This window comes from Tasmannia lanceolata, unplaced genomic scaffold (genome assembly GCF_043159265.1).
Source record: "Tasmannia lanceolata isolate RefF3 unplaced genomic scaffold, GAP_Taslan_0.1 ptg000016l, whole genome shotgun sequence".
NCBI lineage: Eukaryota > Viridiplantae > Streptophyta > Magnoliopsida > Canellales > Winteraceae > Tasmannia > Tasmannia lanceolata.
Window position 1 is genome coordinate 2,763,062 of NW_027518693.1, and position 288,358 is coordinate 3,051,419.

Here is a 288,358-nt window from a genome sequence, read left to right on the forward strand (position 1 = left end):
TCGGGGCCGGATGTTGGGGTCCCCTTCCCCTTCCCCTCTGCGGGGAATTTTCCCCCTCCCCTTCCCCTTCCCCTCTGCGGGGATGGTGGGGAATCCCCCTCCCCTCCCCGCGGGGAATATCTAATCCCCTTCCCCTTCCCCTTCCCCTTCCCCTCCCCGCATCCTTCGGGGACAAAATCCCCGCCCCGCCCCTCTTTGGAACCCAACCAAACCAGCAAACAGAGCTTCTTTCTTCTACGTCCATTACAGACAATATTGTGATGAATGCTATGATTCTATTCATGTGATCAACAAACAGATAGACAAAATAAGAAATGCATGGATGAGACAACAAACATAAATAACAACAGGACCTCATCTTTCAGCAATTTTCTGCATAAATTATGGAATGATAAATAGGAAATGAGCACCAGGATTACCTTCATTAACAGGCAGCCAATGTGCAAAAAGTAACTATTTCAGTAGTCACAATGAACTTTAAAAGTCCATAAGTGGGCGCTCACACACGCAAAATAATGTTCATTAGTTCATTCTGTATAGCATGTTAATCCCCAGATGAGCATGAGAAATGAGAATGGAGAAGAGAACAAAATCAACAAATGACTTATTTCTTTAACTGCAATTCAGTCTAGTGCTGACATGAAACAAATTTCTAGTAGCTAAATTTTTCTTGTTGAAAATTAAAACCTGCAATCCAACCCTAAAATTCTGTTGGCACTACGATTTTTTGATAATTGCATACACTCAGCGTCTCAGGCTCTCAGCTTGTCTTTATTATTTCAACATCTGTGAAAAGGTTATTATAGTTCCCAAAATGCTCTCAGAAGCTAATTAAAAGGAAAAGACAAGCTAAGTTTATGTTTGGGGGAATCTTGTAGCCGATCCACAGAGCTTCTAGTAGTTTTTCTTAAAAAAAACACTTAAAAATTTATAAAAAATGGCATTGATTAGCGGGGCGTAGCGGGGCGGGGCGGGGTGGGGCGGGGCGGGTCGGGGACAACTCCATCCCCTTCCCCTTCCCCTCCCCGCACCGGGGAATTTTTATATTCCCCTTCCCCTTCCCCTTTCAAATCGGGGAATCCCCTCCCCAAACGGGGCGGGGCGGGGCGGATCCCCGCTTTTTCGGGTGAAATTGCCAGCCCTAGTTATAAGAGGGGTGTGCAAGTACTGCAGGGGGTGAAAATATCATCACCCAAACAAATTTTACGTCCATTTTTTAGTCCAAAGAAACGGAGCCGAAATGATTCTTTTTCTTTCTCTCTCCTCTCTCTTCTCTCTTTATTGGTAATGACACCCCTACCACTACTACTCTACGAGAGTGACAACCGAACACTACTTACCACTATTCTCCGAGGTAAGTTATGGCAAATTCAATGCTTGTCTCCTACTTATTCCACTACTCTCCGAGTCTATGCCGCACAGCCAAATGGATCGCGACTAAGAGACATAGGTGGATCCGATCCAAGTGGATGTATTGATACCCAACTCATTTTACACAACAAGAGGATGGCCCGGAAGAAGAAGGGTATCCTTTCCCTTTTAAAAACAATAATGCCTTCAACAATTGTGGACCCAGCTTGCTCCCTTTGATGGAACAAGGGATTTGGAGGTGTAGGACCGTTTGGAGCTCTACACTAACTTATTGTCTTCCTTTTGTTGGTTCGTGTAATTGCACTGATTTTCTTCTACTACGAAAGTGACACTGTTCCCATCCAAGCTAGCATGCCAAATTAAATGCTAATCTTGGTTTTTTGAATTATGGCACCCGAGTCTAATCATGAGACTTTTTAGGGCATAATTATCACTGGATACAATAAAATTGAAGACAAGAGTGCTTTACAAGTGTATCGTGGAACAATATTTCTTGAGTGTTGCCGTCATTAGAGGGGCTAAATCACGGTTTCCTTTCCTTAAATGTATAATGTACCTCTACTAGCATATTTGAGTCGTCCTACAAAATTCAGGTGAGGTTTTCATTAATATAAGGAAAATATTTGGAGAGCCCAATAATGAGAATGTGCCATGTGTGCAAATAATCTACTTGTTTTTTTGTTGATTTTCCTATACCTAAGGGCTTGCTTTGGTCACTTGTGATGTTGTGGCGGAAACCCATTTGTTCGGTCCCTGCTTGGTCTTACTCTCGGTCTCGCTAGCGTTACTCAGGAAGGAAAATATTTCCAGAATGGGATTTCATTTGGAAATTAAAAATAGGGTGATGATATTCTCACCCCCTGCAGTACTTGCACACACCCCTTATAACCTGATTTGACGTGAAAAGTGGGCAACTTTACGTCTAATCACGTTATAAGGGGGTGTGCAAGTACTGCAGGGGGTGAAAATATGATCTCCCTTAAAATAAGGATGAAAGTGAAATTGACGAACGATTTGGTCATTTCCAGTGTTTTTTTTTTTTTCTACATTTTGTGGGGACTCTAGCTCACTTCGTTGTCATCTTGCGCATGTGTTATGAGCACATTGTATGGTAGTTATTTTCCAAACTACGATTTTGCTAGCAGCCCTATGATGCTCTTTAGTCTTGGTATCTTTGAATTTTGTGCAAATCATCTCCTGGCTTGCCTAGTGGAGCCCGCATGAACATTAAGGGCCTGCTAGTTTCTGATTGTGACAACCGATTGTGAGCCCAAAACCTATTATTGGACTCGAAATTACATTTAAGTTTGAGTTTGATAATAGGTTTGGGGATTGTTCAATCGGTTGTGACAATCTCAAACGAACAGGGCCTAAGGGTTTCTCTTGAAGCCATTAATTATGTCCTTTCTAAAGCTATCTTAACGATCATTTCCAAATAATCATATTAAATTGAAACCGATTATAAATACACACAAAGAATGGGACATGCTAGTGACTTTCGCAGAAAGGCATTTTCACGGCTGGGTATTGCACGAGAGAGCAGCCACACAACCTCACTTTTCAGGAGATTTTGTTTCATTCATTTAAGACATCTGAGGTGGGCGCTCTCTATTGCAATATCAAGCCGTGAAATGCCTATCTATGAAAGTCCCTAGCATATCCCCCAAAGAAGACATAAGCATTTTAATAGAGTCCAAAGTAGGCATCGATCCCTCCTTAAGAAGAATGATGGGGTCCGATTGTTCGCTTCTACGAAACATGATGTGGTCATTTAACTCCTAAATTTAACAGGGATAGAGACTAATCTTGCTTTTAGCATTTTAAATGCTCTTAAAACCTCTTAAAAGAAGGTGGTTACAAGCTTGAGTCACCCAGCTGGCTAGATACTGTGTTAGAGAACTTATTAAAGTATCATTTAAGAGCTACATGACCAATCTGAGTCAGGCCAACCATCACATGTATGGTTGTTGGAAGTCCCCTTAATCATGACTCGTGATGTAGAAGATTTTTACTCTTGAAGCATGGGAGGACCCTTGGATTGGAATCCAAGAGTAATGATATGGTCACTTAACAAGAACATTCAACTTATTCAGCTGAATTCTCCTAACACTTTCTAATGAGAAAATCATAGTGACACAGAATAGGGTTTTGGCCGGAGCTTTTAACTTCAATTTCGGAGGGATAAAGAGCCATAGGAGCTGTCTTCTTTATGGCTCCTTTTTCATCATTCCCTTATTATTATGATAGAGATGTAACTCAGAAAGTGTCTTGACCCAGCTTTTTGACTGTGGAGAATGAATAATGTGGTCGTTACATCCATTATTCTTCAAAAAGTAGGGGATCCCACTTCATAGGATGATCCAAACAGTTCCTTTGTTGGGCCATACCATACGTTGTACCGTCTAAATCATTTCCATAGGATGTTCCTATCCCTCCAATCTATTGAGGTTTCCCTCTAAAGATCGTAGGGTTAGGATGATCCTATGAAGATGGTTTCCAGTACAACCTTTTACTATGTGACCCACAAGAGAAGGGTTTGGATAATCCTACAAAGTTGGCACACTGCTATTTTGAAAAATACTGGACTTAAAGTGCATACGGGATTTAAACTCGGAAAGGAAAAATATTTCTAAAATTTCAAACTTTGTTTTACACGGAAAAAAGATAATGTGAACCAACCATTTTCAATTATAATTTAGAGGTACCTTCTATTTATGATGACATCCATGTAAATTAACCATTATCCTATCATTAGCCAACTCTCATTTGCCATATGATTATAGCAGTTCCCATCTTGTCTGTTACCTGATGATCATGTCGACGACTACAATGACCCATCACATGGATTTGCCTCCTATGTTGAACAATAAACACATTTTACTAAACTTTAGAGCAGACATACAAAGAGAGGCTTATCTTTTCAATTAAATGATCATGTTCTTCGTTCCTTTCACTTTCCTTCTATGGTTAAACCTGGCCTCCGTGGTGCTGAAGAACATGCAAATCCTATAAAAAGCCTCACCATGTCATGTCGGCCCTAACCGCATTATAAATGGGCTATGAAAATCAACAGTTTTGTGAAAATGTTACTGAGGATTGAGGGACAAGGGCCTTGTGTCATATGATCATCAAGAAGATACTCTCGAAGGCATTTCGCCTAACTTATGGTTTCCGTTTGGAACCACAGATTTGATTATATACGCAAGGCAGCAGTGGGTTTCAATCAAGGTTTTAAATTTCGACCGAGACCGAAACCGAAATGGGGTAAACTCGAAACGTTACAAAAATTTCGAGTGAAATTTCGTTTTCCCTGTATCACCAAAAAATTTGAGCTTTATTAATTATTTAATATTATCCCGAAATTTCAGCCGAGATTACCAATAATTTGATTTCGAGAGATTTCGTCCAATATTTCGGTTTCAGTGAGGACCGAAACGCATACCGAAATCGAAATTTAAAACCTTGGTCTCAATCAAAGGTTTTAAATTTCGGTTTTGAAATGCGTTTCAGTCCTCAACGAAACCGAAATTTCAGCCGAAATCGAAGTTTCGGACGAAATCAATCGAAATCCAATAGCATAAAATTTTATCCAGTCCAAAATTTCAGCGTATAAAGAATTATGATGACCATATTACCCTCCTAAAATGTGGGATAAATGATGACCATATTAAATAATAAATATGAATCGAATTCTTTATTAAAATCAATCGAAATTCCACATTTCACTCATTTATCCCCTTTTATTTATTATTTTATATTTCATTTATTATTTAATCATATTCATACTTATACACATAGAATCTCATCTTTTAATTTTTAATTTCAACTAAATTGACAAAAATTTAGAGAGGATCGAGTTGGGCCATCTTCGGCAAAATTCCTTGGCTCGATCGCCTATGTGAAAATCTTGAACTGCCTGATCTATGATTTGAGCAATATTAATCCCCAACTTGAGATTTCCAACCATATAAACAACCAGCCGGACCAGTCCAATCCCCACCATGGTATCTAGCCATCGATCTGATGATACTGAAAGGGTCCGATCACGGATCTGTAGCTTTTGCCCTTACCTTTGTGAATCAACTGGCCGTCCATTGGTGAGATACACCTCCATGACCCACTCAAGGTGGGGCCGGGTGACAAGCCTCGTTAAAGCTAGTTACTATAACGTTCTCAAAATATGTGGCTACATGCATTACATAATTTTTGCAATTTTATTCAATTGAAGACCCATAACACAGCTAAAAAACGAAAATCATTTGAAACAAAGTAAGTCAAATTTCATGCACCTAACTTACCACATCATACAATTTAATCGTAGTAAAACATGTCGATTAAATCGACGGTGGAGACCCGTTTTTGCGTTTATGGTTTTTGAGGTGGCTGACAAACTCATCCATGTACAAGAGCATGGATCTGCAAGAGCATCCCTTGTGAAAGACCCATCTTACTCCAACCTTCTTCTCTTCGGCCAACCGAGTATTCAGCCCTTGGTCCGCTATTATAGGCAAGAGTATCGGTGGCTTGCCTGATCCAAAACCCTCAATCAATGAACCCCAACCCCCATATGACAAGAAGGCTCCAATGGCATTGTGCCCCAGTAACATGGGCTGAGGTACCCAGCCCTTGCACGCACACAATTCCACGATCCTTGGTTCGTTCTTCGAACCCTTCGGGTAGTTCATTCTCGGGCACAATCCTAAGTGCCCACATAAATGGAAGCCCGTATAACTCTATTCCAAAGGCTAATTCATGCAAATTTTCTTTATTAAGAATCAACTCGCTACCAAATGCGACATACACTATAGATCCTTCTGGTTGTTTTTCGGGCCACTCCATCTCAACTCATGTCCCATCATTACCATCTACTCGAGTAATGGAGAGGGTCTCCAAGGAAAGCAGAAGGTGGTCCGAAGAAGGCGAGTGTAGACGCACTAAAAAGGCTAAAGAAGGCAATTGGGATAGAGAGCCTAGAGGCAACACGCGTAGCCCAGTAAGGGCCAAAGTCGAGGATGATCCAATCCGGGGCTGGAGACATGGCCACTAGGAAGGCGGAAAAGGGCCCTTCGAGCATGTCTTGGGTCTTACGGAGATAGTCACCTTTCTCGACGAGGATGGTTGTGACCTCTGCACCTTGGGGTAAGGGAAGACCCACTAGATGGAACTTGTCTGATATTTCTGGAGGGATTTTTGGTAGCCTTCCAATGTTTCTTGGTGTGGTAACGAAAGTAACATGGTGAACTCTTTTGGCTATGCACTTGGATAGTTCCATTAAGGGTATCATGTGACCAAAGGTTAACCAGGGGAGCACCACAATGTGAAGCCCTTGTTCACGTTCCATTTTTGTTTGCGATAAGTGAAGTGTAGCTGGATATCGACGGGGTGTTGAATTGATGCTTTCACAAGATATCTATTCCATTTATAGATATTGTGAAGCCCTTCTTGGCCTTCCATTTCTGGGTTATCTTTGCTAGTAACAAAACGTGCTAGTCACTTAACTATTACCCTTCTTGGCCTTCTATTTCTGGGTTATCTTTCTTTTTTCTTTTTTATGGGTAAGCTGGGTCAGGCAGACCCGACCAGATATATTAAATAGAGCAAAAAAGATATGCTAGAGGATCACGACAAACCCCAATCACACATGGAGGGGAGGGGAGAGCAAGCTCTATCAATCTATAGCTAAAAGGAAATGGACCAATTACCAATGGGGGACAAACATTAGGCAAAATTATCAACATACCCATACTTTTCAAAAATTATCAATGGGGGAAAAAGAGGTCTTGTTAGTAACAGCTGGACGAAAATGCCCTTTGGCATTTACAATACGTTTTGACCTTGGTTTTTCCTACTTCCCTCTTCTTTTACTTTTCTATTATCACCTTTTTTATTTTTTACCCTACCTATCTTCCTCCTTGTTCAGCCACCATTGTTGTTGGCAAATCTTGAAAACTTGAATGTTGAGTTCTTATCATCTATCTCTTTGTATTTAGGTTTTGTTTTGTTTTTTTTTTTTAGGGTTTTGCACTATTTTTCATTCCTCTGTTTCTGATTTATCTTGTTTAGGGTTTAAGCTATTTTTTTTAGGGTGAGTTCTGGAGATAATGCATGGATGGCTTCGCTCACTTTTTTGGAAGATAAGTGGTTGTATAAGAAAAAGTTGATGTAATACATGAATGGATGGCTACCCATTTTTTGATTTAGTTAATTTTTTTTTTTGTAATACACAAATTGGGATGTAATACATGAAGCACATTTAATGAAACAACATCCATTTCTTTTGTTATTTCTATCATGAGCAGAATTGTAATGCCATTAGAAGAGTTGCTATAAGCAGGGGGTTTTGTAGCAGAAGGGGTTTATCAACTCTCTGGAAGGGGGTTAGCAACTCTCAAAGTAAGGTTACCAATTTCCGAATGGGCTTATCAAGTGCTTGAAAATGGGCCGAGAGTATTGAAGTTTTGGAAGAGGGTTTTCAAGTCTCTAGGAATTGGGTTATCTAGTATAAAAAATGGGGTTATTAATTTCCGAATGGGGTGATCAAGTCCCTGAAAATTGGCCAATGGTACTAGAGTTTTAGAAGGAGATTTTCAAGTCTCTGGGATTGGGGTTATCTAGTATCAAAATGGGGTTACCAATTTCTGAATGGGCTTATCAAGTCCTTGAAAATTGGTCGAGGGTACTGGAGTTTTGGAAGGAGGTTTTCAAGTCTCTAGGATTGGGGTTATCAAGTATCAAAATGGGGTTATCAATATCTGAACAGGGTTATCAAGTCCCTGAAAATTGGCCAAGGGCACTAGAGTTTTGGAAATGGGTTTTCAAGTATTTGGGATTGGGGTTATCTAGTATCAAAATGGGGTTACCAATTTACGTATGGGCTTATCAAGTCCCTTAAAATTGCCTAAGGGTACTGGAGTTTTGGAAGGGGGTTTTCAAGTCTCTGGAGTTGGGGTTATCCAGTATCAAAATGGGGTTACCAAATTCCGAATGGGCTTATCAAGTCCCTTATGAACACGTTTTTACTTCCTGTTTTTTTTTCACTCGTTCATTTTCATGTTTTCTTCTTTCTACCGTACAATTCATCTTCCTCATCCTCCATTGAAAGGGAGAAGGAGAAATGCAAAACCCTAAAACAAATGAAAAACAAAACCTAGATATTGAGAGATAGATGGGAATGAACTCACATTTCAAATTTTCGAGTTTTCCCACCTTCAATAGTGGCTAAATGATGAAGAAGATGACTAGTAAGGTAAAAAAAATCAAAGTTGAAAATGAGAAAGTAAAAAAAAAGAGAGAGAAAGATGAGAGAAGAGGGAAAAGTGGAAAAGCAAAACGTGTTGTTTAAGAAAATGGCATTTTTGTCCAGCTTTTCATGACAAGACCTCTTTTGTTTCTCGTTGATAATTTCTGAAAAGCATGGGTCTTCTTATAATTCCACCTAATTTTTGTCCCCATTAGTAATTGATCCAAAAGAAAAAGACAGTAACTATTTCTGGTTATCTTTGCTAGCAACAAAGCGTGCTGTTCACCTAACTATTACATGGCTGACAGTATAGTTGCTCGGTTGCTCCTAAAGTCCTAACTAGACAGAGTCAGCTATTGGGAATAACTGGTAATAACAACTAGAGGGAACATGTCAGACCCCAGCCAACAAAAAGATTCGTGGAGTTTTTTGTCCGTTACAAATTCACCCGGATAAACATTTTCCTGTTGTGAAGCTACAACAGTCAACGTACAACCACCTCTCTCTCTCTCTCTCTCTCTCTCTTCAGTCCCATTTTCCTGTTGTGAAGCCACAGCAGTCAACGTACAACCATCTCTCTCTCTCTCTCAACTTACAACCATCTCTCTCTACAGACATGGACCTTTGGTGGGCCCAATAAGTAAATTGTTAAGAACTCTATCTCTTCTCTTTGATCACAAACCCTCAGCGGGGCCCAACAATGAATGGTATAGATCATTAAAGGTAGACATCATAAAAGTGTGTTTTTTCTTTTAAAAAACAATCCCTTGGGCCCACCAGATTTGAAGATCCAAACCGTGCTATTTTGTTGGGCCTAACATAAATAGCTTTGCCCATAAAATGATCTCCATAGGATGATCCAAACCGTCTGATCAGCCTCTACAGATCGGAGAGTTAGGATTATCATACGAAGATTATTATTTCTTGGGGAAAGTTGCGTCAAATCTTTTGTTGTTTTTTTGTTTTTTTGTGTGTGTGTGTGTGTGGGGGGGGGGGGGGGGGGGGGGGGGGGGGGTTGGGGGGTTGGGGTTCTCCTGTCCGAGGGCCGCGAGATGCCATCAAGTAAAGGCTTACGCCCCGAGGGTTCCTTGTCCGGTCGGTCGCCCGACTCGTTGCTGCGTTGAAGGGAGTGACTGGCGACCCTCGACGTGGTGAATGGTCAAATGGTTCTTCTATCCTGCTCCCCCGGGTACAACCACATGTCAACATGCAGTTGGTCGTCCCATTTTACCCCCAACACATATTATTCTACCCATATATGTAGATACTTTGTTGGAGTGTGTGTGGATAATGCTGGTGCAAAAATCTACAGTTGGTTCTGCAAGCACTTAGCATCCATTGCATCCTTTACTCAAGTCAGCAAGAGATGTTGTAAACTTTGCTTAGTTTTGAACATGCAAATGTGACTATTAGAATCAAGCTAATGATGAATTAATTCAGACAAAAAACGAGAGAGCACCCTCAAACCGGATTTTCTCATTCTCTGGTAGAAAACTAGTAGGCGGGTGGTAGGGGTGACGAAATCAATAGCTGTTACAGCTAGAGCTACAGTAAGAGCTACATGGTGATATAATTAAGACCGAAAAAAAGGCTACTGATATTGGCAGTACCATATTTTAATAATCGCACAAACTCAACTTGTCTTCTCGTTTTCAATTTGGTTTCTAAACAGCTTTTTTAGAAATACGATAACCTTTGACAGTTGTTTAAATCACAAAAGAGTAGATGAGTTAGTGCAATTATAAAAATATGGTAGGCACTACCAATATCATTATTTAAAAGGGAAAATTACATTTACACCCCCTCTAGTTTCTACACATCCACTTCTACCCCTATAGTTTAAAACGTGACATCTACACCCCACTGTAGTTTCAATTTGTATAAGGTAAGCCTCCTCAGTTGACGGTTCGTCCACAGATTGAAGGGTTAGGATGATCCGATGGAGCTGATTTTTTGGGCACACCCTATCTATGTCAGGGCCCATCAAATGAAAGCTTTGGATCATCCAAAAAATGTGGGCCCATACCGGAAACACTACCAAAAAACAGTCGGCCCACATTGTTTGGATGATCCAAAGCGTTCGTTTGATGGGCCCTAACATAGATAGGGTGTGCCTAAAAAATCAGCTCCATTGGATCATCCTAACCCTTCAATATGAGGGGGTCTACCTTACATAAATTGAAACCACACGGGATATAGTTGTCACGTTTTAAACTATAGGGGTAGAAGTGCCCTATTTATAAAATGTACATGAAATTAAAAAAAGAGTTCCCCGAGGCAGATTTTCTCATTCTGTGGCAAAATCAAGTAGGTGTGCAGGGGTGACGATATGAATAGCTAAAACTAGAGTAACAGCTATGGCTACTGTACAGGAATAGTAGAGAAGAAGCAGTGTAACCATAGCTCTCGTGTCTTAGCTTCTAAAGTATATAAACGTTGGCTACTGAAATTTCAAAAACAAACAATCGATTGGAGAGTAGACATGAACACATCAATCAGCATCAAAGGTCGACTTGGGATTCCACAAATGGGTCATACATAATCATCTATTTGATGAAATATGCATGTACTTTCATACCTATGCTCTTACTCAGTTGTCATATCCTACATTCAACATCATTTCAAAAGAAAGATCGCATATCTCCCTCTCTCTCTTTCTCAACTCAAGAGCGACATGTCTTAGAAGAAACAAGTAATCGGACCCACATAAAAAAAGGGAAGTTATATATTCACCCCCCCTTTTTGCTTGGGACACCCCCCTCTAGTGTGGGTCTGTTTGATTGATTCATAGCCTCTCTGCAATTCCAATCCTGCAAAACCTGACCCTCTCAAGACAAATCGTTCTTGCAAAAAATAGAAAGATTTCGTTTGCGCATCCTAAATCTCTTATCTACACTGTGTCTCTCTTGTCAATTCCAGCCACCTTGTGTACCCTATTCTTTCATACAAATACCTACAAGGCGTGGGGGGGGGGAAACGACAGAGGAAAATGACTAATCGACTAATCCGTAAAGTCCTACAGACCATTAGGCCTAGAAATCATTAGGCCTAGAAACCAATAGAAAAGTCCGGTCAACCGGGTGACATACTTTTGAAAAATTGTTAGAGAGGGACGAAATGGAGGTTATCAAGTCTCTAAAAGAGGGTTATCAACCCTCTAAATGGGATTATCAAACTCTCCCCCTTTAATAATTTTTCAAAATTGTGTCCCCCGCTGGCAATTCTCATATTTTCATGTCCACCCACTGGCAATTTTTCCATAAAACATTCATTCACCTTGTTTTGTGCCCTTGTGTCTGGCCTTAATCTATATTGGGGAAACTCCGGTGGCTACCGAGGTTATTTTAAACTTTATAAATTTTGACTCTCTTAACTATTAAATTCCTTACAGTGTAGATTTCATCACGGATATTAATAATCTTATAAATCGAAATTTCTCTAGTTATTAAATACATAATAAATGCAAATTTCGTCCTAGCTATTATATGTCATAAGAGGAATGGTAAACTCATGCCCCCATTGGTTGAAAGTCACCAAAGTGCATTTAATGTTTTGGATTTTTTGGTGCCATTATCAAGGTTTTAAATTTCGGTTTCGTTATGCATTTCGGACCCTAGCGAAACTGAAATTTCGACCGAAATACCAAAATTTCGGATGAAATATCATATTCCATTAAAAAAGTAATATTATACGCAGGAAAGAATTTCAGTCGAAATTCCCAAAATTTCGGCATATTCTCTAATTAAATTAAACTTTACTATTAGATTTCGACCTGGGTAATTTTGGCCGAAATTTCAGGAAATTACTAAATTTTACAAAAAAGCTAAGGAATTCCGGTTAATTTCGAAAGGGAAGTGATAAATCGACTCCCCAATTGTCTATCTCTCTCCTCTTTCTCTCTCTAACCCAGAGGAGAGAGAAAGACACATAGGGAGTCTATAGAAGATATTTGGGAGTCGATTCATCACTGCCCTTTTGAAATTGTAGTAGTTATCCCTATATTTTTTTTAGGAAATTCCGGTTTGTAGTAGTTTTCCCTATTTTTTAGAGGGTAATGATTTTCGCACTCCCATATTATCAAGAGAAAACTACAGAAAAAATCCTAGATTAACTACAAGAAGATGCCAAAACTTTTCTTAATTACCAATACTAATCTCATAGGGCACTATATCTTATTCTCCCTTATAACTGAATATCATTTCCATAGGATGATTGTAGTTCTCCAATCTATAGAGGAACATATTATGGAAACCTTAGAAGGTTGCGATCATCCTATGGAGGTGATTTTTGGGAGAGAACCTATTTAAGTTATGGTCCATCAAATAGACGATTTGGATAATCTATTGTGTAAGCCGTACAAACAAAGGGCATCAATCATGCTCTCTCTCTCTCTCTCTCTCTCTCTCTCTCTCTCTCTCTCTCTCTCTCTCACCATGACATATGATTATGGCAAAAATGGGGTCTCATGTATGTGACACAAAGATTCAATACTCTCTCAAAAATGTTCACATGTGAGTATGTGACTCCCAAAGTCCCAAGTCCCAAGTCCCACGCCCCCAAAACGGTTTCTGTGACGATTGAAAATTCTCAAATTTCCTTTCGAAAATTTGGGCGAAAATTTCAAATTTTCGGTTGAGATTTCTAAAAATTTTGTCGAAATTTCAACCACCTATTTAGATGCCTTAAATTTCAGACGAAATACAAATCTCCCGAAATTTTAGATGAAATAAGTTACCGTTTCGGTTTATTGTGATTTCGATTTCGGGCAGGACCGAAATTTAAAACCTTGGCCATTATAAATGCACTTAGGTGACTTTCAATCAATGGGGGCGTCTTTTCATCTTATGTATGGAAAGGCGCCCTTGAGTTTAGCATTCCTCTTGTCTTGTATGACAAACGAGAAACTGTAGGATGAATGAGCGTATAACACGGAAATGTGGTGCTTCACGCTTGATATTTGATCCAACGACAGCTTCTTAAAAGGTGAGCTGTTGTTCGGTCAAATATCAAGGATGAGATGATGAGTATATGTTTATATGCCCATTCATCATATAATTTCTCTATGACAAACTATATATATATATATATATATATATATATATATATATATATAGAGAGAGAGAGAGAGAGAGAGGGTTCCTGCAAATGTGTGCAGGTAAGTTACCTGCCCACGAGTGCAAAAACAAGGTGGGGGCCACATTTTGTGGGGATCAAAACCATTCATTTGGAAGGCCCTTCCATGGATAAAGTGTGGCCCAAAAATCAGCCCAATTGGATTGTCCTAACCCAATCAAAGGTGTGTGCCGCGTGGGGGGGGGGGTCCATGTTTCTTTCATGGGTAGGGTGTCCACGAAAAATCAGCTCCATTGGATCACCTTAGGGTGTCCACAAATCTGTCTATTTTTTGCCCCACAAATGGACACCCATTGGTGATCCAATGGAGCTGATTTTTGGTAGGCTTCCCATCCATGATGGGGCCTTCCAAATGAATGCTTAGGATCCCCCCCCCCCCCCCCCCCCCCCAAATGGCACCACCCCCTATTTCTATGCTCGAGCTCCCTAAGCACGTGTTTAGGGAGCTCACTAAGCACAAGTGGCTTAAAAAGCCACCGATTGGTTCGTATAGCGGGGGTCCACAAAAAACGACCGATCGGTGGCTTTTTAAGCCACTTGTGCTTAGGGAGCTCTCGAAGCACGTGCTTAGAAACACCCCTCCCTCCCTCCCTCCCTCTCTCTCTCTCTCTCTCTCTCTCTCTCTATATATATATATATATATATATATATATAAAGATGATTCGCACCTCCTAGAGGATAATTCACACCACTGTACTATGAATTGATGTCAAAAAGCGAAAAAAAGAGAGTCTACGGCAGACTTTAACGCTTTCTAACGTCAATTGACGTTTAAGGGTGCGAATTATCCTCCGGGGATTTATCATGGCCCTCAGGAAACTGTTTCTGCGCAACGGAGTAGATAACTTATCCCGCGCAAGAGCACAAAAAATCCATAGTGCTTTCATGAGATGATATTCATTTTTTTTCTTTTTATTCCACCACAAATCCTTGCAGTTGTTCGATATACAGTTCTTCAATTTCTCCATTGAAAAATAGTAAGAAAACTGGTAATCACAATTGAGTCAAGAGAGCCAAAACAAATATGATGGTTTCAGTGTGAGCAACAAGCGCAAAAGCTTTATTGAAATTGATACCTGGCTATTGAGAGTAGCCTTTTAACAACAAATGAGCTTTTTGCTTTTGAATTGAACTATCTTCATGGCACTTATTTTGTCCCAAACTAGCCGACCCCAACTAGTTTGGGACAGGCTTAGTTGAGTTGAGTTGCACTTCAAGCCAATACTATGTTTTTCCTTGAGCCAATCAAGGAACTCCCATGTATGGTTCTTTTCTCTTTCTCTTCCATATTTGAATGAGGCATTCCTCTTTCTCTTCCACAGCTAAGATTAACAATATCTCTTCTGGACCTCTTCCAAATTGGAGTCTTCTATTTGATTAACAATTTTAGTACCACGAGAAAATAGGTGTGAATTGGCTCAACTTCTTTTATAAATACGTTATCAAGACTTTGTTTCCAAAGAGAATGAAGTTTGATAGTAATTACCTCACCTTATCCCTTATTGGATCCCTGAATTTCTTTCTTCAAGATCTTCCATGCTTATTTTAAAAATGTTGTAGGCAAAAGTGGTAGAAAGATTGATTTGCATACTCATTTCTGTATTAAGATGAGCTCTTGCACCTTTCTTTTTGTTCTTTCTGTATGCTTGTTATTGTGTTTCTGTCAATGCTTAAAGTGACTTGAATTTATTTTTCATCAATCATTTGTACAGAAATCAAATTTCTCCCTCATATTAGATGCATACAAAACATCAATCAATATTAAACTTACTTTCTCACGTTCCATCTTAAACTTCCCTATATGTAAAACATCATAGTAGGTGTTATTGTTCATGTGAATTTTATGCTCGACTGTTAGGATCTCCTTGAGATCAACGACTCCATATCTTTGGATTCATCATGTAAATTTTCAAGTGAATTTCTTGTAATTCTCTTGATGCTTAAAAGAGGGTGCTCATTTTAACTAGACAAACAAAATTTCAATGGAATGAAATGAAACCAGAATTAAATATGAAAATACTACTACTTTCTACAAAGGAGATGGTCACATTTTACTGGACAATAATCTACTCACAATTACTCAAAAATATAGGTAGAAAATGGTAGATGGAGAAAGAAACCTCTTTTATTAGATGCTAACAAGAGCTGGAGCTTCCTTTCTTGACATGGCATGGAGTGCCTCTACTGCTAAAAAATGGTGAGCATTGCAAATGGAATAACAAGATCCCAGATGAGAAAAGAGGGAAAGAAATCAAAGGGGGTAAAAAACGAGAGCGAACCATTTCTTATGCAGGCTGCTCAGTCAGATGTTTGGTCAGTGAACACTTGGCCAAAGATATCTGGACATGACCCCCAGTTGTGCTGTTCGCGTGCCTCCCAGTACCCGCCTAGATATTTATATGTATCACTTCCTTTGTCTTTGGAAAACCATCTTGGCTTCCAACCCCTCTCTTGCATCTTCCGGGACTGCTCGTTTCCCCATTATGAACTACTGTTAGTATATTCATCAATTATAGGAAAATGCAAGCTAAAGGCATTCATCTAATTGAGTAATGTAAGCACCATGAAACAAAAATTAAACACATAATGGATAGCATCCAGAAAATGTAATTTTCCTTAAACAATGAAATTTTGAGATGACTACAGTTCCAAGTGGGTGTTTCTGAGATTCGTGGAAAGAAACAGAATTTTAAAGTTTTGGGGAAATAGGCCGAGATAAAATTGGTATCAGATGCAAATGACTCTGCTTTGGGCTATTTGATCGCTTTTGGAAATTAAGATTGGTCCCATCACTTAACAAAAATTAATCATTCAAAAATTTGTTTGCTTGCAAAGATCAAACATGATTTCCTCTTCTTTCTTAATAATTGAAAAATATCTCACCTGCCGCTGCCTCTGCTCTAGTCGCAACTTCTCCGCATTTGCCATTTCGTACTCCCCATTCTCCAGGCACCTCTGATCAGACCTTAGCCTGGAATCTGTAGGTGGCAATTTTTCCTGCTTATGAAAAGTAAGCATCATGTTAAAAGGGCTCCGACAAAAGCATTTACACTTCAGAAGAAAAATATTAGTATGAGTTGAAGAGCAAATTCATCATCACCTTTAAGCCAGGGGTGAGCTCATTCAACGTAATTGCAAAGCGCGAAAAGTTGTATCTGGTGGGGAAAATAGACAGCTTGGTACGTTTCCAGAGCAAGCAGGCATCAGACAATGGTTCTGATCGTTTCTTCTTCCCAGAGAAGTCACCTAACACATAATGCATGCTCTCATCCCATTTCCCAAATAATGTGGCCACTGTTTTCCCATTCCTGTCTTGGACGATACCTTGTACCTACAATAGAACTAACATTCATGACTATGCCTTTTCTAGAATCATATACGTACATACATATATACACGCACACACGCGCACACACAAACACACAATATATATATATATATATATATAACAGAATCCTGGACGACGTGGGTGCGCCACGTGGCACCTCTTCTATTCCCCGTTTCCTAGACTTCTTTAAAAGGATACACATTTCCTTCCGGATTTGTCTCAATTGGAGGTTTACTATATACTAAAATTCCGGATATAATGTGCGCGGATGTTCCCTTTTTTCGCTCTCTCTATTACGGAATTCTAAAGATATTGTTTTCTCTCTTAAAATCAGCAATTAAATTTAAATAATGAAAGATATTCCTAAAATCTCTCTCTCCACTAATCAAACGAGAAGATATGTCCACTTATTTTTTCCAACGCAAAGATATTCCTAATATCTCTCTCTCTCTCTCCACTAATCAAGCGAGAAGATCTCCACTTACTTTTCCAACCGGTGCATCGCACGGGTGTCCCACTAGTATATCTAATCATTATTTGCAGGAACAGAGAAGTTGCTGGTTTTGGTTTCTTTAATATTTGTTCAATCTCAGTTACTGGGCCTGTGTATTGTAGCTTTAAAACAAACTATCAGCTCAACAATAGGGGTACCCATCAATACATATTCACACAATTTGCTGTATTTAAGAATATTAAAATATTTATTACAGCATATATAAGCAATGTCCTAGCCTGCAACTAGAACAATTTTACTCTGCCAAGATTCAATTATTTCATCATAAATACTTTATTATTCTTGTGGCATGATGTGAAATCCTCGAGGGAATTGTGTTGAAATGAAATGCCGCGGACCATGACATTGACACCTTCATAAATCCTCAATGGCAGAATTATTGCAATTATGCCATTGATTTCAAAGGTTGAAAAAATAAATAAAAAATATAAGGTATTACATTAAACAGTGTATAAACAGATGAGGCAATGTATTAATCACCTGGTGAGGATTTCGGTCTATGATCGACTGCTCTTTGAATTTCAGCTTACATGAATATTCATGAGTTCCTTGTAGACGCATGGTACCATAGTGATCACAGTAGAGCTTCCCCAATATAAGGTTGTAAATGGAAGTGGTGACCTGAAGAAATAATCTCCAGTATTCAACTTTGCACCTCAAAACGAAACAAATTCTACTGTTTTCATGCATGGCCTTCATACCTTGCTCCATTGAAAAACCTCGCCATCATCAAACTCAAGAGTTAGAATACCAACAGGATCAACTTGAATTGAGCGACCCGAAAATTTGCTTTTGAGATTACTGTCTCCCCAAAATTTCCATCCTCTACCTTCACAATGACATGCAACAACCATGGGGTGATGACTGACCTGCCTCAAAATGAAGTGAACTTTTAAATAAAGGAGTTGACTCATAGAAATTATTCACAAATCCTGACAAGAAAATAGAAAAGAAAATGAAATGAGATACATCCAAGAAAGTATCAACTGTGTTTGACAAATTAAGATATATTTGATGGGTTAAGAAATAATATAATACTATCAAAACGTTATAATCCAAGTATTGGAGTGAACAGAAAAGGGATATCTAGGACCCAATACGAATAGTAGAAATTTTCAAATGGGCGAGTGTCACTCAAGTAACAAATACTTACCCAATCACAATCTGTTTATAAAAGAAGTAAAAGAAACGACGGTAATTTTTTATCACCAAGAATGACAAATTAAATGTAAAGCTTTTCAAAGTACTCTGCACCATGGTTTTAATCGAAATTTCGGATTTCGGTGAAGACCGACACCGAAATGGGTAAAAACCGAAACGGTCATTTATTTCGACCGAAATTTTGGTTTTTCCGAAATTTGAACCAAAAAATCTTTTTTTTAATATTAATTTAATATTGCACTGAAATTACCGAAATTTCGACCGAAATTTAATATTGAATAAAATATTAGTTTCGGGTTTGGTACCAGATTTCGACCGAAATTTCGGTCAAATTTTCGGTCAAAATTTCGAAATTTCAAGGTCTGAAACCGGTCGAAACTGAAATTTTAAACCTTGCTCTGCACCACACAAACATGAATGGACTGGTCGTTTCAAATAGAAGCAGCACATCTAGCTGGACTGGCTAGTTCTCAACTGAACTGGCAGGTCTATCCAGTTGACAAGATATACTGTGTTTTTAGATCTCGTGAAAGGACTGAAAATAGCTACTTTTGTTCTGTTTTTCTGAACCCCATCTAACTTGTATTCGGTGGATTCCAAAATAAACATATTAAAATAACTATCGTAGTCACAGGAAGAAAAATAATGCAAATGAACCCAACTAGTGTCAGGATTAGACTTGGTCAATTTGAGCCGGGTAGATTCTTTCACTTTCTTCATGAAAATTTTCTAAAGGATACAACAGTCGACCCCAACTAGTTTGGGACAAAGGCTTAGTTGAGTTGAGTCACAGGAAGAAAAATAATGAACCATAATTTGTCTACATTTTAACTTTTACATGTTTTAGAATAAAAAATATCTTTTTTTAAATGAAAATAAAATAAAAATAAATAAAAAATATCTTAAGAAGTTGGAAACCATATTGCAAGGAAGAATTAAATAAAAAAAGAAAAAGAAAAAACAAATCCCAGACTACAAACACTGCTGAACCCCTCTATTATCTTATTAAAGTCACTGAGTTCATAATTTTTTTTTTGAAAAAAAACTTAGCAGCGAAAAGTAATTGAGATTTCAGAATACATTAATGGTGCCTGTTATGGCTTATAGCCTATTCAGTAGTTTAGAAAGCCATCATCTACGCAGTAGTAATTATTTAATAAAAAAATTTATGCATTCTGGTTAACATGGATCATTTAATTTCAGAAACAAGACTTAAGAGATAATACATAGTAGAGAATCTAGGGATGGTTATTGTAACTGTTTTAAAAATGTGGATGCGAGTCAAAAAGCGGCCAAAACAAATACTACCCAACTCGGCACAACACAGTTAAGTATTCGGTTGACATGGCTGAGTACTAGGTTGACGCGGTCATAAGTCGTAAGTCAAAAGAGTTTTGATTGACTTTATAGAGCAAAATGTGGAATCGGCTCAGGGGAGCCCACAATGACACGAGAGAGTTTTGAAACTATGGTTAAGTTGTGGTTTTGACTTTTAGTCAATTGTTGTTTTATTTTTTTATCTCTTCAATTGTGGTTTTGAAACTTCGTCATTAGAAAGGTATTATATTACAAATAAAGCATATCCCAATGAAAGTAGGACACTTTGTTTGCACATAGCTACATATTGATAGATTTCTAGTTAACAGAGTAGTTAAATAAGAATTTTGAGGTAACAATGTCTATCATTTCACCTCAAGAGTCTCCATGTGAAGCCTACGTACTTCTAAAATAAAAAAGAACACTTTCCATATGAAAGAAAAGCATCCAGAGATGAAACCACCAGACTTAAAAATGAACCAGACATCCAAGACAGATATAAAACATATTTTGTTAGTTCAAGCAAGCTTCTACCTATAAAGAATTAGAAACTTTGGCAGTATGCATCGCCGCAGGTTCCTATATGTATCAGGAATATCTACATGCCGAGACATAAGAAACCAGTGAGGAAGATTCAACTAATATCATATCTAAGAAGTTTCTGGGTGAAAAGACACCTTCTCTGAGAAAAAACGGAGTCCTTTGTCTGGGTAGTCAGCCTCGTATGTTTCACCCAAAAGTGGATTAAATGGTTTGCAATTTCTTCCTTCAGTAGAAGCATATCCAGATACAGCAAATGCAGCAACATTAAGAATCCTCATAAGGCTATTACCCTAAATATTTCCACCAAGCAAACGAATATTAGAAGCAAATAGAAAAAGGAATCATTCAACATATAGAAATTAAACATAGATTCCAGGCAAAAGAGAGTTTTCTTTGGCACATATTCGAACGAAATGGAAATTCAATTTGTACATAATGATATGGCAACAAGTAAAATACATCCTGATGAAAGTGTCCAATGAACCAGCATGATTGAATCCTAGTTCTTCAACCACGACATCAAAGAGAGAATATGTTTTCCAACAAATTAAGGCTTTAGTGATATGATCTTCCTCTAACGGTAATATGAAATTAAAATCCTGTATGGTAGGAGAATATTAATAGTTTTTTTTTTTACATTCTTTTCATGTTAAAAAATTTAAAAATTAAGAATTATTTGTGCTGAACTTCCCTGTTAAAAATAAATGTTCTACAAAAAAGCTTCATTTAGGGAGCTTCATTCCATCCTTATAGACTCCGAAAACAAGATGTCCTTTGTGCAACTAATGGATCATCCTTTTTCAATTTCAACAAATGGGCGATCTATGTAGGCAAATAAATGGAAGATACAAACCTCCACAACCGTAATCCATCTAGTACCAACACTCAAACATTTGTATAAAGGAGGATAAAAAGTATTTGTCTTGACACTCATAAATCATCAATTAGAGAAATGGCTCATTTAAAATCCTTCTCATTTTACTGTTTTACTAAGTGTTTCTAAATATGTTTAAACATGCCCTCGTCCTTGCATGATTGAATGATTTATTTTATAATTTATTGCATTATGATGTATTTGTATAGATTATAGCTAGCTATCGCAGAAACAGGAAGGAAGCAAAAGAAAGAAGCAAAAAAGGATAGTTGCAAGAAGCTTTGGAAGGGATATTTCGTATAGATATTCTGTAGACATATAAGCCTTTAACAAAAAGGATTAACAATAAATCCATGCGTTGTGTAAATTCAATGTAATTTTATTTAACATGTAGTGCTTCATAAATGATAATGATTAATGAGAAATTATTTCGCAAGCACCTAATTAAATGTCATAAATTAATCAAAGATAGTGATAGGTATACAGAAGTATGCATAATTACAATTTAAAATTATAGAAAATTGATTTAACGATTCAAAAAAGCCATAAGACTTGCAATAAGTAGTAAACGAATGATTCTGTATGAAACAAAGTTGTCAATAAGCTCGATGGAATCAATGAAAACCTAAGACACATTAAGGCCCTGTTCATTTAAGATTCTGAGAACCGATTGTGACTCTAATACCAATTATTGGACCAAAACACATTTGATTTTGGGTCCAATAATCAGTATTGGAGTCACGGTCGGTTGTAAGAATCTTAAACGAACAGGGCCTAAACAGTCATGATTTTAAATTATGGTAATTGTACACTTTCCAATTTAAATTTAATGAAACAAACAGGGGCTAAACGATTATGATTTTAAATTATGATAATTGTACATGTTAACTTACCAACTTCTCCGAAAGCTTAAGCTGTTGGAGAAAGGCGTTATTTATCTTTTATACTTTAACACTCCCTGTCACGTGTGGCCCACTTGGCAAATACGTGGCACATGTGGTCCCACTTTGGGCCGACCATCGCATGTGGATTTTTGCTATCCGGGAGGTTTGAACTCGAGACCTTTGTCTCTGATACCATGTCAAGTTACCAACTTCTCCAAAAGCTTAAGCTGTTCGAGAAAGGCATTATTTATCTTATATACTTTAACAGTACACATTCCAATCTAAATTTAATGAAACAAATATGCTGCATCCAAGAACTTACCCTTTTACCCCATTCATATGCTCGGTCTATAAGGAAGGAGTACTCCAGATCTTCAAAACATTTCTGTAAAGAAGATAGAGGCTCATTAAAATATACAGGAAGACATACTTTTGTAAGATCCTTCCCAATGTTATCTTTAATCATTGACCAGAGGCTGACTCCTTTCTCTTTCTCAACCGGATCAGGCAATTTTTTACGCCGTTTAACGTAAGTATAGTTGAATCCCACATATTTTACAGAGTTATCACTACCATTATCAGAACCAATGGCATAAATCTCTTCATCGTCTGTATCAAATGATGATCTCCGAAATTCAGACCCACTACTTCTAAAAGAACTTGACGACAGAAAATCCCTCGTATCAAAAAATGTGGTGTCCTCTTCATCAGTTTCTTCCTCTGCAGCATCATTTCTTTCATTTTCATCGTCAGATTCAGTAGCACTTCCTTCTGAAAAATCATTTCAGATGCACAAATAGGAGTCACTAAGACATCAAATAGGGAAGATCCAAGAAGACTGCAAATACAATAACGACAGTTCTTCAGAACAAGTTAGAAGAAAACAAATTGGAAAGCACAGACTCTGATTCTAGAAAAAATTTCCTTGGATGAGAAAAATGATAAATATCCTAGGAACATAAGTCAAAAAAAGAAAGAAGAAGAAGCATGATGAAAAATGTTCCAAATTTATCAGAGGTCCTCAGGTTATTTTGATCATAAAAACATGAGTTTGCAGTTCAACAATTAATTTATGGAAAACAGAGAGAAGAAAAGAGTATGAAATAAAACAATAGACTTACTATATCATAGAAACAACTCTTACAAAAAATCTATCAATGCATGAACTGAAAATTTTTCAAGCAAATCCATTATTTTCTACAGAATATAACACAAGAAGTGACAAAGCTAAATTACGAATCAATTACGAAAAGAAGCAAAGAGAAACATAGTTTTTTAAAAAATAGACCAATTAGATGTATATTGATGTAACTTAACGAGCATAAACAGAAGATCACATTTGAAATTTTTATTCTTGGTGCAGAAAAACCGTTATATCCACATTCGTAACTTGATATGTATGTATAAGTTATAAAACATCGAAGGAAATTTGGGAAGCGAGTGCGAGAAGCAACGCGGGAAGCGAAAGTGGGAAGCAAGGGGTTTAGAAAAGAGGAAATGCATGATGCGGAAAGCTCTAAAGAATGTAAAGAAAAAATGTGAGGGAAGTGTCATTGACAGTCAATATGAAGCATGTAATAAACCTCATGGGGAAAAACAAGTACATAGAAAGAGTAGGATCGTGGTAAGCTAGGTAGGAAGGGTTAACAGATGGTTTCAGGCGAAGAAGAGGAGAGGAAGAAAGCTAGAGGAAATCCATACATGGATTCTTTTCCTTCGCTTTGACACAAGGAAGATTGGGGGCTAATTCACCATATCATTCAATATCATATCATATATCAAAAAGGCCATAGGCCTTACTATTTATAGATAAAGTACTTCCCACAAACTTCTAAGGAAATGGGAGAAAAAACCTAGTCCTACTTTCCTATTGCTAGAAAAAATAGAATAAAAAGATGCCATATGGCATTTAAAAAAAAAAGATGCCACATTACATTAACTAGCTCAAACCCCTTGAACTATACTCACCCTACTATTACGACTCTTATATTCCCTTGGCATGAGCTCTATCTAATCCTATTACAAATAAACTTACTTTCATTTTTAAAAAATAAAAGCCATAATTCAACTTAAACTCCTAATGACCTTAGAACTCCCTTTACATGGGCCTTTACAACTACAAATAGACTACAAGGACTTTTTCAAGTAGAAAGGTGGGCCCTTGAGCTCACTTATCAACTTGAGCGATTAATTACAAATGACATACATGCCTCAATCACTTAAGATTGCCGTAATACACTTGTGGGTCTCATTTTAAACACATATCACTTGAAGAAACCAAGTGATAGTGACAGTGAAAGACCGTAGTACCCTCCTACAATTAAGGGACTTAAATACACCTAAAGGCCACTTAAAAATTAGAATATGGGCCCTAGGATGCTTCCCGTCAATGAACTTAGTATCTTAAGTGGTGTGCTTATGATGTAAGCTTCAGAGAGGATGCATCTCCATACCAAACTAATTAAATTCATACAATCCTCAAAGAAGGTATCAACATATTTTTTTAGTCATCATGTATTAGCAAAACTGCATATTCTTACACATACAGAGATAGATAATGCAAACTCTATTTTCCTTTCAAAAAAATGTAAACTCCATTTCATCCTTTAAGTTGCAGATGGAAGAAGTGAAATCCTTCGCACAGAAAGAGAAAGCATGCAAATGTTCGAATAAAAAAAAAGAACTAAAATTTAAACATATGCAAGCATCGTATAGAGATAAGAAGATGAGTGTATAAAGATAAGCACATGGTATAGGTTACAATATTAACAAGCATGGCAGTACCAAAAGACTTCCATTCGACATACCGCTATATTTGTCCTGCCTTGGTTTAGAAGAAGCCCCATCCTCCTTTGATTGTCTTTGACTCTCATCAACAAGTGTAGTTTCCAAATCAACTTTTTCTGTCTACATAGAACAGTATAGGAACAACAGCTTTTTAGTACACCAATAAGAACTGAGCAAAGAAAAAAGTCTATACTAAATCAAACATTCAAGTTGATAAACATGGATACAATATGTCATTGAATGGTTACACGAAAGAAATAAGCACAAAAGAATGGTAACATGTCAAGGGTGAAATCAGCACAATTAAATTTTAGTTTTACTGAGACTCTTTGAACAGGATAAATTTATTTGAACCCCATAAGTGCCAGTCATAGGCTTGTATAATTGGGAGGCATGCAATTGTAGGAGCAACTTACAGGATATGTAAATTGACTCATACAAAACAGATACAAATGCATATTGCTCCAAGTATTCTCTACATGCATTTCTTAATGGCCCCAGTTACAGGTTTACAGCATATGCAATCATTGGAAAGAAACTATGAATTTATCAGCAGCATTCAGATGAAATCTGCATAATCTCAGTCGAACCCACTATCACTAGTTAAATTTGTGGAGAGCTTAGAAAGTCCCAAACGGTAACAGATCCTCATGACCTTCGTGGAGGGCTTCTTTCTACGTTATTTAAAGAATAGCATGGAGGACCAAATGACAGAAACTTAGCCATATGGCAATAAACACGAACGATAAAAAAAACTACCACAATTGAAACAATTGTAGAAAGACATTTGAAGCTATTGTAAAAAGTACTCTTTTTTCATTTTTTTTAAATTAGGGGACAAAGAATTAAAAATAAATATAAAGAACAGTACTTTTCTCTTTTTCATTCTTACCGACTGCTGTTTAATGAAGACTTTTAAAACCAAATCCTTTCATGTTGCAGTTGTAGCAATGCTGTCTTGTGAAGATTTTTAAATCCAAACCATTTCATATTGCAGTTGCAGCAAGCTACTCATTAAAAAGTGCATATCATTTTCTTACATATAAGAGGCAAATTTAGGTTGCATCAGTATGGGTACGAGTGTCGGTATCCTACAAAGACACTCCAATGAGTTGATTTTCTCTTACTGAATTATTTTTAAACCTATTTTAAAAGCTACAGACACTCGATTATTTTCTTTTGATTAGAACCTACTGTGGGATTTTACTCGGATGAGTTGACTTCTATTAATTTATTATTTTAAAAGCTTTGTAACAATATAAAACTTTTTGCTGCTTTGGGCTATTATGTGTGGTTTATTTTGATTTCAGAATGTTGCTACTAATCTGAATTAGAAACCATTCTTAAGCTCTAAAGTTCCCAAAAAATGATCCCCAAACCCTTGGTTTCCAACTCTCCCACCCAGTCAAGGATCCAATACTCACAAGAAAAAACTCCACATGTTTAAATATACTCCTTGAGCGTCACTCGCTATATCAACTACAGTTCTCCCGCAAAACTTGACTGGGTTTTGCTGGAATCAGGATCCCCTTCTAAATTTAAAGGGTGCAACCCCTCCTAATTCATAGGGAAGAAAAAAATAATGTCATTTACATGGAGAAAGTTAAGTTAGACCTACTAATGGATTTGACACGGGAAACTTTGGCTGAGTGATTTGAGGAGATTTACCCCTTGAATTTTTTCGCAATCAGCAGCATGTGCTATGTGATAACATCATTCATGCAAAAAATACGTGCTTAAATTTTTACGAGGTAAAAATACAGTCCAAATTTCCTTTAAAAAAAAATACAATCCAAATTTAAAATGTAAGATCTTTAATAGCTATAAGGAAATATCCCCTTGTTAATAATATATATAAAGAAATTTATACCTATAAGGTATTTAATAGCTAAATAGGCATCAATATGTATATGATAGGTCACAGCTATACAGAAAAATACATGTATAAGGTATTTAATAGTTAAAGAAACCTTTACATTTATAGTATATAGTAGCTATAAAGGACTTTAAATTTATAAAATATTTGACAGTTGAAGGAAACTTTATATCAAAGTCTTGACGTCAAGTAACTTAGTTAGCCCTAATCCTTTATATCAAAGTCTTATTAAAGTCATATAAAAAATAAAACAGTCAGATTTGTTAAGCTTGTAATCTCGTCTTTTGATGACTGATGGAGCCTTTCAAACCACAGATGAGGAGCTTTCTTAAGCTCGTAGATTGGCTTCTCTAAGTGGCATACATATGATTTTCAATCATCAACTTCAAGCCCCTCAAGCTACTCTATGTAAACCTCTCCCTTTATCTTCCCATGAAAAAACGAATATTTAACATCCATTTGACTGAGGGACCAGCCAAACATGTGAGCCAGTGCTAAGATCAATCTAACTGCGATTGTCTTGACAACAAGGCTACATGTTGCATCATAATCCAGCCGATGTTGATTGTATCCTTTGGCCATTAAGCAAGCCATCTACCTATCAATAGCGCCATATGATTTTTTTCCCTTTAATTTAAAGACTCACTTGTAGCCAACTACAATATTCCCTATAGACGTCAGAAGTGGAGGATTATACAAACGAGACTCACTAAACGTGGTGTGATGTGAATTTAGGATCCTCTACAACGATAAGGAGTAGCATTGATACCCCTTATCCTCATTGTTGTACCCAACAAAAATGTTAGTAATGGCTTCTGGAGAGTTTTTAAGTTGAGAAGAAAGCATGTGGACGTAGGTTACGTAGAATATATTCCGTATGAAGTAATCTGGCTCTCCTCCTAGACGAACTCGTGCAGGTGTGTGTTGGACCAGAACTGAAGATGGAAGAAGACTAATAATATGTCTTGCAATATAGGATGCCTCCTTCCAAGGATGTTGAGGAGTATCTGAGTGGAACACCATAGATAAGCAAACATTGTGATATGACAGGGCTTGCACTCATCCAAAACATTTTGAGAAGGGATATAAGGATACGACAACTGTTAAAAGAATACCATGAATGTGGAACAAGTCCACGAAAGCTTAGGAAGTATACTCCCACTACCATCACTCCTCAAGCATTTGATACACGTGCCATGGTGTGCAATGACATATGTATGGAACACAAAAAAGAAAAAAAAGAACATGTGATCAATGTTTTTTGGAAAAATATCAATGCTAAGTGAGAGAAGTCATCTAAGAAGATAACATGAAATTGTGAACCAAAAAGAGAAGGGGGAAAAGGTCCCCCCACACATCAGAATGTAAAAATAAAAAAGAGGTGTTCATTTTTTTGTATATGAAAAAAAAGGGATTTCAATGTGTCTCCCAAGGGGACAACTACAACATATATGAAACTCAAAAAACTTATTTGAGGAGTGCTACCAGGGCACCAAGCAGGACAATAGGATGGGACTACCACTCCATGCACGCCTTGCATGTGGGACAGACCACCTGCCCGACTTGGCCAAATGCATGGTGTGCAGGGAGTGTCGATCTTGGCCCTAGCATCCTCCCTTTGTGTCCTCAAATCATTTGCAGAACTTATTACAAAAATTAGTGTAAGATTGGGAAACTAAATGCTACAATGTAAAACTATTAATGTGACTGTGGCCAAGGTGGTGGTGATGTGATACTTTTTTTTAAGGTAATGATAAGTGGTGATGTGAAACTGATAGTGATGGAAATGATGCAGACACCGAGAAGACTTCAACAGAGGTGCCGAAGGTGGAGGATCTTAACTCGGAAGCATGCAAAATGTATAGATTGTCATTACGAGCACTTTTAGTGAGAAGTGTCTCTGAGATCCTTCAAAAGAACATAGGAAGGTGCAAAAATAAAGTAACAAATTAACCCGGACAGGTGTAGCTCTTTGGCTTAAAGTCATGAGTATGCTCCCCAGTAACGCGAGTTCGAATCCCCCCATAGTAACCTGATGCAGAGCATCTCCTTTAACAAATTTTACATTGGCCTTTAAAAAGCTCATTAAAGTAGTTTTTAGTAGTTTTTAGTTGTTTTAATATTTAGGGAGTAGTTTAACTAAATTTAGTCTTTTGGGTATTTTGGTCACTTCATTTAGTAAGGGTAATTTAGGGTTTTAGACCTTGTGTAATGGGCTATAAAAACCCTCATTTTCATTTTATAAGGGGCTTTTTGATGAATTTTATTTGAGACCTTAGGGTTTGGGGACTTGGGAGTCTTGCAAGAAGGTTTTCTTGCTTGTCATTTCATTTGGGAAGAGGGATTTCAAAGCTTTGAGTTGAAGCTTTCCCATCTTCTCCTATCTTTATCCTTGTGAATCAAGGTTCGGGTAACCGATCTTGTCTTTGGCGTCCCATCGCCAAAGTGCCGGTTGTTTCATGCAAGAAGATTCAATAAGGAAGAGTTGATTTGCTCATTTCTATTTGCGTAATTGAAACTCTGCTCTTGTGGAAGTGTAAGCTGAAATCCATGGTGTTTTGAGAAATAAATGCCATTCTCTTTAAGGCTCTGTAAGTGATTACTTCCACTACCTTTTTTTTCTCAATTATATAATAATCATTGTTATGGAGACAAGCTTGGAAGGTTTTGAAGGCAAATAGAAGAAAACCTAAGTGAATGAGGTTTCATCGTTAACTGCTCAGAAATTTCCAATATAAATTGATGTATTGAAAATGTGAAGGGATGTCTCTACAGCTAGTAAAGAAAATTCACTTTAGTAAGTGTGTGCCCTAGAACTGGAATTGTTGATTTTCTATTCACTATACATTATCTTGTAGAGCGTCATGGAAAGGTCCATATCTTCTATGGATGTGAAACAATCAAATCTATAATAAGGCAGTTCAACTACTTGGGTCTTGAATTAGTAGCCTACCAACTGTTTGTGAATTAGTCTCAACCGAGACCTTGCTGCCCTTGCATTACTTAGACTGTTGGTAGTGGAAATTTAGACCAATTCTTGTCTTCCTTGGTCACCCTGTTGGAATAGTACGGCCCATTGATACGTTTACCTACTTCTACTTGGGGCAGCGTTGAGTTTTACACTTCCGCTGACCCGCCCTGCGTCAAAATGGTATCAGAGCTTGACATGCAAGGCTTCCTAGCTTTGCAGCTCTTGGGAGATTAACTTAGGAAAAAGGTCAGAACTATTATACAACTGTTCTCATGCCTAAAGTCCAAAGCTGCTAATCAGATACTTTGTTGAAGTGACAAAGATCAAGTAGCTTGAGGCCTACTACTAATTTCATTGTCTTAGACTCTCTAAACTTCGCATGGAGAACAATGCTTTTGTCCCTAATTCATCACTCGCAGATTCTTTGTTGAGAGCTCAATCTTCTTGAATTTTAATTACAAGAGACAGCAGCTGCTCATAATTTTTCTCACACCAATGCCAGTGGCTCTAAAGTATTGGGGTTGATCTTTTGAACTCCGTTGGTGTCGAACCTGGATCCATACAACTCTGTTTGAGCAAGCACTTGTTAGCTCTTAATTTAGATGCAGAAAAGTGACCTGGATTGATTGTCACATTGTCCAACCTGCCTGAAGTGAAACGTTACACCACTTTGAACTGGAATCACTTGCTTCTTCATCATTTCCGCCACACACCTTGGGCAGTTGAGCAGTTTCAGAAATTGCGAAGCCTTAGAACATTCAGGTGAACTGATTAGATAACAGTTTCAACCAAAAATTTCTCATTTACTATTCATCTTTCGCTATAAATATGAGATACAGGTGCTTGAGTTCTTTGCTCCATTTCTTCACCAACTGAAAGGAGTAGCAGAAAGTGGTGACTTTCTATTGAAAACAGGCCTGTAATTTGATAGACATTAGCTGCCACTATATGAGAAATGATATATGCTGCCTACTGTTGAAATTTCTAGTCAATTTTCTCCTTTAAGATACATCACAGCATTGGCCTAGCAGATTTCTATTAGACTGATTGTTGAAGGACTTCAAAGGGGCAGAGTGTGCACCCATCGAGCAAAATTATGGTATAGTTGAATCAGTGGTGTGAACTTTGGTTAGGGACTTTCAGTGCGACTATTTGTGGCTGACGTGACTGTTTTGCATTGACTTCAGATCAGATTTTTGGTTATTGCTGGCTGCAATATTTTTAGCCTTAACAAAGCTTTTTGTGGTGGATGCTAATATTTGGTTTGCACATTCATTTCAGCTTGTGTGGGTTGTGCTTTACTTCTTCAGCTATTATATTTGTTTCCGATCTGATTCTTGGTTTTTTTATTGGGTGCTTATTTGACATGGCTCGCTTCACTAGTCAAATGTTATGTGATCAAATTATGGAAAGAGGTCAAAGACAAGATGCTAAGCTAGAAGTAATCTGTGGCTACAACCAAAACTGGGATTGATTTGAAGATCAACAGTACAAATCCTCTCCAATAAAGAACAATTCTCAAGAAGGCGAGTGGGTTGAGATGACACGGAGATCCACTCCAAGGCCTATTTTTCGTCATCATTGTGACCGGCATTGGGATTCTTATATTGAAGCTAGTATTCCTAAAGTCTATGGGAGCATGGAAGATCAAGAAATATTTGAGTGGATACTCATTGTTGATGAGGTATTTGACTCCCATCAAGTACCACGGAAGCAGCAAGTTGCCATGATTGTCTCAAAATTTCAAAATAGGGTTAAGGATTGGTGGCGTTCTTTGACATACAGGCGGAGAGAACTTGATGAAGCACCAATCGAGACATGGGCTGAATTGAAGGGGAAATTGCAAGACATTTTCTACATTTTAACTACCAAGTCCGATTGAAGCAAAGACGAAGAAGTACACGGTCTTCTCCTCCACCATCACAACCTGCCAACGTGATTGCTTATCCATTTCCTAGCATTAATTCACCCTCCACTTGCTATGCCTATCGTAGTTACAGTCATTATGCTAAGGAGACAATGAAGATGCATGCCAAGGAGGTTCAAAATGATGAAATGGATGGGGCAGAAAAGGAGGACAGTCCATCACTAGTAGAAAGCCATGAAGAGAGCGGAGAAGTTGAGACGGATGAGAATTACATTGAGCTTAATGATGCTAGTAACAATGGTGATGACTGATGAGGCTAATGAGCTAGATGTGGTTTCTAAGTATGAAAAAGAAGAAAAAGATGGAGCCAGCATAGGACAAGAAATTCACTTGGAACTTGAATATCTCAAAGCTACTTCCGAGGTTGTCATTGATGCGGGGCAATCCAAACTTGATGAGCTTGATAGTGATCTTAAAGTACAAATTGAAATGGGCACCTACACTTTTGTGTTTGAGCAGGATGGAAGTGAGGACACTGATGTTGAAATGGCTGGGTTCATGCTTGATATTGATGATGGAATTGAACTTGAGGGTTCCAATGAGCAGAAAAACATGAGGGAAGTAATCAGCCATGATTTCAAAGTGCAAGAGAATGATTTCAGCCCCTATTTGACTGGAACAACAATAGAAAGCCACGTGGCGCTTCACAAGGTGGATTTTACACCTCTTAACGTATACTATGAGGTCTATCCAATTGATTCTTACCATGGATTTTCTTATACATCTTTTCTACATATTGAGGCCGGTTACCGCCACCATTGTAGCATGGGGACTTCAAAAGAGCGACGAGGACTAAAAGCGGATCATTACTACGGAGCTATGCTCCTAAATAGACCATGGATCATTCTCATTTTGATCCGGGTGGAATCCGACGATGACGAGGCCGGTGGGGAACTCGAGGACGAGTTCTTTCAAGAAGGGGAGTTTGATGCAGAGCATCTCCTTTAGCAAATTTTACATTGGCCTTTAAAAAGCTCATTAAAGTAGTTTTTAGATGTTTTAATATTTAGGGAGTAGTTTAACTAGTTTTAGTCTTTTGGGTATTTTGGTAACTTCATTTAGTAAGGGTAATTTAGGGTTTTAGACCTTGTGTAATGGGCTATATAAACCCTCATTTTCATTTTGTAAGGGGTTTTTTGATGAATTTTATTTGAGACCTTAGGGTTTGGGGACTTGGGAGTCTTGCAAGAAGGTTTTCTTGCTTGTCATTCATTTGGGAAGAGGGATTTCAAAGCTTTGAGTTGAAGCTTTCCCATCTTCTCCTATCTTTATCCTTGTGAATCAAGGTTCGGGTAACCGATCTTGTCTTTGGCGTCCCATCACCAAAGTGCCGGTTGTTTCTTGCAAGAAGATTCAATAAGGAAGCGTTGATTTGCTCATTTCTATTTGTGTAATTGAAACTCTGCTCTTGTGGAAGTTTAAGCTGAAATCCATGGTGTTTTGAGAAATAAATGTCATTCTCTTTAAGGCTCTGTAAGTGATTACTTCCACTACCTTTTTTTTTCTCAATTATATAATAATCATTGTTATGGTGACAAGCTTGGAAGGTTTTGAAGGCAAATACAAGAAAACCTAAGTGAATGAGGCTTCATTGTTAACTGCCCAGAAATTTCCAACATAAATTGATGTATTGAAAATGTGAAGGGATGTCTCTACAGCTAGTAAAGAAAATTCACTTTAGTAAGTGTGTGCCCTAGAACTGGAATTGGTCTTGATTTTCTATTCACTAAGCCCATAGATTATATTGTAGAGAGTCATGGAAAGGTCCATATCTTCTATGAATGTGAAACAATCAGATCTATAATAAGGCAGTTCAACTACTTGGGTCTTGAATTAGTAGCCTACCAACTGTTTGTGAATTAGTCTCAACCGAGACCTTGCTGCCCTTGCATTACTTAGATTGTTGGTAGTGGAAATTTCGACCAATTCTTGTCTTCCTTGGTCACCCTGTTGGAATAGTAAGGCCCATTGATACGTTTACCTACTTGGGGCAGCTTTGAGTTTTACACTTCCGCTGACCCGCCCTGCGTCATAACCCTATGCTCGTGGTTTACCGGGGATTGCATACATCCGTTGGGATTAGTCCAGCCCTAAAATGGGGTTGGGATACCCTATGTCATAAAAAAAAATAAAGTAACAAATAAATTATGATGTGAATTGCGAGACATATATTAATTTGAATTGGATACTTTGAACTAAATGCCCATTAGAACATGAAGCTTTTTCGACAAGGCAATAGGTAGAGACTACCCATCACACATGACAATACACGATGAATAATAATAAGGGATTAGGGATATAAGTTTACTTATATAATCAATAAGAGGATGAGTGGCACCCGTATCAAACACCCGAGATGCTTCAAATAGACTTAGTAAGTGACTGAAGAGATGCTTCAGATAGATTAGCAAGTGACATCTCTCGACTGAAGAGTGAGAGCCTTCATGGGATATTGCTAGCATGGATTTAAATTTCGGTTTCAGCCGAAATCCAATAAAAAAGTATCATTTTAATATTTCGGTAATTTCGACGAAATTACCGAAATATTATATATTTTTGAAAGAAAAAAATTAATTTAACAAAATTTCGGCCAAAATCCGGTAACTCCGAAATTTTGGATTAGGTAAAATTTTAGTTTAGTCCCGACCAAATTCCGAAATTCGGTCGAAATTTAAAACCTTGTATTTCTGGTCGACGGACCGGATAAGTTTGGGACAAAGGCTCAGTTGAGTTGAGTTGACGGACCAGCCGACCCCAACTAGTTTGGGACAAAGGCTTAGTTGAGTTGAGTTGAGTTGAAGACCAGATAAGTTATGCGGTCAATTGACCAGAAACACTTTTCTGATATGGGCTATATTTATCTAGTTCGTCAGACCATATAAGTTATCCGGTCCGTTGGCTAGAAACACAGTGGGCCCACATTGTTTGGGTGATCAAAACCATTCATTTGATAGGCCCTGACATAGATTGGCTGTGCCCAAAAAATCAGCTCCATAGAATCATCCTAACCCCTCAATTTGTGGAGGATAAAAATGGACCGATTTCATAGCCGTCCATTTTGCACCTCCACAAATCAAGGGTTAGGATGATCCTATGGAGAAGATCTTACGGGCACCCCCTATCTATGTCAAGGCCCATCAAATGAATGGTTTGCATCACCCAAACAATGTGGGCCCCCTTGTATTTCTGTTCGACAGACCAGATAAGCTATCGGATCGATCGACCAGAAACAATTTTGCTGTATATATATATATATATATATATATATTAGGAAAAGGTTTCTGAGCTCGAGCTCAGAAACACCATCTCCCATAGTTGTTTCACTCATCCAACACATTCATTCTATAGGTTATCATTAGGATTATGATTTCTGGTTATGGTTAGGATTATAGGTTATGGTTAGGGTTGTGATTTATGGAGGTTTAGCTAGAAGATTTGCTTCTATAGATTGAATAGTTAGGATTAAGGTATGGAGATAGTATGTTAGGAACAACCTATCTATGTGAGCTCCTATATAATGAATGGATTGGATGAGTCAAACAACATGCAGATGGTGTATTTATAGTGGTCTAGCTCAGGCTGAGCTAGAGCTCAGAAACCTCCTCTCTCTCTCTCTCTCTCTCTCTCTCTCTCTCTCTCTCTCTCTCTCTCTCTCTCTCTCTCTCTCTCTCTCTCTCTCTATATATATATATATATATATATATATATATATAGAGGAAAAGGATTGTACGCTCGACCGTACCTAAAGTTAGGTACGGTAGAGTGCCAAATCACATGGGTCCCACATTTTTGGTGAGCATCTAAACTATTCATTTGCAAGGCCCCATCATAGATAGGGTGCATACCAAAAATCAGCTCCATAGGATGATCCTAACCCATCCATTTGTGGAGGCCAAAATGGACAGACAGTGTTTGTCCACAAATCTGCCCATTTTGGCCTCCAGTTTTGGAGGGGTTAGGATGATTCAATGGTGCTGATTTTTGGTATGCACCCTATCTATGATGGGGCCTTGCAAATGAATGGTTTAGATGCCCACCAAAAATGGAGGACCCATGTGATTTGGCACTCTACCGTACCTAAAGTTAGGTACGGTCGAGCGTACAATCTTATTCCTCATATATATATATATATATATATATATATATATGAACAATATTACATATTTGCATGTAAATATAATTGTGAGTTGAGATTGTGTGGATGGCCATGTCGCTTAGACATGGAAAGGTTTGTGTGTGTCAAAGACAATGATCTTGGAAAAACCAGCATACTGAAAATGTGATAATATTGATAAAAGTAGTAGTTTATATAAGTAATCGAAAACACCTGGTCTTTAAGGAGACTGCAAAGGAGTCCACAACTTCCAAAGATGCTTTTTTTTTTTTGCTGCTTGTGCGGTGGGCTGGTGTTTTACTGAATTTCAGGGGTATTACAAAAAAAACTCTTTTAGCCATGAGATGAGTGAGATCTGATTAAGCAAAATTTCGCAAAGAAGGATGGACTCCCTAGATTGTTGCCTCTGCCACCATGCTTCCTAAAATTGAACATCGATGGATCTAGCTTAGGAAATCTTGGGCCAGCCAGAGTCGGTGGGCTTCTATGTGAGCATAACGGGACCACGAGGTGAGCTTTTTCGTGCCCTTTGGGACAGAATGATGCAACTATGGTGGAGTTTCAGACACTTTTCACAGGAATTCGCTTGTTGGACACGAAGGATTTAGATCACATTATAGTGGGAAGAAGACTCCAGGAATGTCTTTAACTGGTTTGATAAAGTATCAAATTGCCCATGGAGATGTGCAGATGCAATTGAATCAATATTGGACAGAGTCAAGAGACACGCAGCAAAATTCCAGCATCTTTTGATATGCACTAATAACGGGGGCAGACCAGTTAGCTCCTTCTGGAGCTAAAGTTTTCGATTTTCTTTCCCCTTGATTGGATTAGAGCTGTATTGATTTCTTTTTCTTTTTGTTTTCTTATGCCGACCATCTCGATCCCCTGACTTTCAACTATTTTTTGAACAAATAACATTCATAAAAGAAGAAAAATTCTAAATCAACTCCAAAAAATAGAAATGAATAACTTTTTTATAATTTTCTCATAAATAAAATAGCATAAAAATCATGGCTTTAGTGTAATAGTTGTGTTTATGAACGAACAATGCATGATTGTGACACCATAAATTCTTGAAATAGAATTTTGTTGTTAACAGTGGAGTGTGTGCATGTATGGATCCATACAATTATGGAGTTACCTATTACAACTAGTACCTTTCCCTGTGAAAATTTAAGCTTGATTGAGTACAGAGCTGAGTAGAATGCCTCCCTTCAACAAATAATGACTTGCCGATGGCACCAGTAATTTGTGATTTTCATGTAGAACAAGACTAGAGGTAATACTCATAGAGAAGTACATAAAGACCACAAAGGGAAGATGAACAGAACACATGCAGACCACTTATAGAAACAAGCAATAAGGTGTAAATATGAATGAGTATTTGGTAAAATACAGGTACAGATCAGGGATCAATGGGCAGATAGTCACGTCTCCCAAGAAATCAGTGGTACATGCTGTTATGCCATTTTTCCTCTTCTGTTTGAGAAGATTTAATGTATGTGACTTCCTTTTTACTTTCCAAAAAATGAAAGGAGCTCCAGAAAACAACAAAAAAACAAGAATCAAAACAAATCAGTTAGCAAAATATTCTAGCAATTGAAGCCTATGTAATATGGATCAAAGATTGAAAGATCGGAGCAATCTGATACAAAAAAAAATAGCTTCCCTTTATTTGTATTCATGTTTACAAGGAAAAAAATGTACACGGAAGACCCCCAACAGTCATTCTTCTTCCAAATTAGCAGCACACAAAGAAAAGAAAAGAAAAGATTACAAATCCATAAGCAGATGTAGTACATACACTGATACACATACAGAAAGACATGCAATTACAAACCCATCATACCAAATCAAAATTGGGTTCATTAAGCATTCGGATATAGGAAAAAAATTGAATAGATGGAATCGAAGAAGAAGTGAATTCTACAGGGGGTGAAATTTTCTATTTTCTACTAGTCAGTATACCTCTAGCTGCCGCAGAGCATCAACAAGTAGCATTTGTTTCTGTTTGAGAAGCACGAGCTGATTCTGCAACACCGAGAACTCATTCCTCATTATATGCTCACTGTCCTGGATCGCCGCCTCGTTTAGACCCTCGTCCAGTAATCGCTGCCTCAACTTCTCGGTAGAGACAACAAAGTTGTCAACAGGAGCCATGAGCTCACAGTTAGACATCCGTGGGAACATGTCCTTGACCGCCTGTAATGCCTCCATCCACACCACTCTATCCTCCCGTGCATCTGCCCTCAGGTGGAGCCTCTTGGTCCCGGTAAAGATCGAGAATCGCTTGTCATCAGATTTGCTCTCTCGAGTTGAAGAAACCTAAATTAAAACAAGGATCTGAATTAACAGACAAAAAAAAATAAAAAAAATTCAATCTTGTATACTTTTAAACAACCTACATTCAAAGAAGGATCCGAATGAACAGACGAAAAAATCAAAAAATTCAATCTAGTATCTCTTACATAAAACCAACATAAATTAAAAGAAGAATCTGAATTAACAGACAAAAAAAAAATCAAAAAATTCAATCACAGACGAAAAAAATCAAAATTTCAATCTAGTATCTCTTACAAAAAAAAAAACTAAATTCAGAGAAGAATCCAAATTAACAGACAAAAAATCAAGAAATTCAATCTAGTATCTCTTAACAAAAAGCAACCTAAATTCAAAGAAGAAGAATCCAAATTAACAAACGAAAAAAAATCAAAAAATTCAATCATGTATCTCTTACAAAAAAATAAACCTAAAATCAAATAAGGATCAAAATTAACAGACGAAAAAAATCAAAATTTCAATCTAGTATCTCTTACAAAAAAAAACCTAAATTCAGAGAAGGATCCAAATTAACAGACAAAAAAATCAAGAAATTCAATCTAGTATCTCTTACAAAAAAGCAACCTAAATTCAAATAAGAAGAATCCAAATTAACAGACGAAAAATAAAAAAATCAATCTTGTATCTCTTACAAAAAAACAAACTAAATTCAAAGAAGGATCTGAATTAACAGACAAAGAAATCAAGAAATTCAATCTAGTATCTCTTACAAAAAAGCAACCTAAATTCAAAGAATAAGAATCCAAATTAACAGATGAAAAAAAATCAAAAAATTCAATCATGTATCTCTTACAAAAAAATAAACCTAAAATCAAATAAGGATCAAAATTAACAGACGAAAAAAAATCAAAATTTCAATCTAGTATCTCTTACAAAAAAAAAAAACTAAATTCAGAGAAGAATCCAAATGAACAGACAAAACAATCAAGAAATTCAATCTAGTATCTCTTACAAAAAAGCAACCTAAATTCAAAGAAGAAAAAGCCAAATTAACAGACAAAAAAAAAATCAATCTTGTATCTCTTACAAAAAAACAAACTAAATTCAAAGAAGGATCAGAATTAACATATGAAAAAAAATCAAGAAATTCAATCTAGTATCTCTTACAACAAAAAAACCTAAATTCAAAGAAGAATCCAAACTAACAGATCAAAAAAAAAAAAAAAAAACAATCGTGTATCTCTTACAAAAAAAACAACTTAAATTCAAAGAAGGATCCGAATTAACAGACGAAAATATCGAAAAATTCAATCTAGCATCTCTTACAAAAAAAAAAAAAACAGAGAGAATGAGAAAAAAAGAGAAATAGAAATAGACCTTGAGGTGAACTTCTCCAAAGGGTTTACGACGTAATTGAGAATGACCATTCTTACAGCGGGATATCTGTTTAAAGGATTCTTCACCAATAACCTTTGATCCTTTCTCAGTCTCTTGATTAAGCAAAATCTTATCAGGACCATGAATTTTATAATAAGAAAGAACACCATCTTGAAGTACAAACCACCTTGGCCTCCATCCCTTACTATAATTCACCCACTTATACAAAATCCCAGAGATTCCGTTCCCAACGAGAATCTGCTGTTGATTCTGGTCCATCGATTGGATCGAACGGTGACGGCTGTGATTAATGCTACTATTTCCGCTCCCGTTTGTGAGAATGGCCTTTAATGGGGACGAATCTAGGGCATCGGATCGAGCCATGTTCATAAATTCCGTTAACGGCGATGTAGGGCTCCGTACGGGAACGCAGCAGAAGGGATGCATGTGTTAATCGGGGATTTTGATTCTGATTGTCATTGAAGAAGAAGAAGAAAGGGATTTTGATTTTGATTTTGATTTTGATTTTGAGAGGTGAGTATGGATGTGAAGGAGTATGAATATGTATAAATAATATGTTGACGGAGTTATCAGATACCGAGGACTCCGCCGCGACACGAAACCGACAACATCGCCGGCGAGGGTGAGATTCCGAGAGATTTCCGGCGAGTAGTTTTGTAATTTAAAGGGAAGTTAGTTGAAAGTTTTTGTTCTCTTTTCTATGGGCGATGATAAATTCACACCCCCTGTAGGATGATTCGCACCACTTTATTCTCTTATTCTTTCAGCTGGCGAACGAAGCTGGTTTGGACACGTGGCTTGAGCTAGAGTAGAGGGCGGGAACACCTTCTTTTAGCATTAGCGAGGTTCGAGTCTGACTTTTGAGTTTTGAGGCGTATGAGTGACGATTTTTTTTTTGTTTTTTTGGGAGATGATATTTTCACCCCTCAGTCCGCATTCGCCCCATTATAACGTGAACAGTGGGCAACTGTAACGCTTTTTGACGCCAAATCACGTTACAAGGGGGCGACTGCGTACTGCAGAGGGGTGAAAATATCATCTCCCCCTTTTTATTTTGTCTTTTGCAGGCAATATTTCAATGCTTGTAATTGAAAAGAAAAAGAATTTTAATTCAAAAAATTCTAATAAAAATTTCATTTCGGCCTGGGCATAATCGGAATAAAAAAATAATTACTTACAAAGAGGTTATCGGTCATTGCCACCAATTTAATTACAAATATAGAATTTAGAATTTTATTATTTTGGAGAATAGTGTTCCTGAGCTAGAGCTCAGATAAGCTTATAGGAGCTCGAGCTCAGAAAAATGTGTGGGCTCACATTGTTGGGGATCCAAAGCATTCATCTAGAAGCCCCTATTATGGATAGGGTGTCCACAAAAAATCAGCTCTATTGGATCATACTAACCCTTCCATTTGTGGAGGGAAAAATGGGGCACCTCCACAAATGGAAGGGTTAGGATGATCCTATGGACCTGATTTTTGGTATACACCTTATCTATGATAGAGGCTTTTAAATGAATGCTTTGGATCCCCCAAAAAACATGAGCCGACGTGAGTTTTTGAAGCTCGAGCTCAGAAACACTATTCTCATTGTTTTAATATATTTAGTAAATCACTTAATAACACTATAAAAGTACTATTTAACAAATTAATAATTATTAAAGGATGCGCTATTTTCTTTAAAATAGTAAAATTTTAATAACTAAAAATAAGGGGTATTTTAACCATTTCATGACATTCAGGTTATATTAAGTATTTTATTAGGCAAAAACAAATTTTACGTCCATTTTTACGTCGAAAGAAACGGAGCGTTAATGGCAAGTGGTCTTTTGACATTAGAATTTGTCAAACAATAAGTGGTCTTCTTTAAAAAATCTAAAAACAAGTATTCCTAATCTTTTGAACATAAAGAAATCATAATTATCATCCCAATAAATTGAATGGTTTATTATGTTGGTTATTGAGCATATATTTTTAATTTTATGGCCTAATGCCCATTCCCTTGTCATTTAAGAAATTAGCTTCTATAGACTTGACTTGATGGGTTGGTCACTATTAAATATCAATTTTTAGATCTCACATCAAGAAATGCATGGGTAATAGAGGAACCTTAAAGGTGGCATGATGAATAGAAAACTAAAGATAATCTGATTAAGCCTAGGACCGATAAAAATGGTCCACACGGGGTACAAAATGTGGCTGTTTGGAAAGAGGCTAACACCGAGCATCTTCCACGTGGGATCCAAAATCTGGCTGTTCTGAAAGAGACTAACACCACCATCTTTTTAGCCTTTTTCTTCTACAAATGATTAATTTTTTTTTTCAAGCTCTTTTTAAGTGGCGAGAATGATTGTGTCCGACTCTTATGCGTAGTTGGAGAGTTCCTGATCAATGATTGAAGCTTCACATCTATTACTAATCACCATTTGTTAAGTATTTCCACCCCCTTTTCCAACTTTTACCATCATTTTGTTTGTCTTTTCCTAAAACTTACCTTCTTTTAAGAGGAATGATAGATGCAAGGACCCTCTTTATGCAGGGCTAGAGAAGGGCCCTTGAATATATCCACATCATTAAGCGCAACCGACTTTAAAAATGACGTGGATCTATCATTCCTCCCCTTTCAATTATACTATGATTGCAGAGTGAAAATATCATTTCCCTAAGGCCCTATTCGTATTGGATTTTGAGTCCAAAACTGATTATCGGACTCAAAATTATGCTTAATTTTAATTCCAATAATCAGTTCTCGGCAAAAAATCAATTCTCAAAATCCAAAACGAATAGGCTATAAGTATGTATATTATGATTGCTAAAGTAACCCAACTAATTAAATTATAAAATTAACTCCATTAACATCACCCATCTTTAAAATGATCCCTCCCATTGATTGAAAATGTTGTATCCTGCTTAAGAGGAATGCTAGATTCATAGGCGCTCTTGCAAAAAAAAGGGGCAAAGGGCGCCCCTATTGGTCAAATTCCATTCAAGATGTCACAGAAAATTAAGATCGTAGCTGTCTTTAATGAATTTGACCAACAGGGGCGGTCTTTGCCCTCTTTTTTTTCAAGAGCGCCGGTGTGTCTAGCATATTGTCCACACCCAATACACGCATCTCATTTGCAACCATATTTATCCTCAAAATGTCCACAAATCATTAATTTGTAAATTTGTAACCCTATGTTTAGGCTATTGATATGCGCACTACCATGTTTTGATAATTGCACTAATCCATCCGAGATGAAGATCTCCTATTTTGAAAATTTACCTTGGAGTAGGGGGCATTTTGGTCATTCAATTGGATACGACAAACATCCCAACTCGTCATACGTGGCACAATTAAAGCTATTCAAAGGTATCTTTTTTTTTACGGGGTCCAGTCTTAGTAGCTAACAAAAGTAGGGGATTTGCTAGGGACAATTCCAGAAGGAATTTTGCAGGCCAGCTGTGGCATGAGAGAGCAGCTACAACAGATTGTCTTATTCATCTGAGGTGGATAGTCGCTCATGCAACAGCGGGCCCCCAAAATGCCTTCTCCCATGGTCCCTAGCAAAATTATAAAGTGGAAATAATAACTCCACCCTCATATTTAATAACGGCACCCATTCGTTTACGTCAATAGCAGATGAAAGCGAATGAAAGTAACGCGATGAGAGTATATTAGAATCTACCGTGGAGAGATTCGATCCTGCGACCCCTCTAACTGTAAACTCCCCTTCTGCATTCTCTTCTCTTTCTCAGACACGTGCGGGTCGTGTAAGATTGTAAAAAATGTCGGTGTTGAGGCACAATCAGGGCCCGGGGCCCCGGGCGCAGGATAGGACAGACCGCACCCAAAGAAGACCCCGCTCAAAGTGTAGTGGGGCCGAAATGTTAGAGACACATGCGGCAAATGACACTTGGCGAAACAGAGGGGGGTTTGTGGTGGTGAGGGCCTGCACGCCTCCTGCTTTCATCAAAATCATTGGAAAGAAGGCTCTGCCCACGGTTGCTTTATTGGTCACTTCTGTTCAAGGTTGCAGGGTCTGTCGGCCCTCAAATCTTGTACTGCATCACACTTTTCCGACCCACAGGGGTTTGGCCTATAGCTCAATTGTTACCATGCCCACCTTACCCACCTTTTGCATAGAGGTGAGGTGAAACAAAAGTGTGTTTAATTTTGAGCCCAATATCGGGTTTGGACTCAAGATCAAATCTAAAAATCCAAAACAAACACGGCCCAATATCGGGTTTTGGATTTTGAGAACCGATTGAGTCCAAAACTGATCCGAAACAATCACGGCCCAAGTAAAAAGAAGGGATTACAAGCAACAAGAAAACGGCACGCACTATATGAGTGAAAGATGGTGCTGTTATGACTAAATTTTTACTTTTACATCTATATGGTATTTAATAAGCTTAAAAAGAAATTTACATCTATAAGGTATTTAATATCTATAAACAATTTTGCAAATTTACGTGCATAAAATAGTAATACCTATAAAGAATTTTATGTTTATGGGGTAATTAATAGTTAAAGGAAACTTTATATCTATAAGGTCTTAAATAACCTCGGGCAAACCGGGAAACTTCACACCCACTTAGTCACAACTCACACAAATATGTCCGGCTATTTTGCAACTTTTTGATAAAACGATATAATCCCAAATTTTTCATGGGATTTTGAAAAATTATCGAGATATCTTCATATTTTATTTATTGTTGATATCCCTAGATACACCTTTACCGAGAAATTCCTGAAACAGATATGTGTGATTATGCACTTATGAGGCTTTAAACAACCTATAGGGGTCCAATTCTTGCTATGATTTATAGTAGATGATGGGGAACATATGATCATCAGCTCCTTATGTTTCCAACTAAATAAATAAATACATGTGGAGAAAAATGAGTTCATTTGGGTAATCAAAATTAAGAAAAAAAAAAAAAAAAGGCATTAAAATATTCATAACTTGAAATCTATGTCTATATACACTAGAAATGCTGTGTGTGCACGCGCGCGCAGCGGGGGGGGGGGAAGAAACTAAAAATAAAATGGATTATTCCTTCCATATGTACCAAATAATGGAATAAGACAAATATATTCAGCATCCTGCTATGCACAAAAAAAAAAAAAAAAAACAGAAGACAGACTTACAAAAACATAGGCATGTGGGCCCCAAGTCACAAGTTTATCCCTCACGTGCTTGTATGGGAATTTCTTCCCGCCGCACCCGGAGACTCCACAGCTAAATGGTCTGAGTTCAAGGTGGACGGCCTCTATGTTTCTTCAGATTTGATTTCTGCATATACAAAGCAATGTCGAATATAAGGAATAAGGAACAGCAGAAATGAAAGTATTGGACTCAATGCAAGTTATTTACTACTGACATTGTTGAATTTCTGCATAAAAGAATTCATTCAACTCCTCTAATATCTTAGGATATCATGATAATAATAATATGCAGCTAAGATATAGAAATCCCATGACACACACAGGCATGGTTATAAATTTCGGCTGAGATGCCGAAATATCAAGATTTTCGGCCTGGGCCGACACCGAAAGTACAAATTTCTGTGTCGGACCAGATATCGGTAAAAATTTCTGCTAAATGTGTTTTTTTTTTAATTTTTTCCGAAATTTCAATTTTTTACCGGAAACATTTTAACAAATTTTTTTTACCGAATTTCGGCCGAAATTTCAGTTTCGGCTGTGGCCAAAACCGATACCAAAACTGAAATTTTAAACCTTGCACACAGGCCAGATAGCAATAAAAAAAATGATGTTTTTTGCTTTATCTAAAACTCTAGCCCCTGGGACAACAGACTGAAAGCCTGATAGGGTGAACATTAAAAGCTGACACCTATTTGTTCCAAGGGATTTTAAGGCTTAATGTGGTTATAGTAGTCCCAGTGGTCATGTACAATTAAGATACAGTTGTTAACCATATGCATTTACAGATTTCATAGAAAATGTTCTATAGCTACCTGACCCTACAAACTAAGCCTACACACTCTGCAACAAATATGATGCCTTTGATACTGGTCTCAATGGTCATGCATAATTATAATACAGATGTTTACCAAAGGCATTTGCATATTTCATCAACTTAACCCTACAAACTTAGGCTACATAATCCGCAACAAACTCAACCAACCCAATAGCGTAAAAGAATGAAATTTTGATGGAACATTACCAGAATCTAACATTTGAAAATTTATGGAGGCAACCCTTGAAACTGCAAGTAATCCTCTCAGCCACATCTCGCTCTTCATGAGTGCGCATGTGCCTCTTAATGTTTTTCTTCAGCTGTTGGGTCCCACAAATCTCGCAGGTAACATATTGATGGCAGGAATGTAGATGGGCTTTAAGGCATTCAGTATTGGTGAAGTGTTTTAGACAACCTGGTTCACAGCAGATAGCCTCTCTGGTATCTAATTTAACTGTAAGAGAGCAAATGGAGAATTAGCAGGTTTTACGTGGTTATTTTGCCAAAAACAAAATGAAAGCTAAATATTATAATTACATTGAAAATTTTGATGAAAACCAAATAAATAGCCACACCACATTAAATTGGTTAGAGTTGAGCAATTTTTTTACTAAAAATACAAGTGATAGCACTTTTGTTAAGTGGGACTTTTCATCTATCAACTATTAATTCACACGCACGCACGCACACATGCACACGCAAGCACGCACGCCCGAGCGTGCGCGCACACACACACATAGAGAGAAAGATAGATGTATTTACATAAAGGGTGTTCCCTAATTTTCATCATTTTTTCCAATTTTTTCAATGTAATAGGATGGGTGACTTCCTAAGAAGTCGTCACATTGCACCACTTACTTTTTACAACTCCACCAAAAAAAATGCAGTTAAGATGGAACCGTTAAATTTGTAGGCATGATAGCAAAGCATTGTGGGCACCAAAAGTACCAAAACATCTAATCAAATATTAAGTTACGTTGAAGAAACGAAAAGTTGATTCCCAGAATTAGAAAATTAAACAAATTGACAATAAGAGTTCCCCTTCAGAACTTACCATGTGAATCCTCGTGCTTCCTCAACTTAGATGCAAACTTGAATGTCTTTCCACATCCAACTTCCTGGCAAATATGCAACTTTTGTCCTTCACTGGGGAACTCTTCATCATGCAATTCCTTGACATGCCTTTTGATATTGGCCTGAAATGCAGACCTACGATTCCAGTTCTCTACAGGACATGTTAAGAGTTTTCCTTGGTGCCTGATTAAGTGGCGAGTTAAATGATCTTTCCGTCTGTAACTGGAATGGCAATCATCTACGGGGCAAGAAAATGACCTCTATAACAAGCAGGAAAATGATAACCAACTTGAAGTTAGCTTATGAGTTACACCATTAAATCAAAATATACATAACAAAGGAAAAATAGTCAAAAATAAAACAGTGCTTTATAATCCCTTTCTTCCTTCCCCAAACCAAACTGAAACTTTTGAGTATCACTTTTCTTTCAACAGTGCTTTCATTTACACTCACCATCTAACTGTCCTTGATTCAATTTAACTTTGTGACTTCTGAAAGGCACATAGCCCACTTCTCTCAACTGTTCAGTCAGTCCATATAAAGTGTCATAGATCTCTCTCCTCTGTCCATGTCTTGTATCCTTAACAAGAAACTCATGGACTCCACTACCCACTTGAATTGAGCTACAACCAGGCACCTTCTCAATCCCTTCCTCTTTCATCCCTGCCCGAATGTTCGAAACGTCCTCCCACCTGCCTATTGATGCATTCAAATTTGAAATCAGCACCCGATAACCAGGATTTGAAGGTTCAAGATCAAGAATTCTCCTTGTCACAAACTCTGCCAACTGTCCATTGCCATAGATCTTACATGAACCAAGCAAAGTAACCCAAAGAACTGCATTAGGCTCCATGGGCATTCTCTCAATAAACCCGATTGCTTCTTCTAACTTCCCCGCTCGGCTGAGAAGATCGACCATGCATCCATAATGCTCAATGCGTGGCTTAATCCCGTATCCCCTCACCATCCGATCAAAGACCATCAAACCCTCTTCAACTAGTCCTCCATGAGTGCAAGCAGAAAGAACTGTGATAAAAATAACATCATCAGGTTCTATTCTTTCGCTGCACATTTTATCAAAGAGAACCAAAGCTTCTCTGCAATAACCATTAATGGCCAGACCAGAAACCATTGCTGTCCACGTGATTATACACCTTTCTCTCAACCCATTGAACACACCTTTCGCATTTTGTACATCCCCACACTTGGCATACATGTCTAGGAGCGCATTTCCTAATGCAACTGTTATGTGGAACTTGTTTTTCTTTATATAGGAATGGATCCAATTTCCATGATCAAGGGCACCCAGGTGAGCACATGCAGACAGGACACCAGTAACTGTAGCTTCGTCAGGTCTAACCATTCCATTCATCAACATCTGATGAAACATAAGTAATGCTTGATCGAATTGACGATTTTGAACATAACCAGTGATCATTGCATTCCAAGAAACCACATTCTTGACGGGCATCTGTTCAAAGAGAACAGTCGCGGAATCTAGATCACCGACCTTCGTATAACCCGAAATCATGGCCGTCCAGGACACCACGTCCTTACCACGCATCATATCGAAAATTGACCTTGCAGTGATCACATCACCACACCTTATATAACCAGATATCATGGTATTCCATGAGAATGGATCCCTCGTTGGCATCCGTTCAAAGATCGATCGTGCCAAGACCATGTCCCCGGCTTTCACAAGCCCGGTGATAACAGAATTCCATGATATAATGTTTCTCTCAGGCATTGACTCAAACAACTGGATTGCAGAGGCCATTTCACCATGAGACATATATGCAGATATCATAGAATTCCATGACACCACATCTCTCTCAAGCATTTCGTCAAACACCCGAGAGCAACAATCTAAATCAAGACTACATTTGGAGTAGAAATCTAAGAGGGTGTTCTGAACAAAAACATTCAACTCAAATCCAGATTTAACAATGTGGGTATGAATTTCTGCACCTTCCTCTAGAGCTTCATCCATTTGGCAAGATTTGAGAAGGAAAGTGAAGGTGAAAGTGTTGGGTGTGATATTAGATTTGTTCATGCGATTGAAGGCTAGGAATGCGTCTTTGTTATGACTCCTTTCACTGAAACATTTGATGATTGTGTTATAGACTACAACGTTTGGGAATTGCTCGTTTTGGAAGATTTGAATTGCGTAATCAAGGGAATGGAAGGTTGAAGAGAGTTGGATGAGCTTGGGTAGGAGGAATCTGTCTCCTTGAAGACCATGGATGAAGATATGGAGATGGGCTTGCTTCAGTTCCTTCATATTTTTACACTTCTGAAGAATTTGGAGCAGCTTTTGCTGCATTCTCTCTCTATTTTACACTAATATGCAACGGCAGGCCGCCTGATGAGCCTCACTCTCTTTGAGAAATGATGTGCACTACACCGCTAGCCTTTTTCCATACACCGCCATTGGAATATCTTCTTTTGAGGGCAAATGCCCCTTTCTTCTTACGCTTAATAAGATTCTGGATTTGGAACTAATGCCTTAGAGCCCTAGATGTGGATTTTGTCTTTCACAGTGGAAGATTGTGTTCTCGCCCGTAGAGGTAGCCATCTTTGGCCGAACCATGTAGAATCTCATTGTGTATTTTGTAGCTTACTTTTATTTCTACATTTCTGTTTATTTGTGCACAGTTAGATCGGATTTTGCCTGGTAAATCCCCACGTTGTTTTGATTATCCAAAGGATTCATTTGATGAGCCCTGACATAGATAGGATGTGCCTAAAAAATCATCTCCAAAGGATCATCCTAACCCTTCGATTTATGGAGGTTAAAATTGCGCGTATAAACTCCACAAATCTGTTCATTTTTAACCTCCACAAATCAAAGGTTTAGGATGATCCTATGTAGCTGATTTTTTGGGCACACCCGATCTATGCCAGGGCCTATCAAATGAATGTTTTGGATTATCCAAATAATGTAGGCACACTGTGTTTTTTGGTCCGGCGGACTAGAGAAGCTTCTCTAGTCCGCCGACTAGAAAAACTTTCCTCGTCGCCATTTTGAAGATGATGGCGATCGATAACATGACCCTACTAATCAGTGGTAAACTGGTATTATGGCGATTGAAAACATCTGACCTCCAGGACCCTTACAAATTACAAATAAAATAATGAAAGGGAGTTAATAGTTTCACCATCTAAGTTCAGGTACCCTCCTCCTCCCTTCATTTTCTTTTGATTTGATGTTACCTCTCAATGAGTGCCAATATAGAAAATCACTGTTACAATCAATGGTAAAAGGCAATATTTGGGTCCCACGAGTGGTATTCATCCATCCAGAACTAAAGGAGTACAAAAATCAACGGTTTGGTTTCATCTGGTGGGACACTGAACACGTCTCTGATTGAAACTTGATGTGCCAAGGGACTAGGATCATCTTTTACTGCATCACATGTATTATTAATCACCATTCCTTAAGTACCTGGGAAATAATATATCCACCCCTTTTCCAATTTTTACCATCATTTTGTTTGTCTTTTCCTAAAACTGACCCCTTTTAAGAGGAATGATAGATGCAAGGGCCCTAAGGTTCTACTCGTATTGGATTTTGAGAATAGATTTTGATTGCAAAACTGATTATCGGACTCAAAATTGTGCTTAATTTTAATTCCAATAATCAGTTCTCGGCAAAAAATCAATTCTCAAAATCCAAAACGAATAGGCTATAAGTATGTATATTATGATTGCTAAAGTAACCCAACTAATTAAATTATAAAATTAACTCCATTAACATCACCCATCGTTAAAATGATCCCTCCCATTGATTGAAAATGTTGTGTCCTGCTTAAGAGGAATGCTAGATTCATAGGGCGCCCCCCCCCTATTGGTCAAATTCCATTCAAGATGTCACAGAAAATTAAGATTATAACTGTCTTTAATGGAATTTGACCAATAGGCCCTTTTTTACAAGGGCGCCGGTGTGTCTAGCATTCCTCCCTGCTTAAATATATATTTATTGTAATGATCATTGCCAAAATTGTCCACACCCAATACACGCATCTCATTTGCAACCATATTTATCCTCAAAATGTCCACACATCATTAATTTGTAAATTTATAACCCTATATTTAGGCTATTGATATGGGCACTACCATGTTTTGATAACCTTTGGCAGCTGTTTAAATAAGAAAAGACAAGATGTGTGGACAATTAAAGGGAGATGATATTTTCACTCCCTCTGCATTACGCATGTGCTTCCCTAATTACGTGATTTGACGTGAAAAGTGGGCAATTTTAACGCTTTTTGACGTCAAATCACGTTATAAGGGGGCGCATGCGTAATGCAAGGGGGGTGAAAATATCATCGCCCCAATTAAAACAGAAAAGACAAGCTGAATTTGTGCAATTAAAACATGGTAGCGCCGATGTTTATACCGATTATTTGTAGGATAAGTGATACAAGGACATTTTCCATCCATATTAAATGTGTGCAAATATTCTGCACATAACAACAAAATCAGCTAAAAAGTAGACTTAACCATACTAAAAATGAAAACCAAGCTACTTTCTGTCTGTTTGTTACTAATTAAAGACAAGCATATGTTTAACTAAACCCCATCGATTACAAAGTCCAGTTTTGTTCTTTCAAAATATAAATAGGAACATAAACTTGGAACAAGTCTTTCAAAATGGTGATGGCAGTGCAAAAAGAGCAAAATACCCCGTCATAAGGGGCACTTGCATACGAGATGAAGATCTATTATTTTGAAAATTTGCCTTGTAGTACGGGGTATTTTATTCATTCAATTGGATACAACAAACATCCCAACTTGTCATCTTACATACATGTCATCCACGCCATTGGAATCTACCGTGGAGAGATTCGACCCTTTAATTGTAAACTCCCCTTCTGAATTCTCCTCTCTTTTTCAGGAGAAAAACACCAAAGAATGCCCCACTTTATTGTCTGAACTTCTACAGGCGGCGAGTTTTCAACTTTACACCCCGACACGCTCAAAGTACATGTGTCAGACCAATTTAAGACCATTTTACCCTGCCTTGTTCTGCAAGTGGTACACATCACAATCAATCTTTTTCCTGCTGATTGCGTCTCTTTTTCTACCCGCATTAAATATATCTCGACATCGGCAAAATAGAAATTATTTCATGTGAAATATACTTGAAACGTCGAAGCTAGCATCGACGTTTTTAATTTGGAAAATCCAATTTAAAATCAGGAATAATCTTTGCCGTAGAGGCGGAAGTCGACGGCTACAAGGTAAGGTACAACTGTAAAGCAGATGGGTGCGATCGGAAAATACATGGGTAAACCCATCTGCATTCCAATCACACCTTACCTTGTAGCCGTCAACTTCCGCCTCTACGGCAAAGATTATTCCTGATTTTAAATTGATTTTTCCAAATTTTGTGGATGTCGAGGTATATTTAATGCATGTAGAAAAAGAGACGCAATCAGCAGAAAAAATGTTGATTGTGATGTGTACCACTTGCAGAATAAGGAAGGGCAAAATGGTCTTAATTTGACCTGACACATGTACTTCGAGCGTGTCAGGGCGTAAAGTTGAAAACTCGCCGCCTATAGAAGTTCAGACAATAAACTGGCATTCTTTGGTGTTTTCCTCCCATACAGACACGTGCAGCCGTGTAAGATAGTAGAAATGTCGGTGTTGAGGCGCAATTGGGCCCGCGCGCATGATAGGACAGACCATCCATTTCCTGCGCACCCAGGGCACATATTAGAAGGCCCTTCCTTTGACTAGACCCTGTAGACAGGCGAGTACGTGCGTGACTCAAAGTGTAGTGGAGGCAAATGGCACGTGGCAAAACGGAAAGGGAATTTGTGGTGCTGAGGGCCTGCACGGCTCCTGCTTTCATCAAAATCATCGGAAAGAAGGCTCTGCCGACGGTTGCTTTATTGGTCGGGTCTGTCGGGCCTCAAATCTTGTACTGCATCACACTTTTCCGACCAAAAAAAATATAGTACCTTGGATAATTCACAATGTTAGCTCAATTGTTACCATGCCCAGCTTACCCACCTATTGGTACCAGAATCCCCTTCAGTTGGATGAGCTTGGGTTGAACTCCGATTCGTGCATATCCTGCACTCAAAGAACACAAGCTAGAGGTCCCAAAACTTGTTCCCCAGAAAGACCCTATGACGCTCGAGTCAGAAATCGGCATAACAGAAGAAATCCAAACAGCAAAAGAGCAGAATAACAATGCCTTAGATGCTAGATACTAGGTGATAGATGCTAGATGTCTACTTTTGAGCGTGCTGAGTCCTTTTATAGAGTCAGAGCCCTAGACATACAAATACTTGCCTATGTTGGAGTCAATTTCCTTGTTTATCTCGGAGATCGATGAGTTACCTAGTGGGCCCAGTTTTTATTTATGTAACCGAGCTTGTAGGAAGGTTGACTCTTGGGATTCGAACTCCCTTCTAGGGCACTTTCCTCTTTACTCGGATTTTGGAGATGAAAGGACCTTTCTAACCCCGTCTTGTAATATGCAGGTTTGGTCTCCTCAAGTTCGGCGTAGAGGCCATGTGTCATGCGCTTATTGGATGATAGAATTTTACACCTAACATATTAACCCCCACTTCCTCGAGCTGTTTTGGGGTCAAGGAAGTAGTTGCTTAGGGCTTTCCTTGTCTTTGCGCCAAACTTCCTACCATGATTGGCCAAGCTTTCGAAAGCTAGGAAGCAATCCGCATGAATTTGGAGAACAAATCGATGACCTCAGTTGGTCCAAACTTGGGAGAGGTCGGCAATCATCCGCTCGAGCTCAGCGGAGTTGGAGACTCGGTAAAATTTTGAAATTTTGGCACAAAGGCGAACCGTCAGCCGACCTTGGGATTCGAAACACAGCACCCCTCGGAAGGTGAAACGGTCCCTGCCACCATTGATGATGTACGTTACGTCCATAACGGCTTCATAATGGGAGCAACTTTCGGAGTCCAATAAACACTCGTCATGTGGAGGGAGGGTCCTGTAACTCGAAGCGACAGGACCTTTCCCCATGCGGGTGAGTTGCTTGTTGATATAAGAGGGTTCACTTCTCATTTCTCCCTGTTTACGAACACTTAGAGCAGGAAGACAGGTGATCCTGCTTCCATTTCTGGCGAGCATGCGGTGATCCGAAGCTTCTTCCAGCCTCTTTCTTCTCAATCTCTTCCTCCATTCCAGTAAGTTCTCTCCCCCCAATTCAATTTTCTTCTATATCTCCTTTTCCCCTTTTATTTTCATTTTTACAATGTCAGATGCCATTGTAAATGAGGAAGCCGAGTTCATCTTTACAATGTCGGATGCCATTGTAAAATGCTCGATCAAAGGAGGCCAAGTTCAAGCTGGCTGAGGAGGCAAAGGCATCGGCTGAGCAGAAGAAGCCGAGGATTATAAAAACTTGGATGCCTTCCCAGTCAATGCTGCCTGCTACTCTCTGTCGATCAAGGACCTTCCGTGATTGCGGGGACCAAATCCTCACGATTGATCTCAATTTCCTGGTTAATCAACTGAAGGTTCCTGCCAGAGTAGATGATGAGGAAGAGGATGAGGAAGAACAAAGAAAATGAGGAGACAGAGAAGGTCCACCCTCCTGTGTATCCTGTGAATCAAGAGGAATCTTAAGGAGATCATGAGGGATACCTGCTTGTTCGGCAATGATTTATCAGCAATGACCATCGAAAGTGCGCCGACCAAGAAACAAGAAGGTACCAAGGTTGGAATTTGAAATCCTTGTCCTTTTTGTTTCTCTCCAGAAACACCTGGGTTGCCAGCAACACAGTATAAATCCGCTCCCTTCTTTTTTTTCCTTGCGACAGCCAGCAGCAATGTATCTACGACTGCATAGGGGCTGATGAACTTCAAGTGGGAAGGATGTAACAAGGCCTGATTGCCACCAACACTAGAACTGGCTGTCCTGTATTAAGAAAAGGGGTGAATTTATCAATTCCCAAATTTTACTCTCTGCTGAACACTCCCAAATGGATAATCTCCTAAATAGATGAAAATTAAGCATCCATACACGCAAGCTTTTGATCAAATTTACCCATCTTTCAGTTGGGAGGGAGTCACTGAACTAAAAATTACTGATACAACTATACAAGCTTTTGAATCAAGGCAAAAATCCAAGGCATATAATTGTCCCTAAATCACTCCTAGTATCACAATAAACACGTGTATTTAAGTGTAAATCCCTAATAATTAGTTCTCAGAGGAAAGTAACCAATTCAAGTAATCAGTCCCATTATCCAAAGCAGAAGCCTGCCCCGGAGGAACCACCCTTTTCCGCAGTAATATTTCAGGATTCAGACTTTTCCTCTTTCGCCCACCCCTCGGTCTAGACCGGAATTGCTCATCAGATTCCAAAAAGTCCCCCTGCAATAGACAAAAAACAAAAGCCCACTAATCATGTCAAACCCCAGGGGGAGAGTTGGTATGCATAGACATACAGTGTTTGGGCCCTGCTTGTTTTGGATTTGGGGTTCAAAACTGATTATTGGAAACAAAAGTGTTTAATTTTGAGCCCAATATCGGATTTGGACTCAAGATCAATCTCAAAATCCAAAACACCGTGTTTGTTTTGGATTTTGAGAACCGATTGAGTCCAAAACTGATCCAAAACAAGCACGGCCCAAGTAAAAAGAAGGGATTACAAGCACCAAGAAAACGGCACGCACTATATGGGGTATTTAATAGTTAAAGGAAACTTTATATCTATAAGGTCTCAAATAACCTCGGGCAAACCAAGAAACTTCACACCAACTTAGTCACAACTCACAAATATGTCCAGCTAGTTTGCAATTTTTGATAAAACAAAATAATCCCAAAATTTTCATGGGATTTTGAAAAATTATCGAGATATCTTCATATTTTATTTACTGTTGATATCCCTAGATACACCTTTACTGAGAAATTCCCGAAACAGATATTTGTGAATATGCACTTGTGAGGCTTTAAACAAGGCCAATTTTTCCTATTATCTATAGTATAAGACTATAAGATGAAGAGGACATATGATCATCAACTCCTTTTGTTTCCAATTAAATGAATAAATACATTGGGAGACATATGAGTGCATAGGGCGATCAAAATTAAGAAAAAAAAAAAAAAAAGGGGGCATTAAAATATTCATAACTTGAAATCTATGCCTATATACACTAGGAATGCTGGGGGGGGGGAGGGCAGGCAAACTAAAAATAAAATGGATTATTCCTTCCATATGTACCAAATAATAGGATAAGACAAATATACTCAGCATCCTGCTACGTACAAAAAAACAGAAGATAGACTTACATAAACATAGGCATGTGGGCCCCAAGTCACATGTTTATCCCTCACATGCTTGTATGGGAATTTCTTTCCGCACCCGGAGACTCCACAGCTATATGGTCTGAGTTCAAGGTGGACGGCCTTTATGTGTTTCTTCAGATTTGACTTCTGCATATACAAAGCAATGTCAAATATAAGAAATAAGGAACAGGAGAAATGAAAGTATTGGACTCAAATGCAAGTTATTTACTAGTGACATTGTTGAATTTCTGCATAAAAGAATTCATTCAACTCCTAATAGCTTAGGATATCATGTAATATATATGTAAAACAGAATCCTGAACATTGTGGGAGCGCCACGTGTCCTCTTGAAAATGACAAATTTACCCTCCCAATCTTTTAAGCGGTTTCCAATTGTAGATTTCCCTCCAATCACCGACACTCCCATTATTTTTTGCTAAGCCATTTTCCCATTGTAGATTTCCTTCCAATCACCAATTTTTTTGGCTAAAAGTTGTGAAAAAAACTACAGTCGTAACTCTCCGATTATTTTTGCCATAAATGCTTCAATGAAATCTTCAAAAATTATTATAAAGATTTTGGTCTGTTGCCCATTTAAAAATTTTCTATAATGTTATTTTTGGTCCTTGGCCCCGTGCATCGTACAGGTTGCCCTACTAGTAATGATAATAATAATATGCAGCTAAGATATAGAAATCCCATGACACACAGGCATGGTTATAAATTTCAGCCGAAATATCAAGATTTCGGCCTGGGCCGACACCGAAAGTACAAATTTCGGTGTTGGACCAGATATCGGCCGAAATCTCTGCCAAATGTATATTTTGAATTTTTTCCAAAATTTCAATTTTTTACCAAAATTTCATTTTTTTACCGAAATTTTGGCAAAATTTTCACATTTTAATGAATTTATTTACTGAATTTTGGCAGAAATTTCAGTTTCGGTTGTGGCCGAAACCGATACCAAAACTGAAATTTTAAATCTTGCACACAGGCCAGATAGCAATAAAAAAATGATGTTTTTTGCTTTATCTAAAACTCTAGCCCCTGGGACAACAGACACTGAAAGCCTAAGAGGGTGAGCATGAAAATCTGACACCTGTTTGTTCCAAGGGATTTTAAGGCTAAATGTGGTTATACCGTTAGAGTAGTCTCAGTGGTCATCTACAATTAAGATACAGTTGTTCACCATATGCATTTCCAGACTTCATAGAAAATGTTCTAGAGCTACATGACCCTACAAACTAAGCCCACACACTCGCAACAAATATAATGCCTTTGATACTGGTCTCAATGGTCATGCATAATTAAAATACAGATGCTTAGCAAAGGCATTTGCATATTTCATCCACTTAACCCTACAAACTAAGGCTACATAATCCGCAACAAACTCAACCAACCCAATAGTGTAAAAGAATGAAATTTTGATGGAACATTAGCAGAATCTTACATTTGAAAATGTATGGAGGCAACCCTCGAAACTGCATGTAATCCTCCCAGCCACATCTCGCTCTTCATGAGTGCGCATGTGCCTCTTAATGTTTTTCTTCAGCTGTTGGGTCCCACAAGTCTCGCAGGTAACATATTGATGGCAGGAACGTAGATGGGCTTTAAGGCATTCAGTATTGGAGAAGTGTTTTAGACAACCTGGTTCACAGCAGATAGCCTCTATGGTATCTAATTTAACTGTAAGAGAGCAAATGGAGAATTAGCAGGTATTACATGGTTATTTTCAACAAAAAAAATGAAAGCTAAATATTATAATTACGTTGAAAATTTTGATGAAAACCAAATAAATAGCCACACCGCATTAAATTGGTTAGAATTGAGGAATTTTTTTACTAAAAATACCAGTGATAGCACTTTTGTTAAGTGGGGATATATATATATATATATATATATATATGACAGAAGAGAAGGTACTCCCTCGAGCAGATAACTTATCTACTCCCTACGTTAAAATAACAGTTGGGGCCACATTGTTTAGGTGATCCAAAGCATTCATTTGATGGGCCCTCACATGGATAGGGTGTGCCCAAAAAATCAGCTCGATAGGATCATCCTAACCCTATGAACTGTGGAGGCAAAAATGGACGTGTATAAGCCTGTACAAATCTGTCCATTTTTTGCCCCCACAGTTCATAGGGTTAGGATGAACCTATCGAGCTGATTTTTTGGGCACACCCTATCTATGTGAGGGCCCATCAAATGAATGCTTTGGATCACCCAAAAAATGTGGCCCCAACTGTTATTTTAAGGTAGGGAGTAGATAAGTTATCTACTCCAGGGAGTACCTTCTCTCTCTCTCTCTCTCTCTCTCTCTCTCTCTCTCTCTCTCTATATATATATATATATATATATATATATATATATAGAGAGAGAGAGAGAGAGAGAGAGAGAGAAGGGTTGCTGCGCTCGAGCACAGAAACAGGGGGGTGGGGTCTTTGGGGGGGGTGATCCTAAGCATTCATTTGGAAGGCCCCATCATGGATGGGGGGCCAACAAAAAATCAGCTCCATTGGATCACCAATGGGTGTCCATTTGTGGGGCCAAAAATGGACAGATACTGTTTGTCCACAAATCTGTCCATTTTTGGCCCCACAAATGGACACCCTAAGGTGATCCAATGGAGCTGATTTTTGGTGGACACCCTACCCGTGAAAGGGCCCATCAAATGAATGCTTTGGATCCCACCCAAAATGTGGCCCCACCCTGTTTTTGTGCTCGAGCGCAGCAAATGCATGCTCATATATATATATATATATATATATATATATAGAGAGAGAGAGAGAGAGAGAGAGAGAGAGATGTATGTTGTATGTACATAAAGGGTGTTCCCTAATTTTCATCATTTTTCCAATTTTTTCATGTAATAGGATGGGTGACTTCCTAAGAAGTCGTCACATTGCACCCCTTACTTTTTACAACTCCACCAAAAAAAATGCAGTTAAGATGGAAAGGTTAAATTTGTAGGGATGATAGCAAAGCATTGTGGGCACCAAAAGTACCAAAACATCTAATCAAATATTAAGTTATGTTGAAGAAATGAAAAGTTGATTTCCAGGATTAGAAAACTAAACAAATTGACAATAAGAGTTCCCCTTCAGAACTTACCATGTGAATCCTCGTGCTTCCTCAACTTGGATGCAAACTTGAATGTCTTTCCACATCCAACTTCCTGGCAAATATGCAACTTTTGTCCTTCACTGGGAAACTCTTCATCATGCAACTCCTTCACATGCCTTTTGATATTGGCCTGAAATGCAAACCTACGATTGCAGTTCTCTACAGAGCATGTGAAGAGTTTCCCTTGGTGCCTGATTAAGTGGCGAGTTAAATGATCTTTCCGTCTGTAACTGGAATGGCAATCATCTACGGGGCAAGAAAATGACCTCTATAAAAAGCAGGAAAATGATAACCCCCTTGAAGTTAGCTTATGAGTTACACCATTAAATCAAAACATACAAAAAAAAGGACAAATAGTCAAAAATAAAACAGTGCGGCTGAGAAACATTGACAGGTGACACAGAAAGAAATGTTGGAATAAGTGTAAACAAACCTCTCAAATAACCAGCGTGATTGAGGCTACCTTGACGGAGCTTCACAGGAGGTCCCCCATCCTGGTACTGGTCCAGTCAAAGATCAATATGGCTGCCTCTCACATTTTGGAGTTCTTTAAGTGGGATCCAATGCCTCACGCAATATATCCAGGTTTTAATATGACTTTCATCATTTAAAAACCCTAAACCCTGCAAAACCATTCCATTTAAATCCCACAAATATGAAACAGATTAAAAGCCCAAACAAGCCCAAATGGGAAAAGAACACTACTTGCTTAATCTTACACGGTATTTTATCATTTCAAAGCAACTGAAAAGGATCTGGCATTTTCAAATCAATGAAGTCCCTCAAGTATAAAATGATAAAACTACAACTAGCACCATAACCAAATTCTGTCTCATTCCTTGTAAAATTTTAATCTTGCTAGGTCATGTTTAAAAAAAAAACAAAATTGCTCTCCTTGGACGAAGGGATCAAAGGAATACTCCATGTAAAGAGACAAATCGTATGATTTTTTAAAAATGAGATACAAATTATATGATTCTCTCCTTTACATGATTGAATTGAATATAGACATAAAGACAATAATTACCATCCCCTTGAAGCATTTCTTTTTATTTTTAATGAGAGAAAAATTATATGATTCTCTCTTTTAATTTTTGCATTGTTTAGTACTCCAAGCTTGACACGAGTGGCTACTTTTGGTTGGACACATGCTTCTTTTTATAAAATTTGTATCTTTCTTGGACCAACCATGTTGATTTTCATTGTTTACGTGATCATGCTGGTAAAATATTGTCCCTTTCTCTGTAGCAATTGCAATCTTCTACCCATGACTACTCACGTTGTGACAAACTGGATCTCTCCATCTTCTCCATCTTTTAGCTAAGATTAAAAAAAAAAAAAAAAACTATTGTCCCACTAACAATGATCCATATTTAATTTATATGAAAAAATCTCATGCTTTTAATCTCTCAAAATAAATACTTGTTCATTGATATCTCGAGTTGTTAGTATACATGAAAAAAAAATCAAATGTTAGCAAATAGCGAGTCAAGACCTTTCTCTCAACAAAGTTTATAAACGCTAAGTACAGCCGCCCCTCCTCCTCCTCCTACTACTCCGCCGCCTCCTTTCTTGAGGACACCAACCGACAACTATTATAAATAATAAATCACCTCATGAAGAACATGTTAAACGGTTACTCGATCATGGGAATAAATTCACATGCCACTTGTCTCAAGATATACATAAAATAATAGAAAGGAGGTGGAAATATCGACTACTGTCACTTAACAAATGACTATTTATAATAAAAAAAAATAAGTAAAATTTTCTAAAGGATGTATAAAAACGAGTTCTACCTTCTTCATGAATTTTTTCTAAAGGATTCATTTAGCCGACCCCAACTAGTTTGGGACAAAGGCTTTGTTGAGTTGAGTTGAGATGTATAAAAACGATTTCTGATTGTCAAAAATCAAAACATCAAAGAATGTTTCTTGTAAGCAAAAGACTCGGGTAGAAGAGTCAACATATTTTTAGCATAACAAAACAAACCCATTTATAGCTACATCATTTTTCATGGTTGGATGAAAAACAAGTTTTCTAAGGTAAAAGGAAGAGTTATAAATCAGACAACACCTTCACTAGCTAAAGGAGCTTCTGAATTTTATCTTCCTCCAGCCCTTACACTCGTTATGCTTAACAACTTAACTCGTAATTCTTGCCTTCAAACCCATCGCCCCAACCGTTCTCTCTAAATCCTGCTAGTGGGGAGTGAAGATTGTTCCCATGTTCAGATTGGCAAGCTGGGACAGTTGAACCTAGTTCTAAAGGCCTTAATTATGGGGCTCCTGCACATCAACCCGAAAATGAAAGGAGAGATAAGCTTGAAGGCCCCTATTTAGTAAGTCAAGACACACTAAAACGAGTGTTAATTTAGATTCTTCAGGTAATAGGCTGGAGAGAAGATTGCAACTATGCGATATCTAAACCACAAGGAAAAACATAAATTTCAAATTCAGAACTCACTTTATTTAGTTTTTGCAAAGTTAAAGATGATATTGCACTTAATACTTTGCAATAGAGTCTCATTGTTTAGACTCAATGACTCACCACAAATGGCCTCTTTATGTAACTTTAACAATAAAAAAATGTATAAACTTTGTTAAGAGAAAAAAGGTGAAGGCGAGTAAAAACCTCAATTGAATGGCTTTGCATATGTTGTTTCAGATAAGCTGGCTTTCTAAAACTCGCACCGCATTCTTCGCAACTATTCAGTGTCTTCTCCTTTGGTCTATCATCAAAATCAACTTCTTTATCTTTGATTTCATCCTGAATTTCATAAGCTACATATGTATAAAAGCAAGAAACAATTTGAAACATTCTACATCTAAAACTCAACTTATCATCAAAAGAAAGTCTAAAAAAGAAAACAACTTTTCATTGACAGGTAGGAGGATCCTGAGGCTGCAACTGAACCCTACTCATAAACCTTAACAAACCTTAGATTTTTTTTATAGGGACAAAAAGATAATTCCAAATAAGAGAGGTAAATTTGAGATGTCAGTTTCAGCTTTACCTTATGGTGAGAGAGGACGTGCGAGGTGATTAGAGACTTCTTTGACCTGCAAATGCCACAATAATCGCAGTAATATCTCCGAATATCTCTGAAAATTGGCCCTTCTATCCCTGTCATCACTACTATTAGCCCAAGTCGCCACTTAATCGTATCCTTGGATGGGCACAAATGCAGATGAAATGCCTAACAATTTCAAATAAAAATTGTATATCAGAAATTCAGAATATCATAATAGACACATCCTAGAGTTTTAGCAAGGTAAAATGAAGAGGATGGAAACTAGGGTTTGTGATTCCAAGTGAAATTAGGGAAACTGGGGTTTGTGATTCCAAGTGAAATTAGGGAAACTAGGGTTTTGTGATTCCAAGTGAAATTAGGGACACTAGGGTTTGTGATTCCAAGTGAAATTAGGGCTTCTGCGTAATGGAAAGTAGGGTTTTGATTGCAAGAAAACTGGGTTTCTTCTCTATCTATGAAAGTTAGGGTTTTCTATGAAAGGGGAAATCGATTTGTTTAAGGGGTGAGAGAGAGTCAGAGAGATTTGAAGAGTTAAAAGTAAAATGGTATTTCCAACCCTGAACCATGAAGTTGTTAGGAAATGATGCAAGTAATGGAACATAAAAAGAAAAGAATCAGGAACCTAAAAACAATCAAAATCTCTCTAGTTGCAGAGTAAAAAACGAGGCAAGGGTATTCTCCATCCACACAGAGGGGTGGATTAAAAAGAAAAAAACGAGGCAAGGGCATTCTCCATCCACACAAAGGGGTGGATTAAAAAAAATCTGTACAAAGGGATGGATGCTTAACAAGAGGCGGGTGCAAATATCATTTAGCATTGGTAAAAATATAATAAAAAAAGAGATTCTCTTCTTCAATGGTGATCCCGAAACCCTACCTCTCTTCCACAAAAAATCGCTAGTGCTTTCGTCTAAATTTTTTTCTCCCTTGGACAGATCCAGAGTAAGCTAGAGAGAGGTAGAGACAGTGAGAGAGAGTTATATTACTTCGGTTGGACGATCCTGACCGTCCAATCAAAGTCCTGCTTGCAAACGAACGATTAGTAGAGAATGTAAACTTTTTGGGTTAGGGTTTCTGAGATTATGCTGAGCTCAGGCACTGTTTGGATGGCAGGAATAACATTTCTGGCGGAAGATATTTTCTTGGGAAAAAAAATTGAGGAATGCTAAAGTCAAGAGCGCCCATGCAAAAATAGGATGAAATGGCACCCCCATTGGTGGAAAATTTAAGGGTTTAACTCGGGTCGGGTTGGTTCGGGTTAAGGCCGACCCTAACCCAACCCAAGATAGTATTTCCTCAACCCTAACCCAACCCACCTAACCCGAAATTGGGTCAGGTTGTCAAGTTGGGGTCGGGTTCACCTAAGGCCAAACAGAAAAACACAGTAACCTAAAGAAAATCAAGATAAAATTGGAGGACGGTGGTCAACCCTAACCCAACCCGAATATTTCGGGTTGGCTTTTCCCAACCCTAACCCAACCCAGGCAGAGGAAATGCCAACACAACCCGAGCCCAAATTTGGTTGAACCCCATCGGGTTCGAGTTGAGCCCAACCCAAGTTGCACCCCTAGGTTGGGTTCAACCCAGAGTGCAACCCGAAAAAGTCGATCCTATTTTGAATAGAGTTTTTGTTTCCTGATTTTGAGTAGAGTTTTTTTAGGCCATTCACATAGTAGATCACCAAAAATGATTCTAGTAACTCTGGGCATCTGTTCGAAAGTCGTTCCTGTTACGCCCTGAATTGGTAACAGATAAGGCAGTGACGTAAGAGCTGATCTGGCGAATCCTGATAGCTGAGTTGATAAAGAGGCGATGACCTGCACGACGGCACACGAGGTCAGAAGACCAACCCGGAGTCCTTGTTCCGGACGGGCACTTCGACACTCAAGTCAGTGAAACTGAACTGCTAAAGCGATGAATAGTGATTTTTTTGGGATTCGAGTCCCTTACCTTGTCTTTATGAGGGCTATTTATAGCGGAACTTTGAGTGTAAGTTTGCTTGTCCTTTTGGGACAGGTGTCGCCCTGTTATTGAGCCGAGCTGTGTCTCTGTTTCTTTGTCCTTAGACAAGTGTCAACCCATGGTTGGGTGAGGTGAACAGATGATTCCATCTTGGTTTGGTGCAATGACAAGAATACCCTTTAGGAGATGAGGGCTTTTAGGGGTCTACCCTGGTGCCACATGTCGCATGATGATTGAGGTTGTTTTGCATACCCCATCAGTTCCAACTGGGATTGAGAATCGGTGAGAGGTCTTCTTACTCGAAGAATTCACCGAGGCTATCAACATGCAGTCGGCCCAGAATGAGATAGCAGAGCTTCAAGTAAGCATGCCAAGGTTTGGGCTTACCCATTCATACCATTGAATGGCATGATTTTCCAATGGAATGAGGCCATTTGGAATTGAGGAATGGTAGAATGAAAGACGCCCCTATTGGTTGATTTTTGCAAAGTGAACTCGTTTTCCACTTTTTTCGGCACATTTCGACTTTGCAAAAATCCACCAATAGGGGCGCCCTTGGAGCTGATTTTTGCAAGGGCGCCCTTCACTCTATCATTCTTCGTTCTAATCATATATCATATGGAATAGTACAGTAGACCATAAATTGCTCTGCTCGGTAGGATTGGTTCCATTAACCTGAAACACAAGCCATGTACTTCTAAACTGGATCAACATAGTGTCAGATGAAGAGCTTTCAGAATTTGAAGAATCAATTGGGGTTGGTGCGCTTGTGTTATCAGACAATCCTTGATGCTTTTGAACTACTTGTCAATATAGCAGCCATTGGACCATCCACTACTAAAATCTGGTGATTAATTCCGCAAAAATAAGGCTGAGCGTCCTAGATCCAAATGGAGGGTGTCATTGTAAGAAAATTTTGTTCGTATTTTTATTAATAACATTTTAGCTTCCCATTTTACACTAAAATAGGGTGGCACAGGGAAGAAAAGAAAAGGGGATGAATATATGATTTCTCTTGGTCAGATCTCTCTCTTCCCTAATAGTCCAAACCGTGTACAATATAAGTAGAACTTAGGATGGTCCGAGTCGAAATGGCTCTAAAATATCATGAACAAGACAGATCCGATCCAAAGTGAACCTTATCTGTTAAGACCCAAGAACTCAGGTCCTGGTTGGATTGCAAGAATTTTTTTCGAAAAGTTCGGAAAGGAAAAATATTTCTAAAATTTCCTACTTTTCACACACACACAAAAAAGATAACTTGAACCAAACCTATTTAATTTTTACTTAGAACTTAGAAGGACCTTCAATTTATGATAATATCCCTCTAAATTAACCATAATTATATTATTTTCCTCTAAATTGTGGAAAGGAAAAATTTTTGGTCAGAAATGATGTTTTTCTTACAATCCAAACAGGGCCTAAATAACAAAATTGAGAAAGTTTGCCTTGTGGCATAATCCATATCATTACCCCCAATAAAGAGAGACAAATAACTACTTTCCACTGCTAATGATACTTAATAACTATCAAAAGAAAGATGGCCCCAAGTGATAACTACCTTACAGATCTGAGAGCCCATGGGCAGACTCTTTCCTGGAATAACAGCTCTAAATCAGGAAATTGGAAACTTAGAAGACTTGATCGTGCTCTGGTAAACTCTGAATGGCTTGTCAATTACCCTAGATCCTTTAACGCTTATCACCACCAAGGCCTTTCCGACCATTCTCCCCTTATAATCCAATTTGACAATGCCACTACCAATAGCAAAATTCCCTTCAGATTCCTATCTATGTGGCTAGAAGACTCCTCTGTGTATGAATGTGTGCAAAGGGCTTGGCAAACCCCGGTTATAGGATCCCCTTTGTACCGTGTTACTCAAAAACTTAAGGAGGCCAAAAAAGCTTTGAAAACTTGGAACCATGATGTATTCGGAAGAATTGACATCCAGGCCCCTCTTCTTCGCCAGCAGTTAGATGACATCCAATGCCAGATAGCCAGCTCTCCAACCGACCTAAACCTGAGAAATGCAGAAGAGATCATGAAGGACTCTTATATCAAAATGGCTAGGAAAGAAGAGATTTTTTTCAAGCAGAAATCCAGAGTCCAATGGCTTGGCCCTTGGAGATTCTAACTCTGCTTTTTTCCACTCTGCTATGGTGGCTCGTCGCAACAAAAACAGTATCCAAGGCACTATTACTCCTGATGGCTCCTACTCCTCAGATCCAGAGGTAATCTCAAATGTAATGGTGGACTTCTTCAACAATATTCTCAACTCAAATGGCCTCAACCCCGAAGCCCATAGCATTCCTGACCCTATTAGAATCCTCTCCCCCAATCAGATTGAGGCCTTATCCAAACCATTCTCCATGGATGAAATCAGGGAAACCATCTTTGCATCTGATGGAAGCAAAGCCCCCGGCCCAGATGGTTTCAATGGTGATTTTTATAAATCTTTTTGGTACCTCATCAAAGAAAACATCACTGAGGCCATCCTTTCTTTTTTCATTAAAGGAAAGATGCTCCCGGAACTAAATTGCACCTTCATTACCCTTGTCCCTAAATCCCCTGATGCCTCCTCCCCTGAGAATTACCGTCCCATTGCCCTCTGCAACTTTCTATACAAAATCATCTCCAAACTGATGGCAAATAGGCTTAAATTGATCATGGATAACCTAATTAGCCCTTTCCAGTCGGCCTTCATCCAAGGTAGGACCGTAGGACCATTCAAGACAACATTCTTCTCTCCCACGACCTTTGCCACAATTTCCATAGGAAAAACTCTACAAAAGCAATGTGCATTAAAATGGACCTCCGAAAGGCTTTTGATAGTGTAAACCACCACTCTCTGATCACCTTCCTCACAAAAATTGGTTTTCCAAACATCTGGTGCCTATGGATCCACCAATGCATTTCCACTCCCACATTCTCAATCTTGGTTAACGGATCCCCTCAAGGATTTTTCAAATCCTCTAATGGTCTTAGACAAGGAGATCCTCTCTCCCCCCTTCTCTTTTGCTTTGTCATGGAAATGCTTTCTTGCCTCCTTGAATCCTTCCTCTCTTCTGGCAAAATATCATCCCCCTTCGTTAGAAAAGAGCTCACCATTTCCTACCTTTTTTTCGCTGACGATGTAATGATTTTTGCTTCCCCAATCCCCTCTTGTGCTGCCGAGATCATTAGATGTCTCAACAAATTCAAATCTTTCTCTGGTCTCGAATTTAACCCTGCAAAAAGTGAAATTTTTTTTTCAGGTTCAGTAAATAGCACTAGAAGAGCAGTTTGCACCATCCTTCGGATGAGTGAAGGCTCATTGCCTATCAAGTACTTGGGACTTCCCCTTATCACCTCTAGACTCACAGCTGCTGACTGCCTCCCCATCTTGGAAAAAATTCAGAAGCGGATCTCTGTCTGGACCAACAAGAGCCTCTCAAGAGCAGGTAGGGCAGAACTTATCAAATCTGTATTAAGCACCTACCAGGTCTACTGGTCGGCGGCTTTTCACATTCCCCGCTCTGTCCTGGAAAAAATTGAGAAAATTTTCAGAGATTTCTTCTGGTCGGGTTGCAAAAGGGAGAGGAAATGGCAAAATATTTCCTGGGAGACCATATGTAAACCGAAGAGAGAAGGTGGGCTGGGGATCAGAAGCCTGATAGATATGAATAGAGCTGCTCAAATTAAACAACTATGGCACATTCTCAATGGGAAAAACATCCCCTGGGTCAGATGGTTTGATCTAAAATACCTCAGGAACAGAAGTATCTGGAGCATCAAAATGCCCAGCAACCCATCCTGGGCTGCCAGAAGTATCATCAATGCTAGATCCTTTATCCTCCCGAATGTCTGCTACATCGTAAACCCTCTCTCAAAGCTGAACTTTTGGAATGACCCCTGGCACCCAAATGGACCGATTTCATCTCAAACATCCGTCCTCTCCAACTTCATTCCCCCTTCTGCTTCCATTCTCAGAACTTTCGAAGAAGGTTGGTGGAATATGATCCTGACTCTGCCCCAACTTTGGGAGTTCAAAATGATTTTAGATGGTGCTCTCTTCTCTGACAACTTGGATTCTAAATCATTTGGAAACCCGAAGCCTCTGGAAAATTCTCTCTCCGTAACGCTTGGAACACAATCAGACCCCCAAAACCGGAAGTCCAGTGGGCATCGTCCATTTGGTTCCCGGGCCACATTCTGAAATTCAGTACTACCGATTGGTTGGCTATGCAAAATAGGCTCAGCACAAAAGATAACCTTCACTTCCTAGGTCCATCGAGGAACAAATCCTGTTCCCTCTGTTATACTGAACCCGAATCAGCTGATCACCTCTTCTTCAACTGCAGTTTCACTGCCTGGATATGGAGGGCAATCCTTAGGCGTATATTTGATCGCAAGAAGCAGAAACGATCCCTTCCTGAAGAAGAACTATGGCTCAGAAGGAAATTCAGATCGAAAGGACAAACATATAGCTTCATCCGAATTCTGTTCACCTCTGCCATTCATTTCATTTGGCAGGAAAGAAATAGCAGAGTGCATGAAAATAAGAAGACTCACAAGCAGAACATCAAGAACATGATATTCAGAGTAGCTAGAGAAAAAATCCTTTTTCTCAAGCTGGATGACATATCAACTGAAGAAAACTTCAAAATCTCAGAAATTTGGAACTTGCCATGCTTCTCCAGATCCCCTCAACTGAAATCATGCTCATGGATTCCTCCTCAACCCGACTCCCTTAAGTTAAATGCTGATGCTTCGTTGGCTAATGGTGAAGGAAGCATTGGAGGGCTTCTTCGCAACAGTAATGGTAACCATGTGAGCCTCTACTCTATTGATTATCCAGCAGCAAGTCTCTGCTCGTCCTCCATCTCTGAACTAGAAATAGAAGCAATTTCAGGGGCCTCCAACTTGTTGATCCGAATCGCTGTAATCTCCTATGGATTGAATCTGATTCCCTTGTAGCTGTCAAAGTTCTGCAGAAGGAAATCACATGCCCATGGAGGAAAATCATAACCCTGGAAAAAATTGAGCTTTTGCTAACCAGCTTCAGGTCCTGGACCATTTCTCACATCTGGAGAGAAGGGAATAAGGCTGCAGATTATCTCTCAAAGACTACTTGCCCTCTCAAAGGCCACCCTATAAATGCTATCGACCTTCCTCAGGAACTGCTCTCTATTGTATTAGAAGACTCCTCTGGAGCTATTTATTTTCGTATGTAATCCTTTTGTTTCTTTAATATATCTGGTGGGGTTCTGCCTAACCCCAAATTACCGATCAGAAAAAGAAAAAAAAAAAAAGTGATAACTACTCTGCTGATCCTTATCAATGAAGATGTAACACAAATCAACTAAGTTCTCACAATGCCCTCATCTCTTCCATAAAAAGGAGTTCTTTGTAGAATCAAATGACTAGGAAAAAATGCAGAAAAAAAGATGAAAAAGGCTAAAACCAAGATATCCATCATTGCTTGGATCCTTTCTTTCATGGCTAGGATAAACAGCAGAAAAAGATCACAAGAAATTAATAAATAAAATAGAAAATATGAAAACAAATTAAAAGCTGAAAACCCGAGGCAGTCGAGCAGGACGATGGAATTTCCTTGATTTGTTAAGATCAAATTCTCCAAAGACAGCATGGATTTGAAGAGGAGTAACAGGGTATCATTTGCAACTCAGTTGTGAAAAAAGCATTCTGGAAGGTGATTCTGTTTCATCTCATTTAGACCCAAAATGGTACATGTCATAGCAGTAATAGTACAAGAGACCAGAACAGTGTCTTCTTGAAGACAAGCTAGAGAGAACAATAACATTTTCCCTTGCCATTCAATGATATTTGCGTGCATTCAAATCCTTTTTCCGTCTGGCAATATTAACTTAAAACTAGAAATATAAAGGAATGAATCTGACCCACATCATAAGCAAGCAGAAGACAAAGGAGACCAGACAAAAATTATTAGATTATGCTAATGAAAAAGAATAAGATATCCCACTTGCGCAAATGAATCTATCGGGCAGCAGCATCTTCGTCACTCCATTTTCCTTCTCACCAGTCCTTTGAAGAAGTCAAAGCTGCATAAACATGCCAAAACTGTCACGCATACAGTAAAATCCATAAGTTCCTTGCTGGAAACAGAAATGGAACAGCCACGAGTATCCACTATTCTTCTAAAAGTAGCCATTGTACACCTAATTCATAATTTCCTGTAAATGTATGGTTGTTCAACTATAGGCTTTTTGTATTATACGGGGTTCTTATAGAGCTAAGCTTCCCAAAAGGCCCCATTCTTATGCGGCATAGGCATGAATCAAAGTGTATTCTTCAAGGAGACACACCAGCATAAAATAACAGTTTTGAGAGAGGTTTGGGCAGACAGATATTATGAGTCCCAGTCTGACAGTCCATGGGTGGAGAAATGAAACACAAAAAGACCTGGGCATAAAAATGAAAAGGGTTGTACATTCTGATTTTCAATTCCCTCAGATTTTGTTTATATAATTTAGATCAGGGATTGGAGATAGTTCCTTTTATTTTGGTTCCTTTTATCAGGCAAATCCAATTGGACCAGAGAACGCCCAAACCGTAGAAACACCGCCATAAACCCACCCAAAGTCCCCTTATTCACTCATCATTCAATAATGTAATATGATAAAGGGGGAGATATGTGAACTGAGAATACCTGTTACCATCAGGATGAAGTTCATAATATTTGTTATCCTCACCGATGGCCAATAAATATCCTGAGGGTGTCAAGCCCTGCATCAAATAAGAAAATTACATGCCAATAAATATCCCGAGGGTGTCAAGCCCTGTATCAAGTAAGCAAATTACAAGGATGACCACAAATTCAGGTTATTACATACTTTTTTGTCTAGCTTACCTGTATTGTAACTACAATATCTTCTATAGATGGTCCCTCGTTTTTTTCCTGTATGATAACCTTCTGTCCACTGCATACATGGAACATAATCATGAAATTGTAACACTGGCATTGTACAATTTTCACATAATATGAAGTTGAGATTGTATTTTTGCATGTTGACATAAGAAGGCAAAAGCCTATTTCAAAAACAACAAGTACAAAAGGATCTTTAGTGACATTGAAGATTGAGTAGACACTCGTAAAGACAAACTGCAACTAAACTCTGATATTTGTATAGATTGGCATAGGACCTAAGATAGCTTATAGTGTCAGATACTGTAGTCCCTTAAAGCCTGAACAACTTAAGTTTGTGAACCCTCACGAACCCTTAAGTGGCATTTTGGGAGAGATTTGTGCAGGGAGCACAACCCACCTCACTCAAGAAAATGATCCTATCCGTTTTGGGAACACGAACACGATCCCTCGATATGGTATGATTATGCGCTTCTCTATACTATAGTAGTGTACAATATGCTGATGTATATAATGCACAACTCTATGGAAATTTATTGTACTTTATTCTCTATTATTTTATAATATCTAGATGGTGAAGGAACATTCAAATCTAATATTACAGCATGTACCACCGAATATCAAAAATACATTTATGATGTATAACAATGAAGAGCAATGATAGAATGAAGGGCGCCCCTATTGGTTGATTTTCAGCAAAGTGGATGGCGCCTTAAAAGTGGAAACCGTGTTGACTTTGCAGAAATCAACCAATAGGGGCACCCTTGAAGCTGATTTTTGCAAGGGCGCCCTTCATTCTATCATTCCTCAACTATGAATTTACATAATATTATTAAAATAAATTAGTTATGTAACTCGAAACCGAAACGGATAGCAAAACCAAAACCATAAGTGTATATATTACAATATTTCAATCAAAACTTGGAAAAATATTGTTTTCAGTCGGAAATTTCCATGAAATTCCTGTAAATCATGAAAATATATTGAAATGATGGAAACTTAAGTTGAAACTTCAGGAAATGCTAGAAAATTATTTATCTATTTAAAAATACGGAAATTTTTTTGTATTATAAATATTACAAATAATATATAATAAATAAAATAACAAAGGATAAGAATGGAAAACGAAATTATATTAATAGCATAATTCATACTAATGTAGTGTGATATACTACATGATGTAATGTTATAACAATTTTTTATATTTTTATTGAAAGATTAATTTTTTTTTTAAGTTTTAGAAAAACTAACAAAATCAAGGCAGGTGAATATTTAGGACCTTTCCAGGAGGGCTAATATCTCTTTTCAGAATGTGAGGAAATCCGCAAATGGGGATGCTGATCGTTTGGCGAGGGAAGGGGTGTCTACGGAGGTTTTAGCGCTCTTTGATCACTTCCCTCCCTGATTGTTTTTTGGCCTTTGGCTTTCCCCCTCCCTATCTGGTGCTAAGCTTTCTTTTCTTTTTCTTTGCATTCTCTTCTTCTCTTGTATATTGACCATCTCGGTCTACTTTCTTAATATAATTATTTAGCCATTCAATAAAAAAGATTTAGCCATGCCCTATTATACAAAAAATTTATATTATATTTTCTCACTATTTTTTATCTTTGTTATATTTTTTATAAAATATTAAATTTTATTTTTTTTTAAATCCTCCATTTGCCATTTAGTGTAAGAGTGGCATACCTATATAATTATATTTGGTAAGTGATATGTCCGCCCCTTTTGATTACTTGGGACACCCAGCAGCAATGTACGTGGCAGTCAGCCCCATTGAATACTTCGGACGTGAAGTGCATCAGCCCTGCTGCAGCCCCATTGAATACTTCTGACGTGAAGTACATCAGCCCTGCTGCAGTTATTGATACACTGCTGCTGGGTGTCCCAAGTAATCAAAAGGGGCGGCGGATATATCACTTCCCTTATATTTATATGAATTACATGTAAAATGTAGTTTATGTATTAAGTATAAATATTTTATAAATTGCATGTGAAATGTGGTATGTACTGAATCGTGAGATGTCATCGGTTGTTACATGTTTCTAAACCATTATAGGTGGTTTTTCTGCTTATGTGATGGTTTTTTAGTATTTATTTGTTCTTATTCTAGCACTTCCTGAATTTTCATCTTAAATGTCCATCATTTCCATTTGTTTTAATATTTTACAGAATTTCCACAAAAATTTCATCCAAAGCCAACATGTTTACATTTCCGTCACGACCAAAACGCGTACTGAAATCGAACCCGAAACCAGAAACCTTGGGTGTTCAAGACCACTTACCATAGTTAAAACCTATCAGTCCACATGGTATGCTAGGAATGTGTTTCAGGAATACCATTAAAACAATGTGAAGACACAGCGTCTTCGGTCATAGGTGCATGAGTAGTAGCAACTATCTACTTAGGCTTCAATTGAGGATACGGATCTCAACATGTGTGTAACATAGTTGCCCGAACGCGAATGAATGCGAGAAGAGATACAAGTAGTAGCGCGAAGTGAGGGGTCTCGAAAGAGAAAATATGGGAAGCAAAAATCTCTAAGAGAAAAAGTGTAAGATGATGTGTTGCATGGATTCTTTGCCCCCCTATTCCGAATCCGTGTCGACACATTTCGACACACGTTACATAATGAGTACAAGTATCAGTCATGAAATGTGTCTCACAGTCAAGCTAAATTTTTACCCACTTGGGAAAAAAGGCTGCACCCTACGAGTCTTGCATATTTTTAAGCAAAACACTTAAAACTACACACACACATACATACATGCCTATATGGATATAGAAATCTGCATCACGCCAACAATGTTGGCAAGCTCTTACATGCTGACATGGTAACTGCAATCAGTAGCCTGCCGCTTACATGTTCGTGTGTCAAGAAATGGGCCAAGCAATTGCAAGGTTGCACCAACAATGTCAAAGCAATGGAACATGACAAAATATTTGGTGATTTAGGAAATATTTGCTCATATAAATCAGTAATAACCAAGTATATCAATGCATCAATCCAAATGATATATCTGAGAAGTATGTGAATTTAAAGCTACAAAAAGAAAAAGAGGATGACACAAGAATTGATTTATACCTATGAAGCCATGAATTGTAGTATAGCTCCTCGAGAGCTTGAAACCCTAAATGACAAAGCAGCAATATGTATTACATTATTCTGTCTAGTTATAATTACGAAAAGACAATTTGCTTCTCAAAGCACTATTGAAAAAATAACTATTTCCACCATAGGCATGCTACAACAAGCACTAAGAAACTGAGTCACATAAACTTTGCAAGATTTGACATCGACATTGGTGATGGTTCTCGGATGCCAACATGAAATAGTCTTAGCATATTTTAGAATGTAAAATATAATAACAGTGCTTGGAAAATCAAACTTGCGAAAAAAATCAGAATCTGATGATCAAAGACGAGTGCTATGATCAGTATTCACTTACAAAGCACATCGTGTGCACTAATTACATTCCGTATGTTTCATTTATAAATTTATCAATACCATGTTATTCAAAATCGCCATCAACTTGAGTACATAATTATCCTCTATACAAAGTTTCCCTACCGTCAAATAATATCTTGCTCTTCTCATCTCAAACATTCCATAGCACCACATGTAGAGAGTATCCCCTAATGATTCTACTTTCCCTCAAACGGCCCATTCAACCAATCAGAAAAAAGGTCAATTGTGGAGTTAAGAAGAACCCATTTGATGTTGAAACGTTTGTAGAGAGCCACCGGAATTGATGCCTCCACCTTACAATTCTTTAATTATTCCGTAAATGTGTATCTCATACGCATGTATAGGTCATGGTTTTAAACTTCAACCAACATTTGTCAACTTCGGTTGGCATGGGTCGACTTCCGTAGAGAAAAAAGTCCGAAGTAAATCCGGACCAAATTCCAAAGTCTGATTCCTTGATGCGCCCACATAACAAAAAAAAAGAGTAAAAGAAATGGCATGATCATCAGCTTTCAAAACATGTGAAATATTTATATTTAAAATGAAACTTATCATTCCCTACATGCACAGCACAACAATGCATGCCACAAGGTGTTTGATCTGGTTAAACCATTATGAACGATTGTCTTCCTAAAGCGATGGTTTATAAGTGTGTATTTGTGCTTTTTCTTGAAGTTCATCCTAATTTCCATCATTTCCATGGACTTCCATAAACTTCCACTAAGTAATACTTCTGTGGGTATCAAAACTACAGACTGAAACTGACGTTTGAATTCTTGGTATAGGCTCGTATGTGACTCTAAGGGCTCTCCCTACCTGAATTGGTGATAAAGATATTTAATCAGATTAATGACTTAAACTAATAGGTGAAGAAAACAGGGTGACATGTATCCTAAAGGTGGATAAGAAATTGATCCCTTGGATAGTTTGGCTTGCAATAAAATGTCTTTTATCAGTTTATAAGGTGTTTATGAATCGGGCACATTCAGAACATAATATGTTGAATATAAATGTATCACGTACACAAATTCATAGGGTATGTTTTTATGAGAAATTACCTAAAGAAAAAAAAGTTTGTTCCCTACTTGTAGTATTATATTTTTCGTTTGTGCGGTGGAAAAAAATCACATAAAGGAATGGTTGTGCACCCAAACTGGCTAGGTTAATAATGGGATGATAAATTAAGACATTTCCATCAAGTCATGATTGAGTAGCAATAACATTCCCATACATAGAGGCGAAATTTCAGCCCAATGTTAACACGACTACAGGAGTCATAACTAGAAAGAACGAAATCACCCAATGCAATGAAGAGTAAGGAAAGAAGAGCAGAGCAAAATATAAGCAACAATGGCATTTAAAACAGAAAGACCATATGAGGAAAGGTTACGAGACGTTTGGGTTCACCTTGGTTGCTGAAGATATCGAAAAGACTTTCAAATTTTCTGAAAAATGCTGCAAGAATGTCTTCCCTCGTTAGTGGTTGTGCAGAAGTCAATTGTTTTAGCACTGCATTCAAGCACGTTGTGGGTCTCTCATTATCCACATTCAAGCCAATTCCTGCATGAATATCACGAGCTTCAATAAGTCAAACATGAACCTAGTTTAAATAAAGCAATCTATTTCAAGATCTGACATGTAGATAAGTGATCAACCAATTTAAGAGTCCAAAAATAAAGAAAGAAATTACAGACAATTTTTAAATGGAATAAATAGAATGGGACATCACAATGGAAAACATTTAGCCATCGTCATTCCAATTTATGTGTGCGCAGCAAAAGTTGGTTTATAAAAGAATAGCACATGATCTGCAGAAGGATAAAGGCCTCTTTACCAGCACTGATATTGAACTTCTTTGATTTATATGTTGAGGTGCATAGTATGCCTCCAACTTTAAGGCCATTTAAATAAAGATCATTTGGCCACTTTATTTTAACATCAAGATGTGGCAAGCCCTGAAATTAGATCATGTTTCCAAATCAAGGTATCAAATATTAAAACTTTAAATTGCAGAACATGTGATACAAAAGATAAACGATAAAAGCACAATACACAAACGTAATCCATGTAAATTATATTTTTCCATACGGTAAATTCGTACGTAATTCTACATTGCAGTAAGTTCTATATAATGACACTACAGAAATAATTTATCTAGAAAATGGGGTAATAAATTATATTTTTCCATACGGCAAGTAGAAATTTGCGGATGACACACGTCTAGTTTGTGGAGCTTCGGTGAACCAAGCTTTCGTGTTAAGGCAGTTTTGAGGTGCTATAAGGAAGCTTCAGGCCAAAGTGTAAAGAAGTTGCATCTCTGGTCATGGATCCAAGACCATATAATTAAGGATCTAGCTTCCATCCCTTGATTGTCGTGCCTAGATCCTATTTAATCCCGTCATCATGCAATAGAAAACCACCCAAAGAGATATTGGACCCCTATTGAGACATTTATGGAAATGTGGGTCGGTATCCCTTGTGGGTACGATCACATTGCTCAAATAGGCCCTTGTCAACCTACCTATTTGCTTCATGTTCCTCTTATTGTCCACTTTTAGTGCAATTGACTGAAGTGAATGCTTACAGAAAAAAGTTTTTGTGGGACAACTGGCAAGAATGTAGGAAATACCACCGAAGTGGTATGCCAAATCAAAGATGGCGGGATTGGGAGTTAGATGTTGTTAACAACGGTGGAAGAGAGAGAGAGAGAGAGAGAGAGAGAGAGAGAGAGAGAGAGAGAGAGAGAGAGAGAGAGAGAGAGAACGGTGGTTGGGAGAAAATGAGAGTCTAAACTGACCTCTCACAAAAATGATATATGCGGGCAGGCGTGTTGTGTGTGTGCGTGTGTGTGCGAGGGTCGTACAAGGAGAAACACAAAAATGCCCTTCAACGGGCACATAATTACTTAACCCTTCTAACACCCCCTCAAGATGGAGTGTATATGTTATACAACCCCAGCTTGTTACAAATATCACTCAACTTAGACTTTCCCAATGGTTTGGTAAACATATCAGCCAATTGATCTCCCTTTTGTAGCTTCTCACGAATGAAATGACAATCCACTTCAATATGCTTAGTCCTCTCATGAAAGATTGGATTTGAGGCGACGTGAATAGCTGCTGCTCCATTATCACAGTACAATGATGTTGGAGATAATGAAGAAATACCACTTAGGATCGTAACATTCCATCATGCTCCATAGTCGATGTCCTCGACTATGCCAGTCTGTGATGGCTTTCACTCTGGCAGTCCTTTTCCTAGGTCACCCCTTTTGTGACTTGTCCCAGCAGCCCACACTGTCACTTTCACTTTGGTTGCTCCAGTTAGCCCTTTTCACAAGTCGCCTCTTTCGTGATTCAAACACAAGACGAGGTGACAGCTCTAATACATAGACGATGGAAGCAAGAGAAAGGAAGGGACGAATGGAAATAGAGAGAAAAGAAGAATAAAGAGGAACAATTGGGAGAGAAGTAGTGGAGTTTCATAATAAGAAAACCCACGACTTCCACTTCTTATAATCAGATCACTAAAATATTTGATATGATAATAAGGTCTTAATGTGGGATGGGCCCCATCATAAAAACCATCCATATCAACATGCATCATATTTCATGTAGGATTGGGTAATAAAGTCAACTTTTGCGAAGACGTATAGTGTGGTAACACCACCCTCAAGTCTTATTTTCGGCTCTTGTTTAGAGTAGACAGGGATAAAGCCACTACGGTGTTGGATTCTTATATGCGAAATGGGGACAATTTGGTATGGACTGGTAAGTAGTGTTTGGTTGTAGGGCAGTCCTCTCAGAGAGTAGTGGAAGAAGTAGGGATGTCATTAACAATATAATGAGTGAAGAGAGAGCAAAGACAAAAACCTTTCCCACTACTCTTCTACCAAAGTTTTCCCATTTTGGGAGAGTTTTGTTGGAAGATGTGAAGGGGGGACATTAGTAGCACATGGGTGCCACATGGGGAAAAAAAGCAATAATGTGTGAAGGGGGGACATTAGTAGCACATGGGCGCCACATGGGGAAAAAAAGCAATAATGATGTTTGAAACATGTTGGGGAGTTGAGTGGAATTTCGTTGCAATTTTAGCAACCAAACAAGGAATCGGCATTCATTGGCATTTGAAATTCCAATGAATGCCGAGCGTTTGTTCAGCCAAACAAGGCCTTTGAGAGGGGATTAAATTGCTTATTCCTTTTTTTTTTAACGGTGGTGATTTTATTAAGAGCGAAGGGGAGACCGAGATGGTCAACACTGAAAGATGAAAATAAGCAATAAACAGAACAACAAAAAGGAAAACAAAGCCATAAGAGAAAAAAAAAAGATGATTGGGTATCTCAAAGAGGGAGGTAATAAAAAAGCTCCAGACCCTCCTTCGATACCCCATCCCCGGATAGCTTGTCAGCTACCCATTAGCGAACCTATGGACATGCTGGAAAAAAAAACGAGACTCCCACTCGATCTTGGATCTCGTCAAAGAACCGAGCAAATCTCCAAGGATAGGCATGGGAACCTATTAGCCATCGGATCACGTTGAGGGAGCCCCCCTCCACCACCACTCTATCCAAGCTTCATTTATCTAGTAGTTTTATCACCTGATGGATTGTGCACACCTCCGCCTCACTGGCAACAGAACAAAAAATTGCTTATTCCTTTGTTAGATGGCCTAATGCTTTTTAAGAGGGATTCTCTCAACGTGGTCAATTTGATAAATTTGGAGTGATATTTGAGGATAATTTAATGTCTAGCAAGCCATCGACGGCAACTCAGTCATATAGGGGGAGATGATAATACAGAGGCACATAGATTGTCTAGGGAGGGTGTGATGAGTCCATTTATCATTAGGAACCATATGCCACTAAAGGCCTGAGAGCATGGTTATATATTTTATTTATAATATTTGCTTTTATCTTATTTTTTTATCTTTTTTACATTTTAAGTTTGCTTTTGTCTTATTATGATGCTTTCTTCCCTCCAATGACATTGATCATGGCATGTAGTTTGGCTTTCTTTAATAAAAATTCAGTTTATTATTCATAAATATATATATATATATATATATATATATAGAGGAAAGTGTTTCTAGTCGGTAGACTAGATAAGCTTATCTACTCCGCCTTTTAAAAAAATACAGTGGGCCCACGCTTCTTGGATGATCCAAACCATTCATAGGATAGGTCTTAACATAGATAGGGTGTGCCCAAAAAATCAGCACCAAAGGGTCATCCTAGCCCTTCATTTTGTTGGGCATTGTGGTTCCCAGAATGGACACATATAAACGTCCACGTTTATATGCGTCCATTTTGGACACGGTGTGCCCAACAAAATGAAGGGCTAGGATGACCCTTTGGTGCTGATTTTTTGGGCACACCCTATCTATGTTAGGACCTATCCTATGAATGGTTTGGATCATCCAAGAAGCGTGGGCTCACTGTATTTTTTTAAAAGGCGGAGTAGATAAGCTTATCTAGGGGGTAGACTAGAAACACTTTCCTCATATATATATATATATATATATATATATATATATATATATATATATATATATATATATATATATATATATATATTGCATAAATTTGTCATACTAGTTTGGTTTTCTTTAATAAAATTGAGTTTATTATTCGGATATATATCTATATACTATATAGCAGAAGAGAAAAGGAGAGAATTATTTGAATTTCTCCCAAAATTCTATGAGAATTACACATCACTTTTTTTTACTTTTTTTACCAAAGGCCGCACTCATTCAACCCACATATTTTCAATCTTACCCCCTCCTTTATGCTTTTTAACAAAGGCACTCATTCAACCCACATATTTTCAATCCGACCCCCTCCTTTATGCTTTTTAACAAAGGCACCCATTAAAGCCACATAATTTCAATCTTACCCCGCTCCTTTATGCTTTTTTAATTATGGAAACCTCTATAGATTGGAGGGCTAGGATCAGCCTATGGATATGATTTTACGGGCACAAATTATTGATGTTGTGTTCCATCACATGGATGGTTTGGATCATAGTTACCGGGTCAGGAAACGGAAGCGTGAAACGGAAACGTGAAACGCTTGAAAAAAAATTAAAGGAGAAACGTGAAACTCGTTTTCTTGAAAACTTTTTCCCTCTTTTTATCAAAATCATGTGATATATAAAGGGAAATGATTCGCCCCTTTTGTTTACCGGGGACAGCCCCATCTAGTGTAGGTAAGTAATATATTGACCCGTTTTTTACTTGGAACAGCCCCCTTTAGAGTATTTATGGCTCCTCATTTACACTAGATGGGGTTGTCCCCAGTAAACAAAAGGGGTGAATACTTAATGTAGGAAGTAATATATTCACCCCATTTTCTTACTTGGTGTATTTATGACTCACCTTTTACACTAGATGGGGTTGTCCCCAGTATTTTGAGATCTGCACAAACCATCTTGTCCTTTTTAGTATTTAAAGAGCTGTCAAAAGTTTATTACATTTGCCAAAAAAGCTCTCACAAATCGATTAAAGAAGAAAAGACAACTATGCAAATATTAAAATATGGTTGTGATGAAATCGATTAAAGAAGAAAAGAGAGCTGTGCAAATATTAAAATATGGTTGTGATGTGTAGCCCTGTTGTTTACTGGGGACAGCCCCATCCAGTGTAAAATAGGAGCGATAAATACACTAAAGGGTGTTGTTCCAAGTAAAAAAAGGGGTGAACATATCACTTATCTACATAAAGCATTCGCCCTTTTGTTTATTGGGGACAGCCCCATCAAGTGTAAAAAAGGACTCATAAATACACAAAAGAGGGTTGTTCCAAATAAAAGAATGGGGCGAATATATAGCTTATGTATATAATGTCCTTTTATGCAGAACCCTAATCATGCATCTCTCCCAAACGCCTCTCTCTCTCTTTCTCTCTGGCCGGAGAACTGAAGAGGGGAAAGATGAGTCTCTCTCTCTCTCTCTCTCTCTCTCTCTCTCTCTCTCTCTCTCATGCGTTTCACCTCTGTTTCACGGGCGTTTCCGCAACGTTTCTCATCCGTTTCACTTTTTTTTTCCATGGAAACGTGTTTCCCACTTTGCCCCAGCATTTCCTGCAACTATGGTTTGGATCAACCTATGATGTGGTCCGTACATTTCTTTGTCAGCCCGTGCATCGCACGGGGTTTTTTACTAGTATATATATATATATAGAAAGAGAGAGAGAGAAAAAAAAAATTTGTTGGTGAGCTTAAGCATGGTGCGCTTAAGTTGTTATAACGCCTCCCATTTGTGCGCTTAAGCGGGACCCAAACATTTAAACGAATGGGAGGCGTTATAACAACTTAAGCGCACCAAAAAAATGGTGAGCTTAAGCGCACCAACAGTTTTCTCATATATATATATATATATATGAGAAAAGTGTAGCTACACATACGTGTAGCTAACTTAGCTACACCCTTAAAATACAGTGGGCCCCACATTGTTTGGGTGATGCAAACCATTCATTTGATGGGCCCTCACATAGATAGGGTGTGCCCTAAAAATCAGCTCCATTGGATGATCCCAACCCTTCAAACTGTGGAGGCAAAAATGGACAGATTTGTGAAGGTTTTTACACGTCCATTTTTGCCTCCACAAATCGTAGGGTTGGGATGATCCTATGGAGCTGATTTTTTGGGCACACCCTATCTATGTGAGGGCCCATCAAATGAATGGTTTGCATCACCCAAACAATGTGGGGCCCACTGTATTTTAAGCCGTTGGTGTAGCTAAGTTAGCTACACGTATGTGTAGCTACACTTTTCTCATATATATATATATATATATATATATATATATATATATATATATATATATATATATATACACACACATATGAGAAAACATTTCCTACACACTTGTGTAGGTAAGTTACCTACGCACTACCTTAAAATACAGTGGGGGCCCACATTGTTTGGGTGATCCAAACAATTCATTTGAATGGTCCTCACATAGATAGGGTGTCCACAAAAAATCAGATCCATAGGATCATCCCAACCCTACGATTTGTGGAGGTAAAATGGACGTGTATAAGCCTTCACAAATTAGTCCATTTTTTGCCTCCATAGTTTGAATGGTTAGGATGATCCTATGGATCTGATTTTTTGTGGACACCCTATCTATGTGAGGACCATTCAAATGAATTGTTTGGATCACCCAAACAATGTGGGTAGTGCGTAGGTAACTTACCTACACAAGTGTGTAGGAAATGTTCTCTCTCTCTCTCTCTCTCTCTCTCTCTCTCTCTATATATATATATATATATATATATATATATATATATATGAGGAAACTGTTGGTGAGCTTAAGCTCACCAAACTTATGATGAGCTAGATTGCCCAATCACATGGGTCCCACATTTTGGGGAGTGATCCAAACCATTCATTTGCAAGGCCTTATCATAGATAGGGGGTGTACCAAAAATCAGCTCCATTAGATCATCCTAACCCCTCCATTTGTGGAGGACAAAAATGGGGCAGATTTGTGTCTGTCCATTTTTGTCCTCCACAAATGGAGGGGTTAGGATGATCCTATGGAGCTGATTTTTGGTACACCCCCCATCTATGTAAGGGACTTTCAAATGAATGGTTTGGATCATCCTAACAAAGTGGGCCCCCATGTGATTGGGCAAGCTAGCTCACCATAAGTTTGGTGAGCTCACCAACAGTTTCCTCATATATATATAGAGAGAGAGAGGAAAGTGTTAGTGAGCTTAAGCGCCCAATCACATGGGGGCCTACTTTGTTAGGATGGTCCAAAGCATTCATTTGAAAGGCCCTTGCATAGATGGGGTGTGTACCAAAAATCAGCTCCATAGGATCATCCTAACCCATCCATTTGTGGAGGTCAAAATGGACAAACATTGTTTGTACAGAAATCTGCCCATTTTTGTCCTCCACAAATGGAGGGGTTAGGATGATCCTATGGAGCTGATTTTTGGTACACACCATATCTATGATAAGGCCTTGCAAATGAATGGTTTGGATCACCACAGAAAATGTGGTACCCATGTGATTGGGGAGCTTAAGCGCACCATAAGTTTGGTGAGCTTAAGCTCACCAACACTTTCCTCATATATATATATATATATATATATATATATATATATATATATATATATATTGCATAAATTTGTCATTATGTAATCCATAGATCTAAGACAACTTCAAGCGATGCTTTCTAAATGCTAAATTGAATCAATTAAATGATGATTGCTGCATGCCCCAAGCTAATTGATTGGTTACATGTGTTGGAAATGAGTTTTAGATAGGGATAGGAAGGAAAGCATTATGTGAGATGTGAATGCTAAGCATAACTACAGAAAAAATCATGGTCTTATTTTGTTTGTATGGTTAAATTAATACAGTATTTGACATAAAAAAATCCAATGGATTTTCAACATAACATACAGTCTAATCATTACTCTTATAATAAATAACAAGCTCAATAACCCATGCTGTAAAACGAAACATAAAGCAATTTTATCTGCAAACACTTCTATTTCGATTTTTTAACAGTAAAAACGGATTACAACAAATAGAAGTGCTCACATTTGCCTCGCATGCCACCTTTATTGCCTCGGTTACTGCAAGTGACACTACATACTGTAAAAGAGGCACAACACGCCCATCTTCCATCTGTAACGTAAAAGAAAACAGAAGACAACCCACCAGAGATTCCCATACGTTTTTTGAGCGACCTAAAAAATCAATGTATATGAAGTATAGCCAGATTAGGGAAAATGCTGAAGTATAAATGATTATATAACACAAACTCTGACAGCTTAACCTTTTGGAGTAACTAGTTGTTTCACATGGTACCAGAGCTATTGCCTCACGGCAGGTCCTAGGTCCAAAACCCAACAACTCCTTGACATTAAAAATCCATGTATATAGCCAACCCAAAAAGAGGATCCACAAGTGCCACATGTACGGCCTAGTAAAAAAAAAGAGGGCCCTTGGGTGAGGCTGCTAAGGTTTTTAATTTCAATGTCGTTGTTGGTTTCGGCCACCACCGAAATTGAAATATTTTGGTTTATGTGAGAAATTTCGGCCAAAATCATGTAAAATTAGGTCAGAATTTTCTGTATTTTAAAAAATTCCGTAAAAATGTTTGGAAAAAAAATAACAACATAAGAAACTATAACGAACATCATGATCATGTTCTGAATTCCAAACCTCTCCCTTTGAATTGAACATCCGCAACACAAACAGCACCGAGTGGAAGCTCGCAGAAATTTCTGTGCATGTAATATTAAAAAATTAAAGACAAGAAAATATAATAAAAACCTAAAAATTAAAAGTGAGTTCGAGGATTATAAACTGACTGAGAAACGAGATCATGAGTGGAAGACAAGTAAGGGGACCAAATGAGAAAACGACCGAAACGATCCGTGGAAATAGCGTCCATGTATAGATCGGTCCGAAACGTTTGTAAATCGGGGGAAATCTTCTGTTTCATCTCGGAATGAAGTAAAATGTTAAATTCCCCGTCGATTAGCTTCAGATTCCCGTTGTTCTTGAGGGCGCGAGCGAGATCTTCCTCGGCAGATGATTTTCCGCATAGGATGATAGAGGATGGTTGATTCTCCATGCCTGAAAAAAAAATTAGATCGGAAATTGTAAGAGAGAGAGGATTTGAGGAAGAAGAGAGAATGTTGGGGGGATTGTAGATGAGATTGAGTGGGGGACCTGAGGATGAAGAAGGGTTAGGGTTTTGGGGAGTTTGTTGTTGATTTTGGTGCATTTTGGGCGTGGGAGAGAGGGAGATTGGAAGGTGAAAGAGTCTAAAACGTTGGGGAGTGAGGGAAAGAAGGGAAATTGATGACAGTGAGGGCATGCCAGTGAGGACTTCTTCTTCCTCTGTTATTTGGTTTAACGACTCTTTGGACGCAGGGAGAAGGGGAAAATGAGGTACGGATTTGGGACGGTCGCTTGTTTTTACTGTGGCTTCTCTGCGGTTGTCCCAAGGAACGAGTCCTGACTCAGTTGAGTGATATGAAGCAAATATTTGTTCGGCACTGCTCTATTTTGATAGTAGCACTACTCACCTTGTTTTACACGGGGGACTGTTGTTCTCCTTGTCATATTTTGATAGTAGCACGGATAAAAAGGTTTGAAATAAAATATAGGGATTCTAAACTCACGGGCGCCCTTCTAGATTTGAGTTGAAAGGGCGCTCCCATTGGGTGAGACCGTGAGAGTCACCAGAGTGCATTCGGTAAGAAACCTCGACCAAGCTACACAGGCTGAGGTAAAAGGTAGACCAAACTTAGCAGTCCGAGATAAGAAAACCGAGATCAATAGTGCCATTGTCCAACAGTAGCTCTCACCCCGTTCTACATCAACCGATCTAGGAGTAGCATTTTCAACTGTTTCCGACCTGGAAATCTAACATTCTAACCCAGGTGAACCGAGCTGGAAGTTGTTCGGAAAAGGTAAATGACTGACATATTCGCCTACAACCTGCCCCGCAAGCGGATTTCGAGGCCAATATGACCAACTAGGGAGATATGCTCTCCACCTCAACCGAGTCCGAACGGCCCAAGATTAATCTCTACGCCGGCACCTTAGCTAATTACTTCCCGGCAGGCCGATCTAGAGAACCCGAGGCAGAAGACTACTCCCTGGCCCAAACCGATCCGAGTGGGGGGCAGTATGATGGGGGTAGATTTTGGCGTCCAACCGGAGGCCGACACATGGCATATATATGTAGACTAAAAAAGGTGGAGATGGTAAATGGGTAATTTTGTAATCCCCCTGGATGCCCTGTAAACCTTGGAATCTATAGCCACCACGGAAGATAGACTTTGAAATCGGAATTCCAGGCAACTCGCCCAGTCAGATTAGTCTTCATAAAAGGCAAGATTCCTTTCTTGCATAGGACTTTATTCAATAAAGGAGGGACCAAACTCCAAAGTACACACTTAACAATCACTTTCATGTTCATGAGCCCGTAGAGAGCTCAACTCACACTATTGCCCATCCTGACTTAGGCATTAGAGAGTCCCCCAAAGACCAACTCTGGTCATTTCCCGGCACTTTAGTGTGTTCAGAGATTGCAGGTCATGTTTCTGGTTCGCCGTCCGATAGCATAGTCCAGATTTCAATGGCAACAATACTAAGTATAAGAAAGGGAGGTGCAATAGCAGAAGAGCTACACTAAACTAGAAATAGAAGTGAACATGAGAAGCCAACACGTAATGAACCAGATTAATTGCAAACCGTGATCCCTAAGGGGGCCGTTTGGATATGTGTATTTTAGAATCCAGGTTTTAGTTTGAAAGCTGTGTAAAATTTAGATTTTACAATTCATTATCCTGGATTTTAAGTAAGAAATCCGGATTTAAGAAATCAATCCTACATTCCAAGATTTATGAAACCTGGGAACACGGGACGATCTACTACTCTCTCGCTTGATGGAAAGAAGGGCAAGAAATCACAAAACAGCTGATGGTCTCCTTCTCTCGTCTCTCATCCGATTTTGATGAAATCCAAGATTCTAAAATCTGGGTATCCAGACGGCCAATGAGCCAGGCAACAGAGGTTGGGAATTTAGCAGATGCTAGTAGTAGCATCAACCGTGGGCCCCAGTGAACTTACGGGTCACACCACACTAACCAATGCCGTGCATTTATTGCGCGTGAGTCACGCTAGCAATCCTATATAATTCTGGGTTTCTAATAGTCTACTTTCGCCCTCGCATTCTGCTGTCTCATTTCTCAAAATTTTGAAAGACAGAAAAAGGAAACAGCATGGAGGATTTGCAGAGCGCCCTTTCATCCCATGGAGTAATGGTTTCCTTTCTCCCTGAGAAAGGTCGTTGTCTCGTTTCTACTAAAGACTTCTCCCCAGGTTTTCTATCTCTACATATCGCCCTGCTCATTTTGTTTGCTACATGCTATTCCTTTTCTGCTTAAATCTCGTCTAAAGATGGTTTATGAACATATCTGCATATATCTTCTGCTACTCCTTTCTTCCTAATCTTCATATTTTTATTCTCATTCTTTAAAAAATAGGGTTTTATTGGGCTGGACCCAACTCTGCTTAATCGTCTGTTTTACTTCTTTAATTTTTTTCCCCACTAGAATCTGAAACTGCTATGTTTTCTGCATCAGGCCTTGTTTGGATTGCATGAATTTTTTGGAAAAGTTTGAAGAGGAAAATATTTCTAAATTTCCCTAGTTTTTTTTTTAAAACTTACTACTAAAAAACATAACTTTAACCAACTCTAATCAATCTTTACTTAGAGGAACCTTCAATTTACGATAATATCCATCTAAATTGACCATAGGAATATCATTTTCCTCTAAAACGTGGAAAGAAAAAAATTTCCATCAGAAATGTTTTTCTTTCAACCCAAACAGGGCATGAATACAGATTCTTTATACTTACACGTTTCCATAACACCTGAGTTTTCTGTTTTTTCCCATACACTGTTAATATATGACCCTTTTCTCGGTTAGATATTAATGACACTATTAATTCATTGTAGTAGGGGTGAGCATTATTCGGTTATAACCGAATAACCGAACCGAAAGTCGGTTCGGTTTGGTTTTTTTCCATTTAGGTTCGGTTTCGGTTAGTTTTTTTGGGAATTCGGTTATTCGATTTCGGTTTTCTTAAAATAAATTCGGTTAACTGAAATAACCGAAATAATGGATGAAACCATTTTTTTCCAAAAAAAATTGCTTTATGTGCACTCCGTGGGATGATCAAAACCGTCCATTTGATTGATCACAACTTAATTACGTTGTGGTCAAAAAATCATTTCGATCGGATGATCCTAGCCCTCCGATCCAAACAAAAATTTTACTTTTTTCCCTCTTTTCCTCCCACAATTCGGTTATTCAGTTATAACCGAATTTGTAATCGGTTCGGTTTCTCATAAATTCGGTTTCGGTTTGAATTTTGGGAAACCGAAATAAATTTGGTTTTAAGATTTCGGTTTTTTCGGTTCGGTTTTAACCAAATGACCACCCCTACATTGTAGACAATAATTTCCAACAATTATATTCAACTGTCAAAACTCAAGAGTGTATTACTTATACCTATTTCACCATTAAAGTTATTTGTTTGATTCGGTAAAAATGTCAGTTATGCTATTGACTGTACTCCTTATCGACGATGAAACTAGGGAAGGTCTAGATACCTTTTCTGTGTACATAATGTGGGCAGTGGTTAGGGTAGGTTATAAAATGGGCATTTTGCTTTTACCTAAAATGGATCTTTAAATTCCAATCATGCATTACAATGGTTTTCACCCCTAATTTGAATTTTAAAAAGAAATTAAATATGTTAATATAGGTTCATAAAAAAGTGTATGGTAAGTGAAGCTTTTGTTTGCTGGAAAGCATGGGCGTTTTGTCCTTTTTAAGATTTGGCATCTAGTTGAATAACATGACACGAAATTAGTGACATTTTCATATTTTCTTAGTTTTATATATAATGGGTATCTTGCAGGAGAAGTGATTATTTGGCAGGAGCCATATGCCTCGATACCCAATAACAACCCCATTGACTTAAGGTGTGATGGATGTTTTGCTTCTAGTAGCCTATCCAGTCGTCTCAAAAAATGCTCAGCATGTCAGATGACATGGTACTGTGGGAGTATATGCCAGGTAAATCTTGGGATATGTCTCATGTTTAGTATGCTCATACCATTCGTCTTTAATTGGCTACAATATGTTCTCTTAATCCAATGTTTAGAGAATGCTCTTAAACATGCAACTTTTGTGTTCTATGTACCTTTGTTTTAACAGCTGATTATGAATTAGAATTTAATCTCCAATGGAAAATTATGCTTCCTTAGAACATTACTAGGCATTTCAATCACAGACCATATAGATCAAATTGATGACATACTTCACTTGCATGTGTCTTTTTATTATTTTCTATCAATGCAATATGTCAGTTTTACGTACATGCATGTATGCATTTGTCCATAATGAATCTGTTCATGTGTAATTACGTACACATAGGCCATCATATAGATGTCTCTTTGTGTTTGTGTTCAGTGCTGTTGAAGTTTATTTTCATCATATTTATCATGGTTTTTTTTTTTGGTATGTATAAGCGCAGGGTGGCCTTTTTCTTATGGTTAGCATTCTTTTAACACTTCTAGAGAAAAGACTTGGTCCAACTATTGATTAGTTGAAGAACATCACTTATGTATGTTGACGTCATCATTATTACGGGTTGTAATCAAGTGTGCATTTCTGAGTTGAAAAAACATCTTTTCCAACACTTCGAGACAAAATACTTGTTTCAGAGGTATTTCTTAGGGATTGAGGTAGTTAGATCAAAGTGATATCATTTTGTCACAAAAGAAGTATGTGACAGATTTGTTATCGAGACAAATTTGCTGGGTACTGAGCCCATTTATACTCCTATGGATTCAAACGTTAAGTTGTTACAAGATCAACAAGAGTTTTTTGTCGAACCAAGAAAATACTTACATCTTTTTGGGAAACCATCTATTTGACTTACCCTCATCGTGGCATCACTTTTGCAGCTAGTGTGATAAGTCAATTGATGTTCTCACCCAGAGTTCTCCATTGGCAAGCAGTTTGCATAATCTTGAATCCATGATTGTACCTTGTAGAGGTTCAAGTGGTGTCTCTGTATTTTACAATGCTAACCTCTTTATGTCTTGGATTTAAGGCAATTCAATAATTTGATTATACGTTGGAGAAGAATCTTCTCTTACTTGTCCTCTGCTCAATATTTTGTCTTTTGTGGTTTTGTCATTATTAATGAACACATTGCCTATTAAAAAACAATTTAAGCATGACCTTCAATTTTTTTGTCCATTGCTCAAGCCTCCAATGTTGTTTCTTTATAGTTGTGGACATTTCCTTGACAAAAAACACTTTTAAGTTATCCTCTATTGTGTTATCTAACTTATATATCATAACAGAAATCAGAATGGAAGTTACATCAACTTGAATGCCGAGCTCTTGTAAGACTTAGTGAGGATAGGCGGAAAATGGTTACCCCTTCTATTCGTTTGATGATCAGACTCCTATTAAAAGGAAAACTCCAGGTTGAGGAGGTGATTACTTGTCACTTTTTAGTTTTTGTACCTATCTCTTGACGCTTTCCTATCAATTTTCTAGATCCTTTTCTTAAAACTATAACTGATTCATATACTTTAACTGTCCCATGTAAATGCAATGGACAGTAGTGCTTTAACTAATAGATTTTTTTCTCTTAACTATGCATGATTATTCATTTCCTTTTGGATCCATTATCTAAACTATAATCAGAATGCCTTCATATTTCTTCTCAAAAAGCTTGTGACTAACTACTTACAAAGTTTTAAAAAAATATGCATTTGATGCCTCATACAATTGCTTACTTCTTTCCCATTTGCTTATTAGGTCATATTGGGTCCCCCTAACTAGATCTATGCCAAGATGTATGGTGGTTACATTGGTCATTCTGTGATATCTTGCTATGAGCACTTCAGCAACATCCAACATGGAATTGTTAGAAAAATTAACATGCTTCAAGATGTATGGTGGTTACATTGGTTATTATGTGTTATCTTGCTATGAACACTTAAGCAATATCCAACATGGAATTGTTAGAAAAATTAACATGCCTCACTATTCTTTTATTGGTTATGCACTATTGGGATAATGAGGGGTACTTTTTAATTGATATATATGCTAGGAATAATTATGGAAGACCTCGATATTCTCTTGCAGATAACTGCATGCATAACATTTGATGGATGCTGTTGGTATTGGTGTAGCCTTGCAAGACATTTTGTCTCTTGGTCTTATTCTCTCTAATTTTAACTGTGCACATCATGTGTGCGATGGAATTGCATAAAATCTTTTAAGCCGATTGGGAACTATATTTCCATGGTGAATGAGGTATCAAGAATGTTCATTTACTAAATTAGGCCAAGAAAGTCCACAATAAGCACTGTGTAATGGACTAGTGGTGATAGAATCATGTTACTTATTGTTGGAATATTTAGCTCATTTATGTGGTAATTGTAATAGTATGCTATTTAGCCCATTTACGTGGTACTTATGCTATTCTGCTCATTTTTTCTAAAGGCATTGAGTCCTGAATAATGTTGATTCTATTAGAATGAGGAAATGCTTGAATTTGTGTGTTGTGCCACTCAAGGTTTCAGTTTTAGGTTTCAGTATACATTTCAGATGGAATGGAAATGGAAATATGTCTAGTTCACTGAAAATTACTTAAAATTACGGAAATATATGGAAATATATGCAAATTGTGGAATTTAAGATGAAACTTCAGAAGTGCTAGAAAAATCACAGATACACACTTAAAAACCATCACAGAAACAAAAAAACCATCCTTAATAATATCGAATAGTGACATGTGATATAACTATAATTATATAATACATACTATTATAGTATACCACTAATTCACTTATAGTTTTAGTTTCTCTATACGTTTCCGTTATGGTATGTGTTTTGGTGGGGATGGGAACAGAAACATTTTTGTCGTTCCGTGTCGGTTTTGGTGGAAATTTAAAATATTGGTGCCATTTCTGTTTACAATATGTGGAAATATTCACTTATGCAAGTGATCACAAAGTAATTCATGGGAGGTTTTTTCCTAAAATGCTAAGGGTTTTTTTTTTCGAAATTTGTTGAATCACGTGCACAAGAAGATGCATTTGATTTTTTTTTAACAGTGATCTTGGTGAACTCTTTGGTGTAGGACATACAGAATAGAGTGCCAACTGCCCAAACATTGGAATTCACTGTGGTGTGCTAATTGAAGTTGAGAAATTAATTGTAGAAACTATGGTGTGCTAATTGACTCAGGTCATGCATATTTGTAATTATCTCTCTATAGCCCAACCCAATAAGTTGACATTATGACAAGTGCTAGCATTTCCATGTGAGGAATCGTTGCCCCAAAGGCAATGTTCATATCAAAATGCTAGCCAACTTAACGCCATATGAGGAGAAAAACAGGCAAAGATAAAATATATCATTATTTAGTAGTTTGCCACATTCCTAATAAAATAAATGATATACTCAGACTAAACAAGCCATCGAGGTTCCAGGTTTTAGTTTTGATCATGTTGAAAATGGAAACATGTCGGTTTTGGATTGAAATTTTGGTGGAAATCCTGTAAATTCATGGAGATATATACAACCATATGCAAATGATGGACATTTAAGATGAAACTTTAGGAAGTGCTAGAATAAGCACATATACAAACTAAAAAACCATCACATAAGCGAAAAAACACCCATATTGGTTTTAACAACATCGAATGCCTAGTCACATGTACTGTGTGTATGTTTGGTAATTCACTAATTACCAGATCTCACATGTAATTCATATAAATATTTACTCATAATATATACACCACATTTCACTTGTAGATCACATAACTATAATTATGTAACACATACTGATATATTATACCACTAATACACTTACGACTTTGGTTTCGGTATGCATTTCAGTTTCCATGTGTTTCGGTGGGGATGGAAACAAAAACATTTTGGTTTTTTTTGTGTTGGTTTCGGTGAAACTCTTAAACCATGATGCTATATGAAATATTAAACAAAAGGTTTACCCAGAATGTTGAAACTGCAAATGACATTCATTGTTTACTAGATCAATCCACAGTTCATGGGTGACTAGATCAAACTTGATACATATGAGCCAAAGGAGGACACGTAGAATAAAGATAAATAATAATGCCTTTTTAAGTCCATAATTTTCTACTTGATTCAAAACATATCCTTGTTTTTGCTGCCTGCCAATTGTTTTTATTTTGCCCTTTTCCGTGGAAATGTTATGTGATTCTTTTGAAAGCATGAAAGCATCATTGGGAGAATCTAGTAGTAGAAGGCTTCCTTTATTCTCTGCTATGTATAATTTCTTTCTATATTCGGCAATGGAACAAATGGCAACATATCATTGTTATATCTTTGTGCATCTACCCTTCGTTAATTTGTATGTTCTGGTTTCAGGTCATCCCAACTACTGCTACAGATAAATATGTTTTGGTGGAAGCATTGATGGATCGTATCCTAATTTTACTTTCATACGGTCGATGATATGCTACATTCATTTCTGGAATTGTCAAAATTCTGCAGATTGACTGTTTGATTGACAATTTTTTTGCTCCGAGATATGTCTGATATCAGTGAGGAAAAGCTGGTGTTGTATGCTCAGATGGCTAACCTGGTCAATTTGATACTCCCATCTCTGGAGATCAACATAAAAGGGGTTGCCCAGAACTTCTCGAAGGTATTCTATAAAATTATCTCTTTATTGGTATTATCTTTTGTTTTTTTATGTTTTTAGTGAATACAGATTTTTCATGCCTCACAATCTTCTCAATACTCAAAGAGTCTGATATCTACTGAGAAGACTGGTTACGAAGGCCCCAAAAAAAACCATTCAAAAAAAGAGGCCCCAAAAACAACACATATTTATGTCTTGCTAAAGGAGAGATATATCCAAAAAGCGTTAAAGTTGCACGTTATGAGGGGGCGCATGCGTAATGCAGGGGAAGGGAAAATATCATCTCCCTAGTTTTATTATGAATTATTGTTGGTCCTGCTTGTTTATCCAGCTCGCGTGCAATGCTCATACAATATGTGACAGTGAGCTAAGGCCTCTGGGGACAGGACTTTATCCTATAATTTCTATTATTAATCACAGGTAATCAACTTGACTCAAGTCACATGCTAACTGTTTTTTACTTTTTTTAATTTTCCATACAAATATTCTACTTCTGTTAACGAGAAATTCTTTTGTAACTACAGTTTAAATCGTGACTGGTTTTATTACTGTAATCATTACTATTCTGGTTAATATGTTATGGAGTTACAGTTGCATGCCAAATTCTGTTCTGGTATTCGAAGGAAGGTTAGCAGTGGTACGTGCTGTGGAACCTATAGCGAAAGGTGATGAGGTAACATAAGCTTTCCAATATGACACCTTTAGTTTTAATTATTACTCTCAACTGCTCTTCAGATTTGTGTTGCAGAACTTTAGAGTTGTTTCTTAAGGTTCACACATTTATATTTTGCAAGGTGTCGATCAGTTACATAGAAATTGCTGCAAGCACGATGACACGGCAGAAAGCTCTCAAGGAACAATACCATTTCACCTGCACATGTCCTCGCTGTGTGAAAGTGGTATAGTTTGGACTACTACTCTTAGAACAAAGGTTTAAAATTTAGGTTCGGAAATAGCTGAAACCAAAATTTTGGATGAAATTTGGTAAAAAAAAAAACAAATTTCATTATTGTGCCGAAATTTCTACCGAAATTACTGAAATTTTGGAAAAAAGGTAAATTTCAGAATTTTTTTTAAAAAAATTACATTTTCCCGAAATTTCAGATTTATGTGATTTCGGTGTCGGTCCCAACCGAAGTCTGAAATTTCGGATTTCGGCTGTGACCGAAATTATAAGATTTACACCGAAATTTCCACTGAAATTTCTTTTTCGGCTGAGGCCGAAACCGAAACCGAAATTTCAAACCATGCTTAGAACCACCATTCTTTTATCCGTTGCGCTGTTAATTCTTACTGCATAGAAAGTTTTCTTTTCAGATTATGATGGCTGCGATTTAACCTACCTGCTGCTGTATTGAAGGGACTGTATGAGGATCTTCAGGAAAGTGCTATTCTGGAAGGCTATAGATGTAAGGACAAGCAATGTGATGGTTTCTTGCTATTTGATTCTGGTATGTCATTGAAGGGGCCGTGTTAATTGGTTTTGTTTGGGAGATTCTATTGTACGTACAATGCTGGTCATCTATTTACAGAGGAAGTATATTGCAGATAAAAAAATATTTGTATGTCAACGATGCGGGCTTGTTAGGAATCAAAAAGACATACAAAAGATCGCCGGTGAAGTTGAAGAATTATTAGAGAAGGCTTCTACTTCTCTATCGTATGGAAGTATCCTGCTATATGCATATGTTCCTTTACATGATAAAATATATGCTTATATTAGGTTAAGAAAAAAATATTCTGTTTCAGTTGAACAACCTCATAAGTCATAATTATGTAATGGTCTTTTTATGAACAATATGTCATCCACATTTTAACCCGTACGGGTGTGGCTCGTTGGCTTAAAGTCAGGGGTTTGCTCCCTAGTGACGCGAGTTCGACTCCCCTTGGGCTTACCTGATGCCCGTGGTTTATGGGTGATTGCGCGCATCCATAGGGAAAAGCTCCTCCCTAAAAGTTGGGATGGGGATACCCTATGTCATAAAAAGAAATGTCATCCACATTTTTTTTGCCACAGTTGATTTCGTCAATAGAATTTTAGGTTGTATATTAAAATGCACTTATCCTAGAACATATTTCTGGATTAAATTATTGATTCTTTGACAAACATCAGATCATCTTGAAGCTGGTGCTATGTATAAGACCATTGAGCAACTCCAGATGAAACTATGCCATTCACTTTCAATCAGTTTGATGCGAACTCGAGAAACTCTTCTGAAGGTTCCAGTCATTATTCTGTTACTTTGTGTTCTATCTTGTTTATTTTGAACCTTATAGACAACAACTCTGCCTTGAAATCCTTGAATATATCAGTTTAGATATACATATATAGCGTCGAGTCTTAGTGACATCTATTTAGTGTCATAGATTTTAAATATTGCTTAGGCCCGTTTTCTTGGAACTATATAGGCGAAATCCCTGAATCCTTAAATGCATTGGATAATATGATTCAGAAGGGAACCACTTTTGCTTCAAAGTTTGAAAAAATGTTTTTTCATTCACTTCGTCTGTGGGTGATGATTTCTTGACTTTCATATTGTTCATTTAATCATTTCTGCAGATTTTGATGGAGCTGAAAGATTGGAGAGGAGCACTAGCATATTGCCGATTGACAATTCCAGTTTATCAAAGTATGTAAAGTTTTTACGTATATTCCAAACAGCATGCCTATTTTCATTCTTTCAAGTGTTTTGCGCATAATGTTGATAAATCATAAGTTCATAACTGATGAGGATTACTTTATTATTACCATCTCTCCCTCATTGTTGTTGGCATCAACATCAGTGTTTTCAGGGGCGGAGGGATATTTCCTCTTGAGGCGTGAGGCATATTTCCTCTTGAGGCGTAAGTCTCATGAATTTGTTGCATTTGTAAATAAAAAATAAATATAATGAAAATATCAATATCCAAAATAAACACTTACATCGAGTATAATCATCTACAAAAAACACAAAATATCGATATCCAAGCAACGGTAAGGTTGCTCCATTGTGACCTGGTGGTCACGGGTTCGAGTCCAGAAACAGCCTCTCTGCAAAGCAGGGGTAGAGCTGCATACATCTAGCCCTCCCCAGACCCCACAATGGCGGGAGCCTCACGCACTGGGCCGCCCTTTTATCGATATCCAAGCAAAGAGGTGGTAGGGAAAGGCCTCCGAATCTCTGACTGAGCAAGTTCAAATGGATTACTTGATTAGTACTTGCACTAAAACTTCTTGGGTATGAAGTACAACAATGTTTAGTAAGTTCACACACTTTACAAATACATTCAAAGTATCTGAATCAAATAAACTGGGGGAAGAAACTTCTCAAATACTGAAAAGATGAATAACTAAGTGTAATATGCCACTCTAGTAACACATCTTTGCAACATTTAGGACTACTAGTAAATAAACTAGACTAGTGAGCCATTGGAAGCTGTGATGAAGTCTCGAGCAGATATAGTCCATTAGATTCCCGACCACTCCTAATCATCTTCCTCGAATGGATGTCCTGAAAGACACAGTGAGAAGGGAAAAATGTTATACTGCAGTCATGGATTTGGTAATGGAACCAATGGACAATAGGTTTGTAGCAAGTTTTGGAACACGTAGGACTGATAATAATGATAAGTTGGTGGTAAGTTGGTGATAATAATGATAATGGAACACGTAGGATGTTAAAGTATAAAAGATAAATAACGCCTTTCTCCAACAGCTTAAGCTTTTGGAGAAGTTGGTAAGTTAACATGGTATTAGAGCCAAAGGTCTCGAGTTCAAACCTCCCGGATTGCAAAAATCCACATGCGATGGTCGGCCCAAAGTGGGACCACATGTGCCACGTGTTTGCCAAGTGGGCCACACTTGCAGGGGAGTGTTAAAGTATAAAAGATAAATAACGGCTTTCTCCAACAGCTTAAGACAGCTTAAGCTTTTAGAGAACTTGGTAAGTTAACAGAGGAGAGGGATCCATCAACAACCTTTACTTTAACACGACCAGAATAAATGAAATCCTTTGCTTTAACACAACCAGAATGAATGAAATCCTTTGCTTAACCACAACCAGAATGTGTTGGTTGACTAATAAGATCAGAACAATGTTCCTTATCATGTTTAGTCTTGCCAAAGTTGGTGCATTTCAGTTTATCCCGATCCTTGGAGAATCTCTTATCACCCCCTTTATGACCCTTTTGGAACCCACTGGTAGATGCGAGGACTGATTTTTCATTGAGGTGGGTGATATTGTTTTGTACTAACCAAACGGCTCTCCTCACTCTGGATATGATTATAGACTTGCTGGAGATTCAGTAAGTTATCACAACTGAGAAGTTTTCTGTCTCTTAGCGACCGTATGCCAGATCATCTTTCTCCGGGTCTATGGCCCTTCCTATGAGATACTGTAGTTTACCACGTCCTCGGACAAATATTTTTACAGCCTGTGACTATCCATTCAGTTTAACAGGAACCATAGGCTCAATCATAGAGTGGAAAGCACCATTAAAAAAAAAAATCAGAGTGAAAAGTGAGTGCAAGAAGTGAAAGTGGGAAGCAAGGGATTTAGAAAAGAGAACTTGCAGGAAGTGAAGCAAAAGGCCCTAAAAAGGTAAAGAGAAAATGTGTAGAAAGCGTCATTGAAAGTCAACATGAAGTATGCAATAAGCCTAATTGGAAATGAATAAGAAATGTATAGAACGAGTAGGGGTTGTAGTAACTGTTTAAGATATAAAGGGTTAATGTAGGTAATGATAACAGGTATTAAAGAAGACTTCACGACTGCTTAGGGTTACATGTTTTAGGGATTTATAGTTTCACATCTTTTATTCTTGTAAATGTAATGTTTAGTTCTTGGAAAAAGTTTGACATATGTTTCAATTGAAACTTGAGGTATGTTTTTAGGTTTTAAATACTCTTTTTATAAATACGCTCATTCAATATTATCAAAAGGAGAACTCTTTTACGAAAAAATAATCACCTAAATAGGAAGCATACTAATTAAGAGGAAACACGTAGGAAGCATATGAGAAGCATGTGAGAAGAGTGCTTCCACCTAATTTTAGAAGCGAGAAGAACTTAGTTTCCGAAGCATGCTTTTGGGGAAGCGAGCTTCCCAACAAACTAGGAATTTTCCAGTGACTATAGTCATTTCTAAAGGTGTTAAACTAGTGTTACTTCTGGTCAACATATCTCTTTCGTCACATGAACAATAAACAAATAATACTTTTAAGTTTTAAATAACACGAATATTCCAATATCTCGGTACACACAATTAAAAAAACATGCAACTGGATTGTTTACATCCTAAACAATCCAACTAATCTTCAAATCACATGCATCAATGATTTATATTGTGTAGATTCAGACAAGTGGATATTTGAATCCTGAGATCATTGCTCTTCGGGAAGAATATGTGGCCTTGATCGATTTTTAAATTTCCCCGGCACCTGAAAAGGCATATCTCAAAGCCTCCCTCCATTAGGCTTGGAATTTGGAGAAAAAATTTAAGGTTTTTTCACGCATGGAGAGATGAACCCTTGGTTAAAGTTTCATTGAAAAAGAAGACTTTTGATGAGGTAACTGGAAATCTTATACTGTGCTTCAAAAGGAAAAATTCCAAATCGTAGAAACAAATACTGATTTGATCTTCCCACAAAGATGTGTACTTCTGATATGTTCCACAATCGGACTTCTTCATGTATTCATCAATGGATCAACACCTTACATGATGTTGCCTAACCACAGGTGGAACACCCGATCTTAGTGAGTTGTGATCAGCCCCTTGTTCGTAGCAGGAAACCTTGCGATCTTGCTCTGATACCAAGTGGAAAAGTAGATCAGATCTATAGGAAGAAAGGAAGAGAAGAATCGGAAGAGGGAGAGAAGAGAGATGGAGAAATAGTGGGGAGAGTATGAATGCCAACATATCACTCTCCCCTTTTTTTATATATTGTTGTATTTGTTAGTGATTTTGCATTTTCAAAATCATGTATATTACATGTTTTAGTGTTTTGGAAAATGTTTTATCAAAAGCGTTTGGGAAAAAGAAAATGTTTTCTTGGAAATATTTGCTTTTACAAAAGGATGTAGAAGTGTAGTTGAAAAGATAGTCCCGTACCGGATGAGAGAAAAGAAAGAGAAGGGCTTATAAAGCACTACCTTTTCTAACTCTTGTTGATTGCACATTGGGTTGAACCCATGGTTGGACCCGCGGGACGGTGCAACGCACCGTTCGCACACGCGCACGTGCGCGCGCGGCGTGGGCAATGGGCTATAGGGCGCATAGTGGCGCTTTATTGGCGCTTTTTAGGCGCACTTTGCACTTCGCACGTCGCGAGGAGCGATTGGAGCCTTTAATTTTTCCAGATTTGATCTGCACCGTTGGATCAAGATGAAGGTGGACCGGTCGGATGGGTGGGTCAAATGGTTCGCAGGCCCATCAAGCCGATTGGTTCAGTTGGGTTGGGCTTCGGTTCGGGCCTAACGGTGGGCCCGTTTCGGTTCGGGCCTAACGGTCGGCCCAACGGGCCCATGACTCCAACGATCAAAGGGTGTGATCAAATGGGTTGTGTCCCTTCCCCCAACGGTCATGTGCCAAGGGGGTGCGATCCACACCATAGATGGTTGATCTAACGATGACTGGGTTGGAGAGAGGTTTTACTCAAACCAACAGTCACCTCTAGAATCGATCAGGACCACTCAATATCAATGGGTGTGATCTAACAGTCAGATTTCAAACATTCTGGAAAGGTGCTCTGTAGAGGTGTTTTTCACACTGAAAAGACACCAGATGGTCTATAAAAATGTGCAAACTTCAGTCATTTTATATAAAAAACGAATTGGCAATTCTGACAGACTTTACACTCTCTTCTACACTCCTACAAAATCCCCAAGTATTTCTATATACTGTTTTTCTTTTGTTTACTGTTCTAGATACTGTTTTTCTGCAGAAACATTATCTAGAAATTTCTCTAAGGCTTGAAATTTCGGAAGGGCATTTCGGGTTTGATTCCGCTAGTGCTACGCGTCATCAAACATTAGTAGGGCTTCCCTACTAGGCTTCATTGTATCTTGGAGGCAATTCGCGGATCCCCTTTGCACACTACTAGTGGGGGCGAATCTTGTCTTAAGGAAAGTGATATCACGCCTTGAAGCAACAAGTTTCTGTTTTTATCAACAACAGTACCCTCAAAATTTACAACAATCTTAAGACAAGATTGTCTACTGTTGTTTCAATGGCACTTTATTCAGTTCGTCAAATGACCCAAGACTTTGTCAAACTCGAACGTTTCGACAAAGGAAATTTCAAGCGCTGGCAGAAGAAGTTGCACTTCATTTTGACATCACTCAAAGTGGTCCGGGTTTTCACTACTATAAAGCCCGCAGCAAATGAAAATGAAACTTTGGCGGAGGCTCGTGCAAGAATGAAGTGGGAACAGGATGACTACATTTGCAAAGGGCACATCCTAAATGCTATGTCAGATACACTATTTGACATATATCAAGGCATGGGATCAGCAAGTGAAATCTGGAATGCACTTGAAGCCAAATACTTGGCGGAAGATGCCAGTAGCAAGAAATTCACTGTGAGTCAATTTTTAAATTTTAAAATGGTAGATGATAAGTCTGTTATTGATCAATTACATGAAATACAACATGTAATTAATCAAATTCATTTGCAAGGCATCCTTCTTGATGATTCCTTCATTGTCCCTTCAATTATTGACAAACTTCCACCAACTTGGAAAGACTTTAGAAAAAGTCTAAAACACAAGAAAGAGGATATGTCTATTGAAGACTTGGCTCAATGCCTCAGGATTGAGGAAGAGTCAAGAATCAGAGACAAGAAAGAAAATGAATCTGTATCCTCAAAGATCCATTTGGTGGAAAATGTCAAGAATTCGAACCAACAAGAAAAAGGCAATTGGAAGAGAAACAAACACCCTGAAAAGAAGACTAATAAGAATAAGAAAAGGAAGGGTGCTTGTTTCAACTGTGGCAAATCAGGCCATTACAAGAGTAAGTGCCGACTTCTTAAGGATAAGAAGTCGGGTGCACCAACAGAAAAAGAAAAGTTTGTCGCCATGATTTCAGAGGCAAATATGCTTGAAGATGGCAATGATTGGTGGATTGACTCTGGTGCGACGATGCATGTCTGTAAAGACAGGAACCTGTTTTCAACTTATGAAACAGTTGAAGATGGAAGCGTGTTATACATGGGAAATTCGTCGACAGCAGAAGTCAAAGGGAAGGGCAAGGTGGAACTTGAGTTCACATCCGGCAAGCGACTCACTCTAACCGGTGTCTACCATGTACCAGAAGTTAGAAAGAACTTAGTGTCTGGAAGCATTCTCAACAAGAATGGCTTCAAACTTGTATTTGAATCTGACAAGTTCATTCTTTCTAAGGGGGGTACTTTTGTTGGGAAGGGATATATGTATGAAGAGATGTTCAAACTTAATATCAATAAAGTGAATGTCTTTGCTTATGTTTTGGATTCTTCTTTATCTTTATGGCATAATCGTTTAGGACATGTAAATACTAGGAAAATGAATGATATGGTTAAGTTAACCTTAATTCCTAAATATGAAAATGACTTAGTAGATAGATGTAAAACATGCATGCAAACCAAGATAATCACTAAGTCATTCCCTAAAGTAGATAGAACTTCTAACTTGTAAGATTTAATACATAGTGATGTATGTGACATACATAGTGTTCCCACAAAGGAAGGTAAAAAGTACTTTGTTACATTTATTGATGATTATTCTAAGTACTGTTATGTTTATCTACTTAGTCATAAAGATGAGGTTTTAGAAAAATTTAAGATTTATAAAACTGAAGTAGAAAACCAATGTATAACAAGCATTAAATGTCTCAGATCAGATAGAGGTGGTGAATATCACTTTCCTCATTTTTGTGAATCAGTAGGCATAGTCCATGAAACTTCTGCCCCTTATACACCACAACAAAATGGTGTAGCAGAAAGGAAGAATATGACACTTACTGAAATGATTAATGCTATGCTTGTTAATTCTGGTTTAAATAAAAGTTTTTAGGGTGAAGCCTTACTTACAGCTTGTCACATTTTGAATAAGGTACTAAGTAAGAAATCTAATATAACCCCTTATGAATTGTGGAAGAAAAGGAAACCAAACTTAAGTTACCTTAAAGTTTGGGGTTGTAGATCTATAGTTAAAGTCCCTAAATCTAAATTAAGAAAATTAGGTGAAAAGGGTATTGAGTGTATCTTTTTGGGATATGTTAGTCACAGTAAGGCCTATAGGTTCTTAGTTATAGAACCTAATGATTTCATAGATGTCAATACCATAATTGAGTCTAGAGATGCCATTTTCTATGAAAATAGGTTCACTTCAATTCCTAAAGAAATTGAATCTACAACTTCTGTAGATCATCATTTAGAATCACAAACAGAAGTTGGTGAACCTAGTGTACAACCTAGTAAAATAAGAAGAAGTTCAAGAGATAGAAGGGATAGGAGTTTTGGCCCTGACTTTGTAACCTACCTGGTAGAAGGGACAAGAGAAAAACTCCAAGGTTCTGTCTTTTTAAACTTAAGCATAGAAAATGACCCTCAAACCTAGTAAAATAAGAAGAAGTTCAAGAGATAGAAGGGATAGGAGTTTTGGCCCTGACTTTGTAACCTACCTGGTAGAAGGGATAAGAGAAAAACTCCAAGGTTCTGTCTTTTTAAACTTAAGCATAGAAAATGACCCTCAAACCTATGGAGAAGCCATAAAGTCACAAGATGCTGCTTTTTGGAAAGAAGCAATTAATGACGAAATGGATTCTATCATGGGTAATAAAACTTGGATTTTGGTTGATCTACCACCTGGGTCTAAACCTATAGGATGTAAATGGATCTTCAAGAAGAAGATCAAAGTAGATGGGACCATAGAAAAGTTTAAGGCAAGGTTAGTTGCCAAAGGGTTTACTCAAAAACCCGGTATTGATTACTTTGACACATATGCACCAGTTGCTAGGATATCTACCATTAGAGTGTTGATTGCCCTTGCTTCCATATACAAACTTCACATTCACCAGATGGATGTTAAAACCGCATTCTTAAATGGTGAACTTGATGAAGAAGTGTATATGGAACAACCTGAGGGATTTATTCTGCCAGGCCAAGAGCATAAAGTATGTAAGCTTATCAAATCTTTGTATGGGCTTAAGCAAGCCCCTAAACAATGGCATGAAAGATTTGATAAAGTCTTAGTGTCAAATGGTTATAAGATACATGAGTCAGATAAATGTATATACAGTAAATTTAAGGGTGGCAAAGGTGTTGTTATTTGTTTATATGTTGATGACATGTTAATTTTAAATACCGATATTGAAAGCATTCAAAGTACTAAATCATATCTTTCTCAAAACTTTGATATGAAAGATATGGGTGAAGCTGATGTGATTTTGGGTATTAGAATCATAAGACAGGATAATGGTCTTATTCTAACACAATCACATTATATTGAGAAAGTTCTCAAAAAGTTTAACCATTTTGAATGTTCACCCATTTCAACACCTTTTGACCCAAATATAAAGTTGTATCTTAATACTGGCAGGACTATCTCTCAACTAGGGTATGCTAGTGTAATTGGTAGTCTTATGTATGCTATGACTTGTACTAGGCCAGACATAGCATATGCTGTAGGTAAACTTAGTAGGTTTACCAGTAATCCTAGTTTTTCTCATTGGAATGCAGTCTATAGAGTTTTAAAATATTTAAAGAAAACTATAGACTATGGTTTATGTTATAGTGGGTATCCAACTGTAATAGAAGGATACTCTGATGCTAGTTGGATAACTGAGCGTATAGAACATTTATCAACCAGTGGGTGGATTTTCACCCTTGGTGGGGGAGCAGTCTCCTGGGCCTCTAAGAAACAGACATGCATAACAACTTCAACTATAGAAGCAGAGTTTATAGCTCTGGCAGCATGCTGTAAAGAGGCGGAATGGCTTCGGAATTTGTTATTGGAAATTCCGTTATGGTCTAAACCAATGCCATCGATTTATGTCCATTGTGATAGTCAGGCCACACTATCAAGGGCATATAATCATGTTTATAATGGTAAGTCCAGACATATAGGACTTAGACATAGTGCTATAAGAGAGTTACTTACTAATGGAGTAGTAACTATTGATTTTGTGAGATCGAGCCAAAACTTGGCCGATCCATTCACTAAAGCTCTTGCAAGAGATCTGGTGTGTAAAACATCATTAGGGATGGGGTTAAAGCCATTAACCAATAATCACCAATGATGGAACATCAACTCAACACTTGAATAAACATCAAGTCTTGAGTTCAATGAGTCCAAGTACATCATATGGAGTGATTGCAAGCACTATAATCTGTATTATTTGCCATCCCAAGGTAAAGTGCTTGGTACCTGTAATGTTTAAAAGGAGAAGGCTGAGTATTTAAACTCTTAATAGGCTTATAACATAGTGTTGGAGTGTTTTAGTTACAGGGGCACTCTTGATAAGCCTACCTATGTGAGTGTGGAAGTGGTGCCGCTTCCTATGAGACCTGGCTAGTCTCTAGAGCGCTCATGAAACCAAGATATAGACACAAGGCCAGTACATGTGTCGGTTTTAGAAATTGCCCAAAGAGGTGAAATCTTGTGTGTGAGACGTATCCGGTTAACCAAATAGAATAGCTAGTTCAAAGATACGTCTACTATGCAATTCTGGTTAACTTTGATATGTCCTCACTAAGTGAAGGTTCAAATCGAGAGATACCTTCATCTATGCATAAGATTTCCAAGCCTGATGAGAAAATTTTCTTTGATTTTGAAAATGGTGGGGGATTGTTAGTGATTTTGCATTTTCAAAATCATGTATATTACATGTTTTAGTGTTTTGGAAAATGTTTTATCAAAAGCGTTTGGGAAAAAGAAAATGTTTTCTTGGAAATATTTGCTTTTACAAAAGGATGTAGAAGTGTAGTTGAAAAGATAGTCCCGTACCGGATGAGAGAAAAGAAAGAGAAGGGCTTATAAAGCACTACCTTTTCTAACTCTTGTTGATTGCACATTGGGTTGAACCCATGGTTGGACCCGCGGGACGGTGCAACGCACCGTTCGCACACGCGCACGTGCGTGCGCGGCGTGGGCAATGGGCTATAGGGCGCATAGTGGCGCTTTATTGGCGCTTTTTAGGCGCACTTTGCACTTCGCACGTCGCGAGGAGCGATTGGAGCCTTTAATTTTTCCAGATTTGATCTGCACCGTTGGATCAAGATGAAGGTGGACCGGTCGGATGGGTGGGTCAAATGGTTCGCAGGCCCATCAAGCCGAATGGTTCAGTTGGGTTGGGCTTCGGTTCGGGCCTAACGGTGGGCCCGTTTCGGTTCGGGCCTAACGGTCGGCCCAACGGGCCCATGACTCCAACGATCAAAGGGTGTGATCAAATGGGTTGTGTCCCTTCTCCCAACGGTCATGTGCCAAGGGAGTGCGATCCACACCATAGATGGTTGATCTAACGATGACTGGGTTGGAGAGAGGTTTTACTCAAACCAACAGTCACCTCTAGAATCGATCAGGACCACTCAATATCAATGGGTGTGATCTAACAGTCAGATTTCAAACATTCTGGAAAGGTGCTCTGTAGAGGTGTTTTTCACACTGAAAAGACACCAGATGGTCTATAAAAATGTGCAAACTTCAGTCATTTTATATAAAAAACGAATTGGCAATTCTGACAGACTTTACACTCTCTTCTACACTCCTGCAAAATCCCCAAGTATTTCTATATACTGTTTTTCTTTTGTTTACTGTTCTAGATACTGTGTTTCTGCAGAAACATTATCTAGAAATTTCTCTAAGGCTTGAAATTTCGGAAGGGCATTTCGGGTTTGATTCCGCTAGTGCTACGCGTCATCAAACATTAATAGGGCTTCCCCTAGGCTTCATTGTATCTTGGAGGCAATTCGCGGATCCCCTTTGCACACTACTAGTGGGGGCGAATCTTGTCTTAAGGAAAGTGATATCACGCCTTGAAGCAACAAGTTTCTGTTTTTATCAACAACAGTACCCTCAAAATTTACAACTGTATTTACATTAATACCCCCCCATAAGTGAAAAAAAAAGAAGATTAAAAAGACAATTACCCTTTATATAACACATATGTACCCTCCATCTCACAACACATCATACTAGTAAAGGGCCTATATGTCTGTTTCGATGTTAGATACATAAAAAGAAAAATGGAACATCTCAAAAAATTTATAACAAATAGAAAGTCTTCTAAAAAATCCTCAAAAAGTTGCATTAGAGCCCATTTGGAACCCTTTGAAATATAGGCTGCCCCCCCAAAACAACGTGCGCGCTCACACACACATATATGGAGAGAGGCCCCACACAATAACAGATAAATAAATCTGGGAAAAGTCTGAAAAAAATATGAAAATGATAAGTTTCAAAGAAAGTTTGGTGTGCAAAACATGACCTTTTCATCTTAGTATACATATGATGTCTTCCTTGATTCATTGATTTCTGTGAGCACGAATAAACGTTTAAACCTTCATCACAGGATGCTGCCCCTTCCATTGTTGACTGGTCATATCTGCTATATTGCAGGAGTGTATCCATGTATTCATCCTTTGCTTGGGTTGCAATATTACACTTGCGGGAAACTTGAATGGTTAGAATCCACTCTCTCTCTCTCTCTCTCTCTCTCTCTCTCTCTCTCTCATCCTTCTTATTATAACTTTGGTAATAAAAAGTCAGTCAAAAAGTCACTTGATTAATGTCAGCTGCCTTTGTTTTGGAATTCCGGCAACGTCTTGAAATGGACCCCCTAACTTCAAATGGGTTGAATGTCACTTTTTAAAGTTGAGTCACCTCCGCCGTTGTTCTGGAAGGGAAGAAAAGAAGAACAATGCACCCGGACTTATTAGACTGTCCACGGCCACTATTAATGACAGAACACCCACATCCTGGAAGTATGATATGTGAGTTAAACCAAAAGGGATAGTAGCTATTGTGGTTTGGAAGCTTAACCCAGAAAGTACCCGAGCCTTACATACCTTAATGACTCTAGGCTGTAGATGAAAAACAGTTAATAATTGAACAATTCAAAGTATTCCATTTATTTTGAGGAATCAGGAGAGACAAAGCACTTTTCCAAGGAATAACGGGTATATTTGTAAGACCCATTTGTCCTTCCATACTATTACTGGAGCTATGTATCAAAGGTTATCAAGAATATCCTTTGAATTTTTTTTCTTGGAATCCATTTTTGTTCTTTGTTTCATAACTCATGGTTCATTTCACTGTTTTAATAATAGGTTACTTGGGGATGTTTTGGAAGCTCTCAAATCTCTCACCAAGGCTATGGATATACTGCGAATTACACATGGGACTAGTACACCCTTCATGAAGGAACTCTTGAACAAGTTGGAAGAAGCACGAGCTGAAGCCTCTTACATCCAAACTAACAACCAAACATGATTGAATGCCCCATGTAGTGGCAGGACAACTACCTTGGGGATTCAGAGCCCCTCAACTGAGTCATTTTATCCGTTCATCTCTGCTACTGCTTGGCTTGATTGACTGTTGAGCACAACGAATCACTGCCGTCCATTTAAGATTTGTACTTTACTGGTTGCATATGCCACAACTGTCATTGACTTTTAATTTATGTACCATGTGCAGAGCATCTTTCGAGAAGAGATGGATTTTCATCTATTAAGGTCTCTTAACCTTGCTTATAGTGCATAACAGGCGCACTTTCATTTTCCTCGGTGAGTCCCTCTGTCATGGTGTAATTTTAGGTTCAGCGCATAAATAGATAAAAAACAGTGAATAACTAAGGGACATAAATTTTGTTGTTTCTTAATAACTTGCAAGGGATAGTATGTAGAGTACTGCATCAGTAAAAAAAGGATTGCTGGATTTTTTTTTTTTAAAGTTTGGAAAGGAAAACTTTCCTGCTTTTGGACTGTTTAGTTTCACATGAAAAAAGAGCACTTGAACCCTTGCAGTTCAGGATGTTATCTCTGAATAGACCATAACCACATAATTTCCTATAAATTATGCAGAGACAAAAATTTCCCATGAAAATATTCTCTGCCATAAATGCTTCTACTGCAATACAAACAGAGGCGTGATAGTTTTGTTAAGGGATTTGCATCCATTGCATTTGAGCAGTAGACCAGTCTTGTTTTTAACCATCCATTCAAATTATATTGCTCGTCAATTGTCTGTTTCATTTGCTTTAGAAGAAAAAGGAGAAAGAAATTATGGAACAAGAAAAACATCTTGAAAAGAAGAATATCCAAGTGAAATCATTCTTTTGATAGCTATAACAATTCTCTCAGTTTCCCAATTTCATTAGCAGTCTTAGCGATGTGAGAGTAGAATAGGAATACAGTCATCCAAATATTGCCAGGTGTACCTCAAGTGCAGTAATCTATCATATTTATGGTCTTTTTGGCCATTAAAGATGGTCATTAATTTCGAGTTGGGTTAATGGAGGTTGTTAGAAAGGTCCTTGACACTGGCGTGTCTTTAGAGCAGCTTCATATTTCAATTTAGTTTCATAAGATCTATCAAAATTAAGCATGAGGTTTAATCAATTCGAGGGAGATTCTAGCAACTATATTTTAAATGAATATCCTCTTAGATTCTAGCACAATGAGTAATGACAAGCTTGATTTCTCTATTAAACTTCAGGTTTAACCAATTTGAGGGAGACCAGCAACTATATTCTAAATGAATATCTTCTTAGATTCTGGCACAATGAATAATGAAAAGCCTGATTTCTCCTTCAAACCACCAAAAATAGCCTCACTATCAGCTAAAATCTGTCCCTTTTCAATGCATTTGCTGCATTGAACATGAGTTTTTTCATGCATACATGTATTTTTGTTGCAACATTGATACATGGTCAATGGAATGTTTATAGTATTTTCATTTATTTTCATTGGAACATTGATACATAATCAATGGAATGCTTATAGTATGCCCCCATTACATGATAAAATGATCGTGTTTGGCTATATCTGAAACCCCCGAATCTAGAGCCGCGTGGCGTTCCGACCTACTTCCAAAAATGCACTTCTCAGACTGAGAATTGCTTGACGCTGCATATTAGAACTCATTAAAACCCAATTCACATCATTATGCGGAATGTGGGAAGCTCCAATAGAAGAAATATTTGAGAGGAAAGGATCTTGTCTTCGAAATTTATGCAGTGAGGGATGTCTTCTATTAAAAAATCTTCTCATATTAGGCCTGTAGTTGAATCGGTCATAGCTTTATACCATAACTTTGCAGTCAAGGATTCCCAGCCTACCCAGCAAAACATGAGACTGTTATCCACACTACCATATTTTGATAATGGCACTTTTTAGTTTGATTTCCAGTTTCTTAATTATTTTTTCACGGCTGTTAAAATGCTGCTGATCTAACTCGTTGCTGGATAGAGATGTTTGGATTTCTGTGATTATTCTTTTCTTGTGAAAATTGAATGGAACCTTACGTGATCATTTTCTTTTGTAAAATTGTAAATAACCAACCTTGTGTGGAAATAATTTTTTTAGGGTAGGGAAAGAGGCCTTGAATTTAATTTCACCTCTTACCATAGGTTTTTACTTTCACCTTGAATTTTAGAGAGTATGGAAATAATGTCATGAATTTTCCCAGATGGGGCTTGATCCTAAGATCTCCCTCACTTGCTCATAAAAATTTCAACATCTAAATGAACGATTAAGGTCCTCTTCTAATAACTCTAAATATTATTTATGTACAATCTTAATTGCAAATGGTTTTGAAATTAAAATATGATAATTCGCAAATAATAATTATAATAGTTTTAGCTATGAGAGTCCCATGGCATCCAAAGGGGACCCAGTATCCCATTTACAAATAAGATTTAAGATAAAAAAAAGAGTCTTATTTGCAAATAAATACCAATTCCGAACCGCAGGCCCGAACCAAGCGAATAAGAAGCCCACCCGCAACAAACTGGGTTCATATAAAAGTAGCAAATTCCGAACCACAAACCCGAACCAAGCGAACCAATGAACTGATATTTTTCTGATAGAAAGTGGAATCACCAGCATTGATTATAAGGAATTACAATGACAAAAAGGAATCAAGAGGCCATAAAAAAAATGAATCACGAGGATGGTCACTGCCAGACCAATTCTCCTAGCATCACATGAAATATACATTTCAGTCATTCCTTCATATTCTTGGATCTTGTAGGTTAGCTAGGAGTTCATGAAGTTGATAACAAAGCCTAGACACTTCAGGGGAACTCCCATAAATTTCGACCATCTGCATAAGTAATTTACAGTGTTGATCTCTCAAGGGGGTCAACTGGGAGGGTATAGGAGGAACAAGGAATGGATGTTGAAGAAGTTCAGGTATCCGCCATCTATCCTGGCGGTCCCAAGCAAGACATTTCTTCATAAGATCAAGTAGCAATGGGTTCGAAACCACGTCATATTTTATCTCATGGTTTCGATCTGTTATGACCTTGAACTTGGCCCAGAATGTCTTGTACTCAGAAAATGGTGTCCTTCCATAGACCATTTGGTAAAGAATGCAGCCGAGGGACCAGATATCAGATGGCCGTCCGCACTTGATAATGTTACCTGTTTCATCTTCCTCATTCCACATAAATGCTTCCGGGGACATGTAGTTGAGTGTACCCACCTGCAGCAATATAAGGTTCAGTTGTTTGTTCCATTCCCACCTCTTTGAAAGTAAAGGCCATGTTTGGAAGCCATGGAAGTTTTTTTTTCCATGGAATAGTGGTTTATCAAAGGAAAAAGAAGAACTCTACTCTATAATAGAGTTTTTTTTTAACTTATTTTTCAGCCACTTTGCACCATCTCATCACTCACGCCCTCTCAATTCTCTCCCTCTCCAACTCTCGCTCCCCTCTCTTAACACTTGATAAGCTAATATTCCATGGAAAAAAAAATTTCATGGTAGCCAAACAAGGCTAAAAGGTACGGGGATTGCTTAAAGTCGAATGAGGACCTGGGCATCTCGTTGGATATTTGTTGTATCGCTCATAATAGCTCTGGCAATCCCAAAATCAATCAGCTTTAGTGAGCCTTTGACAAGGAGAAAGTTGGCAGGCTTCAAGTCCGAATGCACGATACGCTCCTCATGTATAGTATTTACAGCTTGAAGCATTTGCTGCGAAAACACAATGTGTCAGATATTTTACATAAGACAAAAACATTTATTTCTTATTGCCCAAGGATTGGCAAGTTTATGGATTCAAAGCATGCCAGTGAATATCAGTTTGTAAATGTATGTGCGAGGTAACAACAGATAGCAATGTGGGCAAATGCATCTCTTCCTTTATGTATGCTAATGAACAACCCAAAATGAAAATATATGGGTCTATGCCTCTTCAAACTGACATGAAAATTACATCTGGAAAAAGCATGTAACGATCAATGTGGGACCACAAACTAGTTACCTGGGGTTTTGCAGGTAATTAAACCATGTCAAGGGAATTTGACTTTGGCCCTTTCAAGTCATAGCAATATTATTTGTTAAGAAAGATGGAAATTTTATGGAAGAATTAAATGAATAATGGGATAAACTTTGACAGCTCACAGATAATGAAAATTGAATCAATTACCTACATTATAAGTTTAGAAATCATAAAGCTCAGATACTGCAATTTCTTAACATACATTATTTAAATTGAAGAAACTATTTATATTTTTGTTTTTTATTGGGCGGTAATCAGTGATAAGTCCGTTATTTGTGAACTTAATGCATGCATGGTCATATTTACTCCATTAAAATCAAATACAGGACCAATTTTGCGACAACAAAAATCAGACATTGGCATCTCATGCACAGTAGTGACCCCAGAGTCACCAAAATCATGTACGGATGTCCATAAAAAAGAACCAAGAATGGGCCCACTGCTACCGCTAAGAATCAGAGTTTGAACATTTCTATCATAGTATTGCTGCATATGCTATCTGCGTACCCATCTAGATAGTTTGCAATTACGTAAGTGGAACTCAACTTTACTTAAAGCATCAATAGCATGACAAAATCATTGTTTTCCTGCTGAGGCAACTCAACAGTAGAATTCATAAACAACTGAAACAAATAATATAACTAAACAAGAAGCAAAGGCAACCATTTCAGCCAAGAAATAGTTTCTATTCAACAATGGGCACCCCTTTCCTAATTTACAAAGCAGCAAAAAAAATCTATAAAAATAAACTATAAATTGGTTACACGTGAGGTAGTTCTGAAACCAGAGAGCATATTTATATTGCCACTCACTGGAAAATGAGCCACATAATTCTTTGTACAGGAAAAGGAGGAAGGTAATTCTTTGGAAGTGAACAAGTACCATATAGAAATAACCAGAAACTTGCCATTTAAAAAAAAAGGTTTTACCATAAACTTAAGATGAGTTTTTAAAGTTTTTTTTAAAAAGATACCCTCCTTGTTTAAATGCACTCCCTCAACATTATCAAAAGGGGAAAAACAATCTTTTAGGACAAAATAATCACATAATAGGAAGCGTAGAGGAAACTTGTAGCAAGCATGCTTCCTTTAAATTTGAGGAATGAGAAGAATTCAGCTTCCAAAAGTGAGGATAAAAAAAGATTCCATGTTTACTTGTCTAAACCAGATTTGCTTGGTTAGTAATTCAATGAGAGATGGAAGTAGTTTCCATGGGATTTTCGAGGTGCCATCCCATATTCATTGAGAAGGAAACGTTAAGGCTCAAAGACTAGCGACTGTTGGAATTAAAACTAGATATAGTGTTTGGCACTACATGCGCATTATGTAGTTTTATACCGGTCTTTCTTTTTCTTTTGTTTTCTTTTCTAGTCCTTCCTATGATGTCATGATGTTCTCTGTATTTTTTTTCCTTTTAATGAATTACATGTTCAAAAACAAGATGAGGAAAATCTGTGTGAGAAATGTCTTTAGAAACCAATACATGAAACATTTACCCAAAACGGAAAAATTTGTGATAAATGAGGAACTACTCAAAAGACATAGAAAACAATGGAGAACAGATTGAAAGACAATGCGAAACTGAGAAATGCCAATAGGAAACCTATAAGATACTGACTGGAAATTATTCAAAAAAAAAAAAAAAGATACTAACTGGAAGACAACGAGCCAATTCAGAGTTCCGATGACAAAATTGGTTTCGAGAACACGGAGAAACATTGTCACCTAAATGTAAAATGGAATTTGAAAAATAAAAACCAGAGTTTAGATTTTAGTAATTTTTTCTTAAGTTAAAAAAAAAGAGAAATTGAAATGAATTGATTTCTTGCAGAACCATTTTTTTTTTACTTTCCAACATAGTTTCTGATAACTATGACATAAGAACTCCTATCTTTTGGAAGAAGGTGACCACACGTGGCTAATGTTAGGGTAATCATCATTATTAGAGCCTTAATTCACTAAATAGTACACACATACAAGACTCAACCATGAAAAAAAACAGAGGTATAAAGACCTGCCAATAGAACCGAAGCCAGTTTTCATCTATTTTCCAACTGGAGCTATCCATTTCCTTCCACTTCTGCGAAAGCATATGAGCCAAATCAATTTCACCATATTCAAGTACCATGTAAATAAACCCATCATCCCTGATTCTGGAATCCTTGCTAGACGTGGAGCCACTCATGACTTCCTCAAGCAAAGTTTTATCTGTCACCTAAGGAGGATTCAAGAGTATGCATTAAAATAGTAGAAACGAACAATTTAAAGGACAAATAAAATGAGAAACAAACATTTTTAATACCAATATAAGATATATGATGCTATTGAAAACATGCTATGGATCATGACCCTTTGGCAACTGTTGGAAGTGCCACATAATTATTCAATTAACGAAACTAGGTTTTGTTTTTTCTCCACTAAACTAAGCATACCCAACTTGGGATAAAAATAGTACTTTAGCCATAGAAACGGTTCAAAGCTGGCCGAAGTGACATGAAAAATTGTAACGTCAATTCTCCATGCAAACAATTCATGACATCTAAGTGATAGGTTCCAAGTCATCTTCAGGTAGTAGATAACCATTTAACCAAAGTTAGGTTAGCCACATGCATTGTCAGACACATCTCTGATGATATCACATCCCCCAAATATCATGAGAGAAAAAACAAAAGAAATTTTCTTGAGAATCTCTTTTGCATCTTTTCGTCCATAAAAAGCAAACGTCTAGAAAGATTTTGACTATTATTTTAGTGTTTTTGTTAAATGAGAATCCAAATACATAAACAACAATGAATGGTATGACAGAATAATAACTAAATGTCATACTTTTCCTATCTTATCAGATTTTTTATATATATATTTCCTAGTCTCTTATATATTTCATCTAATTTATATATATTATTAGTAAGGGATTTGCTAGGCAATTTCACAGAAAGTCATTTCGAGGCTCCCTTTTTCAGGAGAGAATAGCCACCTCAGATTAATTAAATAAATAAGACAAAATCTGCCAAGAGGTACCATTCAAAAAAAAAAAAAATCTGCTGAGAGGTAACTGTTCTCTCCGGAAAAAGTGAGCCGTGAAACGGCTTTCTGCGAAATTGCCAAGCAAGTCTCTCTTTAATAAAGATCATCGTTTCAAATAATTTCCCAAGAAAAACCGAAAGAATCTAAAAACTCCCAAGAATCACTGAGTTGAGAAATTAGTGAGAATGAAGTCCTCAATATGTCAGGCCAATGAATAGTGTGACAACAATGTCATACATTATGTCATCATTATTATAGGTTGTAGTATAGGGTAGAGTCCTAATGTGCACAACACTAGTAAGTATAGTTAGGATAGAATGGCCCTATGTTGGATCAGCATATTAAGCTTATTCGATATTTTGACTGAATACTCAAAATCCCCTAAGGTTCCCATAATGAATTCAACCTCATCCAGTTATTTTTTTATGCTTGCCATTGTCATTTTGACCCACATTTGAGATATCTGCTCTTTTTCAAGGTTATCTAATACAAGAGCATGACTCATTTCATTTGATTTGTTGGGAGTTCAGCTTGATTGACCTGAAAGTGTGATTCAACCAAAAGCCGTTCGTGAATTACATTGCAGATCGTGAATTATGGCATCTCATTCAATCAAGGCAATTATTTTAATTGCTTGAATTAAATCTTCAATTAAGCCAGTGCACTGTAAAAATGAAAAATAAATCAGACCAGTGGCTGCAGCAAGCTATGCAAATACAAACAGGCCAATGTTTCTAAGCATCAGAACTAAAATGAAAGAAAGGAAAGACGAGCAGCAAGAAATAAAAAACCAGATAGGATGATGTGACACTAGTGAAATTCCTCTCAAGCTCATTGTTTTTTTTCTTGCGTGCGCGCGCGCGTGTGTGGTGGTGGTGGTGGGGTGGGGGGTTCAAAATAATGCAAAGAAGTATCATGTGTAACACCTATGTGGAGTATTAAAAGCTTTTCAAGGGGAGGAACTACATGCTAATGTAAGGACGCATGGAATCAATATAATGTCAAGTGCAACTACAGGAAATATTAGAGACCTTAACAAAGGGAGGAACTGTATGCTAATCTAAAGATGTACAGTTTCAAGATAGACCAGTTGCTAGTTTGGCAATGTGGTTAATGCAAAAGGCATCTACGTTGACAAAAAAATTCACAAGATATCTGAGATTGGCCTACACCTTCAGGAATTGATGATGTTCTGAAATGTTTTATAGGCTGTTTATCCGAGACTTTAGCACCATAGTCACACCAATCAATACGTAGACAATGCTTTCCAAATTATTAAGAAAATGATGTTTAAGAGTCTGGTGCTAGCACTACCATGTTTTGATAAGCTATTCTAGTGGAGTGTGATGCACCCAGAGTGGGTATTGGGGCTGTCTTAAGCCAAGATACACAAACTATGTTTTTTCTTTGAATGGAGAGGGAGAGAGAATTTTACACGAACTATGTTCTGAAACGCGTTTCGGAAACTCTTGGGCTGGTGGGAAACTCATTTCCCTAAAACGCATCTCGGAAACGTAATAAAAAAATTTGAGGAGACGTATCCAAAACGCATGGGAAACATATGAGAAACTTAACAAGACTCCAGTCTCCTCAAAAACTTGGCAACAATGTCCACCACCCTATTAAAAAGTCCCATCTGAACCTAGCATCCTCGATGACCTATTTGAAAGAATAAAGTATAAACCATAGTAGCCGGAAACTCTTGGGCTAGTGGGAAACTCATTTCCCCTAAAACGCATTTCGGAAATGTTTCTGAAACAAAATTAAAAAAATTGAGGAAATGTTTCCGAAATGCATGGGAAACATATGATAAACTTATCTGAAACATTTTTAACACTCGTGAGAAACATACCGAGAACTAGTATAAAACGTATGTGAAAAGTGGGGGAAACATGTGTTAAACTTACAAAAATCGTTTTGAAAAAAAAAACAAATTTTTTTGGAGTAGATATTAAAAAGGAAAAAAGGAAAACAATAGCATATACTGTAATAAAAAATAAAAATAAGAAATATTCAAATGGAAATTTGAAATTAACAAATTTTAAACTTACAAAACCATATATTTCTTCTTTTCCTTTGTTTAATGTGCGTTGACATTTCTCTACGTTTATGAAACATTTCTAATGTGTTTCATAAGACGTTTTTCAATGTGTTTCTCATACGATTTTCTATCATTTTCCCATTTCTTATTTCCCCTCTATTTTATCCTTGCGTTTCCCGTTTCCGTTTCCGTTTCACGTTTCGCTCGAATTCGTTTTCCACCCTGGTAACTATAGAATAAACACTCGCCAAATGGTCAGAGCAAACTCTATTAATTTCAGGAAAGTCCTCCCTAATTACTACATTGGTCAAAGTTAAACTAGCATTTCCTCTCACCATATCAATAGGAAAAGAAGTATAAAGCAATAAACACTAAATAATCCAATTACCTAAGCATCTAAAAATTTAACAACAAAAACATTGAATGGCAGAACTTCATGTCAGCTAGTGTTTGTAGTTGTACCTCATAGTCAATAAGTTGTATGATATTATTCTTTCCCTTCAGCCTGTTTAGATACACAATCTCCTGACAAAAACCATGAGCAGTAGAATAATCACGCCCTTTAAGCTTGATCTTTTTAAGGGCATAGATGGTACAATCAGAAGAGATGACTTTATGGACCTCACTACTTCCTCCACTTCCAATCTTGCCAAGCTTCTGATAGAGCTTCCCATTAACTTTGAAAAATACATCAGGATCATAATTCTTCTTACGAGAAGCAGATGAACCTCTTCCACTAGTAGCCTTTTCTGATTTGCTAGCCTGAGAAGACTCCAAACTCAAATATGATGATGACTTTCTTATTAGTGAAGCCTGAGACTGCATATCACTAGCATCACCTGAAAGCCCTTTCCCTTTAGTTGATTTTTCATCGAAACGAACAGCTTTTGCATGACCTACGAGCCCATCTTCTAACCTATCGCGTTCTTTCATGACAGAACCCTGCCCCTTCGATGGGCTATGGTTCTGAACTCCCAACGAGGTCTCTGGAGCAGATGAAGAAACTTGGGTCGACACAGCTGTTTGTTTGGACATTACGGCACTTGTGCTGTGAAATGCAAGACCAGACGGAACTACTGAGTCTCGTCTGGGTTGAGGGTTCAAATTGAACTCCTCCAAAGGATCAATCTCCATATGTGAACAACTATCCCGATGCAAACGAGGATTGTAGGTTGCCGAATTCTGCATGGGCGCAGACATTGAATGGACAGATGAAGTAGTAGCACATGAAGAACCAGCAACTGAAGATTGAGTCATGGGATGAACTGAGTCATGGTGCCGATCATGAACTGGTACACCCGTCTTTCCTGAAAAATGGGTACCACCACCAGTCCTCATACTCATTTCTGACATCTCTGAGTGATGAAAGCCTCGCTGCTTCAGATCCTGATCATTTATACTCGGCGCGCCTAGTGGATCACTCGTACTGCATTCACTCTCTGTCAATGCAAGAGAACCCATATGAGAATTCAAGCTGTCTACTCTAATATCAGTGAACATTTGGTGATCCAGACCCGCATAAACAGTTAGTGGGTAGACAGATAGATAGAATCCATTTAAGTCTATGATGTCTATCTACTATAGCCAACATAGTTCCTAAAATCAAAATCATAATGCCAGTGACATTTAGATAGAATCCATATAAGTCTATCTACAAAAGACAAAAATAGTTCCTAAAATCAAAATCATAATGCTAATGTCTGCTTACTCTGAGAAGTTCCCCCAGGAAAAGCTGATCTGGCATTGTCAGCAAAAGAAAACTGAACCTTCTTTGGAACATCAATAGAGTTGTGCTGAAATGCTCCATGAGACGAAGAATATATAGCAACATTTTTACAATCCAAGTAGCTACTTTCAGAATTGACCAGACGATCAATGGCGGGTTTGCTTTCATCTCTCTGCAAACCCAAATTTCCCATGTTTTCATTACAAGTACTACTCATAGTCCCTGTAACACTCGGCAGAGTGAGTGATGAATCATCAGGAAAGCTCTTCCTCTGATCGACCATCTCTTGTTCCACGTCACCCTGTCTACACACCACATTTTGTGATTTCTCGGCATCATGGAATTCACTTCCATTCTTTGATGTTTCAGTTTGCGGAACCAAAACCCGCCTTGCCCGGAGAAGATTAGATGGAACCATACCTGGAAAGTTCTCAAAATGAGAAAGAGCAGCAAATAGAAACCCTAGACGTGAAATTGGTCTAAATTTTCAGTTCAAAATGGAAAAACCCCAAATTGAAAACCGAATAGAGAGATTAAAATAAGCAACTGAAGGAAGACAACTTCTTACCGAGAATTTCTCCAGACCAAATAAAATGAAAAAACAGAGCCAAGTAGAATTGCTCTACATTTTCAGTTCAAAATGGAAAAACCCAAATTGAAAACCGAATAGAGAGATTAAAAGAAGCAATTGAAGGAAGAGAACAGTTTATCGAGAGGTTCTCCAGACAAAAACATGAAAAAACAGAGCCAAATAGAAACCCTTGATGTCAAATTGCTCTAAATTTTCAGTTTAAAATGGAAAAAAACCCAGATTGAAAACCCAATAAAGAGATTAAAAGAAGAAACTGAAGGAAGACAACGTCTTACCGAGAATTTCTCCAGACAAAAACATGAAAAAAACAGAGCCAAATAGAAACCCTAGATGTCAAATTGATCTAAATTTTCAGTTCAAAAGGGAAAAACCCCAAATTGAAAACCCTAGATATAAAAAAAAAGAAAAGAGAAGGGCTTTTACCGAGAGGTTTGTAATGCTTGAAAGCGGCTTGAACATGACGAAGCGAATCGGGCCGCGGTGGCAACAGAGACGAGGAGTCTCCGTCTTCTGAAATCGGTTTTTGAAGAATTTTCTTCGATGCGGGAAGGTTAACCTCCCTCTCCATTGATGGATCGAAACGGCATCTCGAATTCCGTCGAGACCGGAATTGGAATCAACGGGTGGGTGAGAAGAGAGGGAAAACGGACGGCCGGAATGGGAATGGGAATGGGAATGGCTAGGGTTAGGTTAAGGGTGGGAAGGTTAAGGTGCCGTCGTTCATGGAAGAGAGGTCGGAGGGATTGTGGGGAAATGGTAAGGGTCTGCTACTGGTTACTGCCGTTGTGGTTTGAGGAAAACGATAGGAGTTTGAATTGGGAGAATGGGCTTCCTTAAAGTTTTTGGGTTGGGCCCACTAGACTTTTTATATGGCGTAAGCCCAATATGCCACTGTATGGCCCACACCGTAGGATGATCCAAGCCATCCATAAATAGATTGAGCCCTAAAATATCACTTCCAGATGATGATCCCAATCGGACATAGAATGATCCAAACTGTCCATTAAATGGGCCACAACATAAATAGGTTGTGCCCAAGATATCATTTCCATAGGACTATCCCAATCGCATATAGAATTATCCAAACCGTCAATTTAATGGGCCATGACGTAAATAGGTTGTGCTCGAAAAATCACATCCCTAGGATTATCCGAATCAGACATAGAATGATCCAAACCGTCCATTTAATGGGCCACAACATAGATAGGTTGTGTTAAAAAGTCACATTCGTAGAATTATCCCAATCAATCGGATATAGAATGATCCAAACCGTCCATTTGATGGGCCACAACATACATAGGTTATGCCCAAAAAATCATTTCTCTAGGATGATCTCAACCTTCCGATCTAAAAAAGGTTTCCATAACATGCAGTTCCTCTATAGATTGGAGGGCTAGGATCATCCTATGGAAATGAATTTTTAGGCATAGCTTATTTACGTTAGGGCCCATCAAATGGACGGATTAGATCATCCTATGGTGTGGGCCAACGGTACTTTTTGTAAAATAGCGGACTATACGGGCTAGCACCATATAAAATCTCGTTCTCGTACTCATGGGGCTTGGCAGTTTCGGACGCCTTAAGTTTTTTCTTAGGAACGCAAAGGTCGGTTGTGTCGGGTTGACCCGCTTATTATCTTCTCTAGATCAAAACAGCAAACATAGAACCACTTCAGAAAAATTTGTTTTATAAGAAAATTTTGGGAAGCACTATGAATTTATAAATTCGATTGGCAACCCACTTCAGAGTTCAGATTACGTACAATAAATTGATATACTTATGATTTTCAAAATAAGAGGAATTATGCTGCAGACCTCTTAACTTAAAGAGGAATTCAACTCCCATTCAACTTAAGAGGAATTATGTAGTAAGGAGATCATATAGGAATTTCCAAAAGCAGTATCCAGAACTCAGAACTTGTTGTGAGCAAATAGATTTCAAAACTCGGTGTGGGGCTAACGGTTGGTCTTCACGATGCTGACTCCAAGGTCGATCTTTCCGGTGATGTTCATCTCCCGAATGTCGGGCCAAAGATCTTTTGTGGGCATGGAAACTGAATGGATTCTACATTTCCTAACTTATCCTAGGAGTGTTGTTAATAGGTAGACCGGCCATATAAGAAGATAAACATGGTCGTGGGTCACTATTGTCTGCTGCTATGTGCTTACAATTGATATGCGGTTGTCCATTCTTACATTGGTGCAATTAGTTTCGCTCAAGGCTGAGTTGACGGTGAGCAATAATACTATTGATATGCCTTATTTCATACTAGATGTACATCATGTATGCCAAAGTTCACATTATTGATCAATGCAGTGGATTTTCTTTATAAATACTAAAGCCTAGATTGGGTTTGGCAGTTGCACCCCCTTCTTGAAAAAATTTGTTGTACACAACCATGGTTTTAAATTTCGACCGAAATTTCGGATTTTGGTCAACCCAGAAACTGAATTCAGTAATACCACTAATACCCGAAATGTTACATGATTTTGACCGAAATTTTCACTAAATGAAATTCAACCCAAAATCTTGATTATTTATTTATTTAATATTTTTTTCTGAAAATTACGACCGAAATTCTGAGAACCGGCAAAAATTTGGTATGAAATAAAATATTAATTTTACAGGTTTCTTCAGATTTTGGTTTCGGTGGGTCCGAAACGCAATTTGAAACTGAAATTTGAAACCATGGTTACAAACTTACAACTGCAAAATCAAGCAATTAGAACAAAACTGTAACACGGGACCCATAGCGAGAAGCACTTATTATATTAGGAAAATGATATAGCATTACTCTATTATAAATCATTTCGAGACCGAGTTGGAAAGAAAAAAGCTATAGCAGGGGACCATACATGCAACCGTAGCCTTCCTCTTTTGCACTCTACTCTGCTCCACTACGTTTTCTTTCTTAGCATGCTTTTCTAAGTTTTGGAAAAACTGCAAAAATCAGCAACATGTTAATGCAACTCGGGCTCAACTCAGGCTAGTATGGTTAGCAGTCACATCACCCTTTCTAAATGCATTTTCTATTATATCAGGTCTTGTTTTTATAAAATTTGACTGCTTTGCCACCAGTGTTCAAGAAACGATGACGTTTTGTCATAGAAATGATTTATTCGCCCCCCTATTTTTTCCGCCCTCGCCCCCCATTTTTTTCAACTCCAATTTTGATAAAGACCCTATTTCTTGTTTATTCTGATTTCTGAGATGGGTGGGTTAAGCGATTTCTGGGTTTTCCGACTTTTGGAAATGGGTTTCATAAACTGAGAAATCTCCCATACTAGAATCACAGAAACTAGGATATCTTCTTGAATGAGTTTTCTCTTAAGATTCCTGGTATATGAAAAAACCCTTAAAACCATATACCACAAACCCTTAAAACCCTATAACCCTCACTCTATCTCTCTCATGGAAAACAAATGCTGTAAAAAAACCCCTTAAAACCATATACCACAAACCCTTCAACCCTTTTCTGCTATGCCCCTCTTTTCCAATACATCTCCTCTCCCTCTTTCTGTATACTCAACTCAACTAAGCCTTTGTCCCAAACTAGTTGAGGTCGGCTAATGAATCCTTTAGAAAATTTTCATGAAGAAGGTGAAAGGATCTGCCCGGCTCAAAATTGACTAAGTCTTACCACGACACTAGTTGGGTTCATCTACATGGATCATTTTCTTCCATTCTATCCTATCCAAGGTCATGTCGCTGTTTCTTCCTAGCCCTCAAGTCTTTCCTTACTGTTTTTACCCATGTTGTTTTCGGTCTGCCCCTGCCTCTATGTTATGCCCCTCTTTTATGAAGCCCTCATGTCCAAGTTGTTTTTGGTCTGCCGCTACCTCTATCTTATGTCCCTCGTTCTGTATGAAACCATATAACCCTCACTCTACCTCTCTTATGGAAAACAAATGCTGTGAAAAAACCCCTTCAAACCATATACCACAAACCCTTCAACCCTTTTCTGCTATGCCCTTCTTTTCCAATACATTTCCTCTCCCTCCTTCTGTATGAAACCCTTCAACCCTTTTCTGCTATGTGCCTCTTTTCCAACACGTTTCCTCTCCCTCTTTCTGTATGAAAATTCTCTTGCTATTGGGTTTCGCTCTCTTCAAAGTGCTAGATGAAAGAAAGCTTTCCAAAGTCAAGGTATGCAGCCATATTTCTTATGAATTCCTCGTTTAATAGTTTTCTTTTCTGTTTATTTTTTCTATTAAGGGCTTATCTCAGTGCCTATTTGTATACCAAAAAATTAATTTTCATCTGCAAAGAAATTTATTTTAAGTTAATCTTATTTGCAAATGTGATATTAAGGCTGCTTTTGAGACCATTAATTCGTAGATGTCATCCAATGATGCCCTTATTTCGATATTTTTTTGGTCTTCTATTTTGAGTGTGATTTGTTCAGTTTCAAATGGATTGCATCCAAAGATTTCTCATTATCTTTATACCTGTTGAAGGAATTTGCTACCCTCTGACTCTACTAGAAAGGTCTCATCTAGAGCCTTTACATTCCCCATTGTTGCATTTCATTATATCTCTGTGTGTATGCAAAATTGCAAATTGCCCCATATTTTTCTCTGCACTATTTGATATAGATTTGAATCATGTAATATATTTTGATGCAGTCTCTGGTTTAATTTCTGTCTTTTGAATGGGGGTTCATTTTTCTTCTTCATCTTTTACCAGGCAATTTCATTCTTCACTATTGATCTTGCTTATGCCCTGATCATTTAAGATTATAACAACCAATTGTGAGTGCCAAATGTAAGGAGTCTTGAGAGCTAAAAGCCCTAGTTAGCCGCCAATTAATCCTGAATTGGGATGCCATTGTTTAGGGCTGAACATCGTACAACCTGTCCTCACAACATACCATTTACAGTAGTCCGGATAAGTGATTTAGCTGCTGAATTACTTTTTTAACATTATATCCGAGCCTAAATTTCATAGCCAAATAACTGGCCTGGTTCCTTGAGAATGTAACCGAATACATGGGTTTTTCTTTTCATGTTGAATTTTATAATGGTTGTTGCCCTCTCTGTCAACCTGAGTTTTTACTTTTAGTTTGTTTCTTTGCATGTGGTATCCTAAGAGATGAAGCTATTGAAGATGTAGAATGATATTGCTGGTTGTGTAATATTACATCATACTAACACATTTGACTCTAAAATTCTGATAAGCGGCTACTGATGTTCCTAAGAGATGAAGCTATTGAAGATATAGAATGATATCACTGGTTGTCTGATATTACATCACATCACAGGAACACATTAACTCTATAATTTTGATAACTGCTTCTGATTTTTGATTTTCTACCCTTGGTGGGGATGCTATGTTTGGCCATTAACTTTACTGATGGGTTTACATGATACAAAAATGAGGCTCACAACTTGCGTTCCTTGTGTGTTTGTTACTAGGAAGATCATAAAGCAGTTGCAACAAGCAATGTTTTAAAATTTGATTTCAGTCCCTACCGAAACCGATTTTTTTTTTTAATTTCGGTCATTTCGGCCGAAATTAAAACCGACATCCGAAAATTACAGATGTCGGTCCCAACCAAAATCCAAAATTTCGGATTGAAATTTTGGGTTTCGGCTGAAATTTAAAACCATGGTTGCAAGTTGTTGCCTATGCTGTGTCATGTTCTCTACCCTCGGGCCTTTTCAAGTGAGTTGTGAATGCTGGTCTCTCTGTGATCTCCACCCCTGGTTCAACATATACATCATAATAGAATATAAAATTGACCACAAGCTTCTATTCCTGCAAGTTCTGTCCAAAGTCTTAAACAACTTTCTTGGTGGATTGAGCATTGAAGCTAAGGGAGAGGCAATATGAATGAGAATAGTGCACCATCTAGGGAAAGTAGAAGCTCCTGCTCTTCTTCATATCAACAAAGGGGATTTGATTACATTTCAAAAGGTTCAATGCCTGTCAGAAAAGTGCACTAGTTAGGACAGGATGTAGTATACCTCTGGTCTCTCAACCACATGGTGATTTTTTATGATAGCACTACCTAATGGCTTAAAAAGTAAGTGACTTGTTTGACCACTATGACATAGTATTATTCATATGAAAAATGCCATGTACATTCAAGGTTGCAACTTAGATTTTAGTAGCTTCTTACTGCCTTCACTTAACAACTTAGGATTTCTGTCAAATAATAACATAGAGTAGGTCTGACTCTGCATATAATCTGAACGGTAATTGATGTATTATAAACATGTAAATACGTGACCAACAGGAGGATTTAACATCAAGGTTTCTCACCATTTTGTCTTCCTTTGAAGAATTGATTGTTCTTTACATCTGTAGTATTTTTCTGTGATGCCTAGATATGGACATGGCCATAGATACAACTTGTCAGTTACCGAAAATTAAAATGCACAAAGACCATGTAATTCTTGGAGATCCACATGTATGTTGTGCACATGAAAAAAGGTTGCTACGGGGAACAAAGACAACTTTCTGAAAATTAGTCTGCTTTGGAGCATATTCTCCTTCGAAGCTGGGCATTATCTGCTTGCTTCAAAAGGCTTAGGCACTGCTAGATTTGAATTTTGCCTCCATAGCCTTATTATGCATTCCAAATTGCAGTTTGGGTGCAATTTTGGGCCTTTCTACATTGCAGTTTATGCATAAACTTGAAGTATTTTGTATTTTTCTTTCTATCAATAAAATCTCTGTCACCTTAAAAAAAATAAAAATCCAAAACATGATTCTGTGTACACATTTGTGTGTTGCAAATGTTTTGGAAAAAAGGTCTGCTACTCTCTCTTTTCCATATAACTTTCTTGGAAAAAAAAAACTATACCCCTCCAGAATGGGGAACACTTTTAATGCCTTTCTATTCTTTCTTTTCCCGTGCTTCGCTCGAATGTTACTTGCCTCAGACTCTTTTCTTCTTCACCCAGAATTACCTGCAGAAGAACATCCACCCGCACTCTAAAGAGATTCTCATGGAATTATTCTTATTGATTATTAGAATATATTCTCTGCATCCTCTATTCTGAGTATTTTCACGTCCTGATTTGTTACTTATATGGTTACACTATGCCAATCTTTAATTATATGTTTGCAGACTTTACATCTCATTTCAAGGAGTTGCATAAACATCTCTTGCCTGACCCCATTGCTAGACTTGAAAAACTCTGTTCCTCAACCTAAAATTATGTTCTCGAGACTTTCACATTCAGTTACAGTTGACACTCAACAGGTCAATATAATGATTGTTGGCGTGTTTGGTAGAGTTCTCTAATTATTCTTTCTTTTTGTAGGTTGAATGTTTTTACCTGACTGATATGAAATGCTTGGTGGAGCTCATGCGTAAGTTAGGATTCTTGACTGGTGCTTCCACTGTAAGGATCGTGCAGGAGACACATAATAGGTCGTGATTAAAGGTATGTAATCTAATTTTGCTTTAACGTACAAGCTACCCATATTGGCATGCCCTTTTCTATCATGCTTCTTGTAGATGCCACGACAATATTTCAATCCCAATGGCTAAGAACTACCCGCACCTTTACTCTTCTCATTTTTTTGCATCCATCCATCTCTTGTAAAATAACTGTGTTAAACTTGTTTGTATCTGTCAAATTCCAACAAACCCAATTATGTGCCACTGAGTGATTCATCCTCTAAGTCACTGAAACATCCATCTAAGTTAGTCTCACCCATAGAGTTAAACTATAGTCTCATATCTTACTTGGTAACTGTTTGGTTTGTGAGAAACTTGATCCTTGCTCGGAGATGATTCTAAGACTGGTGGTCACTTACACTTGAGAATAAGTTGCATCAATAGAAAGACGACAGACCATCAATAGACGTTTAAGCTGAGAAACTTTCACCTTAGTTTAAGCTGACCGACTTAATTGTTTCCAATCAGTGTGTACATGTTTAGTAGTAGCTGCTTCAGCTTAGTGAAATGGAACACAGATACTTTTGTGCAACCAAACAGACTATAGTGTCATAGATTAGATATGGGAAATGATATCTGCACTCCCATACTTTAACATTGGCACACTTTTGTTTTCCACTTTCTCATTCACTTCCGCAATTACCAAAATAGATTACCCTGGCACGATCCCTTCTAGTTGTTTTAAAATTAAAGAAAATGGTAATAAAACCACAAACTTTACACTTTCGCATTCAATGTTGCAATTGCCAAAAGAGATTACGAGGTACATGTCCGCCTTACCAAAAAAGCCAATATCCTGCCAATCTGGGAAGATTTGAAGAGTGCTAATGTCGAAACATGGGAGGGCAGATATCATCTCCCATTAGCCAAATAGTGCACATTTTACAAACACATGATGCTTGTGCATGAGGTTCACTGTTACAAGTACCAAAAGGGTTATGATAAATCCACCCCTTTATTTACCAGGGTTGCCCCCTTTCTAGTGGTTTTATATTTAAAGAAAATACTCATAAAAAGACTAAAATAAGGCAAGCATGATGAACATGGGGATGGGGAGGGGGTGCATTTATTAACGCCCTTACCAAAAACCTATTACAGCCAAAGCTTGCCAATATCAAAAGAGGGGAGGGAAGATATCATCTCCCAGTAGGCAAAAAGTGCACACTTCTCTTAATACGGGGAGAGTCCAGTAGTATTTTGAACTATAATATAAAGCATAAACTCCCTGACAGGAAGAATAATGTGGATATGAGAATCACTGAAGTCACAAGAATCTGGTGAAGAACTATGATTTTTTTGTGAATGTTCATGTTCTATTGTATTGATAGTAGCTTGTATTATTTTGCCTATGGCATGAGATTGAGTATATTTGTGCCTGACTCTTTTAGAAGGCTACACATCAATGGTAGTTGCATTTGTTTGCCATTTTGAGGTGGCCATCAGTTAGAATTACAAGCCATATATTTCATCTTGATGCTACCATAAACGATTATTGAAGCCACGGAAAGTATATTGTTGGAATGCCATATCAGTTGGGGTTGCCTTGGTTTGTAGTGAAGAAGCCGGAAGTTCGACTTCCAAGGTCCACAATATGTATCTAAATCAGTCCATATAGTCTGTCCACAAAAGAACTTTGATTAGCTATTTGGAAGTTGAATTTTTTGAAGACTAAGACACCTGGAAGAAGTTCTTAGGAAAGATTAAGGGTGTGTTGGATTGCAGGAATCGGTATCGTTATCCAATTCCAATTCCCCTTGTAAACGGTATAACGATTCCAATTTTAGTGTTTGTGTAAGCATTGTAATTCATCTAAGGAATCAATTGTGATTCTGATTCTAGCATTTATTACTGTCCAAACCAACATCAGAATGGAATCGAATTTTCAATAAAATTTTCTTAATATCTTAAACAATAGGACTTGTTTATTTATTTTTACTAAAATGTAAAACAATATTTATTACTAAGACATTGACACCATAGAATTGTCATTGCTAAGATAACAATAAAAAACAATATGTCTGGTACAATCCTTAAAGAATAAAAAACATAAGTTATTAAGAAAATAAAGGACGTAATTACCAAACTAGCATCCATTTAAAATATAATATGTCAAAAAACTATAATACCATCCAAAATAACTAAGTTATTAAGAGAAATGATATTTCCACCCCATTGTTTCTCTTTTAGTTTTTTCCTTATAGATTACTTCATTTTAATTTTCAATGTTACTTGAAGGAAAATTACTTATTCAAGAAAGGGCAAAGATATGGGATAAAGGAATGAAAATATCATTTCACGTAAATCGGTTGGTTATCGGGGAGAGTGGCTCCCCCATGGAGATTTTTGAGTTACTTTGAGGAAATATCTGATCTCATTGCAGAGTCATCTATGGTTGAGGCGGATTCCCCCGCTAGATCTGGTGTTCTCAAAGAGGGGTTGGAGTGATTCGATTTCCTTCCCCCGTGAGAAGTGTGTGATGTCTTTTTTCCTTTGTGTTTTGTTGTTATTTATGTTCTCTCTCTCTGTATCTATGGTGGACCACCTCGGCACTTTTTTAATATATTAACATTTCAAAAAAAAAAAAAAAATCATTTCACGCAAAGAAAATGTAGGAAACTATTTTTTTATCGAAACCGTGTGACACTTTATGGTGATTTTCCGATAAAACCCCCATGTTGTATATAACTTTTCTTATCAACACGCTTTTGCTCCTCTTTGCCATTGCAGGTTTTGGGTGTTGAAACAACTTTTGTTTCTCTTTATCGATATTCATATCATTGCTCACCTCTCTTGCACTTGCCAGACTCGTCTTCCTCCAGGGATTGTGGCCTCCTTCGTTGACGCATCATTGCTACCTCTCTTACCTTTGTCTCTCTTGTCTTCCTCTAGGCACGGTCGCCTGTCCCCTCCTCTGTTGACGTCTGTCCATTGTTTCTTTTGCAATTACCTCCCTCCCTCCCTCTCTGTCGTCAACTTAGAAAGGTTGAACACAAAAGAAAAACACAAGGTATAGAGATGGGATTACTAGGTGTAAACTCATCCTCTTTCAACCCTTATGAAAGCCTCGATGACTTAAATTTCAACGACCCTATATGCCATGGATTTGCCTCTACATTGTAGTAGTTTTGCTGTTCTCGCTTGCCATGGCAATCGATGCCTTCTTTGGCTTCCGCCGTCAAAAGCTCTGGTTCCCGTGCAAATATTCTTCTCATTCAATGTGATTTCCATGACACTGATTCATAGCCACAAAACTGTTTGTGGATCTGAATACCTCCATGCCCTTGTCTTCAAGAGCAGCTAACTAAGCTCAGCGACACTGGCTTAATTTGCACAGTGATGGGCAATTCCATGCCCTCTTTAGGCGCGATGACAGACAACAATATGCTCTCCGATATCCTCGCATTGGGTGTTCTCATGGTGACAGTAATCGCTAATGTTGGAATTCAGATACGTACTGGTGTAATGTATGTCTTCTTCCCGAACATGCCGTGATCATGGTTTTTCATGCTAGTTTGCTTGCAATTCTTAGTTCTTCTGCTTTAACTGTTCCAACCACTAAGGACTTGCTATAATGGCAGTATGATAAGATCTACAGGAAACAACAAGATCAAGAGGCTTCTATAGACGAAGGAGATGAGGTTAAGAAACTGAAGGAGGATGTACAGAGTATCTAGTTGATGGCTCACGCTTGTAGTCCTCAGTTTGTTTTGGGTCGCTTGACGACATGCATTGCTTCGGGAGCCTTCAGTCTCCTCTGTGCTCTGACAGAAGTTGTGCTCGAATCCTATTATACAATGCCTTTGAGCTTTTGTGGTGGCATATCTAATTATAAGTCGTCGATTACCCTGGTTTTCTTTTCTCAGCTTATTGCAATCGGAGTGGGTCTACTTGAATTGTGATATAGACCCACTCCGACTGCAATAAGCTGAGAAAAGAAACCCAGGGTAATCAGCCACTTGTAATTAGATCTGCCACCACAAAAGCTCAAAGGCATTGTAGAATAGGATTCGAGCACAACTTCTGTTAGAGCACAGAGGAAACCGAAGGCTCCGGAAGCAATGCATGTCGTCGAGCGACCCAAAACAAACTGAGGACTACAAGTGTGAGCCATCAACTAGATACTCTGTACATCCTCTTTCAATTTCTTAACCTCATCTCCTTCATCTATAGAAGCCTCTTGATCTTGATGTTTCCCGTAGATCTTATCATAATGCCATTATAGTAACTCCTTAGTGGTTGGAACAGTTAAAGCAGAGGAACTAAGAATTGCAAGCAAAACTAGCATGAAAACCATGATCACGACATGTTAAGGAAGACGGAATATATCACACCAGTATGTATTTGAATTCCAACATTAGAGAATACTGTCACCATGAGAATACCCAATGCAAGGATATCAGATAGCATTTTGTTGTCTATCATCGCACCTAAAGAGAGCATGAAATTGCCCATCACTGTGCAAATTAAGACGGTGTTGCTGAGGTTAGTTAGCTACTCTTGACGACAAGGCGTGGATGTATTCAGATCCCCAGGTAGTTTTATGGCTATAAATAAGTTTCGTGGAAAATCGCATTGAGTGAGAAGAATCTGTAAGGGAACTAGAGCTTTTCACGACGAAAGCCAAAGAAGGTATCGATTGTCATGGCAAGCGAGAACAACGAAGCGACTGCGATGTATAGGCCAATCCATGGTATAGGGTCGCTGAAATTCGAGTTGTTGAGGCATTCATAAGGTTTGCAAGAGGATGTGTTTACTTCTCTAGTAATTCCATCTCTCATACCTTGGTTTTCCCTTTGTGTTCCACCTTTTATAGTTGGTGACAGAGGGGGAGAGAGGTAATTGCAAAAGAAACACTGGCCAGACGTCAATAGAGGAGGTGACAGTGCCTAGAGGAAGACGAGAGAGGCAAGAGTATGCTGATCCAGAGGATATGGATATCGGAGCTGCACCCGAGGAAGTGAAAAGAGATCCCATATCTGCTGAGATCTCCAGGCTTGAGCGGCTCATGATTGACTAGCACACAGAGCTTCACGATGGCATTGAGACGGTGCTAGCCACTGCTAATGCTACTATGTCTGTGGTAGAGGGCGCTCGTGCTGATGTCCGTGTTCTTCGTGCCGACGTACATGCACTTATGAGAGCACTTGCTGCACATAGTGGGAGTCACTTTCAGGCGTTGGAGCCTCTTATCCGCCAGCAGATCCATGTGCTTTACTTACTATGTGATTTACTTTCAGGTTACAGATGTAGTTTATAGTTTACATTTTGGGTTGTATCACACTATACTCTATGTGCTTCTCCTCGTACACTCTTTTTGTTTAACTAGCTGGTCTTGTTCTTAGACTAATGCTCTTAGGCCTAGCTTGATACATTGGATGTGTATGACTTTATTATGCCTTTTTGCCACTCCCTTAAATGGTTTGCCGGTTCCAATGGCCATGAAGCTTTTATTCTACACCTTGGTCATAACTATAACCTAGTTCCAATGGCCATGAAGCTTTTATTCTATACCTTGGTCCCTCATGATCATGTTCTTGCCTATGCTGTGGTTGTGGTCTCCTATCCTTTTTGGTGATGCCAAAAGAGGGAGAATATGTTAAATCTGATTATGAGATATGTTTGTTCATATAATTTTGTTTTTTTTTTGTGCTCACATACGTACCCTTTCAGGTGGAGCTAGTTTTGAACATATTTGAATAAATCATGTGTTTGATATCTAAATGTTCTCTGTGTTCTATCTGCATATATTAGATATGTTTAATATTTAAAAACGAAAATTTACCTGAGCATAGTTTTTTTTTGTGTGTGTGTTGGGGGTGAAGCATAATTTGCTTATATGTACTCGTCAAGGGAACCTCCTACCTCATAATTAATTTAGGTTTGTCATGATAAATAAGGGAGAGATTAACCCAAGGGTTCAAAATTCACCAATGTTTTGATGAAGTACCAACCAAAATTGATTATCAAAGTACTTGATGGACTAATCCCTTGTGTGTGTGTGTGTCTGAGAATATGTTCGAAGTCCGGGTAATTGAGAGGGCATCTATAAAGCACAAGTGCAGTGGTAGATTCAAAAGCCCAAGCTCGAGGCTCAATACTTGGATGGTGACAAAAAGAAGCTGATTGTGATTACTGGACTCAAAATTACATTAATTTTGAGTCTAGTAATCACAATCGGCTGTCACAGTTGTCTGCGAGTCTGCCTCAAACTCAAACGAACAGGGCCTAAGGGAGAAATTTCTGTCTTCGAGATTGAATCTCCAACCTCTCTAAGCCGAAGGGAGAAATTTCTGTCTTCGTAGATTGTATCTCCAACCTCTCTAAGCTAACATCAAGTTCAAGGCACCCTAGATAATGCAAATTTCTCAAAACAATCTTAAGAAACCAAGACCGAAATTGGACGGTTCAGATAATGGGGCCAACAATATTTATGCCCACCCCTATTAAACAAAAGGGAAGTGATATTCTCCTCTCCTCCACCCCCCCCTCCCCGTTTAACGTTATCCGTTAAGTTTTAAAGTAAAAGAAAAACGTTACAGTGGGGTGAATTTATCCTCAAGCGGGGGGTCGGGGGGGAGCATATCACTTCCCTAAAAAAAAATGAGGTTGCAATCTAGACAACGGCATTTCTCATTTTAGCATTTTTTTACCTTGGCTAGTTGGCTGTTAACACGGAGACTTGCCATCATTTCCATAGATGATCCCAACCCATCGATCTATTGATGAACTGCATATTATGGAAACCTCAATAGATCGGAGGGCTAGGATCATCCTATGGAAATGATTTTTTAGGCACAACCTATTTGCTTTATGACCCATCATATGGACGGTTTGGATCATCCTATAGTGTGGTCCGTACATTACTTTTTGAAAAATAAGAGAATATAAGGCCTTACACAGTATAAAATCTCATATATTGTATTTTGTTGTATACTTACATGTAATATGGAAAGACCAGAAATGCAATCGATGGAAAAGAAAATAAGAAGGAAATCCCTCTCTCAATCTTTGATATTTATTATTGGGCGATGGTATTTTCACCCCCCTGCAGTACGAATTCGCTCCCCCCCGCCCCCCCCCGTCCAGGCCCAATTAACGATTAATAGTCAGTCAGTAATCACAGTCCCCCAACAACCACTCTCCCACTTTCTTTTCCCACCACTGTTTATTTATCCAACGGGAGAAAAGAAAAACCCACCATGAATAAGACAAAAATGAAAAGGCCTAATCTCCTCAATTTCCTTTTTCTTCTGCACCCACAAATCCCCTTCCATGGCTTCTTCACTCCTAACGCCAAACCTCGATCTTTTTCCTGGACGTATTTCACTCCCCTCCTCATTTTCACATCCTCTTTCTCCCAATTTTCGTTTCCCGATAAAATCCGGCACCAAACGAGGTAGATTGGAGATTATACCGAACAATGGCTCGACTAAATGGAGGACTAGGGTTTCGTTCTTCCCTTCCTTCCTTAAGAAGAAAGGTAAGGACAAGGAAACCCTAAAGGAAGAGCTCTTAGAAGCGATTTCTCCTCTCGATCGAGGTGCAGAGGCCAGTCCAGAAGATCAAGAGCTAGTCGATAAGGTTTCAATTCTTTTACTCTCACCCTTAAGATCACTTCGTTTTGGTTAGGAATTTGATTTCTTCTTGAAAAATTAGTCACTGATTTTGATTCAAGCCTTAAAGTCCTTTATTTCTTTGTTGTTCTCTACAAGAAAATCCAACGTGCATCATTCAAAAAAAAAAAAAAACAGAAAGAAGAAAATCCAATGTGCGCCCCCCCTTTTTCTTCTTAATATAATCTTTTACCATTCAAAATAAACTAAAATAATAATGTCACGCCCCTTAACCGAAGGCACGACAGACGCCGTCGCGTGTACCTGCAAAATAAAACCTCACAGGCACGGAAGGCTTTCTTACAAAACACCAATATAACACCAAAGATATGATTACAATTTACTTGGGTAGTATTCGGAACAACTAAAACTTAGACAACATTGTATACAAACAACCACCAAAATTCTTATTTACAAACTTCGAAACCCGCAAAACAACCAAAGCAAAAGCTCACATATAGTCCTAGTCCAGAAAATCCCGCAAGCACTGGGTGGATCGCCTGTTACGACTAGTTTCGGAACCTAAAATGTTATAATCCACAGTAAGCTTGAAAGCTAGCAAGTAATATAGCTCAGCTAAAGCTAAACCTAAGTATGCTGAAAACAAAGCAGAGCAGAAAATCATATTTTTGAAATTTACTGAATCTATATAAAGAGAAATGCAAAATCAGAATCCGAATAACAGTGCGTATCAGAAAATACATAGTAACAAAACAATGCTCATGTGCTAGGAGGCGGAAACAAAACTGCAAAAGCAGTAGATATCAGATACAAGTCGACAGGGTAATTGTTTAACCTCCTTTGACATAAGAGGGCCAACGTATCATCCCATTGGTTGGGGTACAAACACACCAACTATCATGAGCCAGACACAAGGGCATTATAAAAATGCGGACCTCATGAATTTTCTAAATCAATATACCCAAAGTTACAAAATCAGCTGTTTCGAAGAATAATTTTATTGACAAATCTTTTCAAATTTTTTGCATACGAAGGTCGCTAAAGTTAAGCTAAAGACTTACAATACAAGCACTCCCCAATTCTATGAACAATTATTCAATCACCTGCATAAAGAATTATTTATGAATTAAAATATACTCTAACATAACTATAACAAGCTATAACACATTCAAAATTGTTCAATTTTACAGCCCGAAGCCTAAATCAGAAATTCCCTAAAAGTATAATTTTTCTCCCAAAGAACCCTCGAAGGCTATGATTTCCTAACCGCTTGATGGAATTGCCCAAGGCCGGACTCGTTGGAAAGCTCGCAAGGAGACGATTCCAATGGATCTAACCAAGCTAGCAAAAATCTATTAGAAAAGATTTGACGACAAAAATAGGCGAAACTTCCCAATTTATTAAGCCCTAGAAAAACAAGAAATCCTATTCTAGGAGATAATCAAAGATTAGGACCCAAATCTTACCTCCAACGCCAAACATCCGATGATTTTTCACAAATTTCCGGCAAAAATCTCTTCCCCTTTTCTCTTTTACCGTCAAACCATTTTCTCTATGTTTCTGATGCTGTTTCAGTCGAAAATACACGAAGCTTCTGTTTATAAAAGTCATTCTTTGGTAAAAAGACAAAAATACCGTCCCTCCTTTAATGTTAAATTAAAAGAGTTCTCCCATACAAGGCTTCAAATGGAGCCATCTGAATACTAGCTTGGAAACTATTATTGTATGCAGACTCGACTAAGGGTAGGTGACAATCCCAAGAACCCTTAAAGTCGATAACACACGACCGAAGCATATCCTCCAAAATTTGAATTGTCCTTTCTGACTGCCCGTCTGTCTGAGGATGGAATGCAGATCCCCCATATGTTGGAATGATGTGGGAGAAAGAAGATTAGTTGGTCCTGATTTAGTACAAGAAACAATTGAGACTGTTCAATTAATTAAGGAGCGTCTCCGTGTAGCCCAGAGCAGACAGAAAAGCTATGCGGATGTAAGGAGACGGGAATTAGTGTTTCAGCCTGGTGATAAAGTATTTCTTCGGGTGTCTCCAACAAGAGGAGTTATGCAATTTGGGATTATTGGAAAACTCAGTCCTCAATATGTGGGCCCTTATGAGATTATAGAGATAGTAGGAAAGGTGGCATACAGACTTGCATTACCGCTTTCTCTCTCTGTTGTTCATAATGTTTTTCATGTCTCGATGCTGAGAAAATATATTTCTGATCCGAGCCATGTGATAGAGATACCACTTAAAGAAGACTTGTCATATGAGCAGTTACCACGTCGCATAGGAGATAGAAATGACCAAGTTTTTGCGTCGCCGCACCATTCCATATGTTAAGGTTCAGTGGCAGAACCATTATGAGCGAGAAGCAACTTGGGAGTTGGGGGACGAGACAAGAAAGAAATATCCTTATCTTTTTTTATGACTCAGGTATAATAATTGTTTATCATAAATTTCGAGGATGAAATTTTTTTAAGGAGGGAATGAATGAAATACCCCAAATCCCCTAAACTCTATTAATTTAACATTAAAGGAGAAAGGTATTTTTGTCTTTCTACCAAAGAATAGCTTTTATAAACAGAAGCTTCGTGTATTTTCGACTGAAACAGCGTAAAAAACAGAGAGAGAAGGGTTTGACGGTGGAAGGGAAAAGGGGAAGAGATTTTTGCCGGAAACTTGTAGAAAATCATCGGATGTTTGGCGTTAGAGGTAAGATTTTGATCCTAATCTTTAATTATCTCCTAGAATATGATTTCTTGTTTTTTCAGGGCTTAATAAATTGGGGAATTTCGCATATTTTTATCGCCAAATCTTTTTCGATAGATTTTTCCTGGCTTGATTAGATCTGTTGAAATCATCTCCTCGCGAGCTTTCCAACGAGTCCGGCCTTGGGCAATTTCATCAAGCGGTTAGGAAATCATAACCTTCGAGGGTTCTTGGGGAGAAAAATTATACTTTTAGGAAATTTCTGATTTAGGCTTTGAGTTGTAAAATTGAACCCTTTTGAGTGTGTTATAGCTTGTTATAGTTATGTTAGAGTATATTTTAATTCATAAATAATTCTTTATGCAGGTGATTGAATAATTGTTCGTAAATTGAGGAGTGCTTGTATTGTAAGTATTTAGCTTAACTTTAGCGACCTTCGTATGCAAAATTTTTGGAAAGATTTGCCAATAAAATTATTCTTCGAAATAGCTGATTTTGTAACTTTGGGTATATTGATTTAGAAAATTCATGAGGTCCGCATTTTTATAATGCCCTTGTATCTGGCTCATGATGGTTGGTGTGTCTGTACCCCCTCCAATGGGATGATACGTTGGCCCTCTTATGTCAAAGGAGGTTAAACAATTGACCCTGTCGACTTGTATTTGATATCTTCTGCTTTTGCAGTTCTGTTTCCGCCTCCTAGCACATGAGCATTGTTTTGTTACTATGCATTTTCTGATACACACTGTTATTTAGATTCTGATTTTGCATCTCTTTATATAGATTCAGTAAATTCCGAAAATATGATTTTCCGTTCTGCTTTGTTTTCAGGATACTTAGGTTTAGCTTTAGTTGAGCTATATTACTTGCTGGCTTTCGAGCTCACTGTGGATTATATAACCTTTTAGGTTCTGAGACTAGTCGTGATGGGCGATCCACCCAGTGCTTGCGGGATTTTCTGGACTAGGACTATATGTGAGCTTTTGCTTTTGTTGTTTTGAAGAAGTAGTAGATATAGTTAAACTAGTACGGTATGTATGGTTTCGAAGTTTGTAAATAAGAATTTTGGTGGTTGTTTGTATACAATGCTGTCGAAGTTTTAGTTGCTCTGAATACTACCCAAGTAAATTGTAATCGTATCTTTGGTGTTGTATTGATGTTTTGTAAGAAAGCCTTGCGTGCCTGTGAGGTTTTATTTTGCAGGTACATGGCGTATGTCGTGCCTTCGGTTCGGTGGCGTGACAGAAAAATTTGTAACGCCCCGACGCAACCGTGTAGATATTGTCCGGTTCTAGGTCGCAACCCCCGGTTTTAAAACGCGTCTACACAGGGAATGAGGGTCTACAACTTATAGCCTAGGATCTTTTCTCTCCGCTTCCAATGTGGGACTATTACAATCCACCCCCCTTAAAAGGCTCAGCGTCCTCGCTGGCACATCGTACTAGGGGAGGTATGGCTCTGATACCATATTTGTAACACCCCGATGCAACCGTGTAGATGTTGTCCGGTTCTAGGCCGCAGCCCTCCCCTTTTTTAAAATGCGTCTACACAGGGAATGGGGGTCTACAACTTATAGCCCAGGAACTTTTTCTCTCCGCTTCCGATGTGGGACTATTACAACTAAAATGTCTATCATTTCATTGAGGTTCATCTTAAATTTCCTTCATTTGCATATATTTCCATACATTTTTGTAATTTTATCGGACTTCCATTGAAATTTCCAACTGAAATCAACATGTTTACAAGATCCGTCTAAAATAATGTAATTTATACACTTCGGTTGACATGAATGAGCCAAAATTTCTAACATTTCAGTGAAAATGATACATTTTATACTGAAATTTGGTGCCATGGCCGGAACCTTCTTCACAGAAGAATTTGCCCTGGTTTAAGGGCTTGAGATTTCTGAAAGCCAAGGATTTAAGTTGCCAGGTTCTCTACAAAGTTCCCGTAGACCTTAGTAGTAACCATAGAGATGCCCTACAAATTGCAAGTCCCCAACCATCTCTGTTAGGGCCTCGGGATGAAATTCCACGCACAACCATGCATCATCAAGTCGAAGAAGCATTTCCATCACTGGAAGCACTCACTACTGTCTCCTTATCTTGCCAGCTAGCACAAAGAACACTGCCATGGACCAAGCGCAAAAGCATTAGGTCCAAAACTTTTATGTGTTTGGAGATAAGGATTTGTTTTTGTGGGGACTGAACTCCCACTCTTTCAGTAACAAGGTTCACCTTCCTACTCCAGTACTCTCCATTGGACGTTGGACAAAAGGAATAGGGAATCTTCCTCCAATGTAGGAGGAAAAGCCGTTGTTCATATGGAGCTATTGGGATTTCACTCTCCCAAACCCTCTTCACCCACCCACAAAACTTTATATCTTGTTTGGACGGGAAAAATTTAGCCACTAACCATTTCTGTAAGATATTCCACTCTGGTTTGGATGCCTCCTTTGGGACAGCCAGCCCTTCTTTCCCATCTGGGGTAATGAAAGAATGATAAGACTGGCTTGCAATCATTGAACTTTGCAACACTTTCGTGAAATTCAGGGGTCTGGATTTAGGGTCAGGAGGCCTTAACCCCTCTCTCCCACCTTACATAGGTGGGGGTCTCTGACTCCTAGATGAACATTTCCAAACACCACAACTACATCTTCTAGAAAAATTTCTGGATTGAAACTCAGCTCATGAAACATAATCGAAGCCAGCTCACGGCGATAAGTGAGATTTCACGAAGAGAAATGGGAATTCATGGCAACAGCGACTCAAAATATCATCATCTCTGCTGTTACCCTAAAAGTTGTTTTCTGAAACACTTGGCATCTCAAGTAACTTCCCAATTTAGCTGTAAAAAATTGAGAAATACCTTCTCGACATGGATCAACCACGATGTGCAATAAAACGCCAAGAAAAGATGCAAAGAAACACAATCACAGAAGAAACACAGGATTTACGTAGTTTGGCAGTGTGCCTATGAGAGAAGATTTTCACTATTTCGGTCTAGGGTTACAAAATCTCTCCTTCTTGGCCAAGAAAACACAGAAAAAACATAAAACCCATAACCCTAACATGTGGCTTATATATCAATGCCACTACATGATGAAATCTCGACTTACTGATTCTTAAGCCACAATTTTACTTTTCCCGAGTAGAGTTTTATGACAAATTCTTTATTGTAATTGCTATTTCCTAAATTGGTTCATGGATTTGCTGTTCCTGTCATCTTTTGGTTACCTACAAATCTATTGCAGATAATGTTTAATTTGCAAGGGATAGTGTGATTTAAATTCCTGATTTTTTTTGTTTTGCATTTTTTTGTTAATTAGATTGCTCGTGAACTTGAAGCAGTTAATGCAATAAAGGCTCCACTTAAGTCTGAGTTGCTGAACGGCAAATGGGAGCTTCTATATACGACTTCCAGAACAATTTTGCAGACCCAGGTGTGATGTCTGTGATGCCTCATCTTTTCTCAGGGAAGCCTTTATTAGTTGTCCATTTCTCTGTATGTTGCGTTATACACAGAATGCTCCCATGCTTATTTATTCTGGATTACTCATTGCTTTTCGCCATGTTTTGATTGAATTTGTTGGGTTGCTTATTGTTGGTTTCACGTTTGATACTATATATAATTATTAAAGTTAATTGATTTCTCTATATTGGTTCCTGCATTGTTACATTGGACGGATGATCACTTTTTGCAGGCTTTGCCTTTTTGAAAAAAAATTTGATTTTTTCTGAAATCTTTCACATATTATGGACTGTACCATTTGCTTACCATATGCGCTTCCTAATCTCTTACAAAATATATAACAGAAGGTTTTCTCTTTTATTTTCTTTTGTTCTTTTCTATTTTTCATTCAGGAAAGACTTCTTACAAGGTCATGCTGTAGCTTTGTACTGGTTCTTGATACTCTTTATCCACACGATCTTGATTGATAGAGGCCAAATTTTTAAAGACTCAATGGAAAAATCTGCGAGGCAATATCAATTTTTGCAGGCCTTGCCTTTTTTTGCCGTAGCTTTGTACTGGTTCTTGATACTCTTTATCCACACGATCTTGATTGATAGAGGCCAAAATTTTTAAAGACTCAATGGAAAAATCTGCGAGGCAATATCAATTTTTGCAGGCCTTGCCTTTTTTTTTCTAGAATCTTTCACATATCATGGACTCTACCATTTGCTTACCATATGCGCTTCCTAATCTCTTCCAAAATATTTAACAGAAGGTTTTCCCTTCTCTTTTTATTGCTTTTTATATTTTTCATTCAGAAAAGACTTCTTACAAGGTCAATCTGTAGCTTTGTATTGATTTTTGATACTGTTTATCCACACGATCTTGATTGACAGAGGCCAAAATTTTTAAGACCAAATGGAAAAATCTATCAGGCAATCAATGCAGATACACTAAGGGCCCAAAATATGGAAACTTGGCCATACTTCAATCAGGTGCTTCTAATAGCTCATGTTTCTCTTTATATTTTGTACCCTTGGTTATTTGATCTATTATTCAACCTATTGTAATTCCTTATTGATTGTCATTTGAGTATCTTGTGTGATCTGAACCCTTGCTGGACAACAGAATAAAATTGTATGTCTTACAACCTTTTTAAGATAGTACCAAATGTGGTATCTAACGCCATTGGGTGATCTTATTGAGGATATCAAAATGTTTTCGTCACAACCATAGGTGGAAAAAACAATTGTTTTCTGATGCTTTTGTGGCTATTAGCCATTCAGTGAAGGCCTACTCTGGAACTAAACTTTTGATCTCAATGGCATGCACTGCTCTATAATTTGCGTTCTAGAGCAGCCATTGCTACATGGCTATGAGGTTATGCATGTGAAAATTGGGAAGGACTTGAACGTTTTGTTTAGCAAAGAGGAAAGTGCATGTACATATATTAGCCCTTGTCTCTTTCCTTGATGTATGATTAAATATTATCAAAAATCATGTACTTAATGTTACCTTTGATAAATCAAAATTGATTTAACATAGATTTGAGAAGAGAGCAGAAAACATCTCTTGGAATGAAAGAAACGGATGTAATTTCCTTTTTAGCATATTTGCCTTCAAAATCCATTGGAATCACGTTCTCATTTTCCCATTAAAGACCGATCGTCGATCGGGCGGAGCAGGTGCCTAACCCCTTCTGGCTCCGTTACCGCCCCCCTACTCAGAATCTCAACGCAGCTCAAACGAAGTCATATCGGCGGGGCCAAGGACCTCTTATTTCCTAGATGACCACTCTGAAAAGAAAGAGAGATGTTCCCCCTTCTCACGTGATACGACACACCTCTCTGGGATATGCCCCTTATCACTAAGGCTACATACCTTTTGTGCTCGCCTCTTCTCACGGGAAGGTTTTGAATGCAGGTCTGTTAGAGAGCTCACCTTGCAGCGTTCAGGTGGCGATGGAACACATGGTTTAGGCTTTTCAAAAAGGGAAAGATGATGTAAAAAGATTTCTAGTGAGGCAGGGTGAGGATATTAGGACTTGGAGAGTAGAATATGCTTTCATATTGCTTTTAATGGGAAATTTTGTGAGGCGGGCCTTTATTAGATGAAGGAAGGATTCAAATAGTTAAGAAGAATAAAATAAATAAATAAAAGAATCAATTTGAAATAATGGCAGCCTTGGTATGGATGTTTGAGTCCTTGGTTAACTTTCATTTTTCAAAAGTCTAATTTGAGGCAGAAATCTGTTAGTAGATAATTAGGTATACTAACATTCTATGCAGTTTAGAACTTCTAATGTTGAGTTATAACTGTGATGGGATACTTTTTTTTATTTGTGAAACATTCAAGCCAATTTCTTTTTAGTGATTTACTGTGAATTTCTCCTCAAAAGTTGAAGTCATTGTTTCTGCAGGTAACTGCAGACTTGGAACCTCTCAGTGCAAGCAAGGTGGCTGTTAAATTTGATACATTCAAAATTGCTGGTTTGGTAAGTCATATTTACTGTTTGTAAAGCCTTTTCAAATATAATGTCCTATATGTTGAATTTTACCGAGTTTTTTTTGTGTTGATGTATAATAACGTGAATATGTGATGTGTTTCATGATATGATGAAATGGAACTTTAACAGATAGTTCTAGATACATATAAATGCATTAATTTGCTGGGTTGTTGTATTTCCATTACATTCTTTTTTTCTTTTCTTTTTTTGAGGGCATAGGGTATCCCCATTCTCTACCCAATTATTTTCTTTGTCTATCATGAGCGCACTCTCATTATCTGTAGCTGGGTTGTATCCTACAATACAAATGGGCAATTCCTATCGGATTTTTAACACATGCTTGCTTGAAAGCCCGTATAATTATGTTCCAAACTAGTCGTTGTAACATTTATCTTGTTAGTCTTTCAAGGAACTTGCACATTAGATCTGATGGTTCTTTTTATTTTCTTCACTTAATCGTGCACAGATACCTATTAAGGCACCCGAAAGAGCTCGTGGTGAATTGGAAATAACATATCTGGATGAGGAGTTACGGTAATTGATTCTACTGAGTTTTTTATATGTTGAAAATCATTTGACCTTTTGTTTTCAATATTCAGATAACTTTCTGCAAGAGTTTGATAATAATGAATTGCTCCACGCAAGAAGAGATTCGAGGGTGTGCCCTATGCTTAAAAATGACAATTAGTCTATAAAAGATTCGCAATGGATTGTGAAGACAAGCGTTGCAAATGATAATATACAATCACAATAAGTTTCCATTCTCGCGGAACTAAGTGTAGGTATTATGTTAATTTTGATAAAATATCAACTATCATAGCTGCAACTAGAGACTCAAACTTGAAATGTAATTACAAAATGGAAAAAAAAAAAAAACTGAATTAGAAACACAGATAGCAATCTAGCTGCTATAGGAGCAAATCTTGGTATTGGGACATCTTTTTTTTTTATTTGAATGGTAAAGAGATTTCATTAAAGAAAACTGAGACCAAGGAGGTCCCTAAAGTACAAAACCATAGAAATAGAAAGAAATAAAAGAAAATGAAATAGATCGAATGACTGGGGAGGGAGGAAATCAAAGAGCTCTATGCTCTGCCTGGAAACACCCTCTCTAGCTAATCTGTTCGTCTCCCCATTAGCTGACCGCCTAATATGGATAAAGGATGTTGATGCCGCCCCAATTCTATCCTGGATCTCATCAAATAAGGCTGCGAACCTCTTAGCCATCTAATGACACTGAGAAAGTCCCGTTCAAACACCACCTTGTTTTAGTCTACATTTTGGAGCAACTTAGTGCGTTGGCGAACGGCACGAACTTCTGCCTCGTTTGCATCCGCCACACCAATTGGGCCTCTAAATGCCCATATTACCACGCCATCTTCATCCCTCAATAGGCCACCGATGCCTGAGGGGCCCAGGATTCCCCAAACTAGACCCATCGGAGTTTAGCTTAAGAATCCCTTGAGTAGGAAAATCCAATTCTTGGGACATCGAAGGGTATTGGGACATCTTTGAGACTCAATTCTTCCTGGGAAAATCCATGTAGAAGACTTCAAACTTGGTGCGGGTGCTTAAGAGGGAAGCAGATGAAAGTAGAGCACACGAACACAACCAAGAGAAGGAGAAGGAAGAGGGACAGATGCTCAACCATTTTCACATTATTATGGTGAGGGACTTAATATGCAGGAGGAAACTAGATTCCTTCTCGACGGGCTAAGAATAATCACAACCTTAGGCTTGTTGAACAAATGGATTGAGTCCGATAGTCAGGTGCTCGTTGACCATGTTATGGACAAAGGTCAGCCTCAGTGGTTGATTTTCTTTTATTGGGAAGAAATTAAGTCTCTTGTTCATATAATCAATCCTTTGATTTCACACAAGTTTAGATAAGGCATCTATACATCTGTTTCACTATCTAACTTTGCTTGTGAGAGGGGATCTGACAAGTCTTTTTGGAGTTGGGGAGAGCTCCCCAAGCCTACTAGAGGTTCCACTAGGAGTGATCTTTTGGGTATTCCAAGCATTAGAGAGAGATGATGTTAATTTTTCCTTTGTTTATGTACTTTTATTTCTCGGCAGCTTCGTGGGTAGGCCTTTTGTGCCATTTTATTCATATTTTTTTGCATAGTAATAAAGTTTCAAGGTTCGGTCTGAGGCCTAGATAAATTTCGGTTTAAAAAAACCTGGGGCATAAATGTTGAGCATGTCCACCTTGTGAAGTATGTCTTGAAGTTGGCTACGAGAGAGAACATTGGTGGGGATTTTGAAAGTGATCCCATGATCTAAAGTCGGGGACAATGATAATCTTGGCCAACACCTTTTTCCCTGCGGGTATGTTTTGTTGCGCGGGGGTGGCTTGGAGAGTAGTGGAATAGTAAGTCAAAAGGGAGGAGACAACCATTTTGATTCGTCTGGAATTACCTCGGAGAACAGTGTAGGTAGTGTTTGTTGCGCGGCACATATTCGGAGAGTAGGAGAATAAGTAGTGAGTGTCATTACCAATATATATATATATATATATATATATATATATATATATATATATAGAGAGAGAGAGAGAGAGAGAGAGAGAGAGAGAAAATTCAACCAAAATTCTTTGCTTTTGGAAGAATTTAGTTTACGAGTCATAAGAAGGGTGCAAGGAATCCACGTTAGCAGACATGCAATTATTATGTGGGAGACATCCAAGGGAGTCAAAGGGGAGTCCAATGCTCTAGTTTGGCAACCAAACGTGGAATGGCATGCCAAATCCAAGCCAAATTCCGACAGCTGCTGAGCTTTTGTGCAACCAAACACACCCACCAAAATGGTAATCAACCTATGTTCGGTTCTTTCATGGAACCCAGCATTGGAGGTAATGTGAATAACTTTCTTACATTTCCAAGTGATTAGGTTACATCCAACAACTATGCAATATCCATTGGTGGATCATCAATCTGGACAAAAACCAGTCCAGTCTGCATCTAGATATCTTTACGCCCAGTCCCCCCTGCTTGGTATATTTTTCCAGGGGCCTCTTTGAGATCACAAAATTCTGTAAAACCACTTCTAGGTGAGTAGAACATGGTGAGTGCATAAACCAACTAACTTCACTTAGAGTATAAGCTATATTAGGATGAGTAATCATAAGATAAATTAGCTTACCGACAAGTTTTATCTTCTTTTCTCTCTTCTCATTTTCTTCTTTCTCCTCCCATTATCCTTTTCCATCTTCACCTTTCGTCTCTTCTTTCTCTTTCCTTCCTCATTTTCCCTATCTTCTAATTTACCGAGGTTGTTTTCATGCTTGAGAGAACACCTTATCCTTGTCTATAGTCAATAGTCTTGATCAGGGTAATTATGTCACCTTAGATCTCTTTATAAACTCAGGGGATACTTTGAAACCACACCTGGAATGCATTATCCTCTTATTTCATCATTGTTTCTTACCAATTTGGAAGTAGCTGATCTGTAGCTAGAAAAGTGAAAACTAATTGTTTAAAAATTGTGTATTAATTGTGTTGGGCTGACTCTGCCAGTTGCTACCGAGACTCAAACTCTGTACAATTACATCACAATCTTAAAACCTGTGCTTAAAGAGTGAAGAACTGGCTATATTCTATTCTTTCTAAATAACCAAAAACTCATCTTCATTTTCTATTTTGGCTAATGATTGAATCAGATGCTTCAAGGAAGCGAGATAGCTTGAAATGATGCAATCCCTGTCACTATACTGTAGGCACTCTCACACTGATAGCTTATGTTGCTTCATTTTCAGCTTGCAGGAAAGGGTTGCTACCATCTTAATACAATTTTGTATCATTAGTGCAAACAGTAACTTGGGATAAATTGGTTTTGTTTGTGCAGAGTTTCAAGGGGTGACAAAGGAAACTTGTTCATTTTGAAAATGGTGGATCCATCATATAGAGTCCCACTCTAAGGGAAATGCATGTACATATGACAAAAAACAGCATTGTAATTGTATATGATTGCAAAGTTTCCAGTGGTGCAATTTTCATCTTCCATAGATTTTTTTAACAGAACAGAGAGATTGTACTGTAAAATTCTACAGAAATTTTTTGTTAATATGTAAAAACAATTTGCAACAAATATCTTAATCAATGATGCAAATGGTTTATGTGTGGGGTGATTCAGTTTGTCTAATTTGAAGAGAGATTATCAAAGAGAGCTGCTAGCAAAATGGGAACATGTAGGGTGATAGCATATGTGCAAAATCTTCCCAAAATTACTAAACTGCCCTTACTCGAGGTTTACGTCACCATACCCACCAACCGTGCCTTGTGAGTATAATTTTTGACTTTTCCTTTTAATTAATTTATTGTCTAGTAGTAGACTAAGTGGTTAATATTTAGCTAATATAAGTTAGTAGTAAGTTGGCACTAAGATTAGAATTAGCTTAAGTTTCTGCATGTCATTGGCAGTATAATTATTTTAGACATATTACTTTAGTTCGGCCTACGTAGGTTAGTACAAGTACTTTAATGCAAGGATGCTAAGGCATTAATAGGTATAAATAGTAACCGGGACTTCAGAGCTCCAGAGGTAGACCCATCCCATGGCCTAAACTCTGGAAACTCTTAACATGAGCTTCTTCTTCTTCTTCTTCTTCTTCTCTCTCTCTCTCTCTCTCATGGATGGGTTGTTGCATGTGAGAGCAGACTATCACATATCTTTTAATATTTGATTTCGTAACATATCCATCGGGTTTATAATCTCAATAGTACTGCTCCTCTCATGTAGATTTTTCGAGACTCTGTGGGGACTTCTACAGACTCGAACATTAAAATCGCATGTTAGTAGTGAACAACACCATTTTTGTACCATGCCCTATGCGCGATGTGGACCAATACATGAATAGCTTGGATCACGAAATAAGTAGGGCCCCGCCAGATGATCTATTTTATAATAATTTTGGTAATACTATGAATTGTTTAGGTCAAAATGTAAAATTGAACAACTATATTATCTATTTTTTAACGTCTATGAGCTGTCCAATTAATACTAGATAGATCTGAGGGCTATGATATATAATAAAAATCATTTGAATGAAATAGATTACAAAGTTAAGGATCTTACTTATTATAATTACATCATCCTAATAGCATAGGGCCGTCGTACTAGTGCCCGGTCCTCATCACAAGGATAGAAGCAATTATGAGCATCCATCTTTCTTGATTTAATTGGGTGTTAAGGGTGCGATCATACCTGCACAAATGCACTAGATCCCATCAGAACTCCGAGGCTGAGCGTGCTTGGCGAGAGTAGTATTAGGATGGGTGACCTCCTAGAAAGTCCTCGTGTTGCACCCCTGCCACATTCTCTCAAAAAAATATGAGTAAAACAAACTATGACTGATCTGGAGGTGATAATACATAGGAGAGAAGCATTTCTCAGATACCTTTTTTGTTCCTAGCTTTGAAACAGCCGAAGCACCTAGAAGGAGAGAAAGGGGAGCAAGAGGATTGGATGAAAGGCTACAAGATGTGAGGGATTGCTTAACTGCAGATGAAGGTCATTGAATCGTTTGAGGATGCTGATCAATGAAAATTTTCTTGTGCATGGAGAGTTAAAGAGAGGTAATTTTCTAGCTGACATCAGATTTTTCTTTTCCTCATGATACATCTAGACTAGTTGCTACTAAAAATGTGAGATATCCATCCATACTCCTTAGTTGTAAACTTTGTTCTACCTTTTGTTCGGCAATGTTTACCCGGGTGTGATGATTTGTTGGTCAGTGCGAGTGGTGTGTGATTTGTGATGAATGCACGGGTGTACCAATTCATAAAAGTCAAAAATTCAAGTCTATGGGAAATCAATTTCTGTTCCCTGAATTGAATTGCAAGCGATTAAAAAGAAGAGGGGACTTATTAACTTGGGCTCTAATGCCTTTCTAGACAAAATGAAATGACATAGAGCCCAAGTGATGGCTTTTAATGTTGATACACACAGAATGTAAATGACTCAAATTAAACATTGATGCTTGTAGAATGCAAACGACTAATTAACCTCTTAATAAAACAATACAAACAAGCGTCAGTGGAACAATGAATCCATTTCATCGGGTCTTCAATTCTTGGAGTAAAACTACAACTACTGAAAAGTAAAAGTACAGTGCAAAATAGTAAAGTTAATGCAAAGAAAAAAAACCTTGATTTAACCTCTTAAACAGGAAGAAGAGAAAAGCCAAGGAAAAAAAGAAAAGAAAAGGGCCCGTGACTTACCTCAAAAGTGCTAACCCTGACCCAAGAAAATGGTATTTTGGCACAGTTCTTAGCATAAGAATTGCAGTCCCACCAGTGAGATTCAGTATAAACAGAAACCAAAAAGGACAGGAGTGTTTTAGGCAGTAGAAGAAGCAAAAAAAGGCTACCTTTCTAAACGAAGAGCAGAAATATTTGCAGAGAGTAAAAGACAGTAATAGTAGTTTTGTGCACACGAAACCCAAGGGGATATTAGAAGATTTGGTGAAACAAATACAGGCTTCTCATCCATCTATAATGCAAAAGTTCAATCTGGGTTTTCATCATCCAGGTGTTTCTATGGAAGTCAACATCAAAACCCAGTCATTTATTATTCATGCCTGATAGCTCTAGGCGTGGACGATTGCTTTTCCTTCTCTTATACTTTGTAGAAAAGCTAGTCTCTGCCAAAATATACTCGGGGTTCTTTACTTCTATGGTTGTGGAATATGTACCCAATTTTTAATATACATACCATAGTAGCATTATAAAGCCTGAGTACATTATCACAGACAAAGGATGCCTTTTCCATTATGGATGTGAGATGAAGGTCCAAATGGAAAACTAGGAGGATGGGATGTTCAGATAAAAATGGCAAAAATAGGGGGACAGGGTGATCGGATAAAAATGGCAGACACCTATGTTAGGTAAAATAAGAAAGAGATTTTTTTTTATACGGTGGGGACAACCGTGTGTACACATGCAGCCCAAAAAACACAGTGGGGCCCAAAATGTTTGGGTGATCAAAAAAATCTTCTCCATAGGATGCTCTTAACCCTCCGATCCGTGCGGGTTTTATACTGTGTCGTCCATTTAAAACTTCCACAAATGGAAGGGCTAGGATCATCCTCACACCCTATCTATGTGAGGGCCCAAGAAATGAATGGTTCGGATCACCTAAATAATGTGGGCCCCACTGTATTTTTTTGCTGCACATGCATGGCTTCACGCCGTATAATTTCTCAAATAAGAATTATTGAGAAGATCACCTGTGTTAGGTATAAAATTGGATGTCACCACGTGGCATAGGACCCACAAGAGCCCCCGAGCAAAAACCCGCCATGAGGCCTAAAAGAAGCAGGTCGATAAGAGGCGCCCAACCTTTCAACCTGCACGGAACATGCACCACCTCACTAACCAATTTGGCCATCGCCCTAAATTTTCTAGGACAACACAGCTAATCATGCCCTTTAGCATGTGACTCCAATGCATGCACCAGTGCCAACAATGGCAATGCAAACGACGCCATCTTTACTCCATGGAACACGTATACACATAAAGAGGGAAACTCAGACACAAGAAGATGGTCCTTTTCTCCCTCCTTGTCCCGCCACTCTATCTCAGACCCTACCATAAGTCATAAGAGCCACAGAAGTGAGTCTTGCGCTCCTACGGCGATGGAAAAGTAGAGAGAATGGAACCCTTTCCTAAACATTTCTGTCATTTAGACCTTCCCGCATTCGAGTTACAAAACCAGTAGTGGGCCACATGGGTCATTTTCGCTCAAAATTTGGCCTCATTGTCAAGACGACTTAAAGAGTCTATCCATCCCACTCTCAGCAGCCAGCAATGAGTGCAATAACTACTTCAGCCAACCTTCATCATCCATCAGTTTTGGTCCGACTGCTGATCCAGGTCATCCAGAAGTCTGATCTGAGATCCGTGAAAGGTATTTTGTTCCTTTCGGCCCTGACTTAAGTATGTTTTTGCCTAAAAAAGAGCCAGTGCATGGATATAGAACAAAAATTGAAAAGAAATATGCTCATGTAAGTGGATGAATTCATTCCTTCTAGACTTCGTGTTCTAGGGTAAAATTATAACCAAGAAAAAATAAAGATAAATGTGATGAGTGAAGATAAATTATTACATGTTGTGTGTTGGTTATGAGACTTCTTTGGATGCATCCATCTCTTTATGTAGATTTATTTGTAACCGTTTGTAACTGATTTCCTTGCGGATTTTCTTAACTTCCAAAAGTACAAGTCCGCTCTTCCGGTGAGAATCACACTATTTACCTACGGATCTATCCTTGTCCCTACGGAAAAATTAGTAGGAAAAATGTACTTTTCCCAGCAATATTTATTAACTTTTGTAGGAGAAGTCCAATTATATAGGGAAAGGTAGCTTACCCCTGTGGAACTTCAAATTCGTATGGAGAAGGTACCTAGCCTACAAAAGTTACGCATGCTGAAATTCGTAGAGATAAACTTTTACACATGGGGTTTTGTCTGTAGGTAAAGCCTAGTTTTGTTGTAGTGAAAGATAAGGTTGCACAAGACATATGAAAGAATCTTGCACGTTGCATTCCGAGGTTACCCAGAGCCTTAACATCTTTGAAGAGATCCTCTAGTATATCTTCCTAATTATCATATGTACCGATCTCGACCTGTTCTTCACATGTTGACTCAAGTGATAGCTTTGTGTGTGCGACGTGCATCCTTCCATTGTCTTGTTCTTCGTGTGGTAACCTTACTCGAATGGGAAACTATATTAGCACCAAAGAAGGAAACCGAGCTCCACACAGCAATTCCCCTATGCTCTGTTTGGATGCCGGTAATTCGTTGGGAGATCTATATCCCAGCCGTCAAAGGGGAGATCGAAAATAGATCAGTCAACGGGGAGATTAATGGTGGAAGAAAGAAACATTGTTTGGTTTGTCTTGCAAATATTGGGGGGGGGGGGGGGGGGGTTGGGATAAGGGCAAAAAGAACTCCCCAAGATCTTTTTTTTTGACAGGCAAAACTCCCCAAGATCTTCTCCACAAATTTCTTTGATTTGAAGAAATTTGGAGAGATCTCGAGCGCGCCACATCACCCGACCGTCGCCCGACAGTGCTAGTGGTCAAAGACCTTAAAAGGCAACCAAACAATCTCAAGAAGATCCCAAGAAGATGTTCTCCCCTCAATCTCCTTAAAAATAGCCAACCAACAGAGCACTAACGAGACTTCAATAAACTTAGAAACCGAATTTCATAAGGAAACTAGATGATTGTCAAACTGATTTCATAGGGAAGTCGCCCAATAGGAAGGTCTTAAAAAAAGGCAAAGCTTCCTAAGACTCCAGCTTAATAAACGAGCCCCCTAGCTCGAGGCAAGTAATCTAGGCTCTCAGATTGCACGGTTCCTTTGTCCCTTTGTTTCTTGATCAGTATTTCATTGTTGAGTCGTAATCTAACTTGAGCGTCGGAGGATCTTCCAAGAGTCCAAACTTCAACACGTCCGGAATTACTCAATTTTTAATTGTTCAGCTGACTTGAGTATATGTAGGAGTCTTAACATCTTTGAAGAGTTCCTTTAGTATATCTTCCTACATATCTCACGCACTGTCATCACCCCGTTCTTCGTGTGCGAACTCGAGTGACAGTTTTGTGTGTGCGATGTGCAGCACTATAGGTTAGGCGTAAAATCCGTCCACCTATGAGCGCACTACACCGGTGTCAGCCTTACGTTGGGGTTTAAATTCACCAAACAAGAATCGAGGATAAATAGGTCCTTTCACACCTCGCCCTCGGATAGTAGCCCTATTCGAATGGGAAACTTCACCAAACAAGAATCGAGGATAAATAGGTCCTTTCACACCTCGCCCTCGGGTAGTAGCCCTATTCGAATGGGAAACTTTATTAGTGCCAAAAGAGGCAACTGAGCCCCACACGGCAATTCACCTAATAGCTTGGATGAACATATTAACCGAGTTACATAAGGAAAGTCGATAATCGTCCAGATAAGTATAAAAAGCGGCTCAATAGGGAAGCCGCCCAATAGGAAAGTCTCCAAAAAAGACAAGCTTCCCGATGCTTAGGACTCGAACCCTATAAAGGGGACCCCTCCCAATGCTTAGGGCTCCAACCCTATAAAGGGGACCCCCACAGGCAAGACTATAAAGGGGACCCCCACAGGCAAGATAAGTACTCTAAGCTCTCAAACTTGCATTGTTACCGTTGAGCTGTTGTCTGACTTAAGCATCGAAAGGTCAAGACCTCCAACATATTAATAAGCACCACGTAATCCTTTTTGTGATAGCTCTAAACAAGTTATGCTCCAATGCAAAAGCCACCACATAACCTGTTATAGTAATTAGGTCAAGCAAGAGGTTGCTTGAAGCATTACACCCAAGGTATCTAGTTTGGAATACCAAGTTTGTTGCCTCCAGCCCCTATATATAGAGATACACTAGGGTTTTAATAGGTTAGTGGGCTCTAGCCCAAGTAGGCCCACTACACCGGTCCATTATCTTATTGGGCTTATATTAGAACATATATGGGTTATATTATATACCCAACAATCTCCTCCTATGTTCTACATATAGCACAATCCAATAGATAGTTAATGTGATGTCCAAACAAAATTATTGAATCATCCATATCAACATATGGTCTATATCATAAAAGATCTGTAATCCAACTGAAAACATGAATCCTTTTATGACAAACCAGGAGTTTTAAAGTTTTAAATATACAACAAGCTAAACTCAACCAAAAGGTAGTTTCACATATAAGTGAACCCCACTGATCTTAGATAAATTCATTCATGAGGTATGATTCTCATCGAGATCCAAAATAAAGTTCCACAAAAAAGTGAACTCTATACATACTGAAATGTAAGCATAGTCTTTATGACTTTAGAAGATTTACTCATCAAGTAAGTCATCTTCATCAAAGTCCAAATCAAGACAAGCTCCTCCTTTTCACCAATCCCCGTGAATTACCAAATATGGATTTCATGAAAATGAATCCAATCATTTGTGTAAAACATTAAAGTATCTAGTTCTACCTGAAGAAGAACTTAGTACAATTCCATAATTCACGAAAGTATCTAGTTCTACCTAAAGAAGAACTTAGTACAATTCAAAATGGCTGAAAAAGTATCAGTATCACTCTCACCATAAGCATCATTGTCAAGTTTCAATAAAGAACAAGACCTAAACAACTTCTTTTGCAAATAACCATTCCTAATTGTCAAGTTTCATTAAAGAACAAGACCAAATAGTTTCCTTTGCAAAGAACCATTTCATGTTTCTTTTTGGAATGTTACAGTCATCTTATCCATATTTGAGTTAAGCTGTATCATCAAGTTTGGAATGTACAACATTTCCCAAAAAGGACATGTCATCAAATGTGGAATGACACACAACAACTGTAAACATCGTCGAAACATATCAAGTGCTTATCTTGGCCAAAAGGGAGATTCGAAGATTCAAAATAACATGGATGTAGGTTAAGTCCTGTCTATATAGATTTTAACCCCATCTCCCCCACAGTTTTGAATATTCGATCTTTGGTCAGCCCCTATATGAGAGCATCGGCCATATTATCCTTTGATTTCGTATCAATCAAAGTGATAATCTCGTGTTCTTGAGATAATTCGGCATGGTATTTTCAGCCTAAGATGTCTCCTCTTACCATTAAAGAGTGAGTTCTTCACAATCGTAATCGTAGCTTGATTATCACAGAACACACTTAAGGAACTAATCCTTAACTGGGTCAGTGGAATGTCCATAACCATAATCAAAATCTTTAGCTCCTCTGCTTTCATTTGCAACGGAAGCTAGAGCATAAAGTTCCAATTCGACTTCCACACAACAGCAGTAGATTTGCTGTAATAACCGGTAAAAATATATATATATAGTCACTATGCAAGATTACTATGCAGAAATACTATGCAGAATTACTATTCAGAATACTATTCAAAACTACTATTTATAGTAGGACCCACCAAGTACTATTCACATCAGCGGGTCCCACATCAGCGGGCCCCACATCAGTAGGTCCCACATCAGCGGGCCCCACACAAGTAGGTCCCACATCAGCGGGCCCCACACAAGCGGGACCCAACACAAGCGGGACCCAACACCAGTCAAGCACGCCGTTACGAGTCAAGCCCACCAACAACGAAAATAAATTTAAATAATAATTAAATAATAATTAAATAGTATTAGTTTACTATTTAAGGTACTATTGAAAATAATTAAATATACTTAATTATTATTAAATAGTCTTTACTATTCACGCAGCAGCCTTCTACTATTCATAAATAATTAAATAATAGCCTTTACTATGCACAAAAATGCCTATAAATAGAGGAAGAGAAGAAGAAGAAAAAGAAAAGAGAAAGAGAGAGGAAGAGAAGAAGAAGAAAAGGAGAGAGAGGAAGAGAAGAAGAAGAAGAAGAAAAAGAAAAGAAGAGTGAAGAAAGAGTAAAAGAGAGAGAGGGGGAAAAAGAGAGAGAAGGAAAAAGGAAATCCACTATCCAGGTAAGTCTGTCAATAGTTATTTATTTAAACAGTGAAATAACGGTGATATGGTTGGTTCTACCACCTATGGATAAAGCGTGCATATGAGGCGATAACTCGCTATAGATTATGCAAGTTTTATCATCTTAGGATAAAGCATGCATATGAGGCGATAACTCGCTATCGATTATGCAAACTTTATCATCATATTTGAACGGTGAAATGCTCGCATAGTAACCGTAAAGTAACATACAGGGCCCACATGAATAGTACATACAGGGCCCACATAAATAGTAACATGCGGGGCCCACATGAATAGTAACATGCGGGGCCCACATGATCTTAAATTTGATAGAAAGAACACAGGGAATATTATCAGAAAGGAATTTGATAGAAAGAACACTGAACACAGGGAACATCAGAATTTGAAAAGGGTACTTCTCACGTTGCTTTCGTGAAATTCTCATCTGCACGATCCTTTCCACGTACATTCAGGCAAGTGAATATGGACTCACTTCATAACGGTAATTCAGTGTAATTCCTATGATTATTTGATATGTGATTGTGTTAGAAGGTAAAAGTATCTTCAAAGGAAAAAGCATCTTCAATACCATATGTCTTTAAACTTTCATTTCAGAAAGCAAAATTTGCATATTCATTTCAGAAAACAACATTGCATAAATCCTGCATGCCATTCTAGGTTGAAATGAAGGGAGGGAGGACTAAGGCAGACCCTTAAGATCCGAGATAGGACTAAGGCAGACCCTTAAGATCCGTGAGAGGACTAAGGCAGACCCTTAAGATCCAAGAAAGGACTAAGGCAGACCCTTACGATCCGTCCTTGGGCAAAAGCCAAAAGTTAGGACTAAGGCAGACCCTTAAGATCCAATAAAGGACTAAGGCAGACCCTTACGATCCGTCTTTGAGCAAAGCCAAAAGTTACCCAGGCTGAGAGCGTACGACACCTGGCTAATAATGCATATTCGGGTGGAACCATATGGTGACCCAAAGGAAATCCTAGAAAGGAGCACGTCTCATTAGGGGGACGGGGGTTCCTTGATGGTCAATAGTTGACGGCCAGGCCAAGGCCACCGAACATGATCTTATTGGGAATTGCCGTATGACTATTGGGGGAGAGAACATATTTGGGAATCACAGTGAGGATGAGAGTTCATACAAAGTTGATTTATTTCCAAATTTGATTTATTTGAGAAAAACTGTATAGTTTAAAATGGATTCTAATGTTGATCATTGAAAATTTTATGGTTATTGTACTGTTTCTTTTATGTCGTGAGCCTGTTTCCTTGCTCTTACGTTGCTACATTTCCTCCACAGGATTAGTGGAAAAGGGAGCCTTCGCAAACGAAGACATATAAATAAAGCGGGAATGGGAAATAAATAGAGAGAGTGGGGTGACAGATGGCTCATCTGTCAAACTCAGTTTAAGAATGTAATTTCGAGCTGTACTGAATTTTATTTGGAACAGAGTGAGTTTTAATTTTAAATGGGTTTCATTATTAAGAATGCTTCCGCTGCTCATAAAGAAAAATCAGGTGAATTTGTCAAATAGGTGTAACGGCTTGGTTTTGGAAATCGGGTCGTTACAGTTATGGTATCAGAGCTGCACCAGGTTTAAGCTGTGAGGAACCTGGTGAACGAGTCTTGGGTACGTCTTAAGATGGGATACGAAGACCTAATAATTAAAAGTTATGACATCTTCCTATTACCTCGGAACAAACTTAAAGGAAAACACACACCAACATAGATCGTTAAGATATTCGAGTTAAAATCTTCCAACACACCCTGGAAGAAGAAAAAGAAAAGAGAAAGAGAGAGGAAGAGAAGAAGAAGAAAAGGAGAGAGAGGAAGAGAAGAAGAAGAAGAAGAAAAAGAAAAGAAGAGTGAAGAAAGAGTAAAAGAGAGAGAGGGGGAAAAAGAGAGAGAAGGAAAAAGGAAATCCACTATCCAGGTAAGTCTGTCAATAGTTATTTATTTAAACAGTGAAATAACGGTGATATGGTTGGTTCTACCACCTATGGATAAAGCGTGCATATGAGGCGATAACTCGCTATAGATTATGCAAGTTTTATCATCTTAGGATAAAGCATGCATATGAGGCGATAACTCGCTATCGATTATGCAAACTTTATCATCATATTTGAACGGTGAAATGCTCGCATAGTAACCGTAAAGTAACATACAGGGCCCACATGAATAGTACATACAGGGCCCACATAAATAGTAACATGCGGGGCCCACATGAATAGTAACATGCGGGGCCCACATGATCTTAAATTTGATAGAAAGAACACAGGGAATATTATCAGAAAGGAATTTGATAGAAAGAACACTGAACACAGGGAACATCAGAATTTGAAAAGGGTACTTCTCACGTTGCTTTCGTGAAATTCTCATCTGCACGATCCTTTCCACGTACATTCAGGCAAGTGAATATGGACTCACTTCATAACGGTAATTCAGTGTAATTCCTATGATTATTTGATATGTGATTGTGTTAGAAGGTAAAAGTATCTTCAAAGGAAAAAGCATCTTCAATACCATATGTCTTTAAACTTTCATTTCAGAAAGCAAAATTTGCATATTCATTTCAGAAAACAACATTGCATAAATCCTGCATGCCATTCTAGGTTGAAATGAAGGGAGGGAGGACTAAGGCAGACCCTTAAGATCCGAGATAGGACTAAGGCAGACCCTTAAGATCCGTGAGAGGACTAAGGCAGACCCTTAAGATCCAAGAAAGGACTAAGGCAGACCCTTACGATCCGTCCTTGGGCAAAAGCCAAAAGTTAGGACTAAGGCAGACCCTTAAGATCCAATAAAGGACTAAGGCAGACCCTTACGATCCGTCTTTGAGCAAAGCCAAAAGTTACCCAGGCTGAGAGCGTACGACACCTGGCTAATAATGCATATTCGGGTGGAACCATATGGTGACCCAAAGGAAATCCTAGAAAGGAGCACGTCTCATTAGGGGGACGGGGGTTCCTTGATGGTCAATAGTTGACGGCCAGGCCAAGGCCACCGAACATGATCTTATTGGGAATTGCCGTATGACTATTGGGGGAGAGAACATATTTGGGAATCACAGTGAGGATGAGAGTTCATACAAAGTTGATTTATTTCCAAATTTGATTTATTTGAGAAAAACTGTATAGTTTAAAATGGATTCTAATGTTGATCATTGAAAATTTTATGGTTATTGTACTGTTTCTTTTATGTCGTGAGCCTGTTTCCTTGCTCTTACGTTGCTACATTTCCTCCACAGGATTAGTGGAAAAGGGAGCCTTCGCAAACGAAGACATATAAATAAAGCGGGAATGGGAAATAAATAGAGAGAGTGGGGTGACAGATGGCTCATCTGTCAAACTCAGTTTAAGAATGTAATTTCGAGCTGTACTGAATTTTATTTGGAACAGAGTGAGTTTTAATTTTAAATGGGTTTCATTATTAAGAATGCTTCCGCTGCTCATAAAGAAAAATCAGGTGAATTTGTCAAATAGGTGTAACGGCTTGGTTTTGGAAATCGGGTCGTTACATTTGCTGTCCCCTGATTCTGATCCCCATGATTCATCAGAATATTCTTCCACGATAAGTGGATGACCACCATAGTTTTGAGCATACTCTGGAGTACATGAAAGGTATCTCATCAGCCTCATAAAGGCATCTCTATGCTCATGGCCAGCATTGCTAGTAAAATGACTCAGCATGCCAACTATAAAAGCTATGTCTGGCCTAGTGCAACACAAACATGAGACGACCAATCAGTTTAGAATAATCTAACTGGCTCACACTGTCTCTTCCTTAGAGATCAGCTTCTTTGTATAATCAAAATTGTGTCTCAATCGGTTTGCACTCACTGCATCCTCAAAAAAGGAAAGTAGTTGTTCAAATAATGGGCTAGGCCAATGGTGATTTCCTGCCTTTCAAAAAACTGACTTTCATACCAAGAATGATGTTAACAACACCCAGGTCTTTTCATGTCGAAGTCTTTACCCAATGGTGGTTTCACATTTCTCATCACAGAAAGAGATTGGAAAGAAGAATCAACATCTACATACAAACAAATAATCATGACCTTATTCGACACAAAACAATAGTAAATGCATTTATCCGAGTTATATGTCAGAAACCCAAAGCTCTTTACTTCTTTGCCAAATTTCTGATGTCACAATTTATGTGCTTGATTAAGACCATAACAAACTTTGTATAATCACATACAAATATCTACTTGCAGCCCGTAGTCTTAGCCCCTTTTGGCAAATCGACTAGCTGCAAAGTTAGATTTTCTAACAAAGAGCTCATTTCCTCATGAATGGCTTCTGCCCACAATATAGAGTCCGTAGATCTCATCACGTCCTGATAGGATGATGGATCATTCTCCAATTGGTAGGTCACAAAGTCCTCACCAAATTCTTAGGTACTCTATCACATGGAGGAGCATATAGAGATTTAGGATGTGATTTGCAGTCAAAGCTGCCTCTCCCCAAATGCAACTAAGCATGCCAGCTAACATTAACATGGAGTTTAACACTGAAGTTAACGTCGTGTTCTTACACTCAGCTATGCCATTTGATTGAGGCGAGAGAGATGAGCAATAGTTTCAAGGATTACGCCCTGAGGCACAGAATTCCTTGAACCCTGTCAATGTGTATCTTCTCCTTCTCTATCACTCCTAACACTCACACTTGTCAAATATAATTGACATATATAATGGTATCTTATGAGTATTAGTAAATTAGACCATTTTCTGATAGTGCACATGTCCCAATCGGTTGTGTAACAACTTAGGAGCAATTAGCGATGAACTATCCTAACTAACAGTCTCATTATCTAAACTCAAATCAAACATACCATCTATCAGATATGCACAATCAAAATAGGATGAGTTAACAATTAAAGTTACTCTACCACACATAAATGAAGTACATATGCCAGCATAGTCTAAAAGACTAATAAAAATTAAGTTCTTTTGAAGAGCAAGAACTGTTTTAACAATTTTTAAAGTTAGTATTTATCCTGAAGAAAGGACCAAGTTCGCAGTACCAGTGTGAGTAATCTCTGCCTCTGCTCCACTAGCTACTGTAACGGTCTCTTTCGCTGCAACAAGTGGCTCCTGTATCTAACCACCAATCTGAAGAAGGACTGGCCTTACCATTGCCCAACATAGCAACAAAACTCTTAGGCTCAGTCTTACCCACCATCAGATGAGCTTCCTTCTGTGGTGTGTCAGATTTAGACTGGTTAGGTTGCTTACAATTTGCCGCAAAGTGATCACATTTTCCACAGTTGTGGCACTTGCCCTTCTTTTCTGGAAGATAGGCTTTTTGGCCTCCAACTTGGGATTGTCACTTTTAGGTGACTTGGATTTTCAAGGAAATTTCTTGGGATTTGTTACTGCGTTAGCAGCAGACTGTTGCTGTCTAACCATCTCCAAGTTATTCCTGGCTCGAGTCTCATTTTCGATTCGAATGAATCGTTTGAGATCATCTAGTCCCACTTGCACATTTTTCCTATACATTTCATTTTTAAAAGAATGCCATTGAGATTCATCAACTTCTTCATTCGTGTCAGCAAAGGTACTCAAAACGGTGTAAAAATAATTCATATATTTTAGACCGAATTGAGTCTTTCACTTCCATGAATTAAACTCAGATCCACCAAAGGATTGAAGTTTGACCATCTCAAAGGGAATAGTAGTATTTTCCATTTTAGGCTAACTACAAAAGTAAATATGGAAAGAGTGCACCTAATTTGTGTATCGCGAAAGCCGAAGCCAAATGGGTGAACCAAATCGCGTACCAAATCCAAATCCAACAGCCAAGGTGAAATCCTTCGGCAACAGATAACCACCAAGGTAATAACCCAAACCCAACTGACAACTATTGGGATTTACAGGGGGTGAACCAGAGAATAAAGAAACAGCCAAGGCCAAACCCGAGGCATTTAGGCTCATGCAAGAACTGGTGGCGAACCAAACAGATTCAAAAGAACCCAAACTGTCAACAAAACTGGTTGTAGAGAACTGGTCTAAAACCAGTTTCACAAACGGAACCAGTTGTAAAGTCTGAGAAAACTAGTTCCAAAAAAAAAAAAAACCGGCCACAAATGCCACGAAGGTAACCAGTTAGAAGCCGGCAGCTTGCATCAGTTGACAGCAATTTTCTTGCGAGATGACTGAATCAATCAACGGTTACAGGTTTCGCACATAAACCAGTTTCCAAATCGCAAAAACAGTTACACAAACTGATTTCTCGCTCTTGTGCTCCAAATATCTCATAAAACCCTCATAGGCACAGAATATCCCAAAAGGTGATATCGCACACAGCTGATATGGCGTATAGATATCTTGTCCAAACATGTGACAAATATCTCTGGTTCGAACCAAATAGCTCCAATAGACCAATCCACCAAGGGGATTCGGCTCCAACAAGAAACGTTTCCATGAGCCGAATTCAAGAGACGATGCTCAACAATCAGCCGACGGCAACCCCAACAGACAACGGCGAGTGCTAACCGGCGGCGTGCCCAACGGAAAATGGCAGAAAATCCGGCAAGAGAATCGGCCACAAGAATTAGGCCCAAAGAGGGTTCGGCCACAATTTTACCCAAACAAGGTTTGATCCAAGTCGTGACGCCTACTCGGATTCAACCTTCACCATGAGAGAGAGAACACCTGCAACTTGCTTCAATCACAAATAGGGTTTCAACCAACAAAGTGAATCCAAGTTCCAAAAACAGATGGCGCAGGGATATCAAAATAGATAGGGCCAAAGATTTCGTCTCCAAAGAAATGAGAACCCAAATCTGGTTCAGATACAAAGCTAATATCTCTGTTTTCCTTTGACCCAATAGCCTCTGCAGATGTGGGAATTTTGTTGGAGTCAAACCCACACCCAAAACAGAAATTCTTGAGGGAGTTTTAAACCCAAATCTTGCATAGTGAAGACAAGTTCTAATATTCTAGAAAGAAAGGGTATGGTGGGTTTTGCAGGCAGGGAGGAAAGAGAGAGTTAGCCCCAAAAAATTATGCAAAAAAAAATACCGATTCTTCTTGTTGGGTTACCACCAACAATTCAGCCCAAAACCACTTACTGAATATTGCAGACGGTCAACCCTTCTTCCCAACCGACATACACATTGCAAACGGTAAATCCCTCTTCCAACGAGTGAGACAACCCACAATAGTGTGTGGCAAACGGCGACTGTCATTGAAGCATAAAAAGAATGGAATCCCACCAAGATGCTTGCCCAATAAGCAAAGGCAGGAATTCCGATTGGTTTTCCCCCTCCTAAGACGAGATAGAGAGAGAGAGAAATCAAACGAAAGATAAAGGGGGCAGACGTACTCTTTTCCTCCCTGATTCCATCAATGGAATTAACGCACGTCAAAAAACAATGGAAGAAACCCATGTCAATTCGATTTTGTTTCTCTGTGAAACGTGAATCCAATCCGAGAGATAGAGGCTTCTAATCAGACAAATTAAAAATTAGGGTTCATGATGCTTCAAGATTGTTATAGTAATTAGGTCAAGCAAGAGGTTGCTTGAAGCATTACACCCAAGGTATCTAGTTTGGAATACCAAGTTTGTTGCCTCCAGCCCCTATATATAGAGATACACTAGGGTTTTAATAGGTTAGTGGGCTCTAGCCCAAGTAGGCCCACTACACCGGTCCATTATCTTATTGGGCTTATATTAGAACATATATGGGTTATATTATATACCCAACATAACCCTCATCCAAAATGGGAATAAAACACAACGGAAGTGATATATCCACCCCTTATGATTACTTGGGACACCCAGCAGCAGTGTACCTGGCAATCAGCCTCATTGAATCCTTCTGATGTGGAGTACATCACTATCAGCACCTCTGCACTCATTGATACAGACCGAAATAATCAAGAGGGGGCGGATTTATCACTTCCCAACAAAAATACTATACAAGATATGCTCTCCCTCTTCGCCTCGAGAAAAGACACACAATTTATTTGATGTATACCCCTCAAAATGCGGCTTCGACAAGCATGTTTTTTCCTTGCATCAAACGTCAAACCCACTGAACGACGGTAGCTATTCCCGAAAAGGACTGAACAACCAGCACTATAAGATAACGCCCATACAAACTACAGTCCCAATAAACTACTTAAAGCTCACCCAAATTCACCGTACGCAATCGAGCAAAATACGAGAGGATATTAACATTAAAACCAGACGAGAAAGCATAAAATAGTGAACTAGGAGAATGTGAAAAGATGTACAAATAAAATATGGCCACTAAGCTCCCCTAAAACCAGACACACAACATTGAACTGAGAGACATCTATAAAGTTTAAACTTTTATCAATGGGAATGTTTTTTTTTTTTTTCGTGAAACGTATAAAAATGCTTAATGGCCATTACGGCGGAACTTTAAAATTTACTCTAGTGTAACTCTATGGTGTATGCCCGTATTCTGCAGTTTTTTCTCAAATCAGTACTCTACTGCTTACACCGTAGGTTTGATCCAAACCGTGGCACATGTGATCCCACTATGGGCCGACCATCACACAGGCTTTTTGCTATCCGGGAGGGTTTGAACTCGACACCTTTGGCTCTGCGCTACCATGTTAACTTGCCAACTTCTCCAGAAGGCCAAAAGCTTAAGTGAACAGAAACCATCTTTTGGACAAAATCATTTGCATCTGATGATCTTATAGGATGATATGCAGATGATCTAAATACTAGACTATAAGATCATCATATGCAAATGATTTTCAAAAACTTATCTACATGTAGAGCCCATAAACTATGGTGTAATCCGTACAGTAGTTTTTGAAAAAACTAATACATTCATCTGTAGGAAGAATATCAAAGCAAACACTGTAAACTTGGTTTAGGAAAACCAATCACTCTCCATCTACCTCTAAAAAAATTTAGTGAAGCCAAACAAAAACAAAGTGACTAATTCAAGATGGGTAATGATAATCCGGTATATGATGGGTGTAAATATCAAAATAGCAGATGAAGATACACGCGTGCACGATGCATTGTACACAAAACGAGGGATAAACACAACCGCCAAATGTCATTAGCCCACAAAAGATATTTCAAGAACACTGCATAATTGCATATGTTAATCTCACAATTAAGAATTTGCACGGCTACACATACAAAACACTCACTACAACCGAGATTTATTAGAGAGAGGCATACATACCCCTATGATTACTAAACAAACTAAGCCCTGTTGAGTCTCTTTCCTTCAGCTGAGTAGAATCAACGAGGGTATAACAGTAAATTCGAGTGAAAAGTTGATAGTCTTTTCAGCTTCCACTTAACAAAACCATTAGTTTCTCTTCTTTCATTTTGAGACTCTCCGAGTTCCAATCAAATTTGGTGAAGGACAACTGGTTGAACCGTTCCGAGGCGGAGTGAGCAGAATCGGCAAAAACTCGTCCGAGTCACAAGGAAAAGACGAGTTACGGAAATGGTCCACCAACGATTTCTTACCCTGATCAGCCAAAACATAAGAAAATGTAAAACAAAAAGAAATGAAAAGGACGACCCAGTTGGGAGGAGAGTTGACAAATCGTAACAGGTTAAAATTTCACAACAAAACAAAATGAAGATTCTGATTACAAAATTTTCATGGAAATTTGTCTCACCTGAATCCGGGCATAGGTAATTTCGCAGATCTTTTTGGAATCAAAGACAACCCATTTGTGATTGTGATAGGAATTGTATAGCCTCAGAGCAGCAGTTGCATTGGTGAAATTAACAAAAGCATAGCCCAAATTGCACTTGTTCCTGTACATTATAAAGTTTCAAAAGCAAAGGTTACAAAAACATTAAGATATAAAGCAGTAACAGACAATGAATCTTTCTGACTTGCATGCCTATGAAAGAATAACAGGCAATGAATCTTTCTGACTTGCATGCCTATGAAAGAAAAACAAAGGTAACTAGGTAAGTTGTGAATCATACTTAAAATCGATTGGAAGATACAGAAAATCATATTCGGATAGATTGGAATCGGAGGCCAAATGGGCCTTTTCGTTCTCTTCTATGCAGTGTTTATCGAGTAGATCCAACAACATCTCCCTACTGAAAATAGAGTAGACAAAATAGAGTTAAAACAAAGATAGTGAAAGAGAAAGATTTATTAGAAAAGAGAGACCTGTATCTGTTTGGGATGTTTTTAATCATGACGGTCGTTCTCCCTTCCAAATCAGAATCTTTCAAATCTATGGAAGATTTAACGTGATTCCAATCATCTTTTGGATGAAACTTTCTCTTCCACATAAAACCCTTCTTTCCTCTTGAACGAGGAGGCTGAGAATCTCCATGAAACTGCCTATTTTTTGCTGGAACTGAACTCTCCTTAAAATAATACTGTTTTTCAGGTTCAACCAAGGGTTCCAAGTTGCTGACTCCTTTGTTGTTTAAGTTGGGAAAATCAGAGAGACAAGGAGGAGGTGGAGGAAGAGGAGGGAGAGATGGAAAATTAAAAACATAATTGTTGAAAAAACATGGGTTTCGAATCTGAATAGAAGGAAAGCTGGGAATATGAGATGGTGGGTAGACAAGATAGGTAGAAACAGCACATGGTTTGTTCAATCTATCTACCATACGGTGCTTGTAATCGAAAGGTAGAGCGTATGGATTCAACATCTCAGATTTAGGAAAAGAAACTAAGAGAGGCCACGCCAAAAAAAAAAAACCCTAGAGCCAAAAACCCTAGAGCAAGAGGAGTTTGTATGAGATGAGATGAACCCAGATGAAGAATATATAGAAAAATAGACAGGTGGGAGGAACAGGCCTGAGATAGAAAGATATACAGGATATGGGTTTGATTGGCTTTACCAAAGGAAGGATTCTGCAGGTGGAAAAAGAAGCTTAAGAAAGGAATGTGGGAATTTGTAATGATAGAAGAATTAAATGGTGTGCAGAGGCATTTAATGCTAAAGCTTATATAGGACAAAATTATCGCCTCTTCAGCTTCTCGGCGGCGGGAAAATGAATTATCTTAATGAGAAAAATCAACACAGAAAGATCAATTTGAATCAGCATTTAATGGGTTATGTAGACGTTTCATTAATGAGGGAGTCATCCAAAGGTCCCCCTGATCTTTCATGGTGCTCTACTGCTCTTTGGTTCAATGTAACTAGTTTCACTTTCATGCAAGGCCCAGACTGGTGCATGTAGGGATTTTGACCGTTCCGTTTTGCTTGATCGTTGGAAATTTCATATGGAAAAGGTCAGAGATTGTTTCCATCTTTGTGCAAATGTAGATGCAAAAATACGTTGGATAGTTTCATGAAAAATAGTAAGCGTCAGTATGATAAGGGTTTTGTGTTTGAGAACTATGGTTAATACCCAGCTGTTTAGAAAGGTGGCAACCGAGGAAGCTTTCCATGGTGCAAAGGCACTTAGAAGATACTAATTGTAACATTTTGGTAGTAAATCACAGAAAATCAACTTAAAAGTAAACCACTCTATAAGATTCCTTGACTACTAGATGTAAAGCTTCACCCGGGCCTTATATGGTAGTAGGCTAGTAGCAAGGTGTATGCCGTATGCCCTTCTTTTGGAAGGCTTCACTATGATAGATATGCATGCCAGTGCCACAGAAACACTACATTCAAACAATTGTAGCTCTCTTTTTTAACAGTGCTTGACTGTGAATCAATGCCCACGTATTATTAATATCCATTGGTAGGTAACTAATCTAGAGTAATTATATGATGAAGTGACGTATAAAAACGTAAAGGTGGTACTAATTGTGGGACCATATTTTAGAAACTAGAATGTGATATCACATTTCAAATAGGGAAAATGTTCTTCTTAGTTTACCTGTAGGCATGCCTTTATAAGCTGCCTTATGGAGGTTGCTGATTTATGTAAAAGTTGCTATGACAACTGTGCAAAAGGGTCATGAAATTAAGCTTTGGTTTCATAGGCTAGTTTCTATATACTAATTTGTTTTTCCTCAATGTAGATTTGGTAACCGAGTTGGGACCAATAGTGGAACCGAAGAAAAAGCCTCTTAACACATTAGCAATCTTCTCCTTGATTTTGGCTCTTTCCTCTATGGAAATGACAAAACTACCCCTCCCTCCTGCCATGTGGCATGTAGGGACTTGTTAGGTTACACTCTTGGTTCCACTCTCGGTCTCCGTTGCCGCACTCTTTCAAGTCTGGCTCCAATAGATCATATTACTATTCCACATTGTAAGAGGAGGGACGATTGAGATTTTTGGGGAGTTTTAAAGATTTAATGAAAGGTGTGCTTTGTGTGAAGAAAGTTGCACTTCTTGTGAGCTCTTGGAGTTTCTCTTTGTTACCATTGAAATCTGGACTAGGCTCTTGGAGACTTGGATTGTGAATGGTCCAGAGCTAGCTCCTGCAAGAGGTGACTTGTGACCTGCGACACAGAGAAGGGTCAGAAAATCAGTTTGGACTCCAAGGAACTCTTGATGCTTAGAAAAGGCCAATAGTGCAAGCTGAGCTCTTTGAGGGCTCAATGAACTTCTAAAATTGACTGAATGAGAATGCATAGCTTTAGTTTTGGTCCCCTTTTATAGAGTAGAGTCCTAGGCAAAAAAGTAATCTTACATTTCTGGGATTTTCTCTCTGTCTATTTTTCTAGATTTTAGGACTCTTAAGTTTATCTTTGACTGAATGAGAATCCACCTTTTAGTATAATGAGATGATCTGATGCAAGTTAATCCGCCATGCTAGTCAAGTACTTGACATGAGTGTAGTTGGGTGAAATCCAGCATGCGGGATGATGGCATTGTGAGGCCCACTAGATGATGACAGTGTGAAGCATTTGAAGACTTATTTATGAATTATGATAAGAGAGGATTACACTACGCGCATAAGAAATAGGAAGTTGGAAATATTATGGCATATATTCAAGATGATGCATGGTAAACCTTGGTATGAAAATCCTACAATGGAGAAAACCTAATTTCATCGTCTTACAAATATTCCTTATTGAAAGGAACCACAATTCTCATGTCCCATCGATCATCATGTGTTATTAGTATGACTATCTTTAAATCCTTTACTAGTATCAAAGTGCGAGTTGAAGAAAAGATCAATACAAAGATGAATTACGCCATGTACCTTGACGAGGAGGTTGACATTCGGCATTTGTGAAGAAGAATCAAGGCCGTGAGCGTCAAGCGATCGTGGTGAAATCTGGCCATGGGAAGCCAATTGAGGTCCTTCTGTAAATGAGACATATCGAAGCCAGAGCAAGAGGCCAATCGAGGTTGATAAACACAAAAGGAGCATGAACTCCAATGAAGGGAACCACATAGGTTAGAGTTCAATGAGCGATGGGAGATGATGGAGACACGATAATAGCAAACCATGAGGGAAAGTGTGGTGCTGTTGTTTGGTGTCAAAGGCCTGTCGAGGATTTTGATGAGTCACAGCAATCGGCCCCATTTGAGAGAGAAAGAGACATGTGAAAACACACACAAAATAATAAAAAAAATCAGTGTTTTGTCAGTATCGAGAATAGCAATTCCATTTCTGTAACAACAGATATAGACTTTGAAATGGTGAGCAGCTATCCGACGGCCTAGATGTGCTTTCGTACTCAGTAATTTTTGAATAACAATATAATGGATTGTCATTTATTTTCTATCGAGTTGGCTCAGGTGGTTAGTTTAGTAGAGAAGAGAATAGGTATAGGTTCGCCGAGTAAGAATTCAAAAATGATGTTTCCTTGGCCGTGTGGACATGGATTAGCATTAAGTTATATTAAGAGGAGGAGGATTTGATGCGGGTTCATCGAACTCAAGACTTGTCCCTCTGGGGGAATAGATCTCAATATCCTTGTAGGGAGCCCAATCCCAAGCAGCCTTGGCGTGACGACTTTTTTGAGTCGCCAAGGCGGCAACCAGACACCGAAGCCATTCAAGATATTGCGAGGCGCCTCATTTTATATGAGGAGAGGCCTACATCTCTCTCCTTTCTCCTTCACCAAGTGGATTTCAACTTTTCTCCCCTCGCCCTTTTTTTAACCATTTGGCTTAAAGCCAAGGAGAAAAATCCAGTCCCATCTTCGAATTCATCTGATATTTAAAGAAAACCACTACAACAACTTTTGAGGTTTCATCATGAGAAGATTCGTTAGATCAAGAAGAGATGTTAGATCAAAGTGGTATCAGAGTCTATAGTTGTATAGATTTTGTTCTTACCTAACAATCAAGGATAGTGCATACTATTACTTGTGTGCATCCGGAGTACTGTTTCTGGCTGTAGGAGATTACAGATCATCTAATAATAGTAGATATGTAAAGATCTAATTTTGCATCTAATTGGTCATATTCGGGGTTGGAGATTGAAATCAATTATGTTGATATTAGAGACAGGTTGCTTGAAATTTTCTAATAATCTATGTAAACTTCTTTGGTTATCATAGAAGAAGAAAACAAACAATTGGAATTAACAAGAGAGAGAAATATGCTATGAGATGCACAAGGAAAATTTTGAAGGTCAATGCACTGTGTAAAACATGAAAGCAACACTCTGTGTATTACTCACAAGTCACAACTCACGTTCTCTCTCTACTCTACTGTTTCACGTTGGAGCATCCTCCTTTTATAAACAAGATATTAGAAACCTAATATAATTCTAAGACTAGAGTCCTTTCCTATTTTAACTCTTTCTAAACAAATTAACAACCCAATCAACTTATAACTCTAAATTTCAAGATTCCTAGTTTAACTAGGATTCAACTACTAATCTTCCCATGTGTGGGCCCACCTCGCATCGCGTCGCGCTGGTGTACATGAGTCAGTGATGACTCTTAACACTCCGCCTCAGCGCCGACTCTCTACCGGTCACACAAAATACATTTCTGTACTTCACAAACTTCTTGTAGCTCAACCCTTCGAAAGCATCATGAAACTTCGCTATCGCACCGTACCATGCTCTCGGAGCTTGATTCAACCCATATAACATCTTCTGCAACTTGCACACATATTGTGGATTCTTAGTACTCTCGAACCCCTTGGGTTGCTCCATGAAAATTTCTTGATCCACTTCATCGTACAAGAATGCATTCTTCACGTCCATCTGCCATAACTTCCACCATTTACAAGTAGCAAGGTCAATGAGCACACGTACCGTAGTGATTTTGGCTACTGGACTAAACGTCTCATCATAATCAAGCCCGTACTTTTGAGAGAATCCTCAAGCAACAAGTCTCGCCTTGAACCTTTCTATCGAACCATCCGCTTTGGTCTTTACCTTGTACACCCACTTACATGAAATAGGGGACACTCCACCAGGTAGTGGAACCAAATCTCATGTTTCATTCTTCTTCAAGGCAGTGATCTCCTCGCCCATAGCAATTTGCCACTCCTTGATGTCTTTTGCCTCTTCAAAAGAAGTCGGCTCCTCCACCTTACGATTTTCTGAGACATTACAATCTACCGTAAGTGGCTCCTCCATCTCATGATCTTCTGAGACATTACACTCTTTCATAAGTGTCTCTTGATCACCAACCAAATTTGTTTCACAATCACGACTATTCACAATAGGAGATTCCACAACATTCAGTGCACAACAAACCTCCCCCTCAAAGTCATATTCCGTAGCAGTCTCTTACACTGCCACATCACAAGCAAGAGAAGCTTGCATATCCCATTCACCATCGTCATCATCCTCCTTGTCTTTGGATTCGACGATAAAATTCCCATCATCGGTCTCAATCCTAGCCCGACAATTTCTTCTAATATGACCAGGCTTGCCACATCCATAACAATAAAAATCACATTTTTCTTGTGATTTTTCATTGTTATTCGCCCGATCACCTTCTTATCGACATCCCTTCCCTTCTTATTTTTCTTCCACTTCCACTTGCTATTCACCGTAAGCGCTTCTTCACTCTCTTTTACAGATAATCAGGCCATCTGCTTTGCCAACATCTCTTGATTAATCAAGATATTCTCCAACTCCAGGAGAGACGATTGCGTTGGCCAACCACGAATAGCAGTGATAAAACTACTAAACTCAGGCCTCAAGCCGCGGATAATCATTCTCCGCATACGGCTTTCACTAATCTTAAACTCCTCGTCTAATTGAGATATCTCATTACACAAGTTTTTAGCTTTCATAAAATAATCAGAAACGGATAAATTACCTTGTGTTAATGAGCCGATCTTGTTCTCCAAGAACTGCAACCGTGCATCGTTCGCCCGTGAAAAGAGAGACAAGATTCGGAGTTTTCACATCTCTAATATGCCCAATCAACTCCTTCTGTATTATGCCTTCAATACGTACAATGCTTTTCCGGCACGGATCTTCCACTTCCATAGCGTATCCGCTCCCTCCTCTGGTTCCTCAGTGTCGTTCACTATCTCCCATAGACCCTGGCCTTGAAGATACGACTCCAAGCACGACTTCCAATAGATGTAATTGGTATTGTTGAGCTTTTCGATCCCCGCCAACATACCAACACTTTCTGCTATCTCTTCTTCCAACCTCGATATCACCTCGAAGCAACCAAAGAACAAACAGGTATTACCACTTTGATATCCCCTCGAAGCAAACCCAAGAACAAACCGGTATTCTGATCGAACACCTACTCTGATACCACTTGTAAACTTCTTTGGTTATCTTAGAAGAAGAAAACAAAGTATTGGAATTAACAAGAAAGAGAAATATGCTATGAGATACACAAGGAAAATTTGGAACGTCAATGCACTGTGTAAAACATGAAAGCAACACCCTGTGTATTACTCACAAGTCACAAATCACAAATCACAAATCACGTTCTCTCTCTCTACTCTACTGTTTCACATTGGAGCATCCTCCTTTTATAAACAAGATATTAGAAACCTAATATAATTCTAAGACTAGAGTCCTTTCCTATTTTAACTCTTTCTAAACAAATTAACAACCCAATCAACTTATAACTCTAAACTTCAAGATTCCTAGTTTAACTAGGATTCAACTACTAATCTTCCCATGTCCTAGTCACATTAGGATTTGCCCATGTGTGGGCCCACCTCGCATCGTGTCGCGCCGGTGTACATGAGTCGGTGATGACTCTTAACAATCTAGATGTTCCATTCTAATCATATAAATAGAATTATTACAGAAGAAATTTTTGATTTATTTAATCAATAAATTCTAATTTAATATAGTGAGATTTTTCCCATATTTAATGATCTGGTGATAGGAATTATAAAAATTATGTCAATTTAATTTGATTTATTTCCCCAATAAGAGCTCATTCCTAGGACCTTTTGGGGAGCCATTTCTTGTTGATTTTTTTAGGAGTGCAATTCGGGTTGGGTTGGGTCGGATTGAGGCCAACTCAACCCAACCCGAGGAACCAATTTCCCGACTTTTAGCGCCGGCGACACTAGTCGCCAGGATTTTGTTTCCTGATTTGTAGCGATTTCACCCTCATCTCCACTTGGAGATTCCAATTTATTAGGAAAAGAAATTCATGGCAGCCAAACATGCCCAAAAGAAAAAAAAATCGACAAGGAAAGAGACGAAGGTGAAATTTTGATTGCAAACCCCTTTACTTACCGTACGAGGAGGTGAAGCCGCTGAGACGTTGAGACAAAGCCATGGAGACATGGCGGAGCGTGGAGATGTGATGGAGTTAGGGCTTCGTGGATTAAGAAGGAAAGAAAAAAAAGAACTAGGGCTTCATTTTTGGATTTTTGGGAAAGACAGAAAGAGTCGAGCCGTATTTGTGACTTTCCCCAAAAGTCTTAACTATTAATGCTTTGTTTGGTTGCCGGGTTTTTTTTGTGCCTGGGAGTTTTGTGGGAGAGTAAGTTAAATTTTGGTCCCATCCCATGTTTGGTTGCCTTTTAGCACTAGGTTTATTTTAATCCCACTCTTGTAATGATTACTTGTGGGGTGAATTTTTTAATCCCACTTTTGTAATGATTGCCTTTTCATCCCATTCCAAGATAACCCCAGGAACAAAAATAAACTCGGGAACCAAAAATAAGCTTGAGAAGAATTTTTTTCTACCCAACAGTTCAAGCAACCAAACAAAGGTTTTTATTTTTTCCCACCATATCTCCCAGGGTATTTTTTTCTCCCACATAACCAAACATGAGATTTTTATTTTACCAGGATACTTTCAGGACTTTTTTTTTTCCCACCTATCTCCCAGGGTATTTTTTTCTCCCACATAACTCCTGGGAACAAAAAAAACTTGGCAACCATACAGAGCATAAAAGTCTAAAAGTAAAAGACTAAAAGTCTAAAACCGTAAATATTACTAAAAAAAATTAAAAAAAAAAAACAACTTATCAGAAAATGGTCAGGTTGCCCAATACCCCAAATCAACCCAACCCGATTTTCAGTTGGGTTATAAATTCCCAACCCGCAACCCAACTCAGCCAAAAAAAATTCAACCCAACCCACCCAAAAATCGGGTTGAACCCAACCCGAATTGCACCCCTAATGCTCTGTTTGGTTGCTGGGTATTTTTTGTGCCTGGGAGTTTTGTGGGAGAGTAAGTTAAATTTTGGTCCCATCCCATGTTTGGTTGCCTTTTAGCACTAGGTTTATTTTAATCCCACTCTTGTAATGATTACTTGTGGGGTGAATTTTTTAATCCCACTTTTGTAATGATTGCCTTTTCATCCCATCCCAAGATAACCCCAAGAACAAAAATAAACTCAGGAACCAAAAATAAGGTTGAGAAGAATTTTTTTTCTACCCAACAGTTCAAGCAACCAAACAAAGGTTTTTTTTTCTCCCACCATATCTCCCAGGGTATTTTTTTCTCCCACATAACCAAACATGGGATTTTTATTTTACCAGGATACTTCCAGGACTTTTTTTTTCCCACCTATCTCCCAGGGTATTTTTTTCTCCCACATAACTCCCGGGAACAAAAAAAACCCGGCAACCAAACAGAGCATAAATTTTTTAGCAAACGAAGTCAGATTTACTTGAAATCTTTATGATTAATCTATATATTCCTTGAATATTTGTGAGATTTATTTAATGTGAAAAAATCTTTGAGATTGTATTGGAAGAATTTTTCTAGTCAATCGAATCTTCTGCATAAATAAATAAACATATATACAACTGATTTTATGATTTCTTTCGTGGGATTTTTATATAACTTTATTGATGTGATTTTTCTGAAATTCTATGCTTAGAGTTAGATAAATAATAAACCTCAAAATTACCTTATGTCATACCATTTAAAAATAATAAAAGTCAGATTTATACATTGAAAATTTATTATTTATGGACTATTTTTGGCATTTTTATAAGAATTTAAATTCGAATTTGATTTTGATTTTATATGGAGTTTCTATAACACCCAAAGAATCATCCTATATTTTTCAACCCATGATCACCTAGGAAACCTGTTCTAAAAATCATCATTTAATTATATTATCAATTCAATAAATCTTGTTTTAACATATGATTGGATGAATTATTCTGAATTTTTTCTTTTATTTTCCAAATTTGAACTTTTTGCCCTCTTACTCTTATCTAACATCAAACCTCCAAAAAAAATTTAGAAATTAATTTTTTAGATTTAATTTATAGTTTCATTGATAAAGTACATGTTTAGTACTTATTGAGTATATTATATATATATATATATATATATATATATATATATATATATATATATATATATATATATTTTATATATTTATAAAGTACATCGAATTATAAATAGGAGGTTGAATATAAGCAAGTTGAAATCTCAAGATGGCTCGACGGATAAGATCGCGACGTTAGATTATAATTCGATGAGGACCCTACATCATCATGCTCTTCTGGTAGTAGAATCAGTTTAGAAAAATTCATTTCATTTTATAAAATAATGTTATCATAAAAGTATTTATCGCCCTAATCCTACGAAAAATTATCTCAAGGTTTAATGATTTTTCCCATGTGGAAACGTTGGTTGCCCAAAATTACCATTTTATAGATTTGTAAATAAAGGCATATTTGGCAACCATAAAAAAATATTTCATGAAATATTAGTGGGGCCAATTGTAAGAGATGGGCTGAGAGGTCTAGACTTGAGAGGGTGAAAGTGAGAGGAGCATAGGAAAAAAAAAACCTAGTTTGAGGGGGTGAGAGATTTATCATGCTGTTTCCACTCCTTCCCTCTCAAGTCTGTCCCCCTCTCTCAGCTCCTATCTCACAGTTTGGTTTGGGCCAACAAATATTCCATGGAATAATTTTTGATGGTTACCAAACATGTCCTAAATTACAACAAAATTACTTTATCAGCAAATAAGCAAATAATCTTGGCAGCATACAAAAAAGGCCTTTAATTATCTAAAATAATGCATTTTGTTCTTTGTATTCAATAAGCATTGCATGACCAACGATTAAGGAAAAAACAGAACAAAACCAGGGTTGATTACTACAGTTTTTCGAGTCTGTCTAATCATGCATCCATCAAATTACTCGGCCAGGGATTGCCATTGTAATAGCTGATGAGTGATACATTACACATTACACATTACACTTGATGTGTCATCAAAATATGTTAATTATAAGTGAAATCACTTTGTGATTAACTCTACAGACATGAATTTACTCACCGGTTTCTGCCTTTCCACGCTCAAATCCTCAATAATCTCTCTTGGGCTCATCAGAACTCTTTCTTCCACTTCAAAATGAAATTGCTGTTTATCTCTGAGATTCGCCGAATAATCCCCTAGTAGAGTTGCTTGTGTGATACAAGAAATGCAAGGACTGGAGCCATGAGTAATATCTACAAATTACATATCCAGTGATCCAGGATTGTTTATATCAGAATAACACCATGGTTGGCTACTGGCTATGGCACAATAATACATATAATCAAAAGTTCAGATTCAAAGTGAAAAAGATTCACCAATCATACAGCTAACTGACTAGATCACTGATGAGAGCAAAACGCTGTTTTGTTTAGGCCGAGCATTGCATATTTCCTCTGATCACATAATGATTTATGGAACCTTCTCTTGCCACAATGTTTCACGAATGAGCAGTCAGTTCACCCTCAGCTTTACGTACCTTGTAGCTTGCTGAAATAACTTAACCAAACCGCTTTTTAAACAAGCTATGCCGCTTTGAGGGATCCTTCGGCTTGCTTTTGATTTGGCCTTTTCCAAGTTGCTTATGTCGTCCAGTGCTGCCAAAAGAGGAAAACATTTCCGCTTAAAATTAACTGATTAAGCATTACAGAAGAAAAGTACCAAATCTATACAGGGACTTGAAAACCCATTGAAAATCTGAATCTCTGTTTATTAGGAAGCAACTGAACCAAAGTAAAAGATTTGCAAAGAAGAACAAAGAGATGCGAAAATTATACCTGTATTCCATGTAAACCATCCCACTTGCTCCGGACATGGCGCTCATTGATCCCATGGATCGACGTGCTTTTTGGAGAGCAATATCATCAGCATCTTCCTCTAACTGCTCCAACCCAACTGCATCATCACCTGCGTTCAATACCTGCCCCACCAGAACCATCTTTTTGACTTTCTGAGATTTCAAATAAATAAGCTGTTAAATTAACAAGAAAAAAAAGAAAAAAAACCTTGGTGAGAAGGGCTAGTTGGTCATCAAGGCGGTGATAGCTCAGGTCAGCTCCTGTATCAGATGGAGGCAAGCTTGTAATGATCTGTCAATAAGTTCAATTGAGATTATTCAGACGTCTTAAGGCCTAAACCAAATACCCACTTCGACAGTAGACACACTTGAAGAGGAATGCATTCAGTCAGTAATTGTGCTATATGGATGCGAAGCATACCCAGTATAGCTCAGATGATCTACCCTATGTCACAAATATCATTATCGGGGATTTCACGGCAAGGGAAAATCTCGAGATATATTAATTTTTTGGGTTTATATAGGGAAAAAATATATATTTAAAAATATATAAATTAAGAAAAAATAAAAAATAAAAAATATCATAAAAAATGTCGTAAAAATATCATGATATTATCACGGAAAATGAAAATATCACTATATTTTTAGATTCTCGGTATTCTTTCGGGATTTTGTCGTTTTATCAAAATAACTTGATAAAATTGCTATATTTTGAAAATATTGGAGATATTTGTGACATAGGATCTAGCAAGATTCCTAAAAATTGGCTCGTATGCACAGTAATCTGGTGAAAGTCACTGTTGGATAGGTAGGGTTACAAATAAGGAAAATGCAAATCACCCAAAAAGAAGGCATATCTTGCCTGGGACAACACTGCCACTTCGTTTCATCCAGGACAAATGTCTTAACCGGAAGACATAAGCTATTTTTAGGGTCTCGCAACACACGTGTATCAATTGGGAGGGCTAAAATTCTAAGATGTAACCTCTTGGACGTTTTTTCAATCCTTGGAAATACATAATCACAGTCAAGCCCTATATACTTTCTAAAATCTTCTTACAAAACAAATGTACAAGAGAAAATAAAGTGGCAAACATGGGTGACTTTTGACCTGCATAGAGTATAACACTATTCCCTTAAAACATGAATCAATAGAGGAACTCATCTATAGCATTCAACCGAAGCCAATACCGACATGACAGTGAATGAATGTACCTTAAAGCTATAACCTTGGTCGATCAAAAATTGTTGCCTTTTGGTAGAGTAATACATCTCCTGCACCAAATAGAGAACCAAGCTCCTTAAAAAACAGCATTATGAATGAATAACAAGTGTACATTGAGAAAATGTATTAGCTAATCATGACACAAATGTGAAGGTTCAACAAGCTCCGAGGATTGTATCTGTATATGAGGAGGATGAAAAAAGAAGAAGCAAATCGAGCAAGGGCAATGGAGGGACTGCAGATGACATCAAGAAAAGATAGTAGGTTACCCAGAATTTTTTTTGTTTCCTTGTAATGTTGGTGAACAATAAGGCTGCGTTCGGATTGGTGAGTCAGGAATCAGACTTAGCATCCTATTTCCAATCCTATTCTGATTCTCTTGTAAACGGAATGGGGGAAAATTAAAATTTAAAAATTCATTTAAAAATTCAATACAGATTACCACCTCTTGGAGCGGGAAACAGATTCTCGGATCCCCCCCCCCCCCCAATTCCGAACCCTGATTCCACTCATTTTTATGAACCAAAAGCTGGAATCAGGCGGAATCAGAATAATTCCACTAATTTTTAATTCCAGCAGTCCAAAGCACCCAAATGGATTTTTGGGAGAGGTTGGGTTTCTAAACCGGCCCATGTTTCAAAGAGCAAACAACTGGGTTTCAGGTTTTTGCAGATAATAACATTGGTCAAAGAGGTCTCTTGGGACAGAAATGCAAGTTTGAGAAATGTAAATAGACAAGAAAGAGGTATGATTTTTTATTTTTATTTTTGTGCAGCCGAACAGAAAGTTGTATTTTTAGGGGATGAATACACTTACATATCTTTGAACAGAAAGTGTCCAAAGTTCCAAAATTTACGGAGTTGAAAAGATTGTCTGAGATTTATTGCACTATGGGATGGGATAAGACAAGATGGAAGCATCTGAGTTTCTATTAGGGCTTGTAATAAATATGACTGAAGAAATCAACAAAACTCAAGTTCATTTTTGAGTCTCTTCTCCTTTACCTTTCTTTTTTTTTCTTTATTGAACAAGTCATGTTTCTCTTTATTCCTTGGTGTCACTGCATGAAACTTATCACAGCTTTATCAGTTTTTAAGCTATTAGTTTTCTCTTTAGTTCATTTTGCAGATTTGTTGGGTGCGAATAGCTAGTTCAATTCAATTTTCACAGAAAGTAACAAAAACTAGTTGCTACAGTCCATCTACTTGATCAAAATTTTAGAGAGCTGTTTCTTTCAGGTGGATACCTAGGAACCGATTTGCATCAAATAAGCAAAATAAAACAAGATGAAAGTAACACAGACATACCTGCGTATCTGTAGATACCAGGGAGTAGAAGAAAGCATTGTACTCTTCTTTTCCTCCTGACATCCTATCCTGGAGTCGTCCCTGTAGTGCCAATGACAGATGTCAGAAATAAAATGTCAAACCTCATATTAACTACCAAATTGGAAATAATAACTCAATACCGACATTGATATAGAAAAACAAAAAAATTATATATTAAACACAAAATAAAAAATAATAACTCAATACCGACATTGATATAGAAAAACAAAATATATTACTATATGATCATGTCTCCGTACAATCACATTGCTCAAAAGCCACAAAGAAAATCAAAGTATGGACACATTCACTTAGAGCTCAGCAAGCTTTCTCCATCTATGACCAACCAAACAGGGAATGATTGTTATCCTTACACAGCCAGACAAGTATCGTGTAAAGTATTATCCTCCTAAATCTTTCATAGCGCAATAATATTTATCTATTTATTATAAGTAGTGCTTAGTCAGTTATGTGATGCTAATTTAATATTTGGAGAATCCTTCGTTTTTTTTCTTTTTCTTGTTTTCTAAGCGATAAAGAGAGAAGTTTCATGAGAAAAAGGGATTTAAAAAATGAAATTCTCTTGTACCTCGCTCTCTCTCCTTCGGGTCCTAGAAAGTGTTCATATCTCACCTTTTGAAAATGATAGTATGATTTGGTCTTTCCCATTTTTAGTGTTGTTTCATTAGCCATACTAGAACAGAAACATTATTTTTTCATCCATTCAAAACTTCCCATAGAAAAAAATTACAACAATACAACTGTTGACGGACTTCTCAATAACTAGAAACCAGAGCAACCACGGTTTAGGACTTAAAAGAATACAAATGAAAAGAAAAATAACACATACCTTTGCCCTCAGAATACGACCAAGTCGTTGGGCTTCCTGACGCCGTGAACCAGCATGAGATGAAATCTGAATAATCACATTAGCCTCTGGAATATCTATTGAGTTGTCTCCCACCTGCAAGAAACAAAAAAATCCGGTATATTGACTCCCAAAAATAAAAAATGATACTCTCTTCAAAAAATAATAAGCAAACACGACAAAATCAATCAACAGAAATATGACAGCAGTTTGATAACCTAGGAAAGCAAATCCAGTTATTAATACCAAGAAGTGATGACAGCAGCTTTTCTCAAGAACAACATATGGCAACTCAATCATATTAATAATTGCAAAAACCTATAAGCAAAACCCTGAAAATTTTAGGAAGCCAGGGATGGTCCCTCATCAGAGAGAAAGAGAGTAAGAGTGAGAGCTAGTGATGCAGATACTATCTGCATCAGCTAGGGAGAGGGAGAGGGAGAGAGAGAGTCAGTTTCTCTTCTTTCCAGCATCAGTTGGCTTTCTAATAACGTATTCCTAGCCCCAATACCAAAGAATTTTTCTTCATTGAAGGGGAAAATACCATGAAAGTCAGTCTCATGTTCAAGTTGTGACTTACAGACTTTTATCAGCCTATCAAACAATTAAAGTTTCAGTCACAAGAAGGTGAGAAAAGACTAATGAAACACGTGGAAATTGGCTGAAGGAATCATGGATGAAGCATAAGATCAGAAGGACATCAACAATCTCCTGTGCTTGTAAATTCATCCATCAGGTTTGATAGATGGTCTGATTTTGGGGAAATCTTCTCTTAAAGCTGAAATATCACATATTTAGTGAACTGGGATGAGTATAACTTCTTGTTCCGAGTTAGTTACTAATTCAAAAAATGTGTGTGCTGTAGGGGAAATCTTCTCTTAAAGCTGAAATATCATATATTTAGTAGACTGGGATGAGTATAACTTCTTGTTCGTAATTACTAATTCCAAAATGTGCATGCTGCAAATTGGACTACAGCACAAAAGTAGAATTTTTCATAGCAAGTGTTGGAACCAAACACTGTTTACAGAACACAGTAAATTCATGAGAGAATCTAGTATCGTACTAACATGGGTTGCATTTCTAAAATAATATGAAAGCCGTTTTAAAGATGGTGTAACTACTAGAATAAGTAATATAACTAAGGAAAAAAACATTATCATGTATCAAATAAAATCTAAACAACCATAAACCTGCACATATTTAGCAATACACTTCGACAGAAATCCAACAAAGGAACACGTGGCCAAAACTTATGCAGCATACCTTTGAAAGGAAAACAGTGTTCACATCAGGACTGTGCTTGAAAGCGTAGAGGATTCTTGTCCTCTCATTGTGGCTGAACAAAAACACATAACCAATTATTACCGCAAGTGACAAAACAAATAAAAGCTCTGACCAGTAAAGGGCATTGACTGTAGTCCAAGATGACCTGGTTGCTCCATAGATCATAGGCTTCCGAAGTTTCATTGCATATTCAGTAAGTGCAAAAAGATTATCAGCAAACACAATTATCTTGTCACCACGTTGCTGTTCATGAAACCGTATAAGAAACTCACAGGCTCTGAATTTATTTGGGTTCATCACATATAGCGCCTGAAAGAACAAGGTATAAATAACCCGTTATCTCATTTCCTCGTGTTGCTCCCCTTATTTTTTCATTCAAAAAATAGAACAAAGGATCAATACGTAGATGATGTGCAAAAACTTAAAAATGTAAATAAAGAACTACATTATATGACAAATGTGAGACAAAATCCTTTTAAAGAAATTTTCAAGAACAATTGATAGTACAAAGTAGAGAACGCATGCCCATTTAACATTGACAAAATCACTTCATCGTAAAGGTTTCAAATTCATCAAAAATACAAAATGAAAGATATGCATCACCACTACTCATTGTAATTGTAATTGATATCACATTCTTCAGCGAATCTCAATAGAAGGGCACTACCAGTAAACAGTTACAAGGCACAACCTAGCTTGTCTAGATTATGTTATTCAGTATTTCAGTTCTTTACTATTTTATTTTATTTTATTTTATAACTAACTAAGCAAATCTTATGTCACACTTCTGAGTCATTGCAGCAAATGGCTCCTCCACATGAAGGAATATTACTGCGATGGAACATTCTAACCCCTTGGAGTATGAGAAGAATTTGGGCTGTGTTCTTGGGTGCCAGCCGAGCTTGTCATGCCGATGTCCTTCCAGTACTTTATATTCTTTCTTTCTACAACTATAACTTTAAATCCTGCATCACTCATGAGTTGCTGCAATTTTTAATCCATGCTAATACATGAATCCTGTAAAAGTTTCGCATCCATTTTTAATCCTTACAACCATGGATGAGAAAATATAAGGAAGTATGGACTCTATGTTCTTGGATGGCTACTGCTCAAACTTTCCAGAGTCAATGTTTATTTTTATCACTAGTGTTTATCACTCAGACCAACCAAATAAGTTTCCTGCATGAAATGTGTTTCACAATTTATGAGAACAAGTTGGTTTCTGTTTACGCAATTACTTGCACCCTAAAACATAGGATTTTATTGCCTTTTTTTATTCAGTTGTAGACCAGGATCAGATGAAACACTTTGGGGTGCAAGATGAGATGACATAAAAAAAATTGATTTTTTTTCCATCATGATCACTACAGGAAAATCGCCCAAAAAAGTTTTAGTTGGATTAGCAGAAAAGAATAATCACCCAATATAAAAGGATATCATATTCAAAATTCAACTGAGAACATTCACTAACACCATTTGATCTCATCAAAGAATCAATGCAGAAGACTTAGTACGTGGTTGATGAATTCAAACCAGACCAGCCAATTCAATGGCTCCATTCAGAACCACTAACTGACTATGTCACTCAAGTGGGACACCTCTATTTTTGTAGACCAGGGCGCTCGCCAAGACAGAGACCCTAACTAGCTTGAAATTCCCAACAGTCAATTAAAATTTTATCTTATAAAAGAACAAAAGGAAAACATAAGAAGGTTGTCCAACCAATTCAAACAACTCAGAACTCGAGTGGTTCCTAATACTTCCGTTCCTTTCTTGCAAATGGTTCGTACCAACCCTCTTTCTTGGGGCAAACTCATAAATTATTTATGGTTTATTCACCTGCAGCATTGTTCTTCACTTGAAGAAGTTTTTTTGCTCCTTACAAATGGAAAAATCTACTGACCTTTAACATATGAAGAAATCAATATTCGGCAATAAGGTCAACAGATTTGTATCTGGAGACTAGGAACTACATAAAGGATAATTGTGAGAACTTAGAAAAAGTAAACAATCAAACACTTTTGACGTAAAAGCCCGAAGAATCAATTCAGATTTGTCATATTTGAATATTCATGCCTGTGCGAGTTAGAATTTGAAAGAAAAATCACAGTAAATGAAATATCAAAAAGAAGACAAAGCATGAATAGATTGAAGGTGTAAGGACCTGTTTTTTCTTGGAATTTTCCTTCTTCAGATATTCAGCAAAGAACTCTTTTGTCATCGGACACCACACTTCGGCACACTGGACATTCGCAATGAATCCACCTTTTACCAAATCCAACCAGTTTGCTTCATACAATTTGGGACCAATGAGGAAGTTCAAATCTGTAATGCGTTCATCCTCCCTCACAAGTGTTGCTGCAATTTGTGTGCCAAATTCATTTTCAGCCAAAAATGAATGCCGCACACTGCAGTTAAGTCAAATACAATTTGAATCCAATACAAACCGGTAAGACCAAGCTTGCAATGAGATTTTGTGATACTGATGACCTTTCGGAACATGTGTGCAGGAACCACGTGCACCTTTAAACCCAAACCAGGAAGAAACCAAAACAAATAAGAAAATGTCAGATAAGTCAAGTTTGTGAACATGGAAAAAGACTGTTTTATTAAAAAGAGATATAGATCATTTTAATTTAACTTTGTAACAACCAGGTGCAAAATGCAGAAGTACCATATTTGCTTAATGTATAAAGTAGGGGTGCAACTCGGGTCGGGTTCAACCCGAAAAAAAGTCGGGTCGGGTTGGGTTGAGTTCGGGTTGAATTTTCCCAACCCGTGTTGAGTTCGGGTCGGGTCGGGTTGAGGGCTTGGCCAACCCAACCCGAGTGAAACCCGACATTTTTAAACTTTTTTTTTACAAAGCTTAAAAACTCAGGTTGGGTCGCGTTGAACTCGGGTCGAGTCGGGTCGGGTTCAGGTTGGAAAAAAAAAGGGTTCCTCGGGTTGGATCGGTTGAAACTCGTCGGGTTAGAACTCAGGTCAGGTCGGGTCGGGTTCGCCTCAACCCGACCCAACCCGAGTTGCACTCCTAGTATAGAGCTCTAAACATCAACAAAACTACCTCATCCATGAGAAGCAATCCCCATTCTCTATTTCTTATTTCTTCAATGATTTTCTCAGACTCTTCGGATCGTTTACCACCAAAAGCAACCATGTTATAAGTGGTCACAACAACACCTGCATTACCACGGAATCTTTCTTTGCTATCAGATGTAAAACGACAAATCTGATCATCACGTATGGTAGACCAAAGCTTGAACTGAAATGCCCATTGATCCACAGAAACAGCATTTGTGGCTAAACAAAGGCAGCTCTTTCGTATCCGGCAGGCTGCAGAGACACCCACTAGAGATTTTCCAGCACCACAAGGGAGTACAATAATGCCAGATCTTGCCCTACCTGCAAATTGAAGTTATTAGAACCTTTCAATAAAACCATTCTTCCATGCTAAACAGAACAGGGTCCAAGTTGCAAACATAATAAAATTTCTCCAAAATTTTTAATCAACTTGAAATTATTCATTCTATATAATATCTAGTCGCAGAGAAATAACAGGTGTATCACTACCAAGAACATAACATGCCATTAATTGAATATAAGTTCCTCATAATATTCAAAACAAAATATCTATGATTTGTGGACACGTACACGAGAGTCGCTTGGAGTGTCGGACATGGCAAAGACCCAAAATTTAGAAACGGGGGCACGGCTAAAATAGAAAGTATATATAATCATGATTTGTGGATACAAATTCGTGTGTCGAGTTTCGACACAGATACTGACATGACATGGCAACATCTAAAAATCTAGAAATAGTGAGACACGTACATATAAAATTTACTGATTACTATCATAATTTGGAACAATGTAAATAGGGATTTGCTAGCGTCCATCGCAAAAGGCATTTTGTGGATGGCCTGTTGCATGTGAGAGAAGCCACCTCCTGAATGAAGACAAAATCTGCTGCAAAGTGAGCCTGTGTGGCTGCTCTCACATGCAACAGGGCATCTGTGAAATGCCTCTTGCGATGGACACTAGCAAATCTCATGTAAATATGATATTCATTTAATAGAAATAATAAATCTTAGAATTAATTAACTATAATCTAAAACAAATATGAGATAATCAAATAACAATGCATTCATCAATTTAACCTAGTTCTCTTCTGTTTCCAATATACGACGAGAAAGGGAGACCAAAATGATACAATGAATATATTATAAGAATAAGAATTTTTTTAGGGTTTTAGGTTTAGGGGAGGGGGTATACGGAAAATATAAGTTAAAGAATAGCTAAAAGAAGAGTTTATAATAAAAGAGGTAAACACGATATTCAATAATAAAATAGAATGTCACACTTGAGTTAACACAGTACGAAAATGTGTCCACACACCCACATTAACACTTTTGGCTGTACATTTTAAAATGTCCAAAGGAGTGTGGACACGCATGTCGTGTCGGGCAAGGCATGACACTGTGTCAGCAATAAATTCAAAGTGTCGACTAAATCATATTAAACTATCATATCTCAAAAATAAATAAATAAACAAAAGTACCAATGTCACCTCCTCAGAAGAAATGATGGACACATCAGGATCAAACATGAGAGGAAGTTGAGAACAATAAAAAGTAGAGATTCCAAGAACTGACTGACAAAATATGTAGCAACTTACAACATCCTTAGCAACGTTGTCAAAATCGTACGATTCTCGATTCGAATCGTACGATTCAAATCGAATCATACACCTCACGATTTAAATCGTTAGCTTGAATCGTACGATTCGAACTTGAATCGTACGATTCGATCGAGAATCGTACGATTCAATCCAGAATCTGTTTTTTTTAAATATAGTGGGCCCCACAACTTATGTAAAAGGGTTTTTACGACTTTATCTTCCCATTCTCTCGACTTCTCATATTTACGACGCCTTTAGGGTTACAAAAGCACCCAAAAAGCCCAAACCCACTTCGATCTTAGGGTTCCAATCTCCTCCTCCATTCGTTCAAGGCAAGAAGAAGAAGAAAGAGTGGGAATACGAGACGAGGAAGAAAAGGAAAAGAAGAAAGCTCCCAAACCCACTTCGGTTTTAGGTAGGTTTTTGTTTTCTGTTTTTTTTCCTCCTCCTACCTTCTCCATCACTCCGGCTCTGTTTGTTTTCGATTTTGAGAACTGATTTAGTATAAAACTGATTATTAGGCTCTGTTTGTTTTGGATTTTGAGAACCGATTCAACTCCAATCAGTTCTTAAAATCCAAAACAGATAGGGTCAGCCCTTTGCTCTGTTTGTTTTCGATTTTGAGAACTGATTTGGAGTCCAAAACTGATTAGCTCTGTTTGTTTTGGATTCTGAAAACTGATTCGACTCAAATCAGTTCTTAAAATTGAAAACAGATAGGGCCGACCCTTTTCTCTGTTTGTTTTAGATTTTGAGAACTGATTTAGAGTACAAAACTGATTAGGCTCTGTTTGTGTTGGCTTTTGAGAACCGATTGAGTCTGAAACTGATTAGGCTCTGTTTGTGTTGGCTTTTGAGAATCGATCGAGTCTGAAACTGATTAGGCTCTGTTTGTTTTGGCTTTTGAGAACCGATTGGACTCCAATCAGTTCTTAAAATCCAAAACAAATAGTACTGACCCCTTTTAGGCTCTGTTTGTTCTCGATTTTGAGAACTGATTTAGAGTCCAAAACTGATTAAAAGGCTCTGTTTTTTTTTGGGATTTTGAAAACTGATTTCGAGTGCAAAACTGATTATTAGACCCAAATTTACATATTATTGTGGGTCAAATAATCTGTTAATGTTATGTACTCACAATCTGTTCTCACAATCCAAAACAAACAGAGCATTTAATCAATAATAGAAGTCCCGATTTTAATCTAAAACAAACAAGGGTGTGCCGTGTGCCCTATTATGTTTGTTTGAACTGAGTTATGAATGGTTAATTAATTTTACTTATGAGTTATGACAATCGGTTAAGTGGTTATCAAGCATTTCATGTTATTTATTTTAATCGTTTTGAATGGAAAATTGATAATTGCTCTTTTTATTCTTATTTGTAATTTTTCCTATTTTTTATTAATTTTTTCTGATTTTTATATATAAATCTGAAAATATCTTACGATTTACGATTCGACCCCTCTTACGATTTACGATACAATTCCGATTTTCAGAACATTGATCCTTAGATTGTTACATCGGCCAATTATAACAGGGAGGCAACCAATCAACAATAACACTATGAAGCTACACCCCAGCAACCAGGTAACAGAATCCAATGACTTGTCAGACAATTTGAGCTGAGCTCCAAAACTTGAGCAAACAATATCTTCAAGGAATCAAGCATTCCTAACAAGAGTAGGAAATCGGCCAAACAGTGGTACAATTTAGGAGGAACGTGAGTGTTCAAATGAGCTACAACATCCACAACCAGCTAGTCAAGGATTTTTTTATTTTTTTTTTTTGCCAATTAGTTTGGCTGGTAGAGTTTACAAGATCTTAGCTAGGGTCCTTGCTGACTGGCTGAGACTCCTATTGGATGGGATTATTATCTCAGAGTGCTTTCATCCATGATAGGCATGTTTTTGACAAGGACATCATCTCCAATGCGTTTTTTTTATTTCTATCATAGGTGTGGGATTGGTTGATTTCTTTGCAAGGGTGATATGGAAAAGGATTTGATAGGATGGAAGGGATTATCATAACTACTTGATGGGACGGATGAGATTTAGTTCCATATGGCAAAAGTAGAGTGTAGTTCCTGTCAGCGGCTAGGTTCTCCATGCTGGTCAACGGATCCCTTAAAGGCTTCATCAAAAGTTCTACGGGGCACCAGCAAGGGAATCTCCTTTCCCTCTTCTTGGTTACAATTGTGCCAGAGCTTTGAGTCGCATGCTATATAAAGCTAGAAGAAGGGAGAGAATAGAGGGATTTATCATTAAATGATGTAGAGCGGATGCAGAAGCATTCTTCTTAAGTTTAGAAAGGCATCCATGATTCAGAACTATTGCTGGTCAATTCGAGCTACAAGTGGTTTAGAGATTCTAAACTCAAGTAAAGATGATAGGCAAGAGTTTAATATTCATGGTTTTTGAAGGAACGGGATTCATCAATTCAGCATAAATAAATAACCTCATGCATAAGCATACACGCTGAGTAAAATTCATTTAGTAATCTTGGGGAATGAAAGTAGGTTCCAAGTTGAGTTTTCGTAATGCTATAACATGATTTCCAAGCAGGTTCCAAGTTGAGTTTTCGTAATGCTATAACATGATTTCCAAGTAGGTTCCAAGTTGAGTTTTCGTAATGCTATGACACCAAGCAAAGAGCATAACATGCAAATGAATCAGCCTCGATACTTAGTACCTCTAAAACGGTCCAGCCCTACCAAATGTTCTTTCCAAATAATTTATAAGACTTGTTAAATCTAGTCAAATAAATTACTTAATGAGTATGGGGAAGGAAAGAAACATGAAGTTCATGCAACATTTGGTAAATGTACATTTGGTAGGGCTAACGGTCCAGCCCTAACGGTACATTTGTTAGCGTGAGAATTGCTAACGGTCTAGCCCTACCAAATGCAACATTCATGCAGAGAAAAAAATTCATCTCAAAATAGTCCTTACCGTTTCCAAACATCTTACTAAGACTTTTTTCCTGGTATGGTCGTGGTTGTGCTTGAGGTTTCAATTCCATGTTCAGGTCAGGGTTAACCTGCACAGTTAAAGAGCATTACCTAAACACATACCAAGCGATATAGTGACATGGATATTAAAATTATGTAAATGTACAAAATGCAAAGAATTTACAAATTAGCTAAGTAATAGATCCATTTGTATTTTAGCTGGTCTGCTCCATTCATTTGAGCACGAAATAGAAAGTTTTTATTAAAATTTCTAATAGCACGGCACAATATTGGCAGCATTCCTCTTGCATACTGTCATGCATTAGATGGTGAAGCCAGTAGAATTTTCATGATCATGTTTGAAAAGAAAGAAAATAAGAAGAGAAGAAAGTCATAGGGTAGAAAAGGAAAGGAGAACAACGTGAGTTATTCACGATCTCCCTTCTTATTTATTAAAGTATGTGGCCTTTTTACTAAATACCCAAAGTGCCCTTATTTACATAACAGTGACTAACACTCTCCCTAAAGCTAGAGCATAAACACCATGAATGCCCGGCTTGGAACAAAGAAATCCAACTTATTAAATCTTACAACCTTAAAAAAAAATAACTGCCAGATTTTGAGAATGAACAAAGGCACACTTCCTTGTTTATCACTTTATCTTGTACAAAATGACAATCGCGGTGTACTGAATCTTATGAATTAGGAATAAGGAGTTTTTTTCAAAAGATAAACTAAAACAACAACTCAAAAAGGCCTGAATATTCCAGATTGAAACTTCTGGTGAATCAGTTCTTCCCACTGCTGTGATCAAAGTGCAAAAACCACGAAATGAATATTCTCAATTTTAACTGTGAAGACCATCTGCAATATAGGACTCAGTCACTAGATTTCCCTTCTATGGAAATGAGAAAAAAAAAACTAGAGAGGAACTCTGGTGTCTTCCAGCAAGAAATGAACAGTTGACACTGAAATACTTGTGTCCAATATGCAAAACTGAGATTCCAAGGCAATACTTTATTTTCTGAAAAGTGACAATATATTTATATACTGAAGTTGTTACAGCATATGAACGGCATCTATGTTGCACGGATTCTTTGCCCCCCTATGCCGAATCCGTGTCGACACGTCTCTGCATCCGAATCGGACATGGATTCACGTGGGACACACCCGGATTCTTGTAGTAGCCGTGTCCCGCACGAATCCTGTTTTTTTCGGGCGAATCCGATTCATCATTGTCTCTTTTGAAATGTGAATCCTGTATATTTTCCCGTTAAACATATTTTCTTCTTAACTTTTTTTATACGAAAGCACAACCCATACAATTTCAATAAAAACCCTAGCGCCTTGACCTTTGAACATCGACCCCCTTCCTCCTTCAACTCTCTTAATACAAGACTCGCCTCAACCCTCTACCCTAAAAATTTTCATGTATATATATATATATATATATATATATATATATATATATATATATATATATAATTTTTTTATTTTTTTATTTTGAAATTTTGAAATTTTTATTTTATTTAAAATTACCGAACCCGAATCTTACTTTTGGGGGTTTGCCGAATCCGACACCTCGAATCCGTGTCGGATCCCTACACGCGAATCTGAATCCATGCAACACTAAACGGCATAGAAGAGGTTCTTATGCCCAAAAAGCCTACAGAACCTACAAAGAGAGTTTACATATCCCCCCAATTACCAACCACACCAACAACCGACAGTATCTTCATCCGGTAGTTCATAAAAACATTTAATAAAGAAATTTCATGTAACCTTTTACCCTAGCAAAAATAGAGATTAACGGAGGAAAAATCCTCGAGCAGCGAAGGACCAAAGTCCCTCAAGCACGCTCAAAAAACCTCATTTAGCGTCCACTTCCTCAATAAGGGTAAAGGGTCCCATAACCAAACCATCAACAGCTTCCCCTTCCATCCTTTAAGAAAAACCAAGACACAAACAACCTTCACAATCCTTCCAGGAAAACAGAGACCTCCAAGACAAAAACACATAAACCCCCAAAAAACATTTACACTAGAGAAATAAAAGAACCCCTTACTTCTTAAGAGCCTTTAGCTCCCTACTCCCCCTAGCTGTCGTCTCCCCCTTCTCCATCGCATCACGCTTCTCAATATCTAGAAGCATCTCCTTCGACAAGACTAACATAGTTAGCTCCCTGATTCCAAGGCAAGACTAACATAAAGATTCGGGGAAAAAAAACACTCAGAGCAGATCTGTGGAACCTAATGCCATTTGGTACCAAGGGGTGCATTTTTTTAAACATTTCAAAGCTGAAAGAAACAAAATTAGCCAAGCCAACGCATGCACGCACAGACGAAGACACAAGTCAGACTTTTGAGTAAGCCATGATAATGACACTAGCAGAACAAGGAATATTTTTTCTGCAGCTGTAGAGATGGTCCGGAGCCGAATTAAATATCAGGCCTCAAAATGGTGAGAAGTGGGGAGAATTAAGGAGAATGCTAAGATTCAAAGTAGCAGGGGGTCATAGCACGGCCCAACATGATGTTCCAAGTGGCAGCCAGACAGCCAGGCAAAAAGGACAAGATGCACAACTGAAGGACAATAACATTATAGTTAATCACATATTTACATACATTACACATGAGCGAAGGATATAACCCATACTCATACATAGCAATATAATATCCATGTGAAAGATGATAAATAGGAGGAGAATTAAGACAATTGGGTAGGTATAAACTACATTATACCATATCTATAAAAAAAATAAAAAATAAAAAAAACTTCTCCCGAGCTCACTAAACAAACTACTTCACTGTAATATTCTTGCAAGATAATGAAGCTGTAGAACAAGAAGCTAATAGGAAAAAGCATGTTAATTGTCTAAACGTGAGCCATTTGTTCTACATGGATGGCATACTATAAATTTTGTTTAAAATACAGAAATTACTAAGTAGAAAAACTCACAGTATCATTTCTGAAATCATACTCCTCCAGCATAGGATAATTTAAAGCATTTGGCAAGCATCGTTGCTTCACATTTTCAACCTGCCAAGGTCATATGATTTATGTATGATTTTCAATGATGTTAGCAGAAAGTGCCCGTTAAGTGGGGGCAAAGTAACTTAAAGCATTTGGCAAGCATCGTTGCTTCACATTTTCAACCTGCCAAGGTCAGATGATTTATGTATGATTTTCAATGATGTTAGCAGAAAGTGCCCATTAAGTGGGGGCGTGCATCCATAGGGAATAGTCCTACTCCCGAAGGGGGTGGGGACACCCTGCGTCATAAAAAAAAAAGTAACCAACCATATTGTACCTGAACAGGGTCGATTTCAAATGAATGTGTTTCTTTCTCTTCAGCAGCAGCTGCGATATCAGCTCCACTCAACAACTCCTGATGACCACCTTCTATTTCACCCATAGTTTTGCTAATTGTAAATGTATCACTTCCTGGTAAACCCTGAAGAGAGGGTTGAGTACATATAGTATCAGTAATTTGTACTTTTAAATCAAACAAGGTGAGGAGTAACACGCCAATAATTGATGAAGTTTCTAAAAAGGGCAGTATTCTAACTGCAAAATTACACATACTCATGCGTAATTAGCTTAGGCAACACCAGGAGGGAAATCAAAATGTTAAGAAAGAAAAGATGTTACAAGAAGATTGAAGAACAAGCAAAACCTTTCATTACCCTACTTTAATTGGAGAAAATATGGTGTAAAATATGAGTTTTTTTTTTAATGGTGGTGTAAAATATGAGTGGTTCCCTTTCTATATCTTCCATCCAAAAGCAATAGACAGGATACTTCATGATTTTCTAATACAATATCATTAAATACAATATTTTTTTGAAAGGTATCATTAAATACAGCATTAGCTTTGTCATATACATGGTGACATATTATTCCCTTATGAACCACATCCGTGCACATCAAAACCTTCAGTGCCTAATTGGAGAGACATTCATTATCAATCCAATTCACCATACAAGGAAAGAATCAGCACAAGGGTGGTAACCAAATTTTTATTAAGAGCTAAAATAAAAAAGTAGATATGTTACTTCAACAAAAGAAAAAATGAATTCAATCGTGAATGAAAGCCATGGAAACTACCTCCATAGAATGAATCCTCGCATGGGATATAATGTCGTCCCTAAGTAAAGTCTTCAGTACCTGATTATACAATGCAACTAATTATATCAAACACGACAAATTACAATCTTATATCTAATAAAAAAACTGATTCAATTCTTACATCTGGGAAAGGGGACTCCACAAAGTACCGATTCTTCTTGAGCACAAGCTTGACTTTGCCATAATTGGTGGTCGAAGCATGAATAAAATCGATCATTTCCTTTGGTAGCTTCGTCTTTGAGAGCTTGTTCAAAACAGTTATGATAGTCTCTGTCTCGAGCCCAACCGACACCGCAGCGTACAAAGAGTGTGGCGTCAAATTGTACTCGTGCATTGATTCGGGCCTACATACCATCGAGGATTTAAATGTCGGTTTCAGCCACAACCATAACCAAAAAAATTCGGTTTTGACCAAAATCGTGTAAAATTTTCTAAAATTCTGGTGGAAATTTTGGTAATTTCCATGGAAATATCATTGATTTCGGTAGAAATCATAAATTTTCGGTAGAATTTATTAAAAAAGGTATTAAAAAAAGAAGCAAATTCCTGAAATTTGACCGAAATCTTGTACGAAATCAATTCCATGTACTTTGTTGGTCCAAACCAACACCGAAATATTTCGGCCGAAATTCAAAACTATGCGTACCATTTCGAAGCTCCAATTAGAAAACCTAGATTCCACACTCCAAAAAAAACCCCCAAAAAAAGAAAAATTTTGGGGCCTACATACAAGTTCCAAGATCGAATTAGAAAACCTAGCTTCCATACTCCCAAAAAAAAAAAAAAAAAAAACCAAAAAAAGAGAAATTTTGGGGCCTACATACAATTTACAAGATCTAATTAGAAAAACCTAGATTTCATATTCCAAAAAAGAAAAAATTTGGGGCCTACATACAATTTACAAGATCCAATTAGAAAACCTAGATTCCATACTACAAAAAAAAAACCCTAAAAAGGAGAAATTCGGGGCAACCTGCAAACGGGTTCGGCAATTGCAATGAGGAAATCGTAAGCTTGTTTGTACAATGTAGAGAAAGTCTCTAGAAAGATCCGGCCATCGGCGCAAGCCCATAGTGGCCTGTTCAAATGATCAGCTTTCAATTCCAATTTGGTAAAATCTCTCTTCTTCAGTTCCCTCTCATCTTCATCACACAAAAAATCAATTCAATTTTACAAACAAAAATGATCAAACAAAAGAAACAAATGAGTGAAAATCTGAATACCTTCACGACGATCATCATCAAAATCTTCCGCGTAAACGGATTCTTCATCGTCGAGAACGGGATTTCGTTGATCATCCTATGAATAAAGAGAGAAAGAAAAATCAGTTAAGGAAAGAGGAGAAAGGGGGGAGATTGGAATTGGAATTTTGTGTTTTTTTTACCTTTGAAGAGGTTTTGTGTTTTTTACTAGGACGGCCCTTTTCACCTGCAAATTGGTAAAACCAGCGAGAAGAAAAACAAAATCCCAAATCAAAATCATTACAGGGAGAAGGATTTTTTAGGGTGGAGAAGAAATTGAATTGAAAAAAAGAAAGAAAGAAGGGAGTGGGAAAGAGGAATACCGTGACCTGCCATTTTGTTTCTGAGGTAGGGATGGTGTGCAGAACGCAAAGATTTTATTGGGTTTCTTTCACAACGTTTCAAAAGAACGTTTTTTATCTTCTTTTATTGATTTCAAAAACAGAAAATCTCGTAAGAATCCTGTTTCGCATGTAAAGTATGAGGAGAATTTATGCGATGAAAAAGGAGATGAAAAGGGATTCCCCCATTCTCATACTTAGAATTTATATGATGGGCGGCCGTGAAAACACGTGAAGGAGAATTTATATGATGGGTGGCCGTAAAAACACGTGAAGTCTAAAAAAGTAGGTACGGCCCACTCTTTTTTATGATCCAAACCGTTCATCTGTTTGGGCACAATGTAAATAGGTTGTGCCCCAAAAATCATTTCCATAGGATGATTCTAACCCTCCGATCTTAACTGATCTGAAAATGGAGATTTCCAAAAATCATTTATGGAATCTTCTACAGATCGGAGGGTTAGGATCATCATATGGAAATGATTTTTGAGGCACAACCTATTTACGTTGTGCATAAACAGATGAACGGTTTGGATCATAAAAAAAAGTGGGCCGTACCTAATTTTTTTTAGACTTCACGTGTTTTCACGGCCAGCCATCATAGGATGATCCTAACCATCCGATCTGCAAAAGATTAATGATTTTTGGGGCACTCCATATTTATATCAGTTCAGATCGGAGGGTTTGGATCATCCTATGGAAATGATTTTTGGGGCACAATCTATTCACGTTGTGCCCAAACAGATGAACAGTTTGGATCATCATATAAATTCTCAGGTAGAGAATTTATGCGATGGGTGGTTGTGAAAACATGTGAAGTATAATAACGTAGGTACGGCCCACTCCATATGATGATCCAAACCGTTCATCTGTTTAGGCACAACGTGAAGAGGTTGTGCCCCAAAAATCATTTCCATAGGATGATCCTAACCGTCCTATCTGAACTGATATGAATATGGAGTGCCCCAAAAATCATTAATCTTCTGCAGATCGGAGGGTTAGGATCATCCTATGGAAATGATTTTTGGGGCACAACCTATTTACGTTGTGCCCAAACAGATGAACGGTTTGGATCACCATATGGAGTGGGCTGTACCTACTTTTTTAGACTTCACATGTTTTCACGGCCACTCATCATATAAATTCTCAAGTATGTGAATGGGGGAATCCATTTTCATCTCACTCGGAACGAAATGAAGTCCTCATGTCCCTTCTCTCGCCTTCACGAAAATTTACGAGCCCTAAAAATCCTATAGGACTTGAAGGGCATAGTCCGTTAATGAGCCCTAAATTAAGATTTGAAGGGCATAGCCCACTTTCTTAACCAGTAATTTGCAGCATTAATCATAGGCTATTGATGTTGGCAACCGCCATGTTTTAATAATAATTGCACGGACCCCATCTTTTTTGTCATTTTAAAATAGCTGTCAAATGTTATTACAGTTCCCAAATCCCAAAAAGCTCTCAAAAGCCAATTTAAAAAGAAAAGACGGTCCGAGTATGTGCAACTATTAAAACCTAGTAGTGACACTCTCATTAGCCTAAACATATTACGAAGAACACTAGATGCATTTTATGTCACTCTTATAAAGCACTATTGTTTCTGTTTCTCCTGTTCCTGTAATCAAACAATCAATTTTATCGATAAAACGTAATTTTGTGGGGGTAACCAACCGACCAAATTTTGTACCCGAGGATCGGATATCATGTGATTGAGAAGAGAGGAATGTCGCTTCTTCCTTAGGCTCTAATGTCTTCTTAGACGGAAGGACTTCTAATACACAACGCAATGCCAGAATGATGGCTTTTGATGTTGATACACACAGGATGTAATCAACTTGTGTTAAATGTCGATGCACACAGAACACTCAGTGGGCAAAATGACTAGAGATCGCCACGAGTCCAATTAATCTCTTAATAAAACAACACAGACAAACTCCGGTGCGAAAGATAATAGGGGGTTAAATACAAATGCTCAGCAGAGACAATGAATCCATTCCGTCGTATCTTCAATTCTTAGAGACAAATTACAACTATTAGAAAATAAGTACAGTGTGGAAAAGTATAAGATAAATTAAGACATATTTGATGTTCAGTTGTGGGAACCTCAGTTGTGGGAACCTTTCTGCGATGCAACTGTTCTTTTTTATAGCTTTACCCTGAAACTTCTCACAACAGCTCCACGTCCTTGAGAGGAAATTTGTTGTAACTTCCCACTTTTTGTTTGAATTTTAAACTTCAACTCATTTAAAACTAATTGTCACCTCCATCTTTTCAAATAAGTGGTTACTAACATGTAACTACATTGGCCCCAACGGCAGGTTATGATCTAATGACTTAGTCATGTGTGGCCAATTACGAATGAAAATAGAGACCTGCGAACAAAAACTTTAAGATTCAAATGGAAAATTCAATGATCGATGAATAACAATCGAAGAAAAGATAAAAAATGTAGCGTAAGTGGATAGAATTTTCAATAAAGGAAATTGATACTCTTCGAGCAATCTCGCAATCAACAAGATGAACTCACCGTGAAGGCGTCGGATCTTGCACTCGACACTGACGATTTGAACATGAGATACACATCATGTCAAGACGGTGCAAATATCTAGCTGTGGAGAAAACTCATTCTCCTTCCCGGGAACACTTCCAAGATCTATCTAGCTTCTTCCCAGCTTGATCGAGCGAAGAGGGCCCCTATTGGTATGGGAATACAAGATCCCGTGGTTAATGAGATTTGTAAATCAGTGGTTCCCTCAACCCTTTCTGTTTTCTCCCCTTACCTCGCTTTACTCAGATCAGCTTGACGAATACAAGGTCGAAATCCATCCCTCTTTTGAAAATTGACTCATGAACGACATAAGGTCTTAGATTCCCTTTTTAAAAGTGGAAAAGTAAGAATTATAGAACATTAGAAAGGACATGTAGCTTGATTTTTTGGGTAGAGCATATCCAAAGAAAGAGCTCTTAAATGGACGGTTTAGACCATTCAAATGTGAGGCAAACATTCCTCCAAAATAAGGAATTTGCTAGGCAATTTCACGGAAAACCATTTCGTGGATGGCTTCTGCACATGAGAACAGTCACCTGAGATCAATCTAATATAATATAGCTAGATGGGAGTTTCACTATTCACGCTGATGTGTGTAGTCTCCTCATCTAGCATTCACCCTACGTGGCACCCTCTTCCAAATGCCCAAAGAATACAATTTCGGGAACTCGGTGATTAGTAATGTGGTGGGGCGAAGTCAAGCTATAGTCTGGATATGTCTGAGGAAACCGTAATTTAATAGCCTTGATTTTCTCTAATCAACGCAATTACCTCTTATCTATCTACAAAATTTTCATGAGTTTCCTATTGCACGTCCTATCGATTAAAATCTTGAGATTTACATTTACTACCTACATCTAAATCTATCCACCCTACTTAATAGTCCCTTTTTCCTCTATGAGTCGTGCGTCTCCAACGCCAAGTCGCCAAGTAACCCTCCAACCCGTTAGTTTTTAACTCCATTATCCTTTAGATTTTATAGTTGTTAAAGTTAAAAACGTTTAATACTTATAGAATTTGCATATTTTGTTCCTCATACCAATGCTTCTTTTTTTTTTGTGTTTTTTACTAACAACAACATCCATCTCAGCAGAAATTTGTCCCTAAATTGAGAACATTCTTCCAGTTGGTCGTGGTTACACTAGATCATCCCTCTCCACTTAGCTATATTGTAACAATGTCCAAAAGTAAAAAATATCAGTCCCAAAAGTGGGGATTTTCTTAGGAAAATCCCACCACCTTAATGAAATTTGAGTATAATAAAAGGGAAATGATATCAGAACTTCAATGTTTGATATCTCTGCTCTCCTTGCCTCTCTTTTAAATGGGCTTGTGAGAGCTTTTTGGGGACTATTTTAAACAATAAAAGACAAGCTAGTACAGCGTGATATAAAAACATTGGAGTGTTGATATCATTTCCCATGATAAAACTGTACATTAAAATCACCTCTAGAGTTGGTTCGGAGTTTTTTCTTAAATAAAAGGGAAAAACACAGTTACACCCCCTCAGCTTTCTGACCTTTTCAGCTCTAATCCTGACTTTTAAAAGTCACTAACTACACCGCCTGTTGTTTTAATTTGTATACCTCCTCTTTTGAAACACTATCAATGCTAATGAAGACCTCATACACCCTCCCCCTCTCCCTGCAAACCGCACACCCTAATCCAAATACTACAAAAAACACAGTGAGCCCACATTGTTTGGATGATCCAAAGCGCTCATTTGACGGACCCTGACATAGGTAGGGTGTGCCCGAAAAATCAGCTCCATAGGATCATCCTAACTCTTCGATCTGCGGACGAACCATCAAGAGGGGTTCTACTGTATACAAATTGAAACCTCACGGGTGTAGTTGGTGACTTTTAAAAGACAGGGCTATAGTTAAAAATGTCATAAAGTTGACAGGTGTTTCTGTATTTTTCCCTAAATAATATCTCAACAACATACTAATGGAATTTGAATGAATATGGCATGGTATTGGTATGGATGGTCCCACTAGTTAATGAATAAGGCAAAATGGATCAAAAATTTAACTTGTGTGGCTGTTCTCAGATGCAAAAGGCAGACTCGAAATGGCATTCCGCGAAATCGCCTAACAAATCTCCCGTATAAATATCATCGACAAGGCATGCAAAAAATACGGGGTCGTTGAACATTTCTTCATAAAAAATTAAAAAATGGTTTCAAATCGAAACGGATTTTGACACAAAGAATACCTGACAAGCATTAAAAGTTCACGTCCCTCTCAAACTCACATCAATCAATAAAAAGACAAAAAAAAGAAAGAAGAAATGCCCCTAAAACTCAGCAACAAATCCTTCTCTCCCGCTTTCTTCCTCATGTCCTCTCTTTCCCCTCTCACTCTCTCCGCCTTCAAATTCCCCCACAACCCTAACCCTAACCCTAAATTCCTTCATTCCCAAACCCATTCCTTCAGAATCTCCGCCAAAACACAGCAAAAAGATTCCACCACAGATCCTCCTCTCTCCGACAAAAAATCCTTCGCAGTCGCCACGGGGGAATTCTTCCTGGGCGTAGCTTCTCTCCTTCTCAAAAATAGAAACCCTAATGAGGCATCTTTGGTCTCTAATCCGTTTACTACTTCGAGAGATACTGTGAATTTGGATCCGGGCCTAAAATTCACGGACAGAAGGGTTGTGGAAGATCCGGAAGATCCTGTCGTGCTTTGGGAGCAGGATCCGAAGGATGTTGAGGCGGAGAGGGATCGAAAGATTGTGACGAGCCCTGGATTCAGCTTTTCTGCTGCAGGACTCCTTTTGCCTTATCATCTTGGCGTGGCTCAGTTCCTTATAGAGAACGGCTATATCAAGGTGAATTTTCTGACTTTTTTCTCTCTTTTTTTTTTGTTTTGTTTTAAAGTTTGATATTTTATTTGAAATGATTATATTTCCTTATTGTGCAATTGGAAGATGGAATTTGAGGTCTTGGATAACCTCAATAACCTAAATTTGAGGTCTTGGACTGTAAATTCTTTTTACCGAAACGAGTTTCGAGATTTGGTTATTGAATCTAATAGGAAATTCTTTTGTGCAGTTTTAAGTTTTAACTCATTTGTAGGGATTTACATTTTCTATTTGTTTTTTGTGTATAGTGTATAGCTTTAAAATTCTATTCAGGGACTGAACTAACATCACGTGAACTGTCATTATTAGTTTAAGTTTGTTCATGATGTCTCATGCAGCTTTGTGGGTTTTATTATGATTGTGCATTGAGATATTTGTGTCCCTGATTGACCAAGTCTGAGCTTCTATGCTATGAATTCTATTGTAAATGCTTCTTATCTCGACTTTTAGATGTAATTTGAATGAGAAAAGAAGTATACTATTCATGAACTCTTCCATCTGAGAGGAATGCTGTTAGGCATGTTAAGCACAAACTGAGTGAGTTCTGTACATGTTTTTGCTATATCTTTTAGCTAACCTGTTTGGGTATTTTCTTGTTATTAGAAACACATGTTTTGTATATTCCACTTTAGGCCCCTGCTTAGATCTTTTATTGCTTGTCACGTGATACTATTATTAATAACTGACCCTCTTCTCTTGGTTATTTGGGGACATAGAATGATTAATTGAATATACTTATCAATGGTACATGAGATTACATTATGTTAGTTGACTTCATTTTTTTTTTCATAATATATGTATCTCTCTGAGACTGTTTTATGTATGGTACAGGAAACCACACCTTTATCCGGTTCATCAGCTGGTGCTATAGCTTGTGCGGTGATTGCTTCTGGACATAGCATGCAATATGCCCTAGAAGCTACCAAAGTACTAGCTGAAGATTGCCGAGTTAAAGGCACTGCATTTCGCCTTGGGGTATAACTATAATAAATATTAGAACCTTCACCTTCATGAAATTAGGCCCTAATTGTAGTAAGCTATTGTTATTATGAAAGGGATTTTCTGGTAAACAATTTTTTCCCTCCCTACGCACTTGGCAGTGGTGGAGATCATATTCACTCCAGCACCATAGCTGGAAGGAAATAACTTTGGGTTTTCTTGTTTTTCTGTTTAATTTTATTGAAAAGACCAAAGTTGCGGTCTTTGTTTTGCTCAACTTTGGCCCCGCTGCCATGTTTTATGCGGCGGTTCCAGAATGGCTCTATCTTTTGGGGTACTTGGTGGTGTCTTGAAACAACCTCCTATAAGCTAAAAGAAAAACAGAATACCTATATTGTGTGTGTACTACGAAAGATAAGTCATAAAAAACATGTTAAATCAAATCTACGATCCCTTAGATTATCATGCAGATTGTAGGTCCCATAAGAGGAATATTTGCCCATTAGGTCAGTTTAGGAATTTACTTCCATGTTATCTAGTTTCTGGGATTTTTATTTCCATGTTTTAGTTTTTTAGGGCTTTTATTTTCCATGTTATTTTATTTCCAGATTCTTTCAATTGTCTATGTAAGGCCCTTATGTATTAGGGATTTTTGAGTTTTTTGATGAATTAATGAATTGAGAACAGAGATTCTCCCATCTCCCTCCTTTTCTTCTCTTTCTCTTCTTCCCTTATTCTTCTTCTCCTACTCTTATTTTTCTAGTTCTCCCCTCGAATTTCTTTTCTTCTAATACCTTTTCCTTCCCTTCTTCTATTCTTCTTCTCGTTCCCTTCTTTTTCTCCTTTCCCCCTCTCCCCCGGGCCATATCAAGAAGGGGTTAAATAAACTAGAAAGACCCCAATAATGGATTAAGAGTGAGAAAGAAAGAGATTTATGGATGCCAAAAGGGATTTGGCAATGGAGATTTAAGATTGGACATGGTGGAGAATGGGTTTACGGCAAAGCCGCATGGGAGAGGGATTCACATAAAGGGGGGTGTGGGTTTTGTTTCCTTTTTACGGCAAGAGTGTGGACATAGAGATTACGAAGAGGTGGGGGTGGGTCTTGTCTTTTTTTTTTAATGGCAAGCCCATGTTGCCGTAATGCGCAAGTGGGGAAAGAGAGATTATGGAGAGTGAAATCTGAGAGATTTTCGCGAGATAGAGAGAGAGAGAGGAGAGATCTGAGAGAGATTTTAGGGACAAAGAGAGAGAGAGAGAGAGAGAGAGAGAGAGAGAGAGAGAGAGAGAGAGAGAGAGAGAGAGAGGATTTGGGTTTACGGCAAACCCAAAAACAAAGAGAAAAACAACGAGAGAGATAGAGTGGCGCACGCGAGAGAGAGATGGGAAACGAGGGACTCTTCTTCCTTGTTTTTGAGGATCAGACCTGAAGCTCTGATACCATGTTAGAAATGAAGATAGGTAAGAGAGGAAGAAGAAGAGGACGGGAGAGGATGGGGAGTCTCCACTATGGAGTCTTCCCATGAATATGATGTATATATAGGCCCAAGGTAGGGCAACATGATACAAAGAGTACATGACCTCTCACAAAACATGTAATGACCACAGTACCCTTCAACACACTTCAACAGTAATGATTTAATAACATCGATCACTTTGTGATAATTAAATACATACTAATTTCACATTTAATTCATATAAATATTTATAGATAGTGCAGTCACCACATTTCACATGCAATTCATATAAATATAATTATGTAACACATATTGGCAGCCTATACCACTAAGACACTTACGATTTCGGTTTCTCTATGCATTAAGTTTCGGTATGTTTCTCGGTGGGGATGGAAACAGAATATTTTGACCATTTCATGTCAGTTCGGTTGACGTTTAAAAATATGGTCGCAGGTGTACATGTCGCCCGTGGTGTGTCGTAATCAAGATTGTTGATCCCTTATGCCACCTTGAGACGACACGTGAATGTCCAACTCCTTATTGTACAGAGATCCACCTGTTCGATTAAACCCACCAAATATCAATGGTTAAAATATTTTGGGGAAAACATTGAAAAATTCACATTTGGATGCAGGGGTTAGGATTATGCATTCGGTGTGGGTACTGCACATTATGTGGGACTTCACGTTCCAATATGACATCTTGGCAAGCCAAAAGATCCCACTATCTCAATCACCATACCCACATGGGATCTATGTGATGTGCCTGCTAGTGGAAAACTAAGTCTAGATTAGGCTTATCGTTTCTTAGAGTAAAATGTTTTTTGACATGCATTTTTTAGTTGACATACATTCATGTATGAAAATTATTTATCCCACGTCCATTTCAAAAAAAGTAAAATAAAAACTTCTATCCCATGTCTTTTTAATATGGATATTGAGTAATTTTATAGTATCTTCGAATATTAATGATGCTTAATATATAGGGACTAATTTAAGTGTGGGACTCATATCTGTGTCGAAACCAATGTTACCTGGAACGCGGTTCGTTCCAGTACGTGGGCCGTACCACGTACCTGGAACGCGGTTCGTTCCGGTATGGTAGCCCGATACGTGATACAATGAGGGTATGCTATGTTGGTTCGCTATTCAGGGCCGTGGGTTAGTTTGGAGCGCTAATTCGGACTCTCTCTCTCTCTCTCTCTCTCTCTCTCTCTCACACACACACACACACACACACTAGTAAAAAACCCCGTGCGATGCACGGGCCGACAAAGAACTGTACGGACCCATCATAGGTTGATCCAAACCGTCCATGTGATGGAACACAGCAGAAATAGGTTGTGCTCGTAAAATCATTTCCGTAGGCTGATCCTAGCCCTCCAATCTATAAAGGTTTCCATAATATGTTGTTCCTCTTAAGGTGCCCGAAATTCGTCAATATTTTGAAAGGCGTCCTGAATCCATAGTATTATGTAATATGTTCACAAAATCCGTAGTATTATGTAACATATATACCCAATCCACTCTCTACCACCTAGCAATAAGCCGCCTTGGGAAACACTTTGATTGAAACATCAACTAGAAGACTTGGTAAAAAAAAAAAAACATGCTTGAACTCAAAATTATTTTCTACTGTCCATCGCAGAGCAGCCACATATGCTCACATTTTGTCTTATTCATTTAATTCATCTGAGGTAGCTGCTCTCCCGACCGAGTAGGATCTAAGGCCCTGTTTGTTTTGGATTTTGGGAGCCAACTGTGAGACTAATTACTGATTATTGGTCAAGGGGCCAACATCATACGATCAGGGTAGGACCAGCACCAGTAGGGAGAAACTGAATGATCAACCCATATTTCTGAGGTTTCTCTTGATGGAAAGCCAAATGATGCTTCATTTATTTGCCGAGTGAGCATATTTGCTAGATTTTGCCATTTCTGATCATTTTTTACCTATGTCTACTAAATCTAATACAATTTCTTAGGGCTTTGATTTTGATGTTTTATGCAATTCCTTATTTTCTGGTAGGATTGAAAATATGTGGGTTGAATGGGTGCCTTTGTTAAAAAAAGTCAAAAAAAGTGATGTGTAATTCTACTAGAATTTTGGGAGAAATTCAAATAATTCTCTCCTTTTCTCTTTTGCTATATAGTATATAGATATATATAATTTCATATATTTTTTACAAGAATATTATTCCATAGTACACACTACATACATTTAATACACAAAATATAAAAATCTCATGTATGTCATACATATTTTTTCATAAAGAAAGTTCCCGTTGGAATATATGAATATCCTTCCATAGTCCATACTACATCCATCTAATAAACAAATAAAAAAAACCTCATGTATGCCCTACATATTTTTTTCAAAAAGAAAGCTCTAGTTCTAATCCAACCCAAAATATATAAAATTTGTAGCTCTCTCTCCATCTCTCCCTTAGTCTATTTGCATCTCTTCTTTCTCTCCCGCGGGTCGCTCCGGGTCGCTAGCGAACCACGTTTGGGATCGTACGACCCCGGATCGCGGGTCGGAGTGCGGATGACAAATCCGGTAACTATGGTTGAAACTCGACACACAAAGCCGTATCCACAAATTATGATTATATATACTTTAAATTTTAGCCGTGTTCCTGTTTCTAAATTTTGGGGGTTTGCCGTGTCCGACACTCCGTGCCCGTGTCGACATACGACACTCGTGTCCGTGTCCACAAATCATTGACCACATCAGCCACTTTATCAATCCGATTCATTCTTCCAAACTGTATAGACCTATAATAAGCTGGTTCTCTGCGATTGGAGATATCTGTACCGAATTTCGAGATTGGAAATTATGATGAACCATTACGATGAGCTTGATGTCATCCATAATTGGGAACTACTCCTTCACAAAGAATACTTTTGCCATTAGCAGGTTGGATTATTACTGTTAAGAAAAGATAAGTACACTACATAATTGCAATACCTATGGTGCGAAAAGTTGTCTGGCACATACCGTGGAAATTATTTCCTTATAAAGCATTATTCATTTTCTAATGCACGTATCTGCTTAATCTCTTTCCCTCAAAGCAAAGTAGTGGAGGAAAGGCATCTGAATTTCATACTTTGTATTTTAGCTTGGTGATTGGAAAATGCTTGAGCTGTTTCCTTAATTTCATGTTCCTCTCATGCAGGCTGTTTTGAAAGATGCTCTTGAAAGACTTTTGCCAGATGACATTCATGCTAGGTCTAGTGGGAGGGTTCGTGGTAAGCCTAATTTTTTCTTTCAATCTTCATTGGTAAGATTAAGCTTGTTTCAGTGACCGAGTTTGAGAAGTTTTCTCATAACAGATGAAGTTAGATTGGTGTTTTGTCAGGGTTTGTGGGATACTATAGTGGTTGATAGTCACTCGTGACAATATATAGTTATTTTCTTAATTTTATCTACATGTTATAATTCTGACCTTGAACAGTTGGTTTGGTCTTGAAATGGTGATCTGAATACATTTTCAAGTTTCACATTCGAGAATTATGACCTCTTCATATTTAACATTATGCATTTAAGTATACATTTATGACGTAGGATTTACCAGAAATTATATGAGCACATTAATTTTAGATATGAGAAAAATATTGGGAATGATAGATTTCAGAATAAGTGTTATGGTGTATTATGATTGGGCCCCATCCTCGTTAATGGCACATCTTGTAATTAATTGTAATTGAAAACTATAAAGACTATATCCGTGCGAGTTGTGGTCTTAAACTTTCAACCCCCACAGGTTATCTCTTTTTCTCTTTTCTCCTCTCTTATTTCCATGCCTTGGTTGATTACTTCTATGATGACTTCTTACTTTACATCTATCACGATATCAGCGCCAAGATCCACATGTGCGTTAGTCTGATTTCTCTTCTTTTTCTTTCCTTTTGAAAACTCTAGATCTGGCCTATCCTTCACCTCTATTTTCTTTGAAAATGTCCTGTACTGAACTTGGTACAAAGGCTTATGGTTTTTTTACCCATGTTTTGATACTCGAGTGTGCTATTGAAGTTATTCCTCTTTCGGTTATAAATCAGGGAGTAGCATTGGAATCTTCCATCGTCATCTGGGGGAACTGTTTAATTACTGATCAATCGGCCCGTGGACGACAAAAGGCCACATTCTTTGGGGGTTGGAACTAGCTCATGTTTTTGAATTTTGTGGAAAGAAAGAAAGAATGTAGTCTTTGAGGGTGCCTCGATAAGTTTTTATGCAATCCAGCAACAACCTTCCACTGTGACACAGTGGGAGAAGGCGCTTCTTCGGTCTCGAGATTATTCAGCCATCGCCACCCAAAGGTCGATTTAGCACCCCCCCCCCCCCCCCCCCCCCCACACACACACACGCACGCACGCGCACACACACACTGCGAAACCCACCCCATTCCGGGTTTTCTTAAGTTTAACTCTGACAACTTTGACTGGTCAAGCTTAGGAAATCCTGGACTTGTGGGTCTCTTTTGTGATGCTAGAGGGGATGCGAGCATAGCATTTTCATGCCCACTAAGGATTCATGATTCCAGCACGACGACATCTTTTGCCCTACTCATGGAGATTCACATGGTGGATCTCGACCTTCTGAACGACCTTATTGTCACAGGAGACTCTCATAAAATTATTCATCGGGTGAAAGATGGGGGCAGGAGACTCAGAATATTATTCATCGGGTGAAAGATGGGGTGAATTACCTGTGGCGCTTAGGGGATGCTATTGAGGAAGTTAAGGACTGAATCAAGAGGCATTCATTGATGTTTCAACATATTTGGTGGTCAGCTTGTTCTGAGGCTGATGATTGGCTTGCCTCATCATAAGTGATGAGGGTGGGACTAGCAACTTTTGACATTCTACTCATTGATGGTGAGAGGGTGGGGCCTTTACTTTCACGTCTTTTTTGTTAGTGTTTTCTGTTTTATTTCTCGACCATCCCGATCACCTTGTAACGCTCCTTTTCGTTTCATTAAAAACACTTGCCATTAAAATAGTACACTTTTCTCATTTTCGTTAGACATGGCCCACCAAAACCTACTTAAACTTTGGCTAAGAAAATGAATAAAATTTAGTATACATCATCACAACTGTGTTGTTCAATTTTCATCTCTAACAATTTCTAGGTCCAATTATTGACATCAGCATGATAGTTCTGTTCCACCCCAACCTACTTTTGGATCTTGATTGACTATCTTCTCTCGAATCATCTCTATTGAATTAGGGCTTGTTTTAATGAACATTGCTTGCATCAAGATTCATGGAAACCACAACCTTAGAGTTGGGTTTCTCATCGATTGGATTTGCGCTTTGGTTTTGGTATCTTGAGGGAAAGTATGGGGAGGTACAGTGAGGAACCCATTTTCATGAATTTTAGTATGGACTATGGAATATTTAGAGTCAACAATGGTGTCAGGCTTATCTACAAGATACCTTTATTGAAGGTTATCAATCAGTGCATCACAAAAATATGGGATAAGATCGTCCAATAGAAGAAGCAATAAAATGATGGGAAAACTGATGATCTCAACATCACTCCTCACTCTTTGGGAGATATGGCTAGAAAGGTGCAACAGATGTTGTAATGGAAAGCACACCCTCATAGGTGTTGTAATGGAAGGCTAAAAGATGGTTCAGATGATACTGTAGGAAAGTAAAATCTAAACATAAGCCAAGAAGAAGGAATGGGGGAATTACGCGTTCATTCTTGAAAGCATAGCTGTAGATGGCGTGGATCTTAACGGTCTGCTGGAATAATCCCCCTAGCCCAGTAACCTTCAAACTCAACATGGATGGAGCGGCAAAGAGTAACCTGGGGCGATCAAGAGGGGGAGGAATGGAGGATTGATCTGAGATGAGAATCCTGACTTAGTTACAGCCTTTTCCCACTTTTATGGAAATGGATCGAACACTCAAGTTGAATGGAGAGCTCTTCAAGATGGCCTTAGATTTCGCATAGACCTGAATATGCATCATATCACCATTGAATCAGATAGCAAGATGATTGTAAATATACATTCTAAATCTCAAATTCCGCGGAAGATAAGGTACTTCCGGTTTGAGGTCAAGGAACTAATGCAAGAAATCTCCCCATTCATCACCCACACTTATAGGGAAGCAAACTATACAACAGATGCCTTAGCTAAATATGGGTGTAAGACTCTGAGGGATCTTCCTAGAGCGAGTAGTTAGGATAGATTGGCTATCCCCAACCTTAGGTCCACTGTTTTCCCTTGTTGATTTTCCTATTTCGTTGTTGGTTTGTCTTTTGATTAGACTTGTCTCCCTAGAATCTCGGGTTTCAAGTCCGTTGTAATTCCCCGAAGTATTAATAAAATTTTTGGCTCCTCCCTTGGCCTCAGTGCCAATTCCAGTTTTAAAAAAGAGTTAATGAACTTAATATAATGCAATACCGATTTGGGATGCTCATTAATGCATTCTATTTTTCTTTTTATTGAATTATTTTTGTCACTTGCGAAACAAATGGAAAACCAATTGCATCTTCAATCTGTTTCCAGCTTCTGAAAGATATTAAATGCTAAGGCCAGGGAGAATGTATTTATGATCACGGACAATAAAATATATAATCCGAGTTGTTACACTTGTATCATGATATTACTATGTAGTATAAAACAGCATATGTATGTAGCATACAAGATACAATGTTATAAGTTTTGTTTATAGCATACTATGATCAATTACCTCTACCAGTCTTTATCCTATTATATGGCAATATAGTATTTCACCTAAACTCATTCACGTGTGCATTAGCATAGGCAAACTGATGCATAGACTATGTATGCTTAATTTTATATTGGCAACTATTCACGACTCAATTTATATTGTACAATATAAAAATTTAAGATAAAAGAGTTTAGACTTTAGAGCTAGTATACAATATTGAATGGTCTTCCTTTACAATCACATATAGTGCATTGTCTTTATATCTTTGAACATGGTTCGTTTGTGGTTTTATAAATCTTATTAAGCATGATCTTTGTCAATTTATGGTGTACTTCTATCATCCTATGGTGTCAAAGTTTAGGTTTGGGTGCCATGCAAGAGGTTTGTTACAACATAAAATCATCATTTCTAGAAATTGCAAATATTATTTGCAATGAAGTAGCATATTAGTTTCTTTACCACTGCAACATAATTGTTGACTGATATTTTTATAGATTTTTTCTCTGCTAGGAAACTTCCTAATTTTAGCTTTTTTGTTCCAGTTGCCATCACCCAAATACTTTGGAGGCCAATGGGCTTACTTGTGGATCAATTTGAGTCCAAGGAAGATCTCATTAATGCACTTGTTACCTCTTCATTCATTCCAGGGTATCTATGTGCTTATGTCTTGCCTTCGTGCTCTGCAATACCTATCCTCGCCGGATTGTATGATGAAGTAGAATAAGTAAAACTCAATTTATGCAGGTATCTTGCACCAAGGCCTGCAACTATTTTCCGCAATAAACTTTGCATAGATGGGGGTTTGACATTGTTTATGCCACCAACATCTGCTTCGGAAACGGTATTTTCTTGAAAATTCTTTACTGTATAATTTCACTATATAGTTATGCTAGGAAAACTTGGTGTTACCATTTTTGTCCACTTAGTTTTGCCCACGGTGCATATGAAACGTATAAAGGGTGATCGACTCCATTGATGTGGTTTGCTAGCTCTAGTTTGGCACATTGCCTCCAACCCATCGTAATTTGATGATCCTAAACCGTTGGTTGACTCCTTTTTAAAAATGGGGTGAACACCTAAAATCTTACCATGAAGAAAGGTATTCTTCACATCCAAGTTATGTAAAGGCAAAGTGTGAGTTGTAGTAACTGATAGGAGCACACGAATTGAATTCAGCTTAGCTACGTGAGCAAAAGTCTCTTTATAATTCTTACCATTAATCTGAGTTAAGCCTTTTACAACCAAATATGTTTTGTATCTGTCAATGGATCCATTGGGTTTATGCTTGAAGGTAAAATCTCATTGACATCCTCCCACATTCCGCCTCGTAGGCAATTGAGACAAGGAATTTGTAAGCTTTAGTAGGAATTGGAACAAAAGAAATAGAAGCAATAAAACCATGAAATGAAGGAGAAACGAACTGGTAAAAGACACAATTGCTGATTGGATGGCGAGTACAGGAACACTTCTCTCTTTGTAAAGCAATGGGAAGGTTAGAAGATGGAACTTGAGAAGGAGATGTATGTGGAGAATCCGATGATGAAGGGTGGTTATGCTTTAGGTTGACTCGGATCATTGAAATTTATTTGTAGTTCTTTAATAATATTGTTATGGTGTAAGGGTAGAATAGTCTTTCCATCATCGATTCCCTTATAATTGGCAGTATTATAATGTGATTTATCCTTTTTTGTTAAAAAAATAACTATGATGAGAGTCTGAGGCTTGAATTACAGAAGTCTGAACTTCACGACCTCTTTCACCTTTCTCCTCCCTCTTCGTGTTCTTTCTCCCTTCTTTCCTTGTCCCCTTTGGCTTTATTACATTAACATTCATTATCGGTGGTGTGATGCTACTAAATCACTGAGCTTCTCTGTGGTCTTGATTTTACAAGTTAAATTATTTAGTGAAATCCTGTTTGTGATTTCTATTTGAATTTTTTGCTGAAATAATTATTTTAGTGGAGAAATTGGAAGAAAAAGGGAAATTTTGGTTATAGTTGAAAGTATATTGTTGGAATAAATTTCTTGCCTGATCTTATGCTTTTAATCCGTTAAGGCAATGCAAACTAAACTTGAACATTGACGCTGGCACCATCAGAACAAGTGAATGATACTTCAATGCCGCAACAAGGCTTGAAGTTCTTTACATCAGGATGTTATATATGCATGCTCGTTCTTGTGAAACACCAAAGGATAAGATTGCTATTGATGAATCTCGTCACTATACAATCAAGATGAAATTGTGGCACCCAACCTAATTTCATCACCATACAATCAAGACCAGATGGTGATACCCAACCTGATCTATCCATTTACAGGGGAATTGGTGAATGGATGTGGTGGGTCCCATGCCTTTTTGAATGGTGGTGAGAATCACCAACAATAGTTAAAGCTCTCTATGTTTTTTTGTAGCAAATGATTTTCCTATTATATTTATGATGAAATGATAAACAAATGATTCTTTCAATACCATTTACCTTTCTAGACTTCTCCCTGTTGTATTTATGTAAAATTCTTTCTGATAAAAACTGCGTTCTTTGGGATTGGGTTCTTCCTGACTTAACACCTATGTAAACTTGGACTTGGACTTGGACTTGCATTAGACAGCGATCTCAGCAAACCTGCCACATGAACATGTCCGTACTTGAAATGTAAAAAAATAAAATTTCATGCATATAATATTGCGAACTGGATATGTTCAATATAAATCTGTTAAAACAATATTAATACACTTTTAATGCCAGAAAACAAGAAAAGGAAATACAGGGTTCTCTTGGCGGCCTTCTTTATGTTTGACAGAGACCAATTTCTTAAAACATAGGCATTTCCATATCATTAAGGGCATGTTTGGCAACCATGGAAAAAAACTCATGGAATATTGGTTTACCTACTGTAAGCGAGGTGCAAAGAGGTGGGAGAGAAAGAGAGATTTGAGGAAACTGTAAGGGAGGTGCAAAGGGGTGGGAGAGGAGGGATTTGAGGAATTGTTTTTCTTTGTTTACCAACCTAATCACTTGCTCTCTTCGGTCACGGCCCTCTCAAATCTCCTCTCCCACCAGCCCTGTTTACCCTTTTCTCACCTTGAATATACAAATATTCCATGAATTTAATTTATTTTATTGGTAGCCAAACATTCTTTAACTTTCTATGATTTGGCCTGGTTAATGTGCTCTTTGAAAAAGATAAAAAATGGATGTAGTCGGTGATCTGCGGATCCAGTGTAGAGAAATGAGAGGTTTGTATAATTTGAAGATCACATAATTATCTTCCATTGCAGGTCCGTGTTTGTGCTTTCCCGGGCGGAGTTCAATGGGGGTTGAAAGGGATTGGGATTAGTCCAGATTGCAATCCAGAGAACAGAGCTACCGCACGACAGGTGTTCTCAAAACCCCAAAACCGTCTGCTTTCCATGCTCTTAATTTAAACTAAACACTCATTGTATCCAATTATCTGATCCTTGCAGCTTTTAAATTGGGCATTGGAGCCGGCAGAAGATCATATTCTTGACGAACTTTATGAGCTTGGCTACCTCGATGCATCTGTCTGGGCCGAGCAGAAACCAGTGGAGGCAACAGTTCAAACCGATCGTGTCACTGACAATCCTTGAATTGAATTTGTTTCCTCAATCAAAATTTCCAATGAGGAAAGATCAAGGTACTTAAACGTTTCCTTTTGTTCCTTTTCATTTCCCATTCCAATCTTACTAATTATCATTGGCAAAACCAGGAATTCCAAGCTGGCTTGTGGCATAGAGCCTGGTATCACACTTTGAAGACAAAGAGGTTGACTAGTTGCTGATCTGATAGTAGAACAGATGTTTGCCACCGATGACACATCGCTGTAGAAGGCAATTTCTTCGGGATTGCTTTTACTGATCTTGATATAGAAGACTGCTAAGTGCCAACATGTACAGAGGAACACGAAGTCAAGTAGCAATCTGCTATATATTCATATGATATATACTTATATTCATACGATATATTGTTATATTCATATGATAAACCCCCCCCCCCCCCCCCCCCCCCCTTCTTAAAAGGGAACCGCCTCCCTGCGGTAGTTTTATGACCATTCGACGGTTTTGTCCTTAGTCATAAAAACACTACACTGGGGTGTTCCTAGGAAACAAAGGGGGCAAATTTATCATCTCCTTATGTTATATCAGATGCCAATTTGTAATTGCAAGAAGGCAGATCAAAATGTAAGCAATGTGAAAAAGGATAGACAGCTCCTAATTGAAGCTTGAGTTTACTATTGGAAACAGGAGCATACTTTGTTTCTTTCTTTTTCTTAGATATATGGCATTCTGGCTTACCTACTAAAAGAATGGGAAATGATCTAAAGATGCTTCTGCATAACAGATAGAACCATTCAAGTACATGTACAATGTTTATGAACTAGAAAGGGGAAGGAGGCCTTTCTTTATCTTTCTATCTACCTACCTAGTAAAACACAAGGTGGGTTAGTGGAATTATGAAAACAGGTCAGTGCAAATATTAGTATCCTATAAGTTTTGTCGGAGAGGGGAAGGAAATTGCTGAGTGTGACAATCACAGACAGCAAAAAAATCGAAACTTTACCATGAATTTGTTTTCACATTATCAATGCTTTTGATTTTGAAGCTTTTCTGAAGTTAGTGTTATGAAGATCATTGTCCCCAAGTTTAGGGTTCTAATCTGATGCATGCCAACAAAGAAAATATGATGCGTGGAACTACAAGTGGGGACAGCTTGTTCAATGATCTTGACCATTTATCTATCAGGCCTTGTTATGGATGGTTCGCGCACCGAAATCCACTTCCATTGGATGATTCTAACCCTTCAATTTATGCCTCAAACAGACTTGTTTCTTTGTTTTCCTCAAAGTCCATTTAATGGCCACAAATTGAATGGTTAGAGTTAGGTTCCAACTCGGGTAGAGCAGTTCGGGTTTTGCACATCCCTACCCGACCTGAGAAATTATCTCAGCTTGGAACGGGTTGGATTTGTCGTGAGATAAATTATATGGTGTAAGGCCTTACAATAATAAGGCCTTGGTAGGAAAACTCAAGATCGATCAACTACAGGAGAAAGTTTCTTTGGACTGGTCAAGTTTTTAATGTTTAACTTAGGATGATGATTAGTTTCAAAGATTGTAGAACACAATAAATCTTCAGAGGAATGATCGAATGAAGGGCGACCTTGCAAAAATCAACTACAGGGGCTGCTCCCATTGGTCCATCTCCACAGCGTGGAAACAGAAAATTCGGAAATGGCAGGGCAATAAATGCACTTTGCTGACTTCATGTGCCCACTAACCAATGGGGGGTGTCCTTATAGCTTCTTTTTTTTTGCAAGGGCGCCCTTCATTTTATCATTCCTCAAATCTTCACACCAAAAATCACTATAAATGCTAGAATGAAGGGAGCCCTTGCAAAAATGAGATGAAAGAGCTCTCCCATTGGGCACATCATCAAAGTGCATTTAACATTTTTGACTTTTATATTTTAGGGTGACATGCAGCCAATAGCCCTTTCATCTCATTTTTGCAAGGGTACCTCCCTGTGTAAAAACTAAAAAGAGATTAACCAATCCTGTATTTCCTAACCTATAATTAGGGTTGCAACTTGGGTCGGGTTCAAAGTGGCCGGCCCGAAAAAAGCATGGGTCGGGTTCAAAGTGACCGGGTAAGTTGTTGGGCCGGGTTTACTTTTCCAAAGCCCGAGTGATTCTTAGGTTGGGTCGGTTTTAAAGGTGGAAAACCCGGCCCGCCCGAAAACCCGCATTTATTCGTTTTTAAATATTATAAGTTATAAATAATAACATTGATATGGGTAATTTAGTAATTCTCATTTCTCATCTCACCAAGACAGTAAGAGTGTAAGACACGAACGAAAGAAGGTCTATTTCTCGCATTTATGCCTCAATTGCCTATTGCTCTCATGGCCATCGAAGTCATAAGAAGGTCTATTTCTTGCATAAAATAATCTTTGTAGTTCTTTAATTTGTTTACAGTGGCATCTTTACTCATATTTGATTGTCCATTTTATTCATGCTTTCCATTCATGTACATGTTTGTAGGATACGTATCAGTATATCACCACCACAAAAATAATTTTATGTCATTCTCTATAGGCAAATAGAGGCCATGACTGCATTCTTTTTTTATCGAACCTCAGAACTTGTGTTTTGCATAAATATTTAGTGAGTAATGTTTAAAACCTTACAGATCAGTTTGGCCACTAACGAGTTCATTGAGAATTAGAAAATGTTTAAATCATACTTTATCTAATCATATCACTTCTCAGCATGTTTCAATCAACATTTTAAAATCAGGTTTAAAGTGGGTTTAGAATAAATTAGGACAATTTGGAATAAAAAGGAGGGCATTGCATGAAGTTGGAGGCGGCAATGCGGAAAGACCCGACCCGACCCGAGAAATTATCTCGGGTAGGGCCGGGTTTAAGAATCACGGGTTTTCCCCAAAAAAACCCGACCCGAGGTTGTTTCTTGGGTAGGGTAGGGTTCTAGAAAACCCGACCCGCCCGACCCGAGTTGCAACCCTACCTATAACTGTCTTTTTCTCTCACCTTGGACTGACATCTCTCAAACTCTTCTCTCCTCTTACAACCAATAGAAACCATCTCACATGTCGTGAGAAGTCCATGTGTTTACCCACTCCTCAAGCTTTAGGTTGGGGACATTGTATGTGTATTTTTTCCCAAAACCGACTTATATTCTTAGTCCATCATGAAAATGTTAGAATATGTGGGATCCAACGGTTGGATTGTGTTTAGATCTCACCGTTGGATCATCTTGGACGTAGAATGGGTATGTTGGCTAAATGAGGTGACTATATAAATTAGGCAAGTGGATATGAAGAGGCAAGCGAGAAATATTAGGAAAGTAGATTTAATTAGGTAGATTTGATTAGGATTCTTCCTTCCATAGTTATCTTGATTTCCCTTCTATCCTTATCATGTAAGTGCTCTATATAAGCGCTAACCTACTCTTTGTAATTTATTCAAGAATAACAGAAATTCTCTAAAATTCTTCATGGTATCAGAGCGGGTCGATTGGACCTAGTCCTGAGCACAACACAAGAAGCTTCCGTCTCCAGCGGACTGCCGATCTAGCCGTCCACCCGGTCTCTCTCCACTAATACCAACAATTGCAACCCTTGCTTCTCTTCTGTACCTCTCTCATACTCTTGTCATATGGCTTCTTTACCCCATCACCAAAATCCTCACTGTTGTTGTCACCATCCATTTCGGCATGTCTTTAGTACCCGGATCTTCATTGTGTCTCTCCACTGCCCACTCAAGCTAGAGATGAATGTCTTTTAGGAAGATGACATTCTCGATCATCCCAAGCCATTTCATTTGACCGAGTGACTCTTTACTGTTTATTTTTCTTTTCATCATGACAGTCCATTAGGGCTTATTTTATTCATCATAAGAACCCTCTGTCACACTCCTTTCTTTGTGTCAATCAAAACCCAATCCTTGCCAAAAGAGCAAACTTTCACCCCCTTCGATTGATAGTCACAGCCCCATTTGATTCATGTGGGTGAAAGGGTTTCTGTTTACATAAGCGATGATAAGGTGCTGTGTTGAGAAAATCAAATACATAGAAGGGGTAAGGGTCTTGCCAACGGGCTTCTTAGATAAGACAGAAAAGGGTGAAAATCATCCAGCAGTGTTGAGACATTTCCCCAAGATTGATATAGACACCCCTTTTCATCCTAATTTTAATTGAACCATTTTCTTGCAAAACCTTCCCTATGTGAAATCCCCAAATTGATATCAGCATTCAGCACACACATACACACACACAAAAAAGAGAGTCTTACACTCCCAAAATTTTTAGAATTTTCTTTTCCAGTTGCCCTATCATTGTCGCCCAACTCTTTGTTTTTTTTTTCTTTTCTTTGTCTCCTATTCCGGCATTGGTCCATTGTGACCATTTTCTTGCCGATTTTGGCAATTGATCCATAGTGACCCAATTCTTGCCCATTCCGGCATTGGTCCATAGCGACCCAATTCTCGCCCATTCCGGCATTGGTCCATAGTGACCCATTTCTACTCGCTCATCAAGGGCTTGAGTATCATCTAGTCCCATCGAGGCTATGGTCTATTGGCTTTTAAGCCCTCTTCGTGACAAAATGTCAAGTGGCATCTTCTTCGGCAACCATCATCAATGATCATTGGCAGCAACAACAGTCTTCAGCAAAGGATCATCGTCATTGACTTCCGGAAGTGTGCATCAAATCAGTTGATTTTGATTACATTTGTAATTTGGGGAATTCTATTATATTGGGAATTTTTTTGTTATTGTCAAACGTATATTGATTTTCAATCCATATGCATTTGAGGGGGCATGTTAGAATATGTGGGATCCAACGGTTGGATTGTGTTTAGATCTCACTGTTGGATCATCTTGGAGGTAGAATGGGTATGTTGGCTAAATGAGGAGACTATATAAATTAGGCAAGTGGATATGAAGAGGCAAGCGAGAAATATTAGGAAAGTAGATTTAATTAGGTAGATTTGATTAGGATTCTTCCTTCCATAATTATCTTGATTTCCCTTCTATCCTTATCATCATGTAAGTGCTCTATATAAGCACTAACCTACTCTTTGTAATTTATTCAAGAATAATAGAAATTCTCTAAAATTCTTCAGAAAATTCCTCAACAGTTGGCTAGTCTACTTCTAAGACACCAAGACAAAACACAACAATATTCTGTAATTCTAACAATTCCCACTTTGTCTTGCCCCAATTTTGGCTTTACCATGTCATATTCTCTGTAGCTTGATTTGAAAAGTGAGATAGAAAAAAGCAATATAAGTGCCCAACTGTTAATGACGTCCTCTATATATAGATGCATACAAGAGAATATTATCCATGTAGACAATCTAAGATAGTGATTAGAAGAGAATATTATCCATGTTGACAATCTAAGATAGTGATTAGAAGAAAATATTATCCTTGTTGACAATTTTAACATGCAGTCACATCCTCTTGCGCAAATTACCACCATACATGGTATAAGCACTGAACTTTCCGAGTCAAACGGTAACTCGGTTTTGGAGCTTCCAAGTAGGTGAAAATCTCCATTGATTTGTCCTAGTTAAGTGACACTAGTCTAATTAATCATTGACTTGACCTAAATTCATTTATCCTGGCCGAGTTTTGTCAAAGTCTGAGTTGTTAACACCGAATCTGAGCATAGATATATAAAGGGAAGAAAATAGAAACGTGAGTGGACTTGAGTGGGGGACAAGTGCACAACATGTTGCTTCCTCCTTTTGTAGCAAGTCAAAAAGAGCAAAGAGACACGCCTGAGAGCTTAACTGGAAAAGCACCCACCAAGGTCGTACCACACCATGCATGCTCATGCACCCCCACCTCCTTGCCTCACTCAAATTTCAAAAACCGCTGCCCAACACCAACAACCCTAATCTCTCTCTCTCTCTCTCTCTCTCTCTCTCTCTCTCTCTCTAGGTCCCTCCCTCTCTCATGCTCATGCACCCCCACCTCCTTAGCTCGCTCAAATTTCAAAAACCGCTGCCAAACACCATCAACCCTAATCTCTCTCTCTCTCTCTCTCTCTCTCTCTCTCATGCACCCCCACCTTTATTTTAATGGCAAGTTCTGATGGGATCCAGTGCATTTGTGCTAGTATGATCGCACCCTATGCCCCCAACCTCCCGAACTCACTCAAATTTCAAAATCCTCTGCCCAACACCATCAACGCTAATCTTTCTCCATGTTTTTTCTTTGTTACAGGACTAGATAAAGAGCCATCTTTTTCTCTCCTTGTTTATCAGTTTCCTAGAGGCCCAGTTAAAGACCCATCTCTATCTCTCATGTTTATGCACCCCCACCTCCTCAATTAACTCTCACTCAAATTTCAAATACCACTTCCCAAAACCATCAACCCTAATCTCTCTCTCTCGAGCTCTCTCTCCTTCTCGTTTATTGGTTTCTTGGAGGCCTACTTAAAGAGCCATCCCTCTCTCCATGTTCACTGTTTTCCTATAGTCTATTTAAAGACCTATCTCTCTTTCTCTCTCCATGTCTATTGTCTGTTGGTTTCTTAGAGGCCTTGTTTACAGAGCCATTTTGGCATTCTGTCCACCTCCATCTGAAATAAGGGGTAGCAACACGATTACTCACACCTTGATTTGGAGGCGGCCAGCATGTCAAAACAGCCCTGTAAATTTCCTTCTGAGAAACCACCAAGATCAAACAGAAACTTCAAAGTGGGATTGTTTTCAAACAAAAACATCAAAGAGGGATTGTTTTTCTTCATTAATACATGCAGTGTGTTCCTTTAAACAATCTTTGATATTTGAAACCACCATTGGACTCTCTCTCTCTCTGGTCGCTTTGTTTTGACTCTCGTTACCACTGACGTCGAAAGTTATATTTTTGTTTTGTATATCAAGTCAACTACATGAATTAAAGATGGCAGGTGGAGGATTGTATCCTTTTTTCCACTTTTATTCCTCTCTTTTTTTTTTTCAATAGAGGATGGTGGGGTGTGAAGTCCATGATTGAAAAGCTTAGTGCTCATTGAAGAAGACACGTGTCAAGTTGTCATTTGTTACTGATCCCTGCGTTCCTTTAGGGTTTTGGTTGAGCATTGGATTCCCATGTGATCTTGGCTTTCTCATATTTTCTCTGTGTATGTTGTTTTTCAACGTTACTCTTATTTAATTTGAAAGTTGATTTTTATGCTCTCTCTCTCTAAACTTTTACTTTTGACAGGTCTACCACCACACCTCATTGGTCTCACCCTTTGAGTTTTCTTCCCCCATCCAAACAAGGTAAATTGGTTTTATGAATTAGATTCTTCCTGACATTTATTTTCCATTGAAATCTATTTATCTGCAGCCACACGTACCTCTTCATTGGGCAGGATCTATGTTTAGATTAGCATTGCATAAAAGCCGATAATGCAACCATAATTTTAGGGGAGGTATTTCCATAGATTGCAAGGATTGTTTACTTCAACAAGTCAAGTGTTGTATATATTTCATTCTTTTAAATGTTTTAAAAATGCCCTTATTTTGTTTTTGTCGGAGTCAAAATCGGGCTACCTATAGTGTAAAAGCACGGAAACCTGAAGCAGCCAGCCGCCTCGCGGCCCCGACTGAGACAAAGGAACTTGGTCGGTCTGGAGCCGATTACCACCGCACCAACCACTTCACTTCACGTTGCCAGGAATCGGGCTTCCGGACGAGAGGGGAGCCCTCAGCTGAGAGGAAGCTATCGGGTCCGAGAGCCCCCATCGAAGAGCTGCCGCATGTAGGGCTGGCAATTAAACCTACAAAAAGGGGGGGATCCTCCCCGCCCCGCCCCACACGGGGCGGAGATTCCCTGATTTAAACGGGGACGGGGACGGGGACGAGGCAAGGATGGGGATGGCTCTAGGCCCGCCCCACGCACCCCATATTCCCCATCTATTTACTTAAATATCCCTATATGTCTTTAATATTATGAAAATGCATCCATAAAGTGTTACATTTTAGTTTGGAACTTTAAATTCTTATTTAATAATTGTTTGATTAGAATAAAAAAGGCAAAATTATTATCATAGAAGGGCAGAGACGGGGCGCGAAATTTTCCCCTGTAATGTGCGGGGCATGGACGGGGATTAGATTTTCCCCGCAGGGTGGGGACAGGGATCCCCGCAATCCCCAAAGCGGGGGTGGGGAATTTCCCTTAGGTGGTGATGGGGAATGCAACATCCGAGCCCGCCCCGCTGCGACTCCTAGCCACATGGCGCATCATCACCTTGACCAAGAGAAGAGTTCCATCTGCGGGGGAGAATTCTGAAACTTCAAAAATTCATAACTATTTCATTTCTCGCTCGATTTCAGGGTTCTTGGGCATTCTAGAAAGCTTGAGACGCCTACTATTTATAGAAAATAGTTCAAAAATATTTGGATGCCTCTCAAATTTCATTAATTGCATATTATTATGTGGGACCCCTATGGAAAGCCCCGAAAAATATATCGTACTTTTGCCAATTAGCCATTAGTGAATTTTTCGTGCCTATATGATATCTCGTAAGCTGTTATTAGATACTTTAACGATCATTGGAGCTATTAATTGATGCCAGGTGACTGAGTTTGAGCCCTGAAGAGAATGGAGTTACATTTTTGAGGTAAATGATATGGAACATCTTTAGTATTTCAATATCAAAGTTCTTTGTGACATTCTTTGGGCTTATAGGATTGTTGAAATGACTCTATTCATTCAAAATCTGATCTCTAATCCTCTTTGATGAAATCTGATATGTAACCTGTTAGGAATTAACAACGCAGCAGAATAACGATGCAAAGATAAACGAAAGATTCACACACAGAACACACAAATTTACGTGGTTCACCCTACCAGTTTGGTATGGGCTACATCCACAGTAGAGCGACAAGCCAACGATTCCACTATTCTGAAGAAAAGATTACAAACCCTCACACTTCTCTGTAGCGTCTCCTGATATCACATCCCTTTTATATGACGTTCAGAAACGCGTTACAATAAAGAAAAACCCTAATTCATGAAAGTACAAAACTACCCCCAGTATAAAAATACCTTCAAAATTCGGGACCGCCGCAGTCAGGGTAAAGTGTACAGTACTTTCCATATTAGACTGAGATCAGACTTCACCAATAACATAACCATGTAACCATAACCTTCTTTGATTAAACCTGGGTCTAGCATGCCTTTGTATTTTGTACCCATGTCCTTCTTATTTATTAACTTACTCCTAATACTACTCTGTCAAAGGTTATTGTGACGACCAGCTGTCATATTGATTTGCACATGCCACCCTACTTTGGTATCTCTGTAACTCAAATGCAATCCTCTTGTATCACCATTGTGTTGACTATTGATATGTTTCTGTACCTTAGTGATTTGCATGCCATATATTGCAGATACATTCCCTTATTGTTCTGATCATTGTTTATTATCTAGTTATCATATTGATCTATACTACTTTCGACGCATGACACATTCAGTGTATGCTTTTTATTCACTGTCAAAGTTTCAGCGCACGACATATTCAGTGTATGCTTTTATCAAATCGGTGAATGAATGCACTTCCATATTATTGTGAATTCTACTCTGATATGTGATATTCTGTTTTGCCACTTCTCGAGAGGCTTAGGTTACTCTATCTTATGGTTTTTTAACTTCAAATAGCCTGATAGCCCACCACTGTTTTAGATTTTTTTTTCCTAGATAAAATTGATGTCTTACAAGCGGAGGGCTGAAAATTTTAGGCATTTGAGGAATGTTAAATCTTCAGTAGACATCAAACGAGGTTCTAGAACTCATCTAAACTGAACAGTGTGGATAACCAAACTTGAGATCTCCTGTTGTATAAAAATGCTTCATGTGATTTTGTATTATACTAATAAAACAACGAAAATAAAGTACTTACCTCAAGCAATCGAATCTAATAATGAAATACCCGTAAGTAATTGAATTCGACATGTAGAAGATATGACTTATCTCTTGAGTTGAGGAACGATATGAAGCTGTTGTCCTTAAGCCAATATTGCCCCCACAGTCAACGAATTGACAGTGCAAATGGGAACTCTGGTATATGCCTCCAAGATCCAATGACTCCGCTCCGGGAAAGTGCAATAAAATAGGCCGGTTACCTAGCGAACATGATTCATGTTGCTTTGACCAGAGAGATGAGAATTGAAAGTGGTTTTTTTGAGAGGGAAGAGGAACCGGAGGATCATCCGTATACGAACTCTCCATTTCATATTCGTTTACCAAATTGAAAGTGGTTTTTTTGAGAGGGAAGAGAACCGAAGGATCATCCGTATACGAACTCTCCATTTCGTATTCGTTTACCGAGTACTTATAGAGAATTAAGAGACATATTTTGTGAAACATTCCATATTATACATTTACAAACAGTAACAGCATAATAAATCAGGTTAAATGATGCAAGAAACAGTTTGTAGACAACTTTAAGACACTCAAACACCATATTAGGTATTGCGCTAAACATTTCTTTTACTGCGGCAATGACGAAGACAAACTGCCCTTACCACACTAATTACAAACCTCAGTAAAATTGAATTTATGAACCGTAAAAAATGAGCGCTCAAGAGAATCACTCCAATTCTCATAGGAAGCGGCTACACTCCAGTGCATTCTTTTCCTTGTGCTTAGCTCCACTTGTTGCCTTGTCTGATTTGAGTGTCGAAGGGTTTCTCCGGAGTTCCAACTTTGGGCATTCCTGACCACTGTTTGGGAGTACAGGACATCGTTTCAATCACCCAGCCAATTGTCTTTCAATGGCAGCTAGACCGAGAGGGAACCATTTGAGCACCTAGCTAGATTCGAGCACCGACAAGGATGAACCCTTAAAATGGGAGAGCTATAATTGTATGGAAATGAGTTGGTATTAATAAGAAATGAAATCGTTACGTTTTTCCGGAATTTATGGTATTAAATGAATACGTGAGAGTTTTCTATTGGAAGTTAAAGAGGACTCGGAGGAGAGAAAGAGGAGTGGGTTGGAAATGAATTGGCAACGTAGCAAACGAAGGCGTTTCCATTTTCGGAATAAGTGAATATGGAAATGTGCTGCGTAGGATTTGGAGGCGTTTCCGATGTAAATGGGCAAATTAAATTTCTAAAACAAATTGAAAAACACTTCTAAAACGAGGTTCAGTTTACAAAATAAAGACACCAGTGTAAATGGCCGGTGATTTAGTCATTTCTTGGGATTCAAGCTCTCTTGTTTGTGGTCTTCCGAAACTGATTCAGTGTGGGGCGCTGATATTCACCCCCTCGCCGCCCCCGAAACGGATAAAATCCCCCCCCCCCCCCCCCCCCTTTAACGGTTTATGTGAGAGTGGTTCACTGCTTTAGGATAAATAACGTTTTTCTTTGCCTTCAAAACCTAACTAAGAACGTTGGGCCGGGGGTGGGGGGATGGATTTTACCATAGGGGGGGATATCATTTCTCTATATTGTGCCCTCTATATAATGGGTTCTTATATGATGTATGCACAAGAAAAACTATTAGCAGAACAAAGTTCAAATGGGATCACTTGCTCAATGTCCACTCTGGGGACTGCTATGAATTTTTTTTTTTAAACACGGAATATTAGCTTACCCAATGGTGAGGGATAAATATGAGAGGGACTGAGTGAGGCGAGGGTTAGAAAAGCTAAAAACAAGGGACAAAACTCTAGTCAAAATATGGTTGACCTTTTCCTTGCTTTTTAGCCCCTTCTCACCCTCCACTCATGCTTGCCCACTCAAGTCCCTCCTACCCTCACTACTCCTCTCTCACTGCTTGGTGAAACTAATTTATGATGAAAAAAAAAATTCATGGGCCTTTATTAAGTCATAATTTGTAGAGGGAAAGAATAGTATTTTGTCCCACGGCCCATCAATAACAAGGCCTAGGAACTAAAAGGTTTGGCCTTTATTTCACTAAGCAAGTGCCCCCACTTGTAGTCTTTCCTTCTCAAGTGGGAGCTATGCTCATTATGAGCCAGCAAAAACACTCCGTATGGCATGTTCTTTAACGCAAGGCATGTTGTTTAATGCATTCACAAGGTATCCTTTTCTCTTTGCATATAAGGCATGTTTTTTAATTAATGCATACAGTTACTTCTTCTCTTTGCAAATAAGGCATGTTGTTTAATGCATACACTTATCGTTTTCTCTTAGCAAATAAGGCATGTTGTTTGATGTATACACTATCTTTCTCTCTCGCATATATGGCATGTTTTTTTAATGCATACGCTAGATATGCATTAAAGAACACACCATGTGTGCAAGATAAAGATACAGCGAATACATTAAAAAACACAGGGGGGGGGGGGGATTGGGTTTCAGAAAAACAAATTCCCTTGTGAAAACTCAAACCAATTTCAACCCAAATTCAAGTAAAGAAAATCAATTTAACAATTAAACTACCAAAGATAAATCTAAGTGCAAACAAAGTAAGAAGATAGTGTTGAAGAGAGTGCACCAAAGATTTATAATGGTTTGGTCCTTTATCCCAAAAGGCCTACTCCACTCCACCAACTAAAACCGTTGACGGCCTCCACTATTTGATCTTCTCAACTTTAGTGAAGATCGTGCCGTTTACAACCCACCGGCTTTAACCTTGGTGGCAATCCTCACCACGGAGAGAGGGCTCTGCTTCTCCGAACACTCACCCAAATACAATGATTGATTGAAGAAGGAAAACAAAATCCATTTAAAAGGGTTACGAATTTGTTGAAGAAGATGTATAATTGAGCTCTCAGATCCAATCTTTTGATTTTTTTGATCAATTGAGGCACAAGCAAGCTCAATCACTCTTTAGGATGTTCAAATATTTTTTAGAGTGTTCAAATCAAGTTTCAAAAGCTTGAGGACATGCATTAGAACCAAAACTAACCATTGAAGCCATAATAGCTAGTTTTTTTTTTTTTTTTACACAGGCCTGGTTGACCGGCCTTGTCTCGGCTGACCGGTCCAGTGTTAACTAAACCTTTTTATTTTCAATAGCGTGCATATCTCAGTCGACTGCGGTGGGTCGGTCAATCGGCCCTGCCAATTTTTGCACATTTAATTCTATTTAAATTCCTATCTTTTGGGTGTTTGGTCCATTACTTGTCCCTTGTAATTTATCGTTTATTGGGACCATATTTGATGCTTGACCATGCCTCCATCTACCATAAAGCTAAGGATTTTGAACCAAGCCTCCTTGATTCTTTGAACAATGAATTCCAAAATCTACAACTAACACAAATAAAGCATATTAGCAACACAAATCACTTGTGTTTGGAATCACTAAAACAAGATGAAAAATGGCCAAGGATTGAAACATTGGGCTTATACACATGCAGGGAGCACATGTTCCTCAATGATCTAACATCCAGAATCCATACAGTGCACCAACAATGTAAAACTCGCCCAAAACATACAGCTAGAATAGTCCAACTAGCGAGAGTTAGGAACAGAGATCATTGGCCACCGTGTGTAGAAGAGATTTGGCAATGAACAATTTGAGGTGGACCCGGAAAGGCACCTTCCTTCGGCTTTAAATGAAACCATCAAACATATTTGCACTAAATTTTTTATGAAGTCAAAGATAAAAGAGGTTAGATTGAATTTCATATCATCTGCCAAAGCTGTTTTGAATATTGCTGTAAATTATTCTTATTCCCCTTAAAAGCCCAAATCTTTCAAAATGTTCAGCCTCTTTTGTTCATTTCAGGCTAGAGTTGGACGGTTTTACATGAGAGGGCACTCTCCCATTTACATCCGCTGACTTAGAATATTTCGGTAGAAGTTCTTGTGGCGAATCATTTAACATATAGATATAGAAACAATTGCTATTTTTCTGTTTAGGGGTTTGATTTCTCCATTTGACTTCTCCTATCAATGCTCTAACACCCAAACCGAAAATGGACCGGATTGTCTCACGCCGTTATGAACCTAGCTCACGACCGTTTTGACGGGCAAACAACCCAACTACCCAACTTGAGTTCTAATACGAAAGATTTTTCTTTTTTCCTTTTTACGAAAGGAAGAACAAAAAACGACTCAATTTATAGTCTAATTAGTGGGACTTCTCTCTTTCCTTTCCCTCGGATCAGATAAAAAAAGATTCAGAACACGTCTACAATTCCATTTCTTGAACCATAGATATAGACTATGAAATGGTGAGCAGAGGAAAGAGGGCCCACAAATCCTCAACTGGGTCCAAAGCTGTGTTGTATGAATTTTTGCCCCCTATGCCGAATCCGTGTCTGTACGTTTCGACACGCGAATCAAACATGGATTCATGTGGGACACACCGGGATTCTTGTCGTAGGCATGTCCCCCACAAATCCTTTTTTTTCCAAGCGAATCAAGCATATTGTTGTCTCTTTTAATATGTGAATCCTATATATTTTTCCTTTAAATGAGTTTTCTTCGTTACTTTTTCTATAAAAGTATAACCTTTCCTCTCTTAAAAAATAACCCTAGTACCTCGACCCTACACCCTCGAACATCGAACTCCTCCCCCCTTCTGTTTGACTATCTTTATAAAAACCCAAATGTCTCGAACCTCGACCCTCAAATTCTCCATGAATATATATATATATATATATATATATATATATATATATATATATATATATATATTACTGAATCCATGAATCCTGCATTTGGGGATCTGACACAACACCTCGAATCCGTGTAAGATCCTGACATGCGAATCCGAATCCATGCGCAAAATATAGGCCAGAGCTTATCTACCCAAAACAGGAAAGTTTTGAATGATAGTGGTCAGTGTTTTTTCAGGATTTTGTGTCAAGCCACAAGACCCTTTTAGACTTTTGTTGGGGAGGAATCTACCCAAAACAGGAAAGTTTTGAATGATAGTGGTCAGTGTTTTTTCAGGATTTTGTGTCAAGCCACAAGACCCTTTTAGACTTTTGTTGGGGAGGAGAAATCTTGACACCCGCTTGGTTTTTTGACGCAACCCAAATGGTTATACATGGAATGTTGGTTTTATATGGAATGTTGATTATATATGGAATGTTTGGCACACAGCACCCATTCATCAACTGGATATATATGCCTACATAAGTGAGCACTACAGCATAGGAAATGAAGCAAGTGAAAGAGAGAGTTCCATACCTGTTCAGCCTGCTGTTTCGTTTGAGTTTTCTGTGGTGGAAGGTGGGAAATGCGAGGGTCGTTGATAGTGCTTGTCTAAGGGCCTTACATGAAGAGGTAGAGAGCAGAATGAAGCCAAGGATGACTTGCTGACATTGGCCAAGTGAGGGATTACCTCAACTGCAAGTCGTCAGCAAGTTGTCTTTGGCTTTATTGGGCTCTCTTCTTCTCATGCATGGCCTGGATGACCCCAAAACGTCTTGATCCTGGTAACCAAGCATTAAAAAATGAATATCTACAGTTGCAAAAGTAGACATAATGGTATATTAAGGTCTAAACTTCCTAGCCCCCTAATGAAGGTCATCTTGTTTTTTACTTCATTTATTTTTTGATTTTTATTTCATTTATTTTATTTGTTCTCTAGTTGTGTCTGTGTGTGTATCGCATATTTTTCTTGTCACAAAGCCCAACTATCAAATTGATATTTCCTGTAAATCTTGAGTTTCCTAATAATCTCCATATTTATTATCTCATTTGGGAGGACAGCTAATGAGAAGGCGGATTTATAAGCTAGGAGAGGGGTGGGAGGTGATTCTGTACAATGCTTTACTCATCTCCCACCTTGATTCATCTCTGTATTTGATTCTTTTTTGTTTTTTTTTGTTTTTGTTTTGTACTCCTGGGATGTCCCATCTCGGGCTTCCCTCTTTCGAATTATAAAGATTACCTTTTAAAAAAAAAAAATGTACTACATGAATTTATAAGCATGGTCATTCTTTTCATAAAGTGAGAAACGTATGAGCTAGGATTGTAGGCATGCCCTGAGGCACATAAACCTGGAGATATGCTTGGGTTACATGAGGCATACACCACAAGGCGTACCCGATAAGTGAATGACCTGCTCAGCTTTACTTTTAAGTTTGATGGTAATCGAGTTATGTGCCGGATTTTGCAATGTGATGGAAGTGTTATACCAATAACTGTTACATATTTTATATTCATGATAAATCTCTTTTTTTGGGCCAGCAGAGGCACATGTGTGGCTCCAATGAGGCGGAAGTGAGGGCCCTTCTTGGGGGCTGAAATGGTATGCTAGAGGCTTGACCATTACTTTGATCATTGAAGGGGATTCCACCGATGTTATGATGTGGGCAATTAATAGGGTGCCTGGCCGTGGAGCCTTACAAATATAATTTCTGAAATGTAAGATATTTTTCAAAGCCTTCATCCAGAATTTTCCCACCAAAGGTGTTCTGCAAATGATGCGGGGGATCGGCTTGCCAATGAGGGAGCGGAGCGAGAGTGAATGGAGACCTTCAATCCCTCGTAGAAGTTTATCCATGAAGTGTTGTTTTGTATTGCCAGTAGGCGAGCTGCAGTGTTTTTGTATCTAGTGGGACCTCTAGGCGAGTTGCAGTGTTTTTGTATCTGTACTTGGTTTGTAGCATTCGATAAAATTATGCTACCTTTAAAAAAACTGATGGATGTACTTCTCTAATTGTTCCAATTCATGTCTCATGAGGGTGATTGCGGATTCCGGACTGGAAATTGGGGTGTCTACAGTGTTAGGCCTAAAATTGGTAACAGGTTATGGTAGGGCTGGGTGGTCCGAACTAACGAGCCACGACTGAGGGGCTGGTTGAGTCCTGCGCTGCACAAGAGTACAGACAAGAAAGAAAAGGGTCAGAGGACCAACCCGGAGTGATACTCCGGACGGGCGCTTCGACACTCAAGTCAGTATGAGCAGGAGTGCAGAGCAATGTCAGAGCAAAAAGCTTAGAGTTTTGGTTCTCAGATTTTCAGGACCCTCACCTTAGCACAAGTGAAGGCTATTTATAGTGATTCTGAGCCACATGTCTAGGACAGGTGGTAGTTCTGAGCCAGGTGGTGGCCTCTGTATGGACCAGGTTTCATACCTAAGGAGGGCAGGTGGAGGTCCCTGATTGGTCCAGGTGCCACACCTAGTGGAGACAGGTGTTGGCCTTCCAACGGTCCTTGTGAGGGCCACGTGCCAGCAGCTAATTGGATGCTGAGTTCGGACCCCTCAGTGCTGAGTCCGGATTCCCTCAGTGCTGAGTCCGGACCCTATCAGTTGCCCCCTGGTTCTTCAAGCCATGAAAGTGGCTAGAAGAAGCAAAGAGAAGGTAAAGACAGCGTCGGGCCGGCCTTAAGGCCTCCGGGCAGCTTAGGCCGGGCTCAGATTCAGCTAGGAGAAATCGTGGCCGGACAGGAGACTCCGGACGCCCTGGCCTGGCCTTGGAATTTGGCCTGAAGGAGTAAAGCCGGGCAGAAGGCATTCGGCTATCCAGCACGGCTAAATTTTTGACCAGAGGTCTGGGCGGCCGGGCTTCCTGGACGTCCTTGGTTCAGGAGGTTATGTGGTCCTGTTCGGCTAAGGCTGTGAACGGCCAGCCGGGCAGGTCTTTGCTTGTAAAGCTTTTTGTCGTCTAGCGCTTTTGTCGTCTAGCGAACGCGCCATATTCTGTCCGGACAACCGGACAAGTCTTTTGTCTTTTGAATTATCCTGTCCGGACAGCCGGACAGGTCTTTTGAATTATCCTGTCCGGACAGCCGGACAGGTCTTTTGTCTTTTGAATTATCCTGTCCGGACAGCCGGACAGGTCTTTTGTCTTTTGAATTATCCTGTCCGGACAGCCGGACAGGTCTTTTGTCGCCTAGCGCTTTTGTCGTCTAGCGAACGCGCCATATCCTGTCCGGACAGCTGGACAGGTCTTTTGTCTTTTGAATTATCCTGTCCGGACAGCCGGACAGGTCTTTTGTCGCCTAGCGCTTTTGTCGTCTAGCGAACGCGCCATATCCTGTCCGGACAGCCGGACAGGTCTTTTGTCTTTTGAATTATCCTGTCCCGACAGCCGGACAGGTCTTTTGTCGCCTAGCGCTTTTGTCGTCTAGCGAACGCGCCATATCCTGTCCGGACACCCGGACAGGTCTTTTGTCTTTTAGCGCTTTTGTCGTCTAGCGAACGCGCCATATCCTGTCCGGACAGCCGGACAGGTCTTTTGTCTTCTGAATGCGCCATATCCTGTCCGGACAGCCGGACAGGTCTTTTGTCCTCAGAATGCGCCATATCCTGTCCGGACAGCCGGACAGGTCTTTTGTCCTCAGAATGCGCCATATCCTGTCCGGACAGCCGGACAGGGCTTTTGTCCTCTGAATGCGCCATATCCTGTCCGGACAGCCGGACAGGGCTTTTGTCCTCTAGCGCTTTGGGACCTGTGCCTTGTATTTAATGCAGGCGGCGCATTTAATGCGGACGGCACATTTAATGCGAGCGGCGCATTTAATGCGGAAGGCGACGTGGCGCACTCCGGCTGGCGGAAAGGGGCGGGATTTTTCCCGCTCTTCCCAGCTTCTCTATAAATACTGAAGTTTACTTTTCATTTCTTACTTTTCATCTTTTACTCTCCTCCTCTTCTGTTCGGCTACTCAAGTTTTCTGCCCGCTTCGGATCAGTGAGCCCGGAGGTCCTCGTCCAACACTTCAGTTCGGTAATCTTTTTTAGCTTTTAGCTTTTCTTTTCTTCCTTTTTTATGTCTAGCACTAGTTCGGAGACGGACTCCAGTTCAAAGGAGTCCGGTTCGACCAGTACCGCCACGGGGTCCGGGGCGTCGGAGAGGGCGGTTCCGGCCTCACCTATAGTGGAGGCCGGTGTTGAGGGCGAAGAGCTAGTGATCATAATAGACGAGGAGAGCGGTGAGGAAATGAGTGTGGACTTAGACACAATCCCGGCCTGTGGGGACGGACCGGACCGGGTAGAAACCAGCGACGATGATGAGGACGTCGAAGCGGCAGTCCCTCAATCGTCGCGCATGCCAGTCGAGGTGATAGCGGAGGCACAGATGGAAGCCAACCCGCAGTATAACATCGGGGCCCTATACGAGGTGAACCATCTGTGGCCGAACAGGCTTCAGATCGTCAGGGACAAATACTGTATTCCTAGCCGGTACATTCTGAGGGCGGCTGTTGAAGGGGATCGGGCCAGCAACGATAGCACAGACCTCTGCGTATATGAAGAGGCCTTACGGGCCGGGCTTAGGCTCCCCTTCCACCCCTTTTTTGCGGACGCACTGAATTATTACGGGCTGGCAGTTACACAGGTCGTCCCAAACTCTTGGAGAACGCTGATCGGCTTCTTGTACCTTCTTGAAGTCCGGCTCCGTAGGAACCCCACCGTGCCCGTCTTTAGGATGTGTGCGCACCTGAAGAGGCATAAGGACGGCGGCTGGATCTACATTAGCCAGAGGCCTGAAATAAAAATGATCACTGGGATACCTTCTTCCATTCACACATGGAAGAACAGGTTCTTCTATGTAAAGGACACCGTGCCGGGCTCGCACTGGCCGTTCTCATTACAATGGAGAACGCCGGACACTCGCCGCCTTAGTAAGAAACCAGCCCTCGAGGACTATGACCATATGACCTTCGCTCTGATCAAAGAAGAGCTCAAGCGAGGTCCAATACACTGCTCAGAGTTCGAAGAAGAGGCCGAGCTGGTCGCACTCGGGGTCAGTCGTGCGACGCCGGCACGTACGTAGATCCTTTAGGATAACATTTTGTTTTTCTGAAGTGTTCTTCAATTTTCATATTTCTGACTGCGCTCCGTTCTCTTTTGCAGAAATGGTGAAGCAGATGTCCCTTTTGGACAGAATCAAGCAGTCCTCGGGCGCGTCCCCAGCGCAGGAGCAGCCCCAAACAAAGGGCAAGAAGAGGAAGGTGCCGGAGTCGACTCCGCCGATGGTCGCGCTGGCTAAGCCTCTGAAAAGCAGCCGGGCGACGCATAAGCTTGCCCTATCGAGCCGGGCAGAAATCACGGGTCAGAGCTCCAAGTCCGGAGCGGCGACAGGGCCAAAACACGGCGGGGCAGTACTTGGTATCCCGGCCACCGCATCGGTTGGAGGCGACAACGTCTTCCGCCCGAACTGGGCCGTGCAGAAAATGGACACCGGCCTGGGGGATACCCGGGTGGCCACAGAGTTGATGTACAAGGGCGTCCTCCCACGCGACCGGTTAGAAGTCGAAAAGGAGGTGCCGGAGACCTGCGAAGCGGCAATCAGCTCCGCCCTCTATCAACTCCAGGTCTACTCAAGGGATATGGCCAAGAAGCGATATCTCTTCTCTGAGACGATCACAAGGATCGAGTCCGAAAAGGCCCAGCTCCAGAAGGAGAACGGCGAGCTCACTGAAGCCGTCCAGATCAAAGAAGCCGAACTCAACAGCTTACAGGACGAACTGCAGAGGGTCAAAAACCAGGCCGTGCAGGATCTCCTAAGTTCGGCAGAGAGGGCCGGAAGGAAGGAGAAGGCGGCCGTGAAGGAAACCGAGGAGAGGAAGGAGGCTCAGCACTTCGACTTAGGCCTCCAGGCTTACAGGGCGGGTTTCCTTCTCTGCTCCGAGCAGGTGAAGAAGCTTCACCCCGACATCTCCTTGGACGGGCTAACCGTCCCGTATGCACCACCGGAGGAGGAGGAAGATGAGGAGGAAGACGAACCGGACTCCTCCCGGCCTATTGAGTTAGATGCGGAGGTGACTGTGGCCGCCGTCTCCTCTGCGGAGGGCGGCGAGCTTGCAACCCTCACTCCCACAGAGGTCGTCACCGAGGTGGTGGCAGACAAGGAGGCCTGAGTAGCCGCCTTCTTTCTTTTTGGCGATATGTTTTTCTTTTTTTGCACAGTTTGTAATGCCTATTCTTTGTAAGCCAGCTCGGCGAAGAGAGCAATTTTGTAATATGAATACTGAATACAAATATATTTTTGTTCAACTGTCTGTACGGCATTCTTATTTTTTGTACGCATTATTTCTGTGCTGCATCGAAGACCGAGCTGGAAATATTTGAAGGTGGTTTCCACTGCGGGCGTCCTGGCTGGAACCGTTCTCCAAGCCACTAGGATGAGCCGGAGTGCACCACTACTGCTCGTCCTAAGTCTGCGAGAACCGAGCTGGAAGCTTGGTACTCAAACACTTAGGAAATATTTGAAGGTGGTTTCCACTGCGGGCGTCCTGGCTCCAAGCCACTAGGATGAGCCGGAGTGCACCACTGCTGCTCGTCCTAAGTCTGCGAGAACCGAGCTGGAAGCTTAGTACTCAAACACTTAGGAAATATTTGAAGGTGGTTTCCACTGCGGGCGTCCTGGCTGGAACTGATCTCCAAGCCACTAGGATGAGCCGGAGTGCACCACTGCTGCTCGTCGTCCTAAGTCTGCGAGAACCGAGCTGGAAGCTTGGTACTCAAACACTTAGGAAATATTTGAAGGTGGTTTCCACTGCGGGCGTCCTGGCTGGAACTGATCTCCAAACCACTAGGATGAGCCGGAGTGCACCACTACTGCTCGTCCTAAGTCTGCGAGAACCGAGCTGGAAGCTTGGTACTCAAACACTTAGGAAATATTTGAAGGTGGTTTCCACTGCGGGCGTCCTGGCTCCAAGCCACTAGGATGAGCCGGAGTGCACCACTGCTGCTCGTCCTAAGTCTGCGAGAACCGAGCTGGAAGCTTGGTACTCAAACACTTAGGAAATATTTGAAGGTGGTTTCCACTGCGGGCGTCCTGGCTGGAACTGATCTCCAAACCACTAGGATGAGCCGGAGTGCACCACTGCTGCTCGTCGTCCTAAGTCTGCGAGAACCGAGCTGGAAGCTTGGTACTCAAACACTTAGGAAATATTTGAAGGTGGTTTCCACTGCGGGCGTCCTGGCTGGAACTGATCTCCAAACCACTAGGATGAGCCGGAGTGCACCACTGCTGCTCGTCGTCCTAAGTCTGCGAGAACCGAGCTGGAAGCTTGGTACTCAAACACTTAGGAAATATTTGAAGGTGGTTTCCACTGCGGGCGTCCTGGCTGGAACTGATCTCCAAGCCACTAGGATGAGCCGGAGTGCACCACTGCTGTTATATGCTGATGTCTACATAAGTTACTCAAAGAGGGACACTTGTTCGGGAAACTTATTTTATTCATTCCAGAACTTGGATGATTACAGCAGTTCTTTACAAGCCTATGAAGGCAAACAAAATTACTGATAGTAGATCCGAAGATTTCTAGAATTCCAGGCATGTGGTAGCATCTGTTCGTCGAGGGACTCTAACCGATAGCTTCCTGGGCGGATGACTTCTTTAATTCGGTACGGTCCTTCCCAGGTCGGAGAGAGCTTGCCCACGCTTCTTGGCTGGGAAACGGAGGCTTTCCTCAGGACTAGGTGGCCGGCACGGAATTCTCTTGGTCGGATCTTGACGTCATGATATCTGGATATTTTCTGTTTATAGGCCGCCGCCCTGATCTGAGATTCCTCACGGACTTCTTCAAGCAAGTCAAGGTTGGCACGGAGTCCGTCCCCGTTGAGCTGCTCACTGAAATGGACGATCCTTGGGGAGGGGACGCCGATGTCAACCGGGATCACTGCTTCTGTTCCGAAGGAGAGATTGAAGGGTGACTCGCCTGTGGCCGTATGCGGAGTAGTCCGATACGCCCAGAGCACATGATACAGTTCGTCCGCCCAACGTCCGGCCTTGCCATCCAGTCTCTTTTTTATCCCCTGCAGGAGGGTCCTGTTCGTCACCTCTGTTTGCCCATTAGTCTGAGGATGTGCCACAGATGTGAATCTCTGCTCTATGTGCAGGTCAGAACAAAACTTTCGGAAGTTCCTCGAGTCGAACTGCTTGCCATTGTCCGTTATGAGGACCCGGGGGATTCCGAACCTGCACACCACTGATTTCCAGAAGAAGTTCTGTACATTCTGCTCTGTGATCTTGGCCAGAGGCTCTGCTTCTACCCATTTGGTGAAATAATCAATGGTGACAACGACGAACTCACGGCCTCCCGAGGCCGGCGGAAAGGGGCCCAGAATATCCATTCCCCATACTGCGAAGGGAAGAGGACTGATGATCGGGGCCATCGGAACGGGTGGCTGGTGGACGGTCGGAGAGAACTTCTGGCACTTCTCACACTTTTTCACAAGGCTCAGCGCGTCCTTCCTCAATGTAGGCCAGTACAGACCTCTCAGGAGGATTTTAATGGCCAGGGCCTTGCCCCCGAGGTGCTCTCCGCAGATTCCTTCATGGGTTTCCTGCAGGGCTAACAAGGCATCACTGGGGCGAAGACACTTCAGATACGGGAGGGTATACGACCTCTTGTATAGAGTCTCGCCATCCAGTGAAAACCTCGCTGCCCTCTGCGTGACCTTACGGGCCTCCTTTCTCTCTCCAGGGAGCTCTCCGCTGCGCAGATACCTGATTATCTCATCCATCCAGCACGGCTCATCGTCAATCTGCATCACCACGACGGACTGGGCATCGATACTGGACCTCTTCAGAAACTCCATGCGAATTTCTCTGAGGGCGGTGTAACCTGAGGCTGCAAGCTTTGATAGCACATCTGCCTTTACATTCTCTGCTCGGGGGATTCTGACGACCTCAAAGCTCTTGAAATGAACGGCCAGACTGCGAACCCTTCCCAGGTACTTGATCATTCGCTCTTCACGGGCTTCATATACTCCCTGGATCTGACAGACGACCAGCTGTGAATCGCAGTACGCCCTTAACCTCTGAGCACGGGTCTGCACAGCGAGATTCATCCCGGCTATGAGCGCTTCATATTCTGCTTCATTGTTGGACGCACGGAAACCAAACCGCAGGGCATAGTTCAGGACGAAGTCCTCTGGTCCAGTGAGAACTAGTCCTGCACCACACCCTGTCTTGTTCGATGACCCGTCCACATAAACTTCCCAGAGCGGCTCTTCATCAAAAACTGGGCGCACGATGACGGGCTCAGTCCCGGGGGGCGGTGATGCTCTGGGAACGACTCGAGGCTCCGGTAGAGCCAGCTCTGCTTCTGGAGATGGAACTGCTACCAGCTCGGGGTCTGGGTCCGGAACTGTGCACTCGGCTATGAAGTCAGCGAGAATCTGAGCTTTGATCGCCGGCCTGGGCAGATACTTGATATCAAACTCACTGAGCTCCACGGCCCACTTGACAAGTCGGCCCGAAGTATCTGGTCGGTGGAGGATCTGTCTGAGAGGCTGCCCTGTCAAGACCTTGATTGTGTGCGCCTGAAAGTACGGCCTTAGCTTCCGGGCCACCATAATGAGGGCGCACACGAGCTTCTCTACTCGCTGATATCTGGTCTCTGCATCGTGGAGGACCTTGCTGACATAGTAGATCGGCTTTTGCTGGTTAGACTCTTCTTTGATCAGTACTGCTGCGACTGCCAAGGGTCCTGCTGAGAGGTACAGAATCAGCTCTTCTCCTGGCTCCGGCGTGGACAACAAGGGGGGGAGGATAAGTACTGCTTCAGCTCCTCGAACGCTGCTTGACATTCCGGAGTCCAGGGCGCGGTTTTTATACCTTTGATCGCATTGAAGAACGGGAGGCATCTCTCGGCGGATTTTGAAATAAACCGCCCCAGAGCTGCCACCAGCCCGGTCAGCCGCTGTACTTCTCTGATAGTGTTGGGAGGAGTCAGCTCCATTACTGCCTTGATCTTCTCCGGATTCGCCTCTATTCCTCTCTGGCTTACCATGAAGCCCAGGAATTTGCCTGCTCCGACGCCAAACGTACATTTGGTCGGATTAAGCTTCATGTTGTGTTCCCTCAAGACTTGGAAGGCCTCTTCGAGGTCGGAGACGTGGTTGGAAGCACTTCTGCTCTTCACTAGCATATCATCAACGTAGACCTCCATGTTCCGACCGATCTGATTTCTGAACAACTTGTTGACGAGACGCTGGTAAGTGGCTCCTGCATTCTTCAGTCCGAAGGGCATTACCCGATAGCAATAAGTCCCCTGGTCGGTAACGAATGATGTCTTTGGGATGTGTGACTCGTACATTCTGATTTGATTGTATCCTGAGAAAGCATCCATGAAACTGAGCAGCTCGTGACCTGCTGTGGCGTCAATGAGCTGGTCTATTTTTGGGAGTGGGTAGCTGTCCTTTGGGCAGGCCTTATTCAGGTCTGTGAAGTCTATACAGGTCCTCCACTTCCCGTTGGACTTTTTCACCATTACCACATTCGCGAGCCAGTCCGGATACTGGATCTCACGGATGAAATCGGCCTTCAAAAGCCTCTCCACCTCTTCTCTGATGGCTCTCCGCCTTTCTGGTGCAAAGTGTCTCCGCTTCTGCTTCACCGGCTTGCATGTCTGATCGACACCGAGTTCGTGGGTGCTAATCGACGGGTCAATGCCGGGCATGTCTGAAGGAGTCCAGGCAAAGACATCTGCATTGGCTCTGAGGAACTGAGCGAGATTCTGCTGCGCGGCCTCTGGCAGGGCAGAGCCGATCTGGACAACCCTCTGTTCGTCATCGATGTTCAATTGAATAGAGATGAGGTCCTCTGCGGGCTCGTTGACTGTGACCTGCGCTTCGTCTCTGAGATCGTACAGCTCGATTGGAAGAGACTCAGACGCATTCTTCCCTCTCAGTGCTGCCGCATAGCATTGTCTTGATTGGGGCTGATCCCCTCTGACTTCACCTACGCCTCCTGGCGTAATGAACTTCATCTTCTGATGATAAGCGGAGGGAATAGCTCGGAGGAGGTTCTGGCCAGGGCGTCCTAGAATGGCATTATAGGCCGACTTGGCCTTAACCACCAGGAAGGTCACCATGGCAAAGGACTGGCGGGGCGGCTCCCCGATAAGAACTGGAAGCTCAATCTGCCCTTCGACCTTGACAACTTCTCCCGAGAACCCGAACAGATCTGAGTTGGCCGGCTTCAGACGGTCAGCTCCGATCATCATCTGTTCGAAGGCGTGATAGTAGAGGATGTCGGCGGAGCTCCCGTTGTCGACCAGGATCTTCTTCATTTCCCAGTTCGCCACTAGCATTGTGACGACCAGGGCATCATCGTGCGGGAGGATCAGACCGTCAAGATCTGCCTCCGAAAAGGATATCTCATTTTCTGGCTCGGCCCTCTTGCTGCAGGCATGGACGGCGTTGATCTGCCGGGCATAGGTCCTGCGGGCCGATGAAGAGGTCCCTCCCGCGGTCGGCCCTCCTGAAATGGTACCAATAACACCATGAGGTTGAAGTTGAGGTTGAGGTACCTGAGGAGGGAGAACGGCCGGGGCAGGAGCCTGGATGCGGTCGCCCAGGGGTTGGGCGTCTCGAGGACTTCTGTCTCTGGGCCTCGGGTTGTCCTGGCGCTCCCTTCTGTTGTCATTATTTTTTAAGTACCTCCCAAGGTACCCTCTGCTTATCAGCTGCTCGATCTCCTCCTTGAGATGAATGCAGGCGTTGGTGTCGTGGCCGTGGCTCTTATGGAACCGGCAATACCTGGACATATCTTGCGTGCCCGCCTCTGGTGTCTGCTTCTTCGGCCATCGGATGAAGTCTTCTTTCCGAATGGCTGCCAAAATTTGAGCCCTGGAAGCGGTGAGCGGCGTGTAGCGCTCCCTCGTCGGGGGGCTCCTCTCCTTCCGAGGCCGGGGGGAGCTCCTTTCCTTCCGGGACGGACTGCTCTCCTTCCTCTGGGGCCTGTCATCCCTACGCTGCTTGGCGGGGTTCTTCTCCTCTGGTCTTCTCTTGCTGACGGAATCCAGGGCAGCGAGAGTTTCCTCGACGGAAATGTACTCTTCCGCCCCGGTCATCAGATCTGCCAAGGACTGTGGATTGCGCCGGGCGACTGCTCTTCGGAAGTCGGTGGACCGGGCTCCGGCCAGAAGAGCATTCGTTGCCGCGGAGGGATCCAGGTTGGGTACCTGAAGGGCCTCCCTGTTGAACCGGCCAACGAACGCTTTTAAGGCCTCACCGTCTTCCTGCCTCAGGGCCATCAGTGAAGCCGTCGTCTTTCGAGGCCTTCTGCTGCTCATGAAATGCCGGGCCAGGTCGTCCCCGAAGTCGTCGAAATTGTCAACAGACTTGGGCTTCAGCCGTGAGTACCAGTCTCTCGCGGCTCCAGTTAATGTGGTGGGGAGTGCCCTGCAAAGGAACCCGTCCGACGCCCCGTGGAGAAGCATCGTGGTCCTGAAGGTCTGCAGATGATCCACGGGATCGGTGGTCCCATCATACTGCGGGATCTGCGGCATCTTGAAGCCCAAGGGGACTGCCGCACCGAGTACCCTGTCTGTGAAAGGGGGATTGCTACTGAAGATCCTTGAAGCAGGGCGGCCATGATCTCTAGCCAACTCCTCGATTCTATTATCGATCTTCTGGATTCTCAGTAACATCGGATCATCCCTCTGTTCGGCCAGACGGGCAGGTCTACTCCTTACGGCTGATGGGCTCCTTGCGGATCCGGACTGGCTGAGGGGACTCCTTCGCCGGTGCCGCGATCCCTCTCCGTGCATAGGGTCTCTCTTGCTGCCACGTTTCTGCACGGAGGGGGATCGTGACCGGTGATGCTGTCGAGGCTCAGGGCGCACGTTCCTGTCCCGCGAGCGGTGGTCTCTTCTTGTGGAGTGACGAGTTTGGTCCCGGGGTGGAGATGCGCGTTCTCTGCGGGAGCTTTCTCCCCTCTGAACGGGTCGAGAAACCTCGACTGGGTGTTGCTGGAGTGCGGGGGCCGCATTCCTGAACTGCGCAACTACAGCAGTCATTTCCTGAAAAAGGGCCCGCATCTCCCTTGGGGTCGGGGTGGGATCTGAACGGTCCGAGTGGGGTGAAGTCCGCTCCACGGCCGCCCCGACCTCCACCTGCGAGGCCAGCCGCTCACTTCGTCCTTCCCGGGGGGCTGTAGCCCGGGTAGCCCGAGAAGTCGGAGGTGCTCGCTTGCCGGTCTGTCCTACCATTTTTATCTGGGTGAGATTTCGAACAGCTTTTTGTTGCGTGGTCCCACGGATGGCGCCAAATCTGTTAGGCCTAAAATTGGTAACAGGTTATGGTAGGGCTGGGTGGTCCGAACTAACGAGCCACGACTGAGGGGCTGGTTGAGTCCTGCGCTGCACAAGAGTACAGACAAGAAAGAAAAGGGTCAGAGGACCAACCCGGAGTGATACTCCGGACGGGCGCTTCGACACTCAAGTCAGTATGAGCAGGAGTGCAGAGCAATGTCAGAGCAAAAAGCTTAGAGTTTTGGTTCTCAGATTTTCAGGACCCTCACCTTAGCACAAGTGAAGGCTATTTATAGTGATTCTGAGCCACCTGTCTAGGACAGGTGGTAGTTCTGAGCCAGGTGGTGGCCTCTGTATGGACCAGGTTTCATACCTAAGGAGGGCAGGTGGAGGTCCCTGATTGGTCCAGGTGCCACACCTAGTGGAGACAGGTGTTGGCCTTCCAACGGTCCTTGTGAGGGCCACGTGCCAGCAGCTAATTGGATGCTGAGTTCGGACCCCTCAGTGCTGAGTCCGGATTCCCTCAGTGTTGAGTCCGGACCCTATCATACAGTGATGCCTCCACCTCGCCTTCTAACATTCACAACACTGACGGCCTAAATATGAGGCAAAAGGAAAGGGGATAAATTAATGAGAAAGGATTTTATCGGGTTTGGTAAGCCCATGTAGTCCCTGTTTATTGATTACTAGTAAGAGATGCACGTGCAATGCACGTGCGACTAAAGATGAATACCCTAAATTGCATCTTGTTTGAATGTGTAGATGTGTTGTATGCATATACATACTTTCACTGTCTCAACCATATACATACTTTCACTGTCTCAACCAGAGAAAGAAGTGAAGTACTAAACCCACATCAAGAAATAAAAAGCTAATTACAGGTTACAATGTGGGATCAACATGACCCTAATCCTATCCCCAGCAGTTGAGATTGCACTTAGACAGTCACATTATACATGTATAGGTGCACCATCAAAGAGAATTATGAGGTGAATATATGAGCCTCTTCACTTATGGGAATTATTGTAGCCTTTCCTGATGTAAACATTTCTTTTTCTCCTTAGAATCACATTCAAACAAGAAGTAATCTTCTTCCATGGATGGGCGTGCCCCTTGATCTTCCATTAGCTTCAATGGATGGGCCACATAACATTCCACCTCAGTGGGAAGCATATCAAGCGTATGAGGTGCAGAAAAGAATGATGATTCCTATCAGAGTGATGCCTGTTTCCTTTGACTATTTGGGGCCAGAAAAGAATAAAAGTTGAGTTATAACCGCACCCACTGTTTCACCACTTTCTGTCATTCCGAAAATTACCCCTAGGGACCTGCAACAAGTTTTTAGCAGCATCAGTGTTACACAAGAAAGAAAAAGAGTGAAAATAAAGAAAGGGTCCGTTTAAAGCATGGCAAGAGGGGTTGTCGAGGTAAGTACACAATGAATATGATTTTAAGCTCGCCAGTTCACTTTCACCCAAAAAATTCAAGGTATAAAAACTGGTAACTTAACTCAGCCTTGTTTAGTCTTGATATTTGATCGAGTATTTGACTGAAATTCAAGTTAGTACACAATGAATATGATTTTAAAAATAATGTGTGTTGGTCCAAATTTCAAAGCCTTCGAGTACTCTAGTTGATTTTTGTGAGTATTCAATCAAGTTTTTAGGTTTAAGAAAAGTAAGCCAAATTTTAACATGGTCTTGATCGAGTTCGAATCTACAATTTGTTATGCGTACTGCATCGAGTTCATTCCTCTTCAAAAATAAACTTCATCGAGTTCATTAATAGTAACCAGAATAAAGCATTGGCAACCGATTTGGTTACCACAAATACGAAGCAATTGGTGTCAAGCCTTGTGCCACGGTTAGGATATTATGATTGCTACAATAGGTTTCTCATTCAATCTGGATTATCTGTACCCATTTATCTAACTGGGAATTGCAAAATTTAAAACCTTATTCTGAGAAGAAATTGAAAGCAATTGGTGTCAAGCCTTGTGCCACATGTGGTTAGGATGTTATGATTGCTACAATAGGTTGGTCATTCAATCTGGATTATCTATACACATTCATCTAATTGGGAATTGCAAAATTTAAAAGCTTATTCTGAGAAGAAATTGAATCTTGTACCACGCGAAGAAGCTGAAATTGAGGTTGATTTGATATTGTATTGACTCTGCTTTCAGTTATAACTTTCAGCCATCGAACAAGAAGTCAAAAGCAGAGTACCTTGTGAATATGATTAGAAAAACAAACAAGGTTTTGCCTTTTCGAAACCAAAAGAACCACCTCAAACGTCAGCCCAGGAGCAGCTTGAGCAAACAAAGAGAAACCATACATCATGACAACGGATCCACCAAGTGAATCCACCTGGCCAAACAGTACATAGAGAAGCCCTGCAATGCCCTGGACTGTCTCCAAGCTATGGCATACCAAACCATCACCCCTAAGATAACGTTTACCTAGAAATCAAATTTACCAAGCCAAAGCTAGCTGCTACAAGTCCAACAATTTGAATTATCTGATTAAACCAATATTAGACAATCCTGCAACAACACCGTTGGCGAGGCCAACAACATTGCCAGCAAACATGGAGCTCAACCAGAATTGGTTCGCAACAAAATTGAAAAGGGAAAAGCCAATGAGGAAACATAATAGGATTAAGACTGTGTCACTGAACAGGGGAATAACTTGAAAGTAATAGGTGCTTGAGACTTCCCCATCTCCAATTAGTAAGCTCATTTTTTGGATTAGATATGAGAAAGTTATTGAAACATTTGTGTAGTATGAATCATAGTTCAAAAAGACTTATCAGTTATGCACACTCCCTAGCTTGGCAATCTCAATTAGCTGACACTAATGGCCAAAATTTCAATTGATGTATTGTACAAAATTACTTAAATGGCTATAAGTTCAAAGGACCACAGAAATGCAGTACAAAACTGGCATCCAAGCAAGAAGCATTTAGTTGAGAAGATAAACAGAATAAGGCTCATCACTTCAAAAAGAGCGGACAAAACAAACCGACAAGATTGCTACACAAAAGTCACCCACTCAAATAAGGCAGCCACGAAGTAGGAAGGTAAAAGATGTGATTGAGCACACTAATAACTATATACTGCTGCAAAAAAATTGATCATTGCAAGCTTCACCAATTAACCATCATAACAATATAAGTAATCTAATGTAGAAAAGTATAGGTTCTCCTAAAACAACAATAGTTAAAGAGAACAAACAAAACAAACCTAAGACAATATTATTAAAGCCTAAATGTAAAATATGTGCATTCAAAAAAATGAATGAAAAAGTAAATGTAAGCTAAACATAGCTGAAGAAACATTTCAAGAACAAAACATAAAACATCATCCAGAAGAAATAGACAAATCAGAATAAAAGTACCACAATTTCTATAACTCCTCCTAGCACATGAAGAAACTTAATAGGTTAAACATAGCTGAAGGAACAAAAATATCTTTTACGTTGGAAATTTTTTTCATCCACATGCTTGATCTTCATGCTATGAAAGAGTATGATCCTTATATAAGGGAAACTAAAACTAATTTGAACTTGAATCCAAAGAGTGATTGCTTTATAATTTATATCATATTAGTTCTGGAACATAATCCAGAATTAAAAGATCTTGAATTATTAAATCATATGTGTGGATTGTAAGATCACTGCCAGAGAAAGACGCATTGGACTTGAGCGACTCACATATGAAGGTTTCCTCCCGGTAACCGGAGTCTGTAAAAAGGACTACCAATAAAGAAAACCACATTTTAAATACTCATAGCTATGGGCAATGAACCAAAAGCAGAACCCCATCCATGCTTCATATGATGTAGACCACCATATAGAAGGCCACTTTTGCTCCGATGGTGAGGGAAAGATAGAAGAGGTTGACAAACGGTGATATGCCCACAATATTATTGACAGAACGAAGGTTCGGTGCATAATGTAAAGCATAAAGTTCGCCATAATAATTGAAAGACTGAAATACGCCGTTCTCTTTGCATCTCCTTTTCTAAACAAAGGATTACACTCACAACCAAGAACCAAACATTCCAAATCAATGGTAAAGATCAATTCAAATCAATTTAAAAAACTGCATAGCTTCTGCTTACCACAAATGAAGAAGGTAGCAATCCAAGCCCATGTCTTCAGTCCAAACACTATGTAATGTAAACCTAAGTACTATATGCACTCATTTCATACTTTAGTCTTTCGCCAAGTAAGTATTATTAACTCATTCTATCGTTAAGAAGAAACAGTTGATTCTATGGCCAGTTGGTATGGTTTTCTCTATAAAGAAAGTTTGGAATCCTAGAGATCTCACACCTCAAAATCATTTATATGATAGAAAGCCTTCATTGTGTGGAGGAGAGATGTACGGAGAGTTATCCCATACAGCATTAATTAGTTTAATTGAATTTATTATTCAATTATAATATTTGTTATTATAATTATTAAGCTACGGGAAGTTGTAATTATAAGCAAGAGTATTGTTTTTACAATATGTCATGACAGGATTATTTAGTCATATGTAGCTTAAGAAAACAATGAATTATTCGCAATAACCGTGACTTTGCATTCATAAATATCAGAGCTTCTCCACTCTACTGGAACCAATATAAAATGTTAAAATATTTTGTCCTTGTCACACTGAAAGAAAGTTGTTAAGAAATCTACCTAAACCCTAGGATTTGATTATGATCCCAATGTTCAAAGACGTAAACTTTTTTATTTTATTTTGCCGAGGGGATGACATCTAATTGCATGAATGTTTATATAGATATATAAAAAATGCATATCCACCATGAGAATTGACATAAAGGGGTATCTCAAACTTCGATACAAGAAAGCCAACTCCATTTTCTAAAAACGTTGCCTATCACGACCTTAGAAGCAGGAACCTTCTCTCGTGGTGCCGCTCCCACCTCGGAACCTCGATTCGGCGCTCCATAGGAAGGAGCTTTCAGGGAGCGCGACCCCAGAGAGACTGGAATCGCTCTAATGACGCTCCCAGCCTGCTTCTATTGCTTCTATTACTCTATATGTCCCGCCATCACCAACTTCCTTTCATCAAACTCCTCCAACTCTTCAAAGTACTTTATTAGAGCAAGCACAAAGGCTTGTGCATCTTCAGAAGGCACGAGGAACGAGTGCACACAAATGAAGACGGTGAAGACGGTTAGAAATTAGCTTTTAGATTACTTAAATTTTGAAAGATACATATGAAAATGGTTAGAAACTATTATGTTTTGATGTACTTGAATTTTGAAAGATATATAAAGAAAATATTACATAAAGCTCCCATGGCGCTCCCAAACTTAGACTCTTCTAGACCCCACACTTTCCCGCCCCCGCACCCGCTTCGTGCTTCTAAGATCACGACACATAATTGTACACATGGTGATTGATAAAAAATGTTTAGAAACATTCAATTGACCATTTACATTGCTTCTTCGGCAGAACTGTGTTAAATATATGACTACACATTCACATATACTTCTATTGTATTTTATCTTTAAAGCATTTTATTGCCAGATTTTGTAAAAGTAAAACAACATATTTTTTGCAGTTCATCATATTAGTTTTTCTCAGGGTTCCCGTGCTTAGTATTTTGTCCTCTGTGATTGGTGCCAAATATTTAGAAGAAAGATGTGTGTTTTTTGTTTTAATTTGATGAAATTCTGATCTCTGAGAATGAAATAGAGGGTAATACTGCAGCAGTTAGAAATAGAGGGTAATACTGCTATACCGTAGCCAACGAAGTTCAAAGCATTTAGATTGTTCATGGCAGCATAGATCTGCTTAATTGGGATTTTCTGACGGCCAGACGCTTCATTTATTAACTCCTTGGAATCTGTAGAAGTAAACAAGCCATTGCTCAATTTGGTAAGTGTTATAAGGGGTAAAGTTAAAGTGGAAGAATCTAAGAACGGAAAATGCTATGAGATGCCAGATTTTTCTAATGGAACATTAGATTTAGACATTTCTTTGCCAAGTGAAAATCCCTATGAGGCCCCCATTTAGTAGCCACAGACCTGTTTCAAAGCAAAAATTGAAAATGTTAGAGAGTTTAAAATGATGCAGATAGAATGGGGATTTGATCATCGTCAACAAAAAAAAAGTTTCACATGTGGCTATCGTAGACCTCAATTTACCATAAGTTTCATGTTTGTTTACAAATAAGAATATCCCTAGGAGGCCCCCAATTCTTAGCTATAGATCAGTTTCAGGGCAAAAATTGCAAAAGTTAGAGAAGAGTTAAAAATGATTCACATATAATGGGGGATTTGATCATTGCTCTTAAAAAAAAAAAGGTTTCACATGTGGCTATGCAGACCTCTTTGCACCATCAATTTGTTGTTTATCTACAAATAATTGGATGATTCATTAACAAACTAAGGAAAAAAGAACAAGTAAATATACAGAAAGAAACAGCATAATTGAGACATTTCAGTAAGCAAATCAAGATTAAGGAATCGGTGGAAAAGTCATCACTGAACAAAGAAAGCAGCATAGAAAGATAAGATTATGCACCCAAAGAGCCCTAATAGAGCAAGCTCACAATAAAGGATTATTCCCCTTTTCTAAAATAACCAATATCCATCTGCAATCACCTTCTTCAAGACAGTAGAGTTGTGAAAAGGAAATCTATTTCAGAGGTGAAAATCAAAGAAATACAAGAAGAAACACAAATCTTTGGAATTGAATTTCAATATTAGAGAACCTGAAAAAAAATCCACGTTTATTTTTCCATGGTTATAAAGAAACCCACTCACCATTAATAGAAAAAAAAGAAGCTCTGAGTAAATTATATCCACAACCTATAAAATAAAAAAGTAAAAAATAAAATATCCTGTTGAGGTAAAGCATATGCAGACCCACTTATCAGGTAACAGAAAAGTTCCAACGAAAAAATAAAAGGAAGAAAAAAACGCATATTATAAAGGACCAGAGAGATTAAGAAGCGTAAGAGTTTGGAATTGCAGAGAATTAGAGAGGGTTGGGAATTCCAGATCCTTCCGGTTCCTAATCTCTTTGGCCCCAACTGGAAAAGTAAAACAAAAGAGAGAGAGTACCTTGAGGAAGACCCTTTATCATTCTAAATGTGTAAAGCTGAAAGTCGAATTGATAAGTATGGAAAGAGAACTCAGTCGCCGTTAACGAAAACAGAAAAAGTAAAGTGTAAAAGAAAATAAGGAGAGGAGGAAAAAATGCGTACAAAATCTCGCTGGAGATCTTCTATAGGAAACGAAGGTGATATGACGGTTCTGTGCCGTCATTGCCTGAAGAAGCGGTGATCGATAGAGTCGAGAGAGAAGAGATGGCGATGTGGTAGAGAGAATTAGCAGGGAAGAAAACTGGTTGGTTGAGATGACCGTGAGTTCTTGGACACTTTATTTACAAAACATAATGACAAAAATGGGCTGATGTAACGGACGATGGAGATTACTTTCTCGAAAAACGTGAGAGAATCGAAGGTATCAAGTGATACACGTTTTGGGACTTTGACAACACGTGGAAACGCTAAACGCGTGGCTTACATGCGGCAGGTTTTTTTTTGAACGGATATGGAGGGCAAATCAGGAGGCTGATAAGACGAGAATGCCCTGAAAAATTGGGACCTATTTGGAAGTTGAATAAAAAGAAAGGGCAGGATACGGAGGGAATTCTGACTAAAGTTAGTTGACGAACTTTCGTTGGTTTACGCTTTTAGAATAGTAAGGATTATATACGAGTTTCATATGGTGTAAGCCCTATAGTTCTGTATTTTTCAAAAAGTACTGTAGGGTTACACCATAAAATGATCGAAACCGTCCATTTGATGGGCCACAATGGTTGGGCCCAAAAATTCATTTCCATAAGATGATCGCAACCCTCCAATCTAAAGAGGTTACCATATCCTCTCTAGATGGGAGGGCTAAGATCATCCTAGAGAATTGAATTATTGGGCACAATCAATTTACGTTGTGACCCATCTAATGGACAGTTTGGATCGTCCTATTGGGTAACGCATAAAAACAAATTTGGCATGGACAGAATAATCTTCCATGAACAATTAAAACTTTTCCCTTGAAACGATTATATATGGCTTTTGGGTTCATGGCACCGAATCCCCTTCATTAACAGAACCACGAATCTTGAAATTAGGCTTCTGCTCATCGAAGGATGATGGTCGTTGATATACGACTGATGCGGCGCGAATCAAAATCTCATATCCATGGGGCTTAATTTAGATGAATGTAATCTCAGCCGTTTGGTTGTAAATTGGAACTAAAGATACCATTCTTAAGATGCTGCGCATTTCCTCTGTTCATTTATAAAAAGATCCTTCAATTGTCTCTGTTCATTCGAAAATGCCTACACATTTTCGACCTTATGGTACCATTGTTTTGTGTTTGTGTGCTTAGTTTTCTTGGTCCTATTGTTTGTTTATGTTGGCAAAAACTCAAGTGATATAAACTGCTCTGTGAGATTGATGGGTGTTGTTTGGGACTTGTAGGTGATGGAGCAAAACTTACTTGAAGATAAAAAGCCAAGGGCATAAACCTGCAGTAGAAGTCTCGCAACTAATTAGTTATAATTATGTAAATAGCTCACTGCTGCGATGGCGTAATGCTTGTAATATGGGTTGGGGGAAATTGTAACTTGGAACCAAATGGCGTCGTGATACTAATGAAGAAGAATATTGAAGAATGGTGGATGAAAGATGGAAAGGCAATGTTTTCCATACAGATGGACACGTTAAAGACAATGTTATTGTTCGAACTGGTGACAATTATGAATAACTCATGTAAACAATGAGACATGTGAATATATCCGACAGCTTCACTAGAGTCAAGGATCTTTGCAACAAGATGTTATAGCTTGACCAAGGCATTAAGTTAGAAGATCATAAGGTTGCAGCTGACAGTTATCGGGTATGGAACAGTAAGGGCCTGTTTGGATACGCAGAATTTAGAATCCATGTTTTAGTTTGAAAACAGTGTAAAAGAGGGTTCGTGAGTACGCTTGTGTATGTTGTCATGACGGCGTTACTTAGATTTTAAGTAAGAAATCCAGGTTTTAGAAATCTCTCCCGCGTCCTGAGATTTCTAAAACCTGGAAACATGGGATGATCTGCTACGATCTTACTGATGGATAGAATGATGATAAATCAGAAAACTAGGCGGGTCCGCTTCTTCTCCTGTCTCTCATCTACAATTTTGAAGAAATCCCGGATCGAGAAAAATCACCTAAGCCATTATATGCTATAGCAAAAATGAAACACTTTCATCCATGGAGCTTGATTAAATATGGTTACACCATAAGACGATCCAAACCGTCCATGTGATAGGCCACAAAGGTTGTACCCAAAAAATTATTCCCGTACGATGATCCCAACCCTACGATCAAGACAGGTTTTCATAATATACAGTTTCTCTCTAGATGGGAGGGCTAAAATCAAATGGATGGTTTGGATCATCTTATAGTGTAACTGTACAGGGCCCACTAATATGGATGGTCTATCTCACTAAAGAATAGATAAGGCAAGCCAAAACAAACATACCTTCATAAAAAAAAGAAAAGTAGAAACAGAGAGAAAAAATGGCACAGGCAATGGCAATGCCTCTTGCTTCTTCACTCTGCATAGTAACCACATGTGGAAACCCTAACCCTAATAATTCACTTCCCAACTCCCTTTCCTTCTCATCAAATCCTTCATCATCTCTCAAGGTAAACCCTAATTTCCCCATTCTCTCATTTCTTCTTATTTTTCTTCCTCTTTTTCATTGTATATCTCTTTGTTCAGTTCCGAGGTCTAAGCATTCGATGCGCACGTGTGGGAGGTGTGGAAATACCAAACGCAAAGAGAATCGAATACTCTCTCCAATACGTTCATGGAATCGGCCGTACAAGAGCTAAGCAAATCCTTGTTGACCTAAATATGCAGAACAAAGTCACCAAAGATTTATCAGAAGATGAACTCATTATAATCCGAGATGAAGTCTCTAAATACATGATTGAAGGAGACCTTGTAATACCCATCTCTTATTTTCTTCACAAAATTCTATTCTTGTTGTTCAAAGGCATTTATTTCTCTATGATTTATTTTAGGGTTTTTCTTTTAGGGTTTATTTGGATTGCATGAAAATATTTCTGACTGAAAATGTTTTCTTGGAATTTTTCTTCTTTACACAATTTAGAAGGAAATGATATGATTATGGTTGATTTAAATGGATGTCATTGTAAAGTGAAAGTTCATCTACATAAAAATTGAATAAGTTTGCTGAAATCTTGTAAAATTCGTTGGAAGTCTTGTAATTTTCGGTGGAAATCTTGTAAATAGGCGTGAAATTGCGGCGATATTTGGTAAAAAATCTGGTTCAATGTGGATTTCATTTCAGTCCTGGCGGAAACCGGAAATATTTTGGTTGAAACGACATGTTTTGGCTGAAATTTTAAACCATGTTTGCTTCAGAAAATTCTACTCTTGTTGTTCAAAGGCGTTTCTCCACTATTTTTTAGGTCTAATTTGTACCCAATTGCAGAGGCGTTTCAATGCACTTGCTATAAGGAGATTGAAGGAGATAAGGTGCTACCGCGGAATAAGGCATGAACAAGGGCTGCCTTGCAGAGGGCAGCGCACCAAGAACAATTGCCGGACATTGAAGGGTAAGCGGGTCTCCATTGCGGGCAAGAAGAAGACCCCTCGTTAGCTAATTGGTGGAATTTGGGTTTGCTTTGTGCCTTTCTCAATGCTGATAAGTATGTTCTGATTGTGAATTAGATTTTTAAGAGGAAATGTAATGACTTTCTCTGATTTTAGGGATTGTGTTTTGTTTCTGTTGTTAGCAATGCTGTTATTTGGAAATATGTATTTGTTAGTGAATTTGATGTTGGAAATTTGATCATTTTATTAAACACAGTCTTTTTTTCTTGAAAGAATGTTTGCTTTAGGCTCCGTTTCTTTCGACATAAAATTGGACGTAAAATATGTTTTTTGTTCATTTTTACAACATAAAACAAATTTTACGTCCATTTTTACGTCGAAAGAAACGGAACCTTAATGAAATGTTGTGAATTTGTTCTTTTTTCATTGCATTGAAGATTGTGCGGAAGTTGCATTTGTCTGTGATCAGTTAAATTGTGACCGAGTGTTTTCTCAGTAATGGGCTGCTTGTTGAGAACACTGGCAGAATTCTGAGTTCAACACATGTTTTAATTTAGTTATCTAGGAGGACTTGAAACTTGGCTAATGAACCCAACTAAGCTGCCTTACTGAAAAGAGGTCCCCTAATTACAAAGCATGATCAGAACCTGCTTTTCTTAAAGAATCTAGTCAGTCGTATTATGCTGGCTGTTATTCTTGTAATTATACGGAGACCAATGTAGGATTTGTCTCCTGTTGTGTTTGAGGGAGAATGCTGAGAGTACAATTACTAGGTTATCACATTCTACTGTGCTTACATGTACATTTTCGACCAAGTATCTTATTTGGCCTCCATATCGGTACCTTTCCTCCCATTTTTTTACTTGTTATGTACCCAATTACCCATGTTCTCTGGTTGCAGTTTAGGTAGGATGTTAGCTCATCCAGTTTATCTTTATTCATGGGTCATGCCCTTAACTTATAAAATATGTATTGAGGAAGTGGGAAAAAGGAATAGTTGGGGTAGGCCAACAGCTTTGGGAACCGTGGAATCGATACTTTAGATTAAGAAACAAGCTAAAACAAGCCTGAATTCTGACTTTGCTGTTTTTAAATTTTCATCGGAATAATGATGTTGTAAACTCTTATAGAGCCAATCTTTCTAGATTTATGTCTGATTAGATTAATTGAGCAATAGACTACTGCTACTTGTATGATATTCAACAAATTTGTTGCCCCCATTGTAAGTGTACCAGGTGGAAAATCTGTTATGGACCCATTAAGTGTTGAATTTGTTGTAGACTTTGTAGTGTTCTGTGATTTATGGTGAGAACTCCTACCTCTGTTCGACAACATTAACCGGCACTAAGGAATCCAACCATGAAATTATGTCTTATTGAGCTCCTCCAAAAGATCTTTATCCTTCCAATAAAGCAGCACCTTGTGTACCATCTTGCTTGTTTCACATTATCATGTCATATCATTAATAAATATTGTCCTCTGCTCTCTCTCTCTCTCTCTCTCTCTCTCCACACACGCGCGTGCGCACAGAGCACGCACACACGCCTTCACCGCGACCATGAAAGTTCTAACATTTTGTTTGTTTTTTTTTTCCGTTTCCAACCAAAAAAAAAAAAGAGAATACAACATAGGACTAGACGATTCATATTCTATGCGTCATATGCTTTGTTTTAGAAAAATCAATGAATCATCTACTTATACACTGTCTGCTTATATCCTCAATTTGGTATTTTCAATTTTCTACCCTATGTGGAGTGGGTGATTCCACTTCAATCATTACATTTTTGGATGCTTGGTTATATGGCCCTGATTCCACTTCAATCAATACATTTTTGGATGCTTGGTTATATGGCCCTTTCATGTATGCCGGTTGACGTCCATAGACTTACATTCAAGTGGTTCTATTCTTGTTTCTTTATTTTTTTTCCCACTAGCACATTGTATTTTATTGTGAATGAAGTAGAGATTACTCAAAAAGTTATCCTTTGATCCTCTCTTTTTTTTCCTGTTTTAAAATGATCTTAACATATGGACACTTTCTGGCAGTTTTTTTTTTTTTGAATGGCAACTTTCTGGCAATTTATGTAATGAAATGCATTATTTAGAGAGGACTTCATCGCTGAGCTGTGTGCTTTTTGTTTTTTCCTAATGCACTTTTGACACACCAATATCTGAAGAGAAACTTTTATTGAGCAAAACGAAGTTAAAGTTTGAAGTTTCTTGGTGTCAGATTGGGAATAATTGGCAAGGTTTAAATTTTTGGTTTCGGTACCTATTTCGGACCCCACCGAAATCCGAAATTTGGTATTAAGCTTCGAAATTTGGGTTTGAGATTTCGAAATTTCGGACCGAAATTCTGAAATTTTGTGACTTTTTTTTTTAATAAAAAAATGCCATTAAAATGAAATTTCGGGATTTGGCCGAAATTTGGTAATTGGCGAAATTTAGAATTTCGGCAAATTTCAGTTTCGGTCCCCACTGAAATCCGAAATTGTCGAAATTTAAAACCATGATAATTGGTACCAGTGATCAAGTCAGCATGAGATAATCCTCAAACTATAGAATAGATCTCAGAATGTTGTGTCCGTCCCATCATTTGTGCTGTTAGAGTTACATCTTCAAGGCTCTTATAGATTATGATTTTTTATACTTCTTTGTTCTACTTGTCTTCTTTTCCCTTTTAAACTTATTATCATGGTTGTGCTAGTGAAAGAGGTCATATCAGCTGAGATTTGACATCCAACATAGCAAAGATTTTTGTTCAGTGAAGTTCTATCTGTATTCTTAGCAGATAGTTTAGAGTTGTCATTTGCATCGATCTTTGAGTCAGATCTTCTATTATTGTACTGATGTCAGATTGACTGTGTAGTTATCATTTGATATTGTAGAGGAATATATGGGGCCCATCATGTACAAAGAGGTTGGGTTTTATGTTGTATGTAGGGAAGGAAGAATAGGTATTTTGTTTGTTGGGTTTTAGGTCACTTAAGTGATTTTGTAAGTGGGGCCCGCATTTTTTTTGAGTTTCCTATAGTAGTGTAACAAGTGGTTCGTGGGTTGGGTTTTTCAAACCTCACAAACAACATTCCCTTTGTCTCAACTTTCTTCTCCCTCTCTCTTTCTCTTCTCTTTCTCCTCCTTTCTCCACATCTCGTCTTCTGTCGTGGCTTCTAATTTCTTCTTTATCAGTTTAAATTGTGTTTTAGATTTATAAAATGGTATCATAGTTTCAGTTGGAATAGGGGGAGTGCTTCGTGACGAGGAGGGGTTGGTTCGGTGGGCGTTCTCGGCGCCCATAGGAATATCTGATTCCAATGAAGCAGAGGTTCGAGCTATACATCAGAGGATAAAACTTCTTGCCCATGACTCCTTGTCAAATGTGGTGGTGGAAGGGATGCCTTGAATGTGATTCGTTGGCTCAAGGGGTCGCTTCCCTTCCCTTGGAGATTTGCCCCGCTCTTTGACGAGATTCAGGATCTTAGCCGGGGTACTTCCTTAGTTTTCCAACACATCAGAAGGGCTGCCAATGAAGTTACGGATCGATTGGCAAAGGAAAGGGGTGCATAAGGGCGGGCTAGAGTCGTACGATTTTAGCCCCCTTGAGTTATCTTATGATTTTGTGTTATCTTGTGATTTTTACTTTCTATCTTTTGCTTTGCCTTCCTCTTTAATGTTGTTGGAGGCTTCTCTTTTTGTCTTATTATTCTCTCTCACCTTGTATTTGACCATCTCGGTCTCCTTTATTAATGAATCCATTTCAGCCATTAAAAAAAATAGTATCATAGTGGGTTCTGTTGCAGATCTAAATCATAATGCTAAACTTAGATTCAGAGATTTTTTGTACTACATGGCAACAATCAAAGGTGTGATCTATATTTTTCCTCTTGTTGTCTATGCTATATTTGGATGAACTTTTGCTTTGGGATTACTTATGGAAGGATTGATGAGTGTGTCCATGGTTAACCAAAAGTTAATCACCTCCATGGGAAGTAGTCATAATGACCACCCAGGATTGATGATTACAACGGTTAATGCGAGGAACTATTTGGAATAGGTGAAATCGGCTAGGATGTTTATAGGTAACCGGAGAAAGTTAGGTTACACAACCGAGAAGGTTAAAGAACTCAAAGAAGATAATCTATCCCATGATTTATTGGGAAGTGAAAATCTCACAGTGATGGCTTGACTCTTACATTTGATGGAGTCGACTATTGGTAAATGTCCTCCTTTTCTAAAGACTGAAAGAGATATAAGGATAGAGTAGCTTGTACTTGCTCTCGATGGGAGGATTTAGCCTGGATATACCAGCTACATAGGGTGATAGCAAATGTACAACCAAGTAACCTACATATAGAGGATTACTTCGGGCCTCTCGGGTAAAAATGGGAGGAACTCAACCATTATCAGCCCATAGCACCTACTCTCGACGATAGAAAGAAACTGACTGAGCAACAAAGAATCTTCAAATTTTTGCTTTAACCCATGTCTAGAGCTTCAAATGGTTCGCGTGATTGGGAAAGACAAGTTGTCTACTATCGAATTTGTGCACAATTATGCCAAAGAAGAAGCTAGCCGATGGTTTTATTCAGGAGCCACAAGCCATTTTATGGGTGGGCATGATGGGTTTTTTTCCCTTTTCTCATATGTCTCCTGGTACTAAACTTGCTGGTGGATCCTTTTCCCAGTCATCTGGAATAGGATTCTATAAACTTTCTTCTTCAGTTTCACTGCCTTCCGCTATTCATGTACCAGTCTTCCCTTCTAACTTGATATCTGTTAGTAGCCTTACTAAACAATTGTAGTGTAACTTTCTATCCCTCATTGCATTTTTAGGACCTGCAAATGAAGCAGATGATTGGTGGCGGGCATGAAGATAACGTTCTATACGTGTTGGACACAAAGACCATTTGCCCTACAATGTGTCATATATATGCTCAGTTGATCATCCAAGGTAGGTGCACTTGTGGCATTGTTGTCTAGAGCATATCACTAGTGGTTTGAAGTTGAGTTGCGAGACTTGTCACTATTCTGAGCGTTTTCGGATGATGTATCTAATAGGAATCACAAGCCTCTGAAGGTCAATCCGAGTATGAGTAGAGTTTTTTGTTTTTGGATTTTTAGCCACATCTCATCACCGGAGACACTAGTTTACTGGATTTTGTTTCCTGATCTTTAGCAATTCACCCTCTTCTCCACTTGGAGGCACCGCTTTATCATGAAAAAAATTCAAGGCAGCCAAACGTTTCCCAAGTCACTTGAGTGACTTCCCAAGTGGGGACATCTCTTTTTTGGGGTTTCCTAAGTAATGAAATAAGTGGTTTGTTAGTTTTGATTTTCTGACCTCACGAACAACATTCCCTCTCTCTCTCTCTCATCTTTGTTGTTTCTTATGATTCTTCATCAGTTTAGATTAAATTTTGGATTTAAAACAGAGATCTTGTACTGAAAAGCATTTTACTAACTTAACTTTAGGATGGTAAACCAGAATCACACTTTAAATATATTATCGTGCTTTAAATATATACTGATTTGAGATTAGAGAAAAGTAATCAGTAAAAGTTCCTATTTTGTTTTTTTGTTTTTTTGTGATTTTTTTCATAGTTTCTTCAATGTGTATGTGTGTTCATAATTTTAATGTGACCTATAATATTTCTACTCTACTGGCAAACCTATCAGTGTCTGCCATATGCTTGTCTGTCAATTTGTTTTGCTACTACTTGAACTAAAGCTGTAGAAACTAGTGCACAACAAAAGAACAGAACAATATAAGTATGTACTACGGTAAGACAACTACATAAATGGCAAGGAGCAACTGCTGAAGATGTATTGTCCCATATTGGTCGATTCACTTCCATGTCAAAGATTAGCCTTTTATCTCAAACTGAGAAATTCCTAATACCCAGGCAAGACTAAATTGATAAAATGTTGAAAATGGGGTTTCGTGTTCATTTTTACGTAAACCAAAATCTAATATATCATGTGACCAGGAGCCAATGCTGAAGATATATTCATGCCATATTGTAGTTGATTCACTTTCATATGCCTGTGTTTCCAAAGAACTAATATGGTAGTCTGAATCGTACTGGGCCCCTGAATTTTCGTTAATAGCAGTCAAAACTTTGAAAACAATGCTTGAATTTTGAATGGGTAAATGAAATTCAACAAGAAGCATGTCATTCTTGATTTAGATATATGAGATTTTTATTTTTGAAAATTTTAAATCCCACTGCAATGAGATGTGGCTAAAAATCCGGAAAGAAAAAACTCTACTCATACTCGGATTGACCTTCAGGGGCTTGTGATTCCTATTAGATACATAATCCGAAAACACTCAGAAAAGTAGATATATGAGATTTTTGTCAACTGGACAACATGAGAAGGTAGTGAAAACTTTGGAATTGGTATTAATCATACTTATTCTGCATTGGGTTTCATGGTGGTTCCAAAAACTAAGATTTCCTTCTGCCCAATTTCCTTCCCTGCCATTGGAAGGTTGGGGAGGAAGCTTTGATATGTTTATATGGGATTTTGTTCAATTTCTTTGTCAACTGAGATTCATTGATTTCCTTCCGTGCTGCTCTATTGCTAAATCTGCAAATATGCTCGCCATCTAAAGTCCTATGTACTGAACTGAGTAATATTTTTTTAATAGTTACTGAGCCGAGTAAGTTTGACTCTATTTAAGATGAATGGTGCTTTAAACAATTGTAAAATTGGGCTCATATATTGGTTTGATCATTGGTAAGTAGTGACTACTTGTCACCAAAAGCATCAACTCTTCTGAGCTTGGCCAATTAACCTATTATAATGATGACAGAGAGTGAGTTTCATGTTCAGGGATGGTAAAACACCCTCTGGTCTCTTATGGATCAACTTTGTGGCATGAATTTTCATAATCTTCTTTTAGAAAGCATGACTTCTGGTAAAAATTCTGGTTTGTCACCATGCAATGGTCTGAACACCATATTTTAGGGGAAGCAGGTTGTCAACCCACAAATCGATTTTCTAAGTATTGCAGGCTAAAGTGGAGCCTACACTAGGTGCCTCTTTTGTTTACTAAGAAATGGGGAATTTTCTTCTTTTTGAAGATGACATTGGGCATTACTAATGAGATACAATTAATACACTGCTATGTCACCGTTCAAAACTCTCCACGTCAATCATTAACTTGCGAGTCCACTCAATTTTTGGCTCTACTGAGTCAATAAAAAGCCCCATATCAATTACTGACATGCCCGAGTTGACTCAACCGTACTTTGGACGAGTTTTTTGGGCCTTGTTCGTTTTGGACTGAGAAGTAATTTTGATTTCGAGTCAAAAACTGATTATTGGCCTCAAAATTAAGGCCTGCTGGTTTTGGATTTTCAGAATTGATTTTGATTCCTAAACTGATTATTGACTCAAAATTGCATATAATTTTTGAGTCCCCAACAATAATCAGTTTTGGACTTGTAACCAGTTTTTTCAGAATCCAAAATGAATAGGGCATAAACTTAATTTTGAGCCCGATGATCAGTTTTGGACTCAAAATCCAAAACGAACATGGCCTTGTAGAAATCTATTCTGAAGAAAATTTTGAAGGATATGATATTTCAACCTCCTTTTGCAGCAATTCAAAACCCTGCTGTTTGCGTGGTTTAATTGTGGGCGTTTGCCCCCATCTCGGCTTGGGTAAATGAACAAAAACATGCACAAATAGCCATAAATTGTATTTTGTGTTGGAAGATTTAGGCCCTGCTTGTTTTGGTTTTTGAGAATCGATTTTGAGTCCAACACTGATAATTGGATTCAAGTTGCGTTTGTGAAGTTGTTTAACTTCACTACTTCTCCAATAAATAAAGAGAAAATTTATACTCACGGAGGGAAACATAGTGGGGTCTAAGTCTAACTATCTATTTGATTGATCCAAACCATTCATTTATTAGTCCTCGCCCTAAGTAGGTCGTGCATAAAAAATCTTCATAGGATGATCCTAACCCTCTGATATATTTGGCGTAGTTAGAAAGTTCGGAAGAAGGCATGGAACTCTCAACAAATCAAAGGGTTAGGATCAACCTATGCATATGGTGGGGACCAACAAATTAAAGGTTTAGTCGTTTAGATCATCAACACAGATAAGCCTCTACTTTTACCTACAAATATAAGGACAGACTTTGCTTTAAGCTGTTTTGAATTACTGATTTCACTACAACAGAGCTTATTAGGCCACCTCTAGAGAGGGAAAAAACAGAGAGAACTTCCATTTCCCAATTCCTAAACAGGAAAAGCAAAAGCATACAAACAGGTAAGCTTTAGAATAAAATAAGGGGGAAATAAGCAATGGGGTAATTTTCCAATCAGTGCAATGGCCTTCTCAATTTCTTAAAATTTTATGTTATACGTATCAGTTCCAAAAAAGAACACCCCATAATAAGTAGAGGATAGAAAGGGTCTTAAACCCACATCTCATGTACACAGTTCTCTATCTTATCTCCACCAAAAACCATGAGGACTTCTCATCTTCCAAACATGGACTCCAAGTAATCCCCCTAGAAAAAATGGCCATTCCTTGTACCCAAAATCAACCCACCTTTCGGTCCCACGCAGTAAAATAAGCTTGTTCAGAGTACAGAGTCTACTATTCATTGTGCGTATCAGGTCTCCTCTTAGCCTGTAAAGCCAAACGGGCATCCCTCTCTCGTTCGAATTCTCGGTAATCGGTTCTCTGCAGAAAGGAAACCTTGTCCAGATACTGGTTTGAGCTCTTCTTGTAGGTCTCTAGCTCATCTTCCAGCCCTTTGTTTTCCTCCTTGAATTCGCCCCAGTCCTTTTTCGTCTTGTCAAGCACACTGAGCTTTGGTTTTTTCTTAATTTGTTCGAGAATGGCATCAAGGCCAGAAGGCGGACCTGCCCAAGCTTTTGCCTTCTCAGCTGCCTCCTTTGAGTCGACATCAACGAGCTTCTTTACTTCAATCTCCTCGCCCGCAAAGTCACGAACCTCGGTGATCTGCGGCATGGAAAGAAAATTGAGAAAAAAAAATGATTACAGAGATGAAGGAAACACAATTTGTCTGCAAAAGTATGCTTCCGTAGAAGTAGAAATTATTTACAGGGTGATTTAAAAAAAAATCAAGAATTGAGAGCTTTCTAGCCACCAATCGCTCTTTGAGACACATATGCCAATTCAGTAGGAAAGTAGCAGAGTTGACAAACTTTGTGCAGGTACTGAATACAGAAACCCAAATCCAATAATACCAACTGTAGCCCAAGTACATGATGGGATCTGGTGAGTTCTATGTGCATTGCCATAACTTAAATTCAGAAAGTGAAAGACCGTATTCCTGATAAGTCCAAGTTTTTTAACATTCTACATCAGAAAACTGCATATAAAAAAAAAGAATAGCAATAAAGTTCAGAAATTCTGTTGAAAGCAATGCCTAGAAACAGGCTAATAACCTTGCAACTCATCCAAGTCAAGTATTGCTCTGGGGGTGGTATTTTGCAAGAAACCGGCTGAGTTGATTGGTTCAGCATGTTTTTTGTTGACATGATAATATCGAACAAATATACGATTAATGCTCTAATAATAAATATGACGGAATTTATCACAGAAATTACTACAGCTGATGGGTTGGCTCTAGGTAATAGGTATCAACAAGATAACTCAAATCTGGAACTCATTTAAAAATAAATTAATGCAAACAAAATCACAGCAACTCACGTTTCCTTTGGTCATAAAGAAGAAATACAAAAAAGCAGTCAAATGAATTCAAATCTAAGTTGATTACAACTGAGGATCAAATTCGAGATAAAACTGGCTGAAATTTGTCGCAAAGCTCTCAAAAATGGAATTTCTTTCCAAGAAAAATCTCATGAACGGAGGTTTAGTGTTTAAAAAAGCGGATGCGATGCGGAACACGGCCGAAGAAAATCCTAGTCGACTCGGGACAACGCAGTTGAGTGCTCGGTTGGCGCGGCTGAGTACTCGGTTGACATGGTCATAATTCGAGACAGTCAAAAGAGTATTTATAGACTCTGTAGGGCAAAATGTGAAATGCGGCGCAACACGGAACGCGACCAAGGTAAAAGGGAGTCGACTGGGGGGTTGACACGGATGCGGGGGAATCTACAAAAAAAACTCAAGAAGTTTCTCCTAAAAAGAAAATCCTAAACTTCTGTATTTCAATCAAAACCCTGACAAAAAGAACTGAAAATAACAGTATATAATCCTCCCTAGTTGCCCTAATAGAGTTATAGTAGAACTAGAACTATCTATCTAGAACTATTTACAGCAACAAAACAAACTAAACTACTTGCGACTGTTCAGCTGGACTGTTACACGATGTACCCCACTTAAATATAACATAAAACATAAAGTGCCTACTGAAATAAAACATAAAACATAAACATAACAGCACTGATGGTCCTTGCCAAAATAAAAAGACAAATAAACCTAAATAACTCAGTTGTAGTACTTAGAAGCGGCAGCAATTGCGTCAACCATATTCTAAATAACAGCAACTTCTTCCCTCTTTCTTGGCTCATGTATGCCCCAACTTTGGATCACAAAGAGTCCCTTCTTTACTACATATGTTTTAATAACTTCTGGACGCTGTAATCATTCAAAAAAAAATCCTTTTAGATGCTCTAATTGTTGCACATGATGTTTTAATAAATTTCAGTCATCCCTACCCCTGCTTCAAAAGAAAACGCCATTGACTTCTTGCTTTTATGTTTACCATAGTAAGGAGGAGGATGCTTGACATTGAAAGTGTCCCTAACAAACAAAATCCAAAGGCTACTTCACCTTGCAGGCATGATCATCTTCTTCAAGATTTCGCAAGGACAAATCTTACAAAGTTTGAGTCTATGAATAGCCATCAAATCTTGTTCCGCCTCATCCAAACTTACGTCTAGAAAGATGTAATATGCAATTTCTCCTTTTCGAATTTGAATCACACTTGGAAGGCATCAAGGTAAACTTTTCACAATCCATGTAAAAAGTATAAGCATTCTTTATATCATCAAATACAGCACTCCTATCAAATTACCAAAGTCTCTTATATCACACCAAACACTATATTTCTACTTGCTTCCTATAAAAAATTAAACTAATCACCGTTGAGACTCTTCCTTCTTTAGAATTATTCAACCACCCTAACTTTTCCAACAACACAAAAAGGCAGGTCAATCATTGCCCTAGTTTTCAGAATTTGTTTTCTTTAGTTCATTATATACACAAATTGTCAACCAACCAGCAGACGATGACCAATTGAAGAACTGGCATGAACCAAAAAGGAAAGCCCATCATTCTAGGAGGGTTGGGTAGAAGACCAAAAACTGAAATTATTGCCGATCTTAATATGGAAGATATCACAAGTGTTTCCAACATTTTGGTTACACCGACAAACTCAGATAGTTATAGATTTAAAGAATCATACAAGACAGACCAATTATCATGACAATATGAAAGGGAGAAATTATACCGTGCCTGACCGTGAACTCAAGTTTAGGCGGTACGGTAAAAAGTACCGCCGCTGATATTTGATCCAAGGGCAGACTCTTAAAAAGTGGTCTGTTGTTGGATCGAATATCAAGGGTGGTACCGCCCACACTGGACTTCACGGCCGGGCCCCGTATAAAATCTCTATGAAAGGATAGTGCTAACCTCTACTTTTCCCCTGCCTGCGGCAGCAGTGGCGACGGCGGCATCTCTAACTGCTGACAGAGCCGCAGCAGCAAGGCTCTTTGTCTCATCACTGGTGCCATTTTGTAGGGCGCCCGGCCTCTTCTGTGGCAAGTCTTGTCCGGACGATGGCTTTTTAGGCACCAAGCCCAGGGTCACCATCCAATTCTACGAAGGAAAATGTTAGTTTCTGTCTGATATTGACAGTTTTTTACAACAACCAGCATTTGAAAGGGGAAAAGAATACTCACAGGGGAGGAGTTTTGTGATGTTTTCTTTCCGGTAGAACTGGGCTTATTAGTGAAAGATTTGGGCATCTTAACAGATGTGCTGCTATTCATTTGCTCCCATGCGGCATCAATTCGAGATTTCCTTTCTGAAAAGACCATAGAAGCAAATGAAACCCTCATATTAAAGGTTTTTCAATGTAAAGCACAGACCAACTCAACTCAACTAAGCCTTTGTCCCAAACTAGTTGGGGTTGGCTAATGAATCCTTTAGAAAATTTTCATGAAGAAGGAATGTAAAGCACAGACCAAGTCCCCAAAAAATATAGTATTAACGGTAAATAGCAGTAAAATTGGCACACTCCCTAATTGGCTGTGAAAGGAAGAAGACAATAAGAACTTCAGTTCTTTAAATCATGGTTTTAAATTTCGACCGAAATCCGAAATTCCGCAATCGAAATTTGACAAAATTCAAAATTTCGGCCGAAATTTCAATAATTTCGGTCCGAAATTTCAAGAAAATGTCATTTTTTTTTAAAAAGTGTTACAAAATTTCGGTCCGGAATTTCGAGCTGGACTACCAAATTTCAGCCCGAAATTTCAGATTTTGGTGGGGTCCGAAATCGGTACCGAAACCGAAATTTAAAACCTTGCTTTAAATAGAATAAGTATTGAAGAATGATTTTAGTATTTTACATCTTTATGATTCGGGGCCAAAAATATGTTAACAAAAATATGGAATGCCGAGGATCAGTTGTAAATGAATGATAAAGATAAAATTGGGATATCAAAAGATAAAATAATAAGAAACCTAAAAAAAAATTAGATATTACAGGTAAGTTGCAATAATAATATCTGAAAAAAATTTAGATAACACAAACCAAAAAAAGAAGTTCAGCGCATCTAAATATGAGACAAGTTCGTGACAAACATACCAATTTCCTCAAGTTGAGCCTTTGGATTAGGAAGCAGTTCAACTTCTTCCTCAATTCCACTCGAGACACCATCCCTCTTTCCTAAATTAAAAGCAAGAAAACAACCTTTCGAAGGTTATAATGTTGTATGAGGAACAATATCGACACAGAAAACATTACCACCCAACATCAATTTCTCCTCTAATTTGTCACGTAGAGAGAAATAAATTTCAGTCAGTTTAGAATATGATAAAATTAAAGAAACCATTTTTCTCTCATATTAGTCATGCACCACATAAGGATAAGGTAGGCAAAGTCTCATACAAACTTTAAGCTCCCAGCGAGCCAATTAATCTAAAGTGATTCATAAAGTCTACGCTAGTCATTTAAATCCGAGTAAATGGAAACAACAACTGTTGTACAGTACCACCCCCTACATACAATAGAATTAGCTTACATATCTGTTATATGATACCCATCCCCATTCTCCATTACATTACCCAATAGCTTGTATCGAATCCAACAAAAAGTGCCATATTTGTGGGCCCCACCCAGTCAAGATATGTTTCTGCCATGCCACCCAGCCTTCTCCACCTCATTCCAGCTGACGAATTCAATTTTTGAAAATCCCGCTCGACGGACCAGAGCTATTGTGCACCCCAAACTATGCACGATAGCCATTATTCTATCGTACGCCGGGCCATCTCTCTCTCTCTCTCTCTCTCTCTCTCTCTCTCTCTCTCTCTCTCTCTCTCTCTCTCTCTCTCTCTCTCTCGCGCGCGCAAACACACACACACACACACACAGAGGGAGAGAGGAAAAGGATGAGCCGGTGGTTTACTCCGGCAAACTTCCCCGCTGACCACCACCTCCTTCTCCACAATCACCACCTCCAGTCCCTCCTACAACTCCTCCACAAAAACCATCCATCTCCATCGGAGGAATCTCAGCCGCCGCCGCCATCTTCTTCAAGATTCAATGACAGCTTCAAGCTCGCACCTCAATCAACAACCCACCTTCACTACCGGACCTCCGGCGGCCTCCACCTCACACCACCACCAAGCTCCGGCAGACCCCTCTTCCACCATCCCCTCCATTTCCTACTTCCAATAACCCCAAAGAAGTCGGAATTCGACGACCTCCATTACCACTAGCCACCAAGCCCAACCTCAGGCCACCTCCCACGATCTCGAATTCGAAAACAACAGCCTCCTACAACCAAATCTGGCGACCCCATTAAATATGGAAACTCAAAGTCTCACTCGTCCTCCACGACCTCCAGATCCGGCAATCCACAGCCTCCCACAGCCTTTAGCTAGCTTTCAACGGCTCCAGATCCGTCAACCCACGGCCTCCCACGGCTTCCACAGCTCCAGATCTGGCCTCCACGGCCCCAAATCTGGCCTCCACGAAAGAGCCACACTCCAGATCCGATCTCCACAACTCCAGATTCGGCCTCCACGGAGGAGCCATGACCTTGTTGTTTCTGGCCTCAACTTTTTGTTTCACAACGGAGGGCAAGACTCAAGACGAGAGAGAGAGAGAGAGAGAGAGAGAGAGAGAGAGAGAGAGAGAGAGATCCCTAGGGTTTCCGTCCCCCTAGGGAGGGAGCCCCCGATCGACGGAGATAAGTAGCTATGAATATCATCTGAAACTCGTAGCTAAGCTTTTTAGCAAAAGATCGATGTAATTAATAGCTAAGGTCATTGAATAATCATTATGAGGCTAAGGTCATTGAATACCCATTACGAGGTCTATAAATGGTCCACTTATGGCACAACTCATTAGCAAAATGCAGCCACATAATCCAGCGAAATAACTCTCGCAATTCTCCAACGTCCAGGGTGTGGTGTATCTGACCACACACAGAAAAGAAATCTCAGCCTGTCCACCAGACCAGATATAAACAGGTCCCTAAGCATGTTTGGCAATCTGAAAAAAAAAATTCCATGGAATATTAGTGCTCCCAAGTAGGGGAGCATGAAAAACACCTAAAAAGAGGAAAAGAAATCGCCAATTTGAAGTAGGCTATTATTGTTTCTTATATGATCATGACTCCATACAATCAAATTGCTAAAAATGTAAAAATATTTCCACAAGCAAAGAAAATCAAACTATTGTTTCTTCTAGAATTAGGAGACATTTTCTAGGCATCCATTGTGCACATTGTGATGGAGTGTGGATCTGGTGGTTATCGTCCGTTACATGACATAATTCCATCGACAAGACGGCTACCATTCAAAAAAAAAAAAAAAAGGTGGAGAGGTGGTAGGAGCTAAGAGGGAGAAGAGGGGATGAAGGTGAGGGAACAAAGAGAGAAAGAGAGGGGGGGTAGAGAAGTCGATGGAAGGGAAAGAGAAGTCGATGAGAGGGGGAGGGGGAGGGGGGAGGAGAGACTTGACGCAAGGGAGAGAGGATCATTTTCGTTTCCTTCCCTTTATGGTTTTACGTATGGGTTGATGATTATTTATAACGAGGGTAGCTATTAAAGTGGTGGACCAAAAGGCTAGCCAATAGGGTCAAAGGAAAGGGATTTAAGAGACGGTAGTGGGGGGAAGTTGTGGGCCATGGTATTGGTAAATCGGATATAAGAGAATTTGTTAAGCGATGCTTATTGGGCTTAGGGTAATAGGCCATGTGTCAATGGGCCATAAATTGATTTGGACATCCCCCATCTAGGCTAGCCAAAATGCGATAAAAATACTAAAATAAATCCTAATAAAAAGAAAAAAAAGTGTGAACATCGTAGCAATAACAAAAAAACCTAGCCATGGGCTCCTGGATCACTTAGTTCCCCCCATGTGGGAAGAACTTGATTCTGTCAAGTAGAAGTTTGCAGCATGCCGAAACATATCCTTGCGAAGTCGCCAAACTGCAAAGCATCCAACCATGAATACTTGATCAGAAAACACCCTCACCAGCAAACAAGGTACCTCCAATGAAATCCATGGAGAATCTTCGTCGCCTAAACAACTATATCTTAAGCTCCAAATGGCAACAAAGCGATGATGGTAATCTCAAGCAAATCTCAACTATGTTGATGGTGACCAGCTTCAATCATAAATCAGTCACATCGAGGAAATGTAGTCGCTAGGCCCAGTGATATAAAAGTGCTCTCTCTCTCTCTCTCTCTCTCTCTCTCTCTCTCTCTCTCTCTCTCTCTCTCTCTCTCTCTCTCTCTCTCTCACACACACACACACACACACACATCAGCGGTCACTCATTCCCCTCAATACTCGGTCACAAGCTCTCTAGCACCTCCCGATGTACCTTCACTATATAGCAGGAGAAAGCATCGGCCTCCGTACTAGGTGTCCCGGGACAGAACATATTGGTACGATCTAAGAGGTGTGGAAGGACTAAGGAGGTAGGCACTGGACTCAAAGGAATAGGCAATGGAATTATAGTATGTAAACTCCTTTATGGGTACAATTATGTTTTATTGGTGATGTTCCTGGCCAGCTAAAAAATTTCACCAATACTATAAGTTGTGATTAATCACTATTTTAATTCATCTAATCGGGAGCAGTGTGTTCTGTCATAGTACAATATAATCCCTATTTTGCTCCATTAAATTCTACAAAAAATAGACACATCAGAGAACCTATCAACAATATCAATGATGGGTTCAAATCTCTTAGCAGTCCTGACTATAGGGGAATACATAACCATGTTAGGAGTTTGACTTTTGACGGACTAATCACCATACATTGGGTCACACAAACTCTCCCTACATGATCCCCGTCAACACGACAGGAAGTTAGCTCCTCTGTCGTTGAAAATGATCCAGTCCATTCAATTCAGCGTAGCTCTTATGCCTGTGTTGAAATCAATTGGATGTTCAACCATTTGCATGGTCTCCCCTAAGACTGACCTCTTTTCCAAATGAACCGAACCTCAATACCACATTCATCAAAGGGAGATAGCCATCTCTCTAGGTTGCACAACTGCTTTAGATCGTTTTATTATACGGTTTCGTCGTGTTCACCTTCATGAGATGAGTAATGCATCCTCTCATGTGGAGCACTTTTATCGTGGGGATCATTTCCTCCTTCAAAGTCAATTATATCCTCATCATTTACTCGGGAGAGTAAAGTCCAATATGATTGTTAATGCGACTCAAGATAACTTTAATCTCATCTAACATGTCTGCATACTGATCCAATGTAACATGAATGTTCCGTTGTCATGCCCATGAGGGCTTGACTCGACCTTACCCTTGATGTGGAGCAGTGACCCTATTTGTCATGGTTGAAAGTAGATAATTCGACATGCAGGAGAACCCTACGGACACTAGAAATATATGACACCTATACAAGAATAGAAAGATTCAATATGAGATAATTGACACCTAAGTGACCTGGGATAGGCTCTACGGCCTAGGATAACCCTACATAATGAAGCCCTAACATACAAGAAAGACTAATCTAGACTCCAACGACTTAACCAACATTTGGTGTGGAATACATGAATATTCCAAGTCCTACAGCTAAGAGAAACTCTATTGGGACTTTTACCGGACACTTGGGGAGCTTAAAGCGAAAGTCAAGCCATAATTAGGGTAGAGGTTAACCACGAAAATATTTCTAGACACTTGATGTTCACTGTTCAAATGCAAAACCTAGATTTCAGTTTTTTGTATGATTCACACATTAGCTATTCAGCATCTCCTTTTCGTAATGATTTGGTACATGTCGTGTGCGACCTCTAACCTTCAACCTTGCATGGCCATCATGTCTATGCCAATAAACTGATAACATCACTAACTAGTAGGGCCATATGTCCAGTTTCCCGTGTTTTCTTTTTGCGGTTGGAAAGCTGTCTGAAATTTGAAAAATAATATATAAGATCTTGAATTCCCAACGGGATACCATAGCTGTCATTTAACTACTATCTTCTAGGAATTTGCTAGGGACCATCACATGAGGCATTTCACGGATGGACTATTGCGTGTCAGAGCAGCCACCTCAGATGAATTAAACGTATAAGACAAAATATGAGCCTATGTGGCTGCTCTCACATGCAACAACCCAACCGCAAAATGCCTTCCACGATGGTTCCTAGCAAGTCCCTATGTTCTAATATAAGAAACTGTTACGTACCTAATTGTCCGTAGCACAAATAAACAAAAAGAAAATAGAAAAGAGAGGGAGAGAGGTTGATTCGAGGCAACCGGACCTCCTAACGGTTCAAATCAAGAGGAACCTTGAACCGTAACTCTCCTGAAATTAAAACAAAGTTTCCTTTGATGTAAAATTCTCTCTTCTTCTGCCATTTTCATTAGCATAAACCTCTTAAATACAAGCATAAAGGTACTGCCACATCACTACCCCATTAACCCACTTACATAACACATAACAAGTAACCAACACCCACTCTTACAAGACACATACAAGTAACTAACACAGTAACACCCACAAAATCTAAAATGCATAATCCTACATTAACTACTTTGTAACTAAATCTTATACACCATAACATGTACGTATCAGAAACAAATAATTTCCCCAAAATATCTTGGAGAGAAATTTCTTAATCTAAAAGATCAAGAACGAACAATATAGAATATACTGATGAAAGGTAAATCTCCAGGTTCAAAATAATTAACAACAATAAAGAAAAAAAAAAAACCTAAACCCCATACAATCAACAGATCAGAAACCGAGGAAAGATGAAAGAAATTGAGGAGATTGATAAATAAGAGAAGAAGAATCACCATTTCGTTTGCTGCTCTCCAACAAATCCGCGCCCGATTCTTTCATTTCTCTGATTATCGAACCCTCGGCATCAGCATATGAAGAACATGAATCAGAAGGGGAAAAAAAAAACCCTAACCCTAGCCCTAACTCCAAAACGGGGGCAGTGCAGAAGGAAAGAAGGGAAGAGAAATGCAGAGGCAGAAGAAATCCCGCAAACGCAACAACAAAAATGATCGGGAGCTGATTTTTTCGCCCCCACTGTAGGATTATGCGCTCCCCTGTAACGTGAATTGTGGCAGACTTTAATGTTATTTGACGTCAAATCACGTTAACAGGGGGCGTATAATCCTATAGTGTGGCGAAAAAGTCATCGTCCAAATGATCTGCATCTCTGGTCTTATACTTTTCCGTCCACGTCACTCATGTGCCCTAGAAAGGTCTGCCATGGGCCAAAATACGATAATTAAATGATCGGGCCTGATCAATTCGCATCCCCTGTAAAATAATTCGCACCTCTTTAACGTGAAAAAGCGTTTAGCCTTAATGTCTGCCGTATCATTTCACGTTAAAGGGGTGCGAATTATCCTGCATGGGTGCAAATTTATCATCACCCTAAATATATTACATAGAATAAAAAGATTACCAATGGTTCAGATTAAATGGGCAAAACAGAACAAAAAATTCTCAACAACGGTTTAGATTAAATGGATGAACACGTCATGTTGAATGGCTAGGATCACTCTCTTCGCGGATGGTATGTTGTATGTGAGAGCATCCACCCAGGCTCACTTTTCAGCAGATTTTGTCTTCATTCACAAGGTGGATGCTCTCACATGCAACAGACCCTCTGTGAACTGCCTTCTACAATGGAAGCTAGCAAATCCCCAATAGTATATAATTATTCGCGGATTTGCTAGGGACCATCGCAGAAGACATTTTCTCATAACAGCGGTTGCATAAGAGAGCAGCCACATAGGCTCAGATTTTGTCTCGTTCATTTAATTCATCCTAGGTGGCTGCTCTCTCATGCAACAGCCGTTCTAAGAAATGCCTTCTATGGTCCCCTAGCAAATGCCATGTACTCACGACACTATTGAATTAGGGAAATGATATGTTAGTGCCCTTTTTTTAACTTGGGACAGCCCCTCTAGTGTAAACTATTAGTCATAGTACACTAGAGGGGGCTGTCCCAAGTAAATATAGGGGGTGAATATATCACTTCCCATGAATTACTAGAGACTTTCACAGAAAGGCATTTTTGCCCCCACACGCTCACTTTTCAGCACATTCATATGACGTGGCTGCTCTCTCATGCAACTGCCAGCCTCATAATGCCTTTATGCGAAAGTCTCTCGGCCTCCTAATTAAAAGCTTATAAATGTAGTGGCCCTCATTTAAGAATTAGGGTTTAAAAGAAGGGAAAAGGAAACACGTTTTCACAAGTTATGAGGGAAGAGGAAGACAAGGAACTGGGGTGGATTTTGTCCATGTGTTCTGGGTTGAGATTTTTTAGGGATTTTGTGTTTTTAATGTGGGTCCCTCATTCAACACGCCCATGTGGGGCGTGTGGGATAGAACTCATATGAAAACAAAAAAGGAAGAGAGAGAGTCTCGAGTGGATTTCTCTCCTCTCTCTTTCAATATAATAGAATTGGTTTATATTAAAATTGTTATAGTACATGGTATATGAGCTCAAGCTCAGATACCATTTATGAGCTAGAGTTTTTAAATAGGATGGGTGCCTATGTTGTTTGGGTTATGTCAGATATTGATTCTATAGGCTCTAACATAGATAGGGTGTTCCTAAGAAATCATCTCCATAAGATCATGGTAAGCGTTGATTTGTGGAGGTTTAAAATAGACATCTACAGAATGGTCCATTTTGTGTCTCTATAGATCGAACGGTTAGGATGATTGTATGGAGATGATTTCTTAGGAACAACCTATCTACAGGTTCTATGGAATGAATGAGTTGGATGAGTCAAAGAACATGGGAGATGCCCTATTTAAAAACTCTACCTCATAAATTCTATCTGAGCTTGAGCTCAGATACCACGCCCCCAAATTGTTAACCACGACTAAACAAATATACACAAGATGAAAAATAAGTGTGAAATATAAAGCTCTCTCGCACTCTCTCCCTTTTTTGTTTCTTCTACAATCAGGCGACATTCTATAGGCATCCATTGTGCGCATTGGGATACGGGAGTGTGGATCTAGTGATTATCGTTTGTTACATGACATAATTCCATCAACGAGACGGTAGACGATCAGAGATCGAAGCTCTGCAAATATATAATTGTACATAATTTATACTACCTACCATCATCATCATACGCAAAAAATGGATTTTCCCTCCATACATTTCTAGAACGAAAAATAACGAATTTTCTACACTTTCAAATTTAGGTGTTGACAAAAGAATGTGAAATGATCGTTTGTTCATCCTTTACACATCCATGATTTGCACTTTCAAGTTCGTAGATAGCACGCTATTCGCCAATTTGAAATAAATGATCACAAAAATCCTTCCAGATTCAGTTATTCTCCTATAAAAAAAGAAGTTATTTTAAGCTATTTTGTTTCAATTCCACATTGGTTGTACTACTCATAGAAATGCAAAAGAGAAGGAAATTCTATGTATGCATTTACTTTGACAAATACATAGTTATATTCTATAGTATGAAAATTAAGAAGGAAATGTTATGTACGCATTTACTTCGACACATGCATAGTTATATTCCATAGTATGACTCGTCGAGATTGGAGTATACATAGCTGTGTATACTGATACTATCACCATAATTTAAATTGGATGTTTCTTTCCATATATTAATTAAGCGAAAAAATAACCAATTTTTTCTCCCACCAACTTCAAGTGTTGACAAAGAAAGTATTTATCCTTTCCACAGCACATGATTTGTGCTCTCAAGCACTCTTACCAATTTGAAATAGAAGATCACAAAAATCCTTCAAAGCTCATTTGTTCTCCTATAAAAAGCAATTTTAGCCTTTCTTTTTTTCGTTTCGCCATTTATTATACTACTACTGTAAATACAAAAAATGAAGAAGGAAATTCTACGTACGCATTTACATTGACATAAACATAACTAGATTCTACAATAGAAATCATCAAACGTAGAGCATACATAATAATATATTGTCTATATTGTATAATAACATCATCATAAACATAAATTGGATGTTTTATGCCGTACATTATCTGAATAAAAAATAACAATGTTTTTACGCCATCAACTTTAGGTGTCGACGGAGAAATTGAAACAATATCTTATTCATCCTTTTTATGTAATAATATTTTGTTTTTACTTTTAATGTCCCATGGTTTGCGCTCTAATGATTTTAGATGACACACGATCCCATAATTTGAAATAAATAACAAAAATCCTTCTAGGATCATTCGTTTTGTCTTATTTCGATTCTTCCAATGATTATACTACTTTTACTATAAATGCAAAAAATACTAAAATTTTGCATACTGTTAGGGGTAAAATCCACACATCCAATAAGAGGTGGACACATGGCACCTAGCCCAATTAAATAACCAAACTTGTCCTTTAAGATAACAAGGGCAAGTAGGACTCTCCATCTCCACGGTTAGCAACCCTGAATAAATAGGAAAGCGCACTAGGGGAAAGACCGAACCTTTAACATGGCAATTTTCCTAAAAGTTCAGTGGTTTAGAATAGAAACCGACCTCCACAAGGAAACTCTGCGCCGATCCAGATAAACATGGAAACCGATTCCATATGGAAGTAAAATCCACACACCACATGGCACCTAGCCCAATTAAGTAACCAAACTTGTCTCTTAAGATAACAAGGGCAAGTAGGACTCTCCATCTCCACAGTTAGCAACCCCGAATAAATATGAAAGCGCACTAGGGGAAAGACCGAACCTATAGCACAATAACTTTCCTAAAAGTTCTGTGGTTTAGAATAGAAACCACCTCCACGAGGAAACTCGGCGCCAATCCAGATAAACATGGAAACCGATTCCATAGGGAAGTCAACCAGTAAGGAAAGACTCTCACAAAGGCAAATATCATAAACTGCCTTGGACTCTTCTCCTATAAAAAGACCCCCACGCTCAAAATTACGTATCTTCTGCAACTCACAAGTACAGTCATATTGCATCGCTATTGCTTGGATTTCTTGCTTGTGTGTTGATTTATGACTTGAGCATCCGAGTGGTCTCCCGAGTCCAAACTCTGGGACCCCTAACATGTGTTTTTTGAGCGCAAGACAAGCACAAGCTTCTACCAAAGCACGTCTGACAAGAGCAAATTTTGGCACCGACACGTACACATTTACATCGACACATATCTAGTTAGATTCTACTATACAGTTTGTTGAAAGTGCAAGTATACTTGATTTTTGCACTATTTCTATGTAAATTTCACGCACACATTTGCAATTTGTCGAAAACTCAAGTATACATAATTGTAGATTTTTTATATTACACATTATTATCTTCATACATGTAAAATGTGTATTTCCTTCACTATATTACTTGAACAAAAAAACATTACACCATCAACTTCAATTGTTGACAAGAAGGTGAAAGCCTTTTGTTTGTCCTTTCCACTTCTCATGATCTGTGCTCTCCAGCATACAATCTACCAATTTGAAATAACTAATCACAAAAATCCTTCCCACTCCATTCGTTCTCCTATAAAAATCTGTTTTATTCATTGTTTTTTCTTTTGCTACAAATTCAAGAAACGAAGAAGGAAATTCCACGCATGCATTTATATTGACACACACACATAGCAAGATTCTACAGTACACCTCATCAAAATCAGAGCAAACATAATTCTATATTGTTTATATTGTATAATAACATTATCGTACGCCTAAATTGGATGTTTTATTCCATATATCTCCTGAACCGAAAATAACAATGCTTTTGCGCCATCAATTTCAAGTGTCGATGAAGAAAACAAAACATTATTCGATTCATTTTTTCGTGAACTAATATTTTATTTGTCCTTTTCAGGCTCCGCGGTTTGCGCAGGGTTTTAGATGACACACGAATCGCACAATTTGAAATAAACCTTCATCTAGGATCATTCATTTTAATTTCTTACGTCGATTATTGAAATGATTATACTACTTTTACTATCAATGCAAAAAAGAGGATAAATTTTTACGCAGCATTTACACTGGCTCACATATTGTTAGATTATACAATAAAATTCATCGAAAGCGCAAGTATCCTTAATTATACATTATTTCTATATAAATTTTACACACACATTCACACTTACATTTCATCGAATGCTCGCGTATATATACCTAATTATAAATTATTTCCATGTATAAATAATATTATCATATAAATCACTAAGAGGCCCACCAAACCTAAATGCATATAGGTAGGCTATGGTTTGAAATGTCTTCACCATGGTGACATCAAGCAATGTGTAAAAAAGCTTTGTAGTGTACACCCACTCTCCTTTTTTAAACGATAGGGGTGGAATAGGCCAAAATTGACTAAGAAAATAGGATAACTACTTGGGTTATATCAAATTTCAAAGAATCTTTGGTGCCTTTCTTTGGCACATTAGGAGAGAAAAATACGGGCAATTTTTAGAAAAAAATTCACAAACGGGTGAAAATGACGACTAGGTGCAATGATGCAGTTAATGTGAAAAAGGGTATATGGTGGAGCAAAGAGCTGTTCTTCCACCATCACCATATTTGAAAAGCATACTAACCCAAAAGCAAAAAAAAAAACTCATTTCTTCTCTCTCTCTTTTTATCACTTGGAGCTTTGTACAAATGGGAAAGTCTCTCTGTTATCTCCTCCTTTTGAAAATAGAATATTTGTGTTATCTATTAAAGTGTTTTTCAAAGTAAAAAAAATATAAGGTCTCATTGCTTTTGTGGGGAAAAAAGAATAGAGGGAGTTAAAACTTGTTTGGGGTTTTTGTTATCAGTAAGTTTTCTTTCTTCTCATTTTTCTTTGGTTTTTCTTTCATGGAATATTTTGTTTTGTTTTGTGAAGTTTGTATTGTTTTTACAGCTTTGGAAGTATCAACCCGTGTTTCATTTTATTGGCTTTTTCTCTATTGAGTCATATTTTTTGGACTGACTTCGTGGTCTTGCTGCGTGGGCTCTGTTCTTTGTTTCTATGCAGCAGTTGGGTATTTGGATTACAAATTTGTTTGGGTTTTTGTATTGGATTTAGTGGTTGGTCTGGTTTATTGGGATTAATCTCAAAGAGAAACTAAAGATATATATGGGAAAGGAAGGCCCTTGTTGTCATTGTGGCATTACATGTGAGTTTGATTTCTGTTTTTTTTCTTATCTGCGCAAAATGTTCTGTTCTATTATTTGTTTGTTACTGAAATCTTATGAATTGATAGCTTGCTTTGATAATATTAATTTTTAATAAATAGCCTCAGTAGTTGAATGTAAATTAATAGTTGGCACTCAACTGGATTACAAACTCATGTCTACAGAATTCCCCTTGAGCCTTTTGAATTTAATTGCTGGGATGGACCAACTATAATGTGCATTTGATTTTGGAGTTGCTTCTACAGTTTCAAAATTCCCCCACATCATCGTGGACTCCCCCAACTCGACTCCCTTTTACCTTGGCCGCGTTCTTGTCCGTGTCTGCATTTTGCCTCATAAAGTCAACCAAAACCTATGATTTGGCCGACACTTTAAATTTATTGTCGACACACGTGTCCTGCTGTGTCCGCCACGACCTTTGGACACTTTTAAATGTATAACTTGGAGTGTTAGAGTTAATGTGGGCGTGTGGACACGGATTTGTGTAATAGTCAATAATTTTATGTGTATGTATGTGTCACCATTTCTAGATTTTTAGATGTTGCCGTGTCGGACAATTCATATCCGTGTCGAAAATCGACACACGAATCTGTATCTACAAATTATGATTATATATACTTTCTATTTTAGCCGTGTCCCGTTTCTAAATTTTGGAGGTTTGCCGTGTCCGACACTCCGTGTCCGTGTCTACACACGACACTCGTGTCCGTGTCCACAAATCATAGACCAAAACTCCTTTGAATCTCCCAAGTTATTACCTCGTCAACCGAGTACTTAGCCGTGTCAACTGAGTTGTGTCAACTGAGTTCTGGACCGCTTCGTGCCGAGTTAACTAGGATTTGCTTTGGCCGTGTTTTTACCCACAGCTGCATTTTGAAACAGTGGTTGCTTCTAGTAACTAATGCAATAAAAATTGTGGCCACTCAAAAAAAAAAAAATGCAATAAAAAAAATGTGGTCCTCATTACGCTCACGTTCTTTGTTATGGACCATGGTGCTTATTCTTTCATCATTAAAAGCAGGCTATTGCTTCTCTCTTTTTTTTGTTAAACGGCGTGGCTATTGCTTCTATTATTCAGTATTCTTATGGAGTATCACACTAATTACATGAAAAACTATTAATTGTATGAGGTTGAAAAGTTCGATAGTTTGAGTTGAAAAGCCATAAGACAGCTGGGTTTCTGGGTTCATCAGTGATTGCAACTTTCAGCCTATTCTCCTGGTCTATGTATGCATGCACTAAGATGGATTGGATTACTTAGGCTTGTTTGATTGGTTAGTTTAAAAAAGCTTCTATTCTCTTTGGTATGTTTTTTCAGTCCTTGTTTCTGATCCCTGCACATATGGAAATCTTTCTAGTCTGTGCAATATATTATTTGCTCCTTATGGTTCTCGCCTTATAAATGAGCATATTTAATATATGCACAACGCATGAACATCAAGATCCAGAAAATGAATTCTCAGGGATTTTGAGACTGAACAATAATGGTTTTGCCTAATGTTATCTAGCACGTATCTTCCCTCATCTCTGGTGCTGATTGGATTTGGATTGGAATTCTTAACCATGGATAACCTCTGTTTAGTTACTGGACATTCTTTGAATAAAATCTTACCACACGGAGAAGCAAGAAGTAGAGAATCGTAACTAGGCCAAGCTTTAAAACTGAATACAAAACCTCTGACTGCTACTGCTTGTGAGGTAGCTTGAGTTAGCACTCGTAAAGACCTGCCGCAACTAGAGCATCAACTTTTCAACATTACAATCAAATTGATCAATCAATCCTACTTGTTTTTTCTTGGAAGAACTAGCCGTATGAGATTGACCATCATGTGATAAATCAGATTATGTGAGAAAGAAATTGAGCCTCAACATGTTTCAGTTGAGTAGAAAGTGAAGAACACCTTCATTGAGGGCCTTCCAGACAAAACAGTACAAAGGTGCTCTTTGGAAACTTAACGGGGCCGAAGCCTTTGACCTCATCTTGATAGTGATTCTTCTTTAATTATACGCAGACAAATATTTATTCACATATACCACTACCAATGAATCCTTTTCACATTTTTACAGACTAACACTTGATCTTGGTCTTGCTTCTTATTCTAATGTTGACTAGTTTCACATTTTTACAGACTAACACTTGATCTTGGTCTTGCTGCTTATTCTAATGTTGACTAGGTTTACTTTGCAAATAGTTTTGATAGCCAACTAGTTTCTCTTCTTCTTTGTATTTTTCTTTTATCGTGGTATAGCAAGAAAAATCCCATTGGCTCTAAGTCTACCTGTGGAGTCAAGTGCTTCACCTTGTCCTGCCTTTTGCCAAAATAGTCTTGCTTCATGTTTTTGCTAGAAGATGGATGTCATCTGCTTACATTTATATTGGGATAACGCAAAGTCCAATGTAAATTGCAGACCTTTTTTTTCATGGACGCTCTATGAATGTTTATATTGATTGCATAGTTTTAAAACCCTCCGCGTCATCGTGGACTCCCACGAGCCAACTCCCCTTTATCTTGTCTGTGTTCCTCGTTTTGCCGTCGCTTTCCATGTTTTGCCCTATAGAGTCAATAAAAACTCCTTTGACTCTCCCGAATTATGACCACGCCAATACTATACACATCAACTGAGTACTCGACCACTTCGTGCTGACTCGACTAGGATTTTCTTCGGCCGCGTTTTGACCTTCATCCACATTTTGAAACACTGGTTGATTGCCATTTCATTCAATAAAATCTTTACCTCATCCACAATGCCTCAAGACCATGAAACCTACATCTATCTTCTGGAAAATTCTTCAATTCCTTTCCTTTGAGGTCATCCTTAAGTTGGCATCAAAGACAACAAAATACATAACCACCTATTTATTGCGGCCATTGGATTTACTAGGCCGCTGAAAAGGAAAAGCTCACATTTACCATGCAGTAAGACACCTCAAAAACATATGGTCTAAGCCTCTCTCCAAGTCATAAAGGTTTCAGTGTTGTCCACCTAGGACTACCTATGAAGTAGAGTGCATCAAATTGTCCTTTGCTTTTTCCAAAATAGTGCGGCTCCATATTTTTGCTATGAGACGTAATTCTGCATCTATCCATAGTTTCAAATCTCTCTCGCGTCATATGGACACCCCTTTACCTTGTCTGCATTCTTGTCCGAGTCCGCATTTTTCAAAGTCAATCGAAACTCGTTTGACTCTATAGTTATGACTACGTCAACCAAGTACTCAACCACGCTAACCGAGTACTCGACCACGTTGTACCAGATCGACTAGGATTTGCTTTGGCCGCGTTTTGACCCGCATCCACATTTTGAACCCCTTCATCTATCATTTTCTTGCATTTATATTGGGATAACACGATTGTAATGCAAGTTGCAGGCATTTTTTTTCCATTACCACCTTATGAACGTCGATATTGTTTGCCACTACATTCAAGAAGATCTTCACCTGATCCACCATGGTCCTTACGATAACATCCATGAAATTCATCTTTCTTCTTGGGAAGTTCTTCCATTCCTTTCCTTCTAAGCCCTCAAGTAGCCTTGCAAGACAACAAAATGCATAACCGTAATGTATTAATTGCGGCCATTGGGTTTAGTAGTCTTGTAAAAAAGGGAAATCTCAAATTTTTGATGAAGTAAGACACCTCAAAACAAAATGTTCTTAGCCTCACTTTCCAAGTCACAAAGGATTCAGTGTTTCCCTCCGAAGTATGATTGACCCAGGACTGCTGATTTAATTCATAGAAGCAGGGTTAATTGATAAATGGCTAAGGTTTTGGGGTTTAGTGAAGGTTATGCTGTAAAGTTTCTAAGAGGTCAGCGATTTGGTTTGTTAGGCTGTAGGGGTTGATAGGAGGGACTATTATGACATATTTTGTGACTGTTATTACAGATTTGGGACTGTTAGGATTGGACTGGGTTGAGGTGGATTGAATGTTGGTGGCTGACTTAATAGAGGTTGATTTGTGATGAATAATGATCAATGGACTGAGAGAGGGTCTGGACTGTATGTGAAGGTTGGGACTGACGGGGCTATTGGAACTGATGGCCTACTGGGCGGGGGAAGGTTAATGATGGCTGATAGGGTAGGAAGAGGGGTTAGGGTGGTCGATTGTTTGGGAAAGGATTGAGGCTGATAGGTGAGGGATTCCTGGCTGTAGAAAAGGTTTTAAGACTGTTCTATGATCTATGGGAGATCAAGAAAGGGGACTGGATTGTTGGATTTTCTGTAATATGAGAATATTTTACCTCTTATTCCACATTCTAGTTTGACATATTTTACCTCTATCCAGAAGTATTCGTCTTTTTTCTGCGGTCCACAGTCTTTTATATGAAATGCCTATACCTTTTACCTTTATGTGGACTATCAAATGGGTTTTTGACGATATCAAACATATTACCAGCATAACTAATGCAAATAGGCTTATTGCAAATGATTCGATAGAACATAGAAAAATATCCTAGTTTTGCCAGATTTCTAGATCTGCAGCCTAGTAGCTTTTTCATCCATTCTACCGACACTGGTCACTGTTACCAAGTCTTAAGGCAGTTAGCTACTAAAAACATGGCTTTCTTGTAATTTTTATTGGACTCCAGTTTGGTTTGAGATTATTCTTGGTGATTAAGTACCTCCAGTACATTTTGCATGAGGCTAATGGATACTTATGAAATAGAGATGTACTTAGGCAAGCACTGTTACTGGGAAATACCTCCCCCTCTCATATGCGTACTTTTTCTTTTTCATTGAAGTTGTTAAGTATCAAATAGAAAATGTAAGTACCTTAACTGCTTAGTTATATTCAAAAATTTACTTTACATCTTTTACACTTTTTCACATTGCTTTTCTTACAGTTTACACACGAGTCCTAATAAGTTACATATCGTCCATCGTTGCACAATCTTTATGGGCACACAATTTATGCTTTCACTTGTTTTTTTCCCTGGTAAGCTGTGCTTTTACTTGTTGCAAACTTTTAGCTTCATCAAATTTTATATCTTTTAAATGCTGAAAAGCAGTGCAATGATGCAGATACTCCACTTTGGAGGAATGGACCACCTGGGAAGCCCGTGTTATGCAATGCATGTGGATCAAGATGGAGGACGAAGGGTTCACTCACAAATTATACTCCATTACATTCCCGTGGATTTCCGCCTATTGATTCTGAAGATTTCAAGACTTCTCAAGAGTATAAACCATCATCTAAGACTAAGCCAAGAATACAGTCCTGTGGATTCCCAACTATTGATTCTGAAGATTTCAAGAATTCTCAAGAGCATAAACCATCATCTAAGACAAAGCCAATTAGTTCAACCATTATAACTCAGAAAGATGACAAGATAGAACCTGGAGAGACGGTACCCGAGTACGACCCATTCACAACAAGTTTTGAAGAAGATACAAGCAATAGATCTAGTTCAGAGTCTGCATCATCATTCTCTGAGAGCAGTGTTCAGTTGGAAAGCATGGATGGAAACGATCTCTCAGGTTACCTATCGTCTTTAATTCCATAGAAGAATTAACTTGATGATTAGATGTTTATTGCCTTTGCCTTTCTTCTAGTTAGTTTTCTTGTTTGAAAGCAATCCTGGTGGCGTTTGTTCTGCTTTGATGCATTGAGGATGCATATTGCATAGAAGACAATAAATGCTTACTCTTACTCTACAATGATCTGGGATAATTTTTGTTCTTTATATTTTTTAGTTTGCGTAATTGTATTGCGTTTATTTTCTTTTAGGAAAAGGGTTAACAAATGTTTGAAGGAATTCAGAAGGGAATATTAGGTCACTATTTCAGTTGCCTATGGTAAAAGCTTTGGTCCTTTTTAACTCATCAAAAGGCATTATTTCTTATATTTGGATATTTTTTGAATGGCATTTCTTATATTTGGATGTATGTTAGTGAGGCTTGTGCAAAGAAAGAAAATAAAAGATAAAGACAAAAGAAGAAACTCTGTAGGATTTGTAACAATGGATGCCCATTATGTAATTTTATCTAGTATTATTAATTTCCTCCTATGGATGTCTAGTTTTTCGTCATGTTCACCAATATGGGGGCCTTTACATTCACCATAATTCTATGTTGTAGGTATCAGAGGTGTTTCAGACACCTTGAAAACTGAAATATATCATTGATACACAAGACATCTCATTCATACACAATTTGTAGAACAAATACAAGATGGTACTGTTCCTTCGACTGTGTATGTGAATGGCATTATAGTTACATGAGATGCTAAGGAAGGGTGAATGGCACTATAGTTACTGGAGATGATAAGGGATACGTCAGTTGAAACAACACCTGCTAAAGGTCGTTGATTATAAAGACCTTGATCATTTGGGATACTTTCTAGGGATTGAGTTGGTCTGATCCTCCTGTGGAATCTTCTTGTCATAATGAAATTATGCTTTGGACATACTTCAGAGACTAGTAATCTTGGGGTGAGACCTATCAACACTCCCATGGAACTTAATTATAAGTGATACGCATATATCAGCCAACCAATTGATAATCGAGGCAGCTATTGGGAGATTGCGAGCAACCTAATATATCTGACCATCACTTGGCCTAATCTTAGTTATACGATTAGTGTCATCATTCGGTTTATGCATGCCACTGAACATGTTTTCAGAAACAGAAACCAAACATGGTTAAAAGTAGGGTTAACATTTTGAAAAAACATGGAAAACACAAACATGGAAAAAAGTTAGGGTAACATTTTTAAAAAGCATGTGAAACATATGTAAAATTTGTGGAAAACATAAGAGAAATGTGTGGGATACAAATCTGAAACATATAGGAAACATATACAAAAATGTGGGAAACATGTGGGAAACATTATGTACAAATCACACCAATTTTTTTTAGAAATACATACTAAAAGGAAAAAAAGAAGAAGATAGTAATGAAAAGCAAAATAAGTAAAAAACCTGCCAGAAAAAAAAATAAGTAAAAGCATGCGTAAATTATCTATGAATGCTTGCAAACTGCTTGGGCCTGCAAATATCTGAATTGAATTGGACAATACCGATTGAGTTAGTGGTAATAAAGGTCTTCCTTGGACAGTTAAAATGTTTTGGAAGAAACTGAAATTATTGATCACGTAGTTGCATGCTAAGATCTTTCCTATGATTGGCCGAAACTTTGAATTTATTGCCAACTCACGTGTCCTGCCGTGTCCGACACGACACACGTGTCCACACGTGTCGACACTCCTTTGGACACTTTTACTTGTATTGCTGGAAGTGTTAGACAGACTTAATGTGGGTATGTTGACATGTTTTGTACCGTGTCAAGTGTGACATTCTGTTTTTTTATTGAATACTGTGTTTACCTCATTTAGACAACTCGTATCCATGTCGAAACTGGACACACGAATCCATATCAACAAATCATGATTACATATACTTTCTATTTTAGCCATGTCCCCATTTCTAAAGTTTGGGGGTTTGCCATGTCCGACACTCTGTGTGTGTGTGTGTGTGTCGACATGCGACACTCGTGTCTGTGTCCGTGTCCGCAAATCATAGGATCTCTCATGCTTTTAGAGACACCAGTCTAGTTGCGGACTCCTTGGCTAATCTGGCGTCTGTGAAAGAAAATGCCATAAAGCCTTTAGGGATCTACCTACTAGATCTAGCGGTTCTACAAGACGTGATGCTTTGGGCATTCCAAGTATCTGTTATTAGTAGTAGGTATTTCTGGGGTTTAAAGGTAAGGCGGCATTCCCCCTCTTTTAACCCTTTTCATTCATTAATAAAATTTAAGGTGTCGCACCGGGTTCCTAGATAAATTCTGGGTTAAAAAAGGTTACTTCCAAGATTATATCTACTCCGTTCGTGCGGTCCTCCAGTCAACTCGATAATATGTTCACCAAAGGTCTTTCTTGAGCTCATGTTGAGAAGTTTCTATCCAAGCTAGGCATACTTATTATATATGCTCCAACTTGAGATGGAGTGTCGAAAGGGTTGACGGCTAGCATTTATGGGTGTTTTGTCTTTTAATTATAATGGGGGGTGTTTTTGTAATAAATCATTAAAGTCACTTGGGTCTTCCCTCATTCTTATACATTGTAATCGTGGGTTAGGTTTTGCTAATTACACACAAAAAAGGGAAAACCTCTCTTCTCCTCTTCTATCTTATCCTTCTTTTTATTCCTCTTTTCTCTTCTTTGTTCACAAAACATTGACTCGCTTCGATCTTTATTTTTTTGGTATTGATCTGCAACAAAACAGTCCTCAAAGTTGACCGAAGACATTTCATGGGGGTGTAAATGGGTGCAAAAAATGATGGATGACATCTCGCATGTCTACTTTTGCCCTGTTCAGATAAAAGCATTGTTTAAAATGTAAAAAAAACACTAATTAAAACACAAAATTATTAAGGTGACTTAAAGTTCACTAGAAAAATAATGGAAAGGAACGAATCATCTCTGGTGCTGTCCATAATAGTTCACAGATTTTTTTTTTGAACCTAAGGCTTGTTCAAGAACCCACTTTTATAGTTCTGTAGTTCGCACTCTGTATGAAGACTTGTTTATACTCTCCTCTCCACACTGTGGAAACTCCATTAGGTAATTGTCCTTACTGGATTTTATTAACTGATTCAAGTCTGTAATGTTCATATGGTTTCAATCATCTTATAAATGGTACATTATAAAAAGGGAAATGTTATCAGCACAACCATATTTTGATATTTGCAGAAACCCAGCTGTCTTTTCTTCTTTAATTGGCTTGTGAGAGCTTTTTGGGAAATGTAATAACCTTTTGACAGCTCTTTAAAGACTAAACGACTAGATGGGTTGTGAAAATATCAAAATATGGTTGTGCTGATATCTTTTCCCTATAAAAATTTATTTTAGTTCAACTCTTATGATTCATTAGTCGTATGGTTTTCAGGTTCGGCACCATCATATTCGTGGGATGTCCACATTCCTTCAAGAAAGAGGACAAGGAATAAACGGTGCAGTCCATCTCCTGTTGAGAAACTCAGAAGAGACCTCTATGATATTCTACAGGAGCAAGAATCGTCCAACCTATCTGGTCCGTCAGAAGATGTGCTGCTTTTTGAAAGAGACGATCCAATGGTTTCTGTTGAGATAGGTCTTGGCAGTGTTCTTATCAAGCATCCAAATTCATCCACTGAAGAGGAATCAGAAGCAAGTTCATTTTCTTGTTTAAGTGACCCTTATATGGGATTGTCTCTAGTTCATGGTCGGTCTCAAAGCAATGGGATTAGTACAAATTTAGGAGGTAAAAGTGGAATAATTCAGGATATAGGAGAGATGGAGGGATTGAAAGAACATCCGGCAAAACGTCGTGCACTCACAATTAAATCTTCGTAAGTACATGATTTGACCATGTATCTCATTATCACTTTAAAATCAAGTTTTAAAATTTTAGTATCGGAGTCAGTTTTGGCAGAGGCCGAAACCGAAATTCGGTAATAAAAATAAATTTCATTCATGTTCCAAAATTTCTGCCGAAATTTCAGAAAAAAACTAAATTACAGAAAAATATAAAAAAAATAGAAATGGCCAAAATTTCCACCAAAGTCTGAACCGACATCGAATTCATGTACTTTCGGTGTCAGCCCTGGCCGAAATCTGAATTTTGAAACCATGTTTAAAATATAAGTTTCTCAAAAGACATGGATTTCCTTGAGCCTTTTAGTTTTGTGGTATGGCCGGGATTTCGGATTTCGGCCGAATTTTGAAACCATATTTAAAATATAAGTTTCTCATAAGACATGGATTTCCTTGAGCCTTTCTATCTGTAATTTGGTTTTCTGGTAAACATTACATGTTCTTTGAAAATGTTTCTTATAATATCTGATTCTATGGCTGACTCCTCAGGGAAAAAACCCCTCTTAGCAATTTTGATGTTCGTCGGAGGAGCTGTTCGCCCCAGAGAAGCATAGATCTTACCGTATGGTTCTAACTTCACGTGGTTTACTTTATTTGGACACTCGCAGAGAATTGCAGTTCTTTCAATTGGACTTCGGTATATAAATGTGTTAGATCTTGCTCATGGTTTTAAATTTCGGGTGAAGGGACCAAAATTTACCCGAAATTTATAACCGAAACCGAAATTTAAAAATTTCGGCCGAAATTATAAGATTTAGACTGAAATTTCGTTTTTGGCCAAGGCTCAAAACTGAAACCGAAACTGAAATTTCAAACCTTGACCTTACCTAACCCACCACCGGAGAAAAGAAAACGAAGGAAAACCAAATGTCATCTTTAGAAATGCTCTGATGTACTACTAGCCAAATGCTACGAATCAGGTAAAACTCAGAACTTTTTATATGTTGGCATGCTGTTCCAGCCCATTGATGATGAAGTCTTCAAACTGGAGAAAGAAATGTCTTCATGTTCGTCTCATATTGCTGAGGTTGGAATCTCATTGCCAACAGAGAGACCACAAGGCCAACCTTTTAGCCAGACATCTGGAGGTACCTTTCTAAGCTCTTTTGTATTAAATATCACTGGATATTGCTTTATTTTCTTTAATGCTTCCTGTAAATCAATTTTATGTTTCACCATATGCATAGAGATATCATTGAGATTTGAAACTTTCTCGATAATTTAAGAAAATTAGAGATTGCAGATTTTTTCCCCCTATTTGTGACTATTTTGATGCTGCTAATGTCTTGTTTAAGGAAGTGGAAGAAAAACAAGAAAACAAAATGGACGAAAGAAGGAATTATTTGGTAAAAAAAAATTCTTTAATTGATTTCCACTGGGTCTTTTTTCTTCAAATTCATTGATTTCCGTTTTCTGTTTCCATTTTTCTTCAAATCACGAACACACTAAAGTACAGAAAGATCTTTTTTTTAATGGTACGAGATCTCTTAAATCATAACTGTGGACGATTGCTTTACAATTTAAACTACTATTTGAAGGGAAAAAAATCTCGAGCTTTCCTGTTTAGTTATTATTTATTGTAGCTGTATATGCAAATTATGGTTACCTCACCAAAATTCTCCATTTTTGCATAAGGATTTAAACATTTACATCTCATAAATAGTCAGTCATTATTCCCTGTATTTTCTCATTGACAAGTCAGATAGGTCAAGATTGTTTGATATTAAGTTACTGCTTAGTAGGAAATTTTTCAAGAACATAACATTTTCGTTTTAACCTCCATCTTTCTATTTCAATCACACTGGTCTGTGAAAATGGCAGGGGCAAAAGGAAGTGTTAAGGCTCAAAATAATGACAACAGAAATCATCATTTAGTACGGGCGAGTTCCGGCACAAATTAGAGATCTTAGAAGTGGATTCTATTCAGGGAGATGGAAAATTAGATGGGAATAGGGTTATCCTATTCAAGCTGCAAGCCATCCATCTGCTTCATTTCTAGGTAAAAGTAAACCCCATTTTCCTTGAATCCCAAGGTTGTCCCAGTTGAACCATTTTACTAAGACATGCAATTAGCCCCAGCCTTCTGTATTTCCTACTCACTGGAATGAGTTTCTATACTAACTTTCAGAAAAGAAATAACCAATCTAGAAGAAACCCAGCATTTGAATTTTTCAAATTTATCCAATATCTGTGTTCTTCCAGTCAGGATTCAAGCAGAAAAAACCATATGATATCCAAACTAGTGTACTTACCTAGTGACATTTGTTCTAAAGTTGGTCTGATATCCAATTCATCCGAGCTTCATATATAATTTCATCGCCTGTAAATGCCTCATCAAGTAAGTGTATCTATCTTTCAATCTTCCCAAAGTTGTTTGATCACTAGGTGGTTTATGAATTAGTCTTTTTTTTTTCTTTTCCTGATGAACAGAGTTTTGACATTCAGATTCTTACGCTGGCA

General features: G+C 38.7%; 15 protein-coding genes, 2 long non-coding RNA genes and 2 pseudogenes across 33 annotated transcripts in view; 9 read left to right on the forward strand and 10 right to left on the reverse strand.

Moving 5' to 3' along the window:
- Positions 1-6,229: 6,229 nt before the first annotated feature.
- Positions 6,230-6,712, reverse strand: LOC143848881 (putative UDP-rhamnose:rhamnosyltransferase 1 pseudogene; annotated as a pseudogene).
- Positions 6,713-15,732: 9,020 nt separating this feature from the next.
- Positions 15,733-40,441, reverse strand: LOC143848351 (oxysterol-binding protein-related protein 1C-like). Of its 3 annotated transcripts, none has more exons than XM_077357276.1 (10): positions 39,701-40,441; positions 38,012-38,368; positions 25,173-25,272; positions 22,688-23,136; positions 20,742-20,897; positions 18,288-18,455; positions 18,067-18,207; positions 16,845-17,075; positions 16,628-16,741; positions 15,733-16,232 (listed from the first exon to the last, which is right to left on the reverse strand). In XM_077357276.1, the coding sequence occupies exons 1-10, from the start codon at positions 40,145-40,147 to the stop codon at positions 16,149-16,151; spliced, it is 2,247 nt and encodes a 748-aa protein (XP_077213391.1). In that variant the 5' UTR covers positions 40,148-40,441; the 3' UTR covers positions 15,733-16,148. The 3 variants fall into 3 exon arrangements, with proteins under 3 accessions (XP_077213391.1, XP_077213390.1, XP_077213392.1); XM_077357275.1 differs by having other exon boundaries at positions 15,733-16,210; positions 39,701-40,440; XM_077357277.1 differs by having other exon boundaries at positions 16,100-16,235.
- A 6,416-nt stretch (positions 40,442-46,857) lies between these two features.
- On the reverse strand, positions 46,858-49,437 carry LOC143848174 (pentatricopeptide repeat-containing protein At3g29230-like). The gene is made up of 2 exons (XM_077357044.1): positions 47,217-49,437; positions 46,858-47,023 (listed from the first exon to the last, which is right to left on the reverse strand). The coding sequence occupies exons 1-2, from the start codon at positions 49,087-49,089 to the stop codon at positions 46,998-47,000; spliced, it is 1,899 nt and encodes a 632-aa protein (XP_077213159.1). The 5' UTR covers positions 49,090-49,437; the 3' UTR covers positions 46,858-46,997.
- A 1,843-nt stretch (positions 49,438-51,280) lies between these two features.
- On the reverse strand, positions 51,281-63,273 carry LOC143848057 (transcription factor IIIA-like). 5 transcript variants are annotated; one of them, XM_077356849.1, is made up of 10 exons: positions 63,080-63,273; positions 62,185-62,367; positions 61,803-61,937; positions 59,157-59,436; positions 57,493-57,728; positions 56,046-56,189; positions 54,396-55,127; positions 53,121-54,272; positions 52,788-52,850; positions 51,281-52,708 (listed from the first exon to the last, which is right to left on the reverse strand). In XM_077356849.1, exons 2-7 carry the CDS (start codon positions 62,299-62,301, stop codon positions 54,954-54,956), a joined length of 1,086 nt encoding a protein of 361 aa, XP_077212964.1. In that variant the 5' UTR covers positions 62,302-62,367; positions 63,080-63,273; the 3' UTR covers positions 51,281-52,708; positions 52,788-52,850; positions 53,121-54,272; positions 54,396-54,953. The 5 variants fall into 5 exon arrangements, with proteins under 5 accessions (XP_077212964.1, XP_077212965.1, XP_077212966.1 ...); XM_077356850.1 differs by having other exon boundaries at positions 53,073-54,272; XM_077356851.1 differs by having other exon boundaries at positions 51,281-52,850; positions 53,121-54,262.
- Positions 63,274-65,704: 2,431 nt separating this feature from the next.
- On the forward strand, positions 65,705-66,298 carry LOC143848882 (uncharacterized). Its single transcript, XM_077357936.1, has one exon. The coding sequence runs from the start codon at positions 65,705-65,707 to the stop codon at positions 66,296-66,298; it is 594 nt and encodes a 197-aa protein (XP_077214051.1).
- A 22-nt stretch (positions 66,299-66,320) lies between these two features.
- LOC143848883 (uncharacterized) lies at positions 66,321-68,359 on the forward strand. Its single transcript, XM_077357937.1, has 2 exons — positions 66,321-66,873; positions 67,419-68,359. Exons 1-2 carry the CDS (start codon positions 66,321-66,323, stop codon positions 68,357-68,359), a joined length of 1,494 nt encoding a protein of 497 aa, XP_077214052.1.
- Positions 68,360-69,951: 1,592 nt separating this feature from the next.
- Positions 69,952-85,512, reverse strand: LOC143848349 (biotin--protein ligase 2-like). The gene is made up of 10 exons (XM_077357271.1): positions 85,217-85,512; positions 84,853-85,120; positions 84,704-84,765; positions 84,077-84,225; positions 76,352-76,472; positions 75,925-76,077; positions 74,134-74,179; positions 71,036-71,105; positions 70,835-70,911; positions 69,952-70,226 (listed from the first exon to the last, which is right to left on the reverse strand). Exons 1-10 carry the CDS (start codon positions 85,362-85,364, stop codon positions 70,184-70,186), a joined length of 1,137 nt encoding a protein of 378 aa, XP_077213386.1. The 5' UTR covers positions 85,365-85,512; the 3' UTR covers positions 69,952-70,183.
- A 1,653-nt stretch (positions 85,513-87,165) lies between these two features.
- SDG37 (SET domain group 37) lies at positions 87,166-108,607 on the forward strand. Of its 4 annotated transcripts, none has more exons than XM_077357865.1 (14): positions 87,192-87,379; positions 88,988-89,145; positions 90,444-90,578; positions 93,511-93,565; positions 93,672-93,790; positions 94,119-94,207; positions 94,379-94,460; positions 94,582-94,686; positions 95,148-95,196; positions 95,336-95,455; positions 95,901-96,007; positions 96,348-96,417; positions 107,363-107,426; positions 108,073-108,607. In XM_077357865.1, the coding sequence occupies exons 1-14, from the start codon at positions 87,280-87,282 to the stop codon at positions 108,233-108,235; spliced, it is 1,416 nt and encodes a 471-aa protein (XP_077213980.1). In that variant the 5' UTR covers positions 87,192-87,279; the 3' UTR covers positions 108,236-108,607. The 4 variants fall into 4 exon arrangements, with proteins under 4 accessions (XP_077213982.1, XP_077213981.1, XP_077213980.1 ...); XM_077357864.1 differs by having other exon boundaries at positions 87,194-87,379; positions 95,148-95,238; XM_077357867.1 differs by lacking the exon at positions 108,073-108,607 and having other exon boundaries at positions 87,166-87,379; positions 95,148-95,238; positions 107,316-107,426.
- Positions 108,608-110,800: 2,193 nt separating this feature from the next.
- LOC143848991 (serine/threonine-protein kinase MPS1-like) lies at positions 110,801-120,441 on the reverse strand. The gene is made up of 6 exons (XM_077358036.1): positions 120,053-120,441; positions 119,020-119,457; positions 117,774-118,750; positions 114,261-114,461; positions 111,779-111,940; positions 110,801-111,448 (listed from the first exon to the last, which is right to left on the reverse strand). Exons 1-6 carry the CDS (start codon positions 120,195-120,197, stop codon positions 110,975-110,977), a joined length of 2,397 nt encoding a protein of 798 aa, XP_077214151.1. The 5' UTR covers positions 120,198-120,441; the 3' UTR covers positions 110,801-110,974.
- Positions 120,442-123,502: 3,061 nt separating this feature from the next.
- LOC143848462 (uncharacterized) lies at positions 123,503-132,495 on the forward strand. The gene is made up of 3 exons (XR_013235394.1): positions 123,503-123,775; positions 126,901-127,023; positions 129,768-132,495. It is a non-coding gene; the product is annotated as an uncharacterized LOC143848462 (long non-coding RNA).
- Positions 132,496-134,236: 1,741 nt separating this feature from the next.
- Positions 134,237-147,404, forward strand: LOC143847847 (putative plastid-lipid-associated protein 4, chloroplastic). Of its 2 annotated transcripts, XM_077356639.1 has the most exons (7): positions 134,237-134,621; positions 140,653-140,766; positions 141,674-141,772; positions 143,197-143,271; positions 143,750-143,817; positions 146,945-146,997; positions 147,130-147,404. In XM_077356639.1, the coding sequence occupies exons 1-6, from the start codon at positions 134,313-134,315 to the stop codon at positions 146,964-146,966; spliced, it is 687 nt and encodes a 228-aa protein (XP_077212754.1). In that variant the 5' UTR covers positions 134,237-134,312; the 3' UTR covers positions 146,967-146,997; positions 147,130-147,404. The 2 variants fall into 2 exon arrangements, with proteins under 2 accessions (XP_077212754.1, XP_077212753.1); XM_077356638.1 differs by lacking the exon at positions 146,945-146,997.
- A 1,070-nt stretch (positions 147,405-148,474) lies between these two features.
- Positions 148,475-148,592, forward strand: LOC143849218 (5S ribosomal RNA; annotated as a pseudogene).
- Positions 148,593-164,814: 16,222 nt separating this feature from the next.
- On the reverse strand, positions 164,815-168,059 carry LOC143848858 (uncharacterized). Its single transcript, XM_077357915.1, has 4 exons — positions 165,927-168,059; positions 165,734-165,853; positions 165,415-165,556; positions 164,815-165,260 (listed from the first exon to the last, which is right to left on the reverse strand). The coding sequence occupies exons 1-4, from the start codon at positions 166,418-166,420 to the stop codon at positions 165,111-165,113; spliced, it is 906 nt and encodes a 301-aa protein (XP_077214030.1). The 5' UTR covers positions 166,421-168,059; the 3' UTR covers positions 164,815-165,110.
- An 8,106-nt stretch (positions 168,060-176,165) lies between these two features.
- On the reverse strand, positions 176,166-195,321 carry LOC143848177 (general transcription and DNA repair factor IIH helicase/translocase subunit XPB1-like). Of its 2 annotated transcripts, none has more exons than XM_077357050.1 (20): positions 195,135-195,321; positions 194,949-194,992; positions 194,788-194,863; positions 194,538-194,706; positions 193,686-193,908; positions 193,544-193,603; positions 192,747-192,890; positions 192,395-192,475; positions 189,438-189,525; positions 184,879-185,216; positions 184,262-184,337; positions 183,979-184,172; positions 181,960-182,123; positions 181,794-181,866; positions 180,510-180,623; positions 179,639-179,719; positions 178,322-178,381; positions 177,315-177,398; positions 177,087-177,229; positions 176,166-176,906 (listed from the first exon to the last, which is right to left on the reverse strand). In XM_077357050.1, the coding sequence occupies exons 1-20, from the start codon at positions 195,139-195,141 to the stop codon at positions 176,810-176,812; spliced, it is 2,316 nt and encodes a 771-aa protein (XP_077213165.1). In that variant the 5' UTR covers positions 195,142-195,321; the 3' UTR covers positions 176,166-176,809. The 2 variants fall into 2 exon arrangements, with proteins under 2 accessions (XP_077213165.1, XP_077213164.1); XM_077357049.1 differs by having other exon boundaries at positions 195,129-195,321.
- A 4,621-nt stretch (positions 195,322-199,942) lies between these two features.
- LOC143848735 (Acyl transferase/acyl hydrolase/lysophospholipase superfamily protein) lies at positions 199,943-213,941 on the forward strand. 2 transcript variants are annotated; one of them, XM_077357750.1, is made up of 8 exons: positions 199,945-200,529; positions 201,394-201,537; positions 206,137-206,209; positions 210,193-210,298; positions 210,395-210,491; positions 212,927-213,025; positions 213,113-213,303; positions 213,376-213,941. In XM_077357750.1, the coding sequence occupies exons 1-7, from the start codon at positions 199,990-199,992 to the stop codon at positions 213,254-213,256; spliced, it is 1,203 nt and encodes a 400-aa protein (XP_077213865.1). In that variant the 5' UTR covers positions 199,945-199,989; the 3' UTR covers positions 213,257-213,303; positions 213,376-213,941. The 2 variants fall into 2 exon arrangements, with proteins under 2 accessions (XP_077213866.1, XP_077213865.1); XM_077357751.1 differs by lacking the exon at positions 201,394-201,537 and having other exon boundaries at positions 199,943-200,529.
- Positions 213,942-241,782: 27,841 nt separating this feature from the next.
- Positions 241,783-248,450, reverse strand: LOC143848079 (uncharacterized). Of its 3 annotated transcripts, XR_013235305.1 has the most exons (4): positions 248,283-248,450; positions 248,140-248,176; positions 247,840-247,884; positions 241,783-247,098 (listed from the first exon to the last, which is right to left on the reverse strand). It is a non-coding gene; the product is annotated as an uncharacterized LOC143848079 (long non-coding RNA). The 3 variants fall into 3 exon arrangements; XR_013235306.1 differs by lacking the exon at positions 247,840-247,884 and having other exon boundaries at positions 241,783-246,917; XR_013235304.1 differs by lacking the exon at positions 247,840-247,884.
- A 2,150-nt stretch (positions 248,451-250,600) lies between these two features.
- Positions 250,601-251,989, forward strand: EMB3137 (Ribosomal protein S13/S18 family). The gene is made up of 3 exons (XM_077357191.1): positions 250,601-250,777; positions 250,854-251,078; positions 251,593-251,989. The coding sequence occupies exons 1-3, from the start codon at positions 250,649-250,651 to the stop codon at positions 251,758-251,760; spliced, it is 522 nt and encodes a 173-aa protein (XP_077213306.1). The 5' UTR covers positions 250,601-250,648; the 3' UTR covers positions 251,761-251,989.
- An 8,050-nt stretch (positions 251,990-260,039) lies between these two features.
- Positions 260,040-270,549, reverse strand: LOC143848910 (craniofacial development-like protein). The gene is made up of 5 exons (XM_077357958.1): positions 270,237-270,549; positions 264,542-264,622; positions 263,631-263,755; positions 263,362-263,547; positions 260,040-260,700 (listed from the first exon to the last, which is right to left on the reverse strand). The coding sequence occupies exons 1-5, from the start codon at positions 270,280-270,282 to the stop codon at positions 260,332-260,334; spliced, it is 807 nt and encodes a 268-aa protein (XP_077214073.1). The 5' UTR covers positions 270,283-270,549; the 3' UTR covers positions 260,040-260,331.
- A 5,261-nt stretch (positions 270,550-275,810) lies between these two features.
- Positions 275,811-288,358, forward strand: part of LOC143848270 (GATA transcription factor 26-like) — a 12,784-nt gene continuing 236 nt past the window's right edge. Inside the window, exons 1-7 of one of the 3 annotated variants that reach the window (XM_077357168.1) lie at positions 275,811-276,180; positions 276,382-276,523; positions 281,566-282,021; positions 285,432-285,873; positions 286,388-286,460; positions 286,860-286,986; positions 287,720-288,236. In XM_077357168.1, the coding sequence (XP_077213283.1) occupies positions 276,484-276,523; positions 281,566-282,021; positions 285,432-285,873; positions 286,388-286,460; positions 286,860-286,986; positions 287,720-287,799 (1,218 nt within the window). In that variant the 5' untranslated portion in view covers positions 275,811-276,180; positions 276,382-276,483 and the 3' untranslated portion in view covers positions 287,800-288,236. Of the gene's footprint in view, positions 276,181-276,226; positions 276,524-281,400; positions 281,480-281,565; positions 282,022-285,431; positions 285,874-286,387; positions 286,461-286,859; positions 286,987-287,719; positions 288,237-288,358 lie in introns of those variants that run through there. The other 2 variants (XM_077357169.1, XM_077357170.1) reach the window with 2 other exon arrangements.

Bases quoted from the DNA above. Each gene is read 5' to 3' on its own strand.
- LOC143848883 (XM_077357937.1), top strand. From the start codon at position 66,321: ATGGTGGCTCGTCGCAACAAAAACAGTATCCAAGGCACTATTACTCCT. The intron at 66,874-67,418 runs GTAGGACCGTAG...TTTTTTTTTCAG, and splicing joins CCAGTCGGCCTTCATCCAAG to GTTCAGTAAATAGCACTAGA.
- LOC143848735 (XM_077357750.1), top strand. From the start codon at position 199,990: ATGCCCCTAAAACTCAGCAACAAATCCTTCTCTCCCGCTTTCTTCCTC. The intron at 206,210-210,192 runs GTAAGCCTAATT...TTTTTGTTCCAG, and splicing joins GTCTAGTGGGAGGGTTCGTG to TTGCCATCACCCAAATACTT. The intron at 210,492-212,926 runs GTATTTTCTTGA...CTTCCATTGCAG, and splicing joins CAACATCTGCTTCGGAAACG to GTCCGTGTTTGTGCTTTCCC.
- SDG37 (XM_077357864.1), top strand. From the start codon at position 87,280: ATGGAGGATTTGCAGAGCGCCCTTTCATCCCATGGAGTAATGGTTTCC. The intron at 95,456-95,900 runs GTATCCTGCTAT...GACAAACATCAG, and splicing joins TACTTCTCTATCGTATGGAA to ATCATCTTGAAGCTGGTGCT. The intron at 107,427-108,072 runs GTTAGAATCCAC...TTTTAATAATAG, and splicing joins ACTTGCGGGAAACTTGAATG to GTTACTTGGGGATGTTTTGG.
- LOC143848991 (XM_077358036.1), bottom strand. From the start codon at position 120,197: ATGGAGAGGGAGGTTAACCTTCCCGCATCGAAGAAAATTCTTCAAAAA. The intron at 119,458-120,052 runs GTAAAAGCCCTT...AGAACTTTCCAG, and splicing joins CAAGCATTACAAACCTCTCG to GTATGGTTCCATCTAATCTT. The intron at 111,941-114,260 runs GTCTTTATACCT...GTGTTTTCGCAG, and splicing joins GGCTTCGGTTCTATTGGCAG to CAAATGCTTCAAGCTGTAAA.
- LOC143848057 (XM_077356851.1), bottom strand. From the start codon at position 62,301: ATGACAGGGATAGAAGGGCCAATTTTCAGAGATATTCGGAGATATTAC. The intron at 59,437-61,802 runs GTTTTTACTCGC...TGCTTTTTATAG, and splicing joins TGCAAAGCCATTCAATTGAG to AGGTCATTTTCTTGCCCCGT. The intron at 57,729-59,156 runs GTAAGTTCTGAA...GCTCTCTTACAG, and splicing joins GAAGCACGAGGATTCACATG to TTAAATTAGATACCATAGAG.
- LOC143848349 (XM_077357271.1), bottom strand. From the start codon at position 85,364: ATGCCCTCACTGTCATCAATTTCCCTTCTTTCCCTCACTCCCCAACGT. The intron at 71,106-74,133 runs GTATAAATCAAT...CCATGTATGCAG, and splicing joins TACAATTCATGGCTTCATAG to TGGACAGAAGGTTATCATAC. The intron at 70,912-71,035 runs GTAAGCTAGACA...TATTTGATGCAG, and splicing joins ATATTGTAGTTACAATACAG to GGCTTGACACCCTCAGGATA.
- LOC143848910 (XM_077357958.1), bottom strand. From the start codon at position 270,282: ATGAAAGAATCGGGCGCGGATTTGTTGGAGAGCAGCAAACGAAATG. The intron at 264,623-270,236 runs GTGATTCTTCTT...CTTTTAATTTAG, and splicing joins GGAGAGCAGCAAACGAAATG to GAAAGAGGGATGGTGTCTCG. The intron at 263,548-263,630 runs GTGAGTATTCTT...TTTCCTTCGTAG, and splicing joins CATCACAAAACTCCTCCCCT to AATTGGATGGTGACCCTGGG.
- LOC143848882 (XM_077357936.1), top strand. From the start codon at position 65,705: ATGGCCCCAAGTGATAACTACCTTACAGATCTGAGAGCCCATGGGCAG.
- LOC143848177 (XM_077357049.1), bottom strand. The intron at 189,526-192,394 runs GTGAGTTTTTCT...TTAACTGTGCAG, and splicing joins ATGATTTCAGAAATGATACT to GTTAACCCTGACCTGAACAT. The intron at 184,338-184,878 runs GTAGTTTTGTTG...TTGGGTTTAAAG, and splicing joins GATTGCTTCTCATGGATGAG to GTGCACGTGGTTCCTGCACA.
- LOC143848858 (XM_077357915.1), bottom strand. From the start codon at position 166,420: ATGTTGAATCCATACGCTCTACCTTTCGATTACAAGCACCGTATGGTA. The intron at 165,557-165,733 runs GTATGATTCACA...TATAATGTACAG, and splicing joins TATCTTCCAATCGATTTTAA to GAACAAGTGCAATTTGGGCT. The intron at 165,261-165,414 runs GTGAGACAAATT...TTGGCTGATCAG, and splicing joins TTACCTATGCCCGGATTCAG to GGTAAGAAATCGTTGGTGGA.
- LOC143848351 (XM_077357275.1), bottom strand. From the start codon at position 40,147: ATGCATCCCTTCTGCTGCGTTCCCGTACGGAGCCCTACATCGCCGTTA. The intron at 25,273-38,011 runs GTATACTGACTA...TGTTCTATGTAG, and splicing joins ATGCTCTGCGGCAGCTAGAG to ACAGAAAAAGTTGATTTGGA. The intron at 20,898-22,687 runs GTAAGTTCTTGG...GGAAATATTTAG, and splicing joins CATATGAATGGGGTAAAAGG to GGTAATAGCCTTATGAGGAT.
- LOC143847847 (XM_077356638.1), top strand. From the start codon at position 134,313: ATGGCTTCTTCACTCCTAACGCCAAACCTCGATCTTTTTCCTGGACGT. The intron at 134,622-140,652 runs GTTTCAATTCTT...TTTGTTAATTAG, and splicing joins ATCAAGAGCTAGTCGATAAG to ATTGCTCGTGAACTTGAAGC. The intron at 143,272-143,749 runs GTAAGTCATATT...AATCGTGCACAG, and splicing joins CATTCAAAATTGCTGGTTTG to ATACCTATTAAGGCACCCGA.
- LOC143848174 (XM_077357044.1), bottom strand. From the start codon at position 49,089: ATGCAGCAAAAGCTGCTCCAAATTCTTCAGAAGTGTAAAAATATGAAG. The intron at 47,024-47,216 runs GTGAGTGTAAAT...TGCTTGTTATAG, and splicing joins GAATCAAGGACAGTTAGATG to AGGTCATTTTCTTGCCCCGT.
- EMB3137 (XM_077357191.1), top strand. From the start codon at position 250,649: ATGGCACAGGCAATGGCAATGCCTCTTGCTTCTTCACTCTGCATAGTA. The intron at 250,778-250,853 runs GTAAACCCTAAT...CTCTTTGTTCAG, and splicing joins ATCCTTCATCATCTCTCAAG to TTCCGAGGTCTAAGCATTCG. The intron at 251,079-251,592 runs GTAATACCCATC...ACCCAATTGCAG, and splicing joins ACATGATTGAAGGAGACCTT to AGGCGTTTCAATGCACTTGC.